The 231,422-nt window shown below is 43.2% G+C and overlaps 17 protein-coding genes, 1 long non-coding RNA gene and 26 other non-coding genes across 53 annotated transcripts; 18 read left to right on the plus strand and 26 right to left on the minus strand.

Annotated features, from left to right (window-relative positions):
- Positions 1-9,482: 9,482 nt before the first annotated feature.
- On the minus strand, positions 9,483-11,678 carry ABT1 (activator of basal transcription 1). Its single transcript, XM_055406974.2, has 3 exons — positions 11,400-11,678; positions 10,515-10,720; positions 9,483-10,358 (listed from the first exon to the last, which is right to left on the minus strand). Exons 1-3 carry the CDS (start codon positions 11,638-11,640, stop codon positions 9,978-9,980), a joined length of 828 nt encoding a protein of 275 aa, XP_055262949.2. The 5' UTR covers positions 11,641-11,678; the 3' UTR covers positions 9,483-9,977.
- An 11,412-nt stretch (positions 11,679-23,090) lies between these two features.
- TRNAY-GUA (transfer RNA tyrosine (anticodon GUA)) lies at positions 23,091-23,180 on the minus strand. Its single transcript is given in 2 exon segments — positions 23,091-23,126; positions 23,144-23,180. It is a non-coding gene; the product is annotated as a tRNA-Tyr (tRNA).
- Positions 23,181-23,725: 545 nt separating this feature from the next.
- TRNAY-GUA (transfer RNA tyrosine (anticodon GUA)) lies at positions 23,726-23,815 on the minus strand. Its single transcript is given in 2 exon segments — positions 23,726-23,761; positions 23,779-23,815. It is a non-coding gene; the product is annotated as a tRNA-Tyr (tRNA).
- A 3,381-nt stretch (positions 23,816-27,196) lies between these two features.
- TRNAA-AGC (transfer RNA alanine (anticodon AGC)) lies at positions 27,197-27,269 on the plus strand. Its single transcript has one exon. It is a non-coding gene; the product is annotated as a tRNA-Ala (tRNA).
- A 2,576-nt stretch (positions 27,270-29,845) lies between these two features.
- TRNAY-GUA (transfer RNA tyrosine (anticodon GUA)) lies at positions 29,846-29,936 on the minus strand. The gene is given in 2 exon segments: positions 29,846-29,881; positions 29,900-29,936. It is a non-coding gene; the product is annotated as a tRNA-Tyr (tRNA).
- A 14,061-nt stretch (positions 29,937-43,997) lies between these two features.
- TRNAK-CUU (transfer RNA lysine (anticodon CUU)) lies at positions 43,998-44,070 on the minus strand. Its single transcript has one exon. It is a non-coding gene; the product is annotated as a tRNA-Lys (tRNA).
- Positions 44,071-45,554: 1,484 nt separating this feature from the next.
- Positions 45,555-45,626, minus strand: TRNAP-AGG (transfer RNA proline (anticodon AGG)). Its single transcript has one exon. It is a non-coding gene; the product is annotated as a tRNA-Pro (tRNA).
- A 1,142-nt stretch (positions 45,627-46,768) lies between these two features.
- TRNAI-AAU (transfer RNA isoleucine (anticodon AAU)) lies at positions 46,769-46,842 on the minus strand. The gene has a single exon. It is a non-coding gene; the product is annotated as a tRNA-Ile (tRNA).
- Positions 46,843-47,311: 469 nt separating this feature from the next.
- Positions 47,312-47,383, minus strand: TRNAA-CGC (transfer RNA alanine (anticodon CGC)). Its single transcript has one exon. It is a non-coding gene; the product is annotated as a tRNA-Ala (tRNA).
- An 803-nt stretch (positions 47,384-48,186) lies between these two features.
- On the plus strand, positions 48,187-48,259 carry TRNAK-UUU (transfer RNA lysine (anticodon UUU)). Its single transcript has one exon. It is a non-coding gene; the product is annotated as a tRNA-Lys (tRNA).
- A 7,929-nt stretch (positions 48,260-56,188) lies between these two features.
- Positions 56,189-64,508, minus strand: HMGN4 (high mobility group nucleosomal binding domain 4). Its single transcript, XM_055407046.2, has 3 exons — positions 64,490-64,508; positions 64,146-64,269; positions 56,189-57,923 (listed from the first exon to the last, which is right to left on the minus strand). The coding sequence occupies exon 3, from the start codon at positions 57,856-57,858 to the stop codon at positions 57,586-57,588; it is 273 nt and encodes a 90-aa protein (XP_055263021.1). The 5' UTR covers positions 57,859-57,923; positions 64,146-64,269; positions 64,490-64,508; the 3' UTR covers positions 56,189-57,585.
- Positions 64,509-64,530: 22 nt separating this feature from the next.
- TRNAV-CAC (transfer RNA valine (anticodon CAC)) lies at positions 64,531-64,603 on the minus strand. The gene has a single exon. It is a non-coding gene; the product is annotated as a tRNA-Val (tRNA).
- Positions 64,604-65,533: 930 nt separating this feature from the next.
- Positions 65,534-65,606, minus strand: TRNAR-ACG (transfer RNA arginine (anticodon ACG)). The gene has a single exon. It is a non-coding gene; the product is annotated as a tRNA-Arg (tRNA).
- Positions 65,607-69,459: 3,853 nt separating this feature from the next.
- TRNAT-AGU (transfer RNA threonine (anticodon AGU)) lies at positions 69,460-69,533 on the plus strand. Its single transcript has one exon. It is a non-coding gene; the product is annotated as a tRNA-Thr (tRNA).
- A 4,811-nt stretch (positions 69,534-74,344) lies between these two features.
- On the minus strand, positions 74,345-74,427 carry TRNAL-CAG (transfer RNA leucine (anticodon CAG)). Its single transcript has one exon. It is a non-coding gene; the product is annotated as a tRNA-Leu (tRNA).
- A 2,297-nt stretch (positions 74,428-76,724) lies between these two features.
- BTN1A1 (butyrophilin subfamily 1 member A1) lies at positions 76,725-83,055 on the minus strand. Its single transcript, XM_055406950.2, has 7 exons — positions 82,938-83,055; positions 82,095-82,442; positions 80,460-80,741; positions 79,466-79,615; positions 78,948-78,968; positions 78,814-78,840; positions 76,725-78,409 (listed from the first exon to the last, which is right to left on the minus strand). Exons 1-7 carry the CDS (start codon positions 83,014-83,016, stop codon positions 77,736-77,738), a joined length of 1,581 nt encoding a protein of 526 aa, XP_055262925.2. The 5' UTR covers positions 83,017-83,055; the 3' UTR covers positions 76,725-77,735.
- A 14,155-nt stretch (positions 83,056-97,210) lies between these two features.
- On the minus strand, positions 97,211-110,060 carry LOC129543691 (butyrophilin subfamily 2 member A2-like). 3 transcript variants are annotated; one of them, XM_055406948.2, is made up of 8 exons: positions 108,595-110,060; positions 108,006-108,133; positions 106,878-107,225; positions 103,365-103,646; positions 101,705-101,872; positions 101,223-101,243; positions 101,097-101,123; positions 97,211-99,049 (listed from the first exon to the last, which is right to left on the minus strand). In XM_055406948.2, the coding sequence occupies exons 2-8, from the start codon at positions 108,094-108,096 to the stop codon at positions 98,433-98,435; spliced, it is 1,554 nt and encodes a 517-aa protein (XP_055262923.2). In that variant the 5' UTR covers positions 108,097-108,133; positions 108,595-110,060; the 3' UTR covers positions 97,211-98,432. The 3 variants fall into 3 exon arrangements, with proteins under 3 accessions (XP_055262923.2, XP_055262922.2, XP_088687573.1); XM_055406947.2 differs by having other exon boundaries at positions 101,651-101,872; positions 108,595-110,058; XM_088831447.1 differs by lacking the exon at positions 108,595-110,060 and adding an exon at positions 107,816-107,886 and having other exon boundaries at positions 101,651-101,872; positions 108,006-108,481.
- A 280-nt stretch (positions 110,061-110,340) lies between these two features.
- Positions 110,341-123,572, minus strand: BTN3A3 (butyrophilin subfamily 3 member A3). Of its 5 annotated transcripts, XM_055406941.2 has the most exons (11): positions 123,434-123,571; positions 122,449-122,509; positions 118,433-118,522; positions 117,851-118,198; positions 116,184-116,465; positions 115,007-115,207; positions 114,799-114,819; positions 114,689-114,715; positions 114,280-114,306; positions 113,729-113,755; positions 110,341-112,013 (listed from the first exon to the last, which is right to left on the minus strand). In XM_055406941.2, the coding sequence occupies exons 2-11, from the start codon at positions 122,474-122,476 to the stop codon at positions 111,307-111,309; spliced, it is 1,758 nt and encodes a 585-aa protein (XP_055262916.2). In that variant the 5' UTR covers positions 122,477-122,509; positions 123,434-123,571; the 3' UTR covers positions 110,341-111,306. The 5 variants fall into 5 exon arrangements, with proteins under 5 accessions (XP_055262916.2, XP_055262917.2, XP_055262918.2 ...); XM_055406942.2 differs by lacking the exon at positions 122,449-122,509 and having other exon boundaries at positions 123,434-123,572; XM_055406943.2 differs by lacking the exon at positions 114,799-114,819.
- A 3,457-nt stretch (positions 123,573-127,029) lies between these two features.
- Positions 127,030-136,111, minus strand: LOC148774192 (butyrophilin subfamily 1 member A1-like). Its single transcript, XM_088831294.1, has 6 exons — positions 135,816-136,111; positions 133,411-133,575; positions 133,069-133,089; positions 132,953-132,979; positions 129,034-129,060; positions 127,030-127,554 (listed from the first exon to the last, which is right to left on the minus strand). Exons 1-6 carry the CDS (start codon positions 136,006-136,008, stop codon positions 127,037-127,039), a joined length of 951 nt encoding a protein of 316 aa, XP_088687420.1. The 5' UTR covers positions 136,009-136,111; the 3' UTR covers positions 127,030-127,036.
- A 13,810-nt stretch (positions 136,112-149,921) lies between these two features.
- Positions 149,922-152,337, plus strand: LOC148774193 (uncharacterized). The gene is made up of 4 exons (XR_016036050.1): positions 149,922-150,026; positions 150,792-150,900; positions 151,591-151,676; positions 152,272-152,337. It is a non-coding gene; the product is annotated as an uncharacterized LOC148774193 (long non-coding RNA).
- A 537-nt stretch (positions 152,338-152,874) lies between these two features.
- TRNAW-CCA (transfer RNA tryptophan (anticodon CCA)) lies at positions 152,875-152,946 on the plus strand. Its single transcript has one exon. It is a non-coding gene; the product is annotated as a tRNA-Trp (tRNA).
- A 3,693-nt stretch (positions 152,947-156,639) lies between these two features.
- TRNAR-ACG (transfer RNA arginine (anticodon ACG)) lies at positions 156,640-156,712 on the minus strand. Its single transcript has one exon. It is a non-coding gene; the product is annotated as a tRNA-Arg (tRNA).
- Positions 156,713-157,026: 314 nt separating this feature from the next.
- TRNAS-AGA (transfer RNA serine (anticodon AGA)) lies at positions 157,027-157,108 on the minus strand. Its single transcript has one exon. It is a non-coding gene; the product is annotated as a tRNA-Ser (tRNA).
- Positions 157,109-159,680: 2,572 nt separating this feature from the next.
- On the minus strand, positions 159,681-159,753 carry TRNAR-UCG (transfer RNA arginine (anticodon UCG)). Its single transcript has one exon. It is a non-coding gene; the product is annotated as a tRNA-Arg (tRNA).
- Positions 159,754-161,989: 2,236 nt separating this feature from the next.
- TRNAW-CCA (transfer RNA tryptophan (anticodon CCA)) lies at positions 161,990-162,061 on the plus strand. The gene has a single exon. It is a non-coding gene; the product is annotated as a tRNA-Trp (tRNA).
- Positions 162,062-165,253: 3,192 nt separating this feature from the next.
- TRNAG-GCC (transfer RNA glycine (anticodon GCC)) lies at positions 165,254-165,324 on the plus strand. Its single transcript has one exon. It is a non-coding gene; the product is annotated as a tRNA-Gly (tRNA).
- A 354-nt stretch (positions 165,325-165,678) lies between these two features.
- Positions 165,679-165,750, plus strand: TRNAM-CAU (transfer RNA methionine (anticodon CAU)). The gene has a single exon. It is a non-coding gene; the product is annotated as a tRNA-Met (tRNA).
- Positions 165,751-166,190: 440 nt separating this feature from the next.
- On the plus strand, positions 166,191-166,272 carry TRNAS-UGA (transfer RNA serine (anticodon UGA)). The gene has a single exon. It is a non-coding gene; the product is annotated as a tRNA-Ser (tRNA).
- A 1,076-nt stretch (positions 166,273-167,348) lies between these two features.
- On the plus strand, positions 167,349-167,420 carry TRNAQ-UUG (transfer RNA glutamine (anticodon UUG)). Its single transcript has one exon. It is a non-coding gene; the product is annotated as a tRNA-Gln (tRNA).
- Positions 167,421-167,929: 509 nt separating this feature from the next.
- Positions 167,930-168,001, plus strand: TRNAQ-UUG (transfer RNA glutamine (anticodon UUG)). The gene has a single exon. It is a non-coding gene; the product is annotated as a tRNA-Gln (tRNA).
- A 1,614-nt stretch (positions 168,002-169,615) lies between these two features.
- TRNAS-GCU (transfer RNA serine (anticodon GCU)) lies at positions 169,616-169,697 on the plus strand. Its single transcript has one exon. It is a non-coding gene; the product is annotated as a tRNA-Ser (tRNA).
- Positions 169,698-172,533: 2,836 nt separating this feature from the next.
- On the minus strand, positions 172,534-172,606 carry TRNAR-UCG (transfer RNA arginine (anticodon UCG)). The gene has a single exon. It is a non-coding gene; the product is annotated as a tRNA-Arg (tRNA).
- A 1,832-nt stretch (positions 172,607-174,438) lies between these two features.
- TRNAM-CAU (transfer RNA methionine (anticodon CAU)) lies at positions 174,439-174,510 on the minus strand. The gene has a single exon. It is a non-coding gene; the product is annotated as a tRNA-Met (tRNA).
- Positions 174,511-175,367: 857 nt separating this feature from the next.
- On the plus strand, positions 175,368-176,961 carry LOC148774194 (histone H4). The gene has a single exon (XM_088831438.1). It carries the CDS (start codon positions 175,427-175,429, stop codon positions 175,736-175,738), a length of 312 nt encoding a protein of 103 aa, XP_088687564.1. The 5' UTR covers positions 175,368-175,426; the 3' UTR covers positions 175,739-176,961.
- Positions 176,962-179,378: 2,417 nt separating this feature from the next.
- LOC129543741 (histone H2B type 1-C/E/F/G/I) lies at positions 179,379-179,887 on the minus strand. Its single transcript, XM_055407031.2, has one exon. The coding sequence runs from the start codon at positions 179,804-179,806 to the stop codon at positions 179,426-179,428; it is 381 nt and encodes a 126-aa protein (XP_055263006.1). The 5' UTR covers positions 179,807-179,887; the 3' UTR covers positions 179,379-179,425.
- Positions 179,888-180,110: 223 nt separating this feature from the next.
- On the plus strand, positions 180,111-180,988 carry LOC129543728 (histone H2A type 1). The gene has a single exon (XM_055407016.2). It carries the CDS (start codon positions 180,201-180,203, stop codon positions 180,591-180,593), a length of 393 nt encoding a protein of 130 aa, XP_055262991.1. The 5' UTR covers positions 180,111-180,200; the 3' UTR covers positions 180,594-180,988.
- Positions 180,989-181,032: 44 nt separating this feature from the next.
- Positions 181,033-183,302, plus strand: H3C8 (H3 clustered histone 8). The gene has a single exon (XM_055407007.2). It carries the CDS (start codon positions 182,240-182,242, stop codon positions 182,648-182,650), a length of 411 nt encoding a protein of 136 aa, XP_055262982.1. The 5' UTR covers positions 181,033-182,239; the 3' UTR covers positions 182,651-183,302.
- A 7,860-nt stretch (positions 183,303-191,162) lies between these two features.
- On the minus strand, positions 191,163-191,674 carry LOC129543743 (histone H2B type 1-C/E/F/G/I). The gene has a single exon (XM_055407033.2). The coding sequence runs from the start codon at positions 191,589-191,591 to the stop codon at positions 191,211-191,213; it is 381 nt and encodes a 126-aa protein (XP_055263008.1). The 5' UTR covers positions 191,592-191,674; the 3' UTR covers positions 191,163-191,210.
- A 935-nt stretch (positions 191,675-192,609) lies between these two features.
- On the plus strand, positions 192,610-193,061 carry LOC148774195 (histone H3.1). The gene has a single exon (XM_088831343.1). It carries the CDS (start codon positions 192,626-192,628, stop codon positions 193,034-193,036), a length of 411 nt encoding a protein of 136 aa, XP_088687469.1. The 5' UTR covers positions 192,610-192,625; the 3' UTR covers positions 193,037-193,061.
- A 5,536-nt stretch (positions 193,062-198,597) lies between these two features.
- LOC129543758 (histone H4) lies at positions 198,598-199,087 on the plus strand. The gene has a single exon (XM_055407048.2). The coding sequence runs from the start codon at positions 198,639-198,641 to the stop codon at positions 198,948-198,950; it is 312 nt and encodes a 103-aa protein (XP_055263023.2). The 5' UTR covers positions 198,598-198,638; the 3' UTR covers positions 198,951-199,087.
- Positions 199,088-203,573: 4,486 nt separating this feature from the next.
- Positions 203,574-203,900, minus strand: LOC129543752 (histone H4). Its single transcript, XM_055407043.1, has one exon. The coding sequence runs from the start codon at positions 203,883-203,885 to the stop codon at positions 203,574-203,576; it is 312 nt and encodes a 103-aa protein (XP_055263018.1). The 5' UTR covers positions 203,886-203,900.
- On the plus strand, positions 203,655-209,408 carry LOC129543705 (histone H1.3). 4 transcript variants are annotated; one of them, XM_088831340.1, is made up of 4 exons: positions 203,655-203,788; positions 204,341-204,491; positions 206,397-206,447; positions 208,682-209,408. In XM_088831340.1, exons 2-4 carry the CDS (start codon positions 204,454-204,456, stop codon positions 209,349-209,351), a joined length of 759 nt encoding a protein of 252 aa, XP_088687466.1. In that variant the 5' UTR covers positions 203,655-203,788; positions 204,341-204,453; the 3' UTR covers positions 209,352-209,408. The 4 variants fall into 4 exon arrangements, with proteins under 4 accessions (XP_088687466.1, XP_055262952.1, XP_088687467.1 ...); XM_055406975.2 differs by lacking the exon at positions 203,655-203,788 and having other exon boundaries at positions 204,396-204,491; positions 208,506-209,408; XM_055406977.2 differs by lacking the exons at positions 203,655-203,788; positions 206,397-206,447 and having other exon boundaries at positions 204,345-204,491; positions 208,506-209,408.
- Positions 209,409-214,658: 5,250 nt separating this feature from the next.
- Positions 214,659-216,205, minus strand: LOC129543310 (histone H3.1). Its single transcript, XM_055406402.2, has one exon. The coding sequence runs from the start codon at positions 216,154-216,156 to the stop codon at positions 215,746-215,748; it is 411 nt and encodes a 136-aa protein (XP_055262377.2). The 5' UTR covers positions 216,157-216,205; the 3' UTR covers positions 214,659-215,745.
- A 4,224-nt stretch (positions 216,206-220,429) lies between these two features.
- LOC129543753 (histone H4) lies at positions 220,430-221,811 on the minus strand. Its single transcript, XM_055407044.2, has one exon. The coding sequence runs from the start codon at positions 221,790-221,792 to the stop codon at positions 221,481-221,483; it is 312 nt and encodes a 103-aa protein (XP_055263019.1). The 5' UTR covers positions 221,793-221,811; the 3' UTR covers positions 220,430-221,480.
- Positions 221,812-231,422: the final 9,611 nt, after the last annotated feature.

Consider the following 231,422-nt stretch of genomic DNA (forward strand, 5'->3'; position numbering starts at 1 on the left):
AAGGAACTCTCAAGAGTTTTCTCTAGCACCACAGTTCGAAAGCATCAATTCTTCAGCACTCAGCCTTCTTTACGTTCCAACACTAATATCCATACATGACTACTGGAAAAACCATAGCTTTGACTATACAGATCTTTTTTTGGCAAAGTGACATCTCTGCTTTTTAATACGCTGTCTAGGTTTGTCATAGCTTTTCTTTCAAGGAGCAAGCATCTTTTAATTTCATGACTGCAGTCACTGTCCGCAGTGATTTTGGAGTACCAAAAAACAAAGTCTCTATCTGTTTCCATTGTTTCCCCATCTACTTGCCATGAAGTGATAGGACTACATGCCATGATCTGAGTTTCTTGAATGTTGAGTTTCAAGCCAACTTTTTCATTCTCCTCTTTCACCTTCATCAAGATGCTCTTTAGTTCCTCTTCACTTTCTACCATTAGGGTGGTGTCATCTGCATATCCAAGATTATTGATTTCTCCTGGCAATCTCCTGGCAATCTTCCAGCTTGTGATTCATCCAACCCAGCATTTCGCATCCCACTCTGGTCCTCTTGCCTGGAAAATCCCATGGACCGAGGAGCCTGGTAGGCTGCAGTCCATGGGGTCACTAAGAGTCGGACATGACTGAGTGACTTCACTTTCATGCATTGGAGGAGAAAATGGCAACCCACTCCACTGTTCTTGCCTGGAGAATCCCAGTGACGGGGGAGCCTGGCGGGCTGCCGTCTATGGTGTCACACAGAGTAGGACATGACTGAAGTGACCTAGCAGCAGCAGCAGCATTTCGCATGATGTACTCTGCATATAAGTTAAATAAGCAGGGTGACAATACACAGCATTGATGTACTCCTTGCCTAATTTTGAACCAGTCGATTGTTCCATGTCTGTTTCTATGCTTCTTGACCTGCACACAGGTTTCTCAGGAGGCAGGTAAGGTGGTCTGGTATTCCCATCTCTTGAAGAATTTTTCACCATTTGTTGTGATCCTCACAGTGAAAGGCTTTATTTTAGCGTAATCAATGAAGCAGATGTTTTCCTGGAATTCCTCTGCTTTCTCTATGATCCAGTGAATGTTGGCAATTTGATCTCTGGTTCCTCTACTTTTGCTAAATCCAGCTTGTACATCTGGACATTCTCGGTTCATGTACTGCTGAAACCTAGCTTGAAGGATTTTGAGCATAACCTTACTAGCATGTGAAATGAGAACAATTGTGCAGTAGTTTGAATATTCTTTGGCATTGCCCTTCTTTGGGACTGGAATGAAAACTGACCTTTTCCAGTCCTGTGGCCACTGCTGAGTTTTCCAAATTTGCTGACATAGGAAAAGATGGTCAAAAATAAAGTAAGTCCTGAGGAGGTAATGTACAACATGTTGATTTTTAAAAAAAAGAGGTTACACTGAAAATATACAATGGACAGTATGTTCAGTCATAATTGAAGCCTCGCTTCAAAGGACAAGAATCATTCACTTTGCTATTGGTTACAGTGCATTATACTAGAAATCAATAATAAAAAAGTAATCAGATAATCTACACCTGCTTGGAAATTATGGAACATACTTCTAAATAACTCATGCATCAAGACAGAAACCACAATAAAAAATAAATATTTTTACTCAATTATATAGGCACATCATATTAAAATTTGTGGATGCTTCAAAAGGAAAAGGAAATTTTACAGATGTGAATGCACTTCAGAACATAAGAATGCCTGAAAATATGTAGACTAATCATCCATCTCAAAAAAACTGAGCAAAAGAAGAGGAAATCAAACTCAAAGAAAACACAAGCAAGACAAAAAGGGATGCACAGAGAAAACAAACATACAGTGGGAGATAATTAACAAAGAACATGAATGTCTATTTGGAATACATTCTTGTCAAATGGAAATAAAATAGTCACCAAAATAGACCATGTGCTGAGCCATCAAATGAGTATCTGTACATTTAAAATTGAAATTTCACAAAATATCAAATTAGAAATCAACAACAAACATACCAAAAATTTACAGATATTTGGAAACAATAACCCATGAGTCAAGGAATAACTCAAATGAGAATGAAAATATTTAAACTATAAGATAATAGAAGCATAACATAATAAAATCCAGAAGAGAAAATGCACATACAAAATCGTATGAAGGAAAACACAGAGCTCTGAAGAGAAATTTATTTATTTTTAAAATTTATTTAGCTGCACCAGTTCTTAGTTGCAGCATGCAAACTCTTACTTGTGGCATGTGGGTCTAGTTCAGTGACCAGAGATCAAACCCAGGTCCCCTGCAGTGGGAGACTGGAGTCTTAGCCACTGGACCACCAGGGATGTCCTGAAATGACAAATTTCAAAGTCAGGGATCTGTTTCCACATTAATCAGATAGAAAAAAGAAAAAATTCAAACCAAAACAGTAGAAGAAAGGAAAGAGTAACACTAAAAGAGTGAAAAATAATTAAAATATAATAGCAAAATAGGGAAAATGAACAAAATTAAAAATTGTTTCTCCAGAAATATTAGTAAATTTGACAAATCTCTAGCAAGCTGTTGGAAAAGTAGCTGGTTGCCCTATGAGTCCTGATGTGACAAATTTTCTTTGCTTGACAAAACTTTAGTCACCCTCCTGAACCTTCTCCTAGGCCCATCTGTGCACTCGCTTGTGAATTCCAGTTTTAGCAAGAACAATGTGTGTCAATTTAACCAGAAATCCACCACCATGACCTGTGATTGCCCTCAATTTCTGTTCCATTTCCTCATCCTCCATCATTCCCCAGGTGATATCTGATCTCTGAGGATACAATAAACCTGGATCTACAGGTGTTTCATAAAATCTTGAAAATGGAACAAATGTTTTGTCAATGCAGAGTGGAGAGCTGTCACCCTAGAATACAGAAAGTATCAGAGAACAATCCCTCTATCACGTGCTTATGTGAGTTTTACTATTCTAGGTTACCCTACTGAAAAGATTTTCCAAACTTTACTACACGGGTAACATTATGTCTTTACATATTTTCTGTGAAGTAAATTAAATAGAATTATTTCGCATGTCTTCTAAATATTCTTTTATTCCCTTGGGCTTCAGATTCAAATCTGAGCATCTAGACCTATCTCAGTTACTGTGAATTTAGGGATTTTCTGCTTATCCCTTTACACTATGATTCTCAGGGGTTTCTTCTATACCCTAGTTAATCATGCCATTTTTGACAACGACTTTTAAAACCAACTAAAATACATTAGGAGAACATCAAGCTACTCTCACATCTGTTAATGAATTATAGTAAATACTATTTATGACATATAAACATGACCCTTGCACTTCTAAAATTTCTCCAATGGACTGGACCATTCATATCAGACTCCCACTTAAAGTTTCTTTATAGAAGACTAGTTAACAATAAATTTTACATTTATTCTATCTCTATGGGGATGTAATTGGAGAAGGCAATGGCACCCCACTCCAGTACTCTTGCCTGGAAAATCCCATGGACGGAGGCACCTGGGAGGCTGCAGTCCGTGGGGTCGCTAAGGGTCGGACACGACTGAGCGACTTCACTTTCACTTTTCACTTTTATGCATTGGAGAAGGCAATGGCACCCCACTCCAGTACTCTTGCCTGGAAAATCCCATGGACGGAGGAGCCTGGGAGGCTGCAGTCCGTGGGGTCGCTAAGGGTCGGACACGACTGAGCGACTTCACTTTCACTTTTCACTTTTATGCACTGGAGAAGGAAATGGCAACCCACTCCAGTGTTCTTGCCTGGAGAATCCCAGGGACGGGGGCGCCTGGTGGGCTGCTGTCTATGGGGTCGCACAGAGTCGGACATGACTGAAGCGACTTAGCAGCAGCATCAGCATGGGGATGTATTGGACATAATGTAACATGGGATGAATATTTAGACATGGCGAAACACTAAGATTTAAAATTCAAGCAAGCTTCCATTTGATCTAATTTTATAACCACTTAACTAAGTGAAGTAATTGAGAATTACTTTATGTAAGGGAACAAAGACTCCTGGCTGTTTCCAGACCTTTGGAATGAATTTTTTAAGTTTCAACTAACCCTAAGGATGAATCACTTTTATTTTCAAAGTTTTCAAATACATGCAGAAATCCACTGGTCAAGGGAGAATAATTCGTTGTCATAAACGGAGAATGTGTTGGGTCCAGGAAATCACCTGAGGGAACAAACTTTTGGAGAACGTCAGTGTATGTTTTCCAAAGGGGTAGCAAATGGAAGTCTTTGGACCACGAACTGTCCCTGTGATTCTCGAGAATGTTTAGCACTCTGGTTGTGGAACAGTAGAACTATGCTCAAGCCAGCTCTGCTTTCAGGTGGGAGAGATGCTTCTAAATTGAGAACATCTTCATGGCATTTCTATTGGGCTCTGTTTCTAAAGATGATGGACCATGTACTTTATCAATTTAAGCTGTATCAAAAACTCCTGAAGCCTCCTGAAGATTCAGAAAGTCTGCCAGTCAGGAACCTTTTTCAAAGAAGATGTGGATCAGGAATCATCCTTTGAGGATCATTTGCTTCTGATCCTAGGATTCTTCAGGTTCTCCCAGGGCAACTTTGGGCTCTGGATTTCTCGGCCAGTCCAAGTTAAACTTCATCCTTCCTTGATGATCTCATATTTCAGAAGATCTCTGTCACCATAGGCCTTTCTGAAGTGCTTCCTTTAGAAAAGGCGCCTGTGGATCCTCTCCTAAAGTCACATGTGATCTTGATTTCAAGATAGTTTTCATCAGCTTCTCTGCCTCCCTCTCTCTCCATGTCTGTCATTTGTACTGATTTGTACTGTGTCTTTCCGTCTCTCTTTATCTCTAGATTCCCTCACTGAGGTTCCCATAAGTCATACACTGGTCCCTGTATAGAGCAGAGGGGCATGAAAATATTTGTGTCTCTCCAGATTGGTTTCTCATGCACCAGCAGACACCCTAACTTACTGATTTCCTGAGACACCTTCACTCTATCCCTCAGTTATCACAAAAACCCTGTAATATTCAGTGAACCTTTCCCAAAGACAACTCTAGGAAACAGTAAGATTTTTCACTTAATAAGTAAAGATTTTCAGAATCTGATAGGGAATCAGAATCAAGAAAGTAAATAAACCCACAGACAAGGTTCCTAACAGATCTCATCACATCCATCAAAGCTGGCCCGGGGTGGGTTTGAACCACCACTTTCAGTTAACAGCAGAATGTGCTAATCGATTGCGCCACAGAACCAAAGACGCTGCAAAGTTTCTTTTCCAAGGATGCTATTTTTTTCAGTTTAAACTGTATATAACATTTTAGAAATGTATCTTTTGCTGGGTAATAATATAGATATTATTCTCAGTAGAGGAAAAGCGGAGCGTCAATTAAGCGGGGATTGGCACACGGAACTGTTGTTTACCCGAACATGAGCTAATCTAAGGAAAGACATCGGACAGAACTTATTCTTTCAGTGAGATTTTTCGCTAATAATTGATGGAAAACCCCTGGAAGGATTCCACAGACATGAAGATACATTAAATGGGAAAGACACCAGTAAGAGCAACGAAGAGGAGGAAATAATTTAGAAGAAAATCTGTTGTTAATTTTCCAATAGAAAGTTGGAAAAGTTGAGGGGAAACAAATGACCATCATGAAAGCCAAGCCTAGCAAGTTGTTCCTTGAAAAGAACTCAGGCGAGGGCTTCCCTCAGGTGAGTAAAGTTTGGGCACTTTCACATTTAGTTAAGTGAAAGCCATAACTCTGGTCTCCACTGTCTGATTATTTCATATTAACTAGTGCATCATTATGAATTTGTCCTGAATGTTCAAATGGGTGCCATAGTATCAGTAAAATGTACCCAAAAGTGCACGGCATTTTTCATTAGGTTGTTTATTTTCTCTTTATATATACAGTATATAAGTATATAAAAATATATTTTAAATATAGACCCTTAACTCAGTCACACACAGTAGCTCATGGGTGGGATGAGTGGGCAGGAACTGACAAGAGTACCGGTTATTCTCAGGTCCCTTGAGACCAGTCCTGGGTCACTGCCTGGTCTTCACCCTAGAAGCCGCTACACATTGAAGCCCTTCTACACCAGTTAGGAGATATGCTTCTCAAATACATTTTCTTGTCCTTCCCTCCCCTTTTATCCTTCACCTGTGGTTTCCAGGGTAATTCCAACCACCCCCTCCCCTATCCTGCAGTATCCTGGGACACAACTGATGTTTGTGCCTGCACCAGACTCCTTTGTAAGTTATTCTGCATCCTCCTGAGTTGATTTCATGCCTGAGAGGGGAGGAAAGCCAAAAATCTTTACACTGCTGTTCATGGAACCTTAATTCAAGTCTCAGGGGTATTCCGCATTTTAACATATTTAAAAAAAAAAATCAGAGCCTAGAAAAGCAAACACTTTAACCAGTTTCTTTCCATTTAATTCCCCCTGGCTGAGTTTATTACTCAGATAGCTTTGTGTGTGGAGAAGGAAATGGCAACCCACTCCAGTATTCTTGCCTGGAGAATCCCAGGGACAGAGAAGCCTGGTGGGCTGCCGTTTATGGGATTGCAGAGTCAGAAAACACTGAAGCAACTTAGCAGCAGCAGCAGCAGCAGCTTTGTGTGGGTGTGAGAATGGTGGACACATTTACCAAAAAGGAAAATTACCACTTTTGCTGGGAATTGGAGGTAGGACTCCCTCTTAAAGGTTGGGAAATCTAATTAACATAGATCTTCCTCTGCTGTGGGTGGGGTCACATCAAATAAACCCATCTAAGTTGAAAGCATCTGTAATTCAAAAATGCATTTAATACACCTAACCTACTGAACAGCATAGCGTAGCCTGGTGGTGGTGGTTTAGTCGCTAAGTCTATCAGACTAGGCTCCTCTCTCCATGGGATTTTCCAGGCAAGAATACTGGAGTTGCCATTTCCTTTTCCAGGGGATCTTCCTGACCTAGGAATCGAACCCAGGTCTCCTGCATTGCAGGCAGATGATCTACCAACTCTACCCTAAACGTGCTCAGAACACTTTCATTAGTTGGGCAAAATCTAACCTAAAGCCTATTTCATAACTGTGTTGATTATCTCATGTTATTTATTGAATACTGTACTGAGAGTGAAAAGTAATCATTTACCCTTATGACTGAATGGCTGCCCAGCTCCAGGAGAGTATCACACCACTTAGCACTAGCACTAGCCATGGAAAAAGTCAAAATTCAAAACTGGAAGTAGTTTCTACTGAATATGCACCACCTTTGCACTGAAGTTGAAAAATTAAACACTGAACCTTTTTAAGTCAGGGACCACAAGCAATCCACTGAAACATTAACTCTCTTAGGGAAATAGGGCAACAGGGCACATTCCTGAGGCTTAGACAAAGGGTTTTTCCCCTTCAACTCTATTGTAAAACCAGTTAATACTACTTCCAGAGATATGAAGAACAATGGAAAAGTAAACTGAGGAAGAGTGCTTTGCCACTTTTGGACATTTTCAGGAATAATTTCACATGCCTGGACACACCTATCAAGAGTCTTAAGCAGGATCCCATTTCTCATTTTACCAATTATTTTCTGCTAATGGAGGGTCCTAGCTTCTTGGATGGTGTGTAACTAAGTTGATTCAAATAATTCATTGCAACAATAGGTTCGTAACTTAGTCTAATTATATAGGGGATGGTTGAGTGTTAAATCACCCAGTTTGCAAAACTTGATATTAGGTTAATCCATTCATATTTGCAGTAATTCTTCACTATATGTCACATGATGTTCATGCAATAAACATTTACGATATACACACAGGCAAAGCAACTGGGGAAGATGCTAATAAAAAACATTAAAGAGCAACTTGTGTCATATATGAGCCTAAGTTTAATGATGGAAATGTGGAAATGATATGATTTCATATGCTTGTATTAAACAAGTTAATTTATATAAAAAACTTAAGCATTGTTCAAATGGGGACAAAACTGGAAGTATAAAAGTTATTTTCCTTTCAAAGGGCTTATAAGTGAGGGAATCACGATTATAGTTCCTACTAAATTTATTTCCTTCCACCCATTCTTATTTTCATTTTCCACTCCACTTGTGACTTACCCACCCATAGGTGTGATCTCTACATGCAGAACTGTTTAAACTTTATACTGAAATGCTGACTTTGAATATCCTTATATATAACATCAATATGGAAACACAAGTTCATTCATTCAAGAAATTAAGCCCTACGTGTTTTACTGTTAGTAACTTAAGTTTCTTCATCTTGGTATTCTCTATGTAGGAGAGGTGACAACAGACAGATTTATTCAGATCTTTGAATAAATGAATATGACAGCTTTTCAGATTCTGAAACTGGATCTTCATGGTTCATGTGGAAGACATCATGAAGAGTCCACGTGGAATAAACCCACATGAAATAAACACAGAAACAAGAATACCAAGTTCCTAAGATGAGGGTTTAACACTACACAGATGTGTTTGTGTGCTGAGTATGAGGCGTATGGATTGTGAAAAATGTTACACCTAACAGACCATAATTCATTTCTCTCCTCCCAAATAAACTGCATCTATCAAGTTGAGATTTTAACAAAACTTGGTTAGAGCCAAAGCAGATGAATCCACTTGACCCAAAGAACACACTGATAACTACACTGATGACAGTTAAGCAGAAAGAACAAAAAGAACCTAAGAAAATAAATGGCACAAGCAAAACTCAAATGACTTATCACTCTAACACTTCCTGTAAGTTTAAAAGCCAGAGTTTTAGTCCAGTATGAGGCTGTTTGTAGATATTTTTCAGTTTTTTGTTGACATCTCAGTTTTCAGTTCCCCTCAGTGGCTTACATGCATTCTATCACCTCCAGAGCTGCTTGCATGTTGTTTGTGAACCTTCCCTTGTCTAAGCGTAGACAAAATATATAAATGCACCAGAAGGACATCATGTGTGCACAACTACCTCCTAGGTTTTGCCTACCTTTACAATGGTCTGAACCCAACATGCCATCCATGGAGTTTTGTTTGCAATTACAGGAGTATATCAGGCTCTTTCAGACTTTGGTTCACTTCTCAGGATGTTGCTTACTTTCCCAGATAGAATCAATCAAGCTTTCCCATGGCCTCACTCTACCTCTTATATACATCTGTCATGATGCCTATAGTACTTCTATACACTTATTTCTTAAACATCTGTCTTTTTTAGCTGTCTATAAGACTTACACCAATGGCCATGTATCATTACCCACTGTCACTCTACGTCCTCATAGAGTGACTTAGTAAATCTCGAATTAATTAAATGTTAACAACAAGGCCTAAGAAATTGATTAGATAGGTAAATGTTGAATTAGGTAAGTGTTAACAACATGGCCTAAGAAAATGATTAGATAGAAAACTATTCAGGTTAAAATGGAGGGAGGTATCCTGTGACCAGGAGATGGAGTGAAGGTGGGTGAATTCTGTCCAACACACAGAAGTTGGAATTGATCCAATGACCATATCCACCCCCCAACCCCATAAACTACAAAGGCATGTTTTAAAATATGTATTTACATATATCTTTTTATATTCTATAAATATATTTTTGAAGGTGGCTCCCAAGCCACTCTAGCCCATTAACCCCTGTCCCTATTAATCTTTTCTAAATAAAAAGGATGTTGCTGCTGCCCAATAATGTGATTGGTAAACAGCTGTCTGGACTAGCCATTATCACTCTAAAATTCAAAGAAAAGGCTGTTCCTGGGGTCAGAACGTAGGACTTTTAAAGGGTCCCAGTGGGCAGGAGGCAGGAAGCCAAGAACTGAACAAGGTAAAACATGAGCAGTAGTCATAATCATGCTAGGAAGAACTAAGTGCCTCAGCCAGGCATGTACTGGGAGGAGGAAGAGGAGAGGCCTACAAAACTGTCTTGAGGAACTCACCAGACTCCTGGTTTGAGAAACACAATAAAATGTCCGCCTGGGTAGTCATTATAAGGTAGACAGGACGCTGGGCTGGGCTAGGAGGTGAAAGGGGCCTCTCTGACCCTCAAGAGTTCCTGACCACTGAGGAGTCCCCCCTGCTCTCTGAGGGTGTAGGGGCTCCAAAGATCTTGGCAAGAAGTCCTCGGTTTGAGCGGGCCTGGTCCTGAGCGTTAGCCAGGCGAGCTCGTTCACGTCCCCCTGGCCGAGCTGCCTTCCGGGCCCTCAGCTCCTGCTCAGTAGGACGCTGGGCAAAGGCCCAGGAACCACTCGGGCGGGTAGAGTCCCCATCAGCCGCAAGGAAACGCTGTCCGCGCTCCACACTTCGAAGATAGAAGTCGGTCTCACGCTTGGCCTGGGCAACCTCAGCCCTCAGACGCTGCCTGCGCACCTGGCGCTCAAAAGCAAGATGCTCGCTGAGGTGGGACCAGGTAAAACGGTGCAGGTACTGTGGACAGGAAAAACAAGAAAAGATCTGAGTAGGGCAGATCAGAGATGGGGAGTTGATGGAAGGGATGGGCGCCAAAAAGATGACAGGGGTGCATGGGCTGTGGCTGCGAAGGCGAGAGGGTGAGTGGTGCGGCAGATAAGCCAATCCCCTCACCTTGAGGTTCCACAGGTCATAACGGAAGGGGCTGCGCCTGCGGGAGCCCATGGGTGTGTTGTGAAGACTGGCCGCCACACGCTTGGCTACTCGCTTGTCCCGGAACTCCACCCAGCCCTCCGTGTAGTCCTTGCTGTACTTGGACCGCTTTTTCCCTCCGGCGACGGAGGCAGCTGCTGCCTTCTTCTTGCGCTTCACGAACCCGTCTGGAGTCAAAGACAAAGCAGTGGTCAAAGAGGCCCATACAGCATCCACTCATCAGCACCTCCCACTCACCAATTCTCCAGACCTCCCCAGACTGTCCACAGTACCTCCCCGCAGGCCAGGATCCCACCTTGTCTTTGCCCAGAAGTGGCCAACTGCATAGTCCACACTTTACCCCTCGTCCAAACTCAATCTTTTCCTCAAATGTTAACTCTTTTATGTCTGCCCTAATCGTTCTATTTAAAATCTGCACAGGTCCCCAAACCCAATTAGTGACTGAATGGGAGTTGGGCGCGGCCTATCATATACTGTCTCTTGACCTGGGCCTCGACAAGACAAAGAGATACGTTCAGTTTTGTGGAAAAGTCACTGAGATTTTAATTCAGGCCATACTCATTTAACAAACTGGTAAATTAGCCTCAAGATAGTAGGGTGGGCGGTGCCAAGATTAGAATCCAAAAATTAGCTTAGAGTTTAGGCTCAACTAGGTATACAGCTATCCACATTCCATTTCAGCCTTCTAAGAAACGTGCGCGTCACCTATTTACCAAAGAAAACAGACGCAGGTGCCCGGCCCCGTCAGCGCCTTCAAGCGCAGCTGAGGCAACAAAACACGCACTGTGTATTCAGTGCCACCGAGTACCACCCCTCTTCCCTCACCATCAAGGCCTGAGCACTTACCCTCCGCCTGGAAAAAAACACGCCCGACCTCCCCGTAGGCGCTGAGAAGGTTCCGTACGTGTAAAGGCCTAAAGCGGGGCGGGATGTGGCCCAGGTACACAATGCCCGGCACTACACGTTTCTTGCTGCCGCCAGCCGCCTCTTCGGATTCCTCCTGTTCCTCCTCTGCCTCTAGTTTCTGGTCACTCCCTTCCAGAGGTCCCAGCTCCGGGGCGCCGGGATCCAAACTCTCTACCTCCATGCTTGCCGATACGTAAGAGAGGGGAGCCGTAAGGCGCCGCGCCTCTGACGCACTCGTGTGCGACGGCCTGCGTTGGGTGGGCGGGACCGGCTCGAGTGACGTCAACGAAAAGACCTGGACTGTGCCCGAAAATGCAGGAACTAGCAGAGAGGGCGGAAGTAGGCCCGGGGTCAGCCGCGAGATACAAAGCCTGAGAGCCCTTGACTCCCGAGCTGAAGAGACAAAGGCGAGGTAGACCTTCAAGTATAATTTACCCTAGAGAATTCCGTGGAGAAATGCAAAAGGAGGGGATGGGGCATGCTCTTCCGATAATTTTGGAGAACTATTTTGGAAGTGAGGGGAGGTTTCTTTGTATTATAGCGGTCAAAGTAGCATTTTACCCAAAGAACTCTGGTGAGACTCCAGTTGGGGGATGGCTCAACTTTTGAAGTTTACTGAAATTTCAGTTTTTTAATTAGTTAAATTTGAGTGTTAACTATTTTTCAAAATTTAATTTAGAGATTTGACTTTTTAAAATTTAAGTTTTGAGAATAATTTACCTTTGCAAATAAAAGTTTTGGAAATTTAGTTAGACTTAATTTTTGAAAAATTCACTTGAGACCTTTTCACTTAGTTAAAATCTTTTTTACTTTAAAATATTGATTTGAAATTTGATTTTGTGAATAAATCGTCTAAAAGTTTTAACTTGCCACAATTATTTCTTTTAAAATTTGGTGCCTGTTTTACATTTGTGTTAATGCATGATTTGTATTTATACTTCTGTTACAAACATCTACTGGCAAATGTATACTTAGCCTTGATTTAAGCCACCGCTAGGACAGGGAGCTTTATTCTCCCTGGGATTTGTGTTTTCACAGTGTTGGGGTCCAGGGTACCCAAAAATGTGCCTCAGTGGCATACTGATCATGTTGAATTAAAGTTACTGAAGAATCTGGTACTACTACAAGAACGACACTCTTAGACTCTTCTTTCTGTCTCCCTAAAAGTAAGAAATCTCTCTTGTGAAAGGTGTACTCCATGCATTTGATGGAAAGACACCATTAGCATCAAAGATATCCTGGGTTAAGATTATGTAAACAAACCTTACTTCTTTAATTTACTACCCTCAAGCCTAAACTCTATTTAGAGGCTTCGCTAACTGGGCACCCAGAACTGAAGTTTCTTTGTCTAAAAAGTATAAAAGCTGCCTGATTTGGCCACTTCTTAGGTCCCATTTCTATGGGACCTCCATGCTCATGAATTAAAATTTCTTTCTTTTTCTCCTGTTAACATCTTGCAACCACAGATACTCAAGAGGAGAAGGGGAAATTCCCCCTCCCCAACAACAGATTTGCTGTTAGATCATGAACTAATTTTCCCTCTGTTGTAGCCAAACACTCCAGAAAGCAAACTTACTCAGGACAGCGTGAATAGTGGAGTGTAGTTTATTACACCCACCAGTCCGAGGCAGAGTTTCCTCTTTAGCCAGGGATCCTGGACCGATTTTTGTGACCTTTTCTGCCCAAAGTGTACGTGCCCAAGCCCACATCCCCAAATTCTTTAAAACCCACTCTGGACAATGTTAGTAAGAGATACAATCAGGTTTTAGCCATAAATTCACATTCTAAAGCTATCTGGACATACAGTTTAGCCCACATCAATAGGCATTATTAAGATTACAGAAGATACTAATTGATTACATAGTTGGCATTGCATTCCTTCTGGCTCCTGGAGGTCTAGGTACGGAGTCTGCCTGGTCTGATTTTTATCCATCCTGGAGACGTGTTTAGCCGCTGGTGTTTTATCTCCATGGCCTCCCAGATATACAGTCCAAAAGTTTGCAGAGAGTGTAAGATGAAGTTCCTTTTAAAAATGAAGTCATTCCAGTCAGGGCAACCTGCTTCTTTCCTCTTTCATCCCCCCATCTTGACGCTCTCAGCTTCTAGTGTGAGTATCACTCATAGGGACATATTGCACGTTAGGTCTTTTGGCATGCACGTGGATAAATGCAGTCAATCTCAGTGACACAAATTGGACAATACACTGGAGAATACCAGGTCCACATAACAAAATTAACAGAGCAACTGTAACAATGATTGGCAGTTTTCCACCAATCACCCTTTATCCATGACAAAACAGGAGTCCAAAAAGGTACTGAGTCATCTGACATTTGTTTTACATGAGTTTGCTGTCTCTAAGAGCCTCAGTAACGTTTCCAGACAAGACTGGGATATACACACAGCACTCAACCTTTATTATGGCACAAGTCTCTCCTTGAGCAGCGGTCAAGATATCCAAAGCCATTCTGTTTTGAATTACTGCCTTTCTCATTTGTATTTGTTTAGTGTTTAATGCTTGAATTGCCCTCAGTCTGTCATTTAGAGCCCTTTGGGTGGAATTAGTTAGGGCTTCAACTCTATAATCATTATATCTGTAGTGCCCAACAAAGGAACAAATGTAGCAGCCAAATAATCATCCCAGTGGAAAACTGATCATGACCATCTGGCCTGTAGGGAGGGTAAATTTAAGGGCTCCTGTATTGTTGGCTTAATGTTCCCATGGGCAAAGGCCAGACCTAAAGTGCATCTTCCTACCCACCCTGGGGGTAGCCATGGCTACAGATTGGTCCTGCATAACCAATGAGTGCTGTTTGGGGCAATCCACCTGATTCCGGGGTTGACTCCCTAGTCCGTCCCAGGACATTGGGTGGATTGATTGGGATCATAAGTAACTTTATAGGTCTTATAGCACTGTTCTGTCCGTAGAAAGCCCATTGGCTTCAGGTCCTTTTTGTCTATTGTCTGGTTATTATATCCAATAGTGTGTACATCCTGTTCCCAGCCAATGTCAGCTATCATAACAAGTTGTCCCTTTTCTGGAGTAATCCAGAAATATTCATTTCATATTAGGTAAAATTGGTCAAAATACCTGTCATTTTTTTGTTGTCCCTCTTCTGGAATAATCCACATATATTCATTTCATATCCGGTAAAATTGGTCAAAATACCTGTCATTTTTTTGATTGTTTGGACTTACTGACTATCACATAATATTGATAAGCATTTTCTGAGCTAAGAATATAGTTAAAATGTATCCCATGGCATTTTGTCAGATCATCAGCCTTTTTATCGAACCAATGGGTAGTGACTGCTGCAGTGACAGTTTCCACACTTGACTTTTGTTTCATCTGAAGAAAATAGTCACATAAACTAGGCATGTCATCCCTTCGTAGAGGGACACCCACCATGGGAGTCCATCCATGACAGACATGGGCATAGCTCCACATACCCAGCAGTTAGATCTATTATGGAAGTCAGTGTAGGAATGTGCCTATGAGATGAAAACGTTGTCTGTGCTGAAATTATGGTTAGTCCCAGGATACCAGAAAGTCCATGTAGTAGGAGTTGATTGCAGAGCTTCATTGTTTCTTTTGAAGATGATCTTGGCTTCACGGAGATCAGCGGGGTCCTTCTGTGTAGTCTGCTTAGCGACCTCCAGGTCTGTGTGGTATGTCCTTTTCACCCTCGTGTGGTGGATCCAGGGAGTGACACCTGCAACTTTAACTGCCGTGGGTGTAGTTAGTACAACAGTATATGGACCTTTCCAATGTGGGGCCAAGGAGTCATGCTTCCAGTCCTTGACCCACACTTGATCACTGGGCACAAATTCATGAATCTGCTCCCCAAGGGGGAATGACACCCATTCCTGGACAAATTCAGTTACCTGTTTTATCACTTTACCTAATTTTTCCATCCTCTGTGAAATCCCATTCCCCTCTTATGTGGCAAATTTGCCAACACCTGTCTTACTATGGGAGGGGGTCTTCCATAGACAGTTTCATAAGGAGAATAACCATGGGAACACGGGGTCATTCTTAACTTGAGCAAGGCCACCGGAAGTAAGTCCATCCATGAACAGTCAGTCTTTATGATCCATTTTGAAAGTGTATCTTTTAGGGTTCAGTTAGTTCTTTCCACCCTTCTGGAACTCTGGGACCCATATGCTGTATGTAATTTCCATTTGACATTTAGAGGTTTACATACTTGTTGAATTAAATCAGCCACAAAAGCAGGGCCATTGTCTGATCCTATACTGGTTGGGAACCCGAATTTGGGGATTATTTCTCAAATGAGCTACCTCATTTGCTTTTTTAGTTCAGGTGGGGAATGCCTTCACCCAACCTGAAAAGGTACGTACCACAACTAGTAAATAATGAAAATATCAGTAGGGTTTCATTTCAGTAAAGTCCACTGAATGTCCAAAGGGCAGTTCAGTTCAGTTCAGTTCAGTCGCTCATTTGTGTCCGACTCTTTGCGACCCCATGAATCACAGCACGCCAGGCCTCCCTGTCCATCACCAACTCCCGGAGTTCACTCAAACTCATGTCCATCGAGTCGGTGATGCCATCCAGCCATCTCATTCTCTGTCGTCCCCGTCTCCTCCCACCGCCAATCCCTCCTAGCATCAAATTCTTTTCCAGTGAGTCAACTCTTTGCATGAGGTGGCCAAAGTATTGCAGTTTCAGCTTTAGCATCAGTCCTTCCAATGAACACCCAGGATTGATCTCCTTTAGAATGGACTGGTTGGATCTCCTTGCAGTCCAAGGGACTCTCAAGAGTCTTCTCCAGCACCACAGTTCAAAAGCATCAATTCTTCGAGTACCCTTTAATTGTATTCCTGGAGATTTCTGCTTATGTCCGAGGGCAGCATTGACCTGTGAGCAAGCAGAACAGTTCTGGGATTCCATTTTACACAAGGAAGAAAGCCGTGGTATTAAAAAATATTTCTGAATTAATTCCATTTTGTCACATCCCAAGTGGGTAGTCTGGGGTACCTGAGACAGTATCTCGGTAACTAGCAAACTGCCATCCAGCAGTTCTCACCAGCCCTTTTGATTCTTGGTGGCCCTTTCTGTTTCAGCCAGCTGGTCTTGGACCGGGGTGTACTATGGGAGAGATGAAGTTAACTCAGGCATTCTCAAGAGCACAAAAGCCTTAACAATCTCACCCCAGTGCCTCCAAATTCTTCAGCGGCTGTTTTGTGACTATCTGCCTGTTGGTTTCCCCGCGCCTGCAGGGTACCCTCTTTTTGGTGAGTCCAGCAATATATTACTGCTACTTTCTCAGGTTCCCATACAGCATCTAGTAGGGTCAAGATTTCTTCCTTGTTTTTGATGTCTTTTCCATTAGCTGTCAAGAGCCCTCTTTCCTTGTATAGGGCCCCATGCACATGCAAAGTAGCAAAAGCATACCTAGAGTCAGTGTAAACGTTGGTCTTCTTACCTTTTGACAACTGGAGGGCCCGAATTAGAGCCCATAATTCAGTCCGTTGAGCAGACCAGTGAGATGGCAGAGAACCAGCCTCGACAATGCTCTTTTCTGTGACAACCGCATACCCCGCAAGCCGTTGTCCTTGTTTCACCAGGCTGGTGCCATCAGCGTACAGGACCCAATCTGGGTCTGGGATTGGCTGGTCTCTCAGATCAGGTCTGCTAGCATAAACTTCTTCCAGGATTTCTTCACAATTATGTGAGGGTCGGTCTTCCCCCACAGGAAGGAGTGTAGCCGGATTTAAGGCCTGACAGAGCTCAATAGTAACATGGGGGTTCTCACATAAAAGTCACTGATATTGGATAATTGCTATGTTGACAACCATTTGTGGGGATCCCCTCATAGGAGAGCATTGACCTCATGGTGGACCTTTACAGTTAAGTTTTGGCCCAAAATTAGCTTGGTTGCTTCTCGGACCAGTAAGGCAACCTGGTCGCAATGTTGTCTAGCCGTTTTGAGAGATAGGCCACTGGTCTATCCCATGTCTCCATAGCCTGGATTAATACCCCCATAGCCACTTGGTCCTTTTCAGTCACATAGAGTGTGAATGGTTTAGTAAGTTCTGGCAGACCCCAATGCAGGGGCCGATGTAATTGCCAATTTTAACTTTTCAAAGGCCTGTTGCTGCCTCTCAGTCCAATTTAGTGAATCCCCTTCTGGCCCTGTTAGGAGTTCATATAAGGGCTGGGCCATCTGAGAGTATTCTGGGATCCAAATTCTATAGAACCCAGTGGCTCCCCAGAGTACTTGGACTTATCATCAGGTTTTTGGTCATGGGAGTCTCAAGATTACTTCATTCCTAGATTGGTCCAACAGTCTTGTGTCCCCTCTCAGAACAAACCCCAAATATCTTACCTCCTCCTTGTAGATCTGTGCCTTTTTCCTCAAAACTTAGTAGCCCGCCTCCATCAACAGTTCTGGGAAAGCCCTAGTTCCTTCCCAGCAGTGTTCTTTATTCTCTGCTGCCAACAGCAGGTCGTCCACATATTGTAGCAGCCAGTATCTAAACCTTTCTGGCTGGAATGAGTCTAGATCGGAAGCCAAGGCTTCCCAGAAAATGATCAGGCAATTCTTATATCCTTGCGGGAAGCAAGTTCAAGTGAGCTGTTGTTTGGTGCTTCCTGCTGGATCTTCCCATTCAAAGGCAAAAATGGGTTCAGATACTGGAGCAATGTGGATACAAAAGAATGTGTCTTTTAGATCCAGGCAAGTGTAGATCTTAGTATGGTGGGAGGAGGCTGAGTAAGGTATATGGGTTAGCAACAGTGGAGTGTAGAGTTATGGCTGCTTGGTTGACCAGTCTGAGGTCCTGTACAGGCCTGAAGTCCTGTCCCCCCTTCCTTCTTAACTGGAAGGATTGGTGTGTTCCAGGCATTCAATCGTGATGCCCGCCTGCCATAGCCTATTTATATGTGACAAGATGCCAACTCGGGCCCCAGCGGTAGCGGGTACTGACATTTCCTGACTGGTATGGCACCAGGTTTGAATTCTCTTACCACTGGAGCTTGATGTTTGGCGAGCCTGGGTAGGGGTGGGGTGGGGAGGTGTATCTTTTGCCCAAACCTCAGGGAATTGTTGGATCAGCTCTCTCTCTGGATTGTTTAACCCATCTCGCTTCCCTTCCAAAGGATCATGGAATCTCCATTCATCTTGAGGGGTTACCGAGAGGGAGAGTAAATAAGTGGTAGAGCCCACAGGAGAGTGGGTCTTTCTTGGGGGAAAGGTCACTTGTGCCCTCAATTTAGAAGACAAGTCTCTTCACAACAGAGGTACTGGGCATTCGGGAATATACAGGAATTCATGAGTCACTTGATACCCCCCCCATCTGGTATTTTTGGAGTAGACAGAATGGTCCAATCAGCTTTTCTCTGGTTACTCCTACGGCAGTGGCCTTCTCTGGGGGGCCACCGGTTCGGTCACCACTGACATTTCTGCTCCTGTATTCACCATAAAGTCAATAATTTGGTCCTCCACTTTTAGTTTTACCATGGGCTCTTGGGGACCTTGTGTCTTTGAGCCCCGGCACCCCTATTCAGCCTCCAGTTCAGTCAGCCCTAAAACAGCCAATGCCAGTTATTTTTCCCAGCTATTCTGGGGGCATTCATTTTTCCAATGGCTGAAGTCCCGGCATCCGGAGCACTGATTTGGTTGCAGGGCGGTTCTGGGCTTCCTTGTAGGAGCCTTGCCAGGAGACCAACGCTGATTTAGGAGGGGCTGGAGGTTTTGGGGAAGGCCCCAAGGCCTTGGCCAGTAACTCGATCCTCTGATCTGCTCTCTTGTTATCTTCTCTCTGTTTTTTTCTCAGCCTTCTTTTTTGCCTCCACGTCTCTGTTTCTGAACACCTTATTAGCAATCTCAATTATTTGTGAGCTGGTCATGGCTAATACTACGTCTACCTTTTGGAGCTTGCATCTGATATCAGGGTAGGCTTGAGATACAAAGGCTGTATTTATCACAGTTTGAGACCAAGCTGCCTCTGGATCTACTGGTGTATAAAGTCCATGGGTCTTGAATAGTCTTTCATAAAACTCAGTAGGTGTTTCAGTTTCCTTTTGGACTAATTCGGTAGGTTTTGCCCTATTTATAGGCTTACTGGAAGCCCTCTTGAGACCTTGTAAAATAGCCTCCCTGTATCTCTCAAGGTGGCCCCTTCCTGCCTCTGTGTTATAGTCCCGATCGAGCCTTTCATCAGGGGTGGCTAGTTCTGCCCACTGCTGTGGGCTTACGGTACACTCGGGGGCCACTTCTTGTAGCCATTTTCTAGCCTCAGTTTGGATCCTGTGTCTTTCTTCAGTGCTGAAGAGGCAGACTAGCAGCTGGATTATGTCGTCCCACGTAAGACGGTAGGTTCGAAAAATAGTCCCCATCAGCCTGATCATGCCTTGTGGCTCCTCCGAGTACGGTAGAGTGAGTTTCTGCCAAATTAGTAGGTCCATAGAGGAAAATGGTTGGTAATAGTAGGCTCGGGGAGGCTGGTGGTAGTGTCTGTCTGCTCCCTGAACCGGAGGCTGTTGTAGCTCTCTGCAAGGCATTTGTTGCGGGACCCTTTCCCCTCCCCGCTCCTTGGCGGAGCGCAACCTCTGTCTAATTCCTGTGTTTCCTTCCCCCTTTCCGTCAGTACTCACCGGGAGAGGCGAATACTGCTTAGGAGGTTAGGCTGAGGCTGAGTCCTGTGGACGTTGACCAGAGGTTCCTACCGCCGGGATCCGAGCCTGCCGAGATGGCGGCTCTACGATCTCCGGGGGAGTTGGCGAGGGAGCAGCTGGTGGAGCTCCAGCAGGCCCTGGATCGGTGCTGGTGGAGCATTAGGTGGCCGGCGCATCATCCAGTATGGGGGAGAGAGCAAATCGCTCCCGTCCGGATCCTGCAGAATTTCTTCTTTGTCGTCAGTCGATTTTTGTGCCGTTAATGTTTTCCCTCTCTCTTTTTGAATGCAGAGTTTTGCCCAAGGGGGAGGATCTCGAGCTAACCACAGCCATGAATCAATATATGGATATTGATCCGGGTGCCCCGGCTTTCCTGTGACAACTGCATGCTGCTGCTGCTGCGACTGCTTTTATTGTTTTTAAGTCCATGGTGCCCTCTGGTGGCCATCCTACTCCCATAGAGGGCCATTCAACCTCAGAATATGCGGAGTCGGTTAGGCGTCATGTTCACCCCATAGTCTTCTCCAAATCTCTTCTTAAAATTCTTAATCATGCACTCCAATACAGTTACCTTAGATTCACTTCCTCCCATCTCGCTTACCTTCTCGGACCTTCTTCTTCCTTCCCTTTTCGTTCTGTCCACGAAGTTCTCGGTATCCTAAGTACGATATTTCCAATGAAACACTTAAATTGCCATTCCGCCTCCTTCTTATTTGAGGTGAGCAGAGTCTTCCTGCCAGAAGGGAGATCGGCGTGACTTCACTTGCAGGTCCACACGGCCGAACCAGAACACCAAGTGGTGCAAGATTGTTTCTCTGACTTTGATGAAAGTCCGTTCTGCCTTGGTGTGCTTGATTGGGTGCGGATGAAAACATAGATGGATTAAATATCCCACGTCCCAGACCGTCTCCGGAAAGGTCAATTTGTATTCACTGGCGTATCTTCCTCCTTTTAGCCTGACAACCCTGAGGGGATCAAGAATTCGACAGCAGATGGGACATCTCCTCGGGGAGGGCAGAATATAAGCACACAAAGACCAAGTTTCTTCCTCCCAAAGCCCTCTCGCAATCACCTGGTAATAATTTACCCCAAGACGACGCAGACACCACCTCCTTTGTGACTTTGATGGTCAGTGTGTGTCCCCTATTCCCTCCCAGGGGGTTGATCAGGCCCCCTCTTCCACCCCGCAGGGTGGAAACCTCCTTACCTGAGCGCTTAACTCCACTGTCGCAGTCCACTACCCGCTAACGTGAAAGATCCCTGCGTGGAGAAGCGGAATCTTTCCAGAAGGGCGAGGCGCCTTCCCTTCTCTAGAAGATCAGAGCCGCGAAGCCTCGGGAGTAGCCCCAGATGGGACTTGTCTCTCACAGTGAGGAGTTTTCCTGGCCAACGCACGAAATGTTGTAGCCAAACGCTCTGGGAAGCAAACTCACTCAGAAGTATAGCGTGAATAGTGGATTGCAGTTTATTACACCCGCAGGTCCGAGGCAGAGTTTCCTCTTTAGCCAGGGACCCCGACCGATTTTTGTGACAACCTATTATGCCCAAAGTGTACGTGCCAAGCCCACATCCCCTAATTCCTTAAAACCGTCTCTGGACAACGTTAGTAAGATATACAATCAGGTTTTAGACATAAATTCACATTCTAAAGCTATCTAGACATACAGTTTAGCCCACATCAATAGGTATTATTAAGATTACAGATAGTGATTGATTAGATAGTGGACATTGCAATCCTTCTGGCTCCGGGAGGTCTAGGTACGGCGTCTGCCTGGTCTGTTTTTTATCCGCCCAAGAGGCCTGTTCGTGTGCTGGTATTTTATCTCCATGGCCTCCCAGATAATACAGTCCAAAAGTTCTCCGAGAGTGTAAGATGGAGTTCCTTTTCTTTTAAAAATGGAGTCAGTCCAGTCAGGACAACCTGCTTCTTTCCTCTTTCACCTCCATGAGCTGAACAACTGCTAGAACCGACTCAGCCCTGGCCGTTCCCAACTATGGCCCGGCCTTGAACGCGGTCCCTTCATCAAACCAGAGGCCGCTTTCCGGGCTCGCTCCCCTCATTTTGTAGCCGGAGGACTTGCCCGTTAGTGCTCACTACCTGTATCCTTAAGCAGCCAAGGTTCCTCCGACCCACATCTGCCTTGGGGACGACTGCAAGTCGCCGCACCCTGGAATGCGTACAAGTACTTGGGCCGGCTTCCTGGAAGGGGCTGTGGACGAGTTTGTGGCTCAGTATTTCCCATCCCGGTGGAACCAGGGAGCCAAGAAAGCCAGAGGATGGAAGCAATAGTAAATCTACCCACAGTCATAATCCGAGATGGCAGTCGTTGCTGAACAGGACTCCAAGTATATTTTCTGAAGTTAGCTCGCCACGTGCTCTTTGATGGAGTGGTTCTAAAGACTAATAAACTGTATTTCTCTAGTTCTCGTATGCCTGTTCCGTTCATTTATGAACGAGAACTTTCTGTCAGTTGCCTCCTACTTTTTTGGAATGGGTAGAGAAACAAACTAGGCTTCCCTTTTAGCTCTTAACACCGAGGTCTTCAAAATACTGAGCCATAAAGAGTGAAATGAGAAAACTTTTGGGGATTGACTAAAATGATGAGGGAGGTGGGTCTTGTGCAGGAGTAGATGATATCAGTTGCGACTGTGATGGCCACAATGGTAAATTATGCTGTGTTCTTTACCTTGGGTGTATTTGAAATTGTCACTGATAAAATGTTTATTCACATAAGTCTCAACAGAGAGCGCTAAAGGGCCTTAGAACCTTTAGGAAAAATGAAAACATTGTGGTAGGGTGACCTGCCCCTTTGCCATAACCCCTTCTCAATTCCTTGAAAAATCAATTCCTGGAGATTCTTTAGCGACCCAGATGAAAAAAAAAAATCTTTTTTGAAAGCTTCCTGTGCCTACCTCAGGTTCACTTGTTTGTTTACATAGCTATTTTTACAAGGTCATCGTGTTTCAACTTGCGATGGTTTTCCTAAAAAGAGACCTCCTTCGAGCCGGATTCGAACCAGCGACCTAAGGATGACCGCCCATCCAACTCCTACAGTCCTCCGCTCTACCAACTGAGCTATCGAAGGAGCTGTAAGTATTTGTCTTAGACTACTGCTGCTCTTCGCGATCCCATGTGCTGTAACCTACCAGGCTCCTCCGTCCATGGGATTGAATGCTTTAAATAATCTTTACCTGAGTATTGTAATTTTGACTAAGTTTATTTCAAAAATAGAGGCAAACATGAAAGGTGCTAGAAATATTCTAAAATTAATAAGAGTAGTAATCATAGAAGTGTATTTTTAAATTAATTCCCTTGAACACTAAAGAGTTGTGCTTTGTTGCTGCTGTTCTATCTGCTTTAGCTCCTCCTCTCTCAATCAAAAGTGAGCCATGAGTGATAAAGTGAAGTTGCTCAGTCGTGTCCGACTCTTAGCGACCCCATGGACTGTAGCCTACCAGGCTCTTCCATCCATGGGATTTTCCAGGCAAGAGTACTGGAGTGGGGTGCCATCGCCTTCTCCGGATGAGTGATAAGGGTTTCCTAAATGGATGGGAGAGGGACTTGTTATCTTGAAGCGGAATTACTATCCAATTTATTCTTGGTTCGGCCTGTAATTTCCAAAAACTCTTCTCCTTCGAGCCGGATTCGAACCAGCGACCTAAGGATGACCATCAACCAAGTACCTACAGTCCTCCGCTCTACCAACTGAGCTATCGAAGGATCACCTCTGAGCACTTTTTTAGACTCCCTTTTCTAATGTCTATCCAGATGATTTCTGCTTTGATAACACGCATTCATTTTTAAAACTATTATTAATTTTAAGCAGTCTTTTTAAATACTGAATAGGTCCTATGTCATGATCTGGGTAGCTGCTTTCACGGATTTAATAAATATCTAAAATCCATTGGGTTGTACATCTAGGACGTTAGGATATTGTTCTATGTACATCTTAAACAAAAATTCTACCGGTATCCCATGTCCTCTTCCCATAGGATTATATACCTAGGGTGAATTTCTTGCATTACGCCCGATTTCCTGCTGTCCCCTCTAATTACCATTTCCTTTTTCTCTGGAAAAAAAAGTCTAGGTTTGCTCGATAAATGATATAATTACTGAAAACACAAACAATTATGTTGAAGAGGATCCCTAAGTTGTGAACAGAAAATATCTGGTGCATTTTCGTATCATTGTGATTCTCTTTCTGAAAATCTAATGGGAAATTGTGTATGTTCATAGCTCTAATGATGAAATATGTGGAGTGTCAATTTTTTTAGTTGGATAAATAATCTGGGTGGTTCATATCATATTGAATGATTACTGTGGTGCAATTAAAGTGAAACCAAAACACCTATAAATTTTAAATGCAAATATAAATAAATGTTTTTTCCAGAGAAAATCCTCAAACATTGAGGTTCAACAGAGATTGCCTTAGACTTGTGCCTAAAGCAGAAATAGACATAAATGGGGAATATACTAAATTATCTGGAAAGAAAAGGCTTTCTTTGGAAATACACTTAAGGAAAATATATTTTATAAATGTCTGTGCTTCTTTATACAAATTTATGCAAAACTATATTATTTATACAAAACTATATTATTGAAAAATATTCCCAACTTTTCCTTAAATGACAATCGCCAGTGCCTTCTGTTTAGGAATATTGAGAGCATGTAGTCAATATTGAACTCAGTAATTAAATCCCTTTCCATGAAAAATTAAGAAAATATCTAGCAACTTTCAGTGTTCCTGCCCTAATAGAGAATTAGCAGCTGGAGAGGAGAGATCCTAGAAAGTGAAGTTTCTCATTCATTGTCCAGTGTCCTATCCATGCTTCAAACATAAGGTGGAAAATAGCAGATATGCCAAGTGTGAAAAATTCAGCATGGTGCTGGATTCAATTGCTGCTTCAGAACTGTTGTGTCTTTTGGGATGCAGAAGTCTTACTGGGGTGATACTTAGAGGTGCAGGAAGCTCCCAGGAAGAAAATTGAAAAGACAAGTCCACCTTTCCTCTTCCTCCTCCAGCCGTGCATTCTCCCTCTAGCTTCTTTTTTGGAAAAGGAAGGGGACGAGAGGATGAGATGGCTGGATGGCATCACTGACTGGATGGACATGAGTTTGAGTAAGTTCAGGGAGTTGGTGATGGACAGGGAAGCCTGGCGTGCTGCAGTCCTGGGGGTTGCAGTCAGACATGACTGAGTGACTGAACTGAATATAGAGCCTGGTAGTAAGTCAGCAGTATGGTTTATAGAGTCCTACCTCCTTTATCACAAGGCAGATTAAAGAATAAGTGTCTTAGTCTGCACTAGCTGCTATGACAAAATACCATAGACTGGATGGTTTAAATAACAGAAATTAATTTTCTCACAGTTCTGGAGGATGGGATGGCCAAGATCAAGATGACAACCATTCAGTTCCAGGTGAGAACTCTCTTCCTGATTTGACAGAGAGAACTCTGATGTCTCCCATTATGAGGATAGTAATCCGACGGGATCGGGCCCCCACCCTAACTACTACATTAACCATAATAACTTTCTAATTCCAAATACAGTCACATTTGGATGTGGGAAGAACACATTTCAGTCCAGAGCAGTGAGCTTAGAGTTCAGTCAGTAGTTTAACAACTGGTAAAATGTCTGTGTGAATTTTAAGACAGTATTCTTGAGCTTCATTTTACTTCTAATGGAAACTAAGAAGTTCAAATTTTAATACCTAATCCAATGCTATTGGAAACTAGAACTCCTAGCTCATGGTTGAAATCCCCAAGTTGGTCCCAGTTCATAATCAGTCATCCCAAAGTTCAATCCATGGATCTGAATTGTGGAATTAGGCCACTTTTTTCTTTTTTTCACTCCAGTTCCACATTTGCACCCCTAATATAATCATGGAAAATAAATGTTTTTTAAAAAATGAGTGGAGGCCAAACTGACTTTTGTACCGGGTAAATTCTATCCAAAGAAGAGTAAAGTGAGATCATGGAGAGAAGATGGAGAGAAGGCAAGGCTGACCTTGAGCCGAATTTTTAGATAAACGGTGGGTTTCTGCATAAACTTGGAATATCTAAGTTTTGAACTCTTTTGTCTCAAATGGAGTGGGTGCAGGAAGGTGGAGGACTTTTTCCCACAGAAAGTTACTCACTTTTTTTTTGTCAGCCCTGATTGCACTGAAAAAGAAAAGAGAAGCGCAAGCATTTAAGAGGATTAAGAGGGTTCTGGAAAGGCCTGCACAGCATGCCTACACAGCATAGGAACGTAGACTCACTTTCTTGAGTAAAATGCTGCATCTTCTTCATTTCAATTTTATCACCTTGCCCCAAATTCATTGAGACTAGAAAATAATATTAAACAACAAGAACAAAAATTTCTAATGATGGAATTTCAGACAAAGAAGTAGTTGATGTTCAGATGTTGGAGAAGGACCTGATTCAAATGACTTTACTGCAAGTGATGGTCCTCGAAATACCCAAGAGTTTTCTCTTCAGAACTAACTCTGTACAGTACCTAGCACCTAATACAGTACTTGGTACCTGGTACTCCACAGGCTCAGAATAAAAAGTGGCACCTACTACTTTTGGTTTTGTTTTGCAGAGAATCCAGATCTATGCATGTTGCCATGATTATATTCTCTTCTCCTATTAATATTTACCTTAGAAAAATAACTTGTACACCCTTGATCGAAATCGGGACTACGAAGTCGGAATGAAGGGAGGAATTTACTGGGACGCACACCCCCTCGTGACCTTGTGTCCACCGATGGAGATTTTTTTTTAAGCCAGACAGAAAGCAGATATTAGGGGACATTTGCTCGAACTCTGGAGAATCTGTTTCTGGGGCTAGCAGAGTCAACCGATGGAAAATTTAGGAGTGAGGGAATTGGCAGGAACTGTTGGGATGGCCAAAAGCCGAGTCTCATTGGTTGAGAAACTTGACTTGCCCTTCTGGATGCACCTGCAATTTCCTTCCAGTCCCCGGTTTCCGTAGATATGATTCCAGTGTGAAACTCTTGCCCAATATCGAACACAGGTGACAAATCGCAGTGGCCACGAGTTCTGAATTACTTTCAGATATTAAAGCGAAAAAGGAAGACAGGTTTCCATATCTGGGTGGGGAATTAGCTCAAATGGTAGAGCGCTCGCTTAGCATGCGAGAGGTAGCGGGATCGATACCCGCATTCTCCAGCTTTATGTTCCACCTATGGCTTGGCCTTTATTCCCATGCTTCTATAAATAATAAACACCTTGCTTAAGCATTACCACTTAAAGAGGCGATTCAGTAATATTGATGACCTCACCTTTGTCTTCAGTGATAGGATAGGCAAGGTTGGATTCTTCGGGTTTTCTCTCCGTTTTTGAACATTGTCTCTACCAGGTGAATTTACACATCTACATTCCAGTTATTTATACGTTAATTTTACATTTTTATTCCCAGAATCTATTTCCCACATGCCTGACCTCTTGAAGGTTACCTCAAATTCTTACAACTGAAACAAATCATTTCCACCTTTTTTTAAAACTTGGGAGATAATTGCTTTATGTACTTCTTAATACGATTGTAAAGAACTAAAGAATATGTAGGTATGTTTGAGGTTTGGGTTTTTTTGTGTTTTTTTTAACATTCACTCTTCCTCTTCTGAAGTCATCTGGCTGTTTCTACGGAGATGGTGGGGCTGCTGCTGGCACTAATACTGGAATCTTGCAGAATATGGCCTAATTATGGGAGGGAAGGGCTTCCAGGTGGCTCTAGTGGTGAAGAAACTACCTGCCAGTGCAGGAGACTAAGAGACGCCGTTTCGATCTCTGGGTTGGGAAGATCCCCTGGAGGAGAGCACGCAACCCACTCCCCTATTCTTGCCTGGAGAATTCCCTGGACAGAAGAGCCTAGAGAGCTACAGTCCATAGGGTTGAAAAGAGTCGGACACGATTGAAGCGAGTTAGCAGGCAAGAACAGCATGGGAGGGAAATCTCAGTGGAGAACTTGTTTGAATTGGAAGCTCTAGTGCCTTGGTGAGAAAATCCAGGACAATTTAATAAGCTGTGCATCCAAGGTCCATGTTATCTTTGAAAAGAAAATTGGACCATTTTTCTTGTTTACTCTTTTGCCCTCAATTCGCTTTCAAAGAGCAAGGATACTACCAGTTCTAGCCGTTAATACTGGTAGTTGCCAATGTGTTATAGACAAGTGTCTCTCAAACCTAGTTCATTAAGCCTGGACTTCTGTGTCCTACATTAACTCTCTAGGTGGTTCACTCACCAAAGTTTGAGAATTGCTTACTTAAACAATAGAAGTTCTGAAGCATGGGAAGGAGCATGCAGAATTGTCAGGCACAAAACCCTCAGACAACTCTTCCTTACTTAATATCTCTTATAGTTGGGAACTCTTCCGTAGGTATTCGGAATCTCATTTTTCAGACGGGGTAGAAGTGTGGTTAACATATTTTAATAAAATTGGCATAAAATTAACAATTATTTTCTATTGTTAGGAGAGCTCAACCTCGAGCTCATGCTCAAATCAAGTAAAAATTCTATCAAATTTCCCCTTGTCTATTAATTTTCTAAAAAATTCTACTCTGCAGTGGTTCTCAAATCTTGCAACACGTTCAAATTACCTGGGAGCTTTTAAAACTACCAGTGTCTAGGTCCCAGCGCCAAAATGGAACAAGTATAGGCACAAGTATATTCCCAGGTGATTCCGACATCCACCCACGTTTCCCAGTCAGTAATGAGAAGCACCTTTCTTTGCATAACTCAACCTAGAAGGGTCTCAGAATTTTATCCCTCCTCCAGGGGTTGTAGGTGGCTGCCAGTAGTAGAGCATCCACCGGCAAAGGCTAGAGCAAGTTCCGGAAGTTGGTGATGGACAGGGAAGCCTGGCTTGCCGCAGTCCAAGGGGTCGCAGAATTGGACACGACTGAGCGATTGCTAAAGCTGAAACTGCAATACTTTGGCCACCTCATGCGACGAGTTGACTCACTGGAAAAGACTCTGATGCTAGGAAAGGTTGGGGGCGGGAGGAGAAGGGGACGACCGAGAATGAGATGGCTGGATGGCATCACCGACTCTGTGGACATGAGTTTGAGTGAACCCTGGGAGTTGGTGATGGACAGGGAGGCCTGGCGTGCTGTGATTCATGGGGTCGCGGAGAGTCGGACACGACTGAGCAACTGAACTGAACTGAACTGAACTGAGCGATTGAACTGAGGACTCTCGTAACACCAGGGGGCGCTCGTGCTCCATCAGTTAATAACCATTGGTGAGCGTCGTTCCAGCAGGCAGCCTCCTCTCCCCGGGTCCTTCCCGCCCGGATCTTCGGATCCCCAGGGGTGTGGCGAAGACTTGTCCCTGGATTCCTTGATCCCTAGGTGGGGAAGACCCCCTGGAGAGGGAAATGGCAACCCACTCCAGCATTCTTGTCTAGGAAATCCCGTGGACAGAGGAGCCTGGCGGTCCACAGTCCCTGGGGTCGCAAAAGAGTCGGACGTGACTTAGCGACTCGACCACCACCAACTTTTCTGAAAACGGGCCCAACTCTGATCCCCCCGGTCGGGGTTCCGGACTTCTCTGCGGCACCGGCCCTTAATGAACTATGGTGCTGAAGTTTGATCGTGCGTGTTAGAAATTGTTACGGAACACAATAGTTTAAAGAAACGTATTCCCTGCACACAGTTGAGTCTTCAACGGAAGCACAACAAGTATTTAAATAACTGACAAAGGCCTTAAGGTGGGGGATTTAATTTAAAAGCACACAAAACGTGAACTCCTTCGAGCCGGATTCGAACCAGCGACCTAAGGATGCCCATTATGTATTTATCCTACAGTCCTCCGCTCTACCAACTGAGCTATCGAAGGAATTACGTTCTGTAGTTAACCCACAGAGGATGCCATCCCTGCATAAGGCTGGGAAACCACTGGCGCTTGTTTTGTTCACCCATGCTGTTGATAAATACGCTCTGGTGGCCTCCACGTTTTCTTCCTTTTTAAAAATAACCTAGCACGCCTTCCCGGAGAAGGCAAGGGCAACCCACTCCAGTACTCTTGCCTGGAAAATCCCATTCACGGAGAAGCCTCGTGGGCTGCAGTCCATGGGGTCGCACAGAGTAGGACACGACTGAAGTGACTTAGCAGCAGCAGCAGCAGCACTCCTTCACAGGGCGAAAGCCCTGGACCAGGGTGAAAACGGTAGCACCCAGTGGTTTGTAAAAAGAAAATAAAACAATGAGGCATGAGGAACTAACACAAATTTAGGAACAGTTGTCTTTTATTGTGATGAATGAATTTAAATAACCAGTCTTAGAATTTGAAGTACTTTAATCTGCAATTTTAACAGATAATTAATAGAAGGAGGAGGAAGAAAATAAGTACCGGGTTAACCTCTTCAAACCTTACTCTAAGACTTCTTTAATTGACATTAGTCCCTGTAGATAAATCAGACTATCTACTATTTCTAAACTCAGAAAACAATCTGTCCGTGGGGAGCTAAAATAATATTTTAAAACTAACTCAAGGTAGAAAGTACTGTCATTCAAATACTGGTTAATTTTGCCAAGTATGAGTCTAGTCTTATTTTCTGTGACAGTCTGAACCTCAAAATGGCTATTTCAGTTCAGTTCAGTCACTCAGTCGTGTCCGACTCTTTGCGACCCCATGAATCACAGCACGCCAGGCCTCCCTGTCCAGCACCAACTCCCGGAGTTCACTCAAACTCATGTCCATCAAGTCGGTGATGCCATCCAGCCATCTCATTCTCGATCGTCCCCTTCTCCTCCTGCCCCCTATCCCTCCCATCATCAGTCTTTTCCAGTGAGTCAACTCTTTGCATGAGGTGGCCAAAGTATTGGAGTTTCAGCTTTAGCATCAGTGCTTCCAATGAACACCTAGGACTGACCTTTAGGATGGACTGGCTGGATCTCCTTGCAGTCCAAGGGACTCGCAAGAGTCTTCTCCAGCACCACAATTCAAAAACATCAATTCTTCGGCGATCAGCTTTCTTCACAGTTCAACTCTCACATCCACACATGACCACTGGAAAAACCATAGCCTTGACTAGATGGACCTTGGTTGGCAAAGTAATGTCTCTGCTTTTTAATATACTATCTAGGTTGCTCATAACTTTCCTTCCAAGGAGTAAGCGTCTTTTAATTTCATGGCTGCAATCAGCATCTGCAGTGATTTTGGAGCCCCCCCCAAAACTAAAGTCTGACACTGTTTCCCCTGTTTCCCCATCTATTTCCGATGAAGTGATGGGACCAGATGCCATGATCTTTGTTTTCTGAATGTTGAGCTTCAAGCCAACTTTTTCACTCTCCTCTTTCACTTTCATCAAGAGGCTTTTGTGTTCCTCTTCACTTTCTGCCATAAGGGTGGTGTCATCTGCATATCTGAGGTTATTGATATTTCTCCCAGCAATCTTGATTCCAGCTTGTGCTTCTTCCAGCCCAGCATTCCTCATGATGTGTTCTGCATATAAGTTAAATAAGCAGGGTGACAATATACAACCTTGACGTACACCTTTTCCTATTTGGAACCAGTCTGTTGTTCCATGTCCAGTTCTAACTGTTGCTTCCTGACTTGCATACAGGTTTCTCAAGAGGCAGGTCAGGTGATCTGGTATTCCCATCTCTTTCAGAATGGCTATTACTCTCTCCTAAATGAAATCCACTTGAGGTGACAACCGACATGAGGAATCTGCTTTGATCTCTACGTTCCACTAAAGATCACTACATTGTCATACTGTTAGGAGAAGCACACTAATTAAAACCGCCTACCCTGGCCAGGTACCATAGTAACTATTTGCATGAGTTATTTTATGACAGGATGTTCTGGTCAGGAACACAATAAGCCTCCACCAACCGAAGAGTTCGGGAAAGGTCAAAAGGAGACACCACATATCCGACCACCTCCGGGAACCCTCCTCTCTGGCATGTTGAACAAGTCGTGCACTACTAAGAAGGACTCTGAGTCAGAATGATTGGCTAAAGACAACCTGGAAACTAATCCCATCACCATGAAACCCGAGACTGCAAGCCATGTGACAGAGCAGTTCTCCTGGGTTCCCTTACCCTCCTGCTCTGCTCCCGGGCGCCCATTTCCCAATAAAATCTCTTGCTTTGTCAGCACATGTGTCTCCTCAGACAATTCATTTCCGAGTGTTAGACAAGAGCCCAATTTTGGGCCCTGGAAGGGGTCCCCCTTCCTGCAACAATACGGTGAAGCCATACACATTGGACAAACGAACCCCTTGTGCAAGTAGAGCACGGAGACTAGCGTTCACTCTTCCATGGCACAAATATTTGCTTTTTGTTTGTTTGTTTCTGAATAGGTGTTAGGGAAATTTAAATGGAGGCAGTCTTATTCAAGCTTCAGAAGCAGGATAGCAGGCCTCTGAACAGTTTCTAACCTGCCTGGACCTTGCAGGGATTCCGAGCCTGCCTGCAAGCATAGCAAAGCACTTTAGATAAGAAAGGGAGCAGGTCTTGAAATCCTTGAGCCCCTGGAGGTCTGCCCAACTGTGCCTGGGGTTTAACCTATGACTGGCAAGATAAAACAAAAAGCACTGTAATAATGTAAAAGCAAAACCAGAGCTGCTTTTTTGCAGTGTGGGATTACAAGTTCAGTTCAGTCGTTCAGTCGCTCAGTCGTGTCCTACTCTTTGAGACCCCATGGACTGTAGCCTGGGAGACACCGGAAGACCCTGGAAGCTGGAAGACAACAGGCTTCCCTGTCTATCACCAACTCTCAGAGCTTGCTCAAACTCATGTTCATCGAATAGGTGATGCCATCCAATCATCTCATCTTCTGTCATCGCCTTCTCCTCTCGCCTTCTATCTTTCCCAGCATCAGGGTCTTCTCCAAATGTTAGGTAGTTAGAATAGGAAAAAGGAGTCCAAAATGATGGTGGCTAGAAGACAAAAGAAAAAGCCCAAGAAAATGAAACAAAAGAAAATCTGTGGACCGGAGTGAGAACCTCTGGTGAAACAAACAGTCCTCCTGGCTAGCCCAATTTACACAGGGCAGGCTCAGGGGGAAAGAGACAAAACTTATAAAAAGAGGAAGCCAAGACACATTGAGGTCTCTCCTTTGGGGTAGCCCTGCCCTCATGCCTTGAGAGTGTATTATAATTTGCTCCCCAAATAAAACTGAGCTGTAACTGAGCTGAAACACTGGTCCACCCTGTCAAATCTTTGTTGCCTGTGAGACAGAACCGAGGAAATTACACAGTCCCCTGACACAATGAGTCAGTTCTTCGCATTAGGTGGCCAAAGTATTGGAGCTTCAACTTCAGCATCAGTCCTTCCAATGAATATTCAGGACCGATTTCCTTTAGGATGAACTGGTTGTATCTCCTTGCTGTCCAAGGGACTCTTAAGAGTCTTCTCCAACACCATAGTTCAAAAGCATCAATTCTTCCACGCTCAGCTTTCTTTATGGTCCAGCTCTCACATCCATACGTGACTACTGGAAAAACTATGGCTTTGACTAGATGGACCTTTGTTGGCAAGTGGGAGCCTCCAAAGCTGCTATTTGAAGTCTCACAGGTGAGATGGACACATTGCCTGGGACCCTTTCCCAACTGGGACTCCAGACTGCTGTCATTTGGGACTTCCCAGTGCTGTCCAAGTGTGGATGTAGGTCATCCCCTTTTGATGATATATATGCTGTTACTTCTTTTTATTGTTTCTATTTCTTTTAAGAATTAAGTCAAATGATCTCTGTTATAAATTCAAATTGTTTATTTGTGTGTAACAAATGGTTTTGTTAACAAATCCTTCTATCCTAAAACAAAAGTAAAACTTTCCACAAAACATTTAAAAGCAAGTTGCTAATCACTTAATCTGGTTATTTACCCCCTCAAGTCTTCATAAAACTGAAACATCTGTTTTGAGAGGGGCTGGTCTGAATGGTTTAAATATGAAATTTTATCTCCTCCCCATCCTCAACTGACTGCATAAGTTATCCTATTTTATAGATGTACTTAGTACTATCCATTCTGTAAAAGTATATACAAAAAGTATCCTTTCCTTCCTTCCTTTTCTACCACTCCACATTACAATACAGAAGATTCAGGTGTTAAGACAGGCCTTAAGGAGCTTTCAGGAAAGATCAAGTAGTAGATTTGAGAGATTCTGAGGAGTGTGTGTAAGTATGTGAATAACTTGAATTCTTCTAGGTCATGAATCACATCTGGTTCTTCCATATGTCGACTTAGAAAAAATGCACACGAGAGTTGCTAGTTGTTTTATTTGGCACAAAATGAGGACTGCAGCCTGAGATAACTCTGAGAAACTGCTCCAAAGAAGTAGGGGAGAAGGTCAGTATATATATGATTTTGGTAATGGGGAAGTACATGGAATCAGGCTCAGATTCTTTTTTTACAGGAAGTTTCTGCTGGTCTCATGAAGCTTCTGTTAGTCATGAAGAGCAGTCATCGCCATGAAGGATTTTAGTGCTGTTCTAGATTTGAGGAGATACTAGAATTGGTTTCATAAAAACACCTCCTGATAATATCTAAATGTTGGAAGACCTGTCCTACCAGTTTTCCTGGAGCACAGACGGCCTCATTTCTGCACTGCACCCTGAACTCCTTTCAGGGGGTGTTGAAGGTCAGCAGCTGCAGCAGCACATGATTTAATCCTTGTAGAGTTAGACGGCAAGCACCCATGGCAAGTGCCAATTTGTAGTTGAGACATATGTTACCAAGTCCAAACTCGCTCTATTCCCTGCACAACAGACCAATTAACCGAGAGACGATGTGTTGAGGCAAAGAATAGGACTTTATTCTGAAGGCTAGCTGACGGAGAAGGTGGCAGATTAATACTTCAAAAGAACTATCTTCTCTTGGTCTGGATGCTGAGTTCTTTTCTAGAACAGAGATGGGGGCTGTTGGGGAAGTAAAGTAAAAAGGGCCATCAGTCTTGCAAAACATCTCCAAGAATGGCCACCTTGTGGAAGGGATGTGTTAATTTCTTCTTTCTTGCAGCCATTCACAAGTAGGCAGCGTCAGATTATTTCTCTGTGAGCTGAACAAAGGCACCTGAGTTTGACAGTCAGGCACAGGGGCAGGGTTCTCTGAGGCAGACCATTATATATGATTATAATAACAAAAGCAACACAAAGCAAGTCAAAGAAACAGTTCCAAAAAGAGTCAGAACTGGCTCTTCCCTGCAACAAACCTAGCCTTCTTTTCCATATATTTACACAATAAAGTATAACAATGTGAAAATGTTAAGAAGCAGGAAAGTTTTGGAGTTCCTTTCTTTTTTGCCTTCATAAGTATTCTTAGATGCAGGTGGGAGACAAATTTTTAATCTTACCATAACAGGAAAGAACAAATCTGACTCGGTTTTAAACATGTTTCTTTTACTTGAACCTTTGAACCCACATTCCTCAGTGGTGAAGAATCCTCCGGCCAAACCAGGAGACCGGGGTTCAGTCCCTGGATGGAGAGGATGCCCTGGAGAAGGAAATGGCAACCCACTCCATTATTCTTACTAGGAAATCCCAAGGACAGAAGAGCCTGGAGTGTTACATTCTAAAAGATCACAAAAGACTCAGACAAGACTTAGCGACTAAATACTTTAACCTTTGCATTCTATTCAGTTCAGTTCAGTCACTCAGTTGTGTCTGACTCTTTGCGACCCCATGAATCACAGCACGCCAGGCCTCCCTGTCCAGCACCAACTCCCAGAGTTCACTCAAACTCATGTCCATCGAGTCGGTGATGCCATCCAGCCATCTCATTCTCGGTCGTCCCCTTCTCCTTCCACCCCTAATCCTTCCCAGCATCAGTCTTTTCCAGTGAGTCAACTCGTCGCATGAGGTGGCCAAAATATTGCAGTTTCAGCTTTAGCATCAGTCCTTCCAATGAATACCCAGGATTGATCTCCTTTAGGATGGACTGGTTGGATCTCCTTGCAGTCCAAGGGAATCTCAAGAGTCTTCTCCAACACCACAGTTCAAAAGCATCAATTCTTCGGCGATCAGCTTTCTTCACAGTCCAACTCTCACATCCATACATGACCACAGGAAAAACCATAGCCTTGACTAGACGGACCTTTGTTGGCAAAGTAATGTCTCTGCTTTTTAATATGCTATCTAGGTTGGTCATAACTTTCCTTCCAAGGAATAAGCGTCTTTTAATTTCCTGGCTGCAATCAGCATCCGCAGTGATTTTGGAGCCAAAAAAATAAAGTCTGACACTGTTTCCACTGTTTTCCTATCTATTTCCCATGAAGTGATGGGACGAGATGCCATGATCTTTGTTTTCTGAATGTTGAGCTTCAAGCCAACCTTTTCATTCTATTAGCTTCACTATAAATTTATCACTAAAGGGATGTTGCCTAAGGATTAAAATATACATAAAAGTCTTTCTCCAGGAACTGTACCTCCCAGCCCTGAGGGCTTAAGGTGAAAAATACCTTTGTTTAGCTTCCGGAGAAACACCCTGACCCAGCCCCCCTGTGAACAGATACTGGAAAGAAGAAATTATCATATCCCCTCCAGAGTCTGATAAGGACAAGGAAATATTTGCAACAACTTACAGGGTTTTTTGTTTGTTTGTTTGTTTTAACTTTATTGCCTCACTTTCCCCCCTTTGTTCCATAAAAGACACTAGCATCCAAGCCAGGCCAGAGGGTTCTTGAGACCGTTTGACCACCATCTTCTGCAGTTGGTTGGCTTTGCAGATAAAGTCGCTATTCCTTTCCCCAGCACCTCATCTTTCTATGGATTAACCTGTGTGGGATAAGAAGTAGAAGCTTGGACTTGATCACAAACTTTAGCGATGCCAGTCAGGGCCTTGCTGCTAGAGGTCAGCAGACGGGTTGTACAATTTTAGGGTAAGGCCCTAGCAGCTGCAGGAATCACTAGTTCTGAGAATCTTCCCCTTCAAAATCCCCTGAAGCAGCACTAAACACTTACAGCAAGTAATCAACAGACTTCTAGGAACTGAAGAACTGGACCATCCAGTAGCGTGAGTCGCTCTCGGTGGACAATAGGGAACACCCTCCCCCACACAGTTGGGGCTTTTCCTCCACCAGGCCAGCCAGTTTGTTTTGCGTTTGATTGAGATACCCTGTTGGAGAGGGCATTTGTTGGACGCTACCTGACTTGCAAAGCGGTTTGTTTGCTTCTGCTGCTGCTGCTAAGTCACGTCAGTCGTGTCCGACTCTGTGTGACCCCATAGACAGCAGCCCACCAGGCTCCCCCGTCCCTGGGATTCTCCAGGCAAGAACACTGGAGTGGGTTGCCATTTCCTTCTCCAATGTGTGAAAGTGAAGTCGCTCAGTCGTGTCCGACCCTTAGTGACCCCACGGACTGCAGCCTACCAGGCTCCTCCATCCATGGGATTTTCTAGGCAAGTGTACTGGAGTGGCTTGCCATTGTTTGCTTCTACTCCGTGTTTATTCTTGTTGGAATGTGTGCTTTTACTGTTGGGTTTGTTTGTGCTTTTGGTGCTTTGTTGTTCTTGAACTTTTAAAAATGGGAAATACTCCATCTGTCTCTAAGGAAAGCCTTTGTGGGGGAGGTATCTTAAATAAGTGGGCAAAATACAGCTGTGAGCCTATGACTAAGAAAGAGATGATATTCTATTATGATAATGTGCGGCTCCAACATATGTTAGGATCAGAAAAGTGATACACCTGAAGGGCTCACTCAGTTACTATGCAGTCTTGAAGTTGGAATTGTTTTTGTAAGGTCGGACTTCAGTGGCCATTGTTGGACTTCTCCTCCCCCTCTTCCCTTTCCTGCCGGTGGGAAAAAGCCCCGCCGGACTCTGACTATTGTGCTCTATTCTCTCATTTCCCTCCCCTACTGCTGGAGTGTCCTTGAGGTGTCGGTTCCTGGTAGAGATCAACCCTCTCCTAACCTCCCCCTCCTAACCTCCTGTCCAGAAACAGCATTCTGCCCAGAAACAGCATTCTGCCCAGAAACAGCATTCTGCCCAGAAACAGCAAGAACTATTCCGCTGCGTCAGCACAACCTTGAGCAGATGGGGCAACCAACCCAGTCTTGCCCCCTGGCTAACTGACCTATGAGAGACCACCACTTCAAATCTCTCCTAAAGTTATATAAGTTGCCTCTTGCCTTTGTTCGGGGCGGACTTCCCCGACCTCGCTCTGTTAGGTCCGGGAATCCCACCCGGGGGCGCCTAGCCATTAAAGCCTGTTACATTATCTATTTGGTGTCTGGGTTCTTTTATTTAACATCATTGGGCCGTTTCGACCTTACAGTTTTGTGAAAGGGCAGGGCAGGGGAAAAGGGTGATTCCCTACACACAGCATTTATGCTACTACATCAGGAGGAAAAGAAGTCAGATGACGGCCAGCCTAGAGTGCAGCGGTCTGAAAGGAAACCCAAGAGAAAAATCTGTTGAATGAAAGGGAGCAGGAGAAAATTAGTGAGGCCATGTTATGTCACACCTTAAATCCCACTCTGGCCAATACGGCTCCCCTACCTGACCATGTGACTGTATCGCTCCCACGCCACAGACCTACTCACTCCTTTCACATCTTCATCTTTTCCCTATTATGGGGAACAATTAGAAGTTTCTATGTTAATCCCTGGGGCACAGGCCCTTAGTTTCGTATCACCATCTAAGACCCCACAGGGCACTCAGTTTGGACCGGGAGCCACTTTCAGAACAGGGCAATGTCTCTTGAGCAGGTATCCCTTAGGAGGCTTTAAGGCAAAAGGCCAACCAGACAGATGTCTATGGATGCACAATCCATCCTCAACTTCAAATTTAACTGGAAAAACCATAACCCCCTTTCCTGAGAGGACCCACACCGCCTGACAACTTTTCACTTCTGTCTTTGCCATTCACCATCACTCTCGGGTGGACATTCACACCCTTATGAATTTGATGGTGACTGAAATTAAAAGGAGGATGGTCATAGACAAAGCTAGAGAGGAAGCACAGCAGCTTCATCTAGTGGACCCAGATGGAACTCCAGAAGCAAATCAGGCAGTTCCTACCAGTGAGCCTCCCTGGGATCCTAGAAACAGAGACATGCCACATCTAGAGCATTACAGAAAGTGTATCTTAGCAGGTACCTAAGCAAAAGAGCTTAAACAAAATTCTGGAGATACTAAAATAACCCAATTAAGATCCCATTAGAGTTTCTAGAAAGAATTTATCAAGCTTATGGATGCTACACTGATGGAGACCCTAAGGCCCCTGAGAATATGATGGTAAAGTGCACCAGATATAAGAAGAATGTTACAAAATTAGATGCTGCATTTGGAATGAACCCTTCTCAGTTAGCAGATATGGCTTTTAAAGTTTTCAATAACAGGGAACAACGACAGGGAAAAGAAGGTGCAAAACAGCTGGCAGGGGCCCTGGATTCCTGGAAGGCAAGTAACTAGAAGAGAGGTAAGCCACAATTGAGAGAGGAACAATGTGCTTACTATAAGGAGAAAAGGAACTGGAAAAAAGATTGCTCTAGGCTAAAAAATAAGAAGGAAAACAATAAAAGAAAGATAGGAGCCACTCAGATCATTGAAAGAGAGGAAGATTAATGAATGAAGAGGACCAGGGCCTCTATTGGTCTTGAGGTTCAATTCTAATTTCCCCACAGGAACCCAGAGTAAAATTGACTGGCCAATGAGTTGATAGACTTTTGATACATGCAGGTGCAACATACTGAAAGGTTGTTGCTGAAAGAAAAGATGCCGGGATTCTTGGCCTCCGGAGGAGAAGAATTCAAGCCGGGGCCAGAGACAAGGCTTGATCACTCAGAGTTTTTGTGTAATGAAGTTTTGTTAAAGTATAATGGAGATAGAGAAAGCTTCTGACATAGGCATCAGAAGGGGGCAGAAAGAGTACCCCCCTGCTAGTCTTCAGCTGGATGTTACATAGTCACTAGTAGTCTGTTAATTAAATAAAGGAATGTCTTAAAACTCAGAATGGCACCAGGCCCCTCACCCATAAGATGCATTTTGGGATAATCTTGACACCAGACAATTAATCCCAGGCCATAAAATGATTAAGTTGAATCTTGTAGAAGGGCAGATTACCATACAAGTAGTTTCGTTTACATAGATTAGGGGAACAATATTTGAGTATAATATACTGGTTTGTCAAATAGGTTCTGAGCTATTTGGCGGAACCAACTTGAAGACAGAGTCTGGGGTAAATGCACATAGTACATTAACATAGCTTAAGACCAACATTTCTATAAGAAAAATGCATTGGTTAACTCAAGGCTTGAGAATAGTTAACTACAGGTGAAACCAGGTGTCATTAGGGCAACACAGTATTTTAAGAGAAACCTCCTTTTAAATTTGTATAGAGAAGGAAAAAAATATTGCTAGTTTGTTTCCTCCTGCCACTTAAGAGACATAAAAATGTCTGACACTTGCAGGCTATTTCCTCTGTTTGGAGACCCCTGGCTTTCCTGCCTGTTACCCTCTCAATACTCTATAGAAAACACCAAGGTGGCACCAAAAAACATCTCAATTCATCCTGCTCATGGGAGTCTCTGGAGAAGTACAAAATTATAGACCTATGCATTCACAAAATTGTGATTGTGTCTGACTTTACCTTTCTTCCAGAGACTGACCTCCCAAGTTCAGATCTAACTGTAGACTAACATGTTCTTGTAGGCAGCCTCTTAAATTACTGACCTCTGGCTTTTCTTTCATATCTGGCTCAATCCAGGATCAGTTAAACTGTAGTCATGAACAGAAAGTCTGGACTCTGCTTTCAGATTATGTGTCCTAAGGAAAAGGCACTTAAGTTTTTTTTTAGTTATTTTGATAGGTGGGATTTTTATTAAACAATGTTATATGTATAAAGATTGTGCTAAGTATTCTAAAGGTGATGCAACTACATTAGTCTTTCAACAAATATGTGAGAGCTTACTATGCATCAAATTCCTGAATTCCAAAACGTCATAATGTGTTTTTTTCTTTTGTACCCCCACAGTGTGGCTGAATTTGGGAAAAGGAAGTAATTAAAGTCGGATTGGTGTTCTTGAAAGAAGAGACATCCTGGAAGCTCATTCTCTGTTTCTGCCTTTGAGGACACAGCAAGAAGAAGTCCTTTATAAGCTCAAAAGAGAGTGCTCACCAGTAATTGAATCAGCTAGTGCCTTAATCATATACTTCTCTGTCTCCAGAACTGCAAGAACATAGAATTTTTTTAGTTTAAGCTACCCAGTCTGTGGTATTTTGTTTTGGCAGCCCAAGTAGAGTAAGAAATCAGCGGGAACCTATGCTCTTTTTAACCACCTTCCTTTGCAGTTGAAGTGTTAGGTCTAAGGAGTTAGGTTAGCTTGTGTTCTGGACCAAGCTCAAGGATGGTCTTGGCCCGGAGATGTTTGCATGGGTCTTAGGTTCAGAAATTCACTTTTTAAGTAGGTCAACTCAATTTTAACAAGGTAGCCCAATGGCCATAAGACTGGGAAAAGGCAATCTGTTCCAAGCAGCACAAAAAATTGTTTATATACCAGACATCCATTAAGGTAATTGACAATAGGACACATGACTTATACCAGTGATATTTGTTCCTCTGTGTAGGACATGCGTTTATAGTTTTTATCATACTAGGAAACCAAAACATTAAGCAGAGGCTGCTGAGTGAGCAGAAGGCAATGGCAACCCACTCCAGTACTCTTGCCTGGAAAATCCCATGCGCGGAGGAGCCTGGTGGGAGGCAGTCCATGGGGTCCTGAAGAGTCGGACACGACTGAGTGACTTCACTTTTGCTTTTCACTTTCAGGCATTGGAGAAGGAAATGGCAACCCACTCCAGTGTTCTTGCCTGGAGAATCCCAGGGGCTGCGGAGCCTGGTGGGCTGCCGTCTATGGGGTCACATAGAGTCGGACACGGCTGAAGCGACTTGGCAGCAGTTGAGTGAGCAAAGGGAAATCAGGCTTTACTATGAGACCTAGGGTTTGATATCCACAACACATGGTCTGTAAATATTCAATGAGTGTTCTAGTAAATAAAATGTTCATATGAATCCGAAACAAGGTCGCTGTCACCTATTTTTTAAAAGTCACTCCAACCACCTCAGTTTTGTAATAGGTATCCAACTTGGAAAAGGTGCTTAATAAAAATATGTTCATCATTTGATTTGAAAGACTTCTTGTCTTTAAAGGAGACTGGAAAACAGTTACTTTCTAGGAAAGCTGCTGCTTTTCCATCCATTTTCAGTTGACTCGTGATTCTCAGTTTCACAGTACTTCCAAATTGCAGGGTGTCAACTTATTTTAAAACGTGATTCCATATGCCCAACCATAGGCGCTATTGATTTAAATAGATGAAATACTAACTTTAAACATTGAATATCTTAATAACAATATTCAGGTTCCAGAGTAAAGAAAAAAGCAAGATTTGGATGGGGAAGGTTGGAGAGTGGTAAACAGTCATGTCTCCAGCGCGCTCAGAAATGGGCACTCTTTCAATACAATAATCAATCGTTCTGGGGCTTTTGCTCTCAATAGGTACAGTTAAAATTATCAGGTTTTCAAAGCGACATAGATAATGTTAACATCTAACTCCTTTTGCTCTGATAGACACTAGGCAAATTTTCGCACGAATTTTGCCTTTCGAAATTTGAAAGCAATTAAAAACACATTAGGGAAATTTCCCCAGGTGGTGAAATGGACAAGAATCTGCCTTCCAATGCAGGGAACAGGGGTTCGATTCCTGATCTGGGAAGATTCCACTTTGCGCAGAGCTCAGGGCCATAACTACTTAGCCTGCACTCTAAAGCCCAAGGGTTGCAATTACGAAGCCCATGAGCCCTGGAAACTGTGCTCCGCAAAGAGAGAAGCCCCCGCACGGCATCGAGAGAGCAGCCCCTGCTCTCCACAAAGAGAGAAAGCCCGGCCGGGTACAGTAGCGAAGACCCAGGGCAGCCAACTTGACTATCCACACTTCCATTCAAGAGAAAATGGCAGAAATGCAATTTGACTTTAAAAACCAGGCTTAAGTCTTTAAATTTTATTTTGTAGGCAGTTTCAACCTGTTATGGGTTGGATTTTCATCTATGTTGTGTTGTTGCTGTTTAGTGGCTAAGTCGTGTCCGACTCTTTTGACCCCATGGACTGGATCCCGCCAGTTTCTTCTCCAGGGGTTGACCAACCCAGGGATAGACTCCACATCTCCTGCATTGGCAGGAGGTTTCTTTACCATGAGCCACCAGGGAAGGCCCCATTATCATCTATAAGAAGATTCATTGTGCTGTTTATGTGTGGGTGATCAGGAGCTGAAAGTGTATATGGGGTAGTGGTAATAGAAGATCTCTCTGCTGCTGCCGCTGCTGCTAAGTCACTTCAGTCGTGTCCGACTCTGTGCGACCCCATAGACGGCAGCCCACCAGACTCCCCCGTCCCTGGGATTCTCCAGGCAAGAACACTGGAGTGGGTTGCCATTTTATTCTCCAAGAAGGTCTCTCTAGTTACTACATAATGGCACTTGCTTGAGCCGGAAAAGTAGAATCACCATTCTCAAAATTCCATGAACATCACTGCCTCTGCCCCCAAAACTGTTTCTTTTGTTTGGATTGTCTTCTCTACCCTCACACTTGACCTTTCCCAACATCCTTGCATCCTAAATTGTTTTTGATGGGGAATCATCCCAGAAGTTTAAATATACAAAGCCAATGCCCCACAAGAGACCTCGTATCTCTTATCAAAATAAAAGTTCTAATAAGGCCGGAAAAAAATGCGTTGCCGCCAGGGGGCGATGAAGCTTAACTTCGCGGAGCCAGAAAGCTGGCCGGGAGAGTTCAACAGAGCCAATAAACCGCAGCAGTTCACCACGATTCCATAATTCAGTATTGGACAGTTTTGGAATCTAAAGTTTCTCATGTTTGGCAACGGTGGGGAACTTCCTTTCAGAGATTAGGAAGGTGCGGAAATCTAGCTGAGAAAAAAGATGGACAAAAGTACATTTACTCGCCCAACGTGGGGCTCGAACCCACGACCCTGAGATTAAGAGTCTCATGCTCTACCGACTGAGCTAGCCGGGCGGTTAATTACCAAACTTGCCTTAATGAACTAAGAGATTATGTCGAACAGACTTCCTGGACCAATGGTGATAGGATTCTAGATTTTATCTGACTGCTTTAGTACTCTTGCCTAGAAAATCCCATGGACGGAGGAGCCTAGTAGGCTGCAGTCCATGGGGTCACTACAAGTCAGACATGACTGAGCGACTTCACTTTCACTTTTCACTTTCACACATTGGAGAAGGAAATGGCAACCCACTCCAGTGTTCTTGCCTGGAGAGTCCCAGTGACGGGGGAGCCTGATGGGCTGCCGTCTATGGGGTCACACAGAGTCGGACACGACTGAAGTGACTTAGCAGCAGCTTTTGTTATATAAGCTAGATGATATGAAACGGCAAAGAATGTAAGCATTATTAGAAATTATTGGGGCGCACTCCAATCACTTTCACCACTTCTTCTGTCTTCCTCTCATTCTTACCAACCTGTACTGATAGGCCACAAACTGTTTCTGGAATCCAAGAGTAGTAATCTGAACGTCCTAAAAGTGACCCCCAACTCTGATACTCCGAGAGCTTCAGGCCTTGTTGACAAGGTGGTTGGTTACAAGCTCAGTCCCAAAGGTCTCAGGTCTTCGAACCCAGAACCGCACAAGACCTTCTCCGTAAGCCGCTAAGACACTGCCCTCCTGTTTCTATCACCTGGCAACCTTGGCCCCTCTTGCCACGCTGTGTAGCTGCTGTCCTGAAGGAATTCCCTGCGGTTTTCTCCTTCCTTTTCAGGCCCCTTATGCTCGTTCATTTGTTGTCCTTCTTCATAATCAAAGGATACATAGAAAAGGGAGGTGGGAAGGGATGCTGCAACTGTATTTTAACATAAAATGTTTGACAACCACTGTAATATAGAATCCAATGATTTTTGTGTATTTTGTTTACCACAGGCTGCAAAAGTTCATTGATTGTAATATGTTAAACAAATATATGTTTAAAGAGTATACCAGTACGGAAAAAGTGCCTCTTCTCCATAAACAAGCAGAGCCCCATTCCTAAATAATGCAGGAAAACGCAACAAGGAAAGCCAAAAAAACTCGTACAAATTTTTCCAGCTTCACAACTCTATAGGTAAATATTTGATTATTCCATTTGAACCCATTTCGTTGATGCGATGAATGAATGATGGATGACATTGAACTGAGATGTGACCATCGTCTTCCTATACATTTCATATGGCTACAACCGTGGAGTTGGAACTTCTGAAATAACCAGAAATATTTGGCTTTCCAAGAGTCAATTTATAGCTGTTGGAAAAATGAATAAGAGCCAAAACTGAAAAGTACTTACCTCTCTTAATTAAATTATCAAGTAACTTATTGGAATAAGGTGCATACACAGCCTACATACTTCTACATGAAAATACAACAGTTTAACTTAACAGCAAATGAATGTACCAATTTCTTTTTGGGTGAGTGTGACTTAATAAAAATTCGACAGCGTGGGCAGACAAAACCTGGGCTCGTCCGGGATTTGAACCCGGGACCTCTCGCACCCTAAGCGAGAATCATACCCCTAGACCAACGAGCCACCTGTCAAACCACGTTTTTTTAAACATTTTAAATATTTAGCTTCTCGCTCTTCATTTGTGTTCAGTTTCATTTGTAGACGTACATGACTATAAACTACATTTCCCCCACTGTTTCTCTTTCCCTTCTACCCTCTTTTTCTAGTTTCAAAACCAGATCGACTTGGCTCAGAACTTCCCTGGATTTCCCCGCAGCCCAGCTCTTCGAAGCTTGGTTTTTATAAAGCCAATTTCTCAAAAGTCGCTGATCCATCCTTTGTAAGAAACGACCGTGACGTTTACTTAAAATGCAGAAACCTGTAGTCTTCTTCAAATCTACTGAGTCAAAGTCCCTGCTGGGTGAGGCCCAATAAGCTGCATTTTTTACAAACTTGACATATCTTAGTATTTTCGACGAAAATAGTGACAGTTCACTCAACGGGATATAAAGCTCTGAGGTGGTGAATAAAGAAAGAAAATTCGTTGTTCAAGGAACAAGGGGATACATAATTAGGGTCCTGAAAGTCGATTTTAGTGGAAAACGAGACTGATTCAGGAGGCGTTAACATCAAGGAGTGGATGGAACAGAGGGACAACTGGTGTCGATCAACCTGGACCTAATGGTTGGTGACAGACAGCAAGGCAGATTCTGGAAAAGGGCTTAGTCCTTTCTTACTTAACAAACAAACAAAAACTACAAAGTTCAAAGTAGGAAGAAAACTATTCTGAAGGTGATAGTCCTCCCTTCAGGTGAGGGATGATCTAGTCAAATAGGAATCCTCAACTGAGCAATCAGAGATACACTTGCCCTGCATCTCAGTATGTTTTCAGACTATTTTGAGGACAGTGTTTGGCCACTAAACAAGCTGGTGACAGTTTTTCCTTCTAATGAATTTAATAATTCCTAAAGTATCCTGCTCGTCTGTCCATGGAATTTTACACACTGACACAGACACACAGACACAGACACAGACACAGACACACACACACACACAGACACACACACACACACAGAGTGTCCTGCTGCTTTTACGCTTCTCTAGGGTAAAACTGGACTCCCTCGGATGGTTTGGTCTTGTGGCAAAATCATGCAACAGGTAGTCTCATGGGTCAGTCCCTGAATTAAAAAATAGTGAAGCTACACTACAGAGTTAAAAGTTAGTTGTGGCCCGTACGGGGATCGAACCCGCGACCTTGGCGTTATTAGCACCACGCTCTAACCAACTGAGCTAACCGGCCACCTGCCTACGGGAGCTTTCCCAAGCTTTAATAAGAAACTATTCCGGTTCTTGCTTTTATTTTTCTTTTTGCCATTATGAATAGAATAATGTATCTGAGCCACTGGATTTACCTACACCAAAGAAACCTTAGCTCTTTTCCCATTTGTCCTGCTTTTTCAGTACCAGGACTCAGGAACAATAACCTTTCCTCCCTTTTCAGTGTTTCCCGATAAGTTAACCTCAGGTAACCATTCCAAGTTTCCAGGTTGTTCCTCTTCGGCCATATGTACACTGGGTGTGTTTTGCTGCGTTTTCAAGTTCATTCATTTCTGATAAAAATATCCTGAAATACCTCAAGGTTATCCTGCTTCCCTCTCTACATATACAGTTCTATACTTCGTGACTAAAAGGGAACCATGGAAATTTAGACTAAGATACAAATAGATGTTTTATAATATATGAACTCTAATCACTTACGTAAAAGGACTTGGAGATGCCGGGGATCGAACCCGGGGCCTCATACATGCGAAGCATGCGCTCTACCACTGAGCTACATCCCCGGCCCCTAAAGTAACTGTTTGCAGTTCTTCCCAATGCTTTGAATTTGATTTTTCCTCTGTAAGTCTAAGATTTTCTGAATGCCTAAGTTACATTCTTCTTTGCGTTTCCAGTGAAATCTTGAAATGGTTAATGAGACAACATTCATCGGCATCCCGAGTGGAGAAAGCCTTACAGTGATTGGACGCCTATCAAGCACTTAACGTAGAGACCAAAGGATATCTGACAAGGGAAAAAAAAAAGAGTGGGACTGTCCTTTTAAAGCTTCTTCTTCTTTGTTTTCTTCTTCAAAGATAGCTGAGACCCAGTACGAAATCATATTGCTCCCTCAGTTCCTCGACCGACATTCAGGTGTCCAAAGTGCGACCGAAAGATGACGTGATTACCCCTTAAAATTATCAGCTTTGGATTGACTTCCTTTTGAAAGTATTTTGGGCCCAGATATAGAATATTTGACTTATTTCTCTGGGAAACTTAGGAACTAAAGGCCAGCATTCTGCAGCTTTTGACTGCGCTGAATTCTGTATAGTACTATCGTATATATCTCTATATGCAACATAGAGATATAGTGCTTATACATAAAGCGTTTATCTATACTAGAGAGCGAGAAAGAACTGGGGAGACATTATAATTAATGTAATATGGTTATATCTCGGCCTTAAAAAGGCTGTGGCTGAGTTTCTATGTTAAGCAGTTTCCGAATAGCCATCGCTGAACCAGAATCACAGTCGAAATGTCTAAAATGGGTTTTCTGAATGTACACATAAATTGACTATAGTTAATGTAGTAGGCGAGACTTCCGTGAGCCCGGATAGCTCAGTCGGTAGAGCATCAGACTTTTAATCTGAGGGTCCAGGGTTCAAGTCCCTGTTCGGGCGGCATTGTTTTCTTTCCGTCCCTCTTCTAACATGTTTATCCCCAAAAACAGTAACGGAAAGGAAGGTAACCTCAAATCATAGACTGATTTCACCAAAAAAATAAGAAGGGATTATGAGAATGACATAGTTATCATAACTCAGGATATTTTCGAACTGTAGAAGGGCCTTTTAGCCAGAAGACAGAGCACACATTTCAGAATTAAAAGTTTCTTTGGTCACAATGTATTAAAGACCAAACTCTTGAAAAGCAACCAATGTGCAGAACTGCTCTCTCTTCCCTACATTGATGAGCTCCGCTCAGCCTCAGCTTTGAGGATGCCCAGGTAAACTGTACAGAGGAGATGGTACCATACTCAGAACTCATGGCCCAGGGGCAGAGATTTCCAAACTTCTTTGGCCATGAACAATGTGTACTTTAGTTTACATCTGGACCCCTACACACACGTGCAATAGAAACAAAAAGTTGCCTAAATTACCACTTACCACATGTATTGCAAAGAATATAATCAATCTGATTTCGGTGTTGACCATCTGGTGATGTCCATGTGTAGAGTCTTCTCTTATGTTGTTGGAAGAGGGTGTTTGCTATGACCAGTGCGCTCTCTTGACAAAACTCTATTCGCCTTTGCCCTGCTTCATTCCGTGCTCCAAGGCCAAATTTGCCTGTTACTCCAGGTGTTTCTTTACTTCCTACTTTTGCATTCCAGTCCCCTATAATGAAAAGGACATCTTTTTTGGGTGTTAGTTCTAAAAGGTCTTGTAGGTCTTCATAGAACCGTTCAAGTTCGGCTTCTTCAGCGTTACTGGTTGGGGCATAGGCCTGGATTACTGTAATATTGAATGGTTTGCCTTGGAAACGAACAGAAATCATCCTGTCGTTTTTTAGATTGCATCCAAGTACTGTATTTCGGACTCTTGTTGACCATGATTGCTACTCCATTTCTTCTAAGGGATTCCTGCCCACAGTAGTAGATATAATGGTCATCTGAGTTAAATTCACCCATTCCAGTCCATTTTAGTTCACTGATTCCTAGAATGTCTATGTTCACTCTTGTCATCTCCTGTTTGACCACTTCCAATTTGCCTTGATTCATGGACCTAACATTCCAGGTTCCTATGCAATACTGCTCTTTACAGCACCGGACCTTGCTTCTATCACCGGTCACATTCACAACTGGGTATTGGTTTTGCTTTTGCTCCATCCCTTCATTCCTTCTAGAGTTATTTCTCCACGGATCTCCAGTAGCATACTGGGCACCTACCGATCTGGGGAATTCCTCATTCAGTATCCTATCATTTTGCCCTTTGATACTGTTTATGGGGTTCTCACGGCAAGTATACTGAAATTGTTTGCCATTCCCTTCTCCAGTGGACCACATTCGGCTGTGGTCCATGTGATCAGATCGACTAGTTTCCTGTGATTATGATTTCAGTGTGTCTGCCCTCTGATGCCGCCTCGCAATACCTACCGTCTTATTTGGGTTTCTTTTACCTTGGGCGTGGGATATCTCTTCACAGCTGCTCCAAGAAATCGCAGCCGCTGCAACTTACCTTGGATGAGGGGTATCTCCTCAAGGCCGCCGCTCCTGACCTTGAACGTGGAGTAGCTCCTCTCGGCCCTCCTGCGCCTGCGCAGCCACAGCCTATTGGACGTGGGGTCAGGTCAGTTCAGTTCAGTTCAGTCGCTCAGTCGTGTCCGACTCTCCGCGACCCCATGAATCACAGCACGCCAGGCCTCCCTGTCCATCACCAACTCCCGGAGTTCACTCAAACTCATGTCCACAGAGTCGGTGATGCCATCCAGCCATCTCATTCTCCGTCGTCCCCTTCTCCTCCCGCCCCCAATCCTTCCCAGCATCAGAGTCTTTTCCAGTGAGTCAACTCGTCGCATGAGGTGGCCAAAGTATTGCAGTTTCAGCTTTAGCATCAGTCCTTCCAATGAACACCCAGGATTGATTTCCTTTAGAATGGACTGGTTGGATCTCCTTGCAGTCCGAGGGACTCTCAAGAGTCTTCTCCAACATTACAGTTCAAAAGCATCAATTCTTCGGCGATCAGCTTTCTTCACAGTCCAACTCTCACATCCATACATGACCACTGGAAAAACCATAGCCTTGACTAGACGGACCTTGGGTGGCAAAGTAATGTCTCTGCTTTTCAATATACTATCAAGGTTGGTCATAACTTTCCTTCCAAGGAGAAGGCGTCTTTTAATTTCATGGCTGCAATCAGCATCCGCAGTAATTTTGGAGCCCAAAAAAATAAAGTCTGGCACTGTTTCCACTGTTTCCCCATCTATTTCCGATGAAGTGATGGGACCAGATGCCATGATCTTTGTTTTCTGAATGCTGAGCTTCAAGCCAACTTTTTCACTCTCCTCTTTCACTTTCATCAAGAGGCTTTTGAGTTCCTCTTCACTTTGTGCCATAAGGGTAGTGTCATCTGCATATCTGAGGTTATTGATATTTCTCCCAACAATCTTAATTCCAGCTTGTGCTTCTTCCAGCCCAGTGTTCCTCGTGATGTACTCTGCATATAAGTTAAATAAGCAAGGTGACAATATACAGCCTTGATAAGCAAGGTGACAATATACAGCCTTGATGTACTCCTTTTCCTATTTGGAACCAGTCTGTTGTTCCATGTACAGTTCTGACTGTTGCTTCCTGACCTGCATACAAGTTTCTCAAGAGGCAGGTCAGGTGGTCTGGTATTCCCATCTCTTTCAGAATTTTCCACAGTTTACTGTGATCCACACAGTCAAAGGCTTTGGCATAGTCAATGAAGCAGAAATAGATGTTTTCCTGGAACTCTCTTGCGGACGTGGGGTAGCACTGTACAAAAAAGATCTTCACGACCAAGATAATCATGATAATGTGATCACTGACCTAGAGCTAGACATCTTGGAATGTGAAGTCAAGTGGGCCTTAGAGAGCATCACTACGAACAAAGCTAGTGGAGGTGATGGAATTCCAGTTGAGCTATTTCAAATCTTGAAAGATGATGCTGTGAAAGTGCTGCACTCAATATGCCAGCAAATTTGGAAAACTCAGCAGTGGCCACAGGACTGGAAAAGGTCAGTCTTCATTCCAATCCCAAAGAAAGGCAATGCCAAAGAATGCTCAAACTACTGCACAATTGCACTCATCTCACACGCTAGTAAAGTCATGCTTAAAATTCTCCAAGCCAGGCTTCAGCAATATGTGAACCGTGAACTCCCAGATGTTCAAGCAGGTTTTAGAAAAGGCAGAGGCACCAGAGATCAAATTGCCAACATCTGCTGGATCATGGAGAAAGCAAGAGAGTTCCAGAAAAATATCTATTTCTGCTTCATTGACTATGCCAAAGCCTTTGACTGTGTCGATCACAGTAAACTGTGGAACATTCTGAAAGAGATGGGAATCCCAGACCACCTGACCTGCCTCTTGAGGAACCTGTATGCAGGTCAGGAAGCAACAGTCAGAACTGGACATGGAACAAGAGACTGGTTCCAAATAGGAAAAGGAGTACGTCAAGGCTGTATATTGTCACCTTGCTTATTTAACTTATATGCAGAGTACATCATGAGGAACGCTGGGCTGGAAGAAGCACAAGCTGGAATCAAGATTGCTGGGAGAAATATCAATAACCTCAGATATGCAGATGACACCACCCTTATGGCACAAAGTGAAGAGGAACTCAAAAGCCTCTTGATGAAAATGAAAGAGGAGAGTGAAAAGGTTGGCTTGAAGCTCAACATTCAGAAAACAAAGATCATGGCATCTGGTCCCATCACTTCATCGGAAATAGATGGGGAAACAGTGGAAACAGTGCCAGACTTTATTTTTTTGGGCTCCAAAATCACTGTGGATGCTGATTGCAGCCAGGAAATTAAAAGATGCTTACTTCTTGGAAGGAAAGTTATGACCAACCTTGATAGTATATTGAAAAGCAGAGACATTACTTTGCCACCCAAGGTCCATCTAGTCAAGGCTATGGTTTTTCCAGTGGTCATGTATGGATGTGAGAGTTGGACTGTGAAGAAAGCTGATCGCCGAAGAATTGATGCTTTTGAACTGTGGTGCTGGAGAAGACTCTTGAGAGTCCTTTGGACTGCAAGGAGATCCAACCAGTCCATTCTAAAATAGATCAATCCTGGGTGTTCATTGGAAGGACTGATGCTAAAGCTGAAACTGCAATACTTTGGCCACCTCATGCGATGAGGTGACTCACTAGAAAAGACTCTGATGCTGGGAAAGGTTGGGGGCGGGAGGAGAAGGCGACGACCGAGAATGAGATGGCTCGATGGCATCACTGACTCTGTGGACATGAGTTTGAGTGAACTCCGGGAGTTGGTGATGAACAGGGAGGCCTGGCGTGCTGTGATTCATGGGGTCGCAGAGAGTCGGACACGACTGAGCGACTGAACTGAACTTGAACTGAACTGAACATTTATTGCATTCTGTTTTGGATCCTATGTTAGTCTCAAAAATGCTGGGTGATACCCATCCTTAAATCCATTTTATATCACCCTCATTTGGAATCACTGGGCTGTAGGGTGATTATAAAAATGTAATGTAACATGCAGTACAGAACAAAAGGTACTGTGTTTGTTACCAAGACCAGGCCCATACTGCTTGCAGAATGACAGACCAATAAACTGAGAAACTATTTTCTGGGGCAAGGAATAGCAACATTATTCAGTGTCAGCAGATTGAGAAGATGAAAGGGGAGGGGGCAAAGTCCTGGTTCTGGGATATATTAATTTCTTCCTTCCTGCAACTATTCACGGGCGGGCCTAGTCAGGTGTCCTGTGAGCTAAACGAAGGTATTTTAGTTTAACATTCATTACATGGGAGGCAGGATTCCCAGAGATGAGCTCTTACCTATAATTTAAGCTAATAGCCAATAGCCCTTTAGTGACTAACTTGTAGCAAAAGCAACAGAATACAAAGGTGAAAGTAACTTATTCTTTCCTATTACACCCTGAGTAATCTGCCTGCACTGCCTTTTCCTCTAAATCCAAGTTCTCTCTTCTAGAGACCGCAAAGCCTCAGGTCACCTCAGCACAGGGGCACCAATGCCATCTCTGCCCTGTTAGGAACTAATGAAGAAACATAACTTGGCATTTGGTAATTCCCCAAAGTGGAAATTTCATCCTAATGCATCCAGGAAATAACAGACAAATAAGGTTTTACCGTGCTATTAAAAATTATCAAGGACTTCCCTGGCAGTCCAGAGGTTAAGAATCCAGGCTTCTACTGCAGTTATCAAATTATTTATAAAACATCTAGAAAAGAATAACAGATCACTCCTTGTCAGTTGACTTGCTGCCATGGTAGGCAGCATACCAGCTATGTGAGAACCTTGAGGCCATCCTCAGTGTAGCATTTGCAGCAAGAAAAATACTGCAGAAGTAACCCAATCTGATCATCATTATTATTGCGATGTGTCACACAAAAAGTTTCTCCTTTAAGCACTTACCACCTTAAAACTTTGATAAGGCCACTCAACTGTTCAGTTCAGTCGCTCGGTCGTGTCCGACTCTCCGCGACCCCATGAATCACAGCACGCCAGGCCTCCCTGTCCATCACCAACTCCCGGAGTTCACTCAAACTCATGTCCATTGAGTCAGTGATGCCATCCAGCCATCTCATTCTCTGTCGTCCCCTTCTCCTCCCGCCCCCAACCTTTCCCAGCATCAGAGTCTTTTCCAGTGAGTCAACTCGTCGCATGAGGTGGCCAAAGTATTGCAGTTTCAGCTTTAGCATCAGTCCTTCCAATGAACACCCAGGACTGATCTCCTTTAGAATGGACTGGTTGGATCTCCTTGCAGTCCAAGGGACTCTCAAGAGTCTTCTCCAGCACCACAGTTCAAAAGCATCAATTCTTCAGCCATCAGCTTTCTTCAGAGTCCAACTCTCACATCCATACATGACCACGGGAAAAACCATAGCCTTGACTAGACGGACCTTGGGTGGCAAAGTAATGTCTCTGCTTTTCAATATACTATCAAGGTTGGTCATAACTTTCCTTCCAAGGAGTAAGCGTCTTTTAATTTCCTGGCTGCAATCAGCATCTGCAGTGATTTTGGAGTCCCCCAAAATAAAGTCTGACACTGTTTCCACTGTTTCCCCATCTATTTCCGATGAAGTGATGGGACCAGATGCCATGATCTTTGTTTTCTGAATGTTGAGCTTCAAGCCAACTTTTTCACTCTCCTCTTTCATTTTCATCAAGAGGCTTTTGAGTTCCTCTTCACTTTGTGCCATAAGGGTGGTGTCATCTGCATATCTGAGGTTATTGATATTTCTCCCAGCAATCTTGATTCCAGCTTGTGCTTCTTCCAGCCCAGCGTTCCCCATGATGCTAGAGATACACTAAAATTCTGAATTCCCATGCCCACTTTCCCCCTTTCAAATTGTCCTTGCATTACTAATCTTCTTCATTGGAAATTATAGCTGTTTAGCTTGTAGAATAGTGTTACTTACATTTGATTTTTTTCCTAATGATATCTTCGGAAATTCCTTAATCAGAAACACCAAATTATTCTTTTGGATGGATTACCTTTGAAGTTGGGTTACCAGTGATCTTTTTAACAATGAGGTGCCTTCTAGATCCTGGAGTTATACACCTGGGTCTTAATCTGGATTTTACTCACTGTATGACCTCAGGGAAAATTATCTAATTTCTGTTTGCCTCAGTCTCACTAAATGCTAAAATGGGGATAGTAATATGATTCAACTCATACAGTCATGGAAATAAAATTATACATGTAAATCATTGAGCAGAACAGTGTCTGGGAAACAATAAGCACTTAATGAGAAATATCTTATTACTATTGACAAACTTCTGTTTTCATTTTGCTGCTTAGGTGTCAAAATGCCTCAGAAAATGTACCCTTTCATGCTCTGGCATCAAGGGTCAGGGCCTTCCTTCTGTGGGATTATCACAACAAACACACAGTGATGACTTTCTTGAATTTGATTTTGGATTTTTGACAACGGGGAAAATTGATCTTTGATACTGTTCTGTGGTTTGGCAAAGAGAACACACACATATTTGTAATTTACCAAATAAAATGGGGTGGGAATAGTTGAACAGAGGCAGGATAGTAATACAGCATGATAGAGTAGAATTTCCAGCAATTCAGTTGGGACAGCCATCTAACTGGTTTCCTCCTTCAACTCCTTATACCCTACTGCCCATGCATCAGTCACACACACACACACATAACTTAGATTGTGTAGATTCCCTATTCCGAAATTTAATGGCATTCCATCATTTTCAGAGAAAAATGACAATGTGGAGAGCCTTCCATTTTCTGGCCTCTCACTATCTCTGCAATCATGTCAACTATCACCGTTACCCACCCTCACTCCAATTCAGTCACTTCTGCCTCCTTGTTCTTCCTCAGCACACCAAACACATTTTCATCTCATCTCTGCATTTGATTTTCCCTTTGCTGGAATGCTTTCCCCTCAGAGACACATCTCTTATTCCTTTACTTCATTAGAAGCTCTGCTCAAATGTCATCTCATCAGAGAGGACTTCTCCAACCACCCTGTCTAAACAGCACCCACTTACACTCGTTTATTTAAAGCACTCCATCACGTAAATTTGTGTATTTTCTATAGCCTCCCCCACTAGAATATCAGCCTGGTGAAAGCAGAGACTTTGTTTTGTTCACTGCTGTACTCCTAGCACTTGAACAATGCCTAAAACTAGAAAAAGGAAAGACTTAACAACTGTAAAGAAACAAAACAAAAAGAATGTATGGTTATCTATGTAGAAAGCCCAAAAGAATATACAGATATAAGAATGAGTTTAGAAAGGCTGATGAATCAACTTCAGCTGAAAACAGAAAATGTAGTAACTAAAAATACACAGTATAAAGGTAGCATTCAACAGTGTACTATCCCTAAGAAATATTAACAAAAGAAAACATTTAATGGAGAAAATTATAAAACTTTATTGAAAGATATTTTTAAAGCCTAAATAAATGGACAATTACACCATGTTCATGAATTGGAAGACTCAATATTATAATTAATCTATAAATTCAATACAAATCCAATAAAAATGTCAACTTTTCATCTGTTTGATTTGGAACTTGTCAATCTAATTCTAGAAGTTGTATAGAAAAGTTATTGGCTAAGAATAGCCAAGATACTCCAAGGAAGAAAAGTTTATTGATGTTGAAGGTGGAGGTGGAATTGTCCTGAGATATCAAGACCTTTTTCTAAAGTCGTAGTACTCAGGATTGTATAGTACTGCCACAAGGTTAGACAAATTGACCAGTGAGTCAGAACAGAAACCATCAACAGACTCCCCCACCCCTCTACACAAAGAAACTTGATTTATGAAAGGAGTCAGTGTTATAGATCATTGGGGAAAGGATGAACTTTTCAGAAAATGGTGTTGGAACAACCACTTACCATATGGAAAAAAACATACTGAATTACTATCTCATGTTTTTGTACAAATCAGTTCAGAGAGGACTAAAGACAAATGTGAAAAGCAAACGACAAAACTTTTTAAAGGCAGTAAAGAGTAGCTTTATGACTTTTGAGTAGGAAATGATCACTCCCCTACCACAAAGCTAACTTGTATCCAGTTTTATAAGAGACTTTTCAAAAATAGTTATTTCCAACAGGACATGGGTGACATTCCATAACATCTTACAACTTTCAAACTCCCCTCTCCAAAAAATCAACAAAGTCTGTTGCTTCAATAAACAGGAAAAAGTTTCAAAAAGGGTGATTATTTCACATGAGGCATTTAAGAGATTTTCACAGGTCAACTCTGACATGGAGGAAAGGAACTAAAAACTCCAGGATTATTAATGAGATGATCCACAAACCACAAACAGGAATCCTGGTTCTTCTGAGCAACACCATCTTGATGTCATCACCAGAAAGCCTGAGTATTGTTACCTGATGCAGCTGATTCTAGGGGTGTCAAGGCGGTATCATGACTCCTGGTTTCAGGAAGTCAAGAATGTGCTGATAACATCAAGAAAGGAGAATACATGAAGTGTTTTTTCTCCACACAGTAAGGCTGCTGAGCCGTAGTGGCTGACATGCGTGAATGTCAGAGAATCTTCCCCGGAAACCAAGAATAATCTTCAAATACTAGGATAGATACTTCTATTTCCCCCCATTCCAATCCAGCTCCTGAAACATTCTACTAGTGGTTATGTGCCCTTTCCACAAAAGACAACAACGAAGTATCTCATGTGCTAACAACATAACTTAAAAAAAAAACTACATTTTTATAAAATTTGATTTAAAAATAGTATTTCAAACAGTAGAGTCACAAGAAGTACAGAGCTATCAAAAAGGTACACTTCATTTGGCATCCCCAGTGCCTTCTGCTTTCTGTGACTGGACTGTAGAGGCATCTCGGTTTTTCCCAGGGTTGTTCCCATCCTTGCCGACTTCTGCTTTCCCCTTTCTCCCTTTGGCCAGCTTCTCTCCCTTCTTTGCAGGGGCCTTTTTTTGCCTGGGCTCTGGTTTTGGAAGGGCAGGTTTAGCAGACAACCGTGCTGATCTCCTCTGTGGCTCATCCTTCACCTTCCCTTTGTCACCTTTAGCATCTCCTTTTGCCTTTCTCTTGGGCATGGTGGCAGCAGCGCTTGGCAGCCCAAGGGGTTCTTCTGTTTTTCTCACTGTTCCTAGAAAGATTTCTTTGACAAGACACAAAAAGTGTAAGTCATAAAGAAAAAGACTGACAAATTTAACTACATTAAAATTCACATTTAACTATATTAAAATTTGTAATTTATTTAGCAAAAAGATGTGTAAAAAAGTTAAGCTACAAGTTGGGGAAAGATCTTCATAATACATATAACTGACAAAGGATTAGAGTCCAGACTATGTAAAGAATTTTCACAGATCCATGAGAAAAGGATGAAAGGAAAATTTAAAAACAATGGGCAAAAGTATTAATAAGTACTTCTTAGAAAAAGCATGAATGGTGAATAAGCAAATTAAAAGGTCAACTTCATTAGTAATATGGGAACGAATACAAAAATCAAAGGATATAACGTTTCATATCCATTAAATTGGTAAATTGTCTGACAATATTAAGGGCTCAGCAGATGTGGAACAATTAAAATGCATACACTTCTAGGGTGTGTGTTCATATGTATGTAAATTAGTGTGTGGCATTATTTAAAGCAATTTCACCTATAGGTGTTTACTTGGAGGAATTCTTAGAGGTGTACATAAGAGACCGCTACAAGAATGCTTATAGCAACTCTGTAATTTAAAGAACCTAGAAAGCACCCAGTGTCCTTCAATAGAATAAATAAATTTGGTAATATCTGCACAAGGGAATACTATTCAGAAGTAGAAATGAATAGATTACAGTCAGTCAGTCAGTCAGTTCAGTTGCTCAGTCCTGTCCGACTCTCCGCGACCCCATGAATCACAGCACGCCAGGCCTCCCTGTCCATCACCAACTCCCGGAGTTCACTCAAACTCATGTCCACAGAGTCAGTGATGCCATCCAGCCATCTCATTCTCTGTCGTCCCCTTCTCCTCCCGCCCCCACCCTTTCCCAGCATCAGAGTCTTTTCCAGTGAGTCAACTCGTCGCATGAGGTGGCCAAAGTATTGCAGTTTCAGTTTTAGCATCAGCTACATGCAAAAACATGGATGAATCTCAAGAACACAATGTTGGGCAAAAAAACAGAGTTGCAAAATGGATCTACAGTATAGATCCACTTCTAAGTGTAAAACTAAATGACTTTTTCTATGCAGTAAAACTAAAAAGAGCAAGGGATAAATATAAAAAGCAAAAGAGTAGTCACCTCAAAGGGAGCTGAGAAAAGGATGGTGTTCATCCAGAAATAAGGGGGTGGGAGTTCTTTCCCTTAAACTAGAAGAGGGTGGGGAACGAAACATGAGTAATACACCATTATTCTCTATATTTTACAGGGAGTAATTTTATGTGTCTGCTCAAGAATCAGTTCACTTCAGTTCAGTTCAGTCGCTCAGTCGTGTCTGACTCTTTGCAACCCCATGAATCACAGCACGCCAGGCCTCCCTGTCCATCACCAACTCCCGGAGTTCACTCAAACTCATGTCCACAGAGTCGGTGATGCCATCCAGCCACCTCATTCTCGGTTGTCCCCTTCTCCTCCCGCCCCCACCCTTTCCCAGCATCAGAGTCTTTTCCAGTGAGTCAACTCGTCACATGAGGTGGCCAAAGTATTGCAGTTTCAGCTTCAGCATCAGTCCTTCCAATGAACACCCAGGATCGATCTCCCCTAGAATGGACTGCTTGGATCTCCTTGCGGTACAAGGGACTCTCAAGAATAAAAGCCACTTAAAAAAGGTGGGTAGTCCAGAGCACAGATTCAAGGTCACACAGAACAGGAATGATTTACTTTGAGTCTCGATAATTAGGACTTGGGCCCATGGCTGGTATTCAAACACTATGGAAATTTTTTAAAGCTTTAGGCCAAGATTAGCTACTCATCCTTGTGTCCCATCCTTGAAAATGTTACCTGGGGAATTCTGTAACCCTATGTCCTGCCTTACTCCATAATATTTTATTTTAAGAAAAAAATATATCTTTTATGTAAATTGCTCCAGAGTTTTGTTTGATATTTTTGCTGGATCTCACCATCTAGATAGAGTGGGCAAACATGGTCCTTGAGTAAATTTAGATTTTTTTTTTTTGAGCAAACTTAGATTTGATTTTTATATTCCCTGGCTAACAAAGGCAAGTGACCACCTGTAAATGGTGCTAAAACATCAACTTACTATTTTTCCACTATGACTAGAATTTCTGGAAGTTTTGTAGTTTTCCTTCCTTCTTGTGGAACAGAGAGAGAAATGAGTTAAAATAAAGAGGCTCAGTGGTAAAGATCTGCTTACAATGAAGGAGATGCCAGTTCGATCCCTGGGTTGGGAAGATCCCCTGGAGAAGGAAATAGCAACCCACTCCAGTATCGTTCCCTGGGAAATCCCAGGACAGAGGAGCCTGGCAGGATATGGTCCATGAGGTATGGCAAGTCCTTCTCCTTCCATCTCACTCCACGTTTGTTTCTTAGCCCATGTCCTCTCCTGGGAATGCTCACAGTCTGTTTCCTAGGCTCAGTCTTCATGTTAGATCCCTTGAAATCCACCCCAAGCAGAGGAACCAGGATCACCACATGTCAAAGGCCCAAAGACAGCAAGTGACAACAAAGATAAATTCAAGAAAAACAGGCCACAAGCTGGATTCTGGATCTGAGTATATGAATATGGATTACATCCTTGAAACTCACACTTAGGAAGTTTATCAGAACAGGTGACTGACCTTACAAATATAGGAGATAAATGCACAAATAATGAAAAAGCTGGCAGGATAAACATTATGTCATTTTCATGAAGGCCAAGGAGGTTGGGGAGGAAAAGGCTCTCACTGCACGTATTAATTTAAAATAAATTACTTGAGGTAGAGTACAGGGAATTTTTTTAGGGCAATGAAACTATTCCGCATGCTACTAACTGTAATGTTGGATAATGACATTACACATCAGAGAAAACCCACAGAACTACATACAAAGCATGAACCTTAATGTAAATAATAATTATAATAATTAGTTAATAATAATGTATAAATATTGGTTCATCCATTGTAACAAACATACCACACCAATGCAAGTTGTTAATAATGGAGGTAGAGAGGAAATATATGGGAACTCTCTTTCTGCTAAACCTAAAACTGTTCTAAAGAAATAGTCTACCAGTTAAAGTTAAACAAAAACATTTTAAGAATTAAAAAAGAAATAATTTGCTAGGTGATAAAATATATAAGTCACAGGACTATAAATATTCCATCATGCATGTGAATGAAAAGAAAAATTATTAATTGGCAGATAAATCTTTTCTAAGATTTGTTTTTTACTTAAAAAATTTTAACTGAAATATAGTTGAGGTACAATATGATTTTAGCTTCAAGTGTGGCAGATAAATTTTGAAAGTAATATAACTTTTGAGAATACAGAGATATGACTTTCAATGGTATCAATAAGGCAAGAAATTATCAAGACAGATACTGAGGTTGTTTTTCCAAGACATGGCAACAATTTAAAAAGTTTTAGGAATCTAACAATTCCCTTTTGTTAAAATAACACTTCTCATGGCAAAATTTTATTAACAGACAACAGAACAAGTTTGTGAAAGTTCTGAACCACTGGAATTCATATTGTAAAGAACTGGGCTGAAATTCTTGAGAAAAACTCAATTTAACCCTTTATTTAACCGAATTGCTTGTTTTATGATGTGGAAAGGTATCTCACTTAGTAGCCTTAAGGGGGGGAGGAAATATCCTTTTTTTAAAATCCTTTTCTTAGCTATGAAGATTTATGTGTTTTTTCATATTAGAAAAAGACCTATGATGTTTAAATATACTGACAGAAACAGCTTTATAAAAAGACTAATAGAGAAATAAAAAGCAAATGATATTTTTCTTTTGCAATAAAAATATACAAATGGTTAGTAAGATGAGGAGATGCAGGTGTTTTAAAATCTTCCACAAAGTTAACTTCTGGGCATTCCCCAAACTGTGTCAATAACATATAAAATTCAATCTCTGTCCCCAGAAATGGGCTGAATTTGACCCCCCCAACCAAATGCATAGGCTGAAGTCTTAACCCTCAGTACCTTGGACTGCGACTGTGTTGGGAGATGGGGCCTTTAAAGAGATGAATAAGTAAAGTGAATTTATATGTGTGGGTCTTAATCCAATGACTGCCATATTGGATGTTAGGACACAGATAACACAAACAGAGAGGACCACGTGAGGATACAGCAAGAAGATGCCGTCTGCAAGTCAAAGAGAGAGGTCTCAGAAGAAGCTGAACCTGCCGCCACCTTGATCTTGGACTTCCAGCTTCCAGGACTGTGAGAAAATAAATGTCTGTGGTTCAAGATATTCAATCTGTGATGTTTTGTTATGGCAGTCCTAACAAACAAGTACAGGAGGAAAGAGTATAGAGGCCTCAGTGACTTATGACATATCTTGTGTTAGATTAATTCTGATGCTTTGCCCAGCTCTCAAAATCTTTTTTCCATGCTTTTTTTTCTCTTTCATCATGAGCCTGTCTCTATTATCTGAGGACCAAATACCACCTCATCCCATACGCACCCCACACCATCACCAGCAAAGGCACATTTCAGCAGCATCCTTTTGCTTCTTTGATTGTTACTGAACTGGGTTCTAGGAAGTTTGTTCTAACTTGGGTTCTGGTTTCACTTCTACCCCAAAGTCAGAAGGCCACCCTCTTCTCTCTGCATCTTACTTATGGCATGATAGTGCCTTGGGGTTGGAGGGAAGACCTGGAAGATGGTTACAATACCAAGCTTCGGAAGGAAAGAATAGAGGATATAGTACAAATAAATAAAAGATCCTATTCAAGGTGAGGTATGCCTCAGGAGCAAGAGGTCACACAGTGTCACTCTCCAAGACCCATTTGTTCTCCACATTCCAAGGTGGGCAGACTGAGCTTCCATATGAGGTTAAGTGAGAGAGACTGGGGAAGGGATGGAGGGTTAGTAGGTGAAGGTAAAAAAGGGCAGAGTGTTTAAAAGGGTAGGGCTACTGCTGGATCTTGTCAGAACACACCTGATTTGAAGAGAAGGATAGAGCCATAAGCTTCTTGACAAACTATCACCCATCTGCAACATGTTAGCTTGGGGCACACTCAGCTTCCCTGCTAAAGGACTCCTGCTCCTTGGCATCAGAGAAAGATGGAGAGGATGAATCCTCATCACCTTCTGGGCCCCTGAAACCTTTGTTCCTCTCAAGGCACTACATTAACTCGCCTGTATTTCTGCGTAATACTGAGAAGATTTTAAGTGAAAATGTCTTAGATAAGTTTGCCTTGAGTACCTGCCAAGCTTACTGTCTTGCTAACAAGTGAAACTATTACAAGATGATAAAATCATGGGTCTTCCAGAGAAGGTATGAAAATGGAGGAGTAATAGGGCTGGGGAAGGGATGCCTATACACATTGCCTGTTAAAAAACGGAAGGAAGAAAAAAAAATAAAAACCACCTCACAACAGTTCATTAGGTAAGGACTGTCCTTTCTTGTCTTAAGGCCATAAAAACATCACATTAATATTAGTCATTTGAGGGAACCTGGAGCAATGTGATCTGAGACACTAGGTTTGACAGTTAGAAATAGTAACAATAATAATACTAATTCATCTAAGAAGATCCTGAGTATATACCCAAGGCTGTTTGGTGTTATAGCAAGACTTCTTTCCCAGAAAAGCGTTTGATAGACAGATTCACTTAACATGGAAGCATGTCATGTCAAAAACAGTTAAGAAGCCAGACTCCAGGGCACAAATCCTGGTTTTAAACAAGTGCTGCCAGTGACTTCTCAAGCTTCAAAGCAATACGCAAAATCCACAGCTGGCCCATTTCTTAACTTTGGCGTCTTTTTTCTTGTTGACGGGGAAAGGAGGCAGACTCAGCCCTTCGGTGTCTCCTTTAGGAGGGGGTTCTCAGTGGTGAGGCCTCGTAAACTGGGGAAGGGCGGTGAGAGAGAGTCCAGGCCAGGGCAGCCCAGCCCACAGCCCCGCTGGCCCAAGGTTTTCAAATGCCCTCCTCGCCTCCCTTTTTTTCCTGCCCTGGCCTCCGTGAGAGGACTTCTCATCCCTGAAGGGTCTGAGATGTCTATAATCTTCACCTCCCGGATTCCGCTTTTCCCAAAGATTCACACTCGAAGCCCAGGAGATCCACGGCAGCTGTTCTGGAGAGTGGAAGGCAAGGTGGGGCTGTCGGGGGCCTGAGGTCACCTAATCACGACAAGGGCCAGATCGCAGAAGGGTGGCCAATCTACGGAGGGCAGCGGGATTACCCCGGTTTTCCGGAGACGCAGGCTCAGGCTCCCCGGATACTCACCCGAGTCTCGCGGCCGTCCGAGGGGCGCGGGACTCCCAGCTGCCGGCCTGCAGCGCAGGTGCCCGAGGCTGAGGCAGGGCCGTAGCGGACCGCCGGCTGCGACAGAGACGCCCGGAGCTGGGCGCTGCCGGGAACAGGAAGGCAAGTCAAGGCAAGGATGCGCTTCCGGGGCTGCGGGCTGTGGGCAGCGTCGCAGAGCAGGGGACCGGCCGGCTCTCCCCCGCGCGAAGCGTGTGCCCGCTTCCCGGGGCGCGGGCTCCCGACCCACCCTGAGCAGCGGGGCCTCAGCACCACGGCCCGGGGTGAGAGAAATAAGAAAAGGACGTATGAAGATTTTTAACTACCTTAAATTTTAAGGTGAGCCAAGGTCGCCAAAGAAAACAACTGTTCCCGCCCGGTTTCGAACCGGGGACCTTTCGCGTGTGAGGCGAACGTGATAACCACTACACTACGGAAACACCATGCTACCTGCAGGCCCCAGCAGATACTTTCTGCTAAAAACAGACTCCTCCCATTTCCTCCTCCTCTTCCGACTTCTCATCTTTATCCTTGCAATTGTGCATTGTTAATACGCGAGTGGTTCTTCTACTACTCTCCCAAATAAGAGAGGCAAATAAGATGCACAAACCAAGCCCCTGCAGTATACAGATCTGAAGCCAATTTCTTAATACATTCTTATTCTGGAAATGACCGGATGGGGGAGAAAAAGAGACTTCAACCTGCAACCCCTTCATTCTTATTTGCCCGCCCCCCCACCGACCCCGCCCACTCACTATTACTTTTCAATTTGAACTTTTGGATTTTAATTTCTTTCTCTTGCCTTACTGCTGCTGCTGCAAAGTCTCTTCAGTCGTGTCCGACTCTGTGCGACCCCATAGATGGCAGCCCACCAGGCTCCGCCGTCCCTGGGATTCTCCAGGCAAGAACACTGGAGTGGGTTGCCATTTCCTTCTCCAATTCTTGCCTTACTGCTGCTGCTGCTAAGTCGCTTCAGTCGTGTCCAACTCTGTGCGACCCCATAGATGGCAGCCCACCAGGCTCCCCTTTCCCTGGGATTCTCTAGGCAAGAATACTAGGTTACCTCAAACCCATCTTTCAGTCAAAATGGGCTGGCGGGGCTGGGCGCGTCACCAAGTCCAGGCACAGTTCTCTGTCCGGCTTTGGCTAACGCCACCGCATGGTCGGACGCGGAATTTGCTCTGCAAACGAGTTTTGACCCCAGTTGTGGTCAAAAGCGGTCCTTCTCGCTCCTGAGACTTACAGGCAGTGGAACTTGAAACTTCACCTTGCAGTGGATTTTCTTTTCTTTTTTTTTTTTTTGTGGTGGATTTTCTAACTCCACTCAGCTCCTCAGTGGTCAGCAGAGGTAAAAGTGAGAATGCGCACTACGAGCCAGCCAGGAGTCGAACCTGGAATCTTCTGATCCGTAGTCAGACGCGTTATCCATTGCGCCACTGGCCCCCGCACGTGGGTGCTCGGCAGGCGGACCTGCCTTCATCAGAAACTAGGCGGCGGCACATTTCCACTTTTTGGAGGCTGCTCTTGGGCCTGAAAGCCGCGTTTTCTTGGCTAGTTCAGACTGCAGAGTGTGAACTCTTTGGCGGCCACTTCATCTGCAGGTGCCCCAGCGTCTGTGCTCCTTTCTCAGTACGTCTGTACCGACCCCTGCACCCTCTCTGTCCCCAGATCACCTCTCCATTCATTCATTCATTCAACCAATATTACCATTCAAGGCACTGGAAATACGACTGAAGACAACAAGTTGTGATCCTTGACCTCAAGAAGATTGCATGGACGTAGCTAAGACGGTATTAAAACACCCAATAAATGAAATAACTGTGATAAGCACTTAGAGGTAAAAAGAGAAACGGGAAAGAGAATTTAAAAGTCCATCAAGCAAAGGGATGAACGATAAGTACAGGTATCTAGGAAAAGAGCCATCTGGAACTGTGGAAATCTCCAGAGCAAAATCCTGGAGGTGGGAGCGTGCTTGGGACGTTTCAGCAGTGTCGAGGAGACCAGTGCTGGGCAGAGAAGGGTAGGAGACCTCAGGGAGATAACCTCGGGCCTTGTACGCCCTTGTCTGGACTTTGGCTGTTACTCCCTAGGAAACTGGAAGCCTTTCTGATGCCAAAATCTTGGCTCTCTGTGCACCCATGCTGAATAGAAATACGGAGGCAGTCATGGAGGAGAAGGAAAGAGTGGCTTCATTTCTTTGCCAGGCAAAGGGGGAACACAGTAGGCTAGCGCCTCAAGAACTGTGCCCCGCCCCTCCTTCCCTGGTGAATCAGTTCAGTTCAGTCGCTCAGTCGTGTCCGACTCTCCGCGACCCCATGAATCACACAGCACGCCAGGCCTCCCTGTCCGTCACCAACTCCCCGGAGTTCACTCAAACTCATGTGAATAGGGAGAAGTTATACAGTCTGGCAGAGGTATATGATAAGGATCAAAGCAGTAACAGTCTAGCATTCTTCTTCTTCCAAGTTTCAAAAGGGTGGGGTTGCTGACAAGATTAGGGTGTGTGCCAGTCTCAGGTGATCAGGTTTCCTAATTCTGATGAGCCTCTCTGGTCCCTTTAATCTTGCTTCCGGGCTGCCCCTCCTTTGATTAACACTGTTAGAATCTGCTCTTTGGAACTGAGAGAGGGTCATAGGAGTCTTACCTACAAGAAATAGGGGACAAAAAGGCCTCCCTCCATGCCCAGGATTCCTCTGCTCCACATAATATCTGCAAAGACCTCCCTTTGTTTTTAAGGTTTTTTTTTCCTCTTCTTTTTTTTTTTTGGTTCCTCAGATTTCTCTGGTGTTCTGACATGAGCTGAGGCTTGCTTTCATTTTGTTTTTAGAGATCTTCTACTGGGTCTTTTCTGAGGGTTCCAGTTTCCAGTCTTTTCTTCAGGGTTTGTCTCAGCTAGAAAAATAGAAACAGAGAGTCCAGAGAAAACATAACCAGTAGGAAAATATACATGTATTTCTAGAAATTGGCTTAAGTGATTGTGGTGACTGACACGTCTGAAATCTGTATTGCTGGATGGAAGTCTAGAAAAATCTCAACCAGGAGTTGATGCTATAGTATTGAGACAGAGTTTCTTCTTCCTTAGGAAAACCTCCATTTTGCTCTTAAGTCTTTCAACTTATTAGATAAGGGCCAAGCACATTACTGAGGATAATCTCTTTTACTTATTATCGTCAACTAATTGTAGATGTTGTAGATGTGAACTGTACTGTACATGTTGCTGTGAAGGTATTTTATACATGTGGAATTGTAGATGTTAACCACATGTATAAAATACCTTCACACCAACATGTACAGTACAGTTCATTTGCTCAGCGGTGTCCAACTCTTTCTAATCCCATGGATTGCAGCATGCCAGGCTTCCCTTCCCAATTCTCACATCCATACATGATGTACATTAGTGTTTAATTAAATAACTGCAACATGTACATTAGTGTTTAATTGAATAACTGGCTCTGTAGACTAGCCAAGTTGACATGTAAAATAAATCATCCCTGTGGTAGAGTCTCCTCCTCCCTGGGTCACAGTGCACTATTCTTCCAGTTCTCTCCCAAGTATTTGAGAAACAGTAGCATTGCCAGCTATTTCCACTCTCAGCAGTCTATGACACAGAGATCTACACCTTCTCCAATTTCAGTTGTGTGGAACAGAGCCAATGTCAGGGGCCTGTCCATGGTCTTTGCAGATCACATCCAGATTTCTGAAAATGATGGCTCTTAGTCTCACTTTTTCTCCCAAGACTTGTCTCTGGCTTCTAAAAAACTCCTTTGACTTCTCAGAATTTCTGTGCAAATTTTGAACACCTGCCAGTCAAAGGAAAAACCCAAACCAAATATTACTGGCTCTACTGTCTTTCTAAATGTCTACTCCAGCTTGGACAAAGTCATGTTAGGTGTGACTGTGCTGTTTATGACTATCTTGGCTCCAAGCACATTAATAAAACAATGGTTAATCTTATATTACTAAAGAAATCGGTGCTTATTTATTTCATGGAGTCAATCAGACTGTGCACCAAGTTCATAGACTCAATTGTTTTATGAAAAAGAAATCTAGCAGAGTCAGGGTTTTTTAACCTCTCCCTCACAACATGTTTGCAGGCAGAGGTAAATGCCAATGGCTGGTTTCAGTTCAGTTCAGTCGCTCAGTCGTGTCAATTTCAGCATTTTCAGCATGGTCACAGATTTCAAGCAAGCAGCCCATTATAATTACAGGTTTCATTTGGGAAGTTGTTTTCACAGCAGTGGCAACAATTTGTAAAACTCTTGCCAGTTCCATTAAAGTCCTTTGTCTAAGGACATATCTATTTCACAGAATAGAATGAATTTGGAACAGTTACAAATACACAAGCACCTATGAAAATATAGTACTTCTTGTGGATGCTCTCAATTTAACAGTTTTATCAAGTAGATCCTTCGGATAAGTCATCAAACAAGAAAGTTTCTCTTCCTCTAGATGCAGAGGAGAGGAGATTGCTCCTTTACCTCTTTCCAAGACTTTTTCCAAGGTTTTAATAATGAAATCTTGAATTTTTTAAAGATAGGACTTAGTCAAGCAACAAGCAGGCAGGTGGGAGACAATTTTACGGAAAGAAATGGGATAAGGAAGAGCTCGAATTTTAATTAAAATTCATGAAATAAAGAACACAGGGCGTTCTTTCTGAAGGGACCAGTACCAGGTGCAGAAAGTTCAGTTCAGTTCAGTTCAGTTCAGTCGTTCAGTCGCTCGGTCGTGTCCGACTCTCCGCGACCCCATGAATCACACCAAGCCAGGCCTCCCTGTCCATCACCAACTCCCGGAGTTCACTCAAACTCATGTCGGTGATGCCATCCAGCCATCTCATTCTCTGTCGTCCCCTTCTCCTCCCGGTGCAGAAAGTATTCTGGTGCAAATGTGTTACACGACTCGGAGGGGTGTTCTTGTGTAAATGTGGCTAATTTCCTTTCCTCCAGGGGCCCCAGGTCATACTTCACCCAAGGAAGCCTGAGCTGCTGAACTCTTGCCCTTCCTGGCAGTTTCCGGAGACTCCTCTGGTGCAGCCCAGGGCTTCAGACTCGCTCCCGAGTTTCCCTTACCTCACTCCTGCACGGAGGGTCTCAGTTTTCTTATGGCCGCGCGGTCTTTTAGGTCTTTGGGGGAGAAGCAGGGGTTTATCTTTAGGATTTGGGAGATCATCTGGGAGTTCGCCCGAGGGTCAATACAAGGAAATACTTGCACAGAGGTCGGGGGACAGTGGAGGGGGCGGGGAGTGAAGCTAAGATCATTCCTTTTCCATGTTGATTTGGAAGCTGGCGAGCGTGCTGGCTCCGTGGCTTAGCTGGTTAAAGCGCCTGTCTAGTAAACAGGAGATCCTGGGTTCGAATCCCAGCGGGGCCTTTTGTGGTTTTCCTAGAGATCAAAAATCCAGTCAACCTTTAAGTGAAAATTTTCCCTATGGTGTTTCACGAAAGTGCTTTATGTGGCTCTGAGAGTGGGGACGGATTTATTGTTTACATAAAAAGAATAGACCAAGATAAGTTTGTTTTTTCTTCAGAAGAATTTCTACCTTTCTTAAATTTTCATGAAATATTTTTTTCAGCATGTACCAAAGGAGCCAGGGAAAGCATAAGGCAAAAGAACCAGATTTAAACTACAAGCGGCATAATAATCTCTAGTTATTCTATTCTTTTCCCTGGTGAAACCCCAAATGGATGCATTTTCATAATCTACAGGCAACATTTTTAATCAAGATGAACCTCTGGAATAATTGATAAATGTGTTACTGGGAAGACTTGTTGTGTTCAGTCGGTAAGTCGTGTCTGACTCGACTGAGTCCATGGGCTGTTGCCCGCCAGGTTTTTTGTCTTTCACTATCTCAAATTTGCTCAAATTCATGTCCATTGGGTTGGTGATGGTATGTAACCATCTCATCCTCTGCCACCCCTTCCTTTTGCCTTCAATCTTTCTCAGCATCAGGGTCTTTTCCAGTAAGTTGGCTCTTGGCATCATGTGACCAAAGTATTGGAGCTTCAGCTCCAGCAGCAGTACTTCCAATGAATATTCATGGTTGATTTCCTTTAGGACTGACTGGTTTGATCTCTTTGCCATCCAAGGGACTCTCAAGAATCTTCTCCAGCACCACCATTTGAAAGAATCAATTCTTTTGCACTCAGCCTTCTTCATGGTCCAACTCTCAAATCTGCACTTGATTACTGGAAAAATCATAGCTTTGACCATATGAATCATTGTCAATGAAGTGATGTCTCTGCTTTTTAATACACTGTCTAGGTTTGTCATAGGTTTCCTTCCAAGGAGCAAGTGTCTTAATTTCATGACTGCAGTCACCAACTGCAGTGATTTTGGAGCCCAAGAAAAGAAAATCTGTCACTGCTTCCACTTTCTCCCCTTTTATTTGCCATGAAGTGAGGAGACCAGATGCCAAGATCTTATTTTTCTTTAACCTTAGAGAATGCTGCAGCATCTCAATTCATACCAACCACTAAAATCCAACCATATAAAATGAGTTGGAAATGACTATTTTAAAAGGTGGTCTTGTGCTCAGAGTTTTTTTGGAAAGGAAAATCAAAGAAGAAAATACTTGTCACAGTGATTTCAGAAAGAAGTTAGGAGAAGCATCCTTTTGATTATATACCCACAGAGTGGATATCCCACTAGAACAGACTGACCTGAAGCTGTTAGCATCCAGGCTGACTTGAAGAAGCAGTCCAGGAGGGTATAGGGTGCCTTCTTCCAAACTCTATAAGAGAGAGGAAGGAAATACAAGAAGTGGAAAAGAAGTCTAGAGTTTTGTTCATAATTTGGCCCCTTTATATAGAAACTCAAGATCAGGGAAACGAAGTTCATTGTAACTGTTACCCACTTGCTCATCTCCCAAGACCAACCCCTGTACCAGCTGGCCCAGAAAGTCTCACCAACCTGACTTTTACCTTCAGAGCACATGATTTTGTGTAGATGGTCAACAGTTGATATATGATCTTCTGTTCTATCTGCAGAAACAAAATGTCCCAACACTGAAGAATAGTTCAGAAAACAATCCTACTTTTATGGCGACTTTCTCCACTCACTCTGCAGGTTAATTCCCCACTTTTCCTTATAGACATTGCAGAGCAATGGACATGTCAATGAAATTCAATAAATAATCAACTTAAGAAGAAAAAAGAAAGGAAATTTTATTTGAGCTAAACCAAGGATTATAACCAAGAGACAGATCCTCAGAAAACTTTGACAACTGTTCTACTTGTTAGAAGTTGAAGGAACCAATCATATGCATTTTCAAGACAAAGGATAGTACATCAACATGACATGCTGATATTTTATGTGAAGTTCACCAAGGTTATACCTAGTCCATAGAAGCACATACAAAGCAAGCGTACAGTTACCATAATCTCTACAAAATTGGTAAAGAATGCTATGCTTTTAAGAAAAGGAAAGAGAGAAAAGGAAAGAGGGAAAAAAATGATCTTTATGGTGGAGCTGTCACTTCCATCTTTGAGGTGCTCTGGTTAATGTGCACACTGCACATTAAGGAGGGAGGAGGTCCAAACAAACACACAAAGAGAATTTTATGTTTAATTTTTCTGCCCTACTTTAATATACAAATTTAATTTCATCAAGAGACAGACCATCTTTTTCATATGCTTCTATATTCTGCATAACAAATCCTTTTTCCCAGGCCCAGATTACAGACCTCAAATGGTAAGGCCAGCTGGGTCATGGTAGAGATGTCAACACTAGATATCTCCTTAATTCTGTTACCAAATCTGCCTTAACCTTCACCCTTCTGCTCCATCAGGCTCCAGGAATACCTTTACAAGGATGGTTCCAGCCAAGTGGCCTTCAATAGATTGCCTGATCTGTACCATTGAGATAGTGTTACTGGCTATGGAAGCTATGGAATATTCCAGGTGAAGAATTTAGCCATCCCTCCTAAAGTCTAAAAATCTTCCTAACTCTCCATGTATCCATTGTGAAAGTGATTTATGTATACAAGAGGAAATGGTTTACAATTAAATTCTTGTTTATCTACCCAGTGATTATCATGTGGCAGGCACCATGCTAATCTCACTTGGGTATTGAGTTTTGTCCTAAAGAGGCCAATGAAAGGGTGAATCAAACAGTTCAATGGCAATTACAGTATAGTGAGATATAACCCCATAGGAGAGGGTACAGTAGACCACATTTTGATACTCATCTCAGACTGAGTGGAGATAGGAGGTGGGGGAAGACTTCCTGGAAGGAGTGATAGCCAGACAGAGCATGGAGGAGATGTAGGCAAGATCCAGACAAGAAAGTGGGCTGGAGATGAAAGGTCGTTGAGCTGTGAAAGACGCTGGGATTCTTGGCCTCCAGAGGAGAGGAATTCAATCCGGGGTCACTGATGAAGCTTGATTGCTCAGAACTTTTGTGTAATAAAGTTTTATTAAAGTATAAAAGAGATAGAGAAAGCTTCTGACATAGACATCAGAAGGGGGCAGAAAGAGTGCCCCCCTGCTAGTCTATAGCCGCATGTTTTAGGTCTGTTAGAAAGCTATTAATCAGATAAGAGAGACACCTCACAGCTGACCGAAGTTTACCAGGCCCCTCTCCCACAATATGCATTTTTGAGTTAGGACGGCAGGAGGTGTGTCATCCCCCAGCCATAAAACAATTGATATGAATACTGGTTTTTGAGCTATTATCAGCCCAGGGTTTGAGAAAAGAAAAAAAGTTAGTCTTAGGTGGAACCATTTTAAAGAAAGGCAAATTCCAAAGCAAATACATAGTTTCATTAACATAGCTTAAGAAAAACATTTCCATAAGAAAAACGCATTGGTTAACTCAAGGTTTGAGAAAAGCTCAGGCGGGTCGTCATGGCAGCTCAGGATTTTAAGAGAAAAAAAATCTGACACTTGCAGCCTATTTCTTCCTTTTGGAGACCCCTGGCCTTCCTGCCTGTTACCTTCTCAAACAGAGAAGTAGAAGAGGTGCTCCAGGCGAAGGGGACCGTGTGGGGTGAGGAAGAGGATGCTCAGTTTGGGTAAGTGGAAGCAGTAAGAATAGAGTGTGCAGATCTTGAAATTCTTCTTTGTCTGGAGATGACCGTAGGCCCGTAGGCATCCTCAGTATTTATGGCATCATGAAAACCACAGGTGGACTTGATTTGACAGCTGATACAGCTGAGGCAATGACACCCCACTCCAGTACTCTTGCCTGGAAAATCCCGTGGATGGAGGAGCCTGGTGGGCTGCAGTCCATGGGGTCGCTGAGAGTCGGACACAACTGAGCGACTTCACTTTCACTTTTCACTTTTATGCATTGGAGAAGGAAATGGCAACCCACTCCAGTGTTCTTGCCTGGAGAACCCCAGGGACACGGGAGCCTGACTGGCTGCCGTCTATGGGGTCGCACAGAGTCGGACACGGGTGAAGTGACGCAGCAGCAGCAGCACAGCTCAAATGTTTCATAGTTTCTTTTTAAAAGATCATACGTTATCAAAGCAGTATGGATGGAACTTGAATTTAAAAGTTATGGATTGAGTGGGGCCTCTAGCTGGGCTGCTGAGGTTCTCTACCGGGTCGGATCCTACCGACTCAAGGATCAAACTCTGGTCTCCCGCAGTAATTGAAAGTAATTGTTCTAGATATGGTCTAGGTGTATGCACAACATTGGCTAAAAAACTGTGGCCAAAAGGCACAAAGTAAAAATAGAATGAGATATATGACACAGCGGCATTTATGTAAATTAAAAATGTATATAGCGAAACCAAAAATGTGTTCTACAAAAACACACAGCAAGAAAGAAAAGGATGATCTTTCCAGTGATTTCTTAAGGGGCGGTGGGAGATGAGAAATAAAATTGAAGAAAGGCAATTAAAAGGAAATCTATAAATAAATAGAATAGAAGAATGGCCCTGTAGACATCAGTGAAAGGAGTAAGTTTTATTGAACTCCTTGAATGTAAAGGAGAGAGAGGGACAGACAGCTAGAGACAGGGAAAGGAGATTAAAATGACTAGATCTTAACTTGTGTTCTGGGTACAGAGTGCTTTCATTTTAGAACTTGGCTAATTTCTTTTTTTAATATTTTTAAATTTTTTTATTTTGGATAATTTAGTTAGGAAAAAAGGAAAAACAGGCTAATCCACAGGGGAAACGTGAGGAAAAGCTAGTGACACACTCAACCATTAGACCAAATCAAAAAATTAAGTAATGTCAGGAGTGGGATTCGAACCCACGCCTCCAGGGGAGACTGCGACCTGAACGCAGCGCCTTAGACCGCTCGGCCATCCTGACCCACTACACCTTCAAGCCCCTCAAATTTCACTTCAATGTCTACATGAACTATCGGCTTTTTTTTTTTTTTTTTTTTTTCTCTCTCTCTTTTTCTGAGGATGCGGAAAATTTCTATTAAAAAAGGCAACCACCAGTTTATGTACGGCCCCGGACGCCGACCCCGAATGGAAACGTGTAGTCAAGTGCCGGGTTGCGGGGGTCGCCGGGCAATGTCTTCCGAATGAACGCGGATTCGATTCCAGGTTGCAGCCGGCGGGGCGGCGCTGGGCTGGGTAGCCAAGAGTAAGGGAAATTTCTCTCCACTCTGGACAGAATTCTTGTTTATAAAATGGCGCCCATATTGCTGAAACTGCCTTACTTAAACTGACACCTGCTCCTGGGAAGTCTTAGGGTATTCAATTTGGTGCTTGCTGGGGCCCAGCCCTCGGGTGCTCATTAACTCCTCCCTCCTTTCCTTTCTGTCGGCTAGACCCTCGAGACCCATGTAAGGGGGTCCCAGTGTCTTGCTTCTTGATCTGAATTTTCTAGCTGTACCCTGAGGATTTGCGGACTTTTCTGAATGGATGCTATGCTGCTCTCAAAAGGGAGGCATCAAACTAAAACCAGTTCTGCCTTTCTCTTTCTACAAGTGTGTCACTCTATCTTCCCTTAATTCGTAAGGTTTTCCTACATCTGTGTTTATGTCCAGCAAAGCTGTGCCTCAAAGACTTTCCAACTTGTTCGAAACATTCCTCAAAAAGTATTTAGTTTAATTCCTTTGAACTAAACAATACAGATTCTTTTTATTTTTTAAAGGAGAGGATGAACCCAAATATTGGTATCGGTTATATTTAAGTGAGATTTGGGACCATTTTTACTTTTTAAAATTAGCTTTCATATGTATTCAAGGAAAAAGACTATTTCCATTTAAAATTTTAAAGCGAGTGGCAAGAGTAAAGGCGCGTATAGTTGAGTCGACTCGGAGTTTTCCAGAGGGCTATTTGAGGAGACCTGAGTGTTATTTGGGGGTAGAAGGAGCAGATGAATAGGGATATGCAGAGAGATGGCACGGAAGAGCTGTTGTTGATTAGTGGTGATAGGAGTTGCCCAGTTATTTTTCTCTTAATGTGAACGTCTGAATCTCTTTTAAAGAGACGCAGACCCTTTTCAAACATATGATGACCAGAATTGGCTTTTGGTGTGTGAAATGAAGTCCAGTTACTATTATTTCAGGAGCATTTGCATTTTAAAGGCTGGTCTTTAGCTGTTGGATGAAAGGTTTTAGTTTCTGGTTTAAAAAGGAAGTCAGGCCTTGGAAATACATGTAGCAGCTAATTACTTGCACCGGTGGGAGAGGCCTTTCTGGACCTTCTGAAACCGCAGGATCACTGATTCTGCTTCAGGTCATTAAGACAGGCTTTGACAAAGCGTCAGCAAGGCCACCTTTCTTCTCTTTTGGAAGATTTGAAAATAAAGCCAGAACTACCAAGACTGTTAATCTCCTCCTCCAGGCACTGGTATCAGGTGCCAGATGGAAAGGGAGCTTCAAGGCTTATCACATAAGTTCAGAATCTACTGCCAGCTCAATACTGCGTTTGGTAACCATTTTCCTTGAAGATCATGAGGAAATAGGAAGGTGAGGGCAGTCACAGAGCTAATTGAAACCTCTGACTATTTCTCTTTCTACTCTCAGGGGTTCCTGTGGCAGCCCCATTTATTTAGGGTGAGATTTTATATATACATTTCGGGATACACATTGTACATTAAACTGGCAAAACAGATACGTAAGATTCTAAGTATTTTTTAAAGAAGTCTGGACTTTAAAAAAAATCTTTTACCTTCTAAAAGTACAATTTGAACATAAATGAATACTTTGAAAGCAGAGGTAAGTGGTGGTCTTCTCTCAGGAGTCCAGTGGAGGGTAGGTTGAATACTGCTTGAGGAAAGGGCAAGGAAAGGAGAATCACCCAAGTTTGTTTGTTTTTCCAGTTATGAGGCATCACCATATATCTCCTCCAGAGGCTAAGCGTGGGTAGCCACTGGCACTGTGGCCTTTTTGTAAGTAGCTGGCCCTTCCTGGACAGGAGGTCCTGTGCTGCCTGCCATGGTGAACCTACTGCCATCAGGTCTGGGGATGGGTCTTGGATAAACAGAACAACAGTGCTTTGACCCACTGCATCCCCATGCAGGTTTCTTCTCTCTGTTTTGTGTCAGTTCCACTTGTTGGATAAAGAAAGGGAGGCACAGAAGCTGTTTTCAATAATCAGACAGACTTATTTATTAGGTTAAGACCATGGGTGACATTGACCCTGGAAAACCCAATGGAAATGGAAGGTGGGAGCCTGGACAGACACACATATACAGGAAAATGCAAATACAAACAACTGCAATCAATCTAGCTGTGCTGAGCACAATGACACAGCTTTCAGGGGACCCTGAGGAGAAGCAGCAAGTAGGAAAGCTGGGTGGGGAGAGAGTGATTCGTGGCTCAGTATGGAAGTGGATGGTGGTTAAACCTAACTAAAGGTGTGGTTGAGCAGTTTTAAACCACATGTTGGTGAGACATGGCCCTTGCCAATAAAGTGGTGATATCACTGAAAGATGACACCTGAAAATGCCTCTAAAGTGGAGAGATTCTAGATCAAAAGGGAGAACCAGCAACTTGTGGAATCAGCAAAGTGAGGTTGGAAAGAGTCCCTTTGCATTTTGTTTAAAATTCTCTCCTCTCTCATTCTGTTTGACCTCCTCACCTTCTTAACTCCCTTTGCCAATTGCTCAGATCCATCCTGTAGGAATGACTTAGAAAATCTGAGATATGGGCCCTAAAACTCTAGGGACAAGTCAGATGTCCATCGCTGGCCTGAGTTCACCTCATTTTCCTCTATCATGATGTCTCCTCCAAGTTCCTTTATGGGATTTCAGCCACCGGTTTTCCCTTCCCAGAACCCTTTGGGTTTTCTGCTTCCTTAAAATCTGTTCCTCTACAACCCCTATCCTGGACATCAAGATGTTTCTGTCATAACCACATGCCGACCTAACTCCATCTTGATCCCCAAACTGCAACTGCCTCTCTAGAGGATTTGGCCTCTGGGATGGGAGACCACAAGAAGCAGTCTGAGTCACCTCCCTGCCCCTTGACTATTGTTACAGAAACAGATTAGGAAGGGCCTATTCCTCACACTCTATCAGCAGCAACACAACCTTCTCAAGATTAATTAATCCCTACCCAACAGGAAGAAACAGGGGCTGAGTAAAGCTGGCAGATGAAGCCCTGGGAGAGGTGGAAGAGGGGGTTAGGGTAGAGGGAAAGAGCTGAGCTGGAGTATTTCTTAAGGCACCCCTTGGTTGGGCTGGAGAGGGATTAGTTTAGAATGGAGGGTTTCTATATCCCCGGAGGCAGAGTCCTCTCCCATGGGGGACAGTGGGATCTCCTTTGAAGTGTCCTTGGCATCAGCAACTACGGTGACTCCCTCAAGCCCATCAGTGATTGGGCAGATAGTCAGGGGCTTTTTACCACAGGACCACAAGCAGAAGAAGGGCCGGAGAGGGCCGGAGAAAGAGGCCTTGGAGAAAGTATAGATATGGGATCCATCAGTCATGTTGTAGAAGAAAATGTCTCCTGATTCATAGTCAAGGAAGACCCCAACCCGGCGGGGGGGTCCAGCCAGTGGGAGAGGGGTCCGCAGTGGAGTGAGAGCCCAGTACCCATTTCCATACAGCTCCACAGCCCAGAACCCATTCTCAGGAGTCATGGGGTCAAATCCTTTCTTCATCACATTCTCCCTACACACCCCAATTGCCCAGTCTGTCCTGTCTCCCACCTCCACCTCCCAGTAATGTTTCCCCGAGGTGAAGGCCTCACGACCCATCACACAGGGCCAGGAGTCAAATCTCTCTGATTTCTCAGGAAGTTTCTGACGTGAATCTTCCAGTCGGACAGATTTTGAATCTTCATACAGAAAGAGGTGGGGGTGGGCGGTATCTGGATCCAGAGTCACATCCACTAGAGGCAGAGAGAAAGTGAGTCTGAATATCAGTGAATGTCACAGGTTGAAAGAACCATCCTTTCTTCTCTGAAGAAGTGGAGACCTGCTCTAGCAGTTGACAGGTCTCTTCAGGAAGGGAACTGCTTGGCCTGCTCAGCTGTCTCTTTTCCCCTCTTCCATCCACAGCCATAGGGTGATGTATCAACTGACTGTCCCCAGTACCCCATGGGACCCTGTCAGAGGGGGCTTGCCTTCTAGCCATCTTCCAAGAGCCCTTTATGTGCCTCAAGGATAATGTTGAGGCCATTTGCCATAGTCTTTCCCCTCTATATATTAGTGGTTTTTATTTCTAAGTATTGGAGGACTTTGAATACCTACAGGGTAGCACCTCAGAGCCCTTAAGATATTCAGAGTCACTGACCTGCATGCAATGTAGCCTTTTTCCATTCTGTAGTGAGAGAGGGTGGGGGAGGGGGAAAGAGTGTTATTGACATGTTTTATAATAAGAGAGAGACAATTTTGTGGATGAAAAAAGAACAGGAACATAGAACTTACTGAGCTCTTCCAGGAGTTTCTCTGGAAAACAAACAGAAATACTTTAATGACCTTCTAGCCTGGCTGTGAGGGAGGGGACAAAACATGTGTGAGAAACATATAAAGGAGAAACTGTTTAATTCATGACTACCTGATTATTGAGGCATTATCAACAAATGAAGAACAAGGATTTTGTTTTGTTTTCTAAGAAATATCAGGAAGTTCCTACTCACTTGGTATCAGATCTTTAATCATTACTGAGAAACCAAGTTAAAAGTAAGGATAGAGTCTGAAGGTTAATAACGAATAAACATCAGGTCTATTATCTCAATTAAAATTGCTTTTGACTCATCTTATACCCAAACCTCTGTTATTCTTCATATTGGGTGCCACTGAATTCAGGAGCTTTATAATTCCCTCTGATTTTTAGAATTCTGGAATCAATTATCTTCCCATTGGCAGTCATCCTAAAGGACTTGGATTCAACCTCAGGTGGAAGCACTCCTGCCTGGCAAGTAGACTGGGATTCTATGACTTACCTTTAGAGCTGAACTCATTCCTTCTCTGTCTGGATCTTTCCTTGTATAGTCTCCAAGAGAAAAATATGGACCCAGTTGTGAGAAGTCCTAGGACCACCAAGATGACAGCCACAGCCACCGTCCATGGAGTCAGCCTGGGGAAGAAGGAGGCTAGAACAAAATCCCCAAGAAGGACATTTGTTGAGAAACTCAGAGCAAATCTAGGTCCTCTTCTGATTCCAAAGCGGGCTGGAAGAGAGGATGACCTGCACCTCTCACATTCCTCCCATGGCCAAAGAGTCCCTCCAATACCACTCTGAGGTTTTCAGATAAATTTTAGTCTTAGGTAAGAGATAGCAGAGAAAGAGAGGAATGAAGATGAAGAAGAGTCATTTGGGGACAGGACCTGTGGAATAAAGAATATAATGGACCGATTCATGTTATCATGGAAATTTCTCTTTAGCCATCAATGCAGGATGGGAGCCAAGGGGATGAGGGAAGTAAATAAGGAAGGGGAAATATCACTTCTGTGTGCAACAGAAGGGGACTCAATGACCCAAGAATAAGGAAAAGTTCCTTGTTGAACCAGAGGTAGAGTGTGAAGACTTTGGAAACTTAGAGCTCTAGCATGGGATAGGGAGTGGAGGGGGAGGAAAGGGTGGAAAGAGGAGAACTAATTTAGCTAGATCCAGAAGGCTCTGAATCGGGAAGACAACACCCTCAGAGACAAAGCTTTTCCAAGATATATCTCCTAAGAGAATCTGGAAGACTTCCCTATATAAGATACAGCTTCTAAGATGGAAAATCTGGAGTGTCTGTGAGATCTAGGTATAAAACGTATGCCTTCAGAATCTCTAGTGAAGTTGGTGGGACTCAGTGGGCAGGAGTTTAGGTGGGGAAAGTTTAAGGTGAGAAAAACAGACAAGTCTGCCAGGAGGTTGTAGCTGGGCAGATGTCCCATGTGATGCTGCCCTGAAAGTGTGTCAGAAAGGAACCTAGCACCTGTTTTACTGACCTGGTATGGAAATCTCTACTTCTTTCTCCTGACCAAGAAGGAGGTTCCGGATACAGCAGGACACATTCTTCATAGAGGTGTCCCTGATGATCACTGAAGCTCTCACAGTAAACAGACCTTCTTCGTCAGGATTCCTGGATTCTGACATGGATGGAAACTCTTCTCCCTTGTGAGTTCGCCACTGTACTTGGGGCTCTGGGTACCATCCCACTGAGGTACACTCCAGCTGGATCTCTCCACTCTCTTGAACTTTCATACTGATGTGAGGATCAGAGCCCAGAGCTACGGAGAAACAAGGCGCCTTACTCCTTTAGTGGACACTCTTCTGGGAGCCTTATAACCACAGGGCTATATAGTTTGAGAAAGAGAAGCCCAGAGGAACTGGGAATGAGAGGGACCCATCTCCATGATTTACTATACAAAGGAACTGAGGTATCCATAAAAGAAGACATCTTATCAGAGATGAAACAACTACTGGCTTAAAGTCATATTCCAACTTGTGTATCTATGTGAGAATGTAATTCTTTTCACAAAAAGGGCCACCATTTTCAGCAGATTCTCAAAGGTATCTATCATTCATAAAAGGTAACAATGACAGCTTTATGCTATCAAATCTCTAGGGCTTTATAACCGGTCTTTAAGACACTTCCTTAAAAAGGAAAGATGAGTTATATATGATACTACCATGTGGGACACCCTGTTATGAAACAGGGACCCACATTTCACCCATGTATTTTTCAAACTTCATCTTTGCTTGAATATATGCACAAAAAGCAATATACATTGCACAGCAATATTTTACAAGTATATAATGCTTTTAGAATTGACAAAGCAGTTTCTCACATTCCAAGCATGAGGGATCTTAGTTCCCTGATCAATGCCCCCTGCATTGGAAGCACTGAGCCACCAGGAAAGTTTCTATATTGATTTTTTTTTTCATCTCATTCTTGCAAAATCTTATCTGGCAGGTGCTCCCCCAGTTTTACAGTAGGAAATGTAGCTCAGAAAGGAATTTGCTTGGTGCCAGGTGGGAAAATCAGACCTCAAAGTATACTTTTTTCCTCAGTGTGCACCATTTCCTTATAGTTTCACTCTGAATTCTGGCTTGAAACAAAAACAAAAACAAAACCAAAACTTGTCTAGGTAGGTCAAGACCCTTAAAAAGCCACCATGCTCTACAATCTCACGAAATCAGTCTTCGGGTACTAATCCACCAAGTAACCATTGGGATTGCTCTCTACAGCCTTACTATAAATGGTGAAAAACGGACACAACTTAATGCTCAATTCTGGGCTTTGACCAAGCAAATTATGATGCACTAATAGAAGAGAATGTTATACAGTCTTTACATCTTACACTTATTTAATTATTAACATGGAGAAATGATTATCCTATAATTGAGAGAAAAAAGCAGGACTTCATGGAAACAAAGTTCCAAGGAGAAAGATCATTCGCTGCTCCCTCTCTACTCAGCTCAAACCCTCTTCCTACTTATCTCCCAGTCTAGGCCTGCCAACCCCTTCCAGCCTAAAAGGGATTTGGGGAACAAGTTTGATGGTTTCCAAAGTAACAGAGCCACAGGAAAATATTATCTCGCATGGAGTCACTGGAGAAAGTCAAAACCCGTCCACTCACCAGCCACCTTCAGATGCACGATGGCCTCTTCGTAGTTTTCGTCCTGTCTGAAAAAGCATCGGTACTCCCCATCATCAGAGGCTTTGACCTCCTGTATCCTCACAGCGACGCTGCCCTCGGCGATGTGGTCCTCCACCAGCGACACTCTTCCCCGGTACTCAGCCATCTCCTCTCCCTCCTGCTCTCGCCCTTCGCGGCTCACGAACACCGCGGGCGAGACCTTCTCCCGGAACCAGCGCAGCTCCATGCCCTCGGCGCTCATGTTGGGGGAGAGGCGACAGGGTAGCTCTGCATCTTCACCCACCACCGCCAGGATGGGCTCCGGGGGTCCAATCACGTCAAAGGGAGCTGCCGAAACACCAAGAGAGTCTGACGGAATGTGGAGGTAGGAGTTGAGGATTGATAGAGGCGAGGATCCCAATGAAGGGCACTCTCCCATTACAGCTCCAGGGAATCCATCTGGGCCCTTAAGTCACTTCAGTCGTGTCCGACTCTGTGCGACCCCAGAGACGGCAGCCCACCAGGCTCCCCCGTCCCTGAGATTCTCCAGGCAAGAACACTGGAGTGGGTTGCCATTTCCTTCTCAAGGAAGTCGCTAAGGACAACCAAATGGGATTGCTTACAATTACTGAGAAACTTCAAGCTTGTAGGCTACAAATTATCCTATAATTGAGAGAAAAAGGCAGGACATCATTGAAACAAAGTTCCACCCAGAAAGATAATTCGCAGCTCCCTCTCTACTCAGCTCAAGCCCTCTTCCTACTTATCTCCTAGTCTAGGCCTGCCAACCCTTTCCAGCCTAAAAGGGATTTGGGGAACAAGTCTGACGGTTTCTGGACCTACCAGAATCCAACTTGGGCAGCTGGAGGAGAATGAAAATGAGCAGACACCCTGGGAGGCAGGAGTTTGGAAAGGCTGCCATGGCCAACCTTTCTGGGCAGCAAGATGCTGGTGGGCTCGAGTTTGTCAGAACTTCAGCCTAAGAGAGATGAAAGAATAGGCAATAACTAGGGGTTGTTGAGACACCGTGCTCCTGTGTCCTCTCAGCAGTTCTTTTCAGCTTGGAAAGCATCATTTGCACCTTGAGCTTCCTCCTTGCCTTCTGCCAAGGGTATACTTTCAGTCCCAGCTGCACACATCCACCTACCACCCTAAGGTTAGTCAATCTTGTCTGTACAAAACAGCAAAATGGGCCCTAAACCCTCAAGAGAGTCTTAGGAGAAGGCAATTGTGATGCATAGTACCCATTAATGGTTTCATGTATTATAAATAGACAAGTCTTGGAACCACTGTGTCAAAAAAATCTCTTCTTTCAAACACAATAATTTGATATCTGCTTTTAGCAATGATAATAATGATACAGTGGTGGAGGCAGAGATGGAGGCCAAGGAAATAAGCAGGAGCAGGAAAGAAGAAAGGCTGGAGAAGACAGAACAAGAAAGGGGAGCTGAAGAGAGCTAGAGGGCTTGAAGAGTAGAGGGCCTGGGACTAGGGAGGAAGGGGCCCGGGAAAGAGAAAATGAGTCTGGCTGCTGGCTCTCTCAGGGGTGAGAACAATGCTAGATACTGACCTCTGATGTTGGAGGAAAAGGCACCAACAAGCTTCTGCTACCAAATGAGAAAGCTGGTTGTGGCCCCATTGGCAAAAGTTAAAGGAGAAGGAAGGGGGAAGTACTCTCAGGAAAGCCTGCCTCCCCGACCCTTCTACCCCAACACACTCCCTCCTCATCCCTGATGTATTTACTTTGGGGGGGAAAAAAGTTCCAGAGAGGAGAAGGATCTGTGGATTTGTGGTCTTCAGCTTAGAAATTAGGATATGCATTGATAACCTGTTTACAGAAGGGGACAGAGCAAAAAAGAAAGAGGATTTAAGAAAACACTAAAATAAGATGCAAAGCCTTGGGCTATCTCCAAGACTCACTTTTTAAATCTCTAAAATGGAAATGTTGTTAATAATACCTTCATAATACCTTCTTTGGAGTAGTGTTGCAAGGATTAAATGAGATTAAGTATGTTAAGTGCTTAGCATATAATAGGGATTTAGAAGAGGGGAAGTTGTTGTTCTATTATTATTTATATGAGCTGAAAACTAAAGATAAGCTGAGAATGCATGGATTTGATTCAGTTTTCAGGGCCCAGAGTTGCCTCTGCAAAGCTACCTACCTAAAAGCAATTTATGAGGCCATTGACTCCCTGTTTTGGGTTAAACCCCTTGTCATAGAAAACATTTTAAAGATATGTATTTTTAAAGGTAAAAATCACTCATAATGTCAGCAAGTAATGATAGCCTCCAGTGATAGAACTGATGATTTATATAATTTGATATACTTTTATGTAATTTGGGCTTCCCTGGTGGCTCAGACCATGAATTTGCTTGCAGTGCAAGAGATCAGGGTTCATTCCCTGGGTTGGGACGATCCCTTGGAAAAGGGAATGGCTACCCACTCCAGTATTCTTGCCTGGAGAATCACATGGACAGAGGAGCCTGGCAGGCTACAGTCCATTGGGTCACAAAGAGTCAGACATGACTGAGCGACTAACACTTTTATGTAATTTGAAACATTGTTAATAGCTATATTATATCATACTGAAGGTTCCTATAATTCCTGAGATCATGGCACATCTTGGGTTTTTTGCCTATTATAAATAGTGCAGTTTATACACAAGTCTTTGTTCACATCTTTGTTAACTTACTGATACACTTTCTGCTGAATTCCCAGAAATACCGTCATTAGGCCAAAGGGTATGAACATATTGTCTAAGCTTCCCGAAATGTCAATCCAATCATATCATCAGTGGAAATGTCCTTCTCACCAGCACTGAGGTCTATTCTTCCTCATCATCACAAATGGGCTGAATGAAACTGACCAAATTATTACTTTATTATACATTTATATGATAGTGAGGTTGGTCATTTTTCATATTTATATATTTTAATATATTCTGGAAGTAAACTTTCCAAGTAATTGCCTTTTTTTTTTGACAGAGTCTGGTGCTTTTTTTTTTTAAAAGCAATCTATGTGAATTTTTTAAAAATTGAAAACATCAGCTCTGTATTATATTTGTGGCAAAAACCCTTCACCACTCATTTGTTCTTTGCCTTTTTTAATTGAGACTGTGATCAAGACCAACAAAAGAGAACTGCTCAATAAAGAGAAAAGAAAAGAAAAAGATATTTGCTTCAGTGGATATGCCTGAGTGCCAGGAGAATGAATTTTCTCAAATACAAATCTGATCTTGTCACTTTTTAAAAAAAATGTCTGCATGTCTGCTTAGTGACCCCAGCATCCAGTTCAAGCACCTTAATCTGGTCAAGAAAATGCTGTAAGATCTAGTGCCTTCCTGGTTCCTTTCTCTTCATCTTTTCTGCCCGGTCTCCCAGCATTGGCCAGCTCATGTGAGAAACATTTCTGAAGTCTTCAGTCTTATCTATAACGTTTAAGGTAAATTAAAACATTTTACTGCATTAAATGTGAAATTTCAAAAGCAATGTGACTCTGACTAGACTTTACCCCCTCCAACTGAAATTGACTCTCCAGGAAGATGGGCCAGGTTTATCCTGTGTCTTGGACAACTTCCTGGTCCCTCTTTGTTGGCATGAATATGACCTGAAGTCTACTCTGAGATGCACAGTCTTTTGTTTCCAAGTTTCTCTTCCCCTCCTAAACTGAGCTCTTTGAGTTCATACTCTCTGACCTCTTACCAGCATATAGACTGAAGTGGAATCTGCAGCTTAAATCACACTAACCAGTCCCTAGCTTTCCTAGTTTGAGATATACCTGCCTCATTTTCAGCTCTTATTTGTGCTTAATTTTCACAAATATCACTGATAATGAGTTTCCTCTCCTTAATTCATTCTGATTAGACTTCTCTCCCTTGCTCTGCATTGTCAAAATATCTAATAATAATTTGGGAAGGGGGAGGGGGAAGAAATTTTATTTTCACTTAAGAGAGCTAGACTGAAGGAAAGGAGCCAGGAAATAGACAGCAAATGGTACATAGAACTCAAGCTATTATGTGGCAGCCAAGGTTCTGGTTGGATAATATCTGAGTCATTTCGATAGAAACCAACAGCACTGGACAGGATCTCTGAATTTTCCAGGCTCCATCAGTGAACAGAGATTCTAGATGCCCCCACCTGTCATGACTCCCTTTGTTTGTGGGATGCCTTTGTGATGTGGGGCTGCTATGAGCAATTTCCTGCTGTTCTGGAGACTAGAAGCATGAACTCTTTCTCTTAGACATGCAACCATTTGGGCTGAAGAATGTGATGTGCTCTGTATAAGAGCAAATTGAATGCAAAAATATAAGGGCTTCTCCCCACCCCACTCCGCTTTTTGTCACACGCCATTCAAATTTCCTGATATTATAAACTAGTTCAGAGCCAATGATTACTCTCACCCTTGTCTTACTTGACCTCCAACTGCATTTTACTGAGGTAACCACTGCTGCTGCTGCTAAGTCACTTCAGTCGTGTCCGACTCTGTGTGACCCCATAAAACAAAAAACAGTTTCTATTCTGTCAAAGTCATCCACACAAAGCTTTTTTTTTTTTTTTTAACAAACAGTATAAAGAGCTTATAAGAATAGCACCAGAATAGCACCCTATGCGTCCTCATTCCCTAGAAATAACCTCTTCAAATGCTTTGTTGCTTTATTTGGTATTCATCTAGGTATTCTCAAGAGGAACAATTTACATTGCTATTTCTTGATGAATTAATTTTTAGATATTACTTTTTTATGCTCTAGTGTGGTCAGTGATGATTTAGTTCTTATGATGGTTGATTTCATGTGTCAGCTTGATTGGGCTAAGGACTACCAGGTAACTGGTAAAATGTTATTTTTGGCTGTGTTTGTGAAGATGTTGCCAGAAGAGATAAGCATTTGCATTAGTAAGTGAGGAAATTGCCCTCATTAATGCAGGTGGGTATCATCCAGTCCTTTGAGGGCCTGAATAGAACAAAAAAGATGCAGGAAGGGCGAATTTGCTCTTTGTCTGACCTGAAACTTTCAGGTTCTGCCCTCAGACGTTGGCACTTCTGGTTCTCTGGCATTTGGACTCTGCCTGGACTTGCATCACTGTCTCCCCTGCTTCTCAGGTCTTCATGTTTGGACCAGAATTACACCACCAGTTTTTCTGGACCTTCAGGTTACAAAGGGAAGACTGTGGGACTTCTTTGCCTTTCTAATTACTTGAGCCGCTTCTCCGGTGGCTCAGAGGTTAAAGTGTCTGCCCCCAGTGTGGGATACCCGGGTTCGATTCCTGGGTTAGGAAGATCCCCTGGCGAAGTGAACCTACTCCAGTATTCTGTGCGTGGAGAATCCCATGGACGGAGAAGCCTGGTAGGCTATAGTCCACGGGGTCCCAAAGAGTTGGACACGACTGAGCGACAGAATGGAACGGATCCTTCTTAATAAATCTTCTTTTATGCATATACCCTATTGCTCCTGTTTCTCTGGAGAACCCTGACTACCACCATTCTTTTATATCACCAATAGAAGTATGCCATTTTTGTTCCTTGTTTCCTATATCAGGGTTATGTGACTATATTTTTATGAAACCAAGTTTTTATGTAATTACTTTTATTTTCCTGTACAACTTTGTATGTGTGTGTTTGGGGGAGATGGGGAAGGGAAGGAGTTAAATGATTAATCTTATTTCCTTTGTTTGGTTTTCTGTGTTCCCATCACAGATTCTCCCCACCCCTTTAACAACCTCTAAATACAGTTTCCATAGTCAAACATCTCAGATAATTTATTAATGATATTACAACCCCTCCCCATTCCCATCCCTCCCAGAGCAGCGCTTCTTTAACTTAAGTGAGCATATGCTTCACTGGAGGGTCTTATTAAAAACAGATTCTGATTTAGATCTGGACTGGGACCAGGTTTCTCCATGCTGGCTGCTGCTGGTCCACAGGAGCTTTATCCTGTTCTTTACATGGATGCTACAGGTGAAGAGGCAGCTGCTGGCTCTGCACGAATTGTGGAGATGCCCTGGGTGATGGTTCTGGCTCAGGGTCTTGGGCTTATGTCTTTTGCATGTGGCTAAACTGAGATACCCTGGAGAAGGAAACGGTAACCCACTCCAGTATTCTTGCCTGGAGAATCCCATGGACGGAGAAGCCTGGTAGGCTACAGTCCACGGGGTCGCAAAGAGTTGGACACGACTGAGCGACAGAACGGAAACTGAGCTAAGACAAAGACAAAGGTCATCATATCCTGTGGCTTGTCATGAACTTTGTGGTCAGCCACTTTTTCTCAGGGCACACACTATTGGCATGCTGGTAATAATTAGATGTGATCTAATGATATCTTGACATTATAATGCTTACACACTTCCCCCATTTATTAAGCCTGTATTAAGTTCATGTGCATTGTGTAGTGATCACTTTGTAATGTACAGAAATATTGAATCACTGTGTTATGCAGCATGGACTAATGTGCTTGTTAGGTTGTAGGTCAGTTATGCTTCAAAAAAAACAAATGAACCAATTCATAGAAAGAGATAGATTTGTGGTTACCAGAAGTAGAGGGGTAGGATGAAGGGGGAATTGGATGAAGGTGATCAAAACTTCCAGTTTTAAGATAAATAAGCACTAGGGATACAATGCAAATTTAATTAATACTGCTGTACGCTGCATATGAAAGTTGTAAATAAAGTCAGCCTTAACAGTTTTCATCACAAGGAAAGAAACCTTTTTTTCCTTTTTCTTTTATTTTGTATTTGTATGAGATGATGGATGTTCACTAAACTTATCTTGGTGATCATTTCCTGATGTATTTAAGTCAAACCATTATGCTATACACCTAAAACATATACAGTGCTCTATGTGAATTAGATCTCAATAAAACTAGAAGGAAAAAAATTATGTGCATTATAGCACAACAGATATGCATATGTAAAGGGTGAGGAGAAAGGAACTGAAGAAGCCTGAGGAAGATGCGATGGATTTTTGTGTAGAAGGGCAGCATTCCTGGGGATGGAGTAAGGTTAAACGTATCCCCCTGCAGCAAGAGTCTGAGGACTGGTTGAGGGGTGACATCTCTGAGTCATATTCCTGGAAATACTCTTGAAACAGAGAGTTCCTAGAACAAAGAAGAGACTCAAGGAGGGAATGTATGGGAGCCAATAAAATGAGGTTGGATTGTGCAAGGAATAAATAAGAAGATATAAGGAAGGAGTTGCAGTTACATGAGCCACTCTGAGTAGTTCCCAGAATCCCCCGCACTGACCCTTTCTTTCTGTTACTTGGTGGGATAAAGTCCTCCAAAGAAGGACTCCATTCACCCTCTGGAGGACAGGCTATAGAAAACATGAAAGAATGTTAGAAGCAGGCTATGAATTCATCAGGGCTTTCCTGGTGGCTCAGCAGCAAAGAATCCACCTTCTGATGCAGGAGACATGGGTTCAATCACTGGTTTGGGAAGATCCCCTTGAGAAGGAAATGGCAACTCACTCCAGTATTCCTGCCTGGGAAATCCCATGGACAGAGAAGCCTGCTGGGCTACAGTCCATCGAGTTGTAGAGAGTTGGACATGACTTAGTGACTAAGCAACCAACCAACAATCATGAATTCATTATTGGTCTGATTTTACTTTGAGGTTTTCACAGAGAGGTTTTATAAGCAATACAAGACCTTCCATGCTACTCTCTTATGAAAAGACAGGTGGTAGGGGGAGGGGGAGAAATACAAAGCCTTGTTTATAGAACAATGGAGGGAACACCAGAATTCTCCAAGTTCTTGTATGAGTTTCTTTGGAAAATTACTCATTAAAATTTGAGTTAAAGATGTAGGAAGGAGGATGGAATGTGAGCATGAAATGCACAATGGAGTGACTGTTCCCTTCTGTGAATACTTGATTACTGAAAAGTTATAGATACATCATGAACAAAGAATACTTTTTGTTTCAATTTTTGTTCTGAGAAATCTGTGGGAAGTTCCCCTTGGCTTTAGATACTGAGAGATTTTTCTGTATCTGAGGAACTGAAAACCTGGGGCCAAATATGATGTGGATGGGAGTGAGCGCTGGAGGCTGATAGTGGGGTCTGGCTTGCCTGTGACTATGCTGAAGGCTACCAGCCGAAGCCCACATGTAGTTGATTGAAACTGGATCTGTTGGTACTTGTTATAGTAGTGTGGATTTCACACACCACGTGGGGCTGGGAGGTGAGGAGTGCGTTAGTGAGAGCAGGTGCACTGGATATTACAGGATTTAGGACTGTGTTGGGTGATTTGGGGGAGGTTCAAAGAAAGAAGGGTTTGTTCTGGATGAATGCTCTCAGAAAGCACTGGGCTGTTGTAGGAGTGAATATTCCAATAATTTTTATTAGAAAGTAAAGGAACAGAGTGGGCTAAAATTGCAATTGCTGGGAATTTCCTGGCCGTCTAGTGATTAGGCCTCTGAGCTTCTATTGCAGGCACCCAGGTTTCATCCCTGGTTGGTGAACCAGGATCCCAAAAGCCTGGTGGTGGGGCCAAAATCAAATAAATTGTAATTGGTAAAGATGTAGCAATTACTGCAGTTAGCCAAGAGAGGGAGGTGTACTGTCAGTTTTGTGGCTTGCTTTGTGTTCTTGTTTTGTTTTTGCCTGTGCTGACTAGATCATAGAGTGGGTTTGTTTTTGTCTCTCTCCATCACAAGCACAGAATGATCGTGTCTGATGTTGGTGTCTGTTAGATGTTTAAGTGAAGAACACTATAGCTGCTGCTAGGCTTGTTTCTTTCTTTCTTCCCCAATCGGAGTCTGCATTTTCCTTCACATCTAAACATATTTGGGGCATTATAACCTTAAGAGTCCCTTCCAAATTTGAAAAATCTAGAATCATATTCCTAAATTTCTAGACTAGGATGACTTTTGAGTGGAAGTTATCTAAAGGGGTATGAAATCCCAGCACATGTCTAAAGATAGGAGGAGCACTGGGGATGGAAATACTACTAGGTTTTGAGGAAGACATAGAAATTTGGTGGATCTTGAACAATGGTATGAAAGATTGAATTACTAACCCCAGTCCTTCAGTCCTCCCAGAATCCTCACTTTGGTGTGGTCTCAACATGGCAAAGTATATTTCCCCAACTCTTAACTTTGCATTTGGCCACGTGATTTGCTTTAACCAGTGGCATGTAGAAATTGACAATATGTCTATTCCAAGACCTCTTGAGATGCCTTGCCTGTTTTCATTCACTTTTTTTTAATCTTTTGGCCACGGCATGTGGAATCTTAGTTCCCCAACCAAGGACTGAACTCTTTCTCCCTGCATTGACAATGCAGAGTCTTAACCGCTCTGGACCTCCAGGGAAGTCCCTGCCACTCATTCTTGAATACCATAAGGAACTGACTGTCATAAGAAGAAACTGCTTTGATCAGCCATTTAGTCTTAGGATAGGAGACAAGTAGAATAGTTGCCCCAGCCAACTCATAGACTTGTCATGAGAAACTGAGCTGCTTAGCCACTGCAGCTCGAAGCAGAAAAGCCCAGCTGAGTTGAGGACTAGATTAGCCACACTCAGCTGACACTTCAACATATGAATAATAACAAATAAGTGTTATTTTAAGCCAGTAACTTTTAGGGTGATTCGTTACTTAGCGATAAGTACCCAATGTAGAAACTCGTACCTAGAATTGTGGTGGTATCATATTAAAAAGGAGAAGGCAATAGCAAGCCACTCCAGTACTCTTGCCTGGAAAATCCCATGGATGGAGGAGCCTGGTAGGCTGCAGTCCGTGGGGTCGCTAAGGGTCGGACACGACTGTGCGACTTCACTTTCACTTTTCACTTTCACACATTGGAGAAGGAAATGGCAACCCACTCCAGTGTTCTTGCCTGGAGAATCCCAGGGATGGGGGAGCCTGGTGGGCTTCCATCTATGGGGTCACACAGAGTCGGATACAACTGAAGTGACTTAGCAGCAGCAGCATATTAAAAAACAACCTTCAAGGAGGGCAATACAGGGGTCAGTCAGTCAGTCAGTCAGTTCAGACACTCAGTCATGTCCGACTCTTTGCAACCCCATGAATCACAGCACGCCAGGCCTCCCTGTCCATCACCAACTCCCGGAATTCACTGAAACTCACCTCCATCCAGTCGGTGATGCCATCCAGCCATCTCATTCTCTGTTGTCCCCTTCTCCTCCCACCGTCAATCCCTCCCAGCATCAGTGTCTTTTCCAGTGAGTCAGCTCTTTCCATGAGGTGGCCAAAGTATTGGAGCTTCAGCATCAGTCCTTTATCATCAGTCCTTCCAATGAACACCCACGACTGATCTCCTTTAGAATGGACTGGTTGGATCTTCTTGCAGTCCAAGGGACTCTCAAGAGTCTTCTCCAACAGCACAGTTCAAAAGCATCAATTCTTCAGCAATCAGCTTTCTTCACAATCCAAATCTCACATCCATACATAACCACTGGAAAAACCATAGCCTTGACTATACGGACCTTGGTTGGCAAAGTAATGTCTCTGCTTTTTAATATGCTGTCTAGATTGGTCATAACTTTCCTTTCAAGGAGTAAGCGTCTTTTAATTTCATGGCTGCAATACTATTTGGTGTAAGGTAAAATACAAGGATATAGTCTACAATGACTAAATGGACTATCTCACAGATTCACTCAGTCATGTCCAACTCTTTGCGACCCCATAGGCTGTAGCCTACCAGGCTCCTCTGTCCATGGGATTTTCCAGGCAATAGTACTAGAGTGGATTGCCATTTCCTTCTCCAGGGGATCTTCCCAAGCCAGGGCTCAAACCCAGGTCTCCTGCATTGTAGACAGATGCTTTACCATCTGAGCCACCAGGGAAGTTACCCTTTACAAATTGTGACTCACTATATTGTACACCTATAACTTATATCGTACAGCAAATACACATCAATAAAATTTTTTTTAATAAAAAATAAAAAAATCAACTCTCTGAGGACCCCTGGCTGTGAAAATTAAACTGACAAATTAACAGGAGAAAAGCATACAAATTTATTGAATTTTTACATGTGTTACTTGAGAGACCTCACAAGAGATTGAAGACCTGAAGAAGTGGCCAGAGCAGGAAGTTTCAAGCCATTTTAGGCAAAGAAACAATAAATTTGTGAGGAATTGATGAGACAAAGGGGCTCAGGGTAAGGGCAGTAAATTGTGAAGAAATAATGGGTTTGTTTATATAGCCTTCTCCTTGGTGATAAAGACATCTTCTTGCTACCTGGTACAGGGAAGGTACCTTTCATATGTGGGATTTATATTTCTGCTTTCATTGAAAAAAAGGTGAGAGGCAGGTGCCTTCCTCCTGCAATTTTCTTAGACTCCTTCATCTTAAGATGTTCTATATGCCAAGGTGCTATGTTTTCGAATAGTGTGCCCAACACCAGCTTCTGGAGGCTACCCGTTTCTCCAACATCAAGTTCAGTAGTACACACCATCTTCAAATTTTTCTATTTTTCTCTTTTAAAAGGAAATTCTTTCTTTCTTTCTTTTTTTGCCTCACCTTGCAGTGATCTTATTTTGCTCACCTGGAATTAAACTCATCCTCAGCAGTGAAAATGCAGAGACCTAACCTTTGGACTACCAGGGAATTACCAGAAATTGCTCTGTTACTTCCTTGTTTACAGTAATAGTTTCCAATTATAGTTAGCAGAAAACACAAACTCCTTTTGCTCCCTCAAGAGTCCACACTGAATTGGCTCTCCCTATTTCTCTGGCCTGTCCACTCTTTTCCCTACCATCCTTTGGCTGCTCTGATCTCAGCCCAAATCCAGCTGCACCCTAGTCCTTTCCTCTTGATATTGTTTTTCAAACTGTGGAGTAAGAGGTCTAGCCTTTGTCTAGTCTCCTGGGAAATAACCTAAACCCTTGGAATTTCCTGAGTGTTAAGAGTGTTGTGTTATTCCTGGTGAGCTCACTGGACTGAACCTGATAGTTTATTCTAATGAGATGGTGAGTCAGCAAAACAGAAAGTCCAATCATGTACCAAGGGGAATGAGGATTTGAGCTTTTTGTGGTCAGCTTGACTCAGGAAGATAGAGGGGCTGGAGAAGGAGTTCAATCACTATGTGGTCCATGATTCAATCAGTCAAGGCTACATAATGAAAAGTCAGTAGAAACTACGGCCACTGATGCTTGGGTGTGCTTCCTGGTTGACAATAGTCCATGCATGACACTTGTCTTAATTACTGTTATTTTCATCAAGGCCTAGACAGTGCTTGGTTCATGGCCAACAGTCAATGATTGTTAGATGGATGTAAGAATAATCTGCATGTGTGCTGATTCATAGTCCCAAGAGACTGCTTGGATTATAAATTTTAGCTTGCTGCTGCTGCTAAGTCACTTCAGTCATGTCCGACTCTGTGTGACCCCATAGATGGCAGTCCACCAGGCTCCCCCGTCCCTGGGATTCTCCAGGCAAGAACACTGGACTGGGTTGCCATTTCCTTCTCTAATACGTGAAAGTGAAAAGTGAAAGTGAAGTTGCTCAGTCGTATCTAACTCTTAGCGATCCCATGGACTGCAGCCTACCAGGCTCCTCCATCCATGGGATTTTCCAGGCAAGAGTAGTGGAGTGGGTTGCCATTGCCTTCTCCCAAATGTTAGCTTATTTACTGATAATTGTACGTATACCTTATTTGTGTCAGATTACTTATGTCTCTAATATCAAAGTCCTCTAAACTTGATCATTAATAATAACTGTAATTGAAAGGCCTGAGATAATTATACATGTACCTTGTGTTTTATGGTATGAAGGGTTGATTTAGGGCCAAGCATCAGGCAGACTGTGGAGAAAAAGCAATGATCCTGTGAACCAGCCTGGCAGCAATGTGCCTGGCTGTTTCCCATCAAGCCTGTGTAAACAGTTATGTGATTAAGGAAAGCTCTCCATGAGTCCAGGGATATGTAAGTTTCACTTTCCCTTAAGCTGAGAAAACTTCTAATTATGGTAGGGTGTGCCAAGAAGACCTAACTTCCAATCTCCCCACTGCACCTGCCTCCTTGGCCCAGCCCACTCTCCCCTACATGGGGATCAAAGGGGAACAAGATTAACCACTGAGGAAACTATTACCCAATAATCACTGATGATAACTCCCAGTCCATCTGAGGTGAAAGCTTAAAGTCTCTCTTTGATATGAATAATTGAGTCACTTTGCTGTACACTTGAAACTATCACAACATTGTTAATCAACTATTACTCCAATATTAATTTTTTGAAAGTCTCTCTTTAAGATGCCAAAAATCTGAAAAACTTTCACTAGAACGTCTTGATTCAGAATTCTTTGAATCTGAACAGAAAATGTCTGGAGTCACCTGACATTTTGGGGTTGAATCTCCTCTTGGGGTTGAATCCAAGTCACAGTCAGAGCCAAGAGGGCAGACGGGAGTCACAGACACTGTGGCTCTCAGCCACTGAGGGTGCTGGGATCATTATACCCGTTCCAACTCCAACGAAGGGGAAAAGTCCCTGGGGGCCATTCCCTTTTTCTCCATACTCTATTCCACCTCCCTCCCAGGCCCCAAATTCAGGAAGAAGGAAATTCTGGAAAATTTAATTCCCCATGCTGCTAAGAATGAGTAATCTGGTACCTCCCTGGTGGTCCAGTGCTTAGGACTCTGTGCTTTGCAAGCTGTGCAGTGTGGCCCAAAGAAAAAAGAAAAAGTAATCCTTTTAGGAAGAGGAAATAATAACACTCAGGTGACTCCAGACATTTTCGGTTCACTTGAGCGTTGGTTTTCAATAAGATTCTGCTTCAGTTTGATTCTCAGCACTTTGCTGTGAGGCCCCAGATAGTCTGCATTCTACTTGTTTGTCCCGTTCTCAGTGTTTGCTCTGACAGTAGGGGTTTATGTCCTTTAACTAGTTAGTTTATTTCTGCTTTGGGGCTCGTAGGCACAAGATTCCTGCCGCTTGGGAATCTTTCTTAGTCCTCAAGTCTCAGAAGACCCATCACTTCCTTCAGGAAGCCCTCCTTAACTTTACCATCTAATTTTCTATCTGAAGTAGCCCTCCTCAGCTCCCACCCATTCCTCTCTATAATATCATCCTGTTTATTTCCTTCATGGCACAACAGACTGCACATGGTCAATACATTAAAGGTGATAAATTTCTTGCGAGTGAATGAATAAGTAAATATATGAATGAAAGATTGAGTAAAGGGAGCTGGGAGCTGAGTTCTATGCTATTTTATACAGTGACTGGCAGAGCATTGGGTTCATACTTAGTTTCAATAAATACTTAAAACATCTATATTTTATGTTTAGAAGGTACCTTAAAGATGAGACAATTTTTTTAAAAAGTATGAATGAAAACTCTATTTTCCTTAAACAACAACAAACATCACTTCAACTTGCTAGACCACAGTATTTCACTGTGAAATGGGGATCAGTATATTTCTTATGAGAAAGGAAGGATACTGAATAAATAAAAGTGTTTTGCAAACTATAATAAAAGATATGCAAACCCACTCAAAGTCTTATTTTATGGAATACCAGAACACTGAAGAGCTGTAACTTTTCTAAGATTAATACAGGCAGGTATTGGTAGCACTTGTTTCCTGACTCGCAATCTGGTGCTTTTAGTTAAAACTGCTCAAATGTTATCATGTCAACAGCACCAAAAATAAAACACATGCACATTAATAAACCAGTTTTCCATCTCAACGATCACTTGAAGTTCAGTGCTTCAGGTTTTGTCTAGAACGTGTCCATCGTGACACCTTGTTTACTGTAGGAACTGCAGTAATACAATTTTGAACTTTTTAAGTATCTTTTAAATTTTTCAGCCAAGTTTTACAATTGGATGGCCGAATTACATAAAGTCCAAAATACTACGATTTATGCCATAATTTTAAATGCGTGACTCAATTCCAGGATCCTTTATCCTGGTTCTCAAAGGATGTTTTACAGATATTTGGGGGGGACAATCTCTGTTACATTTTGAGTCTACAAAGTTAATATAGCTCCATAATAATAATACTAAGATATTATTTGTTATTTTTCCTTTCATTCTCTCAGTAGTGTAGATAATGCTTTCTAGAGCCTCCATGACCTGTGATTCCAGCATTGAATACAGAGGCAGATGGTGAGGATCCAGCTGCCTTCTAGGAGCCAGACATTAGATTTGCAAAAAAACATTAAAAAATACCACACTTCTCAATAAACTTTATTTTACATTGCAAACAACAGATAGTGATCATTCCTGAAACATGTTTTTCATATTAACCTATAACTGACTTGTTCCTTTTTTAATATAAGTTAATAAATACATTAAAAAAGTTCTCAGTTTAATCTCTAATGCCACATATATTGATAGATATAACCCACATGAGCAAAAGCACTTTTCTGTCCTCAATAATTTTCATGTGTCTAAACGCATCCTGAGGCCAAAAAGCTGGAAAGCACTGCTCTCCTCACTGAACCTGAACTTTGAGATCCACTTCCAATGCTTATCTGCTCATCTGGGACCTTAAACCTTAGGCCACACACAATAACAAAGTACTGACGCCTTGTTTATTGTAGGGACACCTAAGCCAGGCCAGGCCAGGCCAGGCCCAGATGCATCCTTGTCCTTCATCCTCCTTCATCCTAGATCGTCCTGAATCTAGTCCTGTGGAGCTTTACTGTATGCTCTGGAAATCCTGGGGGTGGGTTAGAAATGGACCTTCTGTCTTACTTCCTGCATCTCCAACCTCCATTTCTGGCTCCCTGCCCCTCTTACATCCCAGTATGTCTCGTTGTCCTTGCCCCAGATCCACAGTGAGAGTGAAAGTGCAAGTCTCTCAGTCGTGTGACTGAGACTCTTTGTGACCCCATGGACTTTACAGTCCACAGAATTCTCCAGGCCAGAATACTGGAGTGGGTAGCCTTTCCCTTCTCCAGGGGATTTTCCCAACCCCGGGATCAAACCCAGGTCTCCCGCATTGCGGGTGGATTCTTTACCAACTGAGCCACAAAGGAAGCCCAAGAATATTGGAGTGGGTAGCCTATCCCTTCTCCAGCAGATTGCAGGTGGATTTTTTACCGACTGAGCTATTAGGGAAACCCCAGATCCACAGTATCTGATGTCAATTCCAGTCTCAGGCTGAATGAGTCAGCCGATGTTAAAGCAGCTGGTTCTCTGCCTGTCACTTTCTCACACTTACTTGTTGGTTGGGAGCCATGTGGCAGTACTTAGTGTTCCTGAGACTGGCCCCTGCCCCATGGTTACATGCAACAGGTTACTAAAGCAATAGCCTAATGAGGGAGACACATGCTCTGGGGCTTGAAGACATGTCCAGGGGAACCCCAGGGGAGACTCTCCTGTGACCAGACAGAAGGAGGATGGTATTCCTCCAGGCGGTGCTGTAGTAGAGGTGGCCTGGGTTTCCCTACCTGGCTCTGAGACCAGGGAATTGGTGGTTGTGGTGAGTCTCTGCCCTGTGAAGGACCAGGCCCCCCTCAGGCACTGTGACCCCCTGGGCCCCCCTAAACGATGGACAGATACAGAGAGGGCTATCATCGGACCCCAGCCTGAAGAAGGGCCTCAGGGGCCCAGAGAAGGGTGAACGGGGACATGTGTAGATGTGTGACCTGTCCTTCATGTTATAGAAGGACACATCTCCAGCTTCATAGTCCAGGAAGACGCCCAGCCGGTGAAGGCGCTCTTTCAGCGGCAGAATCTTCTCTGGGGAGGAGAGGGCACGGTATTGGTTCTCAAACATCTCCAGGGTCCAGAAGCCATTCGGAGGAACCAGGAGGGCCTCCCCTTTCCTCTCTACATTGTCTCTACAAACCCCCACAGCCCACACCATCACGTTTTCGACTTCCACCTCCCAGTAATGTCTCCCTGAGGAGTAGCTCTCCAGGCCCAGGACACAAGGCTGACAGTCGAATCTCTCTGGGTTGTCGGGCACGCTCTGCCTGGAAGGGCCCCTTCTCACACTTCTCCGGTCCTCTGACAGGAACAGCTCGGGATGAGCGGTGTCTGGGTCCAGGACCACATCAGCTGCAGAGGAAATCTCAGGTTTAGGCCTGGGATCTCACAAGACTGTGAGATCCTGAGACCAGGACCTGACTCCTGGTCCCCTGAGAGATCCCAGAAAGCTTGGGGAAGATCCCCTGGGTAACAGCCTTTTCCATGAAAACCCCTTGACCCCAGATCCCAGGCAGCTCACAGATAGAACTGAATTGAGTCTGAGTCTGCACTTCTCTCTCTTGAGTGGCAGGAGCTCTGTGTTGGGTAGAGGAGGACTGGGGCTCTAAGAAATACAGAAAGTTCAGCCAATGAGCTGAAATGAATGGCTCCCACTTTCTCTCAAAGTTCTCAGATCTGTCAGCTTTTCTATTCAAGATATATGATCTCTGGGGCTCGAGTTAGAATAAAGTTTCCCACTTGGCTTAAACTAGCAAAGAGGTCCTCTTCCCCTCCCCCAATCAAGCAAGTAAGGCCAATTTTTCCCTATACAGATAAGGGTGATAAAGGGTGATTTTTCCCTACATGGTCATCTGTGTCCTACTGGTTTAACCTGCTGACAGCTGATTTAAATGACTAACAAGGGCACCCTTCAGAGGCTAAAAAAGGAAGATGATGTCCCCCAAAGTCATCCTGCTGCCTGAGAGGTAAGTATGGCAAAAGGTAGGGGAAACTATATCCATCCATTTTGCTTTAATAACATGGGTGTGATGACTACAGTTATGACCTGTCCGGATATAAGAAATGTTTCAGACCCCTTACATTCTGCAGCTGTCTCTGCAGGTACCTTTGGGCAGTTACTATTAGTCAGTCAACATCTAATACAAAACAATTGTGTTAAAATGATTTTCTTTTTTCTCGAAATTGATATGTCTGACTGTGATAATTTTGAAATTTGAAAGAGGAAACGTCTGAGTGCTGTGGGATCCAGCAAAGGCTGGATTTTTGATGCTCTTGAGCAGAAGGTGACATCATAAAACTCAAAAGTGCTCACTAGGAACAGGTCATTGGACCCTGTACTTTCTCTCTTGCCCATATCCCCTCCCCTATACACAGAATATCAGTGCTCTCTTGGAGCTGGAAGGCATTTCTGGCCTCTACACACCCCTGAACCAGGCCTGGAAAGTTCACTGCCTTTCCCACACATGGTTCTTCCACTGTGTAGTCTATATACCATTCCCCACGTTAGAGACAACTAGGTCAGTATTGTCTTCTTTCAAATTTATCAGGACTCAAAGAACAACGGCTACTAAAATGTAACTTTTGGGGGGCTCTACTATGTATGGTTTCTTGGGTTTTGGCAGCTTGAATGTTTATGCTTCTCTGGTGGCTCAGACAGTAGAGAATCTGCCCGCAATGCAGGAGACCCGAGTTTGATCTCTGGGTCAGGAAGATCCCCTGGAGAAGGAAATGGCAACCAACTCCAGTATTCTTGCCTGGAAAATTCCACAGACAGAGGAGCCTGGCGGGCTATGCCCATGGGATCGCAAAGAGTCAGACACGACTGAGCGACTTCCCTCACTCACCATGTATGGTAGACCTTTGGTGATCATGGATGCTGCTGCTGCTGCTAAATCGCTTCAGTTGTGTCCGACTCTGTGCAACCCTATAGACGGCAGCCCACCAGGCTCCCCTGTCCCTGGGATTCTCCAGGCAAGAATACTGGAGTGGGTTGCCATTTCCTTCTCCAATGCATGAAAGTGAAAAGTGAAAGTGAAGTTGCTCAGTCGTGTCTGACTCGTAGCAACCCCATGGACTGCAGCCTACCAGGCTCCTCTGTCCATAGGATTTTCCAGGCAAGAGTACTGGAGTGGGGTGCCATTGCCTTCTCCAGATCATGGATGAAATTATTCTAAAAAAGAAAGGATGGTCAGTAGTAAACTATAGAATTGGTTAAGACCTGTGGAGTGTTCTTGACAGCAGAGATAGAACCCAACACTGGGTGGGATCCTGCTAGTGCACTGACCCCAGGCTCCTGCTTCCCCAGCCAGCCTTGGGCCCCGTTGCTCCTCTAATGTGTTGTGTTGGCTGCCTGGTGGGGAGAAAGCTCAGGATCTCAGGGAATGTTAGAGGCGCTCACCTGCATGCAAGAGGCTTCTTCTCCATCCTGCAATGGGACAGGCAGAGAGATGAGCTTCATGAGATAATGGCTAACTGAGCAGAATACAAATCATGCAGGGAGTAGTTCAGGAAATGCTAAACTTACGCAATTCTTCTTGAAGTTGCTCTGGAAAAGAAATAGAAACAAATGAATGTCTTTAAGAGAAGAACTAAGAAAATCTGAGTTTGTCTTAAATAATGAAAAGTTGATCTTTTCTATGAATACCACCACCCTCTTCCCCCAGTGCCTAGGGAACTGTCAAGATACCAGAAATGATAATATGATCAGGTGGCTAGATACTCTCAGTACTTATTTAGATTTGCTTTTGTTCAACAACATAGGGCTACATGTAGCCAGGTAAATGGATGCAGCATTTGCAGAGTGGAAGAAAGTCAGGTCTGAGGGATTCATTACTAGGGTGTGAGAGTTCCAAGCCCTTGCTGCTGGTTTACTCATGCCCTCTCTGTCTCCCAGGCTTTTAGCTGTCCGAGTTGTGTCTTTTATGACAGTGAACTGTCCTCCTACTCTTTTACCTTTTGTCTGGCGTTCTTTCTCTTTTTCCACACGTTCTTTCCCCAGTTCCTTACGTGCAATTTCTTTCTCTTCATTTTCAGCCTCTTTTTGCATGGACAGAATCTTTTTTTCCACCTGGAGTTTCTTGATGAGACAGATGCTCCCAACAATGAGGAGAAGCAGAAAGGGCAGGATGACAGCCAGGGCCACCATCCAGGGAGATGTTCTGGGAATAAAGGATTCTGAAAAGGGAGCCCAAAAATCCTATTTAGTGAGAAAGAGGAGCTCCAGGATGAGAGCCCCTCGGGCCACAGATCTGAAGAGCTCCATCAGGTCCCTGCTCCACCAGCTTCTCTCTGAGAAACCCCAGCTAGGGAAGGAAACTTCGACTCTGCACTGGCTCACCCCGCAGTGATTGCCAGGACGGGGGGCTCAGCAGACAGAAAAGCGAGTCACCATGGGTGGGACCAGGCTGACTAAAAGCTAACCAGCCATATAGAATCAGCACAGCGACCATCCCTTATTGCCTAGAACATTAAAATACCTTCCTCCCTGCTTCTGCCCATACCTTCTGCCCTTCTGCTGTCTGTCAGCACAGTGGCCTAAGTGAGATCATGTTATTTCTTTGCTCAAAACCTTGCAATGTTTCCTATCTTATTGAGACTAAAAGCCAAAGTTCATTTGCGGCATACACTGTCCCATAGGATCCAGACCCATGGCCTCTCTGGATTCATCTCCTCCAACTCTCCCTAGCCTCAATTCATTCGAACATGTATTTGTCTTAGGGGGTCTTTGAAAACTGCCAGATAAGCTCCTGCCTTAGCCCTTGGGCTATGCTGTTCCTTTCATCTGGCTTGTTCAGTCCTCAAACAATCTGCGCATGGCTTGCTCCTCATTTCCTCAATGGCCACCTTTCCCCTGAAGCCTTCCCAGATCATCCCATTTACAATTACAATGCCTTACAGGCTAAAGTCCATAGGGTCACAGAGTTGGACATGAGTGAAGCGACTGAGCACACACGCACGCATGTCCCTAACACTCCCTGTCACTTCACTCCCTAATATTTTTCTAAAATACTTATCACGATCTGATACAGTCCACAGTTTAATTACTTCACTCCTTGTTTTAATTAATGATTTCACTTATTGTCCTCTGCTGTTCTAGAATGTGAGACCCATGAGGGCAGGCATCTTCTTGTATTTTGTTCACTGATTTATCTTGGATTTTGAGAACAGTACCTTGAACATACGCGATACTTGTTTAGTACTTCTTTAATGCATTTATGAATGTCTATAGATAGACTTTCTTCAGCACTGTCCTTTGGGAAATATCATGGGGAGGAAGGGAGGGCTTCAGCAGACATTACCCACCCACACCACCGTTCATTGTTTTAGGACTGTTCTAAATGTTTGAAAATTGCTGCAGTATAAGGACCATGAAAGAGGGGGAAAAAAAGAAAAAAATCAAACAACTATCAGATTTACCCTTAAGGAGGCTTCTTACCCCTGTGTTTTGAGACAATTTGATTTTTCTCTTATGACAAGGAGAGGCCTCAGCTCAGCTGTAGCTTCCAGCTCTTCAGGGCTCAGGATCCTTCTACCCCAGAGCCCTACCTCCCCATCCCCCTGCTGGGCTCCAATCTGTCTGCCGAGCATCCTGCCTCCATGAAATAAGCCTCCAGAAAAAAAAAAAAAGGAAAGAAAGAAATGAGCCTCCAGAGAGCAGGGAACTAACCTGGAATGAAAATCACAGATTCCTTCTCCTGGTTGAGCAGGGTGTTGCTGACGGAGCAGGACATGTTCCTCACTGAATGATCCCTGATGATCACAGCCATGGTGACCAGGAAGAGCCCATCTGCACTCACAGTGTAAGCCTCTTCCAGGGGGGGCACGGTCTCACCATGAGGGTCCCTCCACACAGCATGGGGCCGTGGGTACCACCCTGCAGATGTACACTCCAGCCGGATGCCTCCATCCTCGTGACCCTTCATTTCAATAACGGGCTTAGAGCCCAGGCCTGGGGAGAGAGACCAGGGCTCAGTGAAAGAAGTAATGGTGTCTTAGCCAAAGTGTCTTAGGAGAGCAGCTCTTAGTGATGAAGAGGCAAGAAAACAAGAGGCTGGTGTCCAGAAAAAATGATTAGGCACATTCCATGCACTCTCTTCTGTGAAGGGAGAAAGAGGGAGGGATGGAAGAAGGAAGGAAAGAAGAAGACAGTAAGGAGAAAAGGAAAGAAGAAAACTTTGATTTTGGAGAACACCAGGAGGCCAGCATGTGCAAAAAAATTGTGAGATCTCTGAGGGGAAATGCTTACGTTGCATTCTTCTTTGGGCTCTCCCTACAGATTCCATCACAGGAACAAGCATCTATCTGCCTCCTAATAAATGTTTGTTGACTGATTGCTTCAGCTAGAGATTTTAATTTTCCACTTCTGGGTGGGTGTGGCCATTCTGATCAGAAACAAACAGGTTTAGGCTTTCACTTTCTGCCCTGAGAGGACTTCTCAGCAGCTCTGGCTTCTTGAAGTTTTAGCTCAATATAATAAGGACAGAAACCTGCCAGGCTGGCAGAATTTTAAGAAACTTTTTGACTTCAAGGCACTGTCTCTCTTCTCCTGGTTTAGGGGCTTCACATCACCATAGCTATCTGATAATCAAACGGAGGTGTTGGTTTTTAGGAGAATTGAGAGAGCTAGCTTGCAAAGCCAGGCCTTACGCCCCAATTCAGAGATATTTACCTTCCACATATTATACCAAAGACAAAATTAAACCTCACTTAAGTCTTACTGATTCTTCCTCAATTTGATCTTTTCAAGATGGAAAATAAAAAAAAACTAGTGGCGGATTGAAAGGCTGGCATGGAAACTCTGAAGTGGGATAAGATTCAAAAGAACTCAGTAACTTGGGAAGAAATCCTACAAAACGTTTCGGGGGGTTTAGTAAGGGCAAGGATGAGATAACAGATCTAAGGACAAAACCAGCCAGCCAGTTAACCAAACCAAAAAACAGTAAAACAAACAAAAAATTGTACAACGACTCAAATCAGAGTGGGGTAGGCCAAGCCAGGGTCGTGTTTACCATAATTTGCCAAGCTCTCTTCCCCTCTGCCAAGGTGAACCATAAAGTTCCAGGCAGGTCTGTATGAAGTAGAGCCCCACCAGACTCATGAAGGATATACTTCATGTGTCAGAAATAGATTTTTGTTGATTTAACCTACTAAAATTTGAGGGCTGCTTGGACCAGAGCATAAGCTCAACAATCCTGACTAAAGCATATGTCAAAGATGATTAAAAACACGGACTGGTAAGAGGCTCGTGGGGAAAGGTGAGAAATAAAATAGATCTCAGGCTTAGAATAGAGATAGCTCAGGTATGATGTGATGACCACTTACAGCTTTATGGAGCAGATTCATTTATTCCTTCAATAATATTTACTGAGCATCTGTTATGTTCCAGGTTCAGTTCTGAAGATGTGGATACAGCAAGAACAAAAGAGAAAACAACCCTATATGAAAACTACATTTTCGTGGAAGAGACATAATAATCTGGATAAATAAGTAAAATGCATACTATGTAAGATGGTGATATGTCCCAAGGAAAAAAGCGGGGAAGGGAGAGGAAGTGAAAAGCATCAAGAATGGTGTTTGACCCTCACAGTCATGGAAAATAACTTGCTAGAAAGAAAAAAGATAGACTGAAGTCACATGTGAAAAACTTCTCTTTGGACTTCATGAAAATGGTGTGGAGCATCCTATATGATCAGTGAGAGTGTACATTGGTACAAACACTTTGCAAAACAAATGTGTAGTATCTATTTAGGATGAAGATAAATATTTCTCATTTATTATACAGCACTTTTACTCCAAAGAACCTGTCTTAGCTGGGGATTTTGAGAAACGGCATGTTATGAATTGAATTGTGTCCCTGAAAAATTTTTATGCTGAATCCCTAACCTCCAGTTCCTTAGAACATGACTGTATTTGGAGACAGGGCTTTTAAAGAGGTAAATAAGTCAATGTGAGGCTGTTAGGGTAGGCCCTGATCCAATCTGTTAGAGTCCTTATAAAAAGAGATTAGGACACACAGAGATACAAGAAATTCACAACCATAGAGCAAAGGCCACATTAGGACCCAGACGGAAGACCAGGTGAGGGCCCAGCAAGAAGGTAGCCACCTGCAGAGCAAGGAGAGAGGCTGCTGCTGTTGCTGCTGCTGCTAAGTCGCTTCAGTCATGTCCGACTCTGTGCGATCCCATAGACGGCAGACCAGGCTCCCCAGTCCCTGGGATTCTCCAGGCAAGAACACTGGACTGGGTTGCCATTTCCTTGTCCAATGCATGAGAGTGAAAAGTGAAAGTGAAGCTCAGTCATGTCTGACTCTTAGCGACCCCATGGACTGCAGCCTACCAGGCTCCTCCGCCCATGGGATTTTCCATTGCCTTCTCCGAGAGAGGCTGCAGGAGAAACCAAACCTGCTGACAGCTTGATCTTGGACTTAACAACCTCCAGAACTGTGAGAAAACACAATTCTGTTATTTAAGCCACACAGTCTGTGGCCTTTTGTCATGGCAGCCCTAGCAAACTGACACTGTCAGTAGAAGGCAGCATGCTATCTGTTGATATGAGGAGTGGTTGTAGCTCAAAATAATTCAGTAATCTGTATGTTAATCTTCTACGAGTTTTTCTGCACGAGTACTCTGTATAATGGGCCTTCCCAGGTGTTTCAGTGACAAAAAAATCTATCTGCAATTCAGGAGACGCAGGTTTGATCCCTGGGTCAGGAAGGTCCCCTGGAGAAGGAAATGGCAACCTATTCCAGCATTCTTGCCTTGGAAATCCCATGGACAGAGAAGCCTGGCAGGCTACAGTTCATGGGGTCACAAGGAGTTGAACACAACACAGGGACTAAACAACAACAAATTCTATTTAACAATAAAAATGTCTATTTCTAAAACATGTTACTGAGACATATGCTTAGAGATTTCTCAGAAGTAGGCATAAGGATAATATGCAGGGACTAAGCACTTGCCCCTGCTCAAGATGACAGCTGGGTGTGTCTCAAGAGCTGATACCCACAGTAGCAGAGCAAACCCATTCAGTGAGTCCTTGAGGAGGGAAAAGCCACCCTCCCTGTTTACAGGGAATTCTAGGCGCAAAATCCCCTGATCTGCAGGGGGCTTGGAGTGAAGAGAAAAACTTTCCCAAAGAGTCAGGCTGTGAAAAAGCAACCTCACAAAATGAAAGCACGCACCTGCCACTGTCAGGTGCATGATGGCCTCATCATAAGATCTGCCTTCTTGAAAATAACAGCGGTAGATGCCGTTTTCGTGGGCGGTGATGTTGTGTATGATCAGCCCCACACTCCCCTCGCTGATAGCTTCGCTCACAAAAGTTGTTCTTCCCCGGTATTCCTCCATCTGCTCCTCTGTTCTCTCCCGCCTTCCCTTGTACACGAACACCGCAGGGGAAAACTGTGTCCGGAACCACCGCACCTCCATGTCCTCAGCATTTTTCTCTGGTGACAGGTGGCAGCGTAACGTGGCGTTTTCTCCCACCATGGCCAGGATTGGATCAGCTGGTCCCAGGACAGTGAACTGGACTGTTACACAAAGCAGTAGAATCAGACAAGGGCACCAGCCATCAACTCACTGAGACAGCAAAGGAACTGGGTGTTCCAGGGGACAGACATGTTCTCTAAGCCCACAGGAGCTTCCTGGGCTGAGGATTCTGGGGGCCAAGAGATGTGGCTGGTCGGTAGTAAAAAAACAAACAAACAAAAAACACCTAGTAGGGGTGTCTATTGGGGATACTAATGCTTCATGAACAGCACATTGAGAAGCCTACCCTGATCACCCCTCATGAACCCTGAGCTCACAGAGGTTCTCTTCTGTTTCCCAAACCAGTACAGTGCCTGCGGTATAGGATATAAACTCTAGCTGTCCACTGTGATCGCCACTAGCTAGTCCCAATTGGCGTGTGCTGTAATGTAAAAGACACACAATTTTGAAAATTTAGAATAAAAAAGCTAAACATCTCATTGTTCATATTTTACATTAATTAAAATTTTAAATAATAATACTTTGGTTATTTGGAGTTAAAATGTTTTATGAAAGTTTGCTTCATCGACTGGTTTCCTTTTCCTTTTTAAAATGTAGCTACTAAGGATTTTTAAGTACATATACAGCTTGCCTTTCTGGCTCTCACTGGATTGCTACTGGAGTGCGCTGGGATCCATCTGATGACTGTGATCCATTTGATGACTGTATGCAGAATGAAATGGTGAGTGAGCACAACTGCAGCCCTTCTTTACCCTTTACAGACTTAAGTGTTGATTTTCTTTTCTGAAAAGTTGATAGGAATTAGTGGCATACACCCCTACCTGAGACCGGTGCAAACGAGCTGAGGAGGTGGAAGAAGAGAAGGAAGCCTGACAGGGAAAAATACAGAGAAGCAACTGGCTCCATAAGCATCCAAGAGGAGTCACCCGGAGAGGCAGCGACGGGAGACCTAGGGAGACGTGGAGAATCAGCCAAGAAGACTTGTCACCATAGTTCTGATCTAGGTCATACTTTCCTGTAACCCGTGCTGGTATCATCAGCGCCCCAGCTTCTGTCTTGGGCCGCCCCCTTCGACTCCCGGTTCAGGTATTTCCCGATAGATTGATCCTTTAAACACTGCACGGAATGTCAACAATACAGCGATCTGGAAGGCAGTTTTCCCCTCTCCTCGGCTCAATTTCCCGCCAGAGTTGAGTTTCTTCAGACGTCACTTGATACTCTTCCAAACCCCCCCTCCCTTTTCTCCTCCCAGCGATTCAGGCTAGACGCCAAGATAAGTCCACCTTCGCCCCCGGAAGCCTCCCCTCCCCGGGTCCCCGCCTTTCCCCTTATTGGGTTTTGTGCCTCCCATCTACCGCCTCCCACCCTCTGCCCCACCTCGAGAGGTCGCGCAACCCCTCCCTTTCTTACCTTCTAGAATGAACTTCTGCGTTTTCTTTTCTCCTCCTTCCGCTCAGATAATGATTTTCTGGCTGTCCCTCTTCCCCCTAAACCCGCCCAGGGGCACATTCACCACCCTCCGGAAAGCGGAGAAAAAAACTTTTCTTCTCCTCCCTCCTGTTAGTGGCGGCGTGGGGCTTGCGGGCCCCGGGTTCCGGTCCGCCTGGTGATCACAAAGTCACAAGATTTTCAATGAATGATTCAGAGCCGGCTGTGGGTCAGCCAGCCAATGGCATCCCTGAGCTTGCTTTCTCACCAGTTACTGGGCAGAACACACAGAAACAGTATAGGAATTGAAATCTTACAGCAGTGCTGCTGCTGCTGCTGCTGCTAAGTCACTTTAGTCGTGTCCGACTCTGTGTGACCCCATAGACGGCAGCCCACCAGGCTTCCCCGTTCCTGGGATTCTCCAGGCAAGAACACTGGAGTGGGTTGCCGTTTCCTTCTCCAATGTGTGAAAGTGAAAAGGGAAAGTGAAGTCGCTCAGTCATGTCTGACTCGTAGCGACCCCATGGACTACAGCCTACCAGGCTCCTCCGTCCATGGGATTTTCTAGGCAAGAGTACTGGAGTGACTTGCAGCAGTGCAGAGCCTTTTAATAATTTCTTTTTCTTTTTTTCAGAAGCGTGATACTTTTCGTTTTCTTTTGAAACCTTGAGATTTCCCCAAAGATTTTGGCGTTGCTTGTAATCACCAGGAGAGGCCTCCCCATTGCGTTTCCTGCGATTACATCTCAAACAGACAACCTGACACAAAGTCCTTGACACAGAGTCAGCTTTTGGGGAACCCGAACTAAGAGATGAGATCAGTAGAAATTTCACCAGACATCATCAACAGGGAGAATCATCTTTTCTGCAAAGGGATACTTACATACATACCTGAGTCTAGTAATTGAATGAAGAACTACAGATTAAATTTCCAAAAAGAGTCACTCTCGTTGAGTCACGGGAATGAATCTCCAATCATGGAGGCCCTTAGTATATACAGAACAGAGGCCTCCTTCAGAGTGAGCGAGGCCATGGCTATGTGTGCTAGGCTGAAGAGTTCACACCATAATCTTTATAGCCTCTGATTATAACACATTACATGGCAAAAAGGTTATGGATCTTAAAGTAGAGAGATTATCCTGGATTCATAGGGAGATTATTTTGGATTATCTGGATGGACACAACCTAATTACATAAATTCTTTAAAAATGGGAAGAAAGAGAAGAGTCAAAAGAGATTAAGTGGAAGAAGATCCAGGGTGGATTCCAAGATGGAGAGGGATTCAATCTGCCATTACTACTTTGAAGATGGAGGAAGAAGACCAGGAGGTAGGGAATGTGGGAGCCTCCAGAAGCAGGCAAGAGCCCTAGGCTGACAGCCAGCAAGAAATGACCACCTCAGTCCTACAACTGCAAGAAACTAAATTCTGCCAACAGTTTGAATGAGCAAGGAAACAGATTATTTTCTAGAGTCTCCAGAAAGGCATACAGTCTGCACCCACCTTGATTTTAGCCCAATGAGACCCATGATGGTCTTCTGGCCTACAAAAATGTGAGATAATAAATTTATTTTTGTTTTAGGTCACAAAATTTGTGGCAATTTATTACGACAACAATAGAAAACTAATACAAGGAGGATTGTGTGAAAATATTGCGAGATGAATTGTAAAACTTGTGGTGAGTAAACTGTAGGGGCTTAAAATCTGTAAAAGATTCAGTTAAAGAGTGAAGATGATTAACACGTTTATTCAACAAATGTAACTTGACAACCACATGTCGGATAGAGGGGATTACATTCGTGAACAAAATAGTGATGATGATGAAGAGTAACTTCTGCCTGGTACCTGTCAGCTGAAAGGAACATCCATTAACATCAATAACTGATCAGGCTTGGAAATATCCCTTTGCTAAAAATGGACTCTACTGTGTGATTAAAAATACCACTACAGTTCATCTGGTTTCATTCCTCCCAAATTCTAATCTTTAGGTATTAAGTTAGGCTTTCTAGACACCTTGAACATAGGAGGATTGGTTCTGGTTCCAGGATTGCACATCACATTGACAAGGGGAGGTGAGAAGCAGGGCACACATGCCCTTTGGTAGTTAAGACTTTGACCTTTAGTCCTTTTGCACTCCTGTGTATTCATTCTCTGGACCAAGTCACCCTGCCGAGCCAACTCAATGAAGTGCTGGACCTATAGCTGTGACAATCGACTCTGAAGGAACCAAGTGGGGTGTGGCTTCCATAGGCACCTACAGTGATCCTTAACCTGCGGTGCCCTGGGAAGGAATGCTCAGGGCTGCACATGGCCCCTCCCTCACAGGGGCAATCGGGCTGGAAAACAGGCTAGGGGTAGAGGGTGGAGGAGGGGGGACAAGGTCCCCAACAGCACTGACTTTTTGATGAATTGTATAACTTGCTTAACTTGGCCATGCCTCAGTTTCCACACTTCTGAAATGAGGCTGTGACATAGGGTTGCTATGAGGAGTGAAACATTTAAAGCTTTCACAACAACACCCAGCACATTGTAAATCATCTGTAAATGTTTTATTATTCAATGTCCAGTCATCATTTACTAGCTGAGTGACATCTAGGAAGTGAGACAATAAAACAGTATCAACTCAACTGTCCATATGGAATAAATAACTGTATTGATATTAATAGAGTGCTTCACATTGTGTGTGCCTTTAGCATTTTATGGTTGTGATTTGTCACTGCTATTAGGGAAGAGACCCTCAGCTGCAGGCTGGGCAGGGAGAAGCAAGGAAGTAACTTCAGCCTGAGGCTCTCCATTCTCATCAGCTGAGCCCAGGACCACTGGGGTTTCCAGGGAAAGGTCAGGCACTAGGTCAGGAACACCAGGATTCTCTGCTCCTGTTGACACTGGGCAAATGGTCAAGGCAGTGGGTTCCAAGGTCAAAATCCTGAAAACAGGCCACAGAGACCCAGAGAAGGAGGTGTGCGGGAAGGTGTAGATATGAGATCCATCCACAGCGTTGTAGAAGGAGACCTCCCCAGTCTCATAGTCCAGGAAAACCCCCACTTTTTCAGGAGGACTGGCAACTGTCAGTTTGGTCCGGGGCTCAGTGAGAGCCCGGTAGTCATTCCCATCAGACAGCCCCATAGTCCAGAAGCCATTCTCCGGGGTCATTTTAATCCAGCATTTTCTCTCCACGTCCCCCTTGCATACCCCCACATGCCACTCTTTCCTGTCCCCAACCTCCACCTCCCAGTAATGTCTCCCTGATGTGAAACTCTTGCAGCCAAGCACACAGTAGTGCCAATCAAATCGCTCGGGGTTGTCTGGCAGATTTTGGCGTTCCTCTGCCCGCTGCAGGCTCCTCTGGTCATCAGACACGAGCAGGATGGGGTTTGCTGTGTTGGGATCCAAAATCACATCCTCTGCAGAAATTTTAGGGGGTGGGATCATGGGTGAACCATTGTTCTTAGATCTCAGAGCCTCAGCCCTCAAGCCCTGGGTCTGGTTGAGGAAGCCCAAGTCCAGGGTTGGGTGCCCACCAGCCTGCCCTGAATGTGACCCTCTCAGCAACACCAGAGGAAAGCCCTAGGGGGCTTGTGTTCAGTAGGAAAGGGAAAAGTGATGAGCGTCAGGGTCTGCTTAACCAATATCTAGAGCTGGCTCCTTCCAGCTATGTTTTTCCTGTTTCTCTCCCAGAAGTGACTCTGATCACCTGTACTTCATAGGTGTAGATGCTTGCTAAGTCGCTTCAGTAGTGTCCAACTCTTTGTGACCCAGTGGACTGTAACCTGCCAGGCTCCCCTGTCCATGGGATTCTCCAGGTAAGAATACTGGAGTGGTTTGCCATACCCTCTTGCTGGGGATCTTCCTGACTCGGGGATCAAACCCACATCTCTTACATCTCCTGTATTAGCAGGTGGATTCTTTACTACTAGTGCCACCTGGGAAGCTTGTGCTCCATAGGGATATGGGTTTAAATTTCAATCCTTGTGCTACCACTCATGAAGTGAATGTCTTTTCTCTTTTTTCCGTTGACCCAAGCTGTATAATATTTTATGCCTCAACTTCCTTATCTGAAAAATGGGGCTAAAAAAATACTAATCTTTAGGGTAGAAGATAACACACGTTGTGTATTTGGTTCAGGGCCAGGCATGGAGGAAGTCCCTGATGTTTTAATAGCTGCCAGTCCTTTTCTGTGCTAAGGGACATTATGTTGAGGGCTTCATGTGCTCCCAGGCCCCTCTCCATGTTCTTCTACCCTCTTCTGGGCCCCAGAAATCTGTCCTCTTTGGACAGTGACACGGGACTCCCTTGCCTCTGGTCACCTGTTGGGTTTGGTCAGTGGGAGGCACTAGCTGAAGATTGGAAGGAGCAAGAAGAGAGGCACGGCATTTATTTCCTCCTCCACTTCTTCCCTGCCAGCTTCAGGGGATGATGCTTGACCAAGGGGATGACTCATCTCAGGCTGCCCTCTCCGGGAGCTACAGCTTCCTGTGGGCCAAACACTCTCCTCCCCATCTCTTCAGGCCCAGCATGGTGACAGCATCCAACTGTTGTGAACCCTTGGGGACTGAATAGTCCTTTGTCAGTTTCCCTTTGCTCTCTTTCTTCCCTTTGTAAATAGCTTATTCTTCAAGCCCTCTTTAACCACCCATTTTGAATATACCATCTCTTTTTTGCTGGCTTTTTGACCAAGTACATGTTCATAAACTCATTTAGTCTTTACCCCAACTCTCACATAAATAGGAACTACAATCATTGTCCACAGGTGAGGAGACTGAAGCTCAAAACATCAAATAACTTGAGGACACACAGTGGCAAGAGGTGGCATATGGACCTTGGGAAAGGACATGACCTTTGAGCATTGCTTTCTCTCCTTGGTCACGTTGCATCCTGTCCTTCCCTTCACCGCCACTGTTGATGCCTCTTCCTTCCCATAAAGATCTGTGGAAGCCCAGGAGAGCAATTCTCACCAGTTCTCCGGGCACCCAGTGGAAGGCTGCTGGAAACTGAGCTCTCCAACCAGAACTTTCCCAGTCACAGGGACTGGCTGTCCCAGAATCTCAAGACGTGGAAAAGAAAAAGGGAATATGATCCCTCGGGTTTTGTCCTAGGGGACGTACAGTGATTCACTCACCAGCTTGGAAGAGGGCCTTCTTCCACTCTGAAAGAAAGGAGACGCAAAGAGGAATGTTCATTAATTCTGATCTTCCCCTCACCCATTCTCCTCACTGAGCCTTTTCTGTGTCCCTTTCTTCAGTCCCTTCCTTCATCTACAGCTTGGGTAGATCAGGCATAAAACCTCTCAAAAATGGTGGATTTTCTTCACTCTATTGTGCTGGGGCTGCAGGTGACATGCCCAGGCTATACTAGGCTGTGTGTGTGTGGGGGGGTGGGGGGGGTGAGTGTGTGCGTGCGTGGGGGTGGGGTGGGTGTGTGTGGGGGGAAGGTGTGTGTGGGGGTGTGTATGTCGGCAGGGCAGGGAGTGGTTAAACTGCCCAGACACTATATCTGAAGGTCCCCTCTGAGGCTGTAGAAAAGCAGGCATGGTACTCCCCACAGAAAATGAGCCTCTGGGTTAGATCTGAGTATTCCTACTGCAAATGCCAATGGGTCACAGAGCAGGGAAAAAGTTTAAATGTTTATCTACCTGTGCCAGGAAACTCAGAGAACATCCAGGTCACTCACCTGGATAGGTTTGAGACTTCTCCCCACCTACAATGGAAGAAAGGTAGAGACGTCATCTGAACTCTGTCATTTCTGAGTCATTTCCTTTTACTTTTGCCTCATCTCGCCTTCTTTTTGACCACTCCACCCTTCCTACCTTTTGCCTCTGCCTGTTCAACTCTCACCTCCCCTCTCCTCTTTAGGGAAGGAGATTGAAGGCCCCTTTCTCTATTAAAAAAGGAAACACTCTCTATTCTCCCTACCAACTACTTCCCCCTCCCCAGTCACCCTTATTTCTTTTCTTGGGAAAAAAGATCCAGAACATTTCTTTGTCCCTGGGCAGAGTTAGGGGCTGAGGAACCCGGCTGGAAAATACATGGGTAGAGAGAGTCTTATATGTGAATTCAGAGAAAATGTCAGAGTCACTTACAAGTCATGTACTGGACCTTTCTCCACTCTGCAATGGAAGAAAAGTGGTGAGTCATTAAGTGGTAAGTCATGGGAAGATGAGCATGGGTCCCTGGGGGAATCAGAACTTACTGAGCTCATACTGGAGCATCTCTGGAAAAGAAGCAGAAAAAAAAAAAAAAAAGTACTGTTATGGGGGTGGAAGGAGGAGGACCTCTAGAAAATAAATCTTAAAGATGACCAAGTGCTGGGTTGGGTGCGAGAGGTGGGGATGGGGGTGAGGTGATCCAGCGCCCTCCTGCAAAGCATGGGCCTTAGACTCCCTCTCTAGGTCAGATACCTTTTATTCTTTGTTCTTGCTCCTTTTCTGCCCAAGCTGTTTCTTTTTCCTTTTTCGCTCTTTCTTTCTCCATGAATAGAACCTCTTTTTCCTTCCTCTGTAGCCACAGGAAGTAACCAGCTCCAGCGAGAAGCAGCAGACAGACCGTCAGGGTCCCTGCAAAGGCAGCGATCCAGCGCTGGGCCCTCCTGAAGAAGGGATCTGCAATGGGATCCAGTCTTAGCCTCTCACCCTTAGGACAGGGTTCACGGAGTTCATCTACTGACGTTAAAATCTTTCTCTTCCTAAGTTCTCAGAGACCTTTAGGTAAGACTTCAGCAAGCCCTGCTAAGGCTTTATAGATATAGTACTTAACATAATACCAGAACTTGTCTCGAAATGTCTGTCTCTCACATGTAAATCTGTTACTTAAGCATCATAATCAAGTTTTTTTCTACTTAAAATTTATAATAGGTTACATTCACCTGGTTCCACTATCAAATAAAAGCACATAAAACATTATCCGAGTCTCCTGTCCACTCACACAAGTTTTAATACACATTTCTCTAGTGAGTGAGGTTGGACACTCTTTCATGTGTTATTCCTTTTCTGTGAACTAATAATTCATCCTCTGCTCTTTTTTCTCCTGGTCTGTACTATATTTTAATGGGATTAGCATTTCCTCTAAATTATGATGTACATGGACCCACCCGCTCCCAACTTTGTCATTAGTCTTTGCTTAAGAATCCAATCTTCACCACTTCTCTCCAGTTCCCATTGCCTGTCACTGTTCCAGGCACATAAGAAATGCTCAGTAAATCCTTGTGACATAACAGGAGAAAAAAAAATATGGTTCCATAAAAGGCTCTGGAACTCAGCTCAATGACTCACTTTCACTGTATACCACAGAGAATCACACATCCCCCTTTCCTTTTTTTTAAATTTATTAAAAAAATTTTTTTTGTTTTTATACTTTTCTCTTTTTTAATGTGGCTATACTAGATTTCAATTGGTTAATGTTTAAATTGTCATTTTGTCTAATTTTCTATTGATTAAATTTTACATATGTCTCTTTTAAGGATTTTTTTTAAACTGAAGTATAATTGACTTACTTATATTAGTTCCAGGTGTTCATAGCCTTCTTCTTCCAACAGCCATGGCTCCTCACAGTATGCCTGCAGCTAAGCAGGGTACTCACCTGCGATGGAAATCCGGGCTGTCTTTTCCTGGTTAAGGAGGGGATTTCTGATGATACAGGACACCCCTTCCCCAGAGCCGCCTTTCATGATTAGAGATGATGTGACTGCGTACAGGCCAGCTCCATCTGCAACCAGAGCTGCTGTCACATCTGGCATGTTCTGGCCCTTGGCATCTCTCCACCAAATCTGGGGCTGGGGATACCAGCTGGTGGACTCACACTCCAGGTGGATCCCTCCATCCTCATGGCCCTTCACTTGAATATGAAGATCAGAGCCCAGTGCTGTGGAAAGGATGAATGAGCTTCAGTTCTTGGGAGTGTCCTCTATCAGTGAGGGTCTCAACAGGAATTGGATGGCACACTCAGATAATTAAACTAGAGTTTTCTAAGAAGCTGTTTGCAAAAGGGTGGTCATAGTGAGGAGGAAATTACATGGACTAGAGCAGTACTCCAGGGCCAGGAACAATGGAGTGTTACCACTCACCCCTAAACCCAAAGGGGAGTGAGAAGGGAGTTGTTTTGAAGACCTAAAGTGGGAGAATCATGTAGAGAGAGCTTTCATAAGAGGAGCTGTGATCTTCTGGAAGGGCATGTAGCCAGCTAGAGGTGGCCCTGCAGTGACTAAGCCAGGGGCATAAGTACCCTGACCCCTCTCTCTCCCTCCTTCTACCTTCTGCTATGACTCCCCATGGACCAAACCCAGCCAGAAGCTACATGGCAAGAGAAAGAGATATGCCTGATAAAGAGATATGCAACCCTTGACATGGAATATGAGTCTAGTTTTGGTGTTCTCCTGTGGAACACAAGCAATTTCATGGAATATCAGCATCAAAGGGCCCTTTGTCACTATGACAGGTGAAGACAAAAGACCAACAACAATCATGTTTGAAGACAGAGAAAAATACGAGCACTGTTCCAAACATAACCTTGACCGACATTCCCCTGTCCTGGCTGAGTGATGCCGCTCCTTTACCAGTCCCAGATTAGCCTCACTCTAGTTTTCCTCCTGGATAAGATTTATGAAGTTATCCACCCACAGAAATATACCTCCTCCTCTCTGACAGCATCCTATCCAGAGCAAAGCCCATTTCCATAAACTTGCCCTAAATCCCGTAACAGAAGCCCAAAGTCTACACAAAGTTTCCTCTATCACCCTCTTCCTGAGACCCCCATGCTCCCACAGGGCATGCACTGCTCCTCCTGCAACAAGGATTGAAGCCAATTGCAAGTGTGCTCCGAGGAGGTGTGGTTTAGAGAACAGTGACAGCACAGATGCTGCCCTTACAGGTCAGCCTCCCAGGGCTCACAGAGGCTCACGAGGAGCCCCCAGAAACCACCTGGAATGCAACTGAACCCAGTCAACCATGTACCATCTCCAAGGAGATGTTTTCTTATCCTTCCCATCCTGACCTTCCAATTCCCAGCTTAGACCCTGGCAGTTGGCAGGAGGGAGCTCTTTACTTGACACGATAGCGTACAGGAGAGGGTCTTCCTGGAGGAAGACCTGCTTCTTTCCTGAGGGTCTCAGAGAAACAAAGTCAGAAGACAGAAGAGGCAGTTTCCGATGATCAGCCAAGAGCTCCGAGGGGTGGATTTGGAGCAGAAACTCTGCATCTGCTCCTAGGTCCCAAGAGGAAAACACTCAGAACAGAACCTTGGAGGCTCACCTGCAACCTTCAGCTCCAATAAGGCTTTCTCGTAGAAGTTGCCATCTTGGAAATAGCACAGGTAGTTTCCACTGTCAGAGGCTCTAACGTTGTGTATTCGGAGTACAGCTTTCCCTGTAGTGATGCCATCTCTTAAAATCTCAGTTCTCCCTTGGTACTCTGCTGTCTGTCTGTCTTCCACTTCCTTGCCATGTGCATACATGAAAACCACCTGCCTGAGGCTGGATCGCACCCACTTCAGTTCCATGGTCTCTGCGCTCATCTTCGGGGACAGGTGACAGGGCAGCTCGGCGTCTTCACCCACCATGACCAGGATGGGCCCAGGGGGTCCAATCACAGCAAACTGAGCTGGTCAGAAAAGTGGGGGTGGGGAATTCCATGAGGCCATTATGGGAAGAGGGTGTCTCAGGCTTAGAAAAGCCTAGAGAGGAATAGGATCCTGACAGAAGGACATTTTTCTTAATAGCATGTGAGCCTTCAGTTTGCAACAGGACCTCCAGGAATGAGGGGATCAAAGATTCTGACTAGGTGCAAACAGGTAATTATCTGCTTCCAATACAAAAAAGCAACATTGTTCCCTACCTGAGCAAGGAGTGAGCAGCTGGTCGGAGATGAGGCAGATAAGGAGGTGGAATGGAAGGAACTCTAGGGACCATGCCATTTTCATCAGTGCTGCAAACAGACAGATGCCAGAAAGAGTCAGACAGAAATACCACCTGGAAGAAGATGGAGAACTCTGTGTGGGAACCTCTACCTCCCCAGGGCCGACTCAGGGAGAAACACAAGAAAAGTAGTGTGAGGACCCATGATCCTCCTCTGCCAAAATGTCTGCTTGGGAGTCTCTTCACCTCTGAGTTCCCACATGGAAAATCTCATGTAAAAGTATGAATGTTAAGTGTACAAACAGTAACCCTAACCCATCAAGAAATCCTTGGCTCTACAGAGTATGTTCAGACTCTCTACACTCGCCCACACTTCCCCAGCTATGTCAGGTCCAAGCCTCCACCATCACACCCTGATTAATATAGGACTGTCCTCACTGGGTCCTCCGATTCTGCTTGTGTTCCCTACAGTCTCAATACAACATCCAGAACATTCCTTGAGTCACATCCTCTGCACAGCACCTTCCGCGGGCTCCCATTTCATTGAGTAGATGCTGAAGTCCTTCCAATAGCTGGCATGGCCCTCCTGGAGCTGCATGCCTCACTTCATCTCCAGGCACACTGTCCTTCCTACTGCTCCTTGGACAGAATATGACAGAAGACCTTGACCTTGACTCTTCCCTCTGCCTGGAACCCTCTTCCCCATACATCCACAAGCTCACCCTCTCACCTCCTTCAAGCCTTTCCTTTAAAGTCAGTTCCTCTATGAGACCCTCTCTGATCACAGAATTGTGGCAAACTGTTCCCATCCCCCGCAACTTCTCTCTTTTCCCCATTGCATTTTCACCAGTTAACATATCATACATTTATCGTCTGTCTCCAGCTGCTAGACTATAAGTTCTACAAAACAATGATATTGGTCTATTTTGTTTCCTGATGTGTAAGACACCTGTTAGAATGGTGGTGGTTCACATGGAACCCTCAGTGAATATTTGTTGAATTAGTGAATGGATGAGGGCTTACATATTAAACCATCCATACTCACTAGCATTTTAGTTCAGTTTAGATGATCAGAATAGTTGGGTGTCATCCAACTAATGAGAGGAGGGGAGGTGGAGAGTTTAAGGAGATAAGCATTTTTCTGCATGATGATAATGCTCTTTTGGCCTGGCTTAGAGAGCAGAGCCTGGCCTCCTGTGCTTCCACTGGGGACTTAGTTGTATTAAAGCATTTATTCTTATTTTTCAATAACGTGGTTTCAAAGAGCAAGCCTATTCTGGACATGCAAGTGTTGCAACTTGGTAAGCCTTTAGTGAACTCTTTTCACAACTGTTCTGGGAATTCCCTGGTGGTCCAGTGGTTGCTGCTGCTGCTGCTGCTAAGTCACTTCAGTTGTGTCCGACTCTGTGCGACCCCATAGACGGCAGCCCACCAGGCTCCCCCGCCCCTGGGATTTTCCAGGCAAGAACACTGGAGTGGGTTGCCATTTCCTTCTCCAATGCATGAAGGTGAAAAGTGAAAGTGAAGTCGCTCAGTCATGTCCAACTCTTAGCGACCCCATGGACCGCAGCCTACCAGGCTCCTCCGTCCATGGGATTTTCCAGGCAAGAGTACTGGAGTGGGGTGCCATTGCCTTCTCCGGGTCCAGTGGTTAGGACTCTGTATTTTCACTGCCAGCTTCGATCCTTGGTGGAGGAACTAATCTCATGCATGACCAAAAAAAAAAAAGTTCTTTGGAGAGAAACATTTGTTCTTTAGTGGGAGAAACATCTCTGGAAAGGAAATGATTCACTTTCTTTTTTCCCTTTCCTCCTGTGTTTATCAATGCTCCTTGGCAGATGGCCTGCCTCTGGGCTCACCAGCAACAGATAATTTCCCTATCTTGGTCTTTGCACCACTAGGGAAGTGCCTTTTAGGGGTGGAGATGTAATTGTTGGCACTTATGCAGAAGGGCAGATACGTCAGCTTCCAAACATACAGCAGACCAGTGCAGCTCAAGCCTCTATGAAGTGCTGGGGTTCTCCCAGCTCAGAGGCAGGGCCCCTGCAACTCCCCAGTTCTAGCCCAGTATTTCCAAATGTATCTTGGTCCATAAAAGAACCTCCACCTTGTGTGATAAGAGAAGTGTGGGGCCCTTGTCAGCTAGCCAGGCTTGATTATAGCTGGAGTTCTAACTTGGCTTCCACTCCAACCACACCAGAGTTGTCTTCCTCCCTATACAGTGGAGAGCCTGAGAGTCAATTATTCCAGGACAAGACTAAGAACTCTAGATGGAGCCCTCTCCCTTCTCCCATCATGTATTCTTTCCTTCCCGGAATGGAAGGAATGGTGTGCTGATGAATGACTCAGGGTGTGCCCATCTGTCTCCTCTAGGCTCAACCCATGGCCATCACAAAGTTCACATCACTCGACCATCAGACTTTGGTCAAGATCCTGGCAGATTCCCTGGGTCAATCAGAGGCTGAACCTACCACTTCTTTTTTAAGTTTTGGCCAAGTTTTGAAGCTTGCAGAATCTGGACCACTGCCAGTGAAAGTGCCTAATCCTAACCACTGGACCTCCAGGGAAGTCCCATGAACCTACCACTTCTTAACCCCAAGGCGAGTGAATTGGATAGTTAAGAATAAGGCCAGGTCTCACCCAGGCATTTTCATTCCTTCAACAAATGTTTATCGAGTACTCATTATGTGCCAGGCCCACTACGTGTTAGATGTTGGAAATGAAAAGGGTGTGGGAGTTAAGTCATGACATTACGATTCACCAGCTCTATGATTTCAAAAACCTGTTTGAACTTCAGTTACTTATGACACATTATGAAGCAGGAAGTTTAGAATGTACACAATTGACTTAGCAACTTCACTTCCAGATATCTGGTCTAGCAAAACACTTGCATGGGTGCAGAGAGAATTGTGTGTAAAGTTGACACTGAAACATTATTTTTAAAAGTAAAAAAAAAAAAAGGGTAAACAAGCTAACCAGCCACTCTAACCACTAACAGAAGACTGGTTGGTTAAATAAAGGCTGATCTCTATGAGGGAACTCAGTGTAGCGGTTAAGAGTCCTCATGCAACGAGTTGACTCACTGGAAAGGACTCTGATGCTGGGAGGGATTGCGGGCAGGAGGAGAAGGGGATGACAGAGAATGAGATGGCTGGATGGCATCACCGACTCGATGGACATGAGTTTGAGTGAACTCCAGGAGTTGGTGATGGACAGGGAGGCCTGGCTGCTGTGATTCATGGGGTCGCGGAGAGTCGGACATGACTGAGCGACTGAACTGAACTGAACTGAACCCAGAAAATCAAGATATATTAAACAAATAAAAAGCACACTGCAGAGAAAATTAATGATTATATTAAAAAACAAAACATAAGTTATGAATTTGTATGAACATGTTGATGCCTTGGACTTCTCCGGTGGATCAGATGGTAAAAAATCTGCCTGCAGTGCAGGAGACTGGGTTCAGTCCCTGGGTTGGGAAGATCCCCTGGAGAAGGGCCTGGCAACCCACTCCAGGATTCTTGCCTGGAGAATCTGCATGGCTGGAAGAGCCTGGTAGGCTACTGTCCAGATCACCTTAAAAGAGTTCATGCTAAACTGAAAATTGGAGATTGAATGAGAGACACTTTTGTGCTTTGTCTCCTGCCTTTGAAAATTATTCGGATGTTTTCAGTTTTAAAAGTTTTCATGTTTTACTCAGCAATTAAAATTTTTTACAAATAATTACTCTGACTGCAACATGTTAGTTGTTCAGAAAATACCAACTCCTGTAAATCAACTGTATGTCAATAAGTAAATAAAATTTCCTCACACCAATTCGCCCTAAACAAACCAGTATAAGGCCTGCATTCATAGTACATACTACTCTTAAACCTGTGCCAAGAACTACCTTTGAGAACAAGGCCATCAGAGGGATTGAGTGGGTTGAGGAGGAGCTGGGAGCAGAAATATGTCCAGCTGGGAACTCTCGGGAGCCTGCGTGAAACTCGGACGTACCCTCAGACAAAAGCTTGCCTTTCACCATATCTTCTGCTCTTCAAAACTGCTCCCTAAGATGCTAGAGAGAGGACGTTATTATTATTATTATTATCATTATTATATAGGTAACAATTTCAATGCTGTCTTCAGAGTGAGGAATTTATTTTCACTAATTTTGGGGGTATATTATTGTATTTTTTTGTTTCTCGTTATAGACAACATCAAAACAGAGAAAAATATGAAGGAATAAAATTTATATAATCTGTGATAGTAATCATATACTTTGCTTCATGGATTTAAGGATTTCTGGAAGTATTTTTACCATAGATATATACTAAATGCCTGAAAATTGTCAAAATTATCATTTGACCCAGAAATTGCACTTGTAGAAACTACTCTTAAAGAAAAAAAGTCAAGTATTAACACAAACATTCACGTTTAAAGTTGTTCATCGTAAATAAGAATCAATAGCAAAACGTAAATGCAATTTAAATCTCCAAATTAAATCCAGCTTTGTTACAATTAGAAATAAAAACTCTTTGTTAAAAACATGATTCCAAAATCCCTTTCATGATTGGACAATGTGTTTGCATCCATTCTCCAACTGTTGCATATGTTGATTCAGATTTTTTAAATTACAAATAATTATGTAATAAACATCTTTACATGCAAATCTTTAAGGCATATCTTTTTTCAGAATCTCTTAGAACACATTCCCAGAGATGACTAGGAGAGATGAGTCCTTTGCTCCTTTCTGATCACAGTAATCTCCTAAGAATATGCAGTCAGCAAGCTTTTTTCATTCACTTTGTGACTCTCCTACAAATGCTCAAATTCAGGTCTTTAGCCTTTGCATTGCCCTGCTGTCTCCACCCCCTCAACCCCTGACTACAGCACACCCGAGCCCCAATCACTTTCTCTGGGCAAGTTCCACTCTCAGCTCTTCAGCCTCCCTCTTTCCAAGGCTCGTCACCCTGGATTTTACCTATTTTCCCACACTCACCTCTTGGCAATCCCATCTGAAAATTATAGCCCACAGAGTAAAGATAATCGATAGTTCCTCATTATAAATAAGAGTCTCTTTTCTCTGGAAGAAAGGAAAAGAGCAAAGCATGCTCACTCTGACAAAGAGTGAGAATCGGTCTGTGAAAGAATTAGTTTTGGATTGGCTCAGAGGGGTGGTTCTCATCAGTTGCTGGGCAGAAACCAGTGAGGAGGTTTGAAAACTGAAACTGTATTGTATTGTGAAAAAAAAATCCCAGCCTAATTCTCACTTTGTATCACTCTGTTTCCTTAACTGAATCATTTATGCATATATATATGTATAAATCAGTATTTATTATATATACCTGCTTTATGTCTGATATATGATAATAGATTTATTTTTTCTCATAACAGATTTACTGAGTAGAGAAATAAAAGGTTTGAACATGTGAAGAGAGGAAGACATGCATTCATTAAAACATTTCTGTGGCTTTTGGCTAACGTCTCTTTGCATGTACAGCGCACATGAAGGTGAATATATTTTACAACAGAGCCAAATGAACAGAAAACCAGACCCTCTCCAACTTTTTTAGCACCTCTGAAATTCAGGTCTCAGATTCATTATCAAATGATATAATTTTCACATTTCCAGAGCAGTGTTCTGGTGACTGATTGGCATATTTTACATTTTTCAGGAAAATTTTTTTTTTGGGTGTTGCTGAGAAGGCTCATGAACCCTCTGAGCCTTATTTGTGCTGAATTTGTATTTTCATATGTATTTCTTTCTCCTCTGCCAGCAGGATTTTTATTCCCCGAGGTTAGAGTCTGGCTGGTCTGTGGATACTGTTTCTGTCAGCGGTCTTTGAGACAAAGTGGTCCTATCTGTGGCCTAGAGCCTCCCAAGACAATTTGTTTGCCTCTTGGGGCAATGATTAAAGCTCAAAGGACTTCAATATGGCTTTGCAGATGGAACTTAATTATTTATATATATATATATATATATATACACACACACACACATATGCATACATACACATATATGGGCTTCCCTGGTGGCTCAGCAGTAAAGGATCTGCCTGTCAATGCAGGAGACACGGTTCAGTCCCTGGGTTGGGAAGATCGATCCCCTGGAGAAGGAAATGGCAACCTATTCCAGTATTCTTGCCTGGGAAATCCTTTGGACAGAGGAGACTGGTGAGCTTCAGTCCATGGGGTCACAAAGAGTCAGACAGAACTTGGTGACTAAACAGCCACCACCACCACCAACATATACATGTGTGTGTGCCCAGCCTTGTCGGACTCTTTGTGACACTATGGACTATAGCCCACCAGTCTCCTCTGTCCAAAGGATTTCCCAGGCAAGAATACTGGAGTGGGTTGCGATTTCCTACTCCAGGGAATCTTCCCAACCCAGGTATTGAACCCTGATCTCTTGCATCTCTTGCATTGGCTCTTTACCACTAAGCACCCAGGGAAGCCTATATATATAATATATTTTATACAGGAAAGCCTATCTATCTATCTATCTATATATATATATTTTTTTTTTTCCCCGAAGCAGGGATCTAACCTGGGCCCACATCAGTGAAAGCATGAGTTCCAATCACTGGATCACCAGAAAATTCTTGGAATTTAATAATATTACAAAAGTTTGAATTTAGGCTCTGTGGTAGAGAAAGCTGGATGCTTGCATGAGTTCTATTTTCTGCCCTTTTTTTTTTTTAACTTACAAAGAGTTAACATTCTTTCTGCGGTAAGGTATGATGTTTTAGAGGACCCATTCAAGGACGTTCACAGAGTCCAGCTTAATGAAGCCTACGTACCTTGCATCCTGATAGAACACTAGAGGCACATATTGAGGCAATATTTCTGGAACAGACTGTGTGGGTTTGAGCAAGACAGCTCTTGCCAAATTTTCTCAGATGGTTCCAGTAGATCTGGTGGTGACCCTTCTTGCTTTCTCATTTGCAATGAGGCAAAAGATCCCTGCTTCTTAGTACTCAAACCCAAATCTGCCTTCCAAGTCATCAGGCTGGTAAGACAGACAGTTAACAGGAAATAGTGTTTCTCCCAAGGTCGTAAAACTACTGCAAAGGGGCATAACAACCGCTTTCTTAGAGTGCTTCCCGCTTCCTGACTCACTGGGAAACTTCATTTTTAAAATTCATCATCTATCAAAAAGCTTTGCTGCTGGAAATCAAAGAATGAAATAGTCCCCTCTTGTCTGGAGGATCCAAATTACTTTGATACAGAGAAACAGCCTGGAGTTTCAGCATAGATGCTGAACTTCAGAGAAGGGGTTTCTAGGCACAACATTTTGTCCTCTTAACTTTACTGTTTCCAGAGAAATAGGCCCCAAATCTACTTCCTATCCATACCTTTACATAAAGTCCTGAGAGAGAAATATATAGAAATGGAGCTAGAAAGAATTAATTGATTTAACACACTTTTATTGAGAATACTTTTATTGATTTACATACAAAGATATTTATAGTAGCATTATTTGTGAAAGGGAAGAAAGAAAACCATCTTGATTGCAAATAATGAAAGATCAGTATTTAAGATTTGTGTTAGTCACTCTGTCATGTCTGACTCTTTGCGACCCCATGGACTGTAGCTGCCAGGCTCCTATGTCCATGGAGGTTCTCCAGGCAAGAATACTAGAGTGGGTTGCTATTCCATTCTCCAAGGGATCTTCCCAACCTGAGACTGAACCCAGGTCTCCTGCTTTGCAGGCAGATGCTTTCCATCTGAGCCACCAAGACTTGGTATTAAGTAAAAGAAGCAAGTCATGGGACAATTATATAATAAAACCCAGTTTTCATTAGAAAAACTCTGCGTGTGTGTGTATTTGCATAAGCATAGAAAAAAATTAATATACACTTAATTGTTGATGAAGTAAAATAGTCTAAAGGTAGGAAGATATTCAGGGAAAGGAGCAGTAAACAAATTCACAAACTGGGAAAGTATCTTGGATCTGGGGTGAAAAGTGTCATTGAAAGGGCCATTGCAATTGCTTTATAAGGAATGATTGGACTCTTAGAGGCACTATGATTGGCATTAGATGTAAGAATGTTGAAGGTGCCATCAAGTCCCAGACCAACAGAGTGATCTGGAGAAGTGACTTTTCTCTGTGAACTTTATTTAGTCTCTCCCCAGGTTGTACGTGGATCAAAATGAAATAGTCTTTGTATGAAAAGAGGGTGAAAACAGCCAAGCACCATCCAGATTCAGCTTCCAGTTGTTCTATTATGCAGACATTAAAGACAAGGAGCTCAAGACCAGAGATCACACTCCACCCAGGCAGTCTTTCCATCAGTATCTTGTCTCTGGTTTCTCTAGGGGTTCCTTTTTCAGCTTCCAGCTGGGATGGCAACACCAGACTCTCTTGGCAACATTCTATGGGGTTGCATTGTCCTTTTTGGCCTCTGTACCACTCAGCTCTGGAGAATTATAAACTGTCTCCAGTCTTTATCTGCAGAAAAGGTCAGAGGGGCTCAGCCTTCACTGCTGGCTCACCTGGAGCCTTGGGGGCATTGTCCCCAGAAATATGACTTCTCATTCCCAATGACGAGTTCATCCCTGTACATTCAACTGAAAGAAAGGATGGGGACACATAGGCTCAGTGACAGATGGTCAGAGGGGTTGGGTGGTAGAACCAGAGGCAGAAGAAAGGCCGAAGAGGCCCAGAGAAGGAAGCCTGGGGGAAAGTGTAGATGTGGGACCCATCAGCCACACTATAGAAGGAGACATGCCCAGCTTCATAGTCCAAGAAGACCCCCACCCGCCTGGGGGGCTCACTCAAGGGGAGGGCAGTCCGAGGGGAGGTGAGAGCCTGGTACTTATTAGCGTAGAGTTCCACAGCCCAGAATCCATTCTGAGGTGACTCTGCGATCCCCCAAGCCCTATCCACATTTTCCTCACAAACCCCCAGCTCCCAGTAAGTCCTGTCACCCACTTCCACCTCCCAGTAATGTCTCCCCGAAGAGAAGGACCTGTGGCCCAGCACACAAGGGTCAAAAGAAAACCTCTCAGCTTTTTCAGGAAGATTCTGCCACAAGTTTCTCCGCTTCACACTTCGGTGATCTTCAGACAGAAAGAGTTCAAAGAAGGCAGTATTTGGATCCAGAGTCACATGAGCTGTGGAAAGAGTGAGAGAGAACAGATGTCCTGTCAACTCCGGTATCCCAGGGCCCTCAGTGACTGGGAAGTGGGGAGGAAAGAAGCCATTCCTAGCCCTTGAAGTTGCCTTCCTTCCTCCACAAAAGAGCTGGAGTGATAAGCATCTCCCCTGGATGTCCTCAAGATCATACTTCAAAGAGCTATTAGGAGAGTTCAGAGACTTACAAGGAGGAGATAATCCAGAGGTTCCAGGTCCCTTGGAGCAGGGGTGGCTAATCACCCCTCCCCTATCCTCTCATCCCCCACAGCATTTTATACAACAGTCTCATGTCACTGCACTATTATTGCTTATTTCATATTTCTCTCCTCTACCAGACTAGGACCCCAAAAAGTAAAGACTATGTTTGTTCATCTTTGTATTCCTACTGTCTAGCATTGTCAGACTTTGTCTCACAATTGGTACTTAATAATGTTTGCAGAATAAAGGGCTGGGGAAGGTCCTTGGACAGCCTCTAGCCACACTTCTCTGCCAACCTGAAGCCCCAGGACATTTCACGGAGGATTATCTGGCCAGAGATTTTTGACCAAATGTGTAAAACATCTGAGCAAATGAATGCCCATCTTTAATAGACTGTCCCTGAATCTCACAGGTTAGAAGAGTCGTATGGGAGAAACTTTAATGGGTTGATCAAACATTGGTTCCTTTTCCTCCTGGGTACATAGCTAGATGACATTTTCCAATCCTTCTTGGGTATCCAGGAGAAGAGTCGGCTGCTTCCAGGCCTCACCAATAAGAAAACCTTTACACAATATTTGCATTCCTTTTTCTGCCATTTGCTGGCTCAATATAGAGTAGAGTGAGGCTCTAGGTCAAAATCTAGCAAAGCTCCCACATCCCCATCTGGTCTGTCCTGAACACTGAAGAGATGGAGTAATACGCTGTTGTTGTGTTTACCTAATCAGATGCTCTGAGGGTAGAGAAGCTAGGTGGACAGAGTCGCCACATCTCCTCTAAGATGCACAGAACCCACCAGAGACTGAGTGTCATTTGAACGAAACCTTTCTAGTTGTACCCTCAGGTCCATGATGCTGAAGATATTGAGTGATAGTTGCTGTCATGCCTGACTCTTTGCAACTCCATGGACTGTAGCTGGCCAGGCTCCTCTGTCCATGGAATTCTCCAGGCAAGATTACTGAAGAGTGGGTTGCCATGAGTAGTAGAGAACTCAAGAGAGAAAGTAGATGAGGAGCCCTTTAAGAAGGAAAAGGAAAAAAAAACCAAAAAAAAAAAGTTATAAACTTCTGGAAAGGAAAAAAGTGCAGGTGCTGAACTGAAACTGGGTAGTACTTGATCTTGATGTTACTTGGATCTTCCTTGGGTCTCCATTCATCGCCTGCCCAGCCAGGCCACTATTGGAGCTGGAAGATGGAGAAAGACCACTAAGATCTTTTATGGAGTCCTGGGCCTGAGACCATAAGAACTAGACAGTCACTCACCAGCATAGGACCGAGCTTTTTTCCAATCTGCAATAGAAAAAAGAGAGGTGAGTGCTCCCAGGTGAGAGCCGTACATTTCTTGGCCCTTTCTCTGCTCTGGTTGCCTTTCCTTCCCTCCTTGGCACCCTCATCAGTCATCCCCAGAGCTTGTCTGGGCTCCTTCTCTCACATTCCTAAAAGAAAATGTTTAGGAGGAAAGAGGCCAGACAAAATGTACCCTTCTGTTTCCCCTTCTTGGTTCCTAAGCATGGGCTCCAACTCCACCAGGAGCTCTCTACTCATCCCTCTGCATTCCCCATACTGGACGGCTTGGTGCCTCAGTAGCTGAAAGGCACCAGCTTATGCAAACACGTGAAGGCTGCCATCACAGGGGACATGGTCCTGGACACAGGACAGAACTCTGAGGGATTTACTCCTTTCTTCACTGCGATCATGCTTTAGTCACTCCCACAGTCAGGCACCTGACCCCATCTCCTGCGTCGTTTCCATGACCTCCATACACTGCCCTGCATGGAGTGAGGATGACTAGCTGCCTGGAAATCTGTCTCTTATTTAGCTAGTCTCCGCAGGAAACATGTCTTTTTCATAGTTAATATGCCACCTCTTTCTGTGATTAGGGAGTCCCTCACACTTATTTATTTATTTTTGTACACTCACCTCGGGGAGCTGCCCATGTGCTCCACTCTTAGCTCACAGCTCTTGCCTTGATTCCAACGTGTTATTAGCACAACTCATTAGCCAAGAAACCCAAAACCAGTTTAATTAACTATTCAGTGTCTCCATTACTACATCTGTAGGATGGAGATCAGACTAACACTTGCTATTTAATTTATCTGGGGGAGGACTTAGAGTAACACCTGCAAAAATACTGAATCACTGAGCTGAACACCTGAAACTAACATAATATTGTAAATATATTATGCTCCAATTAACAAAAATTTTTAATCTAAAAGAGGCATTTTCAGTTATGAAAGGTCACCAAAAAAGAAAAAAATACAGGGGAGAAGAAAGAATAGCTTATATTTCTAGCCCTGCCCTCCTGTATGGACTACACACTTGATTATCCAACTGCCTACTCTGCATCTTCACTTGGATCACTAACACCCTCTTCAGCATTTTGACTCTGTGCTATCCCTTCCCCTTGCCCCAGCTACCTGGTTTTCTTTTGGCTTCCCCACTGCAGAAAAATGGCAATTCCATTTTTATAGTTTCTTAGGCCTAAAAACCGTGGAGTCATCCTTGATCCACTTCTTTACTTTTGCACTACACTATCAACAAGGGTATTTTTACTCTGTTTTAAAAATAAATCCAGCACTGAGGGCCCTCTCACCATTTCCAGCACTCCCCCTTGGTAAAAACCATCCTCATCTCTCCCCTTGATGTCTGCGGTAGCTCCCAGCTGGTTCAGTCAAATCCAGCTCTCTGCAACCCTATGGACTGTAGCCCAACAGGCTTCTCTGTCCATGGGATTCTCTAGGCAAAAATACTGGTGTGGGTTGCCATTTCCTCCTCCAGGGATCTTTCCAGCCCAGGGATTGAACCTGTGTCTCTTATGTCTCCTGTATTGGCATGAAAGGGTAAAAGGCAGCGTTCTTTACCTCTAGCGCCACCAAGTCAATCTCAGTGAAGCATCTAAAGTAACTTCTCAAAACATAAGTCAGGTTCAGCTCCCCTTCTGCTCAAAACCCACTGGTGGTTCCTTTCCCAGAGGCAAAGCCAAAGCCAGCAAGGCTGACTTTCAAAGCTGTGTGATCTGGCCCTCCAAACCCCTCTGATTCTACCCACTTCGATTCTCCTGATCACTCCCTGCCTTCTAGCAACACCGGCCCCTTTGCTACTCTTCAAACTAGTGTGTTTCTGACTCTGGACTTTGGCACTGTGGTTCTCTCTACTTAGAATGCTTTTCCCTCAGCTATTCCTGCGGCTTGCTCCTCTACTTCACCATCACTCTATTTTATTATAATTTTTTAAGTTGAAGTATAGTTGATGTACAATATTTTTTTACAGGTGTACAATTCACCACCCTATTTTAAAGTGTATCTTTCAATGCAATATTCTGTTATCTCCCGAGCACTTATTATCATGTGCCAAACTGTACATTACACTATTTCGTTTTTCTTCTATCTTCTTCCACTAGAAGGTAGATTCTTTGTGAATGGGATGTTTCTGTTGTGTTCATTTCTGTGCCTAGGGCACTTAGAAGAGTAACTTAGTTACTCGTTACTAGTAACATAGTTAACAGTTGTGGATCTTTGTTGAGCTGATGAATGAATGAATGAAATGAATAGAGAATCCACGAGGGAAGCTGGAGAGTGAGTGATCCAAGATGAGAATGAAGAAATAGCCTCAGAAAGGGAAAAAGACGCCTGCTCGTTGAAGTCGGAGCCTACAGATCAGAAAGGGCAGGTGCAGGTGGTGGGGCAGGAAGTTTGCCCCCCTCCCTTCTCTTTTTTCTCTGAGGTGGGGGTTTGCATCACCCTCGGAGGTGTGGGAAAGGATGTGGTGATGAAGGATCAAAGCTAATGTTCACTGAACTTAGCTATGTGCTACGACTGTACTGGGTGTCCTCAACTTTATCTCATTTCCTAGCATCTGCTCAAACTAGTAGTTGCAATTAGATCAATTTCTAGGTGGGAAAAGTAGAACTTCACAGAGGTTAAGGAGCCTGTCCCAGTTTGTCTGAATGAGTAGAACAAACAGGGTCAACAGATGTGATGAACAGACAGAGGGAATGGGCACAGAAGTGGGACAATGAATGATAAATATGCGGCACTGCCGATGCTGTGGTCAGTCCAGTGTGGGGCGATGCATGTCAGGGAGTGTCCAGGGATGGAACAGAAATCGGACGGGACCATTAAGGGTGACTGCATTGCAGGAATAAAAATTGCAGATTGGGCTTTATCTTTTAATGTAGTGTTTCTTCAATTGAGTTATGTAAAAACCTCGGTTAGACACAAATTAATTTCCTCTGAAAATAAATTTTCAAAGTCCTGAGGGAGCCAATTAAAAAATGTAGCAATGAAAGTTAAAATCTGTCTTTAGACAGTTCCTTTGTCATTAATGCAATTGTGAACACAGAAGTTAGCTTGGAAACTAGAACCATTCACACAATAATTGATTAACAGAAAAAAGAAAAAGGATATTAAGCAGGTGATGTAGAATCTGCTTAGGTTGTGTTAGTTTTGACAAAAATTGACATTAAGGTAATTTTTCTTAGAAATTTGAAAATCCTTTTAGAATTTACAAATATCCACCCCAGTAAGATGGCAGAAGGTAATGGGAAATCACAGATGGTTTGGGGCTTAAGAGGAATGTAATCAGATTTCTATCTTAGCAAGTTTACTTTGAAACTCTAAACTATGGAAAACTTTTCACAGACAAGGTCTTGTTTATGCTGGTTGTTTTTTTCAGATTTTTTGTCTGTTTCCTAATATTTATTTAAACTAAAAGTCTTAAAAGGAAAAGGGCAGCAGTAGCTCTTGAGGGAACAGAAGCAACTTGCTGTTGAGAGAAGGGTCTTGATAACCTACTCCTAGGGATCTGTGACAAAAGAAGAAAGAAAGATTGGGGGAGGTATTCTATGCCTGAGAAGGGGTCCTGGGCTAAGCAGTTAAAGGACTTGCCCTGAGGGAAGGAGAGAAAGGAGCCCCCTTAGGTGGGTGGTGGTAGCATTGGATGGTGAGGGAGGGGAGGAGGAAGGGCAGGTTGACAGCAAAGGGAATGGAGTTCAGTGTTGGCCACAGGTTTGGAAAACCTTTGGGGCATCCATGACATATCAGCAGAGCTATTGGGGTTATAGGCTTAAGTCCAGATGGTGCAAGGATGAGCAAGGCCTCAGAGGAAAGAATCAGGAGAAAGGCACTTACTAAATGAAGTAGATAAAACCTTAGATGAAAAACAAACATTCCAATTTACTCACCATCCACTTTCTGGGCTTTCCTCCAGCCTGAAGTAGAACAAAGAAACTTCATGAGACCAATGACATGGGAGAGGGTCTCAAATTGTACACGCAGGAGGAGGAAGTACAGAACTTACGGAGCTCCCTTTGGAGTTGCTCTGCAAAAGGACAAGAAATGAATCAGTACCATTCACAGGAGAAGGGGGCCAGGTTTACATGGAAAGAGCCTGTGGGAGACCCTTTCCTGCGTCATGTGTGCAGTGAGTCTGGTGAGCTGTCCCCAAACTAGTCAAGGTCCCAGGATCGGGGAAGTACAGAGGTGGGGGTGCTGGTATTGAGGGAGGAAAGACTGAATATAAAAACCTCGACTTCAAATCCCCTTTGCCTTCTTCATCCTGGTCCTCCCCTTTCCCCTCTGTCCAATCCCTTTTCCGTAGTCTTCTTTGGACCTCACTGCCTCGGTCTTCTGATTCCTTTACCTTTGGTCCAGCATTCTCGATCTTTCTCTCGGCGAAGTTTCCAGATGAAACCAAGAGCAGTCAGCAGAAGAAGTCCCAGAAGAAGCAGGAGTGAGGTCTGAGCTGTTGCCCAAGGAAAGTCCTTCAGGAAGACAGTGCCTGAACTGGAAGTGCTGGGCAATATTCCTGCAGCGAAAAGCAGGAAAGGGCCAAGGCCTGGGGGTGCTGGGGTACACAGAGGATGCCACGGGACTCCCCGAGATGCCTGGCCCAGACCAGTAGCAGAGGGGCCTGGCTGGGAGAATGAGTGACTCCAGCTCTGCCCCATTTTCTCCCACAGGATGGCTGGGAAACCAAGATACTTTGAGAGTCATCATGGAACAACAACAAGTAAGTATAAAGGCTCTGGGTGTGTGTGTTAGTTGCTCAGTCATGTCTGTGTCTTTGCAACTCCATGGACTATAGCTTGCCAGGCTCCTCTAACCATGGAATTCTCCAGGCAAGAATACTGGAGTGGGTAGTGTTTCCCTTCTCCAGAGGATCTTCCCAACCCAGGGATCAAACCCAGGTCTCCTGCACTTCAGGCAGATTCTTTAAGTGTTAAATCAAGGAGGTCTAAATCACTCCTGAAATATGAAACTAAAACTGGGATCCGGAGGAAGGGGTGGATATTGTCCCCTTTTCCTCAAATCGTGAGAAGAGATGCCTTCCAGTGAAAATCACCCTGAACGTGGGAAGAATGTGGGAGCCCCTGACTTTACTTGCAATTGTTAAGAGAAGTATATTTTTGGTAGGGAAGTAGATGATGCTGGAAATTAGAAGCCCTGAGTACTAGTACTAGTCCCACCTCCACTGCAGACTCTATTTGTGATTTCATCCAAGCCATCCTGTGTCCCTCTATCTCCACTATAAAGTAGAGAGTTCAATAATATTCCCTGTGGTATCAGTACCACCAGATCAACAAACAAGCTGCGAGAAGAGAACTTGGCTATCGATATGCATGTGTTTCTTTTAAATATCCCTTAGCACCCAGGCCATGCTATTCATTTAGTTGTCGTCTAGTTGCTAAATCGTGTCTGACTCTTTTGAGACCCCATGGACTGTAGCCCACCAGGCTCCTCTGTCCATGGGATTCCCTAGGCAAAAATACTGGGGTGGGCTGTCATTTCCTTCTCCAGGGGATCTTCCCCATCCATGGATGGAATCTGCGTCTCCTGCATTGGCAGGTAGGTTCTTTACCACTGAGCCATCAGGAAGCCCAATAAATACCACTGAGTCAAAAAAAAAAAAAAATAGTGTAAACCTTTTATTTCTCTATCAGCAAAAGGATTCCATGTAACTAGAGAGCCTTTCCAAAGAGGTTTTGCAAATTCAGCGACATGTTTTATGTGCAGGAAAAGTTAAATTAATAAAATAAAAACTCCCCATACAAGCCAGAACAGAGTCATAACTGGACATAAATATAACAGCCTAAGGCCAATGCCATAAGCAAATTTCCTCCCAGTATCTGATGAATGTCATTGTTGTGAGGATTAAAGAAACAGTGAACAATCAGTTGTTGTTAACCTTCTTAATACAGTAGAATTTTTAATGACAAAACAGGTTCTGGCAATTTTTCCTGAGACTAAAGCATCATGGTTTTTTGTTTGATTACTCATTACTTCTCACAGAAACTTACTTCCTCATTTGTGTATATTTGTCTTTTCTCCATAAAATTTAACTTAGATTGTGTATTGCTTTGTATCATTTCCTAGCTATTTTGTACTGGTAATGGCTTTACAATGAATACTCTGTATGTCCTAGTAAAGGATAATTTTTTAAAAGGTAAATATAAAAAAAGACTGTACAAATAATTTATTTAACTTATTATTTAATAAGAAAACCAGTAAAAATGTTAAAAGTGGATTAAATGAGGATTTGATTTGCAAAATCTTATATTCTCTATCAGAGAGAAGTCATTTGCATCACTAAGGACAGGAACAATTTGTTTTACTCTCAGTGTTCTGCAAATTAACATCTGTCTCTACAAAGTTGTCAATGATCTAGAAAAATAAGCAATGGCTTAGTCCTATGGAATCAGAGATCCCTAATGTGAGAACTACCAGACAGGGTTAGTATTCCTTAGAAGAGACACCCAGTCATCTTTTTTAAGCACTGAAAGTCTTTCACAAATTTTCCTGGCCATTCTTTCTTTCCCCTGGTGTTGAGCACAAAGCAGTCAGAGATGGTTTACACAGAGGTGGCAAATATTTGTTAAACAAATCATTTCCTAAGAAATACTGCAAAGTAGTGCTTTTAAAAAAACCAAGAGTGGGAAAAAAAAAAAAAAGACCAAGTGGACTTCCAGAAATGATTCAGACCATTTGCAGAAAGAGAGAGAACTACACATGTGTACCGTCCTCTGTCCCTTTAAAAACCATTCTCACCTGCATCCTTCTGCCCAGCAGCGGTGGCTTCACGGAAGTCCCAGTCAGGGGCAAACGGTGAGTACTCAGGGACTCTGACTTGGCATCTCCCAGCGGGAGAGCTACAGGCCTGCCCTTTGTGGTGCAGGTGGGTCCCATCCTTGTCCAGGCTCATGACCCGAGAGGACTGCTCCTGCTGCTGCTGGATGTCCATGGGCTCCTGTCTCACTTGCGGGGAGAGGGAACCAGAAGTTCACTGTCCTTCATACCTCAGCTGCAAAGTCACCCCAAGGGTTACTCCCTGCCACATGAGCTGCTTCCCCACCAGTAAGAGCGAGAAGAGGAACAGACAGGCAGGAATGAAGGAAGGACACTGGACCAAGCTTAAGATGGGTCACACCTCTCCCTCAGGAGTCTGGGAGAGCAGATGCATCTGAGTCCCTGCTTTATTTTTGTCCATAACTCTTAAAATGCTTTCATCTCTCTATATTGGTAAGATCACTAAGTAAAATACCTTGTATTACAATTTGCTAAATCAGAGAACTTTAAACATAGGAGACTCTCAACAACCACTTTGCAGAATGAATGAATGTTGTTTTCTGCCTGAAGGTTTAATGGGGGAAACGGAGAATCCAAGCAAGGCAGCAGGCAGAGGGAAGCTGGCCTGGGAGGCAAGGAAGTTGGTTTGAGTTTCTAAGCAGAGAGCACTGTCTGTTTGTTGTGGGCCAGACCTGTGCTGAGCATGGAGGCAGGAGCAGAGGAGTGGAGAGAGGAATCGAAGGGCCTGGGCCTTCCAGAAGCCTGTGGCTCACACCTGCTGGCTGTCTCCCCACCGCCAATTCTCATGCACTCACATTTCTCTGCTCCTCGGAGTGGCTCAGTCTTTGAATCACTTTGCGATTCAGACACTAGGCTGGACTCGGGCTCCAGTCAGAATTGTCCGCTGCCTGTTCTCTCAGGCGGGAGCACAGGCAGAGGCTGGGGAATACTCACGAGCTGGATCTGCCCTTGGCAGGGCACCCCAAGAACTCCAGGTAGACGTGTCTGGTCACAGTGCCCCTGCCCCGATGGTGACACTGTCTACGATGGGGATGAACTCTGGACTGTGAACCCCTTTCCTCTACATTTATGATGTAAGATATCGATGTTTTCAGGGAGAGAAGTGAAGTCTAGAGATCAGCCTGCACACACCTGAGTTGGTCAGTTTCGCCACAGCACTGCCTACTGGGAATGCATATCACCTGCCATGAGGCCTTTGAACTCAGTCGGCTTGCTGGTCATATTTCATGGGTCACTGGAGAGAGGGCAGTGACATGGCTGGGGGACCTGGGAATGAAGAACAAGCTGGAGGCAAATAATTTTATGTTAAAACAGAACCAAAAACAAAGCTCAATGCCGGATGCATCTGATAAACATTTTTTACTTCTTTAGTCCTATAAGGATTTGCAGGATGGTGAGAGGACAACAGGGACAGGAGCTCGTGCTAGGAAGAAAGGTCAGGTAGGGGTGGAGTCAGAGAATGTGCGATTTTTTTATTAATATCAGGAGACAACTTTCACGGTGGGCAGGCAAAGTGGGTAAAACTACAAAAATGATGCTCCAGAGCAGTTAGAACCTGGGAACGACACAGATCAAATGTGTCACCAAGTATTAATACCCTCAGTAAACTTCAGTGGGATAAATGCTCTGCAAAAGTCCTTTCCAAATCTGAGCCTCTCTCTGGCTGAGGCAGCTTTTAAGGCCCACAATGATATGCAAATGTGGGGAGTAAATGTGTTCTTGACCTAGGGGCACAGCATTTTGGCTAAAAGGGCAAGTATTTCTAGGGTTATGCCATCTGGATTTATGTTTGAATCCACTTGTTTTGCTGGCTGTGTGACCCTGGGCGTGTTATTTACTTCTCTAAGCTTCCTCTACAAAACATGTTGAACTGTAGTGATGGCTTCGCAGGAAGGTTGTGAAGATGGAACCCGGGTGTGTGTGTGAAGCCTTGGTGCAGTGCCTGGCACAGAATGCTCAGTAAATATTAGCTATGGCTCTATTAACTCTCACTCCAATCAACTCAATACTGTGGTTGTTGATTAACATTCAGCTATCCCTCTAGAACGGCAACCCACTCCAGTACTCTTGCCTGGAGAATCCCACGGACGCAGGGGCCTGGTAGGCTACTGTCCACGGGGTCGCAAAGATTCGGACACGACTGAGCGACTTCACTCACTTCACTATCCCTCTAGAAGGCAAATCCTTGAAAAGAGTTGTCTGTCTGGTTAGTCTTTATTTAAACTTCTCTCACCCTCCCCCAACCCCAATCTACTCCTTACTTTTTCCCGGTCCACTGACCCCTGAGGGCAGATTCAGCATTCTTTGCAGTCTGGTTGCTGGAGGGGACCTGCCCAGAGGGGATGACAGCAAAATCCAAAGGGGATAACTGAGACTCCAGGGTCTCAGTCCCAACTGGGCAGCAGGTGACAACGACTGCCTCCCTGCTCTAGACTCACAGCTTTGTTGGGACACTATTGCAGCTACAAATCTCACCTGCTTGGAAAATACTCTCCCTTTGCTCCTTCAGACCCAATAGTCATGTTCCTGCACTGGCCTCAGAGTATGTCACCCTTCCTTGCTGGTGTCCTTTCCCTGACCTTTGCAAATGGTCCCTCCATTAAGCTCTCTTCAATTGCCTTTCTGGACTGTGCCGGGTCTGTGACTGGTTTGGGGCTTTGTTGTTACTGTTCAGTTGCTAAGTTTGTGTCTGACTCTTTGTGATCCCATGGACTGCAGCACACCAGGCTCATTTGTTCATGTCTTCAAATGTCACCTCACCCATGAAAGTCTTTCATCCTTATAGCATCTCCCTCCTAAATCTCCTTCCTATGAACCTTCAAAACATTTTATAAGTCAGAAGAGAGGTCCTGGCACTCCATTACCCTTATCAATGCAACTGTTTTAGAGCCTAGGCTTTCTCAGAATTCATAATATCACAGATCTCATCTAGTTCCCTTCCCTTTCTCCTTATCCTTTTGCAGCAGACAGTCCTGGCTAAGATGCTTTAATGGATGTATCCAAAGTCATAACTAATTGGTTTTCAGATTTTTAGCCTAGGGATCTTTCCCTGGCCCCATGCTGCTCCTGTTTTATTCTGGGTATCTGATCTGGAGGACTTCTAGTGGGGAAGAGACCCTGGTCCCAGGTATTTGGAGACAGGAATTGGCAGTGTTGCTTTTGCGTCTGGCTAAAAGATCTCCCACTGAAGGGATCATTACGTAAATAGAAAATGAAAGCAGCCCTTGGTGGTACAAAGACAGATGACCCCCAAGCACAGGAAAGAAATGTACTGGAATAGACTGGAGAGGCAGGGCCTGGAGGGGAAAGGAAGTGATGGAGAAGTGCCGGGGTCCAGCCCCGACAGAGTCCAGGGGTATCCTCCGGATGAGCGGCATCGGCGAGAAAAGGAAGAAAACAAAGCGAGTCGAGTCTTGGTTGAGTGCAGAATCAATACTACTTTATTGTTTTACATCAGTGTTATATACCCTAAAACCACTAACTTCAAAGAGGGGGGAATGTCAAGATAAGGTTGTACCAGGAGCGCAGTCATAAACCATCTTCCGAAACAGTCAGTACCATCATGCATAATTCTTGAGCAGTTCAAATGGGCTGTTAAAACAGCAAGGCCACAAGGCATGAAAAATGGCTTTATTTGTGTAGCAGTTAGTTAACTGCACGAACTATAGCAAGTCTTATCTTGGGAGCCTCAGTCCTGGGCAGGCTTTGTAGCTCCATAGATAGCATGGTATCTGGTTTTGGGCTCTTTCCCCAAACATCTGCAGAGAGCAATTAATATTATATGTTTACTTATTTTGTTATCTACTCTTAACTCTATCTATACTTCTAGTGTACTCCCAAGCACACCATAGACAGGGGGCAGGGAGACATCGCAGCAAGCACTGGTATGTGACCCTGAGGGCTAAGGGTCTCCTGAGCTCCTTCCCGATCTCACCCTAAGGGGCCCTTCTGAACTCGTGAAGGGCTCTGTATTTACTTTTGCTTGTGGAGTGTTTAGGCCTATTGTTAGCAGACTTAATTTTATGCCAGGGGCGCTTTGTGCAGTCGTGAGCATTCCAAATTCTAAATTGACATTTATAACCTCAACAGGGCCAGAAGGGGTAGGATGTTCTGTGTAAAGATATTTTCCTCATCCTAGGCCTGTTTATAGGGACCCATGCACCCCCAGGGACTGTACTGCTGCCATGCAAAGGTTTCAAGGGGGATTTTTGAGCAGGAGTCAGAAGAATTCTTAGAAAGCATAGAGGACTACCAAGCATCAGAAAAAGAAAGGAAGGAGGCCTGGGAGTAGATGATGAGGGCGGCCCCGAGAAATCCCTGGAGGTCTGGATGGCCTTGCGTGCCAGCCCCTTGAACCAAGACCTTGTCATGGGCGGGGTCTCTCTTGCTGGTTTCCGACAGAGAAGGGTTGCTGGCTTACTTCTGATGTGACTTCTTGCTGTGGGCAGCACTCTTTACACCCCATCATTAGTCTCCTTTCAAAATGCTTCTATCTCAAGTGTCTCTCTTCTCCATCCTCTCCTCCTATCTCTGCTTTGTTGTTCAGTTGCTAAGTCATGTCCAACTCTTTGTGACTCCATGGACAGCAGCATGTCAGGCTCCTCTGCCCTTGCACCAAACCTCAATTTTCTGAAAAAAATTGAGGTTGAGAGAAGTTGAATAATGGGGCAAAGTCACTCACCCAGTGAGTAGCAATGCCAGAGTGAACCCTGCTCTGTCTACCGCAAAGTCTGACCTCTGAACCGGTTCAGCTGTGCAGCAGGCCTGCCCTGTTGCAGAGACTGCACGTGCTGACCCTGACCCTGACCTCAGTTCAGACTGTCTGATTAGGGGGCCAGTTGGCTTTTGTGCAGGCTGGTGAGTCAGACAATGAGAGCAGGAAAGGAAGCTCCACCCAGATGAGAAGTGTCACACAAATGCATCGTTCCTTGGCTCAAGCCCAGTGGATCTTTTTCTTGCCCAGACAGAATTTATTAAATAATAAAATGAAATTTTTTTTGTACTCCAAGAGAAGTGAAAGGCAAAGGAGAGAAGGAAAGATATACTCATTTGAATGCAGAGTTCTAAAGAATAGCAAGGAGAGATAAGAAAGCCTTCCTCAGTGATCAGTGCAAAGAAACAGAGGCAAACAATAGAATGAGAAAGACTAGAGATCTCTTCAAGAAAATTAGAGATACCAAGGGAACATTTCATGCAAAGATGGGCTCAATAAAAGACAGAAATGGTATAGATCTAACAAAAGCAGAAGATATTAAGAAGAGGTGGCAAGAATACACAGAACTGTACAAAAAGATCTTCATGACCCAGGTAATCACGATGGTGTGATTACTCACCTAGAGCCAGATATCCTGGAGTGTGAAGTCAAGTGGGTCTCAGGAAGCATCACTATGAACAAAGCTAGTGGAGGTGATGGAATTACAATTGAGCTATTTCAAATCCTAACAGATGCTGCTGCTAAAGTGCTGCACTCAATATGCCAGCAAATTTGGAAAAACTCAGCAGTGGCCATAGGACTGGAAAAGGTCAGTTTTCATTCCACCTCCAAAGAAAGGCAATGCCAAAGAATGTTCAAACTACTGCACAATTGCACTCATCTCACACAAAGAAATGCTCAAAATTCTCCAAGCCAGACTCCAACAGTACATGAACTGTGAGCTTCGAGATGTTCAAGCTGGATTTAGAAAAGACAGAGGAACCAGAGATCAAATTCCCAAATTACCTTTTTCTGGGGTCACCCCAAAATATTCATCCCCTATCTGGTAAAATTGTTCAAATTACCTGATGGATTGGCCCTTCTTACTGGCCATTGAGTTCTCATTCTTTTTATTTTTTAAGTAAAAGGTATAGGCTTTGGCCACTTTTGTAAGGCTTGCATTTACCTCAAATGTTACGCCATGACCTTGATCAATTTGGCTAAAGTCCAGGTTATGCCAAGTAAGAAGCAGCAGGTTGTGAGTTACCAAGGAAGCAAATGCCTCTTGTTGCCTTCTCAAAAACAAACAGAGGGAGCTAAAGTACCCTCTGCATAGGGAGACACCCACCAGGGAAGTCCGTCCATCACTGACAAAGGCATGGCCCCACAAACCTAACAGTTAGAAGTATTATGGAAGTTTGCATACGAGTGGGCCCAGGATAGGAACACAGTATCCTGAGTTTGCAGTCCTGGTTAGGGTCATCGTGCTGATCAGAACAGCAGAATTATTCACAGAGGGGCTCCAATCTGAATCTGTGGTCGCCAGTGGAAGACAAGTTGGGTCTTCAATGGCTCCTCTGGGTTAAAATGGGTGGTCCAATGTCCCTTTTCCTCTGCTGCTGTCTTGAGCCAGGTGTGGTAAATCTAGGGAGTAATACCTGCAACTTTAACTGCAGTGGGAGTGGTTAGTACAATTGTGTGTGGCCCTTTCCAGGTGGGGGATAGCGTCTGTTGCTTCCAATCCTTTACCCATACTAAATCTCCTGGTGAGTATGGGTGTACAGTAGTGTCAAGAGAAAATGGAATTCTTTTTTGAACATAAGGGGTGATGTCATGGATCACCTTTCCCAGTTGTTCCTTTGCCACGACACCTCCATCCCTCCCTTCTGTAATAGATTGCCTTTTACTTCCCGAATAAGAGGGGGAGGCCTCCCGAACATTACCTTATAGGGGGAATACCCGGGGTGGGGGGTGTCATTTTGAGCTTCTTTAACCCTAGTGGCAGCATATCCATCCAGGGGGCCCCAGTCTCTTGCACCCATTTTGCCAAAGTTACTTTGATGGTCTGGTTTATTTTCTCAACCACCTCTGAACTTTGTGGTCTATATGCTGCATGTAGTTTCCATTTGATATTCATTGCTTTGCAAACCAGCTGGAGTAACAGCCACAAATGGGGGCCCATTATCTGATCCTATACTCAGAGGGAACCCAAACCTAGGAATAATGTCTCTCAGCATGCCTCGGGCCACTTCCTTTGCTTTCTCAATCCTGGTGGGATATAAAGGTACATACCATCACCAGTAAATATTTGTATCCTCGGCATGGCTTTCCTGCAGTGAAGTCTAGGTGTTCAAATGGTGTGGTCCCCTTTAATTGTATTCCGGGAGGGGCTATCTCCTTGGAGCCGGGTTATTCCTGGCACAGGTTACCCGTCGTCAGCTTGCATCTGCACACAAGGCTGTTAGACATGGTATGACAACATAGCGGGCTGAAATTTCACAAGTCTTTTTCTTTTCTAAATGGGTGGATTGATGGAAATCCATAACTAGTTGAAATGCCAGCCTAGAGGGGATGAAGAATCTCCCATCCGGGAGCTCCCACCATCAATCCTCCTGCTATGTTCCTTGTTCAGTTTGCATCCAGGTGGTTTCTTCTTTGTCATAGACTGGGGCCGCTTGGGTGGTTAGTAGGCTAGACACCACAGGCGTCACCGTAAGTTTGGTTGCTATATTGTCCTGGGCAACTGCTTGTTTTGCTGATTGATCAGCCGAACAGTTCCCTTTCGTCTGTGGTGTGTCTGCCCTCTGGTGGCCCTTACAGTGCATTACTGCCACCGCCGCAGGTTTCCACACTGCTTCCACCAGTAACAAAATTTCCTCTTTATTTTTCTTTATATATGGCCCTTTTCTTTATATATGGCCCCGTGTACATGTAAGGTAGCAAAGGCATACTGTGAGTCAGTGTATATATTTACCTTCTTCAGTTCAGTTCAGGTCAGTTCAGTAGCTCAGTCGTGTCCGACTCTTTGCGACCCCATGAATCACAGCACGCCAGGCCTCCCTGTCCATCACCAACTCCCGGAATTCACTCAAACTCACCTCCATCGAGTCGGTGATGCCATCCAGCCATCTCATTCTCTGTCGTCCCCTTCTCCTCCCGCCCCCAATCCTTCCCAGCATCAGAGTCTTTTCCAGTGAGTCAACTCGTCTCATGAGGTGGCCAAAGTATTGGAGTATCAGCTTTAGCATCAGTCCTTCCAATGAACACCCAGGATTGATCTCCTTTAGAATGGACTGGTTGGGTCTCCTTGCAGTCCAAGGGACTCTCAAGAGTCTTCTCCAGCACCGCAGTTCAAAAGCATCAATTCTTCGGCCATCAGCCTTCTTCACAGTCCAACTCTCACATCCATACATGACCACGGGAAAAACCATAGCCTTGACTAGACAGACCTTTGTTGGCAAAGTAATGTCTCTGCTTTTTAATATGCTATCTAGGTTGGTCATAACTTTCCTTCCAAGGAGTAAGCGTCTTTTAATTTCAAGGCTGCAATCAGTATCCACAGTGATTTTGGAGCCCCCCAAAATAAAGTCCGACACTGTTTCCCCATCTATTTCCCATGAAGTGATGGGACCAGATGCCATGATCTTTGTTTTCTGAATGTTGAGCTTCAAGCCAACCTTTTCACTCTCCTCTTTCACTTTCATCAAGAGGCTTTTTAGTTCCTTTACCTTCTTACCTTTAGCCAATTTCAGGGCCCAGAGCTCTGCTCGTTGAGCTGACCAATATGAGGGGAGTCGTCCTGCTTCGACTTATGTCTGTTGTTACCGTGTATCCAGTTTTCCTGTGTCCTTGTTCCAAGTAGCCAGTCCTGCCTGTGTAGTAAGTCTCGTCTTGTTGACTTAAGGGGATGTCTCTGAGGTCTGGTCGGCTAGAAAAGACTTCCTCTAGCATCTCCTCACCGGAGAGGGCAGTGGCACCCCACTCTAGTACTCTTGCCTGGAAAATCCCATGGATGGAGGAACCTGGTGGGCTACAGTCCATGGGGTCGCTAAAAGTCAGACACCACTGAGCGACTTCACTTTCACTTTTCACTTGCATGCATTGGAGAAGGAAATGGCAACCCACTCCAGTGTTCTTGCCTGGAGAATCCCAGGGACGGGGGAGCCTGGTGGGCTGCTGTCTATGGGATCGCACAGAGTCGGACACAACTGAAGCGACTTAGCAGGAGCAGCAATAGCAGCAGCAGCATCTCCTCACAGCTGTGGTTGGGAGTGCCTTGCCTCACCAGTAAATAATTTGCTGGGTTTAAAGCCTGACAGGGTTCGGTTCCACCCTTAAGTTGGGGATTTTCGTATAAAAGTCCTTGGTAATGCAGCATCTGAGAGGTGGAAAGCCACCTTGTCCCAGGTCCCATTAGGAGAGTGATGATGGCATGTGGCACTTTTATTATAATAGTCTGTCCCATAGTTAGTCAGCCTCTCTCATTAAAATGGCGGCTGCCATTGCTCTCAGGCATGGGGGCTACCCAGAGGCTACAGGATCCAACCTTTTGGATAAATAAGCCACAGGTTGCTACTGTGAGCCTATTGCTTGTGTCAGCACTCCCATGCTACTTGTTCTTTCTCATGGACGTACAAAGTGAAAGGTTTGGTTAAATCAGGGAGGCTTAGTGTGGGGGCTTTTACGGCTCTCTTTAATAGTTCAAAAGCATGATTCTGTTCTGGACCCCAAATTAGAGAGTCATTCCCAGGGTCTTTAGTGGAGGCATACCGGGGTTTAGCTCTCTGTGAAAAGCCAGGTATCCAAATCCAGCAGAACCCCACGGCTCCCCAAAATTCTCTCACTTGCCTTTTGATAGTAGGCTGGCACATCTGATTGATCACTTGTTTCCGTTCTAAGCCCAAGGCATGCCTCCCCTCCTTTATAACAAATCCCAGGTACTTTACCTCAGTCTGGCAGATTTAGGCCTTTTTCCATGACACCTTATATCCGGCCCATTCTCACAGGCCCAGGAGAGTCTTAGTTCCTTCCCAGTATTGAGTACGAGTCTCTGCCATCAGAAGTAGGTCATCCACATATTGCAGGATCTGGCACTTAGCATCTGATGGGAAGGAGAAATATTGTAGGAAAATGTTTGAATCCTCGTGGCAGCTGAGTCCAAGTCATCTGGGTCTTTCAACCCATTCCAGGGTCCTCCCATTCGAAAGCAGAAATCTTTTGGCTAATTGGAGCCACTCTTATACAAAAGAAACCATCTTTCAAGTCCAAGCAGGTAAAATACTGAAGAGGGTGAGGAGAAGCTGAGCTATACTATCCCACACTGGATGGTAGGTCCTAAAATAGTCTCTATTAGGTGAATTGTGCCTTGCAGCTTCTCAGAATAGGGAGGGGCGTGCTTTTGCCAGTTCAAGAGATCCGTGGTGGAGAAGGTCTGTAGTAAATGGCAGTGGGGCCAGGTTGGATGTACTCGATGGCCCCATCTACAGTGCCGCTTGGACATCCCTGAGAGGCACCTGCAAAACCTCTCTCTCTTGTGGCTCCTTTGTAGACCTCAGACACCTCTGAACACTTGGCTCTCCCCTTTTGCCCTCTTCTAGATTGGGGAGGCGTGGGTATAATGCTGGCACAGTTGCTCCCACTATACTCAGTGGCGCAGTAGGAGGGAAGGGAGCCTCTTCCACTGGTGGAGATGGGGGAGGAAAATCTCAAGGGGGATATCTTCATTGTTAATCTAACCAGGGCAGCCTGACCTTAACTCCAATCTTGTTTTATGACACGTTTGCCATCTGTGGGGAGGGAGGTCTCCAAGGAGACCTGGCTTTTCTTTAACAATGGTTTCCTCATTCTTGGGCAAAGTTCAGGCCCAGTTCACATCCTGCCTTAAGGTGGCTGACAGGCCTCAAGATGGAGTTCCTCCTGCCCTCCCCATAGCGGCCCCAACAGGGTGACTTCAGAAGTGTGTCACCTGTGCAGGGGCACGGGATCCATACTCGGTAGGGCGCCACTCTTGGTTTAAAACTCTGCTGTTGCCATCTTGAAATTCTTAATAATTTTATCTTTATATATTTTAAATGAAGTCCAATAGGCCACGTGAGCAAGGTCATGAGGAGGGGGTATGTGCACAGTAAGTGTGTCCACTGTTTCGGCAGCTCCATTCGAGTTATTTACGATGCCCCATGAGCACAGAATTCCAGGGGGGGCCACAACGTGGGGGAGTTCAGCGAGACTGAGAGTGAGTATGAGGTCAGCAAGTTGCACATACAACTGAGAAAATGAGATGCTGACCCTAGGGCCCATACTTCCCTTTTGAACCAAACTTTGCTTCCCATGTGAAAAGAAGCCAATGAAGTCCTAAGAAACACAGCTCTATCGTACCCTTTCTTGTGCTGCTTCCTTGTATTTGCCAACCACTTATGCTGAAAAGGAGATCCAACCAGTCCATTCTAAAGGAGATCAATCCTGGGTGTTCATTGGAAGGACTGATGCTAAAGCTGAAACTGCAATACTTTGGCCACCTTGTGCGATGAGTTGACTCACTGGAAAAGACTCTGATGCTGGGAAAGGTTGGCGGCGGGAGGAGAAGGGGACGACAGAGAATGAGATGGCTGGATGGCATCACCGACTCGATGGACATGAGTTTGAGTGAACTCCGGGAATTGGTGATGGACAGGGAGGCCTGGCGTGCTGTGATTCATGGGGTCGCGGAGAGTCGGACACGACTGAGCGACTGAACTGAACTGAACTGAACTATGCTGAAGATGGAGAAGGAAATGGCAACCCACTCCATTATTCTTGCCTGGAGAATTCCATGGACAGAGGAGCCTGGTGGCTGAAGTCCATGGGGTCACAAAGAATCAGACACAATTGAGTGACTTAACACTTATGCTGAAAATGATGACAGAGAAAGTCAGGAAGAGATAGGGCAACACATCCTTCCTTTTCCTCTCATTCTTCCTTATTTATCAATAAGTCAAAGAACGTGTCATAGAAGGTATATAAGTGAAGAAGAGAAATAATGGCAATGGATTTAGTTTTGTGCATAGTTTCCACTCTTCTGGTGAGTGAAACAAATGTTCATGCTATGAGATACAAATGGCATAATTGTTACTGGGTCTAAGTGGTGTAATAGTTACTGACTCCAAGCTTTCTCTGCTCACCACTCAATACCAATAAACCAATAAACACTCAACACCAATAAACCAATCAATACCAATAAAGATGAGATGTTGAGACAAGGAATGGCAACTGTATTGGGAAAGCTGGCTATTTTCTCAGATAGCAGGCTAGTGTCTCCAAGTAACCACCTTATTGGGATCTGGATGCCTGTTTTATAATAGAACAGAGGAAGTGAGGAAGTAAAGTGAAAAGGCCATTAGTCTCACAAATATATCCTGGAATGAATGGCCAACCTCAGGGAGGGGATGTTTTCATTTTTTCTTTCTTGCAACCATCTACAGGTGAACAGGATCAGGATATTTTCCTGAACAAAGGCACTTTGGTTTAACTTCCAGGCATAGAAGCAGGTTTCCCTGAGGCAGGCAGATAATGTATAGACATCATCCTTTTAGTGAACAAAAGCAATGGGAAGCAAAGGTTAAAGTAAAAGAAACCAATCCAACATGTAGTCAGATTTTGTTCTTCCTTGTAACATAATTTTAGTGATTTTACTCGGGAGTTAAGTGCTCTGATATTTGTATTTAAAACTGAAATTGCACACTGTAGAGTCCAGTAAAATCCATGTTAAGAATTAAAAGTCTGATCTTTCTTTACTTACAATAGTATTAACTAGCAGATAAAAGTCACTATGATGAGTTGAGGGAAAGACAGGCTATGGAGAATTCAAGAGAAAACCTTTCTATGTTAGTATTTTTAAAAGCACTTTCCCCACTTTAATAAATAATAAATAAAGGGACCACACATTTTTATCATATCCTGCAACGTCTGTAGGCTCAGCTCTGTATAAAGATGGCATCTGCTGGAGGTAGGGTAGAGAGAGTGAGTTTTCTGGCTTATTCCAAGGTCATGGTTTGGTGACTGGGGTGGGTAGTAGTACTGCTGGACAGAAGAGCAAGAAGGAAGAGCTGAGCAGGTGATGAGGGCAGCCCAGTATCTGTTGTGTCAGAGGGGCCTGTGCGTCATTTAGACAGAAACATCCTCAGATGGAGAGGCAGGCCTGGGGCTTAAGAGAAAGATGGGTTATACATGGAAGGGGGGCCTGGTGTAAACGTCAAGGTCATTCAAGGCACAGGGAGAGTGAGGGCAGGAAAGCTGTTTACATTTGCTCAGCACTTGCTAAGGCCTATAATAACACATTTGTTCCTTGAACCTTTGGAGGTGGGGGCTCCTGGCCCCATTTTACAGATGAAGAGGCTGCTCAAAACCTTCCCCGACCACTCCCTCCTCCCTGTCTCTCGTTCTCTCTGTTCTGTGCTTAATTTTTCTCCATAATATTTAGATCACTATTTGACATATTGCATGTTGCTGCTGCTAAGTCACTTCAGTCAAGTCTGACTCTGTGCGACCCCATAGACGGCAGCCCACCAGGTTCTCTCTCCCTCTCTCTAGCATGCCAAGTCCCTGAGGGCAGACTTTTGTTGAGTTTTGAGTACTGCTATCTTACCCTTTTGTCTGTGTCTGAGGTCTGATATGAGGACTTTTCTGAGACAGGTTTTGCAGAATTACCTTTTCAGAAATAGATGAATAAAACTGTAAAGTATAGCAAAAGTTCAATACTCTTTGATTCGCCACTCCTGCATGTTTCTCTTCGTTTTGTCATGTAAAGCATTTTATTTTCTTGATTCTCAATATTTCAGGTTGAAATAAAATAAAACATGTATATTAATATATATACACTACTCCATACAAAACAGATAAACAACAAAAACTTACTGTGTAGCTCAGGGAACTATATTCAATATCTTGTAATAACATAGAAAAGAATCTGAAAAAGTATATATATATATATATATGTATTCTTTTTCTGTACACTTGACACTAATACTGTAAGGTATAGTTTGGAAGAGGCAGAAAAAGGAAAGACCACCTCAACAGAAGTAGGTTACCTTCATTCAGGCAAGGAGGGGGCGACAGTCAGCCTAACGACCAGGCTGAGCCTCAGAGAGGGATCAGGGAGGCTCCATATTTAAAGGGAGGTTTGTGGAAGCCATAAGGAAAATGTTAATTAGGCGGGATGGTTTGGGTATTCTTTACTTGAGATGGCATTTGTAGTTGGGCAGGGGATGATAAGTCTTTTGGGCAGGTGTAGGGAGCAGAAAGTTTTCGGGCAGGGGGTGATAAGTCCCAGATAGATGCAACCGGCCTGGAGCATTAGGGTGGGACCTAAAGTTCTGTTTTGTTTTCTCCAAAGTTAGGTGATTCAGCAAGGGCCTTTGAGACGGTTGTTTTCTTTTCTAGGCCCAAAAGACTCCTTCAAATACAACATCATAAATTAACTGTACTTGGAAAGAATCTTTAAAAATGTAAGTAGGAATCATTATCTATCTGGATTGTTGTGTGAGGAGAAAATGAAACAGTATCTATAACACTTTATAAAATATAAAGGTCCCTGACAAATGTCAAAAGCTGCTGTTGAGAAAATTATTTCTTCCCTTCCATAACTTGTCTCTCCTACTTTTTCTACCTTGCTTTCCTCCTTCCAGCCCTCCTCTGCCACCTGTTTATCCTCCCTTCTCTTCCTCCCCACTTGCCCAACCCTTTCTTTCTCCCTCTCCTCCCTCCTTCCTCTCCTGGGCTCTAGTCCCTTTTTAGTCCCTTTCTGCTGATAATCTTTAGGCTTTTCCGTCCCCTGGTGGCCAATATGCATCACTGCATGTGCTCTCTAGTTGACCTCTCTTTATTTCTGCCCAGCTTGGATACAGGATACAGGGTGGGGAAGTGAAGTGCAGCAAGAATCATAAGTTAGTTTACAAAATAATTATACATTGTTAGTGAGGTAGCAATTTTTAGAATTTTGGAAAAATTTGTGAATTTTATGTCATATGTGTAGCATTTGTGTGCTAATGACTCCCCCGTTAACATTATCACTTCGTGTATTATATAATGTAGATATAATTACACTATCTAGAGTTAAGCACTAAAATGTGGTACTTTGATAAGCAAGTGACAGTGAAACTCTATTGTATTAGTGATACTAATTGATTTATAACCCATAAAAAACGATAAACAAAAAATAAACCCCATACATCTCAGTTTTTCATCTCAACAAATGTTTGCTTTTCTCTCAGGCAACATCTAATGCAGATTTTCTGGTTGGTCTTCACATGGTCGCTGAGAAACTATTTAGTGAGTCTGAAATCAGGACTATGGAGTCCTCTGCATTTGAGAGATATAAAGGTAAAGGGAGAAAAGAGGAACCCTCATGAGAGGTTTTCCTGGGTTAAGTTTCAAAGTTGCAAACTGGCTGGTTACAATTTTCTTTACATTGTATTGTCCAGATCTGAGCCACAGGGCCAAAAGTAATCAATCACAAAGGAGGCTAGGAAATGTAGTTTAGATTGAATGTTTCTGTCCCTCTAAAATTCATATGTTGAAACCTAGTCCCTGATGTGATGGTATTTGGAGGTGGCGTCTTTGAGAGGTGATTAGTTGGAGCCCTTATGAATGGGATTTTTTGGAGAAGGCAATGGCACCCCACTCCAGTACTTCTGCCTGGAAAATCCCATGGATGGAGGAGCCTGGTGGGCTGCAGTCCATGGGGTTGCTAAGAGTCGGACTCGACTGAGCGACTTCACTTTCACTTATGAATGGGATTAGTGTCTTTAGGAAAAAGAACTCCAAAGACTCCCTGGCCCCTTCCCCACGTGAGGACACTGTCGTACTGAACAGCTGATGCCTTGATCTTGGACTTTCCAGCCCTCTAGAACATGAAAAATAATTTTTTTTATTTGTTTAAGCCACCTACTCAATGATATTTTTGTGATAGCATCTCAAAGGGAAAAAGACAATTGTATGTCCAAGAAGAAAAAGAAACAGACTGGTAACTACTCTAGCAACTTCTGCTACAATAATCTGTGGTATGTTCAGTGTCACAGAGAGAGGATCTACAACCAAAAGGAGGGACATATATCAACTCTGAGAGCCTGAGTGCTTAGACCACTACCATCCCCCAGGTAAACTTCCTGGTGCTTGTTCTTAGTGGGTAGCAATAGCCAGTTGGTGGTGGTGAGGTGGGTGTGGTAGCCATAGGGGGTATATTAAGCGGAGTGCAAGCTGACCGCCCAGATGGATCCCGGAAGAGGCTGTGCCTTAGCTTTTAGTCTAGTTACTTTAATAGGTAACAAATAAATATATAAATCAAATATATGGTATACTAGATGCTGATATATAGTATGCAGCATCTAGCCTAGGAAAAACAAGGAAAAGAGATAAAGACAGTCAGAGGTATGCAGTTTTGGGACTATTGGACATGATATTCTGAAAAATGACCCACTACTATAAAAAGGACACTGAAAATTAAAATTTCCTTTTCTTAATCTTGAAAAATGAGTCCAGAGCTCAAGATTCATTTTCCAGAATATCTTTTTCTAGGAGTTCAAAGAGACCTCTCTACTATTTAGAACTTGGAAAATAATCTCATTGAGATTCGACACCCAACTGCAGTTTTTCAGACAGGTGCTTTAACCAGCCTAACCACGGTGCCAGAATCACTTGTTTCCTCGGGCCCCCCGCTCCCCCCCCCAAAAAAAGGTTTTTTGCTCTTTTTAGGGGCAGTTTCAGATATAGTGTTCAGATTCGGAAGAACTCTTGCAATGTGAAATTGATCATTTCAACGAAGCACAGGAGTGGGTGTAAGAAGACGATGTTATTTCGCAGATAAGAGCTGCACAGTTAAACCGGCCGGCCCCGGGTAAATTCGTTTCCTCGAAACACTAGTATGTGGTTAGCAACTACCATCAACTTTGGTAACAAATTCAAAACCCTGATCAGCGTCCCTGATTAGGGGGAGGGCTAAGGGATGAGGGGAGGGCACTGTTTGTTACTGTTACTCCAACTCATAACGCCCGACTTTAAACCGAATGTCGATTATTTCTAAAAAGACAAAAACGAAAACAAAACAAACCCCGAATGTCTATTTTTGACGTATATGGAGAAAATTAGGTAAGAAAAGGAAGGAAATAGAATAGGAAGCAATGGAAATAGAAGCATTTTCGAAGGCAGAGAGAATCAGTAAATGATTGAATGGAAAGCTGTTTTAATCCAGGAGACCACCAGGCATTATTTTGTAACCAGCTGCATGGTCTTCGCTGAGTACCGATAATTAATTTCATAGATCAGGTTGACAAGTAGAGGAGCCAAGGGCCCCCGCAGGACCTCGTGGCGCAACGGTAGCGCGTCTGACTCCAGATCAGAAGGTTGCGTGTTCAAATCACGTCGGGGTCAATTGTTTTACTGTCTATGGGATGCACTGGTCTGAAACGTGGAGGGCAAAAAGATGTTTTCTCCAGCGCTAGTTGCCCTTAACGCTGCCCTTTGCAAAGTAGGTAAACAGGCAGGTGTACACTATAACTGTGCTTGGGGGGTTTATTTCTGGTTCCATAAAGACGTTTTTATTATTTTCTGCAAAAGACATTTTTCTTTTATTGCAAACGTTCTAAATTTGTCTTTGCCAACTCCCAGCCGTCTCTCCATGCTCACTTCTGTGTTCCCTGACCCATTTCCTTATCCACATCTCTCTCTCCAACGGTCAGAAGCTTCCCACATCTTCTGAGATTACCTGCTTCACACCTGGATCAGCTTTTCCTTGCCAGAAAGGTTACACAGCAAGCAGAATCTTGGCTCTCTGCAATTCCCCTACTCCAGCAAACCAAGAAGGAAGTCAGTTCATTTCCAGATGCAGAAAACCTGAACATATTTTTGTTTGGTTTGCCAAATTGAGACTAGAGGAAATGAACCATTACATCAGAGAAAGTAGTCCTCTGGGCTAGAAGTTCTAAGAACTCCTTAAAACTCTGTTTTTTAAAAAATGTACAGGACTGTGTATTTTTTTCTTACCTGGAACTCGAGCACCCTCCAACAGATTATGAACCATTACATTACAGTGCAGAAGAAAAGGAAAGCGTGCTTATTTCATCAGAACCTATTCCTTTGTATAGCTTAGAATGGCTTCAAAACATGACATATGGAATATCAGCAGATACTTTGTTATAGATGTAATGTACATGTTCACATAGCACACGGTAACAGACATTGCATCTAAGCATGACTTTATGCATAGAGGAAGAGTATTCAAAATAGTCATCCTCTATTTCTTATTAACACTTTTCTTAGTAGTTAGTTTAGGCCCTTGGCCATCACATTATGAAACAGAGATTACTGCTCTGGGGAAAAGAGAAAGAAAGACAGAAACAGAGAAAAACAGTTCAAGAACACACTCAGCTCTGTAGAGTTGAAAAAAAAAAAAAAGCAAGTCTGTAGAAAGCTGAATACTAAGTATGAGAATACACTTCACCGCAGCAGAGTGGCGCAGCGGTAGCGTGCTGGGCCCATAACCCGGAGGTCAATGGATGGAAAGCATCCTCTACTAAGATAAGATTTTTCTTCCTCCTGAAGAGAACTTTGAGAGTAGAGAAGAGAGTTTATTAAGAAAATTTGGCTTTGTATATCTCCTTTAGGAGGTGTTTGGCCCGCTTTTTAAGCACATAAAAAGCATATGTCTTGAGAACAAAGTAACTGTGAGAGACCCCTACACACCTAGTGTTGTTGTTTTCCAGTCGGTCAGGCGTATCCGACTCTTTGGGACCCCATGGATTGCATCACGCCAGGCTTCCCTGTCCTTCGCTATCTCCCGGAGTTTGCTCAAACTCAGGTCCATTGAGTGGGTGATGCCATCCAACCATCTCATTCTCTGTCATCCCCTTCTCCTCCTGCCCTCAATCTTTCCCTGCTTCAGGGTCTTTTCCAATGAGTCAGCTCTTCGCATCAAGTGGCCAAAGTAATCCAGGACACTGAACGTCAAATGCTGGTGAGGAGATGGAGTAACAGGGACTGTCATTCAGTGCTCGTTGAAATGCAAAGTGGTACAGCCACTGTGGAAGACAGTTTGCCAGTTCATATGATCCAGCAATTGTCTTCCTTATTAAATTACCCAAAGGAGCTGAAACTTCTGTCCACACAAAAACCTGCACACAGTTGTTTACAACAGGTTTATTCTTAATTGCCAAATCTTGGAAGCAACCAAAATGCCTTTCAGTAGGTGAATGGATAAACTGTGGTACATGCAGACAATGGAATGTTATTCAGCCTTAAGAAGAAACGAGCTAGTAAGCCATGAGAAGACATAGAGAAACCTTAAATGCATATTACTAAGTGCAATAAGCCAATCTGAAAGGCTCTACATACTGTATCATTCCAATACATGACATCCTAGAAAAGGCAAAACTACAGAAACAGTAAAATCATTATTGGTTGCCAGGGGTTGGTGAGAGGAAGAAGAATGAATAGGCCAAGCAGAGAGGATTTTTCAGGCAGTGACAATCCTCTGCGAGATGCTGTAACAAGGGATAGATACATGCCTTTCTGTTATTCAGTCACTCAGTCGTGTCCAACTTTTTGCAACCCCATGGTCAGAACTGGAGAAGGAAACGGCAACCCACTCCTGTATTCTTGCCTGGAGAATTCCTTGGAGAGAGGAGCCTGGCAGGCCATGGTCCATGGGGTCGCAGGGAGTCAAACATGACTGAAGCGACTAAGCACGCTGGCACAGACTGTAGTATGCCTGCTTCCTTGTCCTTCACTTTCTCCCAGAGTTTGCTCAAACTCATGTCCATTGAGTCGGTGATGCCATCCAACCATTTCGTCCTCTGTCGTCCCCTTTCCCTCCTGCCCTCAATCTTTCCCAGCATTAGGGTCTTTTCCAATGAGTCAGCCCTTTGCATCAGGTGGCCAAAGTGTTGGAGCTCAGATTCAGCATCAGTCCTTCCAATAAATATTCAGGGTTGATTTCCTTTTTGATTCTACATTTGTTTAAACTCTTAGAATGAACAACATCAAGGGCCAATTGTAATGAAAACTACGGACTTCAGTCCACAGTAGACTCATCATTCCTAACAAATGTACCCACTCTGTTGACGATGGGGGAGACTATACATGTGTGAGAAGGTGTGTGCACCTTCCTCTCAGTTTTGCTGTGAACTAGGATGCTGATTGCAGCCATGAAATTAAAAGATGCTTACTCCTTGGAAGGGAAGTTATGACCAACCTAGATAGCATATTAAAAAGCAGAGACATTACTTTGCCAACAAAGGTCCGTCTAGTCAAAGCTATGGTTTTTCCAGTGGTCATGTATGGATGTGAGAGTTGGACTGTGAAGAAAGCTGAGCATCGAAGAATTGATGCTTTTGAACTGTGGTGTTGGAGAAGACTCTTGAGAGTCCCTTGGACTGCACGGAGATCCAACCAGTCCATTCTAAAGGAGATCAGTCCTGGGTGTTCCTTGGAAGGACTGATGCTAAAGCTGAAACTGCAATACTTTGGCCACCTCATGCGACGAGTTGCTCACTGGAAAAGACTGATGCTGGGAAGAATTGGGGGCGGGAGGAGAAGGGGACGACAGAGAATGAGATGGCTGGATGGTATCACCGACTCAATGGACATGAGTTTGAGTGAACTCCGGGAGTTGGTGATGGACAGGGAGGCCTGGCGTGCTGTGATTCATGGGGTCGCAAAGAGTCAGACACGACTGAGCGACTGAACTGAACTGAATTGAAGTAATTGCTCTAAAAAACTGAATCTTAAAAAAAAAAAAGAGAAGAAAAATTACTATCAAGAAATCTCTGTGAGACTTTCAATCTTAACTATTTAGGAATGATGCATTTGAAAGGTGATCCCTCTTTCCCTCATACACCTAAGTAAGTTTCCATCAGTTTCAAAAACAATTTGGTGATGTGATTTAAAGAAAATTTATGTATGTAAAATAGCGAGCTATAGCTGAAGCCTCTGTATTAACACTTTCGTCATTTTGTGTGGAGTGATACTGTAAAATAAATAGAAAATTAGAAGACCTTAACACGGAGGCCTGGAGAAGAAGGGAATTTGTGGAACTTACAAAAAAAAAAAAAAAAAAAAATCTTTTAACGAGCCAGCCAGGAGTCGAACCTGGAATCTTCTGATCCGTAGTCAGACGCGTTATCCATTGCGCCACTGGCCCACCCACAAATATAGTGGGACTTAACGTTTTGGAAAAAGGGAAGTTGTGGCATCACTGTTGCTTTAAATATGAATGTGTGAAATCTTTCCTTTTGGTTTGAGAACCTGAGAAAGCTCAGAACTGAAACAGAAGAAAGTAAGGTTCTTTTTTCTAACTCATAAAATATGACCCCTTCATGGTCTATGAGAACTCTGTTTTGATGTGATTTGTAAAAGGTCTGAAACAGTGTTTAATATTTTAAAAAATGTCTTTAAATTGAAGGTCAATCCGACCAGGCAGAAATTTATTATGCTAAAAAAGGGGAAAAACTAACTCGTAGTCGGCAGGATTCGAACCTGCGCGGGGAGACCCCAATGGATTTCTAGTCCATCGCCTTAACCACTCGGCCACGACTACACATATACGTAGCTTCTTTCAATGTCCTCCTTGTTACTATATATCATTTATCTTAAGCAACTTCAGTATTTAGTCATTAAAAAGGGCAAAACAAAAGATGATATGTTCCATTAATAGCTGATAAAATTGAAGAGGAGTCAACCAACTTTATTTCCAGCATATAGTAAACTCAGAATGGTATTTTTCTAGAAAGCAAATAGCCATATATTGCAACAGTTAAAAAAATCCTCTTCTTTCTGCTAGAGTAGGAAATTAATGCTCAATAAATAATCTGGCACAGCTGTTCCTTACAGACACTCTATGTCTTTAGACACTTAATCTAGTGCCTGGAATATAGTAGGGCTCAACAAATGTCAGCAGCTTTTGTAGTTGCTATTTTAAGTTCAAGAATGAGGATCTATCAAAATATTCCCCATGAAGCCCTATCTCCCATCTCTTTGTAAAGCTCAAAATATTTTTAAAGCAGTCGGTAGAATATTTTTGAATAAAATAGTAATATGAAAATATTTCTGAGAATCAAATTCACTTCATGGCATGGGACTTTTTCTCACAGAGTCTAATACTCTGTGGATAATGTTTAAAAATATTTGCAGAGACCACCTCCAAAACAAGACCAGAACCCCAGGATCTTCACTTTTCTGAAGCTACACAACCATGACCACAATCTTAACTGTATATGCATGCATGTGGGTGTGTTAGTGCACAAGTAGAAGATTTCTGTATTTCATCAACAGCTCCATTTCATGAACAGAAGGAAGACAGGGCATGATTGATAAACCACTGCTTATGTGCTGATAGGTTGAAAATTACCTCCTGCAGCCCAGAAAATACAGTTGTCCTAGTTACTTCTTGTTACATGTCCATGTGCATCTCAAAAGCAATACATCCCCAAATGAAAGCTCCATTCTTTCCTTCTAAACTTGGGTCTTCTCCAACAACCTAGATTTTTGTTTGACCCAAGCACCCAGGTACCAAAATCAAAGACTTAGAACTCCCCTTATATCTGTTCTCTAACTCCCTCTCCAGAGGCCACAGGTTTCCAGGTCTTTGGTTCAACCTTGGAACTGTTTCTCAATCTGGCTTCTCCTCCCAAGGGTCAAATCCATTTTCTAAGATCAGGTTCCAACAGTTTCTCGTAGGTGTAACTGCAACAATTTCTTGGAAGTTTTCTGACCTCTGGTCCCTTGTTCCTGAAGAGACTCATTCATTTCTTCATTGTTTCAAAATTTGTATTCTGGGCACAATCACAGGACAAACACTTTGCCAGGTGCTGATTGTTCAGGGGGGAGTCACAAAAATATGGCTACTGTTCTGAGAAATTTTCAGAGTGAACAATAACAGAAGTGAATATTCACAACTGAGTTTGATAAGTGAGAGGTCCAGTGTGCCTTAGTAGCCCACAGGAAGAATGTAGATCCCAATCATGAATATCTTAGGTGGTTGCCTGGAGAGTCACTCATTAAACACCAAGTTTCATGAAGAAATGTTAATTATACCTTGTCTCTGGCCAATGGATACTCAATAAATACATGTGGAATGAATCATGTTTAAACTTAGATCTGAAGGATGTGTAAAAGTGAGCCAAATTGGAGATGGGAGCACTGTTCTAGACTTAAACCTTGTGGAATACGAAATAAATAAAAGAAAGTGTTGTCTGGCTGGAATGTTGCTTTTTTGGAGGGGGAGAATGAGAGAGAGCAGTGCGAGATAACACCTTGGAGATGTAGTTTAGGGCAGATTATGTAGGCAGGGCTATGTCAGCACTAATTGATGTGTTAATCTGAGAATGCAAATCAGATTGGGTCTCTCTCCTCCTTTAAAATCTTTCAAGTTACTTTGTGGCCTTCAGGGAAGATCACAAGTGGTGTAGGAGTCCCTCGTCACCGGCATCTGTCTAATTTTCTCCGCTGTTTTTCTGACCACTCTGTCAAGGGAGCCTGGATTCCTGAGGCAAGAAAGGATCTGCTCTACCTCGCACAATGCTGGTTTCTTGATGTTGACCCTCTGTTTTGTATTCGAGGAGCCCTGTGCTCTTCTCCCAGGGCTTTTGTTTAAACAGGACAGCTTCTGTCAACCTCCCCCCCAACCTTTTTTTCTTTAATTAAACTTTTACTGTAAAAAATTTCAAACATTTAAAAAAGTTGAAAGAATCGGGAATTATCTATATACCCACCACCCGGATTCAATAATTGTTACCAGATTCCTGAGCCCCACTCCCAAAATTCTAATTTTGTAGTTCAAGTATAGTGCTGAGAGGGAACCAGGACAAGCTGGGAGAGTTTGCATTTCTAGGAAGCTCCTGGATGTTGCCATTGGTTCGAGGACCAGATTTTGAGAAAAGCAGACGGGGAGAACTAACTTGTATACTGTGGATAGAGAAACAGACATTGGACGGGTCAAAAGAAACATAAAGCAAAAGAAAAGGGTGTTGAGCAGAAATGCATGGAGGATAAAACTATTAAGGAGTAAAGGAGATTTCTGATTACGGACTTTAACCAAGAAAATTGGATTTTAAGGAATGATCGTTATGAAAGTTTACAGCTTTATGAGTAGTAATAACTTAAACACTTAACAACCACGAAGGGATTCGAACCCTCAATCTTCTGATCCGAAGTCAGACGCCTTATCCATTAGGCCACGTGGTCCGGCTCTAACTACAGTGCTGTTTGGATAATTTATTGAAAGAAAACAATCTAAACTATCCTTGTACCATGTGCTATTGTTGTTCTCTTGCATCGGCAGGGGGATTCTTTACAGCTGAGCCACCAGGGAAGCCCATAATTGTAACATAGTGAGAGTATCATTGCAAACAAGGACATTTCCAGCTCCTCAAAAATCCTACCATCTAGTTGGGGAAATAGGTTGAACCTGAGGGTTAAAAACACTGTAAAGTTAAAACAAGGAGATGATGTTACAATAGCTAATAATAGAGTGCTTTATCTTTTGATGCGAATCTGGAGAAAGTCCACAGTAGGGAAGGAATGCTTGAGCTGAGAGTTGAAGGAGAGGAATAGATCTGGATTGCTTTATTACTCAGGAAACCACTGCTGCCTTGCGGGGGGCTTTCAGGTAAAGATTGTGGATGAAAGACAAGAATTCGCTTTTGTGCACTCCAGAAATCCCACTCAAAACAGCCCCCAAACCTAAATTCAAACAGGATGAAAATTTCGGGAGAGGAGGCAATAGCAACAAACTTGTCATCTGGAAAGCCGATTGAAGTGTGATACTTTGTTGACTTGCCAGACCGGAGAGAGCTGAATTCTAAACAGGTTGTGTAGGAAAAGTGAAGAGGCGATCCGATACACACCACAGAACCTCCATCGTCACGCCCCTTGCCAGGCTCAGGAATTGTCAGCAGGAGCTTCACCTGGAAACTGGCTATTAGGAGCTGAATTGTGTCCTCCCGTCTGCTTCCCCTACTCCCACCCGCGCCTCATATGTCGAAGCTCTAACACCTCAGTACCTCAGATGTGACTTTGGAGACAGGGCTTTTAAAAAAGTAACTAAAGTAAAAAAGGTCATATGGGTAAGCCCTGATACAATGACTGATGTCCTTATTTTAAAAAGATCAGGACACAAACACAGAGGAAAGACCATGTGAAGACCCAAGGAGAAGAACCGCCGTCTATAAACCCATTGACAGGGTTGTTCTTGAACTTCTAACCTCCGGAACTGTGAGAAGATAAATCATTGCTTAAGCCATCCGATCTGTGGTACTTTGCTATGACAACAAACTAATACCACCTTGCCTCTCCACCATCCTGGAAGAACACGGAAAATTATTATTATTTTGAGTGAGCAAAGTATCGAGTTGCTAGGCTCGGGCAGCGATTCTCAAGGTTTTCCCTTCATCACGATCAGGGAGGTTTTGTTAAAACAAAGGCTGCTGGGGTCCGCCTCCAGACTTTCTGATTTTGTAGGCCTGGGGTGGCCGAGGACTTGCTTCGCTAACAGGTTCACAGCTGATGCAAGTGCTCCTAGTCCGCGAGCACTTTTTAAGAATCACTGGCTGGAGGAGGCTCTACTAACACAGAACTGGTAGAAAATGCTAAGAACTCAGTAGATATTAGCAATTTGCTTTGAGTTGTTGTGAACTGAATGGCAAGTGTACCGTACAGAGAGCAGAAGGCTCTCGGAATTCCAGTGAGAAGTGAGGGTGTCAGGAAGACAAGCCATCTATGCTACACTTTTGAGGATAAAGCAGCTTTTTACCGGGTTGAATAATGGGATCAGGTGAGAGCTGAGGTAGGAGGGATGTATGGGACGGGGTGGCGGGTTCAGGGTCAAGGACTGGACACCGCAGGTCAGGGAAGGCTGGGAATCTTTTGAGAAGAAAGACCCTGATGCTGGGAAAGATTGAAGGTGGGAAGAGAAGGGGACGACAGAGGATGAGATGGTTGGATGGCATCACCGACTCAATGGACATGAGTTTGCGTAAACTCCGGGAGTTGGTGATGGACAGGGAGGCCTGGCGTGCTGCAGTCCATGGGCTCACAGAGTCGGACATGGCTGAGCAGGTGAACTGAACTGAACTGAGGTCTAGTGAATTTATAGGAAAAGTGGTTGTTCGAAAATTGTGACAGTTCTTAATCCTGTTTCATTGTGGATCTAAGCTGAATACTTTACTTACACAGTTATTTTCAAAACAGGAAAGTTTCGACAGGTGGAAAGATAGAAAGTGAGTAACCAACGAGTTTCTGGGGCTTTTGGGTTAATATTTAATCTTTCTTATCTTTCTCTACCAAGCATTAGCGGAGCTATGAATAGTAGGGAGAAAAATAATCAAGTTTACCAATAAAAAGATAAATCTTTAGGACCTGGGGGGCGAGGAGAAGGCATTATTTACATCCTAATTTAGGATAGAGTCTGCATCTTACCTGTGACCTCGTGGCGCAACGGTAGCGCGTCTGACTCCAGATCAGAAGGTTGCGTGTTCAAATCACGTCGGGGTCAACTTTTGGGGAAAGGGAACTTTCTTTCATAAAGTGGCTGGCCAGTTTTTGTTTGACTCGCGTAATCTCTTGAAGAAGAACCTCTTCCAGAAATTATTGAAGATCATCTGGCAAATAAAAGTAAAGAGAATGTAGGTCAACTTAAAGCATTAAGCTTATGGTTTTTATTTTGCTTTTCAGGAATACCGAAGCATAAGTAAATGGATGGAAATGATGAAGGAGGTGGAGGAGGAGGAGAAGGGTGTTAAGGGAGAGAAGAAAGCAGAGCAAGAGGAGGGGGAGGAAGAGGGGAAGAGGTATATACTCCAGCCCCAAGTAAGTAGATGTCTGTAACTCTTGTCGACATCCTGTTTGCTGCCTTGTAAGAGACTCCCACCTGGGTAAGCCATTCCTGAATTCCAGATCCACAGAAAATATGAGATAGTAAATGTTTGTTGTTTTAAGCCACTAAGTTTTAGGGTAATTTGTTACACAGCAGTGGACAATGAGTACGTTTTATCTCAAAATCATTTCCTGTGTCTACCAGTATTAATCTATATTACGATCCTTATCCAACCCTTACTCACCAAAAATCCAGATTTTGAAAGTCTCACTAAATAGCTCAACTTTGCCTTCTCACTCTGAGACACTATTGAGATTCCTGACACAATATTCTCTCTTGTCCAATAAACTCAGCTTTGTTTTTCTATGACCTTCTGAGGAGGTAGCAAGGGCTTCCCTTGTAGCTAAGTTGGTAAATAGTTTGCTTCCAATGCAGGAGACCTGGGTTTGATCCTTGGGTCGGGAAGATTCTCTGGAGAAGGAAATGGCAACCTACTCCAGTATTCCTGTCTGGAGAATCCCATGGACAGAGTAACCTGCCATGCTACAGTCCATGGGGTCGCAAGAGTCCGACACGACTTAGCATCTAAGCCAAATAAAGTCTGAGGAAATAGAGTGCACATTGTAAAGATTACTTTTATACTACAAAGAACATAGATATTTAGATATTTGTTCTAAAATAGCCTACAGTATGTAATCAATTCAGTACAACTAATGTGAGCACCAACTATGTGCATTACACTAAAGATTTCTGTTTATAATAGAAGATACAACTTCTGACTCCCAGTGGTTCATTAAAAAGTTCCGTGAAATAAAAATCAGTAGCTAATATTTATCTGTATATTGTCACCCTGCTTATTTAACTTATTGCAGAGTACATCATGAGGAACGCTGGGCTGGAAGAAGCACAAGCTGGAATCAAGATTGCCAGGAGAAATATCAATAACCTCAGATATGCAGATGACACCACCCTTATGGCAGAAAGTGAAGAACTAAAAAGCCTCTTGATGAAAGTGAAAGAGGAGAGTGAAAAAGTTGGCTTGAAGCTCAGCATTCAGAAAACAAAGATCATGGCATCTGGTCCCATCACTTCATCGGAAATAGATGGGGAAACAGGGGAGAAACAGTGTCAGACTTTATTTTTTGGGGGGGCTCCAAAATCACTGCAGATGCTGATTGCAGCCAGGAAATTAAAAGACGCTTACTCCTTGGAAGGAAAGTTATGACCAACCTAGATAGCATATTAAAAAGCAGAGACATTACTTTGCCAACCAAGGTCCGTCTAGTCAAGGCTATGGTTTTTCCCGTGGTCATGTATGGATGTGAGGGTTGGACTGTGAAGAAAGCTGATCGCCGAAGAATCGATGCTTTTGAACTGTGGTGTTGGAGAAGACTCTTGAGAGTCCCTTGGACTGCAAGGAGATCCAATCAGTCCATTCTAAAGGAGATCAATCCTGGGTGTTCATTGGAAGGACTGATGCTAAAGCTGAAACTGCAATACTTTGGCCACCTCATGCGACGAGTTGACTTACTGGAAAAGAGTCTGATGCTAGGAAGGATTGGAGGTGGGAGGAGACGGGGACGACCGAGAATGAGATGGTTGGATGGCATCACCGACTCAATGGACATGAGTTTGAGTGAACTCCGGGAGTTGGTGATGGACAGGGAGGTCTTGCGTGCTGTGATTCACGGGGTCGCAAAGAGTCGGACACGACTGAGCGACTGAACTGAACTGAAGATTTATCTGATAGTTTTATACTATTTTTCAAGGCTTTAATAGGCATCATTTTATTTTTACAACCCCTAGAGGAGTGTAAATTGAGTGACTTACATTCAACTCTGCTAGGCTCTATTTACATATGAATAAACAAATTAGGAAACTTGGCTGAATTTATTTATATCTCTCATACTGTCCAGTTATATATTATTCTGTTGCTAGGATTTGGAAGAACCTAATTTAAGGCCCAGATTTTTCCTTTAAGATAAACATCAATAACCTCCTAATTTACTAAAAGACTTTTTGCCATTCTTCCCCTTCAAAGTATCCTAATCATAGCCGCCTATTAAACATTGCAATTTCTCTATTCTGAAGAAGAGGTGAAGAGATTTCTAGAGTGAAAAAACCTCCTGGGCTTTCACATGCTTTAATAATCCAGGCTGTCAGATTGTGCTACTTCCCTAAAGCCCACACTCAAGAGTCATTTCAGTAGATTATTTTCATTGACTATCAGTGGTTTTCTCTGCGTTGTTTTTTTCTCCAAACCAGCTGAAAAGTCCTGAAACACAGGATTTATTTCTAGGCCCCACTTGTTTTTTTGCTTCCAAAGCGCCACAGTGACCTCGGCAAACTGTCTCCAGGAGCAAGCAAGGAGAAGGAAGTGGGAGAATTCTTTTTTCCTTTATTGTTTTCTTTTTTATCCTGCTTCCGTTGACAATATCCTCCTTGCCAAACTTGGGTCTCCATAAACAGAATGACAATAGGAGGTCTTTTTTCCAAAATGAAGCAACTTGGTGCTTCAAACTTGAATTGAGCACATTGGCCTAGTAAGTAACCGAACTGGCTTTCAACCTTATTGAGAAACTTTCAGAAAGTGCTTTCATTAAAGATATAAATTGAGGAAGGGCTGGAGAAAGACATTTTTATATGTCGGGTGTTTATAAGTATTTTTCATTTTCAAAAGTCTCCAAGTCACATATCAGCAGCTTCAGCTTCTTTCTGGTTCACAGGTTTTACCAGAATATTTAGATGTAATGTTATTTGACTGGATTTAAGAACATTCTGGGGAAAAAATACACATCTTCGTTATTTTCCTAAGAATTTAGGAATAATATACTTATATGAACACAAATAAATGATGCTTAGGCTGTCGAGGCATTGGTGGTTCAGTGGTAGAATTCTCGCCTGCCACGCGGGAGGCCCGGGTTCGATTCCCGGCCAATGCAACGAGTTCACGTTTTTTTCCCGAAAAGCCCCAAACAAAAAATACTTTAAGGTAAGTGCGTTTCTGGTAATTTACAATTTCATCTTTGTAAATTCACAATTTCAATTTTATAAATTATACCTATTGGCATGCATTTGGTTTTCCAACAACCAAACGAACCTCAGTTGATAGAAGTAGTCTTCAGAAGGTGATTTCTGAGTTGGTGGTATTTGGAGGTGGAATGTGGCCACGTACAGACATATATGCAGTATTCCTACTCTTCAAAGCAGCTTTAGAAATATGTAATAGCTTAGGTCTAAGAAAGTGCCAAAATTTATCCCCTTGACAATGAATTCAAACACACAGAGGTCATGATAGCAGAGTGGCGCAGCGGAAGCGTGCTGGGCCCATAACCCAGAGGTCGATGGATCGAAACCATCCTCTGCTATTTGAGGTTTGCTTTTGTTGACTGAAACTTGATCTTAGAAGGGACTGAATGCTATTTACAACAGACTACCACATCTAGCTTGTGGACTAGCTCTGGATGTGTAAGAATCCCTAAAGTTGCTTGTTAGAAATACCTCTTTCCCATTTTTAACGGAGGTAAAACTTATTCTTTATGTTCGGTAAATCTGTTGGAATTTTATCTCTCAGATTTGGGGACCACTACACTTCTTAGAATGTGACCTTCTTAAGATCTCTGGTATCTTGTACGTCAGTCAAAGGTTACATTTTGTGATAAGGTCTGTAACCAACATCTCAATCTTCAAATTGTTGATACTTTTATCATGATGACAGGCATTCCAGAACAGCTGTTAAAATGAAAGGACATTTCTAACAGGCAAGATATTCCTCATGGGAATATATCTAGACAATCTAATCAGTTCTGTAGTCGTGGCCGAGTGGTTAAGGCGATGGACTTGAAATCCATTGGGGTCTCCCCGCGCAGGTTCGAATCCTGCCGGCTACGTAGTGTCTTTTTCTCCCCGCCCCCCCCCCCCCCCCCCACCAGGTCCAAGTACCAACTGTGGAAACTTAACACGAAATACACTGTTTCCCTGATTATCATTATCTTTCTCCATAAAATTGGATGGAGGAAATTTTAGTCCCCTAGTATAACTGTAGAGAAAACCTTTGAAATTTACTTTGGTAAACGCTAGGGATTTCTGAGACCATTATAAATATGTTTTATTATTTTTTAAAGCTCAGGCATTAATTCATCTTGAATTACTATCTCCCGAACTTAAATTCAGTTCAGGTCTGACTTTCGATCCTCGTTTGCCTCTTTTTCCCCTTAATGAACTTCCAGGAATTTGGGTATATCAAGACATCACTTCTACTTGTGAATATTTTGACGTTTCAGAACCAGTATTTCGAACTGAAATTTCCAACAATTCCTTCTGGAACCCTCTTATCATTCCATTTAGGAGGCCAGATTGTAGGGAGAAAGTACCAGTTGAAGAATATTCAAAACTGTTTTCAGATTTTGACTAAATTTTATATAAAAAAAAAACACAAACACAAACACACAAAAAACTGTTTCGCTTGCTAAAACTCTAAGACATACGCACACGGTATATGCAACAGACATAAGAATGAATGTAACAAAAATTCAACTTGTATTAAACTTGCAATCGATCCATTTGGAAATGCGGATAAGCAAAAAGAAGGATGTAAAAATACTCCAAAAGTTTTTCCTTAATCTCAGAATTACCAATAATCTCCGAACTTCTCTTGAACGTTTTTCTTCTTTTTCTATATTCACACGTGTCCTATGGAACTTTTAAGTGTAGACACCATATATAGACATTCATGCCCCAGGTCAGAAATTCATTAAGTGCAGTTTTGGTTTTGCAAGGAAGGCAGGTACTCAAACCCTACGTGGACTCAGAATAACTGGAAGCAAAGTGAGCTCTGTTACGCTTTTCGCACTGCAGGGCATTGATAATGAGGCCTTCATTCATCCAAGACAGAAATCATGAGAATAAAGTGCATGTGACATACTGCAGCCACGTTCCTAACTGCTTGCCCTGCAGGATGTGTAGCGGCCCCATGGTGTAATGGTTAGCACTCTGGACTTTGAATCCAGCGATCCGAGTTCAAATCTCGGTGGGACCTAAATTTTAGTGCCTTCCCTCCCCGTCTTTCCAATCACTACGTTACCTCGAGGAGGCCAGACACCTAAGCACTTGCGTGGCTAGACACCCCATCCCTGTCAGCTAGGAGGCAATGACCTGCAGAACCACGTTCTTTACCCTTTCCTCTGAGATTTCCATCTGTTGTCTTCTTCTCCTCCATTTCCTTCTCTGGACCGTAGAATCCCCTCAGATTCTAGTAATTTAGATTGCCGTCTGCTTGACTATTCGCGGTTTATACCCCTGACCTCAGTTCTGGGTCCGGAACTAAAAACAGTTCCATCAGTTTTTAATATGAACTGAATCCTGAGAAATTCGTAGTGCCTGTGAGCCTTTGTCGTTGCATTTCACTCGGATTCTCTGCTGACTGGGATACAACTGATTGTTTATAAATATTTTTAAAATAAAAATTATAGCTCACAAAATCCTGAATAGAAGCACAGGCTCTTCAATGAATATTCAGAAATCTTCCAGCAGGTATGAGATTATAGTGGCCCCATGGTGTAATGGTTAGCACTCTGGACTTTGAATCCAGCGATCCGAGTTCAAATCTCGGTGGGACCTTCCTTAGTTTTGGTGGCCAGCCAATTTTCTCTTGGTTTGCCTCAAATTCATAAAGTACACATCGGTTTCCAGGCATAACTTTACCATTCAGGCATCCTTCTCCGGAAAAGCATCCTTCCTTACTTTCTTCTGGGACTCCTATGAAGTGGATCAGATCTGTAAGTGAACTATGTACTTGAGTGATTAAGAGTTTATGTATCAGAGGCCTTTATAGGAGTCCCAGAAGACAGGCCCCACCTGTGACCCTTTTCTCCTTCGGAGCTCAGGCAAATGCTCTGTAGGCTGCAAAACTCTGCACACAGACCAGAAAATGTCCAAAACATAAAATAAGATTCTAAGCTATCGGTCATCTGAGAGTCTCCACTGTCTCTTTACAGGAGGCTGTCTCTTAATGTTCCCATTGAATCTATGCTGAAGCCTTTGAAAGATCAGCTGACCAGGATACAAATCTTCTTGTGAAGATTACTTATATCAAGGCCCCATGGTGAAGTGGTTAACCCTCTGGTCTCTGAATACAACAATATCAGCTGTCAGTGGGACTCTAAATTCCTTCTGTTGACTTTCTCACCAAAGTTTGAGCATGTATCCTCCAGTAATATCAATGACAGCAAAATAAGAGTCCCCACAAAAGCCTCTGGCATTCTAGAAAAAGTTCTGCAAAGTTCTTCCTGCTTAATAAGCCCCAGTCATGGAAGTGCTTTAGAACATCTGCATTAATTTCCTATTGCTGCTGTAGCAAATGACCACAAATTTAGTTACTTAAAACAACACAAATTTACTTTCTTACAGTTCTGGAGTTCAGAAGTCTAAAATCAAGGTGTCAGATGGCTATGTTTCTTCTGGTGACTTCAATGAAGAATATTTTTAAGAGACTTCAAGAATATTTCCTTGCTTTTTTCAATTTTAATGGCCTTTTCCATGCATTGCTTCTTGGTTCTGCATTCACATTTCCTACTATTGAATCGGATCCTCCTTTGGATCCAGTTGGATAATCCAAGATACTCTTCCATCTTGAAATCCTCAATTTAATCATATTTGAAAAATGTCTTTTACCATGTAAGGTAATGTATTCTTAGATATTATAAGTGATATCATACAGTATTTATCTTTCTTTGTATGTCTTATCTCACTTAGCATAACACCCTCAAGGTCCATGTTGTCTTGAATGGTAGTTTCCTTCTTTCTTGTGGCTGAATAACATTCCATCACACACACACACACACACACACACACACACACGCACATCGCATATTCTTTATTCATTTCCTGACAATTTTTTCCCATATCTTGACTATGGTAAACAGTGTTGTAATAAACATAGGAGTGAAGATATATTTTTGATATCCTGTTTTCATTTCTTTTGTATAAATACCTAAAACTGGGATTGTTGGATCATAAAATATATCTAGTTTTAAGCCTTTTGAAGATCTTTCACACTCTTTAGTGCTTTGAGTGTGGTCTTTTTTTTTTCTTCCTTTATCAAAGCAAGAGGGCCATTTATAGGGAGAAAAGATATTTTCTTCATTAGTTAAAAAAATAATGATAATGTAATTTCACAAATAGAACTCTGTTGTCTGGATAAATATAATTTCATCAGAAGCTACCTATATGGGTGACGAGGTGGCCGAGTGGTTAAGGCGATGGACTGCTAATCCATTGTGCTCTGCACGCGTGGGTTCGAATCCCATCCTCGTCGTTCTGTCCTTTCCTGCTGCAGTGTGGGAGTGAGGTTTTAGCGCCTTGTGAACAAGGTATAAATCGGTGTTCCGTTACGGACGAACTGTGTAACTTTCATTATCAATAACGCATGTTTTTAACCCCTTTTATAGAGAGATTAGGAAATGCGTCGCGTGGATGAGAGAAGAAACTGCTGCCTCTGCTCAGGCTCAGGTGTGCTCACCTATTCTGCTTCTCCACCGGAGTCTAATAAAACTGATTTCCGGCCTTCTGAGTTCCGTTGTCTGTCAACACCCCGCCCAACCCGCTGGCCGCCTCCTTCCTGCCTGCGTTCCAAACAGTGGAAGCAAATTACACACTACCAGGGAGTTTTCTCAAAAGGGCCTCGTTTCTGCCACACCTTCACACAGCTGAATCAGTAAACCTGAGGATGAAGTCTCTGTGGTTGCAGGCACCATGGGCTGAGAACCATGGGTCATTCTCTTCATTCACTGCTCCCAAACGATCTCCAGCCATGGTTCCTTGTCTCGTCAGTTTTTGTATATATATTTGCCTTTTAAATTCCAGGCAGCACGTTTCCAGGTCCAAGGAACCCTCTCCTTACACCTCATCACTCCCTACCCGCCCCGCCGTGACCCCCAATCTCTTCCTCAGACTCTCTAGCTTTATCTGACCGCTGGTCCCTGCTTTCAGGAGCAGAAACTGTTCACATGCTCTGCTTTTGCTCATGCAGTCACTTCTGCCTGGAAAGTCTCTGCTCCTTGGTGGCAAAATCTTTTTGCAAGAGGCACATCACATGTACCTTTTCCGTGAATTCTCAAATGAAAGCATCATTCTCCTCTTTGTATTTTGTATGAATGGATTTAGACAAAGATCTTTACCAGGAGTTCCAGGCTCTATTTGTTTCCTTCCTTCTTTGATCATCTTCTGCCACTTATATCTTAATTTTAGCACATAATCCCATAAAATCTCATCTGTTCCCTTCTTTTCTTTCACCTTACAGGGAAACTATAGCAAAGGGCTGAGTACATGGTATGGAATAACAAAATTTGAAGGGATCGTAAAGATGATCTTTTGGAAAATCCTCCCTCCCATCACCTGTCTCTGTTTTACAGATGAGAAAACCGAGGTAGAGACCAGATAAATTACTTGTTTTTAAAAAAAAATCATATAACTAACTTTTTCTTACTAAGGTTCATGGGAGCCAAGTTCTTTTAGATCAAGAGGTTAAGGTGATAAAGTCTTTCTAACGTGTTCAAATCCAGTGACTGGGATTATGATTTTTGAAACTTGGAAAATCCTTCCAAAGTACACTTGTCATAGACCAGCAGATCTTCCAAAGGCTCATGAGAATTGAGACCTATGAAGTACAAATTTTGCAGTAAAATCTGTTTTTGAATTTTATTTTATAAGATATGGATTATGTGGTACATGTGGTTCAAAGATGGCTCACAAACTATAACCCATTTTATTTGGAAAATAAAAACTGAGGAAACGATAATTCAGACTGGAGGCCAAAGTGGAGTCTTGAGGAATTAGGTAATATGTTTTCTTATACCTTTGAATTTTCGCCAACAAATAATCACAGATATTGGATACCTGAGCAGGCAGTCTTAGCCCTCTTGCCTCTCCATCCCCATGTTACCTTGTTTGAGAACAAGGTTGTAGGGGTACCACCCTTTTAGATCCTTGTCTCAACTTTGCACACTGTAAACATTCAACAGATAATCATAAAATAACAGGATACTGTATATGTGTGTGTGTGCATGATATTGACATGGGAGGAAAAAAAAAACTTTGTTCAGACAGAAAATACCTACGGTATTTGTCACTTCTTTTAATACACATTAAAGGATTATTTGGGGCTTCTCAGTGGGTAAAAAACCCCACTCCCCCAGTGCAATGTAAGAGAGGGAGACACAGGCTGGGTTGGGAAGATGGCAACCCATAGTACTTTTGCCTGGAGAAGCCCATGGACAGAGGAACCCGGTGGGCTACAGTCCATAGGGTCAAAAAGAGTCCCATGGAAAAGATGATTTTAAATGTGCTAATCTCTTCTATTGTTTCCAAAAAACAGAGAAAGAAGGAGGAATATATTTAGTAGAAAAGAGCTAAGCCACCATATGACTTGAATCTGGGAACATCATATGTTTCACTAAGAACTCAACATTGGAAATTAAGTTTTCTTCATCCTAACTTATTATTAAATTCAGTTATTTAGGTACAGAAAAAAGTTTTTGTATATTTTGTGTGGTCTTCTCTGTCTTCCTGTTTGCATACACACTTTGCAAACAGTCCAGCTCTTTTAATGACCTTAATATTTTGTTCCGTAATGTCGGTTTGAGTAAAAGCTGTTCTCATCCTTTTGATGGCAATAAAGCCAAAGGAAAAAAAAGAAGTTAAGATGGAAAAGACAGGAGAAGAGTGGAAACCAGTGACAGATTACAGCAACCGGAACTCAGGACTAATTGAGAAGAGGTTGTGGCTTTGGATGAAGCCATGGGAAAGGAGAAGCAGATTTCCCCCTGTGCTACCAACTGAGGGCTCAGTTGGAGAGAGCTCTACTTACAGATCGGAATTCCCTTTTCAAGGACAAGCTGAGTCTGTGAAGATGAAACTCAGGAGCTCAAATCCAAATTTAGGGAGAACGTGAGGGCCCCCAAATTATTGGAAGCTTTGTTAGAGTTTTGATTTCCAGCCACTCTACACTCTGGTTCTCCGAAGGTTTTTGAGAATAACCTCTTAAAAATAGGGCAGAAAGGAAATGGTTCCAGATACCGTAGACACAGGGTTTTCGATCGCCTATCCAGGAGATATGGCTATTAAATTCTATTACATGAGTGAAAAGTCAAAGCTAACCACGAAGGGATTCGAACCCTCAATCTTCTGATCCGAAGTCAGACGCCTTATCCGTTAGGCCACGTGGTCCCCGAAAGTACATAGTTCATGAGACACTTGGTAAATTTTCTGTCTGGTCCTGATTTGTGAATGCAGCTGCTGCTGCTGCTGCTGCTGCTAAGTCACTTCAGTCGTGTTCGACTCTGTGTGACCCCATGACAGAAGCCCTCCAGGCTCCCCCGTCCCTGGGATTCTCCAGGCAAGAACACTGGAGTGGGTTGCCATTTCCTTCTCCAATGTGTGAAAGTGAAAAGTGAAAGTGAAGTCGCTCAGTCGTGTCCGACCCTTAGCGACCCCACGGACTGCAGCCTACCAGGCTCCTCCATCCATGGGATTTTCTAGGCAAGAGTACTGGAGTGGTTTGCCATTGTCTTCTCCGTCATGAAAACTACCTAACGGCAAAAAGGCAATGGTCCCCGCGCCACCCACGCCCTGTCTTTAGAAAAATGGAAATTCGAAATTACAGGGGTTATTTGGGGCCAAGGAGTACCGCCTTGTGAAAGAACTGACAATTATTTCGGTCTTGGGTACTCTATGGAGGTAGTATATGGCACATAAAGGATGCCAAAACGTTGCATATATACATATATGCACAGCCTTGTTGGAGACTCTCTCTTATCTTTGAGAAAATTATTGGCCTGGAAATTCAGCCAAAATGATTTTTGAGCATGATTGGTGTCTGTCTTTTTATGACTTTTCCACTTAAGCAAGAAAAAGCGTCCATGTCATCCTTGAAGATGGACACGAAGGCTTCTCTAGTATTTGCTTGTGTATCTTTTCCTTTTTGTGTCTACACTTTTTTCTTTGCTGTAATAAATCTTAACCTTGGATATATCTTGATTCATGTGAATACTTCCAGCGAATCACCAACTACTGGGTAGTCATAGGGCTACTGGAAACATCATTATCCCTTTCCCCTGTTGCACTTAGTGTACAATCTTTTAAAGAAATATCTGTACTGTACATACATAGTTACATATTGTTTTAAAAGCATGTCTACGCTGTAGGCTACTTAATGAATTTTCTTAGTTCCTAGCACAGTATGTCGGAGAAGGCAATGGCAAGCCACTCCAGTACTCTTGCCTAGAAAATCCCTGGTAGGCTGCAGTCCGTGGGGTCGCTAAGGGTCGTACACGACTGAGCGACTTCACTTTCACTTTTCACTTTCACACATTGGAGGAAATGGCAACCCACTCCAGTGTTCTTGCCTGGAGAATCCCAGGGACGGGGGAGCCTGGTGGGCTTCCGTCTATGGGGTCACACAGAGTCGGACACGACTGAAGTGACTTAGCAGCAGCAGCAGCACAGTATGTAACATAAATATCTGAATAGGAATTCTTTCTGACAGAGAAAAAAAAAGCCAGTCCATACATATATTTAAAAAATAAGCATAGAGAATAGTTCTGTTAGAGGCTGAAAAGGAAGGTAGAGGGTAGAGACACATTTACAGTAGCGGCCGAAGTGATCTTCTCAGGTCAGCGTACAATTAAGGTCATCGAACTCTGCACTCTGTCTCAAACTGTTGCTTATTTACTCCAAAGATTAAAACTCTAGTAGTTGTAAAGAATCTGCGCAGGGATGGCCCAGGAGATTTTTAGTTTGTCACTAACTACATGGCCTCAATTTCTTACAAACAGTGCTTTCTGAATTATGAATAGAAGGAAGCATAACAAGATTTGGGTTTCCACTCCTGCTTTCTCTTTAATTCAGCACTTTCGCAGCATCACAAGACAATGAACGCTGTCATGAAAGCTGGAGACAATAATAACACAATTACTTTGGCAAACAGAAGAAATCACGGAAAGGGTTTTCACATTTACTTTCAGAGTACTTTCTAGCAGGAGTTCAGAAAAAGCTGAAACTAGCAGAGGATGGTTTCGATCCATCGACCTCTGGGTTATGGGCCCAGCACGCTTCCGCTGCGCCACTCTGCTCTACAGGCGAACAGCATTACTAATTATAACCTTAACTGTACTAGAAAGCACGCCTCTAACTTTAGAAAACTGTAAGGGCGGGGGCAGGGAGGGGTATTTATTTCAATACTTTGGCTACAAGATGCCAACAGTTTGGATTAATGTCGCTACCAGAATCAGAGAAAACAAGGAGTAGAAAAGTAAACATTAATACGGAGTTAAGTTACTGGGCGCAGAAGGAGGAATGGTTAGAGAATTAAATGAGAATCACAAGTTTTAAAAATCAGAGAAGAAAACGAAAATAAGACGTGAAAGGAACTTTGGTTCGCGCTGCTGGCGAGATTTCTACCGGAGAATCGCTAACGAACCATGTATTTGCCTTTGGGGAAAAAAATCTTTTGGTTAGATTTCCCCTGGCTTGGTGATGGAAAAGGTGAGATCTTGAAGCTTTTAAACTCCTCTGGAGAGGGGTTTCGATTTGAAGGGGTTTTGTTACCGGGAGGGAGCAGCAGTGCTGAAGGCCCCGTAAACGTGGATGTAAAGTGGGGCCCTCATTTCCAACGAAGGTTACAGCAGTTCCGGTCATGTGGGCCAAGGCTCCAGTGCAACCGTCCCAAAGCATCCTAAGGCAGCAAAAGAGAATTAGTAAAAAAATGTGAATTTCTTTAGTCCGACCCAGTTTTAAAATGCGTTCTAAACTACCCACCTAGGGAAGAAGGACCCACCGGAGAATCCTGAGCGAAGGGCCCGCTCGGTGGGCGGGGACGAAGTTGTCGTGACGTTACCCAGAACTGGGTCACGAGGGGGGGCTGGCAGGCTAAATGAATGTGCCCGCGAAAGCGCGTTCAGTTCTCACTTCGGTCCGGAATCCGCTCATATAAGGGAATTGCCTCCGCTTTCTCGGTGCTGTTTTGAAAGTTCTCTTAGCAGCTTTACCATGTCTGGACGCGGCAAGGGTGGGAAGGGCCTTGGGAAAGGTGGCGCTAAGCGCCACCGCAAGGTTCTTCGCGATAACATCCAAGGCATCACGAAGCCCGCCATCCGTCGTCTGGCCCGGCGTGGAGGAGTTAAGCGCATTTCTGGCCTCATCTATGAGGAGACCCGCGGCGTGTTGAAGGTGTTCCTGGAAAACGTGATCCGCGACGCGGTGACCTACACTGAACATGCCAAGCGCAAAACTGTCACCGCCATGGATGTGGTCTATGCGCTGAAACGCCAGGGCCGCACCCTCTACGGCTTTGGCGGTTAAGTTGCCGGTTTCCCGCGTTCTCTATATTTCCACCAAAGGCCCTTTTCAGGGCCGCCCACATATTTCTATGAAAGAGCTAGCTAGCACTTGCTGTTTCTCTTGTTTCCTAAGGCATATCTCTTATGCTGTTTCCGCTAAACAAAGCCCACCTCTCGGAACTTAACACTGGAGGATGGCATGGTAACCCACCCCAGTATTTTTGTCAAGATAATAACCATGGATAGGATTGCAGAGTCAGACATGATTGAGTACGCACGCACGCAGGAAGTTTTAGAGAGGTGGAAGTTCACTGTAGTTTTAAAAATAACTTCGGCGCGTTTAAACGTTTTATGAGACATTGTCTACCCCAAGAAGATTTCTTTAATTCTGGGATATTTCGAATTTGGAATCGAGTATCCACGGGACTTGAATATTACAGAGAAGTCGGATTCCACTCACCGCGATGTAGCGATGCCTGGCTCTCCCCCGGCGGTGGCCTGTGCTCAAGATGGCGGCGAGGCAGAGGAACAAAGAAAGCCCGCGCCCGCGGCGGGAAGCGCCACTCGGAACAAAGGCGAATTCACGAGTAGGGCGGGTCTTCCCCTCAGCGGGGGCGCGCTGCTGGGCTCGGCTGGCGTGTGGCGCTGCTGCTGGGCTCTGCCGACTAAAACTTGTACCCATGCATTGGGGGAACAATTAAAATGGACCCGCCGGGAGAGCTACCATGTATTAGGTATAGAGGACACTATAGTCTGAATTCCTGTTTGAAAAATTCAAAAAGCCGACAGGAAGTATGTTTTTAAATGAGCAATATAAATGGTACTTAGCCTTAAAATTAAGTAGACATTTAAAAAAGTACTATACAGACAAGGATTTTTTACCTCAAAGGAAGTATGCACTGTTTTTGTTATTGTTTGTTTTAAAAAGTTACCTGTATACTCACTGGCTAACTAAATACCTAATAGTCGGTGCACAAGAACAAATCCCTGTTATACCTTAAATGTCTTAGAGATCTGGTTTGTTCAGAGGAAGATCCAGTCTTCCCTTTTGTTCTGTCTCAGGTCTCTTAATGCATTGATACACGTTTTCTCCAGATTTCTTGGATCTCACTTAGTTTTTTGACATTGATTTGATGTAGACCTGGCCTATAGAATGTCCTCCTGGTTTGGCTTGTTTCCTGATGGGGTTATTTTCCTTGATTTCTGTACCCTGTATGCCCTACAAAGTAGAAGTGATTTTCCCTAGACTTGACTGAAATAACATTAATTTTCTTGTCAAGAAACAGGTTATAGATCATTGTATGTAAATACTATTTGTATATCAGGGTCACTTGTTCAGGGGATTATGTAGGTTCTAAGTCAGTCATTGGTTTAGGATGATTATTAATAGTTTCTTCATAAAATCTGATTTCTCCTCCTTATGGCTGGCAAGTAATTTGTAGGATTATACTTTGAAAGCCAGAAATCAATGGAGTCATTGGGAATGTCATCTCTTTTAAAGATATGGGCTCTGGTGTTTAAATATGAAAAGAATCAGATGTTATTGGAGCTAAGGCACTGATTTGAGGAGATAAATTCATACGATGATGTTAATTTAACAAACAAAATTGAGCACATGGCATGTACCGGGCACTGTTCGATGCTATGAAATTATAGCAGTGAACAACGGTGAACAAAACAGTATTCCTAAGTTCATGGAGTTTATATTTTGTTGGAAGGGGCACAGAAAAAACAAATAAAACAGTTTGTTAGATGGTGTTATGAACAAAACAAGCTGGGAAAACCTTTGTAGTGTAGTGGAAGGAGATGGTACTTTAAATGACATAGGAAGATTTTGGGAAAAAATCTGACTCTAATTCAGAAGACCAGGGTTTGATCCCTGGGTCAGGAAGGTCCCCTGGAGAAGGAAATGGCAACTCACTCCAGTATTCTTGTCTGGGAAATCCTATGGACATAGGATCGTGGTGGGATACAGTCCATGGGGTCACAAGAGTCAGACACGATGTAGGGATTAAACCATCACCACCAGAAGGCTTTACTTGTAAGGGATGCTTGGGGAAAAAAGATTGAGAAAGTTCCAAATGGAAGGAGGACTAAGTAGCAAAGCCTGGAGGTAGCAAGGAAGTTATCTGGTGGGCAGAGGGAGGCCAAGGGGGTGTGGAGAAAAAAAGAGACCAAGTTTGAGAGGCAAATGGAGGTGAGTAGTTTGCTTATGGCCTTGAAACCCAACCCATCTGACTATTAAAAAGATACCTCTAATCCTAGTGAGGCACTAGAAAATCCCTGGAAAATGACACATATGTTGCTTGAACTGGCCATCAAAGGCAGGGAAGATTTATAGTCACAGACACTAAGTTGTCCGCAAAACAGTTCAGGGAAAAGAATTGTTTTTTCAAAAGGGGCAGGCCTGTTAGAAGCGGTTTGTATGGTTCGCAGTGCCAGACAAGGAATCCTAATTGGTGTTAAATGTCTTTCCAGCCCACTGCCTTGTTCAAGGCCTCAGGATTCTGAGACTCTAAAGTGGGCAGACCAGAGGGTAACTGCCCAGAACTTCAACTAGCTGCTTTAGCAACAGCTAATATTGATCACCACAGCATGTCACATAGTAGTTGTTAAATATTATTCCCATTTTAGAGGTAAGGAAATGCTCACAAAGGGTTTAAGTACCATGTCCAAATTTAGTGTTCAAAGAGGCTAAATATGCTGGGGGATTTCTCCTTAAACCATGCTTATCTATTTCTTAAATATATGTATTTGTTTTCCAGAATACGTTGTTTTAAACTGTATTTACAATTAACCTTGGAAAGTGATAAATGAATGCTTTAATTATATGTAGGCTTTAGGGAATTTCCTTCACAAGGACCATTACAAAATGTAGTAACATTTAATATTCACAAAAGTCTGTGTAGATTTAGGGAGAATAATTTTTCCCTTCTTTCTTTCCATATGCTTTGTTTGGTCTAATTGATAGAAGATAAATTAACAGGGGAAAGACAAACCGAAATACCTAATTTGTATTAACTCCTCTGTACACTGGAGATCCCCAGTAAAACTGAGAAGACTACAAAATGGCTGAGCCACTACCTTAAAATACAATCTTCAGATAAAAAAAAAAAAAAAACCCCAAAAAACATGATGGGAGTGGGTAGTCAGTTGTAGTCAGTTGTTTTCAGAGGTAACCAGGAAAACCATGTAAACGTTGGTAAGATTGTTACGCAGATTTAAGTAGTGTCCTTTTCCGTAAAAAACAGATTCTAGACATTTGGACATTTTCTTCCCGGAAAAACAAGGGAAACACGCTTACAAATGGATTATTTACTTTGTAAATGTCTTTTAGGAAACACTAACTTTTCTACTAAATATTAAAAGATTTCCCTGCTTCTTAAAAATAACCAGTTTAGAATAACTGACATCCTACCTTTTAACAGACGTTTGCAAAGACACGTGGCTAATATGTAGCAAATTAAACTTTTGCGGACAGGCTTAGTGCTGCTCGAAATTAGCTTCTTTGGCATTAGTGGTTGGGGCATAGACATTTTTCCTCACACCACAATGGTCAGAAATCTTAACCCTGATGGTTATTTATAATCTTTCTAACTGCTTGACCGACCCACTTTAAGACAGTCTGGAGAGTTACAGATCCTTTGAGACAACGTGGGTGGCTCTTAAAAGAGCCTTGAGTTATTTGCGTTGTTTCAAATGACAAAATTTACTTGGAGCTGGTGTATTTGGTAACCGCCTTGGTGCCCTCGGACACGGCGTGCTTGGCCAGCTCCCCGGGAAGCAGCAAGCGCACGGCCGTCTGGATCTCCCTGGATGTGATGGTCGAGCGCTTGTTGTAATGCGCCAGGCGAGACGCCTCGCCCGCGATGCGCTCGAAGATGTCGTTGACGAAGGAGTTCATGATGCCCATGGCCTTGGACGAGATGCCGGTGTCTGGGTGGACCTGCTTCAGCACCTTGTACACGTAGACAGAGTAGCTCTCCTTGCGGCTACGTTTGCGCTTCTTGCCATCTTTCTTCTGCGCCTTGGTCACCGCCTTCTTGGAGCCCTTCTTCGGGGCAGGAGCTGATTTGGCTGGCTCAGGCATCGCAAAAGCCTAAAAGGACGAAGAGGAGAACACAAAATACGCCCACATACGAAAGACCTTAGTATTTGCTTGGTCTGTATGCAAATGAGGGATGGCAAAAATACGATTTATGGTTGGTCTTTTCATGATATCCTAACCTCTGATAGGCTCCTTATTTCAAACTCTTATTGGATCTTCCCTTAGCTCACAGTTACATAATTTGACCTTTTCACTACAAACTCCCTATGTAAATTAGCAGCGATGTTGTTTCAGATCTGGCTTTTGATTGGCTTGAATTTGTGTTTGGCCAATCGCATAGGCTGTTTTACCAAACCGCCGGAGAGTATAATTACCTAGCTTCTTGGGCCTGGAGGATCCATTTCTCTTGGTCTAAGCCTGCTTGTGGTGTCTCGCTATGTCTGGTCGTGGAAAACAGGGTGGCAAAGCACGCGCTAAGGCGAAAACCCGCTCTTCGCGGGCCGGACTCCAGTTCCCCGTGGGCCGAGTACATCGGCTGCTCCGCAAAGGCAACTATGCCGAGCGGGTTGGGGCTGGCGCTCCGGTGTATCTGGCGGCGGTGCTGGAGTACCTGACGGCCGAGATCCTTGAGCTGGCGGGCAACGCGGCCCGAGACAACAAGAAGACCCGTATCATCCCGCGTCACCTGCAGCTGGCCATCCGCAACGACGAGGAACTCAACAAGCTGCTGGGCAAAGTCACTATCGCTCAGGGTGGCGTCCTTCCCAACATCCAGGCGGTGTTGCTGCCGAAGAAGACTGAGAGCCACCACAAGGCCAAGGGCAAGTGAACCTACGTAGATCTCAGTGTGTGTGGCTACAACCTTTTACCCAAAGGCTCTTTTAAGAGCCATCCACATTCTCACACTTAAAAAGAGCTCGTAAACAGTACAGCTGTCAAACATTTCTACCGTGCCAAAAAGTGCGGGTAGTGCTGATAGTCTGGAATGTTAGACTGCGTCTTTTGAGACATCCAAACGAAAGGACTGCTGGGGTCAGTGCGGGCTTTTCAAATAATTTTCTGTGCACTGGTGTCAAATGGGAACTTGGCGACAGTTAGCGTGAAGTAGAAAATGGTAGTTTTCACTGCTTTGACTTGCCCTCCCCTTGAGAAAAAGTAGGAAGGAATTTTACACAGGCTCAGTTCATTTCTGTCTCTCAGTCGACTCCAACTCTGCGACCCCATGAACTGCAGCACGCCAGGCCTACCTGTCCATCACCAACTCCCGGAGCCTACCCAAGCTCCTGTCCGTTGAGTCGGTGATGCCATCAAATCATCTCATCCTGTCGTCCCTTTCTCCTCCTGCCCTCAGTCTTTCGCAGGATCAGGGTCATTTCAAGAGTCAGCTCTTCGCATCAGGTGGCCAAAGTATTGGAGTTTCAGCTTAAACATCAGTCTTTCCAATCAACACCCAGGACTGATCTCCTTTAAGATGGACTCGTTGGATCTCCTTGCAGTCCAAGGGACTCTCAAGAGTCTTCTCCAACACCACAGTTCAAAAGCATCAATGCTTCGGCGCTCAGCTTTCTTTATAGTCCAACTCTGAGGTCCATACATGACTACTGGAAAACTTCTACAGTCTAGGAGTGGGAAATAGGGCCGAGGGTAAGGATGCAAGTTTGTGCTCTTTTTCACTTCAGGGAAATTTCAAAATTAGCAACGCTGCTTAAGTTAGGCCCGGGTGGTTGTCTCTGGTGGTCCTTCAGCTTATCGTTCCGAGACGTTCTGGAATAAAATATGCTCACAAGAGGGTGTTTTTTAGGAGAAGTAAACACCAAGTGCCTAGTAAATTCTAACCATAATAATTTTCAAAGTGCAGTTAAGCAAGAAAGAAAACCATCTGTCAGTGGACTCAAATAAGACTAAAATGGAGGCTACTAGTTTCTGCTATAACAAACTGAAGCATAAGTCTCATTTGGCCACCACATGATTTTTTTTTTTTTCTGTTTTTCTTCGCATTTTTGCCGCTCATCTCTGGCCTGTCGCTTTCCCTGTGATTTCCTAGTGGAGCTTGGAAGTGACTGTCCAAGGCAATCTAAATTCAGAACAAAAAAATTAACCATTGAGAATAAAGAATACAAGTAAACCTGTTTCTAAAGTTTGATCCTCGGAATTTCAGCCCCATTACATAGATCTGAATCAGAACAGACATCTTTCACGATGTCCAAGTGGTTCCTTACTTATAATTTGAGAACCCCTGAATTTAGAACTAGAATATTAGCTCCTTTGGATAGCAGACTTCAACAAAAAGGATTGAAAAGAACTAATTCATCCAATCAGAATCTTTAGAAATTGACCAATCACTTCAGTGACGCTTCAGCCAATGGATTTGTTTCGCGGGAGTTTTGAACTAGAGTAAGACCAATCAGACTGTTTCTGAGTATATATAAACGGAATCTCTTTCTGGATACCTAGTCTTTTTCACTCTGTATCGTTATGGCTCGTACTAAGCAGACAGCTCGCAAGTCCACCGGCGGTAAGGCGCCGCGCAAGCAGCTGGCCACCAAGGCGGCCCGCAAGAGCGCGCCGGCCACCGGCGGCGTGAAGAAGCCGCACCGCTACCGGCCCGGCACGGTGGCCCTGCGCGAGATCCGCCGCTACCAGAAGTCCACGGAGCTGCTGATCCGCAAGCTGCCGTTCCAGCGGCTGGTGCGCGAGATCGCGCAGGACTTCAAGACCGACCTGCGCTTCCAGAGCTCGGCCGTGATGGCGCTGCAGGAGGCGTGCGAGGCCTACCTGGTGGGGCTCTTCGAGGACACTAACCTGTGTGCCATCCACGCCAAGCGGGTTACCATCATGCCCAAGGACATCCAGCTCGCCCGCCGCATTCGCGGGGAGAGGGCGTAAAGCTCCGATAACTGCCTCATTTCAACGAAAAAGGCTCTTCTAAGAGCCACCCATAATTTCCTTAAAACAGCTGTCACTTAAAATTGAGTGTCTTTCAAGTGTTTTGGTTCCGGATGCAGGCAGGTTTAAAGTTGCATATCTTTAAACTATAGGTCAGCTTATTTTTAAAGTGTACCTTGTGGACATGTAAAAGGATCTACTCGGTTTCAATTTTAAATGCTGCTTTTGGTTGGCTTTATATACTGTCCATAGGTAGTGTGCAACAAGTTGCTCGAAGGTAGTAAGTTGGTTTCTGTCTGGGTAAGTGGAATATAAGTACTAAGCTTATGCAGGTGAACTGGGGGATTATTGAACTTGACAATAAGTCGTGTTTACGTAGTTTGGAAAGGGCAATAATTCACGTGGTGTTAGTGTCAGGTTGGGTTATTTGAACACAAAGAAAACAAAAGAATTTGGGTGGAGGTGGTTGTGGGTTTGCTGCTTATCCTTTTTAGAGCTATATTCACATACTTCGGCACTGACAATTCAACTAGAGCATTTGTTTTTGCTGCCTGTTTCTGGAACCTTAATTTGCTCAGTTTCAATCACAGCCAGGTTCAAAGTGAGACAGTTTTGACTTCCCTATAAAAGGTCGTTTTACACAGAGAGCAGTGAGGGCATTGTTTTGTTGACAGCGACTTAAAAAAATAAGATCACCCAATTTTTATTTCTGATAAGCTTATTGGTGGCAGTACTCAAGGCAGAGCCATGCTGACAATTTCACCACTCATAAAGTGTCTGGTACCAGCAGCATGAGCATCATTTGGAAATTTGCTCGAAATGGCAGGTTTTCAGACCCCACTCAGGCCTATTGAGTCACAGTCTACATTGCACGAAGTTCACCGCAGGTGATTTATGAATGATAGTTTTAGAAGTCTAATTGTCAGTCATGTTTAAAAAAATAAATTAAGCCTGGAGTAGGGTGAGGGATGGTCTCACCCTACTTGGTCTCTTCAAGAAAAGCATACTATGAACTCTTACCAGTAGTAAGCATTTGCAAACTACATTTATTTATATAAATTGAAATTTCTCTCAAACAATTGCACATAACACCTAAGAGTCTGTATTGAGAATGTGAGTCTACTGAGAAATGGGCTTCCCTTGTGACTCAGCTGGTAAAAAATCTGCCCACATTGTGGGAGACCTGGGTTTGATCCCTGGGTTGGGAAAATCCCCTGGAGTAGAGAAAGGCTCCCCATTCCAGTATTCTGGCCTGGAGAATTCCATGGACTGTAGTCTGTGGGGTCACAGAGTCGGATGCGACCAAGCAACTTTCACAGCCAACAGCATATTGAGAAATGGAGCTGCTTTCAGCATTGACATTATCAGGTTTTCAGGGATATTACAAGGAGTATTATCCTAGATCTGTGGTGTGTGCTGTGCTTAGTTGCTCAGTCGTGTCTGCCTCTGTCTTCACATTGGGTCTTTCCTGTACAGATCAGCACAATGTCCTATTTGGGCTTTCTGATGGTCTTTTAAAGACTTCTCCATAGTCTTTAAAAAATGTATTTATTAATTTATCTCCCATCACCCACATAATATCATTCTCAATTATTATTATTATTATTATTATTATTTTTTTTATTATTATATTTGAGAATATATGGTAGTATAGATTAAAGTTTACCCAGCCTCAACATCACCAACACTGGGCAAATATGTTTTATCTCTACCTCTTCTGCCTTGATTGTTGCCTTGATGACTGTTGAGGAAATTATATCATTTCCTCTGGTAGCATTTAAATATACATCTACCATTTTAAAACCTAATTATGATGTCATGATAACTCTCTCAACAAACAACATGTAAGACTGATAAATTTTTAATTCATTCCACATATATTTATTGAGTTTAAAACAGTACCAGATGCTGTTCTATGCGCTCGGAATATACTCAGATGAAACCCAAGCAGACAAAATTCTTTACTCTCATGGAATTTATATTTGACTCTGGGATAAACAATAAATCAGATAAATATCATATGTAATATCTTAGATGGTGAGAGTGAGTGCAATAAAGCAAGAATAAGGATTCTTATGGAGAGCTGAAATTTAGACAAGGTAACCAGTGAAGATGGCACTAATAAGCTAGTTATCTCAGTAAAGCATTGAAAGGTGAAGAAGCAAGTTGGGGAAAAAGGAGGGGGAAATGCTGAAGAGCTAGGGTGGCTATGTGGAAAGGGCTGGGCACTGTAAGAAGAGATTAAAAAGCAGAGAAATGAAAGGAAGCATGGTCCTGTAGGGGCTTGCATACCACTGTAAAGAATTTAACATTTGCTCTGAGTGAAATGGAAGAACTTGAGAGAAGTTGAACACAGGAGTTTTTGTGTCTTTTTCTCTCATTTAATCAGGTTCTGCTTTATTCTTACTGCGTGTGTGCTCAGTCCTGTTTAGCTCTTTTGAGATCCAATGGACTGGCCTGCCAGTCTGTCTATGGGATTCTCCAGGCAAGAATACTGGAGTGGTTCTTCAGTTCAGTTCAGTCGCTCAGTCGGGTCCGACTCTGCGACCCCATGAATCACAGCACGCCAGGCCTCCCTGTCCATCACCAACTCCCGGAGTTCACTCAAACTCATGTCCACAGAGTCGGTGATGCCATCCAGCCACCTCATTCTCTGTCGTCCCCTTCTCCTCCCACCCCAAATCCCTCCCAGCATCAGAGTCTTTTCCAGTGAGTCAACTCGTTGCATGAGGTGGCCAAAGTATTGCAGTTTCAGCTTTAGCATCAGTCCTTCCAATGAACACCCAGGATTGATCTCCTTTAGAATGGACTGATTGGATCTCCTTGCAGTCCAAGAGACTCTCAAGAGTCTTCTCCAGCACCACAGTTCAAAAGCATCAATTCTTCGGCGATCAGCCTGCTTAACAGTCCAACTCTCACATCCATACTTGACCACGGGAAAAACCATAGCCTTGACTAGACGGACCTTTGTTGGCAAAGTAATGTCTCTGCTTTTTAATATACTATCTAGGTTGGTCATAACTTTCCTTCCAAGGAGTAAGCGTCTTTTAATTTCATGGCTGCAATCAGCATGTGCAGTGATTTTGGAGCCCCAAAAAATAAAGTCTGACACTGTTTCCACTGTTTCCCCATCTATTTCCCATGAAGTGATGGGACCAGATGCCATGATCTTAGTTTTCTGAATGTTGAGCTTCAAGCCAACTTTTTCACTCTCTTCTTTCACTTTCATCAAGAAGCTTTTGAGTTCCTCTTCACTTTCTGCCATAAGGGTGGTGTCATCTGCATATCTGAAGTTATTGATATTTCTCCCGGCAATCTTGATTCCAGCTTGTGCTTCTTCCAGCCCAGCATTCCTCATGATGTACTCTGCATATAAGTTAAATAAGCAGGGTGACAATATACAACCTTAACGTACTCCTTTTCCTATTCGGAACCAGTCTGTTGTTCCATGTCCAGTTGTAACTGTTGCTTCCTGACCTGCATACAGGTTCCTCAAGAGGCAGGTCAGGTGGTCTGGTATTCCTATCTCTTTCAGAATTTTCCACAGTTTATTGTAAGCCACACAGTCAAAGGCTTTGGCATAGTCAATGAAGCAGAAATAGATGTTTTTCTGGAATTCTCTTGCTTTCTCCATGATCCAGCGGATGTTGGCAATTTGATCTCTGGTGCCTCTGCCTTTTCTAAAACCTGCTTGAGCATCTGGAAGTTCACGGTTCACATATTGCTGAAGCCTGGCTTGGAGAATTTTGAGCATGACTTTACTAGCGTGTGAGATGAGTGCAATTGTGCGGTAGTTTGAGCATTCTTTGGCATTGCCTTTCTTTGGGATTGGAATGAAGACTGACCTTTTCCAGTCCTGTGGCCACTGCTGAGTTTTCCAAATTCACTGGCATATTGAGTGCAGCACTTTCACAGCATCATCTTTCAGGATTTGAAATAGCTCAACTGGAATTCCATCACCTCCACTAGCTTTATTCGTAGTGATGCTTTCTAAGGCCCACTTGACTTCACATTCCAGGATGTCTGGCTCCAGGTGAGTGATCACACCATTGTGATTATCTGGGTCGTGAAGATCTTTTTTGTATAGTTCTGTGTATTCTTGCCACCTCTTCTTAATATCTTCTGCTTCTGTTAGGTCCATACCATTTCTATCCTTTATCAAGCCCATCTTTGCATGAAATGTTCCCTTGATATCTCTAATTTTCTTGAAAAGATCTCTTGTTTTTCCTATTCTGTTGTTTTCCTCCATTTCTTTGCATTGATCGCTGAGGAAGGCTTTCTTATCTCTCCTTGCTATTCTTTGGAACTCTGTATTCAGATGCTTATATCTTTCCTTTTCTCCTTTGCTTTTCGCTTCTCCTCTTTTCACAGCTATTTGTAAGGCCTCCTCAGACAGCCATTTTGCTTTTTTGCATTTCTTTTCCATGGGGATGGTCTTGCTCCCTGTCTCCTATACAATGTCACTAACCTCCGTCCATAGTTCATCAGGCACTTTATCAGATCTAGTCCCTTAAATCTATTTCTTACTTCCACTGTATAATCATAAGGGATTTGAGTGGTTCTCAGTTCGCTCAGTTGTGTTCCAGCACAAAAATCAAAGCTCAGTTTTCTTCATTTTGTACTATTCAGACCTTGAAAATAGAGGCTGATCTGGGAGATTGATAGTTAGGGGGAAAAGGGAAAATTATTCATAAAATATAAACCTTTGGAGTTAAAGTTGATCCATAGCATAATACTTCAATTTTCTAGTTTTATGACCACAGGCAAATTGTTTGCTCTCAGGTACCAAACTTGATTTATTTGGCTTGTGAGTTCAATTGTCTTTCAGAACCAGGCAAAGAGTTTCTGCATAAGGGAAAATGGTGAGCTCTCCAGCGTTATTTCACTGGTCCTTCAGTAAGTAGCATACCTGGCTGAATCCAAGCTGTGCTCCATACAGCACTCTTGATTGCTATGTCAGTTGCCAAAAAGAGATGATAACAGTAATGGCCTTTAGAGCTGTCCAGCTGGTAAAAGATTTATGACTTTGTAAAGTCAATGAGTTTCTACATGGATCATTTAATTTAATCCTCACAATAACTCTGTGGGTTGGGGGGGCCATTGTTAGCTCAAATACTATGATGAAGAAACAGAAGCATAGTGAGGGGGAATACCTTTTATAGTGGTTCATTTTGTTAAATCTGTCATGGATTTTATCTCTGGGGCTAGAGAATGGAGGGCATTTTGTATTACATGCATATTTTCCTTTTACCTCATCCATCCATTCATTAAAACCTTTTTGAGTGATTACTATGTGCTCAACAATGTTCTAGGTGCTGGAAAGAACAGTGCATAACATGGCAGAGATCCTTCTGTGTGGAGCTCACCTACAGAAAATGAACAAAGATACACACAGTATTTCGGCAGGTCAAGAGGGTTAAGAAAACATAAAGAATCCAAGGGTATTAAGGACTGTCATAAAGTGGAAGATGGATAGTGGACAGTTGCCATTTTAAATAGGGTAAGTGGGGAAGTCTTCACAACTGAGATGAGACATGAAAGCCAGTGGCATGAAATCTGGAAGGGAGTGGGATCTTCATACTTCTATAGAAAGATCATTCCTCACAAAGGAAACAATGTCTGCGAAGGTCCCATGTTGGAAGCATTACTTGGAATGATGGCCACAGGTCTGATAGCCAACTAGATAGAACCAACTTTCTCTTCTTCTTTCACAAGCTGGAGTTTCTGGATAGCTCATCAGTGAGTTTATACATCTCCCCCCCATCCCCCACCCCACACACAAATCTTACTCCTGTTTCCTGAATACATTCAATTCAGATGTTGTGGAATCTGGAGTCACAAAACATACCTCGGAGGACACTCAAGACAGTGGAGTACAGTTTATTATGCCAGCGGGTCCAAGGGGAATCAGTTCCCAACAAGGACCCTGATGTTTCTGAAAGGTCCAGTTTTATAACCCCCACTATGTGACTGGTTACATGTTAGCAACCTCCTTGTTGTATATGATTGAGTTTTACAAGTAGGTGCTAGGACAACAAACAATTAAGGTTAAAGCGGGGGAACAATGATTATACATCAGGGGGCATGTCTCCATGGTTAATCTAACAGGGGCAGCCTGACCTCAACTACAGCCTCCATTTGTCATCTGTAGGGAGGGAAATCTCCAGAAGACCTGGTTTTCACTAGCAGTGGTTTCCTCACTCTTGGGCAGGGTTCAGGCCTAGTTCATATCCAGTCTTTAAGACAGATGACAGGCTTCAAGATGGAGTCTCTCCTGCTTTCCTCACACTGGCCCCAACACAGAAAATAAACTGAGGCCAGAGCAGACATAGATGAGTACTAACTCCAGGGAGATGACTGCCAGCCAGTTCAAGAATACCAGTCATCAGGGAGAGTATTAATTCTGTGATAATTTATTTAAAATGAAAAGTAAGGTTAAAAAAAGGTATTTAACCGAAATGGGTCTTAGTTGCAGCACATGGTTTTTTTGTTTGTTTGTTTGTTTTTTAAGTTTCAGAATGAGAGATTTTTATTATTGGCAGAGGTATCTAGTTCCTCAACCAGAGATGGAACCTGAGCCCCCTGCATTGGGAGCATGGAGTCTTAGTCACTAGACCACCAGGGAAGTCCCCAAAATAAGATATTTTGAGGTTCCAAATAATCACTACCATCGTTTTACTTTTCAGAAAAGAGAATTCAAATGTAATATTTCTAAAAAGGCTTTATACACTGTAATAAGTACATTTTCTACAATTATATTGGATAATTACTAATGAGTCTCCAAATATAAATAAAACTGTTCATCTTTTGGCTCATGGCTAATAGAACTCCCTACGAAAACCTTCAAAATGGTGGTGATTTGATGGTCAAACCCATGATTTTTTGAAATAAAACAAAATTAAATTTTATTTATGATAAAAATGATACATGTTATCAAGTGCTGATCTAAGCTATAACTGAATATTAGCATTGAACCAAGAGATCACGTATTTTCTGAACCTTCCTGTTGGGAGAGACTGCAGTTCAAATGCAGAGACTTTCATTAGGTTTTTCTAGGCAGAAGGGAGCAGGAACAGGGAAATTATACTAGGAAGAAAAGTGGGTTGATTATTGCAAGGATGCCATCCTTTAGTGTAGGAGACCTCAACCTCCAGGATCTAATGCCTGATAATCTGAGGTGGAACGAATGTAATAATAATAGAAATAAAGTGCACACTAAATGTAATGTGCTTGAACTGTTCACAATAGCTAGGGCATGGAAGCTACCTAGATGTCCATCGGCAGACGAATGGATAAGAAAGTTGTACTACATGTACACAATGGAATATTACTCAGCTATTAACAGGAATGCATTTGAATCAGTTCTAATGAGGTGGATGAAACTGGAGCCTATTATACAGAGTGAAGTAAGTCAGAAAGAAAAACACCAATACAGTATATTAATGCATATATATGGAATTTAGAAAGATGGTAACGATGACCCTACATGTGAGACAACAAATGAGACACAAAGAACAGACTTTTGGACTCTGTGGGAGAAGGTGAGGGTGGGATGATTTGAGAGAATAGTACTGAAACATGTATACCACCATATGTGAACTAGATGGCCATTCCAGGTTTGATGCACGAGACAGGGCACTCAGGGCCGGTGGACTGGGAAGACCCTGAGGGCTGGGATGGGGAGGGAGGTGGGAGGGGGTTTTGGGATGGGGGACACATGTATACCCATGGCTGATTCATGTCAATGTATGGCAAAAACCACAATATTGTAATTAGCTCCCAATTAAAATAATTAACAAAAAGCAATTCAAAAAAGTTGAGCACACAGCATCCTAATAATAATAATAATAGGCTTAAATTATAAAAAAAACCCATCCCCCCACCCCCCACCCAGTATGGGGAAACATTGTCTTTCATGAAATCGATCCCTGGCCCCAGAAAGGATGGAGACTGCTGCTTTAGGGGATGACAGGACTCTGTTAGTCTGATTATCTAACTGGTGATTATGCAATTTCTGGTTGAACAGTAAAGATTCCATCTCTAGGGAAGCCAAAGTTCTACTTAAGTCTTGGTCTGGTAACATGGGATTAGCATTAGTTTGGGGCCTGTTCAGTTTCTAAAACTCTTTTGCTCTGGGAAGAGGCTATTATGCCCCAGACCCAGAAATGTAAAAGTTTACTCTTATCCCATTGTTAGGAATTCAACTAGAGGCCTCATCTAACTACAAGGGAAACAGGCAAATAAAGTTTCTAATTGCTCAGGGTAAAGAGATTGGTAGCTGTTGTGCATCAACCTCCAGAGACTTAGTTTATACTAGTTATAAATGGTCTGCCTTTCTGTATTAAAATCCCGTTTCTTTTAAACTGATCAAGTTACCTAGTTATGAGAATTCCTAAAAGGGGAAACTTTCTGAAAAATTAACATCATAAATTCGTAACATAGCCAGCTTAGTTCAGCATTACTTTTCCCCTAGAAATTACAATATCCAGTATTAGAGCCCTTTGGGAAAGTGTGAGTGGCTCTGAAAAGAGCCTTTGGATTTGACAGCTCCTAGAAACATTTATTTGGAGCTGGTGTATTTGGTGACAGCCTTGGTGCCCTCGGACACCGCGTGCTTGGCCAGCTCCCCGGGCAACAGGAGGCGCACTGCGGTCTGGATCTCCCTGGATGTAATGGTCGAGCGCTTGTTATAATGCGCCAGCCGCGATGCTTCGCCTGCGATGCGCTCAAAAATATCGTTCACGAATGAGTTCATAATGCCCATGGCCTTGGAGGAGATTCCAGTGTCCGGATGGACCTGCTTCAGCACCTTATACACGTACACTGAGTAGCTCTCCTTTCGGCTGCGCTTGCGCTTCTTGCCGTCTTTTTTCTGCGCCTTGGTCACCGCCTTCTTAGACCCCTTCTTGGGAGCAGGAGCAGATTTAGCCGGTTCAGGCATGATGGAAGAACCTCAGAATAAACTGACAGAGAAAAACTCAAAGAATGTGGCTTATAGTGCCGGGCTATTTTTGTAGGGCTTCTATGCAAATAATGCTTAATCTATTGCAATCGCTGATTGGATAAATTCAGCCAGTAGAAACGTTCTATGCAAATAAGGCGATTTCGATTGTGTTTCTTGATTGGCTGTTTCACTGGAACGAACCCCGGATATCCCCAGCCACCTTACCTGGTGTTTTCAGTTTCCGTTTTCAAAACAGTGAAAAGGATTAATGTTTTGCACATAAATATTTACTTGTGAGCCTTGTTTCTTCCTCGATGTGGACCTAAAGAGACAAAAGTCCAATATAAATTTATGATTCTAGTTTTCGGCCAAAGTTAAGTTACCGAGTTAGTAATTGTAGGAAAGAGAACATAAAATTTTGCTAAATACTGCAATGTTTAAAAAATTAAGCCATTGGCATTTCCAGTTTGGCTTGATTAAACATTTAAGATTTACCAAGATTCCTCATCGTCACATTTCAACAGCGGTAGTATTTTCATGTTTCCTAGGAACAGAGTGTCTGGAAGTGATGGCAATGTTTGTTGAAGGGTTGGAAATTCTGTAATACGATACTTGCATTTCCAAAATAAAACATTTATTCAGAATTAGAACCTGTGATAAATGACGAAGCTGGACTCGATCAGTAACATTAAAAAAGGGAGTTTTTGAAAGGGCTCGGATCTGTGGAACTTTCTTTTTTGTCTCTTATCAAACTTAATCTCGAACAAGGGAATTAAAACCAATTAAGGTAGATATAAAACATATAAAATACAGGATGAATAGATGGAGAATTTACAGAGAAAATACAAGACATACTTCAAAAGATCAAGGTTTTCCAAAGTGAGAACTGGTAGCCAATCACAAGGCGTATCCAGTTGTTTCTTTCACCGCGCGAAATTTGAAGATTCGGACCAATCAGGATGACTTCGCCTTTATAAATAAGAGCAAGAAGAGCGAGGCTTGAGTTGCAGCAGTCTTTCCAACCCCTCGTGATGGCTCGTACTAAGCAGACTGCCCGCAAGTCCACCGGTGGTAAGGCGCCGCGCAAGCAGCTCGCCACCAAAGCTGCACGTAAGAGTGCCCCGGCTACCGGCGGCGTAAAGAAGCCGCACCGCTACCGGCCCGGCACGGTGGCCCTGCGCGAGATCCGCCGCTACCAGAAGTCTACGGAGCTGCTGATCCGCAAGCTGCCGTTCCAGCGGTTGGTGCGCGAGATCGCACAGGACTTCAAGACTGATCTTCGCTTCCAGAGCTCGGCTGTTATGGCGCTGCAGGAGGCGTGCGAGGCCTACCTGGTGGGGCTCTTCGAGGACACCAACCTGTGTGCCATTCACGCCAAGCGGGTTACCATCATGCCCAAGGACATCCAGCTTGCCCGCCGGATCCGCGGGGAGAGAGCATAAGTTGTCACCACCGACTGCTAACATCAAACCCAAAGGCTCTTTTCAGAGCCACCTATAACCTCACTTGGAAGAACTGTATCACAACGGAGTAAAGACAGTCTCCCAAAACTAACGAAACGAGGTGGTAGCAGGGTATAACTCTACGTGTCCTATGTACCAATGCTAGGAAAGGACAGTTGACCTGCAACCTCTGTTTTCCATTTAAGAACCAGGGTATTGATACCTGAAACTTCCATTGCAATCTGTAAGGTTAAATAGCGAAAAAAAGGATGCAATCCTCTTAAACACTGAAAATAGTGATAGTGGTCCTCTATAAGCAGCAAGTAGTGTGAAGGTATTCTTACACCAGTATGCTGCTGCTGTTGCTAAGTTGCTTCAGTCGTGTTCGACTCTGCAGCCCCATAGATGCAAGCCCACCAGGTTCCCCTGTCCCTGGGACTCTCCAGGCAAGAACACTGGAGTGGGTTGCCCTTTCCTTCTCCGATGCACGAAAGAGAAAAGTGAAAGTGAAGTCACTTAGTCGTGTCCGACTCATAGCGACCCCATGGATTGCAGCCTACCAGGCTCCTCCATCCATGGGATTTTCCAGGCAAGTGTACTGGAGTGGGGTGCCATTGCCTTCTCCACTTACACCCACACACATATATGTGATTTGTACTTTAAGTAACAGAATTGTTTGCTTATATCTTTCTTAGCATTTACTTCTCATAATGCATCCTATTATATATTAAAAAGCAGAGACACTACTTTGCCAACCAAGGTCCATCTAGTCAAGGCTATGGTTTTTCCCGTGGTCACGTATGGATGTGAGAGTTGGACTGTGAAGAAAGCTGATCGCCGAAGAATTGATGCTTTTGAACTGTGGTGCTGGAGAAGACTCTTGAGAGTCCCTTGGACTGCAAGGAGATCCAATCAGTCCATTCTAAAGATCAACCCTGGGTGTTCATTGGAAGGACTGATGCTAAAGCTGAAACTGCAATACTTTGGCCACCTCATGCGACGAGTTGACTCACTGGAAAAGACTCTGATGCTGGGAAAGGTTGGCGGCGGGAGGAGAAGGGGACGACAGAGAAATGAGATGGCTGGATGGCATCACCGACTCGGTGGACGTGAGTTTGAGTGAACTCCGGGAGTTGGTGATGGACAGGGAGGCCTGGCGTGCTGTGATTCATGGGGTTGCAAATAGTCGGACATGACTGAGCGACTGAACTGAACTGATATGTGTAATAGGATGCATTATGAGAAGTAAATGCTAAGAAAGATATAAGCAAACAATTTGTTAAAGTACAAATCATATATATATGTGTGTGTATATATATATGTATATTCTAAGATATATACAACCTGCTTTGGTTACTTCTGGAGTCTTATTTCTAAGTAACTTCCCTGTGTAAATCCCCGCCCCCCCATCTGTCATCTAAGTTTAATTGTACTTTTCAGTCCCTGTCATGTCCGACTCTGCAATCCCATCAAGTGCAGCACTCCAGGCTTCCCTATCCTTCACTATTTCCCAGAGTTTGTTGAAACTCGTCCATTGAGTCAGTGATGCTACCCAACCATCTCATCCTCCATTGTCCTGTCCTCAGTCTTTCCCAGTATCAGGGTCTTTTCCAGTGAGTCAGTTCTTCACATCACGTGGCCAAAGTATTGGAGCTTCAGCTTCAGCGACAGTCATTCCAATGAATTTTCAGGACTGATTGCCTTTAGGATTGACTGGTTTAATCTTGCTGTTGAAGGGACTCGAGTCTTCTGCAGCACCTCAGTGCAAAAGCATTGACTTAGGTGCTCAGCCTTCTTTATGGTCCAATTCTTACATCTGTATGTGACTGCTGGAAAAACCATAGCTTTGACTATACGGACTTTTGTTTGCAAAGTGATGTCTCTGCTTCTGAATAAGTTGTTTAGGTTTGTCATAGTTTTTCTTCCAAGGAGTAAGCATCTTATAATTTCATGGCTGCAATCAGTGTAGGCAGTGATTTTCCAGCCCAAGAAAATGAAGTCTGTCGTTTCTATTGTTTCCCCATCTATTTTCCTTGAGGTGTTCGGACTGGACGCCATAATCTTAGCTTTTTGAATGCTGACTTTTAAATCTACTTCTTCACTTTCCTCTTTCACCCTCATCAAGAGGCTCTTTAGTTCCTCTTCACTTTCTGCCGTTACAGTGGTATCATCTGCATATCTGAGGTTGATTTTTCTCCTAGCAATCTTGATTCCAAATTGTGTTTCATTATGCCTGGAATTTCACATGATGTACTCTGCACAGAAGTTAGGTAATCAGGCTGACAATATACAGCTTTGACATGCTCCTTTCCCAATTTTGAATCAGTCTGTTGGTCAGTTCTGTTCTAGGTTCACGTATTTTTGAAGCTTAGCTTGAAGGAGTTTTAGCATTAACTTGCTAGCTTGCCAATGAGAGAAATTGCATGGTAGTTTTAACATTCTTTGGCATTGTCTTTCTTTGGTATTGGAATGAAAACTGACTTTTTCCAGTCCTGTGACCACTGCTGAATTTTCCAAATTTGCTGGCATATTGAGTGCAGCACTTTAACAGCATCATCTTTTAGGATTTTAGGTAGCTCAGCTGGAAATCCACCACCTTCACTAGCTTTGTTTGTAGTAATTTAATTATTAGATCAGGCAAAATAATTGAAATTTTCCTGGGACAGGAAGTCCAGGGATGATGTAATATATGATAAAAAGCATTGGTCCTTGAGCAGCCGGAAAGTGATATGCACACACACTGATATTCAAGGACCCATGCTGAGTACTACTGGAGAACAGTTTGCTGCTAATCCATTGGTTTTTGTGCTGAACGATACATCATTTGGTAAATGTAGTCATCCTTTCTGTACTAAAAATAGAGATCTGGTATCCAAAATATTGGTTCCGTGGGATTTCCAGAATTCAGTTTCCAGCAGCACGACCAGCTGAGTGCACAGCAGTGCTGTTAATGACACAGATGGGGAGAGCATAAGTTCACCTAATCTGTGTCCGGACTAATAAGTATGTTCAACACTCCAGGAATTTAGAGCTTGTTGAAGCAAGTTACTGAAAACTCATATTGTGCAGAATGTGTCTGCACTCTGCAAGAAAAACATGGTGTATTCACTAAGGCAGGGTTTGCAGTCATCGGTTATTATTATTAATCCTCAGAAAAAGAGCCAATGAGACAACAGCTCCCAACTTTCTTCCAACAAAGGCAGAATCCTAGGATAAACCCTGGAGCAATGCAAGATTTGTGGATTCTGTCAGGTTTTATAGACATTAGCAATGGGAACTCTCAGCCTTATTGCTGGATTTACTCCTAGCCTGGTGAGATTAAGCAACACTAGAGGCTCTCGAAGCCCTAAGTGAATCGTTCTGCATAGAAGTGAAAACATTAGTCCCCTGGTGGAAACCAAAGAATCTGGACACCAACAGTTTAATTAATAAATATTACAGACTGTTGTGGAGCAAATCCTCATCTATGGAAACCAGAAGTCAGATTTCAGAAACAGTTGGAATAGCTCAGTGCAATGTTTTTGAATCTTGAAACAAACTTTTGAGAGATAATGACAATGCTGTGTGATTTCTGTGTGATGACTGAAAGACCTGTTAACCTCCCAGTCATCATAGCAGCATTTCTGCCATTTAAAAAATATGTAATTATCAGGAGGCATGCAGAAGATACTAAAAGCAAACCAAGTGGTGGGGGGTGGCTGGGGAGAAAGAAAACTGTTCATTACAGCTTCATTTACAAATAAGAAACCAGTTCGTTATCTTTCAACTATGAATTCTCAGACACCCATACAATGGCATCCTACTCAGCAATAAAATGAGAAGCTATTGATATTAATACATGCAACTGTCCACATGGGTAATGCTTAATAAGAAAGCCAGTCTTAAAATTTATATATTGTATTAGTCCATTTATATAACATTCTCAAAGTGATGATACTGAGATGAATAAAAGATTAGTGATTGCCCCAAGACAGGGAAGATGTGGGTGGATGACTATAAAACACTAACATTGAAGAATTCCTTGGTAATAATAGTTTTGTGTCAATGTTGAGGTGATAGTTACATGAAACGATGCATATTTTAAAATGGCATAAGACTACACATACAAAGATAAACACACACACATACACACGCACACGGGTGCAATATGAAAATCTGTGAGAGCTGAATAAGGCCTGTATGCTAGTTAACAGTACTTTGTCAATGTCATCAGATTTGATATAATGATATAGTTATATAAGATGTCACCATTAGGGGAAAATTGACTAGAGGAACTCTAGATACTATTGTAGCAACTTTTTGTAAATTTTTATTTCAAAATGTATATTTTATTTGACAATGTAAAAAAAAAGCTGTGATAATTCTTTAGGAGTTGCTACTGTGTATTCCTGTGGATTTCAAAGCTTATTTAACAAGTTAATGTTCTTTTTTGGATGTGTTTGTTTTGTTTTTCTTATACAGCAATGTTTTCCTTTCTTCTGTCTGTTTTAGTGATGATATGTCCACTCAATTGAAATTTGGTTCATTTACACTGGTGTGTGAAATTTTTAGCTATTTGTGCTGCTACCTCAAAATAAATTGTTCTGAAATTTGACATTCATAATCTCAAATTTTCTGATGGAGCACGTGGCTGAGCTAATCTATACTCTTTAGGACAGTGTGCTTGGTATATCATAAGTGTGAATTTTAAAAAAGCTATTTTGGAAATTCTATTTATTTTGAGGGCATCATTTAAATCTTAGTGCTCCCATGTGCTCAGCAAAAAAAAAAAAAATTTTTTTTAAATAATATAAAAACCTAGGAAAGATCATGTTTTTATTTCTAGCACTTGTGTAAATTTCTTTGCCCACCACTGGAGTTTCTGATATCTTTGCTTGAATTCCATGCACCAACTACTGTGATGGACAGTCACCCTTCAACCCTCTGTTCTCTGTACAAGAACAGGTTTTTAGCCCCTGGCAATTTACATTCTCTTCCTTTGCAATCCTTCACTGATTAAATGTATATGCTTAATTTGTATACATTAAAGCACACTGTACAAACTAGTATATATTAGAAAGTTTTGAAATCTTTCAATGTGTGTTAGCTATTATACTTTGTTTTCAGTAACAGATTTCAGGAATTTATTGTTCGCGAACTAGATTCTATTTTGTTTACAATAACTCAGTTATTAATAGCATTTATCCTATTTTACGGAGAAAGCTACTAAGATTCAGATTAATGGTGTGTGTGTTTAGTCAGTCTTGTTGGACTGTTTGCCCCTTTATAGACTGTAGCTCGCCAGGCTCCTCTAACCATGGGCTTTCCCAGGCAAGAGTACTGGAATGGGTTGTCATTTCCTTCTCCAGGGGATCTTTCCGACCGACCCAACCCTCGTCACCAGGATTGCAGCCGTATTCTTTACCTCTGAGCCATTTTCTAAATACCAGTAAATTTCCCTAGCCTACGTTTCACTTTAGATTTTAGAAGGGGCGGGGACTCAGTGCAGTTTCCCGCCTTTCTGATCGTCCAGTTTTCACAAAGGTCCGCACTATCGCTACATAACAGGCGGCAGGGCCTTGCTTTAGGCACATTCGCCATTGGAGCTCAGTGTTTAGGTAACATGTCTGGACGCGGCAAGGGCGGAAAGGGCCTTGGAAAGGGGGGCGCTAAGCGTCACCGCAAGGTTTTGCGCGACAACATCCAGGGCATCACAAAGCCGGCCATTCGGCGCCTGGCCCGCCGTGGAGGAGTCAAACGGATCTCCGGCCTCATCTACGAGGAGACTCGTGGAGTGCTGAAGGTGTTCCTGGAGAACGTGATCCGGGACGCGGTCACCTACACCGAGCACGCCAAGCGCAAGACTGTCACCGCCATGGACGTGGTCTACGCGCTCAAGCGTCAGGGCCGCACTCTCTATGGATTTGGTGGTTAAGTTGAGCTTCGCAAGGCTTTTATTGTAGCAAAGTTAAAGGCCCTTTTAAGGGCCACCTATTTTTTCTATGAAGGAGCTTGCACTTGGGTGCTCTGTAGATTAGCTTGGTACAATACAGATGGTAAATTATGCATAAACAGTTATTTTGGTTTTTCATCCCGAGCGCGTTTGGTACTACAACCTTAATTCCTACTGTAATTGCTAGGAATTGCTTAACTGGGGACGAGCAGGTGTCTAGTGGCTAAATAATGGGCCTCCAGTTGGTAAGTGAAGGTTCATGGGTCTTTTGAGTAGAGGAAATTTGGGGCACTTTTCAGACACCATAGACGGCAGCTGTTATTTCTATAGTAAATTACACTAATGAAAGTGACAAAGGAACTTTTAGGGTAATTAATGGTAGAAAAAGAAGGGTTAATTTAACGATGCAGATTTCTCTGCTTAAAGCAAAGTATATCTGTTAAGAATGCTATTTTCCCTCTGGTACATTGGAGTTTGTGAGTTTAGGACAAAAATGAGGTAAGAGTGCCCTTTCGCATGTTTTTCAAGTGCTTTTAGCTAAAATAAGTCATGCCAAAATGGCAGTTTTATGGCTGCAGTTTCACCCAACTCTCAAAAAAGCACAGGGAAAGAGATGGGATTGCACACCATCCTCAGAATCTTGTTCTAGCACAATGTTCATACATCTTTTTGCTCTGCCCCATTAGGCTTCCTGTGTGATGATGGGCTTCTGAGGATCAGAGTTAAATTGAACTAGAGGACTGAGCAGGTCCAAGGTAGCTGGGTCTGATCACGTGGGTATTTTTGCTTGATCTATAGTTGTCACTCACCAATAGGTTTTATCTGCATGCCAGGGGGTAAGTAGTTGGCCGACTTTAGGTTTCTTAAATATGAGATGCCTCCTAAATGCTGAGTTCTTTATGTGCCTCATGAGTGTGTGGTGCCTGTTTTGTCCTTCAATCCCATCCTCTGTGTTTAGAACACGTTTGTCTCTAGTCTCTGAGTCCAACATATACTTAGTATCCTTTGCAGAACTGAACACTTCAATAACATAGTGAATCCCCTGCCTTCTCTCCACTCTCTGCTCTTTTCTCTGCCTAACACTTGCTACTCCTTCTGGGCCCATCTCCCAAATGACCTCATTGCTACTTTGCCTGCAAATGGCTCTAACAAAATTTCTCACCATCAGTGTCCCTGCTTGAATATATTCAATGTTAGTTTTTTGAACACAGCGTTGGAAAAGGCAATCGGCCCTGAGAATGCCTGCCTGTTTGTACTGGGTGTGTCAAGAATGCTGCTCATCAGGGTTGAGGGACCTTAAAGAATAGGGTAGTGGTTGCCCCTAGACAAACAGCAGGATTGCTTGCCACACTCACTTTAAGCCACCAGTCCCCCAAGCTGTCCGTGGCTGTGATGCAAACCTACTGTGCATGCAGCATCCACCTGGGCCCCTCCAGGTCGCCCCTTGGGACTTGGTGGGCAAGGTGAACCAATGCAACCTTGCTGCTGCTGTGCTGTGAATAATAAAGCCTCTTGTCTCTGATCTAGGTGTTGTGTCTACTACCAGCAGTCATGAAAAAGTTACAGGTCATTTTATTATCTCCTAAGTAGGGTACGGAGAAGGCAATGGCAAGCCACTCCAGTACTATTGCCTAGAAAATCCCATGGATGGAGGAGCCTGGTAGGCTGCAGTCCTTGGGGTCGCTAAGGGTCGGACACGACTGAGCGACTTCACTTTCACTTTTCACTTTCACACATTGGAGAAGGAAATGGCAACCCACTCCAGTGTTCTTGCCTGGAGAATCCCAGGGACAGGGGAGCCTGGTGGGCTTCCGTCTATGGGGTCGCACAGAGTCGGACACGACTGAAGTGACTTGCAGCAGCAGCAGCAAGTAGGGTAAGATCTCAGACTCTTTACAATTTTTGACAAAAAGTGAAGAAGAAGAAGAATAGCAAGGAGAAGAGGAAGAAGGAGAGCAGGAGGAGGAGGTGGAGGAGGAAGGGAGTGGGGAGGGCGGGTGGTGGTGGTGGGGAGAGAGAGAGAGAGGCTAGCTTTTTGCTCCTCTTGGTGGCGCAATCAGGCCTGGAATAAAAGTTAGGCTCTCCAGACTCGGAATCTCTTCCTATAGGGGATAATGAAATCCTCTGTGGGAGGTAGTGATCACAGATTGGGAATAATGCAGGCAGAGGGAACTCTGAGGCCACTATAGGGATTGGAAAGCTGTGTAGGAGAAGGGAAACTTTCCTCTACCATTTTAGGGTTTCTGGCCAGGCTTGAAAATTTAGTTGACAAGACAGATTAATAGCAGAAAAGAATGCAAATTTTATTTAATCTTTTTATATGTATATGGGAGTCTTCACAGGAAAATGATGATCTAAAAAGCAGTTAGGCCTAAGTGTTTAGTTTGAACAAAGACTAGTAATTGTGCAATAGCAACTAACATACATGAGAAAACTTAAGGAAGATAAGGATTACTTTAACAAGGTCTGTTTGTACAGATTTCTCTTATCCTGGACTCCCCATTTTTTGGTGACAAGATTGTTTATTTTTTCCTGGTAAAGGGATGGCACCTTTCACATGGGATAATTATCTGCTTTGGGGAAGAAAAAGGGAAGTGAGAGCCCCATTCTTACATCAGCTGTTCTTCAAGTTCCTTTGCTGAAAAAAATTTTTATGCCATAGTGGCATGTTTTGGGGGTAGCATAGTCTCTGTTATAGTTATTCAATTCTTTTTTGGGTGCCACGTGTCTTACCTTTTTTTTTTTTTTTTTTGGTGTCTTACCATTTATGGCACATTCTGGAAGAGATAGCTCAAGGAAGGTTTACAAATTGATAATGGAGAACAAGAGTTTGTTGTTTGGGATGAATCACAAACCAGGATTAGGAGCCAAAGAAACAATCTGAGAAACATCACGGAGGAGATAGGATCTTGGTGAGGAAGAAAGGTACAACAAAGCACTGTGAGAAGGTTATGAAGTCAGGAGTAATAAAGACTCATGTAGCCAGATTAGAAATAGCCAGATTAGAAATGTGGTTTTAGATTTACCCATTAGAAGGTCTCTGGGAACTATGGGAAGGATATTTTTCCTCCATGAATAGTATGGCTGATTAGCTCAGTTGGTTAGTTCTTGGTGCTAGTAAAGCCAAGGTTGTGGGTTCGCTCCCCGTACAGGCCACTCTCTTTGGTCCCCAGGAGGCCGATAACTCTTTTCTGAGGAAATTTGCCTGTTAACCTACACAGACATGGGAATAGTGGGTAGAGTCCCGTTGCTGTCGTGTCCTAGTCTTTGCTACCTCTGGGACCACAGGACTGCAGGCTTCTCTGATCACCACTGTGTCCCAGAAAATGCTATTTAACTAGCTCATTCTTTGGCGTCCCTTCCTCCCTTGGGCTTCCCACGTGGCTCAGTGGTAAAACAATCTGCCTGCCAAGGCAGGAGTTGCTGGCGACCCCAGTTTGATCCTTGGGTCCGGAAAATCCCCTAGAGAAGGAAATGCAACTCACTCCAGTTTTCTTGCCTCTTGCAGGGAAAATCCCACAGGCTAGAGGAGCCACCACATATAATCATGAAAAGATATGCAGACAGTGACTCCAGATTATCCAAGGTTTGGAGATTTCATAAATGGGAAGGATCTAGTAAGTGACAGACACTGAAAAACACATACAGGAAGGAGGAATATTAAATCCTTAAGCTGGGACATCACTATTGTTAAAGAAGGATGACCAAGTAATTCGTTGTCCAATCAAATAAGTTATTAATAGTGGAACTGGGCTCCATTAATATCTATCTTGAGAAAGCAGGCACAGAATGAAACTGTCCCTGGACGTGTTCACCCACACCAGTGTTTCCACTGACACAAATACAAGTCCTCAGGGAGTGAAAGATTTAGAACCTGGGTCGCAGGGAGGTCTGAAGACAGTCTCTTCTGCCTAGTGGGAAAATGGAGCGGTAAGGGTACAATTAGATGGAGGTGGGAAGGCCATAGGTTGACCTAACACAGTAATTTAAGGCACATTATCAATATTTTGTAAATAAAGTATTAAGATGACTGATGACCTTAGTCATGGTACATTTCCAACGGGTCCTTCAAGACTGCACTGGGTAAGACTGAAGTTTTGAATGTTCCTCCCACCCGGATTTATTAGCTATGGATCCATGTGTCTATAGCTATCTGTAATGTTTCCTGTAGGAGGGAAGCTGTTTCAGTCTCAGGTGCCCTCTACAGGACACTAGGAGCAAGGTCAGTGAAGCATTCTGGCAAAGTTCATTTATCGTTTGTGGAATGAGATGAATTCGAACACTTTGAAATTAGAGAACTACACTTCCAACTAGAATCCACTCCGATTGAGGAAACAAACAAACAAACCTAGCAATTCCACTGCCCGAGATTTTCTTCGGCCTTGTCCTATTAACATGTCTGAGAACTGCCATCTTGAGACGTCAAGCTTGAAAAAAGGAAAAAAAGTGAAAGACAAACACAATAACTTACAGTTAAAAGCGCAAGGCTTCTATCACCATTAGATATCAGGCATAATATCTCTGGCAGCTCTTCTTATGACCAAGTGGGTGGCCCTGAAAAGGGCCGTTTTGTAATAAGCAGAAGCTTCACAACTACATGGCAACTCAGCCGCCGAAGCCGTAGAGGGTGCGGCCCTGGCGCTTGAGCGCGTAGACCACGTCCATGGCGGTGACAGTCTTGCGCTTGGCGTGCTCGGTGTAGGTGACCGCGTCCCGGATCACGTTCTCCAGGAACACCTTCAGCACCCCGCGAGTCTCCTCGTAGATGAGGCCAGAGATGCGCTTTACACCACCACGACGAGCAAGACGGCGAATGGCAGGTTTGGTAATGCCTTGGATATTGTCTCGCAGAACCTTACGATGGCGCTTAGCGCCTCCTTTCCCGAGCCCTTTTCCTCCTTTACCTCTACCAGACATGATGAATAGCAACTATCGTCTCTTTCCAATAGCCGAGATCCGGCTGCAGCCCTCTATATATCAGTTTTGCGGACCTTTTAGGAAACTGAAACGGCGAGGGCGGGAACTAGACTTCTGCCCCCTCCTCTTCCCTACCTTACTGGGTGTTTGCTATTGCCAAGAAGGGAAGGGGGCGTGGAAATGCTATTGGGTGTCGGACCTTCATGTTTCCTGGTTGGGGTCAAGAGTCGCTGGTTTTGTCCCTGTGGGTTTTCTCAATTAATATTGTACAAATTTCCTAACCATTTTTATTATTTAATAAAAGGAGGCTGTTCTGCCACATCTGTCTATAAAAGGGAGAGAATGCAGGATAAAACTAATTGTAAATGTGAAGATACTTTAAAAAATATATTTCTTAAAAACCCCAGTAATACTTATCAAATTTGGCTGATCGTCAACGTTTCCGTTTGGCAAAGCTTTAGATATACATCGTTTCAACATTCCTGATAAAGCAGGAACTTCAGGAAGGGGAGATAAAGTTAACTGAATTTCCACTCTATGCTGGAAAAGCACTATTTACATTGTGAACATGAAGAATCCCAGGCTTGAAGACCTAATTCTGTTCTAGTAAGTATCAGTGTTGGGGTTAGAACTGATGCTCTCTGATTCTGGGGTCTAATGTCCTTGCCATCTACCATGAATCTATATCAGTGAAGTATTGAAGATACAGCACGATGAATTGCGGTGGTGGGTTAGTGACTAAGTCACCTCCAACTCTTTCGACCCCATGGATTGTAGCCCACCAGGCTCCTCTCCATGGTATTTCCCTGGCAAGAATACTGCAGTGGGTTACCACTGCATAGGAATTTGCAAATTAACCTCATTTTAAAAATTATTGACTGAAATGCTGTTCATGTTAAAAGGATAACTTAAGTTCTACACACCGATGATAGGTATTGATAAGTTTACTAGGCAGATGCCAATATTTACTCACATTCCACAAATTCACACTGAATGCCTTCTATGTATCTACAGAAGTCATTACGAAAAAACTCCCTTCTTTGCTGGTGTTTACCATGTAGGCAGTTTGAGGATTATTATTTCCTGAGTCACAAACTTTTGAGATTTATTTCAAGTGTGCTTACCTGTGGATTTAGACAATTTGTTCTCCCGTGCTCTCCTTTTTGAGAAAGGCACTAAGCAAGAATCACTGATTCATCCATTCAACAATTCAGGGTCTATTATATTCCAAGTACCCGTGTACAAACAGTGCAGTAGTCGCAGGAGACACAGATTTGATCCTGAGTCAGGAAGATCGGCTGGAATAGGAAATGGCAACCCACTGCAGTATTCTTGCCTTGGGAAATCCCATGGACAGAAGACCCTGGCGGACTGCAGTCCATGATGTCTCAAAGAGTCAGATATGAACGGTTGAGTAGGCAGGCTCAGGAGCTTAGACTTAGAGAATTTCAGGACTAACCCTAAGCCTACTGACTTGATACAGCATTTTAAACAATATCTCCAAGTGGGTAGTTTGCTCAAACCACTTGGCCGGTTTGAGAGAGTTGTTTGAGAGCTGCGCTTTCCTACATTAGCCACTAGCCACCTGTGCTCATTTAAATTTAAATTAGTGAAAATGAAATCAAATTAAAGAAATAATTTCTTCAGTCACTAACTACTATTTAATAGGTGCCTAATAACCACAGGTAAGTGTAGTGGTTGTGCAGATACAAACACTTCTATCATTGTAGTAGGTTGTTTTAGGCTGTATTTTGATAGAAAATTTCTTCTGGAGAATTTCTAGCCCAGTCTGAGAAATGGAGTGTGGTAAATATATGAGAATGAGACTTGCTGCTGGAACTGAGGATTGGCGTATTTTTGAAGTACAATAGAAATTAGTTAACTTCTAGATGTACCAGATATTACAGATAGAAGGACATTTAAAGAAGGAAATTTGAGCATAGTAATGTTGTTTTAGGAAATTAAATTAATAATACATAGTTATGCTTGGAGGGGAGTTTCAAGCAGGAGCGTGTCCTCAGTTGAGACCATCTGACAGAAAATTAAAATGGATGTGATTTCTCATTACCTTCCTGAACACATTATTATAACACAATGCCGTATTTGTTATAAAACCCTTATTTTTAATTTGGCCTTTTTGATATTTAGTGAATATAGTAACTTTTTTCCTTAAATTTTTGAAAGTTGATGAATTTTAGAATGCTTACATACAGCCCCCGTGGCTTGCCCTGGTGCATACTACCTGTATCTTTCACGGTTCCTGGCTATGGTTGAGTGGGGGTGTTGACACCAAAATTAAGAGGACATGAAGTTGTGAAATATCCATCACTTGTCTCACTTTAGTTTTTCTTATATATTTTGTACATCTAAAAGGTAAAAATAGTTGAATTCTTAGTCTAGCAGAAAAATTCACTGTTTTAGGACCTATGTAGATTTAGGATTCAAAAGTAATAAACACAAGTTTTTTTTTTGTGGGCTAAAAGTAACTGGAGAAACTTTTCAAATTTGCAGTGCCATGGGGATGATCCTGCTTTCAAACCTTGTCCACAATACAGTTAGAGTGTAAGTACTTGGGTCTCAAGCAATAACAGTATCTACATGCAGCACAGCTCCATCATTCTATAAACATCTGGGGAAGAACTTTTCAGGTGAAATCATGTCTCAATTATTATCCTCTAGGAAAGGCAGAGACCTATAAATAATGAAGCGAATGGCCCTGAGCCCAGTGTCTTCTCACTTATTTGGTACCTAAATAGCTATGGAACCAACAGTGGTTGCATAAGAAAGAAATCGTGACATATGCTGTAGTAAATTTTTTTGATCTGTCTTAAACTGAGTATATACAACTTAGGGAACAAGTTCAACCAGTATCCAACAACTGATATTATGACTACAATGATTACCAAAATAGTAAAGTTTTAAACATATGAATTTTACCTATATCTTAAGGACTGATAGTATTAGGCTCTGGCCTGAAAAGGAAAAGTTCCTATATAATGTGCTTGAAAAGGAAAGGGGCCTATATTACTGTTACTGTTGCTATTGACAGTGATATCATTGAGGATGAGAAGTAGCCCTTTTTTCCAGACACTCATAAAATATCTGTCCTGGGAAAACTGGAATGTTCCACTGCCAAAATTATAAGCTTCCCTCTTTATACACTGTATTTGTATTTGGTATATAACATGGTCTCAGGTCCCAGAGATTTAGTTTTAGACAGTGCCAGTCCACAATAACTATTGAAAAACAAACCGAGTGATATCTATGTAATTAGTTAAATATGGAGAGTTGACATCTTTAAAACTGATTATCCTGACTTGGAGTTATACTAGAAAATTCTTAAGTTACTATTGAACATAGGCCAGAAGAACTAGATTTTTGAAAGTGATATTTACCAGAAAAAAAAATCACAACACCAAAATATCATTCCTGTTTATTTACTTTGAGAAACGTGAGGCTTAGTTTCAGTATTTGATTCTTTGATAGATACTTATTTTATGCTTAATAATCCAATATTTACGCAGTTCCATTAGTTCTGCATGTTACAAAGAGATGGAGTAGTAAATCAGCCATATTTGCTATGCAATGTTAGTTCAGCTCCTCAGGTGAACATATTCAGCTAATTAATTTAGGTTGTGACAGTCAGCTTTGTATTTTGCTAGTAAAAACTCAAGGAAAGTTATGAAGACTCAGGAAGTGATTTAAACAATTTTTTCTTCTAACCCCCTGGGTGCCTATTTGCAATGTTGAAAACAGTTAAATATGTATTTTAAGTATCATTTTGGAATACAGGAAATATGTACACAATTGTATGCTAAATATTGGAGAAAAAAGGCTAATGGATAGATTGTCATTAAGCAATTTACAATATTAAACCAGGTATCTGTTGTTTGAGCTTAGAGTTGGTTAACTGTTACAGAACTGCCATTCTAAGGCTTCATGATTCACTTTTCTTCATTGAGGATGGCATGAGGGATTTCTAATGCCCATTTTGGGTCTAAAAAATCTATTATACTAAGTTTGAAAGAACGTTTTAAAGACTCTGTTTGGAGCTGTTTATCTAGAAAAACAAAGGAGGAGCCCCACAACCCATCCTGCCAAAAAAAACCGTTTAAATCACGAAACACTGCAATCAAACCCAGTTTATAGTCTGGTCACTCATAAACTTTTTAAAAAAGTCAATTTTTGCTAAAATAGTTATGTATCTTGTACGTAGACTTTTCTACCCCAGTGCCAATTCCCAGTGCTTAGTGCAAACAAGTTGCACGAGAGCTGTGCTATTGCTCCCGCGAAAAAACCGATTTTCCTTGTATATTTCAGTAAAAATGAGGTTATTTATATAGGGATGAAAAGAAAACAATGTGTATGACAATGCCCTGGAAGAAAGATTTGCAAAGGAAACAGAGAGAACTAGTAATTTTAAGGAAAATCTGAAAGTTGTCTCAATTTGACCGAAGTTTCCAAGAGAGTTGGGGGAATCAGGAAAGTTTCAGGGAGCCGGTTTTGAAACTAGGTATAGCAAATAAGGCAGGAATGAAGCCTGAAGAGTCTCGGATCAGTTTCCCCCACATGACTAATTATTTCGTGCCCAGATTTCTTATATTTTTCTTCTTTTTTAAGGGGCAAAAAACACAGCCACTCGGCAGAGCCGAGGAGTCCTCCCTAACCGCGCGGCGCACAGAGCAGGCAACCAATCATCACTCAGCGACTCTCTATATAAACCCCCAGCCGGCGGCGCCCGGGACACGCCGTTCTGACAGTTTACCCTTACTATTTTGTCTTTTCTGGCAAAACAGAAGCATGTCGGAGACGGCTCCGGTTGCTCCTGCTGCTCCCGCACCTGCAGAGAAAACACCTGTTAAGAAGAAGGCGAAGAAATCGGGTGCGGCCGCTGGAAAACGCAAGGCGTCTGGGCCCCCGGTGTCCGAGCTCATCACCAAGGCTGTCGCCGCCTCCAAGGAGCGCAGCGGCGTGTCTCTGGCTGCGCTCAAGAAGGCACTGGCGGCTGCCGGCTATGATGTGGAGAAGAACAACAGCCGCATTAAGCTGGGTCTCAAGAGCCTGGTGAGCAAGGGCACCCTGGTGCAGACCAAGGGTACCGGGGCTTCCGGCTCTTTCAAGCTCAACAAGAAAGCAGCCACCGGGGAGGCTAAGCCCAAGGCGAAAAAGACTGGCGCGGCCAAGCCCAAGAAGGCTGCTGGGGCGGCTAAGAAGCCCAAGAAAGCCACGAGTGCCGCCACTCCGAAGAAGGCTGCCAAGAAGACCCCTAAGAAAGTCAAAAAGCCGGCGGCTGCTGCTGGGACTAAGAAAGTAACCAAGAGCCCGAAGAAGGCGAAGGCAGCCAAACCGAAGAAGCCGACTAAGAGTCCGGCCAAGGCCAAAGCCCCCAAGCCCAAAGCAGCCAAACCTAAAGCTGCCAAACCCAAGGCTACAAAGGCCAAGAAGGCGGTCTCCAAGAAGAAGTAAATCTTGAGCGGCACCTCCTGCTTTGAAAATCTCAAAGGCTCTTTTCAGAGCCACCCACTAATTTCAGGTGAAAGAGCTTAACCGGACGTATATCCCTAGGTTTACCGGCGAGTTTTGTAATAAAGGTAACTATATTTTTTAAATTTGCCGCTCTACTGTGATTGGACAGCTGAGTGTGCGTCCGGGTGCGCGCGCACCACAGGGTCAGCCCCATGATGGTGTTCAGTTCTCTAGAGCGAACGCAGTGGCTCTGAAAAGAGCCATTTGTGACGGCTCTGGGCTTTAGCAGGAATGTTGAGCAGGATGTTGCACTGCGATGGTATCGTGACCCCGAAGTTCCTCGTTGAGGATTTTAAGCTTCGGGGGTGGGGTTTGTAGTGTACGTCTTGTGGTGGGCCCCGTTTCCCGCCAGCTCCGGTATCTCTGCCTTGTGCTCCAGCACCGCGGCCTGGTACATCGGGATCCCGGCCCCGACCGGGTCGGAGTAATTACCCTTGGGGAGCAGACGATGCACGCGGCCCCTGGGAAACGAGCCTGGCCCGCGAGGAGTTGGTTTCTGGCCTTTGCTCGCGCTCTGTCGCCTTGTTTTCCTCCATAATTGTTAGGGAAAAAGTGCAACCTGAAGAATGGGTTATTACAGTCTGGGTGTAGGTAAGGTTTTCTTTCCCATTGGTTTGTAGGGTCTAAGGAGAATTAGCCAATCAGGACGCACTCCTGGGCTTATTTGCTTGGTCTCTAGGAGAAAATACTGTGTCAATTAAAGATTGAGATATAAGGACTTGCGTATACTTGGAAGCAGTTGAAAAGCTAGCGTTTCCCCCCCTTTATGAATGTAGTTCTATTCGAGGGGACTTTGATACTATTGATATTCTGCCTGAATCTGCATAATTGTTGCTACTATGCGGACAGTGAACTGCTCAGTCGTCCAACTATGCTGCGACCCCATGGACTGTAGCTCATCAGGCACCTCTGTCCTTGGGATTTTCCAGGCAAGGATCCTGGAGTGGGTTGCCATTTCGCTATCCAGGGGATCTTACCGACCGAGGGATCGAACCTGTATCTTCTGCATTGTAGGCGGATTTTTTACAGCTGAGCCACCGGAGGAGGCAGCCCTAACAGTAAGGTATAGTAAAAAAAAAAAAGAAAGTTTTTTTTTTTTTTTTAAGTGTAAAAGCCACTCCTGGCGGTTTATAATTTACCCGTTTATCAAATTCTTTCCCGCTAAAACGTTGATAGGGCCCAGGGAGCCATGGTTGGCAGTCTCATATCTTTTGGTGGGTAAGTAATAGAGAGATAGAAATAATTAAGCTTTGGGAAACGCAAGAAGAATGCTTAGAGAGCTCCTCGAGCCGCAGTAACCAGGGCAAAATAAGTGGCTCTAGGAAGATGGATGTTTCGTCATTTCCACTTCATCCTGTTTTTAATTTCAGGGGAATGCCACTGTGTTTTACTGATGAATCTTGACAAAAATCTGAGTTTTGTAGACCATTAGGCAGTTGTAAACATGGATGTGGGAAAATTGCATCTTATTTTAGCAAACTAAATGCAGTTAAGCATTTCCTTTTAGTATGTCTGTAAGCACATGCAGTTACAATGGATTTTGCAGACCTTATTGATTTTTTTTCAACAGTAGCTGTCACAGATGTTTTTATATCACTTTGAAGATATGAAGATACCTTGAAATAAAGTTTACATAATTCTGAGTCCTTGAAACTGACATTTGTTATTCCACCGGTTCCTCCTTGTTAATTTGATATGACTAATGAAGCACGTTATATGTACTTAAATACATTTAAAAATTATATTTTAATATGCCTTTCTTATCCTGTATTGGTATTCTAAAACATGATATTGAAAAGGTGTTTATAGGTTTCCCTAGGGTGTCCATAGAGTCCACCATACAAGTCATGAGTCCCTGAGCAGATTGTCAGTGGGCAAATACCTCATGGTTGAAAGGCTTCATCTTATTTATTTGCTTACAGCATACCCCCCACCCCACCCCAAAACACACACACACAACACACACATACACACCTTACTGGTTAATAGTTTATTAAATTTTAGTTTTTCAGTTTTAAAGAAAAAAATTGTAGCCCATGTTTATCTTTCTAGCTTTTCTAAATGAGATTTTATTTTTCATTCATTGCAGTTGCATTCCATACTTTCTTCTTTCCAGAAAGAGCCAAAAATCCCATCTCTTAGGAGAGTGGATTGGTTAAGAAGGATATTTGGATAAATGGGAAAATGTGAAATGGTTATTGAATATAATAGATTGCATCAAGGGGGAAAGTTAAGAGGCAAGAGACCTGTGAGGTCTTTAATACCAGAATGAGTTTGGCTTTTGATGAAGAATGATGACAAATAAAAATTATGTGGGAATGTGACATTCAATAAGAGTGGTACAGTATCTGTAGTTAATTACATTTTACAAAGCTCTTCTGTGCCTACCTCACCAGAAAGCTCTTGCGGTAGGTATAGCTAAACTCCTTGTTTATTATTATTATTATTATCCTTAGTGTCTAGGGCTTCCCTTGTGGCTCAGCTAGTAAAGAATCTGCCTACAATGCGGGAGACCTGGGTTCGATCCTGGGGTTGGGAAGATCCCCTGGAGAAGGGAAAGGCTACCCTCTTCAGTATTCTGGCCTGGAGAATTCCAAGGACTGTACAGTCCATGGGGTCGCAAAGAGTCGGACAGGACTGAGCGACTTTCATTTCATTTCATCCTTAGTGTGTATCAGGTGTCTTTTGGGATCTTAGTTCCCCAACCAGGGATTGAACCTAGCTTTTGCTGTGAAAGCACTAAGTCCTAACCACTGGACTACAAGGGAATTCCCAGGGCTGTTTGTTTTACAGTTACGAAAACTGTGGCTTAGAAAGATGAAATGGCCTGAATCGTCTTGTCAATAAATAGTGCACCTGAGTCTCAAACAAAAAGTCTCAAAGTTTCTTTCTTCCTAGTGTCATTTTCTGTGCCACCGCTCCCCGTCTGTTACACCTACTGGAAAATGAGTTCTCTATTTCATTTTGATGCCCATCCAGAAAGACATAACATTCATGTATTTCTGTTTGAGACCCTTTGTGACCTATTCAATTCACAATCCCTTTGGAATGTACCAGAAGCAATTAAACATCATTCACTCAATGCTCTTCTAGTTTTAGTCTTGTTTCTGTAAATTAATATTCATACTCCTTTCCCTTGGACAGTTTCTAATTTTCAAGGAAATCAGAACTTGTTTAAATCTTACTCCATCTTCTCAAGTTTTGTTGCACTTAAAGCAGCTTAAAATGAACACCTTGGGAATGGGTAAAGAAGACAAAGATGGCTTGATATTCTGCTCCAGGAAGATGAAAGATCAGAAGGCTTAATCCTATCCCAAAGCCACATCCCTAGGAGAGCATTCTGAAACATTCTTCCTTGGAGTTCTGATGTTCTTTTGGTGAACAAAGGTGGTCTGTCAGGTACAGTGGCAATATCCAGGTTTAGGAAAACTCAACAGATCGAGATTTAAAGATGACAAATATAGGACAGGAGCCTGTATGAGTAATTGTCTGCAAAATATATTAAAAGGAAAAAAAGTGTTTTCTTAGCTTGGAAGATGTGAAGGGCATGTTCATATTTTCTTAAATTCAGGAGTGTACTTAGGCATATGGCATAAATCTAAGCCAAATGTATTAATAATCTTTCAAGCCAGCCTGAAGTTACTATTTTCTTACTTCTACTTAGTAATTACCTGACTCCTTATAACTGCAGGAGGTTGCCTGAGTTCATGTCACTGTGTGGAGGCCTTGATTACTGTCACTCAGTCACTAAAGCAGGTAGATGTTTATATAGTACTAGTGAAAGTCACTCCGTCGTGTCCGACTCTTGCAACCCCATGGACTGTAGTCCACCAGGCTTCTCTGTCCATGGGATTCTTAACTCAAGAATACTGGAGTGAGTTGCCCTTTCCTTCTCTGGGGAATCTTCCCGACCCAGGAATCGAACCCATGTCTCCTGCATTGTCGGCAGATTCTTTACTGGCTGAGCTATGAAGGAAGCCAATGTTTATATAATCTGCCATTTTCTCCCCTCTCACATTCTCTCCTTGCCCTCTTACACCTGGGATGATTCCATTGCTTCCTAACTAGTATTGTAACCAGGTTGTTCCTAACTGGTTCTTCCTAATTAGTTTCTCTAGCCCCTAATTCCTAAATTCTGATCATCTGTCATATAAATATTACTTGCTCCCTATTAGCCTTTGGTTCAAGTGGGAACTTTACAGCCTCTTGTTGTTGTTGCTTGTTTGTTTTGACTGTTTTATTCATCTGTAATTCTCTCCTTTCTACCTGGAATAATCTTTCCAATTTCATCTCAGTTTCCATCTCCATGAATAAGTTCCCCTAATTAAAAAAATATAGTTTCCCTGCTAATGTGCCTTGATCACATTAATATTTCAGTACCATTATTCTCAAGGGAATATTTATAATGCATCTTTTCTCATTAAACTAAACCCTAGGTCATTAGTTTTCTTTGTCTTGATTTCCAATACTCTAGGTGTGTTTTTAATTGACCAATCTTTAAAATCCTGTCAGATGGTGGGACTATCTCCAGATAATCAGATTCAGTGAATCTCCAGATAATCAGATTCAGTGATTTCATTTACTGTTTTTCTGTATGAGGCTAAGGGTAATAAATCTCAGCCCCTTCTATCTCTCTTCTCCCAATAGCTTAACTTAGGCACTGTACTAGCTCCTGTACTGCCATCCAAGGTGTTGGGGCTTCTGAAAAGAAAGACATCCCCAAATGAAAACAAAAGAGCAAATAAAAAAACCCCTTAAATATAACATCTTTGCAGTAAGTCTTCAAATGTAAAATATCAAAATTTACCTGTGTGCATATGTGGTAGGCAGGAAATGGGGAAAGCATGAAATGGTATTTCTGAATCATCTTGATTTTTTAGCCATCATTTCCATAAAATAAAGATACTGATTATTCAGAGATTATATATTTGTGTTTAGTTTACATGTAGTTATAGGCAACCAGGTAAGCTTGAAATGCTTATACAAGTTAATGTTCCAACAGGTACCTATAAAATGTCACGTGATTTAGATTTGTGACATTTTCCCAATAAAATCAAAATTCATTAAAAAAGTTCCCATATTAAACACTAGCTTTTCATTGTATTTAAAATTAAAAAAAATTGTGTGTGTGTCAACTAGCAACATCATTGTTTAGATAATGAGCAGAAGGCTAAAAAATGTCTTTTTAAAAAATGTTTTATTTTTATAGCTGTTCATCAATTCTATTTCTGTGCAACTGGCTATAATAATTGTAGTATAATTGAACAGTTTTATGTGACCCTGTACATTTAAAAAATCTACCCATTTCCTTTAACATATAAGAAAACATTTAGATAAACTCGTCAGTTTTCCTATGACAGCTCATTTTAGGAATTAAGCCTCAGGTGTAACTACTGAGAATCACACTAATACTGTTAACTATAGTAATGCTTAAAGGGGAAATGTTTTTGATTCTACTCCTTTTTATCTAATTTTTTTTTAGTTTCGGTCTCCTCATTTGTAAAGCACTAACAAAATAATAATAGATATTAGGAGATAACTATTGAGTTTACCTTATGAGCTTTACATGACTAATACATGACTTCTGGCCAACTCAATAATGCAACCATCAATTTATTTCTATGTGATAAAACTAGTATTAAACTAACATGAACTCTATCAATCTTTTACTCCTGTAATCAGCAATACATTGAATGGTAATTCCTGTTTGTCCAACAACTTTTATTTTAAATTCTAATTTTACTAAATTTCTAGAGAATTTAATGCAAAGAACTGTTCTAGATGTTCTGGTGGATTTAATATAATTAGATATTTCTCGTGCCTTCCTGGGCCTCATCTCTTGACATCCATCATCTGATGAGGCAGAAACAGACATTAAAAAACTCACTGTGCTATAATCTCAAAGTACAGAACATGGGAAACAAAGTTCTAATATGAAATGCTCTTACTTGGCATTAAAAATATCTTAATATTGGAATTATGAATATACTTTCTTTTCTTACAAGGGCCAAGGCTTTCCAGTTCTCAGCATCCAACTTTCAATACCAGACAGACCCAAGAACAACTATTTCACGTATAAACAATTTCTTAACAATGGCTAACTTGGCCTGAGCGTTATTCATAGACTTGTTTCTGTTAAATTTACCACCTGTTTCTTGTTTTTCCCTTAGTGATTCCCGAGGTAAAATAGCTCACACACACGCACGAAATCCATGTACCACCTCTGCCAAGCTTGTGTTCTACTAACATATTACAGCATCTTTCATAGATTAAGTGATTGGCTCTGAAAAGAGCCTTTGGGTTTAAGTTATTATCAGTCGACAATTAAGCCAATTTATGCCCTCTCTCCGCGAATGCGGCGGGCAAGCTGGATGTCCTTGGGCATGATGGTGACGCGCTTGGCGTGGATGGCACACAGGTTGGTGTCCTCGAAGAGCCCCACCAGGTAGGCCTCGCACGCCTCCTGCAGCGCCATCACGGCCGAGCTCTGGAAGCGCAGGTCGGTCTTGAAGTCCTGCGCGATCTCGCGCACCAGCCGCTGGAACGGCAGCTTGCGGATCAGCAGCTCCGTGGACTTCTGGTAGCGGCGGATCTCGCGCAGGGCCACCGTGCCGGGCCGGTAGCGGTGCGGCTTCTTCACGCCGCCGGTGGCCGGCGCGCTCTTGCGGGCCGCCTTGGTGGCCAGCTGCTTGCGCGGCGCCTTACCGCCGGTGGACTTGCGAGCGGTTTGCTTAGTCCGCGCCATCGCTATCCTGCAAGACAATGGGATTAGACTAGGAGGCTTGCTCCCGTATTTATAAAGGACCAGAATCACTCTGATTGGATTGTGGGCAATTCCTGTTAGTCACGGGCTACTTAATTCCGGAACTGTTTCTAGCTGTTTAACATTGGTTCATCCATCCGGTGCAAATTTCTGATTGGTTCATTTCTATCAGCAGTCATCTTCCCCCTTAAAAAAAAAAAAAAAAAACAACATTTTCCGAGCTGCTTTATTGATAATACACTGTCAAGTATGGTCCACAAGCACATTAATCATTCATTAATGTTGACTTTTTCTCCTGTGTGTATATAAAAAATAGAATATGTCCGTGAAACCCCTTTAGAATCCATACAACTGACATTTTCTGCATAGTTAACTTTTTCATTTGGATTCTAGTCCCGATAATTTCCCCCTCTTTAAGAATTCACCGTCTAAGCCTCTCGAGTCCTATTTCACATCTACAGTTAATGTCTCATTCCCGGTAACATTACACACTGTTAAGATGTGAAGAATTTTGTATTATTAAGAGGTTACGCAGCAAAATCCCAATATTCTGGAATCTCTATATCTTTATTTTCCTGTTTGACTCAAAACTGGTAATTTGGCTCTGTTCTATGTTTTTGACGCACTTAAAATGTCAATCTGGGGTTGATGGCGACATCCTTCAACAAAAGGTTTGCAATGCGGAACCTTAAAAAGATGGCGGCGATCGAGATCCTTCAGCACACTGCAGTGGGCTAGATTCTCGGGACTCTTTCCGAGCCTCAAGGAGTCCGAGACAAACCCACAGTGCTTTTATGAAGACTTGACTAGGCTACATAATAGGATTTCTTTAACTAGTTTTCACATCCAAACGCGAAGACTTTCCTGTAATTAAAAAGTTTTATCGATTTTTAATTAAATGATTTATGTCACGTAACAGTGTTCTGAATCAACCTATAGGAATACATGAACGACTTTCTTTTTGACCCAATAAAGAAAGCAGTTTTTGAACCTTAATTTACATACTATTTATCTATTGGTCAGTTTATGTCCAATTAAAGATCAGATTTGTGAGTCTTTGTTTGTATCCGTGATTTAATACTTGGGATGTCTTGTTCTCGGGTTTATTTCCCCGTTTTTCATGCTGTTTTCCACGCCAGAGATAGCTAAATACGCCCCAGCCTCAAATAATATTAGTCACTCAGTCCTGTCCGACTCTGAGACCCCCATAGAATATAGCCCACCGGGCTCCTCTGTCCATGGGATTCTCCAGGCAAGGAAACTGGAGTAGGTTGCCATTTCCTCCGCCAGGGGATCTTCCTGATCCAGGGATCGAACCCGGCTCTCTTGCATTGCAGGGCAATTCTTTATCGTCTTAGCTTCCAGAGAAGACCCCAGCCTCAAAAAAGGAGTTCCAAAAAGAAGGTGGTGACTAGAAGGAAGATGGCAGGAAATAGAAAACGGCTTAAGGAGAGCTGTTTTGTATATGTCTGTCTATAAAATGCTTAAATAGGTTCACCTGGACACTGGCATCTTGTCCAAGGACTTGGGCATCAAGAACTAGTTTGTCAATGACAACATCGAGATATGGGGGGGAGATGTCGCGCTTGGCACATAAGTGCTTGACCATCACAAAATGCTGGACCATCACATTCAGGGTGATCCAAAGGGCCATGTGCCTGCTCTTGTACATGGAAATGGCTAAGGACTCAGCGTCCAAGAGCATCAAGACTACCACCAAATTACACCAGTTCCAAGTAAAAGTTTTCTCTACTTCTAGCATTCCTCAATGTCTCTTAATAGAGCTACAAATTTTTGTGTATTGAGAGCTATAATATCAAGATTTTTCAGCTTTTTACATTTTTTAAAACAGTGATTCTTTAAAACGCAGGAAACCATAATAAAATATGAGAGGTTAAATTTTTGTTCTTTAGTGCAGGAAAGAATTTGAAATAATTGTGTATTGTAATAAGTATTAGAAGATTCTACTATTCTGGTTTTTATGCTTTTGTTCCTTAAAATATTTTAACTTGTTCTTATATGAATTCATTGTTTAGATTTAAAAATTTTCCGGTGAATACTTGTAGACTTAAAATTGTTTAATGATGGCACTTGTGTTTGGGGTCCCTGATTCAAATAATCTTATGTGTTTCACAAATATTAGTCATGAGAACGTGTTTGTACAGAGAGGCTTAAAATGTCATTTATACAGTGTATAGGCCTAGGGTATTTAGTGGAATCTCAAGAGTTTAATGTCAACCACTAGTGTAGACTATTTCAAAGGTGATTGTTCAAATTTACATTAAAAATAAAAAAAAATTCACCTTATTTTCCTTGAGTCTATTATTGATATAATTAATCCTACATTTTGCTAAAGTAGGGTCTGAAACCCTCATTTTGAGTCATTTAAAATTTTTTATATTCCCTACCTTCAGTCAGCTATAGGTTCTATATTCATTTACGCAGGTGAGGAAAAAAAATCAATCAAAAGAAAGAGAAATAAGATGTAGAAGTGCAGGGAGGGCAGAGGATATGGCAAGAAATGCATAGTTTTCCTGAAAATTTGATAGTTTCTGTATTGCTGAAAGTAAAATAACATCAATAAATTGTTTGCAGTACTTTTCATGACTTACAGACTTGCTATTTGGTACATCAGCTAAGCACTACGGATGTACATGCCAGAGTGTATTGTGTGTGTGTAGTATGGAGGTCCATTTAATTGTGAAACAATATTTGCATTAAAGTTTTTATTTGTTTTTAAATTTCGTTTTCCCCTTAGATAAACACTGTAGTTTCAGTTAAATATATCTTGTTTTAGATGACATGGTAGAATCTTTAGAATCTTAGATGAAGATTTCAAATGTGCTGGCTGTCTTTATTGATGGATAACAGATTGCCTTGAAGTTACTAGCTTCAAGTAACTTCAATCTGTATTATCGCACAGATTCTGTGAGTCTAGGCATGTTTTATCTGGGTCCTCTGTAAGGACGCTGTTGGGAGTGTTATGCAGGGTTGTGGTCTCTTGATTGTTTGGGGGAAATAAATGCTTCCAAACTCACTTAGTGGTTGATTCTTTGTAGTTTTAGGACTGAGAATCTTATTTTCTTCTTGATTGTTGGTTTGAAGCCCTTATAGGCTGGCTAGTCTTCCCTCGGGCTTCCCTGGTGGCTCAGAGGTTAAAGCATCTGCGTCCAATGTGGGAGACCCGGGTTCGATCCCTGGGTCGGGAAGATCCCCTGGAGAAGGAAACGGTAACCCACTCCAGTATTCTTGCCTGGAGAATCCCATGGACGGAGAAGCCTGGTAGGCTACAGTCCACGGGGTCGCAGAGTCGGACACGACTGAGCAACGGAACGGAGTCTTCCCTCAGTTCCTAAAGAGCCCTCTGAGTTTCTTGTCATTTGGACCTGATAACAGGGATGCTTGGTTTGTGAAAACCAGCATGCAGGATTCCCTGGTGGGCCGGTGGTTAAGAATCTGCCCCCCAAATTAGGGGATAGGTGTTTGATTCCTAGTCCAGGAAGATTCCACATACCACAGGGCAACTAATATTGAGCCCTTGAGCCTGAGCTACTGAAGCCCACCCACCTGAGGGCCCATGTTCTGCAACAAGACACCATCGCAATGAGAAGCCCATGCACCATAACGAGAGAAAGACTGCGTGCAGGAATGAAGACCCATCGCAGTCAAAAATACATAAAAGTTGTATTAAAAAACCGAACCAGCATGAAACAGATTGGAAGATGTTGCAATCTTATTGATAACCTAGTCATAATCACAAATTTTTTTACATCCTGTCACCTGTGGTCACATGCTTTGATCAGTAAAAAGAGGTCACAAGTCACATCCACAGTCCAGGGGCTTGATCACACAAGGGTGAACATTAAGACCCAAAATCGTCGTGGGCCAAAAATCGTTGCAACTGACCAAAAAGCAATTACCTAACACTTGTCTCTTTCCCTCACTCTTCCCCTTACACCTGCCCCCACAGTACTGGGATTGGTTCAAATGGCCTACAGGTAGGAAATCTACTTAAGAAAAGGGCACCTAATACCTTGAAGTCCTTTTAAACAGGCCTTTGCCAGTTACTTTGTCTTGAAGCCAAGACAGACGAGTTTGTTCAGTTATTACTTTGGGGACTTCTTTCCCCTTTTCTTTGCAAATGCTGACATATGACAAACCCTGGTGTGGCTGAGTCCCAGCACAGGGCTAGATGTCAATTTGTTTATAGCTAGCGTTCTGACGTTATACATGAGAAAAGGATCCGGAGTGTTCATCAGGTGAATTAGTTGTTGCTTTATTATAGACTACCAGGAAGTAGATTTGACAAGGCAGGAAACAAATCCCAAATTCTTTGTAGATTAAAAAAAACTGACCCGGTAGTTTATGGCCCTCGTGCCACCTAAGCCTCCTCACGGGTGCCTTCACTTCCTTTAGTTCAGTCTTTCATTGTGGCAAGCCACTCCAGTACTCTTGCCTAGAAAATCCCATGGATGGAGGAGCCTGGTGGGCTGCAGTCCGTGGGGTCGCTAAGGGTCTGACACGACTGAGCGACTTCACTTTCACTTTTCACTTTCACACATTGGAGAAGGAAATGGCAACCCACTCCAGTGTTCTTGCCTGGAGAATCCCAGGGACGGGGGACCCTGGTGGGCTTCTGTCTATGGGGTCACACAGAGTCGGACACGACTGAAGTGACGCAGCAGCAGCAGTCTTGAGTTTATTTCCTAGCAGCTGTTTATCAGGTTTTCTTGAGATATGAGGAGGCTATTAAAGTAGTACTTGCATTTGCTCACCAATGGCGCTTACGGCTTATCATCAGACAATATCTCATTTAAAAAGTTTACAAAATTCATTGATTTTGCAGACTAAGGGTTCCTAGTAACAGAGTTCCACAACTTAAAAGCCATTATGTAGCACTGTAACTGCAACATAGGGCAAACATTTAATGCACAGGTTCACAAATGGTAAAAGCCTCTGCCTACAGTACAAGAGACCCAGGTTCGATCCCTCGGTCGGGAAGATCCCCTGGAGAAGGAAATGACAACCCACTCCAGTATTCTCGCCTGGAAAATACAATGGACAGAGCCTACAGTCGCCGGGGTCGCAGAGTCGGACACGACTGAGCGACTTCACTTTTTCACAAACCTGAATTATATTAAAGCAGTTACACCCAGATATCACAAGTTCACTCAGCCCCATTTCCTCACAATAGAAAAGAAAGAAAAAAACAGCTTAATACCACGAGCTCTTTCAAATGAACAGATAGGGGGCCCTGAAAAGGGCCTGATAAACTGATACAGAAACTTTCGTCTGTGGTTTCCGGTTTAGCCGCCAAATCCGTAAAGAGTGCGTCCCTGACGCTTCAGCGCGTAGACAACGTCCATGGCCGTGACCGTCTTTCGCTTGGCGTGTTCGGTGTAGGTGACCGCGTCCCGAATCACGTTTTCCAAAAACACTTTCAGCACCCCGCGAGTTTCCTCGTAAATGAGGCCAGAAATGCGCTTGACCCCACCGCGACGAGCCAAGCGGCGGATCGCGGGTTTAGTAATTCCTTGAATGTTATCCCGCAGAACCTTACGGTGACGCTTTGCGCCTCCTTTCCCAAGGCCTTTTCCACCTTTACCACGTCCAGACATGCCTAAAACGAGGCCAGGAAACCTAGAAACAAATTTAGGCGGTGTGACGAAATTCTTGTTTATAGTCCGGTCGCGGACCTATTTGAAAACTAGGAAAAAGGCGGGTAGGGGGAGGGGCTCATTCGTAACCTAATTTATCCCAGCCCACTAACGCCTGAGAGTCTAGGCGGCGGAGTCGAGAAAATTTCTTAGCTCATTCCTGATTTTCACCTGAAAGAGTCCTGTTTAACAGCTTTTAAAAACATTCTTTTGTTTATTAACGGACTGTACCTGTTAAGGCAACATCTGTTTTCAACTTTGAATATTTCAGCTAAGTCATTGGCCGAGATTTTATATTGCCTCATTCTTTAAACGCATATCTGAAATGCAAACGAGTCCCTGGGAAGCATTTTTTGTACAATTTAAATGAAGGTGAAATAATTATCGTGGTAAACTGATCTTAGGGAGCAAGGAAACAAGGTTTTCTCGCTGATGTGTGTTACTCGGAGACATGACTCTATTGCCTGAGCCCTCATTACTTTCTACTTTTTCATATTCTGAGGTTTAGAATCAGGTTTGTGACAGGTATTTCCTCATTTTCAATTTTTTTTTTTTTAATTTGTAGGGTGAGAATGTTAACTCCGATACCATAAAGGTGTTTGGAAAATAAAAAGTTAATTTTTGGTTAAATGTTTGTTTTTGAGTACTACTCTAATTACCTGAGGAAATTTCATCTTCTTGCTCCAGAGATTGACTTTCTCCCCACTATTATTATTATTTTTTTAAAATTTGTATTTCACTTTTGCTTTATTTTAATTTTGTGCCTGCTTCCTCACGGCATGTGGGATCCAGTTCTCCAACAAGGATTGAACGGACGTCTTCTGCAGTGAACTGTGAAGCCCTAACCACTGGAGATGTGGGGAAGTCCTGCTCCCAGATATTCTTAAATCTGTCAATCTGGTATTTTGCAATCAGGGCCTATGTTAGTTCCTTTCATAAGTTCCACAACCCTATGTGTGCAAACTTTTTATTTAAGAAGTCAGTGCTAAACTCTTGTTGTTTATTCACTAAGTCGTGTCCAGCTCTTTGCTACTGCCATGGATATATATATATATATTTCCCTCAATTGAACCAGCAATATCTACTGAAATCTCCGTCACTTACTATGGGGTGTCCGTTCCCCATTTCACCTCGGAGTTGCCTTTCTGAGCCTGTGTAGATGGAAGGTCTTGACCTAGAGAATGAGGGATATGTGGTATCTTTAGCTTTTATCTAGGCAGGGCTCAACCCCTCTCTGTTTCTGCTACTACTCTACTCTTTGTCTTGGAGTATATTCCACAGGGAACAAACTCCAACTGCTCAGCCTGGTGGCATCTATCTCCTGCCTCTATGTGAGAAAAATTGTCTGAGCCTTGGAAGCAAGGCTAAGATGGACTGGAATGGGTGAATTTAACTCAGATGACCATTATATCTACTACTGTGGGCAAGAATCCCTTAGAAGAAATGGAGGAGCTATCATAGTCAACAAAAGAGTCCTAAATGCAGTACTTGGATGCGATCTCAAAAACGACAGAATGATCTCTGTTCGTTTCAAAGGCAAACCATTCAATATCACGGTAATCCAAGTCTATGCCCCTACCAGTAACGCTGAAGAAGCTGAAGTCGAACAGTTCTATGAAGACTTACATGACCTTCTAGAACTAACACCTAAAAAAGATGTACTTTTCATTATAGGGGACTGGACTGCAAAAGTAGGAAGTCAAGAAACAGGTGGAGTAACAGGCAAATTTGTCCTTCGAGTAAAGAATAACAGGGCAAAGTCTAATAGAGTTCTGCCAAGAGAACGCACTGGTCATAACAAACACCCTCTTTAAGCAACACAGGAGAAGACTCTACACATGGACATCTTAGATGGTTGACACTGAAATCAGATTGCAGCCAAAGATGGAGAAGCTCTGTACAGTCACCAAAAACAAGACTGGGAGCTAACTGTGGCTCAGATCATGAACTCCTTATTGCCAAATTCAGACTGAAATAGAAGAAAGTGGAGAAAACCTCTAGATCATTTAGGTATGACCTAAATCAAATCCCTTATGACTATACAGTGGAAGTGAGAAATAGATTTAAGGGACTAGATCTGCCTGATGAACTATGGATGGAGGTAAGTGACATTGTACAGAAGACAAGAATCAAGGTCATCCCCAAGAAAAAGAAATGCAAATAAGCAAAATGGCTGTCTGGAGAGGCCTTAAAAATAGCTGTGAAAAGAAGGGAAGCAAAAGGCAAAGAAGAGAAGGAAAGATATACCCATTTGAATGCAGAGTTCCAAAGAATAGCAAGAAGAGATAAGAAAGCCTTCCTCAGTGATCAGTGCAAAGAAAGAAAGGAAAACAATAGAATGGGAAAGACAAGAGATCTCTTCAAGAAAATTAGAGATACCAAGGGAACATTTCATGCAAAGATGGGCTCAATAAAGGACAGAAATGGTAGGGACCTAACAGAAGCAGAAGATATTAAGAAGAGGTGGCAAGAATACACAGAAGAACTGTACAACCCAGATAATAACAATGGTGTGATCACTCACCTAGAGCCAGACATCCTGGAATGTGAAGTCAAGTGGGCCTTAGGAAGCATCAGTATGAACAAAGCTAGTGGAGGTGATGGAATTCCAGTTGAGCTATTTCAAATCCTGAAAGATGATGCTGTGAAAGTGCTGCACTCAATATGCCAGCAAATTTGGAAAACTCAGCAGTGGCCACAGGACTGAAAAAGGTTAGTTTTCATCCCAATCCCAAAGAAAGGCAATGCCAAAGAATGCTCAAACTACCGCACAGTTGCACTCATCTCACATGCTAGTAAAGTAATGCTTAAAATTCTCCAAGCCAGGCTTCAGCAATATGTGAACTGTGAACTTCCAGATGTTCAAGCTGGTTTTAGAAAAGGCAGAGGAACCAGAGATCAAATTGCCAACATCTGCTGGATCATTGAAATAGCAAGACAGTTCAAAAAACTCAGAAGAATACCAGAACACCTGACCTGCTTCTTGAGAAATCTGTATGCAGGTCAGGAAGCAACAGTTAGAACTGGACATGGAGCAACAGACTGGTTCCAGATAGGGAAAGGAGTATGTCAAAGCTGTATATTATCATGCTGCTTATTTAACTTTTATGCAGAGTACATCATGAGAAACACTGGACTGGAGGAAGCACAAACAGGAATCAAGATTGCCGGGAGATATATCAGTAATCTCAGATATGCAGATGACACCATCCTTATGGCAGAAAATGAAGAACGAAAGAGCCTCTTGATGAAAGTGAGAGAGGAGAGTGAAAATGTTGGCTTAAAGCTCAACATTCAGAAAACCAAGATCATAGCATCTGGTCCCGTCGCTTCATGGCAAATAGATGGGGAAACAGTGGAAACAATGGCTGACTTTATTTTGGGGGGCTCCAAAATCACTGCAGATAGTGATTGCAGCCACGAAATTAAAAGACGCTTGCTCCTTGGAAGGAAAATTATGACCAACCTAGACAGCATATTAAAAAGCAGAGACATTACTTTGCCAACAAAGGTCCAACTAGTCAAGGCTATGGTTTTTCCAGTAGTCATGTATGGATGTGAGAGTTGGCTTATAAAGAAGGCTGAGAACCTGGGAATTGATGCTTTTGAGCTGTGGTGTTGGAGAGGACTCTTGAGAGTCCTGTGGACTGCAAGGAGATCCAACCAGTCCATTCTAAAGGAGATCAGTCCTCGGTGTTCATTGGAAGGACTGATGCTGAATCTGAAACTCCAATACTTTGGATACCTGATGTGAAGGGCTGGCTCATTTGAAAAGATCTTGATACTGGGAAAGATTGAGGGGATGAGGAGAAGGGGACAACAAAGGATGAGATGGTTGGATGGTATCACCGAGTCGATGGATGTGGGTTTACGTTGACTCTGGGAGTTGGTGATGGACAGGGAGGCCTGGCATTCTGCGGTTCATGGGGTTGCAAAGGGTTGGATATGACTGAGTAACTGAACTGAACTGGAAGCAAGGAAAAAAGAAGAGTCCATGATGTCCAATATACAAGGCCACTGAAAGATTCTGTGAAAATGTACTTTGATCATCTATTTACTATTGATTATAAGTACCAAATTAAGTGAGTTTATTTAACTTGCAAAGCCCTTATTTGGTAGAAAGGCAAATCGCTTTGGTCAGGTGAAACAGATATAACTCCAAAGATTTATAACCTCTTGGATTAATAACATAATTTTAATAATCTTATCCTAACTTTTCTTTCTACATTGTCTATAAATATTCTAATTTCTTAAATATTCTTTGAACTTAATGCAGCGTTTTACCTGTTGGTTCGTTTATTGAAAAGTGAAGCTTTTTGACACAAATTCATTTTTATTTGTTGATGAAGATTTTTTGTTTATAAAAAATGAAATATTACGTGCTTGTGACTGGAGACTGTGACATTGGAAATAAAGACATTCTAAGAGATGTGCTGTTCCTGTCACCTTTGTCTTTGGGCCTGGGGTATTGCACAATTGTCTCTCCATGTCATGGCAAATTATCATTGATAAGCAGCACAAAAGTTAGTTGGAAGTTGCAGACAGGAAAGCAGATTCTGTATCAAGCATGGGTTCATTGTGGATCAAGGAAATGCTCTGGCCACTCCAGAAAAACCTCTGAAATCTGTTAAGATATATCTAAATATCAAATTAAGGTTAAAGAATGGACTGAATTTCCTTTCGTTTTCATATGAAAATATAGTCTAAAAAGTCTGCAGATGTGTTTTTCAGTTTTTCTAAACGAAGGAATTTCTGTTTAACTGTGTATTATGCCGAACCTACAATACATTGGCCACTTGATGAGAAGAGGTGGTTCATTGGAAAAAACACTGATGTTGGGAAAGTCTGAAGGCAAAAGAAAAAGGAGGTGGGAGATTTTTGTCCATTCCAGACAAATATTATCTCTATCTAGTAGGAAAGGTAAATAATATAATTCAATAAACGTTTTTGTTCTAAACTGCTCTTTTGACTTTAATTCAATCTTCTTCCCTTCTTCCCAAAATGTGATGGTGGTGGTGGTGGTAGTGGAAATGGAGGTTGTAAATATTTCCTCTATACATTTTGATTTTGGATTAGCAAAGGAAAAATAAACAGTACTATTAAATGTATATTTCATACATATAGAGGAAGAGACCCAGTTCACTTCAGTTCAGTCATTCAGTCATGTCCAACTCTTTGCAACTCCATGGACTGTAGCATAGCAGTCCTCCCTGGCAATCAACAACACCCGGAGTTTATCCAGACTCATGTCCATCCGAACATCTCAAACTCTGTCATCCCCTTCTCCTCCCACCTTCAATCATTCCCAGCATCAGGATCTTTTCAAATGAGTCAGTTCTATGGATCAGGTGGCCAAAGTATTGGAGTTTCAGCTTCAGCATCAGTTCTTCCAATGAATATTCAGAACTGATTTCCTTTAGGATGGACTGGTTGGATCTCCTTGCAGTCCAAGGGACTCTTAAGAGTCTTCTCCAACACCACAGTTCAAAAGTATCAGTTCTTCGGCACTCAGCTTTCTTTATACTCCAACTCTTACATACATAAATGAGTCTGGAAAAACCATAGCCTTGACTAGATGGACCTTGGTTGGCAAAGTAATGTCTCTCCTTTTTATTTTATTTTATTATTTATTTTTTTCAACTTTTAAATGTTTTAATTTGCTTTAAAGTTAAACCCAAGACACTGTAGAAATCCACTGAGAAATGTTTTTTTTTAGGCTGAACACGTTACCCCTTAGTCTTCAACAGAGCGTGCACATGAGTTTCATTTCACAATCACCGCAGTCCCCCCACTGCACCAAGATCACCAAAACTCTGTGTATGGTATTGCAAATGTTCTTCAGTTCAGTGCAGTTCAGTCGCTCAGTCGTGTCCGACTCTCCGCGACCCCATGAATCACGGCACGCCAGGCCTCCCTGTCCATCACCAACTCCCGGAGTTCACTCAAACTCATGTCCACAGAGTCAGTGATGCCATCCAGCCATCTCATTCTCCGTCGTCCCCTTCTCCTCCCGCCCCCAACCCTTCCCAGCATCATTAGTTATACCTTAATTTACAAGAGGCAATCCTGAAGGAACTCATTCTAAGCCATCTATCATTTTGCCAGTGTGTTTGTGTGTGTGAAAAGCACAACCAGACTGATTCATTGCAGGCTAGTGGGTCCCAAATGCCTCTTTCCAGCAAACAGTGATCTGAGGGAACAGAATTTGGCAGGGGTCCAATAAAGAGCACGCACCAAGTGCTGGGGACATTTATATTCAGATGCCCTCTGAAGTCCAACATACAGGTTCGGGGAATCCCCTGGTGGTTCAATGGTTAGGACTCGGCGCTCTCACTGCCAAGGGCCAGGGTTCACGTGCTGCAGAGCTTAAAAAGCAAAACACAAAAAACCCCTCCAGGTTCACTTGGGTCAAGTCCACTAAGAAGCAGACTGGAGCCCAGCAGGCAGACCTTCCCACTTGCTAACATGTCCTTCCACTACATTTTGCTTTAGGCTGTAGGCTGCTTGGACCCGTTTTCTAGTTCTTTAAATCCCACCCCAAATACAGCTTCCTTGGTAACCAAACAAATATGTGACCTTACATATGAAGAGCTGCACATAACTCCCAACTTCAGCAGAAAAGAAAGGCAATCTGTGCCCACTTCAAGCATGGCATTTCAATGGGAACAAAGCCCAGTGCCACTTTGCTACAATCTTGAAACCAGTCATGCCATTCAGACAAGAGCTGGGCTAACCCCAAGAGAGTGCCCTGCTTCACTTCAAGGCACCTGGAAACCATGCTAGTGCCATGGTACCCCTTCTTTCCTGAATGTCAGGATACAGTACAAAGGCAAGAGAGAGATCAGATAGTCCTGAAGTGTGCTCACTGCCACAGCCAGCATACGTCTTCCATTGCCCTCTGTCTCAAAGAGCGCATTCATTTTCTTGAAATATGTGGCAAGCACTCTTTCATTCCACAATAAGAGCATAAGCCAAATCTGGGCCACTTGCCCACTTCTGCCACCTCTTATAGCCGGTGGCCTCAGAGCCAAAGGGTGACAGGGCAGCCCACCACTGGTTTTCAAGTGGCAGAGGGATGGGGCACCAGGACTGGGGTCTCGGTAGGGCACGTGAGCACAACTCCCTTTGGGGTGCATTCCGTTTGATCCCTTATAAAGCCTGAATTGCTTTTAAGAGCCCAGGGCCAGCCCCTTAAGCCTCAGAACAGACTGTTTTCCCTCAGTCGAGATGTTCAGACAGGGATAACGAACCATCACAGGCTTGTGGGTACTCTTTGGGACACGTAAAATAAAACAGAAAGTGTACATTACAAACAACGGGGGAGGAACGGTTTCACTTGCTTTAGGTAAAGCAGGTCAGTTCTGTTTCACACGCTGCAGACACCTAGCAAAGAAAACAGACCTATGTCAAAGTCTCCTTGCCCCTCAGCACCACCCAAGGGCCGGGGAAAACAAAAAGAACATCCACCCTGGCCTGTTCCAAAGGTTTTCTCTATTACACATGAGAGAAATTCCATGTCAGGTCCAGGGCAGCGGCCACAGCAATGAGCTAGTGTCTTTTTCTGTAGTATCCTTTTCGGCCTCAAACTGAGGCTGTACCATTTATAGAAATCTCATCACAAGGATCCTTACATCTCTGGATGATGCTTTTCATGTGACTTTTTTTTTCAAAGCCCACAGCCTACATCTTTAATCTATTTCAGACTTTCATTCGTTACTTCTAAGCTTCAACCTGCAGGCCTGTTGCTCACTGTCTCTGCACATGCCTAAGAAAGGCCGAGTATCTCAGTTAATCCTCCCAACCACCTATGAGGGGTGGGGGGTGGGGAAACCAGGCTTAGCGTCACTATTTCGCCTTCGAGGAGCAGGAGGCCAAGTATGCTAGCGCCGTATCAAGGAATAAGCTTTATATTCACCTCCGGAGCCTTCCTTCGGCCAAAGGCCAGAGGTTGCTGGCCTTGCTGGAACCACAGCGATGAAGCCATGACTCCCTCTCCTTTTTAATATGCTGTCTAGGTTGGTCATCATTTTTATTCCAAGGAACAAGTGTCTTTTAATTTCATGGTTGGAGTCATCACCAGCAGTGATTTTGGAGCCCCCCAAAATAAAGTCTGTCACTGTTTCCAATGTTTCCCCGTCTATTTGTCATGAAGTGATGGGACCAGATGCCATGATCTTGGTTTTCTGAATGTTGAGTTCTAAGCCAACTTTTTCACTCTCCTCTTTCACTTTCATCAAGAGACTTTTTAGTTCTTCTTCACTTTCTGCCATAAGGTTGGAGCCATCTGCATATCTAAGGTTATTGATATTTCTCCCAGCAATCTTGATTCCAGCTTGTGCTTCCTCCAGTCCAGCGTTTCTCATGATGTACTCTGCATATAAGTTAAATAAGCAGCATGATAATATACAGCCTTGACATACTCCTTTCTCTATCTGGAAACAGTCCTTTGTTCCAAGTCCAGTTCTTACTGTTGCTTCCTGAAATGCTTACAGATTTCTCAAGAGGCAGGTCAGGTGGTCTGGTATCCCCATCTCTTTCAGAATTTTCCACAGTTTGTTGTGGTCCATACAGTCAAAGGCTTTGGAACAGTCAATAAAGCAGAAGTAGATGTTTTTCTGGAACTCTCTTTTGTTTTTTTGATGATCCAGTGGATGTTGGCAATTTGATCTCTGGTTCCTCTGCCTTTTCTAAATCCAACTTGAACATCTGGAAGTTCATAGTTACTGTACTGTTGAAGCCTGGCTTGCAGAATTTTGACCATTCTTTGCTAGTGTGTGAGATGAATGCAATTGTGTGGTAGTTTGAACATTCTTTGGCATTGCTTTTCTTTGGAATTTGAATGAAAACTGATCTTTTCCAATCCTGTGGCCACTGCTCCTTTTTCCAGATTTGCTGGCATATTGAGTACAGCACTTTCACAGCATCATCTTTCAGGATTTGAAATAACTCAACTGGTATTCCATCTCCTCAACTAGCTTTGTTCATAGTCATGCTTCCTAAGGCCCATTTGACTTCACATTCCAGGATGTCTGGATCTAAGTGAGTGATCACTCCATCGTGTTTATCTGGGTCATTAAGATCTTTTTTGTGTAGTTCTGTGTATTCTTGCTACCTCTTCTTAATAGCTTCTGCTTCTGTTATCTTCATACCATTTCTGTCCTTTATTGTACCCATCTTTTCATGAAATGTTCTCTTGGTGTCTCTAATTTTCTTCAAGAGATCTCTAGTCTTCCCATTCTGTTTTCTTCTATTTCTTTTCATTGATTGCTGAAGAAGGCTTTCTTATCTCTTCTTGCTATTCTTTGGAACGCTGCATTCAAATGGGTATATCTTTCTTTTTCTTCTTTCCTTTTGCTTCCCTTCTTTTCACAGCTATTTTTAAGGCCTCCTCAGGCAATCATTTTGCCTTTTTGCCCTTCTTTTCCTTGGAGAAGACCCAGGAAAAACTAAAGAGTTGGGTTAGAACTTTGGCTTACATACCGTCTTCATGAAAGAATAGATTTTTAGAGAAATGATAGTGCAAAGAAAAGCAGTTTTAGACTTCTAAGGGCAGTAAACTGTGAGAAGGTGAATATATGGGAGCAAACTAAC

Source organism: Moschus berezovskii, chromosome 23, assembly GCF_049115385.1.
Source record: "Moschus berezovskii isolate FMDL1 chromosome 23, NW_MosBer_1.0, whole genome shotgun sequence".
Lineage (NCBI taxonomy): Eukaryota > Metazoa > Chordata > Mammalia > Artiodactyla > Moschidae > Moschus > Moschus berezovskii.

Bases quoted from the DNA above. Each gene is read 5' to 3' on its own strand.
- ABT1 (XM_055406974.2), bottom strand. From the start codon at position 11,640: ATGGAGGTAGAGAGTTTGGATCCCGGCGCCCCGGAGCTGGGACCTCTG. The intron at 10,721-11,399 runs GTAAGTGCTCAG...CTTTGACTCCAG, and splicing joins TGTTTTTTTCCAGGCGGAGG to ACGGGTTCGTGAAGCGCAAG. The intron at 10,359-10,514 runs GTGAGGGGATTG...TCCTGTCCACAG, and splicing joins ATGACCTGTGGAACCTCAAG to TACCTGCACCGTTTTACCTG.
- HMGN4 (XM_055407046.2), bottom strand. From the start codon at position 57,858: ATGCCCAAGAGAAAGGCAAAAGGAGATGCTAAAGGTGACAAAGGGAAG.
- BTN1A1 (XM_055406950.2), bottom strand. From the start codon at position 83,016: ATGGCAGCCTTTCCAAACTCCTGCCTCCCAGGGTGTCTGCTCATTTTC. The intron at 82,443-82,937 runs GTAGGTCCAGAA...GTGTTTCGGCAG, and splicing joins GCTGCCCAAGTTGGATTCTG to CTCCCTTTGACGTGATTGGA. The intron at 78,841-78,947 runs GTAAGTTCTATG...CTCTCACTACAG, and splicing joins GAAACTCCTGGAAGAGCTCA to AATGGAAAAAGGCTACATTG.
- LOC129543691 (XM_055406947.2), bottom strand. From the start codon at position 108,096: ATGCTTATGGAGCCAGTTGCTTCTCTGTATTTTTCCCTGTCAGGCTTC. The intron at 107,226-108,005 runs GTAGGGGTGTAT...TTTGTGTAACAG, and splicing joins CTCGTTTGCACCGGTCTCAG to TCCAGTTCACTGTCCTGGGA. The intron at 101,873-103,364 runs GTTAGTTCCCTG...CTCCCTTTTCAG, and splicing joins ATCTGTGATTTTCATTCCAG to AATCCTTTATTCCCAGAACA.
- BTN3A3 (XM_055406941.2), bottom strand. From the start codon at position 122,476: ATGGTGAAAGGCAAGCTTTTGTCTGAGG. The intron at 115,208-116,183 runs GTGAGTACCCTG...ATCCCATTGCAG, and splicing joins AGCCCGGATTTCCATCGCAG to ATCCCTTCTTCAGGAGGGCC. The intron at 113,756-114,279 runs GTGAGTGACCTG...CCTTTCTTTCAG, and splicing joins GAAGTCTCAAACCTATCCAG to AGTGGAAGAAGGCCCTCTTC.
- LOC148774192 (XM_088831294.1), bottom strand. From the start codon at position 136,008: ATGGACATCCAGCAGCAGCAGGAGCAGTCCTCTCGGGTCATGAGCCTG. The intron at 133,576-135,815 runs GTGAGAATGGTT...TTTTCGCTGCAG, and splicing joins TGCTGGGCAGAAGGATGCAG to GAATATTGCCCAGCACTTCC. The intron at 132,980-133,068 runs GTAAGTTCTGTA...GTTCTACTTCAG, and splicing joins GCAACTCCAAAGGGAGCTCC to GCTGGAGGAAAGCCCAGAAA.
- LOC148774194 (XM_088831438.1), top strand. From the start codon at position 175,427: ATGTCTGGACGCGGCAAGGGTGGGAAGGGCCTTGGGAAAGGTGGCGCT.
- LOC129543741 (XM_055407031.2), bottom strand. From the start codon at position 179,806: ATGCCTGAGCCAGCCAAATCAGCTCCTGCCCCGAAGAAGGGCTCCAAG.
- LOC129543728 (XM_055407016.2), top strand. From the start codon at position 180,201: ATGTCTGGTCGTGGAAAACAGGGTGGCAAAGCACGCGCTAAGGCGAAA.
- H3C8 (XM_055407007.2), top strand. From the start codon at position 182,240: ATGGCTCGTACTAAGCAGACAGCTCGCAAGTCCACCGGCGGTAAGGCG.
- LOC129543743 (XM_055407033.2), bottom strand. From the start codon at position 191,591: ATGCCTGAACCGGCTAAATCTGCTCCTGCTCCCAAGAAGGGGTCTAAG.
- LOC148774195 (XM_088831343.1), top strand. From the start codon at position 192,626: ATGGCTCGTACTAAGCAGACTGCCCGCAAGTCCACCGGTGGTAAGGCG.
- LOC129543758 (XM_055407048.2), top strand. From the start codon at position 198,639: ATGTCTGGACGCGGCAAGGGCGGAAAGGGCCTTGGAAAGGGGGGCGCT.
- LOC129543752 (XM_055407043.1), bottom strand. From the start codon at position 203,885: ATGTCTGGTAGAGGTAAAGGAGGAAAAGGGCTCGGGAAAGGAGGCGCT.
- LOC129543705 (XM_088831340.1), top strand. From the start codon at position 204,454: ATGAAGAATCCCAGGCTTGAAGACCTAATTCTGTTCTA. The intron at 204,492-206,396 runs GTAAGTATCAGT...TCAAATTTGCAG, and splicing joins GAAGACCTAATTCTGTTCTA to TGCCATGGGGATGATCCTGC. The intron at 206,448-208,681 runs GTAAGTACTTGG...CTGGCAAAACAG, and splicing joins GTCCACAATACAGTTAGAGT to AAGCATGTCGGAGACGGCTC.
- LOC129543310 (XM_055406402.2), bottom strand. From the start codon at position 216,156: ATGGCGCGGACTAAGCAAACCGCTCGCAAGTCCACCGGCGGTAAGGCG.
- LOC129543753 (XM_055407044.2), bottom strand. From the start codon at position 221,792: ATGTCTGGACGTGGTAAAGGTGGAAAAGGCCTTGGGAAAGGAGGCGCA.